This window comes from Ambystoma mexicanum, chromosome 10 (assembly GCF_040938575.1).
Source record: "Ambystoma mexicanum isolate Mex_15411 chromosome 10, UKY_AmexF1_1, whole genome shotgun sequence".
Classification (NCBI taxonomy): Eukaryota; Metazoa; Chordata; class Amphibia; order Caudata; family Ambystomatidae; genus Ambystoma; species Ambystoma mexicanum.
The window spans coordinates 475,219,903-475,508,260 of NC_090932.1; the positions used below are offsets into that span (position 1 = coordinate 475,219,903).

At 44.1% G+C, this 288,358-nt stretch overlaps 1 protein-coding gene across 1 annotated transcript; it reads right to left on the bottom strand.

The window, feature by feature from the left end:
* Positions 1 to 3,188: 3,188 nt before the first annotated feature.
* Positions 3,189 to 237,957, bottom strand: LOC138491506 (alpha-1,4-N-acetylglucosaminyltransferase-like). Its single transcript, XM_069618040.1, has 3 exons — positions 237,804 to 237,957; positions 202,104 to 202,580; positions 3,189 to 4,283 (listed from the first exon to the last, which is right to left on the bottom strand). Exons 2-3 carry the CDS (start codon positions 202,548 to 202,550, stop codon positions 3,708 to 3,710), a joined length of 1,023 nt encoding a protein of 340 aa, XP_069474141.1. The 5' UTR covers positions 202,551 to 202,580; positions 237,804 to 237,957; the 3' UTR covers positions 3,189 to 3,707.
* Between the last annotated feature and the right edge of the window lie 50,401 nt (positions 237,958 to 288,358).

Below are 288,358 nucleotides of genomic sequence, written 5' to 3' on the forward strand. Positions count from 1 at the left end.
AGATCCTACAACTATGAGACTTGCAGCAAAAGTTGGAACTTTTCAGAGCTCTGGTTCTATTTTCACTGTTCGAGCCCATCCTTTGAGCTAGTCTCACAAAGATTGTGATCACCCACAATTCCTGAAAAATTGGGCTGTAAGACTGTTGTTATGTCTTAAACTAAGAACACCGGTCAATCAACCTCAGCATTAACATGTGTTGGCTCTAAGGAAAGCCACCAAAACACTCTACACCATCGGGCAGTGATCTAAAATACCTAGCTTATGAGATCAGTAAATACAAACCTTCATGGAACCTCTGCTCCGCAATTGAAATGGATTTGCAAGCTACCTTGCCCAAATGCAAATTGCACTTATTCAACTGGTTGCCCATTGTGGACAGCACTGCGCAACATGGAATGCGTTTTACTGTGATTCTTGATTTTGGTACTCCTCACCCCCTCCTTCTTGCACCTACACCCTTTCTCACTTGTATGTCTGTTAGTCTAACCTGTATTTCTTGAGCGTGATCCAAGGCCCAGAGGCATCTGGGTGCTAACAGCAACCGGTGAAGCACTTCAATATCATACATCGAATCTACGGAGTGGACAGCTCAGTGCGCAATACACAGAACCTTGAACTTGATACAGATTCTCACCGGAAGCCAACGAAGCTCAGTCAGCAGCATAGTTGAATGGGAAACCCTAAAAACATTCAGGGCTAAACGTGCTGCTTAAATTGAATGTGCCTGTCTACATTAAGCACAATACATATCAGCCAATAATAACACACACTAAAATAAAAGTAGCTGCCTGAGGCGTAACGTATACTCTATCTATCAGGACGAGGCCCAGTGGTATCCAAACCTGTTTATGCTTAGCATACCCTTTAGTAAAATGCCAAATGCCAGAAGTGTTAATATTTTTCAATAAAAGCAGTTACCTTGCTCCCTTTTTAAAGAACCTCACGCCTCCACCCTGGATATCCTCGGGGTCCTACCTAGGTGGGGCAGCGCACCATTTTAGAATTTACTGAATGGCCTGTTGTGGGGCCTGCCCCAGTAGACTGCTCTTATACTTGTTGAATGACCTAAGATGGTGGAAATGCTACAGTTGTGTGCGTGTGTGTATATGTGTGTGTGTGTTTCTGCAGTGCTCAACTTCCCCCTCTCTTCCACCTGCCTTTCTCTGAACCCCAATCCTTTATCCCTCGTTCCCGCTCCTTGCATATGATCCCAGAGCTGCCTGCTTCTTCTGCTTCTTCTTATAATGAGAACCCCGGGTTCATTGTATAGAACCGAGATACTCTTTGTCAAATATACCAATCTATAATCAAGTCCTCCTCCATTATGATTGATTCAACAGCCCCACATTCTTCAAATTTGCATTGAATGACAGACCTGATTTATTTAACTTACACATTTCTCTTTTACGTCGCAATACAAAATAAGCATACAAATCATGTTTTAAAAATCATATTCCAATTCGCAATTTCGATCTAATTTCTACCTAATTACCTTTGCATCCTGAATAAGAAATGTTCACATTACATCTAATTTGTCAGTTCTAACATAAATAGGAAGATCTATAGCAGTATATATAATCATCACCTTAACAGTAACTAAGAAGGAAACAAAGCACTGCCAATCTAAAGGCGTCTGCTCTACATATGGTTCTGTGTACATTTTCCTAATATACTTTCCACCACTAGGTCTTCGTACCAATCTAGCATCAGTTGAACCTTTCTGTTGAGCACTTCCTTCTTTTGTGCTTGCAGATCTGCATAGACCAGCAGCACAGTGTGCTACCATTCTCCCACCAGTCACGCTTACCTGCCTTTCTCCTCGCCTCATTTCAATACAGAATCTGAAGCTTGCATGCAACATGTTTTATGAAGAATCCTACTTTGCTCCAACATGAAAGAGGTGTGCATGTGCCCAGAACCATGCATGACTCTTCTGTTCACATGCTATGCAGTTTTCGATGTAGGCGTTGTAGGGGTTGGGCACTTAATGCTACCCATGACACGTCTTTGAACTACTATGATCCCATTTATTCCAGTTTATTCTTTTAGTTTTACAGGTGCGCGGGCGTGGGTACAGACGCGTGGGTGCTATAACAGGGAAATAAAGAAACTGACGTTCTCATTGGAATAAAGAATTGACCACACTATGTTTTGCAGCTACCATAGTATCCCAAACCTCTATTATGAGGGAGTTGCATAACTTCCAAACTCCTATATGTTCCATAACTTCCAAAATGCACACACGCACATTCTATAATTCTCTGACGGACTTCCCAGACCTGGATTTATGTCCCCCAGGGGCGTTTTACATGCAGCCCGCTGGGACCACACTAATGGTGAAAGGCGCCATGCAAATGACCATTACTTTACATTACTTTAAGAGAAACTCATTCTCATGGGAGGGCTTCTTGTGTGTGCTAGTCAGCTTTCAATGTAGCAAAGGTGCTATTAGACCTTACCTACATGTTTACTGACTACTTCAACAGTATCTACTGCTTCCCCTCCATCTCTTCTTTCTGTACTTTCTCTCTCTCTATAATGTCGTGGAATTGGAGGGATCTTTTATGATTAGATTAGAGAAAAGGCTGTCGTGATTGTAGGAATGAGATTGAACGAGTGATCCAGACGTCTAAATGAATCACAGGCTCAAATAAGGGCGCCACAGAAAGGTTGAGCTACAATGGCATTAAGGAGGGAAGGGAAACTGTTGGAATATTTTGGATTGCATTATTTTCTTTGTATTCCAGCACGCATGCTGCAATCAGCCACGTTGTGGTGCACAAAGCCTTTCTATTGACATTGGGATGAGTTTCTATCACGCCATGGCAAGGTTAAGGGGGAACATGCAAGAAGTTATTGAAAATCTGAAGACATAGTTGCTGTACAGGGTTTAATGAAGTGCTCATGTACACAGCTGTATTGTTGTTTCTATGCAGTAGTGATTAAGACAGGGAAATTAATGGACCATTTAAAGTCTGGGGCTGGAGTATTTCGTGATTTTTACACAGATACTAGTATTTAAAAAATGAAATACAATACTCCCTACCTGCTCGGTCCACACACCCTCTACTCCGCATGTAACCTGAGACTGGGCAATCTGATCCTCACCGTTTCCTCCCCTGGTTTCTTGTAGATCGTGTGCTGCTAAATTACCCACCCGCCCGCTCCCTCTTGTTAACACCCCCCTCCCTTGTAATGTTCCCTTATCATCTGCTTAACTTGCCGTATACTTTCCCCTATGATTTAGAAAGTACCCTGTTGCTTCTGGAAACTAGGTCTGTGCTCAATAAATGCCACAATACTAATAATAATAATCAGTGGTTCGAGTTGCAGATGTCAGTAAAATATCTGGAAAAGTGCCTTGACAATTCAACTAAGAGTTTGACAAATGTTGTGTAAAACAGTGAAGACATTATCATACTCACATCACATCAAGGTAAGAAAAGGTCCCAAACCCACCTACCTGTGGAAAAAAGCTTTCCATAAAAACAAACTCTTTTGGGGACTATTTATCATGTCCACCATCAGTGATTCATGATAATAAATGGTATTAACATTACATGATATTTCTAGAAATCCTACCATCGTTTGTGTATTCCGATCACAGAAGTTAGAGCACAGTGCAACCTAAATCATAGTTACACAGAAGCATAATTAACCAAATGTTGATTGACCATTGTGCTTGGCTTTTGCTATCTATCTGCCTAACTTTTCACAAAGACGTCATATGTGGCGGGGCAGTACTTCTTGAAGATGTATTCTGCAACTGTGTTGCTTCCAGCAGTCACTGATCGCTGCTCTTTATTCATATAATTCCAGAAGTGCAAGGCATAAGAATTGTTAAAAATATCCCTATTCTTGTCCCAAACACTGAAATAGTGAAACCATTTGTCATAGGAGATGGGGAAGAACCTCTTAGGTTGAAGGTAAGAAAAACTTGAGCACATGGCATCTCCAACCTTCTCAAAATTTGGCATCTCACAGAATTTTGCGGCTACCCTTGTGTAAAGTAATGGGCCCTGCTGTATCCAAATGTCGCCATTGTAGTTTTTTACATAGTCTTCCATGCACTCCCAAAGGAAGGGGTGATGCTGCCGGAAACCAAGTACAGCACTGCTGCAGAGTGTAGGGCTTTCAGCTGCCAGGAAGTCTTCTACTGGTATCTGCCTAATAGAGATGACATCTGTGTCCATATAGATACCACCATATTTCCAAAGCAGCACTTCCCTGCAAGCATCCGACACATGATGAGTCCAGTACCGCTGCTTGGCTGGATTCACCTGCAAAATTGAGACAACAGTGGCCATTTTAGCAGTGTTACCTCCTTCTAACTTTGGTTCACATTTTTTCATTGAGGTTTGGTTAATAGCTGAACATTTCACAGCTGCTGTGGGACGAAATCATTGCATTTTCTTTAAGGATACAATTGGGTATTTTAACACAAAATGTAAAGCCTTCTGGCACCAGGACTGATAACACACCAATTGTATTCACAATATTACATTCCATCATGTAACGATTACATTGATAATTCAATAAAAGTAATTAGGCTGACACTGTATTTCTTAAACATTCAAATTATCCCCAACAATTACCAGGATTTCCTGAAGTGTGTTAAACAGCTCCAGGCAAGCAGATAGCTTTTCACAGAGATACATAATATTGAACAATACTGTGATTCAAAAAACAAAACACAGGGATTTGACATTTTTCCAGATTCAACTAATCTGCATATGAGCTATCAGAATGGCCCGCAAAAATAAAATGTTCAGTGACCTATTTCCTTGGAAGCTTGAATATATTTGATGCTTGGGGTTTAATATCACATAAAAAGGTGATCTCTCCTATAATTAAAATGTTCCCTGCTTGTTATCCCCTGCCCCTCAGGATTTGAAAGGAAGGACCAATATGGAGATTTCTTTAATAGGTAGGCTCAAAAGTGTTCAAATTAATCTACTACCAGATATCTTGCATGTAGTAGAAGCACTCTCTTTTGACATACCTAATCCTGTTGTGCACCAGATTCAATGCAGGATCGATAGATTGATCTGCAAAAGTAGACTCCATGAATTTAATGTAGTAACCTTAAACGGCCTAGAATTGGGGACAGTCTCATCACTCCTGGCATTCACAGGAACCTCTTCACAGGTAACTCTTCTCTTCACAGCCTAGGAGTATTTTGGAATGTAAATTAGCTTCTCTGGCCATGCGCTTAGAGAGTAAATCTGCACTACATGTTGGCAGTGATCTAATTTGGGTTGCAACTAAGTCCAGGGAGAATCCTTCAGGGGACTTCTTATCTACATTTAATTGATCATACTACATGAGAGATATCTCAGAATACAAGTTCACTGCTTGTGTTTTGCCACTGGTTCCTGTGTTTTGGACCTCCTTTTTCCCATGGAATGTCCAGAGTTGCATTTCGACGCTGAGAGGCAGGGGGGCTATTAGGTTTAGGCGAGCTATACCACAATGGAAATCCATTGGATTTTTAGGTCTGTTACGGACATTTACATTTTATGGAATCTGATATATTTTCTTACATTCAAATACAACTCTGGATTACTCAGCATAATATTAGGAAGTAGAGTGGGAGAACAAGTACACCCCTCAAGAAACTGCTGCATGACGGTTTCTAACTCACCTGCTCTTTAAGTAAATGAGAAATAATCCTATGTGGGCAATTGGCAAGTGGAGCTCTGTCATCTGTTTACAGAAAATACTTGGTCTGAAATTTGGGATAGAGGGTCATTCAGCTGTATTCAAAGGAATGAAAGCTATTGGAAGATCCTAGTTCAATGTAACAAGGTCGCTGCTCTAATACATAGTGTATGTTCAGCAATTCACCACCAATATTGGAGGAATTGTGGGCCAGTAAGAAGCCTTTTACACATAGGGTGTGGTGTCCCAAGGTATTTTACCTTTGGAATGAAATGATTGATTTAATTCAAAAGGTCATTCAAATGAATTTACCATATGATACCCTAGTTAATCATGTGGGTACTATAGCAATTTCCTCTGCACTCTCTCAGGATCAAACCAGTCAAATTCCTTTGCAGGTAAGGTATCAGTAGCTCAATGGTGAAAGAAACTAACCCCCCACTGACCATTTCTGTATTTTGGTGGAAGCTTTGGAATCATCTTGTATGGACAAGCTAACATACTCCTTGAAACATACTTAAGACACATGTGTTTATATGTGGAGTCTTCTGCTCAATTTTATTCAGAATATTGACGAGTTAGAGTGCATGCCAACATTTTTGGGTCATTTCTCCTTCTGTTAATTTGAGTCTGGTGCAGGTTACCATTTTGGTGGGTTATGGATTTGTCCCGAAATGAGCACAGTATCTGCTGCGATCATTTCAAGACTGAAAACCTCTGGTTTCACACAAATGTTGCTATGCATGCATTACCAATCTCATTGCGATTAACTGTTTTTGGTGAAAACTGAGCACAATTGCTGAGTTAAATTGATATGGTTATGTTGATGTAATATATTTTATGAATTTTCTTTTATTTGTTTTATAATTATTCTTTTTTCTTTTCTTTCAGTTTTGCTTGTTCCAATGTAAACACCTTTGCGGAACGAACTTGCTGAAAAGAGGTTTAGTGGCCTTAGCTCATGAATTATATTTGTTATGAAGAGCACATTTTTTTGCTTGTAAGAATTGGATTGTGGATGCTTTTTCAAAAAGGGCTACACAATTCAAAATGATCCGGAATACAAATGATATATCGATGCTATCTATGTTATTTCCATGTTCTATATTAAGGGCCCGATTCATGGAAAAGAGGGCATTAATACTGCAAACGCCACACACCGCAAACGACACTGCGCAAGCCTGCGCGCATAAGTAAATCTGCGCGCTCCCCTTATTCATGGATTAAAATGCACATTTCTAGGTGAAATGCAAAGGGAATCGAGCTGCTTGAGGAACGGCCACAGCATACCTGCACGCAAAACAAAAACCAAGCCATATACCAACCTAAGTGCAAACCTCCACATCCATCCCTGATCCACCACTATATGTACCCATTTTAATATAACCACTATAAAGCAATAAAAAAAAATGTATGTTACAAATAAAGTTCCACTGTAGTTCCACCGTAGTTCTTCACAATCCTATCACAAAAGCTGAATAGTCACAATCTCCCCTTAAAAACTACTGCAGGAGACTAATCCTTCAAGCTCTTATTGACAGCACATTTCTACTAAAGAGAACATTGTTTATATGGATTTTGAACAGAAACCATTAACTGAGTTAATTACTACATTACAAAAAGTATTTCTAAACATGTGCAGTGTCAATATAGATACCTCTTCAAATTTATGTGAAGGTTAATGGATTCATATATGCAGCACAAAGCCATATTTCAATGCAGAGGGGTATAAACAAGAACAAAAAAAAATCCATTGCCATAGACAGTGATGGTCGAGGGTATGAAATGATAGGAGACACCACTATGGCACAAGAAATCCATGTTGAAAAAACATCCCCATACAAACTTTCAACCAAATGTTCCTTTCAACCAAACAAACCATCCAGTATACAAATGTGCATGCAGCTCAACATTTAACGTAAGGCATCAATCCTTCAAATGTTTTTGACAATTCCTAAATCCCTATGTCAAACTAAAAGACAAAAGTAGAACAAAACAATGGACTCCTCTCCAATGCGCAACCACCCTGGTCTGCAAGGAGATTCATTAGTCTGCATTTTGGGATCTGCTTGCAAAAGCACCTTCCGCCACATCAAAATGTTAGAAACACACCATTCCGCTACATGCAATTTTGTGCATAGACTATACAATGCGAAAATTCATGCTCTAGAACTACAACATTTAAATATCACTCTCCTACATTGAACCACCAAAGGACGCCTTAAAAAGATAGAGCACATTCAAAGTAAGCACTTTGGAATTTAAGTTCACTTAGACAATTCAGCAACTTCAGAAAACATTACTGAAAACTTCATGCACACCAACCTCCTAACAAACATATACAAAAAATAAAAAAAGAAATAGTTCAGTTTCAAAATACATCTGCTGAAATACCAGACCAAGTATGTGTCTGTTGTCAGATAACCTTTTTATAAAAACAGCACAATTACAGTTTATATGACCTACAAAATAGAGGACAATGAAGAATCCTAATTGTTCAAATAAGCATTATATCTAACAGCAGAAAATAAATACAAAATAATGGACCCCTCAATGCTTTGCACATACTGCAACACAAAGCTTGACAATAACCAAATGCCATCACATGATATCACTAATAACTTAGAAATATTCCCACTTCCAAAGGCTAACCAACATGATTAATTAAAATAATCAGCCAATTTCTACACAACTTAACAAACAACAACCTTGTGGCTGTTCTACAACATAGGAGGTGTAGCTTTACACCTACTACTGCTTCTTCCAGTAGAACCTCAAAACAAATTACAATACTACAAATTATCAGCATAAGCTGCTACCGAAGTATGCAGAATTCTGCAATACATGAAAGTGCTCTTAATAGAGGATGTAAGCATGATTTCCAACCTCATGTTGGCTTTTATTCACCTAAGAATGCAAGAAGTCCCAAAAACCGACTACGAAGATCTGTTTGAAGGAAAACACATTATTGTTTTCCGAGACCTCCTACAGTTAACACCAGTAAAAAGGTCAACCTATTTTCAAAACATTAGGATACACACAATACCTCAACACACTTGGCAGCATTGTAAATGTAAATCTCTGGTAGCATTTTCAGTACAGAGAACTAACTCAAAATATGTGGCAATCTGCAGACCTCACCTACGCTAACATTTTAAAAAACATTAGAACTAGTCTGCTTACTAAAGATGCAAAATCCATCCTAAATAGTAGTAATACCAAAAACTGACTACGAAGACCTTTTCGGAGGAAAACACATTATTGTTTTCAGAGACCTCCTATATTTAACACCAGTAAAAGGTCAACCTATTTTCAAAACAATAGAACAAAAACAATGCCGCAACACAATCGGCAGCATTGGAAATGTAAATCTCTGATAGCATTTTCAGTACAGTGCACTAACTCAAAATATGTGTCAGTCTGCAGACCTCAACTATGTTAACATTTTTAAAAGCATTAAAACTGATATGCTTACTAAAGATGCAAAATCCATCCTAAATAGTAGACTAATCCATGAGCTATATGGGGAAAACCCATCTGCTCCTGATGGCATGCAACCATTCACTCAGCAAAATATAAAATGCATGTCCTTAATGCCAACCCTTGCAAGCTGTAGTTAATTAAATGAGACAATGTAAATAAAAGAAATACAACCCATACTGCATATCAGCTTCACAGACAAACTAGAAGTGCACAGCATGACACAACCTATATGTCAACAAGCAACAACATAACTAAATATCTTAGAAAAATCTATCTCCAGCAGAGCTGGATTGGAGAAAATATTAACTCTGTGCCTAATCAGCAGAGTAATTCTGAAATGTATCCTTGATGTAGAACAAGGTTTATTTAATGGAGCAATTGGTACAGTTGGCTTCCAGACCTATCCCCATGACAACAACATTCAGTTTGTCAACATCCACTTTGGCAAACTTACAGAAGTTAAAAAAATGGCTGAACAATAGCACGTTTCCTTCTGTTCAAAAACATGTATGTAAGGAGAGAACAATTTTCTCTATCTCTTGCATATGCTGTCACTATTCACAAATTGCAAGTTATATCCTAGATCATCCATTGATTGATATTGGCAGCACAGTCTTTAAGGAAGGTATGTTTTATGTAGTATTTTCACGTCTGTGCAGACTCAATGGTCTATTTTTATTTTTTTTATGTATTTATTGATTTGGCTGAAAATGTCAACCTTTCAATATACACTTAAAAATAATATTAACAATTCAAGCAAATTCATTTAACAAAATAACAATTTAACAATTTTCATACTCATGAATTTACATAATAAAACACAATAACATATTCAGTGATTTATAAAAATTAAAACACTTGTACTTTCATGCTATCATATTCAACATGTGGATATCATGATGTCAATCAGTTAACATTACGTTCTTCAATTGTCTCATCAATGTTTTCCAGTTTCAACACTTTCAAGTAGTTCATAATTGCATAACCTAGGATCCTTGACTGTATGTGAAAAAGATAATTCCACAACATTTGCTCATCTCCAGCATCATATGCCTCAAAGTACTTTCTGAAGTGTATAATTATAATTGATTACAGATTGGGGCATTGAACCATAATGTGTTGTAAAGTTTCAGTCGCTTTTTTACAATATCGACACAGTACAGTTAGTTGTGTAAGTGGATACCATCATGCTAACATTTCCCTAGTTCACTATAAATTCAATCTGAAGCGTAGTAGACCAGCACAATGCTGACGATTTGGCAATTTTTCTAAATAGGGTGCAATAACTCCATATTGTTTTAAAGCAAATGAATTTCTCTTAACGTCTTGGTATGTCAAACATTGGTTCCTGTTACTAGTCCAATCGGATTCCCAGAATTTAGTTTTAGCATTAGTGGGATTGGTGAGAAGTAGTTCATTGGAAACGTCTGCATAGTGCAAGTACTCTTCTACGTTAGATTTCCAAGATCTAATGAAAATATTTTGAGAGATCCTGACATAATCTGATGGAATTGTCAATAGGCCATTGCCAATTGTTTAAGCCAAACATTTCCGATATAAGGTGCACAATTTCCACTTTTAATGCGCATGAATTGAGATTAAACCCACCTCATATCTAATTATGGGTATAGGTACAGAAGATGGTAGATTGAGCAAGGTTCTCCAATATTTGCCTTCAATTATATCCCAATAAACCTTAGTTTTCCAGCGTTTGGTCTCAGATCTGTATGAGTATGGGCATGACTTTCTGTTTATAATAGATTACAGTTTGAGAAATTTAAAATGTTCAATATCTATTATTGATAATACGTGCTTGAGACACTGTTGTGGAGAGTTTCATTTTTAAACTTATGTCGTGAGGTAAGTCAGCAGGATGATTATTTATCTTTATACCTAAATAGATATAATTTGAGACTATTTGTAATCTTGTGTTATCTCATTTCCAGTTGTTTATTGCAACCCATTGTGACTGATTTCCAAATTGAATGATTTGGATCTTTTACGTATTTATCATGATCATGTTATTATATGCATATTTTTCCAAGACTTTTAACATATTGCAGACACCTCAATGTGTTTTTGCAAACAGAACAAGGTCCTTTGCATAAAGAAGCCATTTTATCACATGATCTCCCAATTTTGGAGAGTCAAAGATGGTGTCCAACAAACCAATATCCACATCTGATATAAAAAAGTTAAATAGGGCTGAAGCAAGAATACATCCTTGCTTCAGCCCTCTTGTTGTGGATATGGGAGTGGATAATATGTCAACTTGACTCAATCTTATTTGAACTGATGTATTGTCATGAAATTCAAATAGCCATTTTAAGAGGTTCCAGGGGCACCCGCGGTTTGTTCATTTTAAAATAATCGTCCCTTGGCACTGAATCAAAAGCTGTTCTAAAATCTATGAAAGCTACATATAGAGGCTGCTTCTTCTGATGGTCATGAGATATAAGAGAATTTAAAGTAAACAGGTTGATACTAGTTTCAAGACTTGGAATAAAACCTGTCTGATAAGGATCTTGTAATTTTTCATTGACGAACCATTGATTGAATTCCTTGAGCACCACACGGGCAAAGATGTTCCCTGGGCAGTCAAGGAGGGCTATTTGTCTATAAGACCCAGGGTCCATCCTGTCTCCTTTTTTGAACAATGCAATTATTATTGATTTTTTCCATGATTGTGGGATCATGCCTCTGAGCATGATTTCATTAAAGATGTGTTCCAAGATAGAGGCCCATATAGCTGCATCTTTTTTAACATGCTATTATTCGGACAGTCTGGTCCAGGGGCCCTCGATATACTAAGTTTTTATGTATAGTGTAGAAGATCATTACGATCAAAAAGGATCCTGTGATTCCAATTTTGCTCTCCTATATTTAGTTGACATTTAGGTAGTGGGGAATCATAGACCTCTCGAAAATAATTGTTCAATGCAGTCTCTGAAATAGGGTTAATTTGAACAGAGGCTTGAGATTTAAAGATTGCTTCATTCAGTAACACCCATATATTAGCTGATGCTTTCGATGCTATGCGTAACAACATCTGTTCACTGTCTTGTTGGTATTGCAAAGTTTTACTTCCTTGTGTCCAATTCTTATATGTCAATTTTAGATGTCATGTTTCAATTAATCTTGCCAACAGTGGAAGATGTTTTCGATTTCGAATTGATCATCTTAAGGTCGCTTTCCTGTCTTTCAGTATACCTTCAAAGACAAGTATGTATTTGTAAGATTGTTTTGGAATGTTTTTTTTAGTTTGCATACATTTCTACATGGATGTTACATAACACGTTCCTTTTTGAACTGTTTTGAGGTTGTTAAATTCCAGTAGGGTTGCTTCCGACCACTTGAGGCAATTTCCGGTGTTATTTGCTGTGATAATTCCTCTATAGTGGTCATTTGTTTTTTGAGCATTAAACACTTCCACGTCCATGTTAGGCATAATTGATCATGATCACTTAGTTCTGTTGGTTTGATAACTAAGGAATTTTTTATGTCTAAAAATTCTTGGTTAGTATAAATATAATCAATTATCGCTCTTGTGGAGTCTCTACGCCATGTATAATTGGCCGGGGTATCACCATTAATGGCTCCATTGAGCATTATGTACTGCCTTTCTTGCATCATTTTAGACCATGTGTGTTCTTCTTCTCTACACATCTCATTCCCTATAGGTAATAGGTGAAGATTTAAATCTCCAGCAATCAGGACAAAATTGATGTTGTTTTCGGTCATTATGTTATCGAGGATAAGAGAGACATGTTCAAAAAAGATATTGGTTTCTGCCCCAATAGATGTTTACTATAACTATATACATCTTTTTCAATTTTTACCACTTGGATGAATGGAGTGGAGGATTTGTATAGTTCTTAGTGGTGATAAGTAAGCCCGCCATTGGGCGGCCTCTAGATTGTGTTATAGCTGGAGTAATAACTACATTAAATGCATCCCAGATGGGTAGATCTGGTAACCATTTCTCCTGCAAAATAACTATATCATATAAGCCCAAGTTGGCTTAATTTAAATTGATGAAATATATGAAGCCACGGGTATTCCAGGAGACAAGGTGAACAGTTTCCTGCATTATGCATGGTTATGCCTGGTAATGTACATTTGAATCATTGCAATAATTAAAGTTGCACTGTTCAGGATGGGAAGACACAAGTTTAGATTTCTCTGAGACATAGATTTTCAGAGTTTTTTTTTAGAGTGGTTGTGCCTCATTAGTATCCAACACTGAAGCTCTTGATTTAATATAAAGCCCATTTCATACAAGGATGGTCTTTCTCTCCAAATAATATTTGCTATTGCTCCGGAACGAATGAATAAACGTGCAATAGAGAGATCACAATCATCTAAAAACTCTATCGCGTCTATGTCAGTTGACATGAAGTTTTCTAACTTTGGAGTATCCCTGCATATATACAATATACTTGAACGATTGAGATCAAATTTAGAGTAGGGATGTTCATGACATTTGATTACTAGTCAATGACAATTTTTATAGAGTTTTTGTTTATAAGATAGTGTTCTGTTCTTATTTACTATCTTCCATGCTAGAGGATTAGGCTTTTGCAGGAGTACATTCTGTTCCAGAGATGTTTTTTTTTTTTTTTTTTAAGATAGGGGACTGCCACTGTGGGGTTCACACTTCTCGGATCTGTTAATATTGGTTGGTAAAATGGAATTGCGATCGAAATTGAATGAGAACCCTCAGATACAGGTGGCTTATCTTGACCATTTGAGATGTAATGGGAAACAGATCTCCTTATTCCATCTTGTATTTTGTCATTAGTTAGATTCACGTCTCCTGGTTTAACTGTAGTGATGGACATATGTGAAACAGTCAGGCTAGATTGACTGTTATTTTCAGAAGTTTCTAATTCCTCAATTCATGAAGACGTTTATTCGGAAACACATTTTCCATAAACGACAATGCAGAATAAGATACAATACAAAATGCATGAGATAAACATAAAAACACATTAAATAAGGTGATAAGGTTAAAAAGTGTGTGCGTGTATACGGATTCAAAACCACCAGGGGAGTACCTGAGTAGTCAATAAATTGTCAATATTCAGATGATTTTTGAGAAATGATTTTGGTTCTCCGATGCCAGGCCTTTCTCAAATAGTCCACCGAGTCCCAAGCGACGGGCAGTGTAGCAGCAGACAGTAGATAACAAAGGGCCAGCCTGGCTTGAGACATTCCGGCGGACCTCAATAATGGCAAGAGTGTTTTCCTCATTAAGTCCAAGTAAGTAGGGCAAAAGAGCACAAAATGGAAAAGGTACTCCACTGGGCACTGACAACAAGGACAAGCCTCAGATCGAACATTGTGAGACCAATTTTTTTGTTTGGGCTCCCAACCATAGACAGTCAAAATGCGCTCTTGTAAGTACCCAGCAGTCATAGGTTTGGTTACAATGTAACAGATACGGGTGGATAGTGTCTGCAGTGGTTAGAACAACATGCCTTCTATTTGCACTAATGCCCAATTCAGAGAACTCTCTATTATGACTCAAGGATGGATTAAAACAATTGCTTATGAGCCCTCACATCACACAGAATCAAAAAGGCTGGAGGACAGATGAGACTAACACAATTTAACTGACTCACACATTTCTGAACATACATAAGCCACAGTATTTTTTTTTACAGCCGGGCTTTTCACCAATGCTATTAAGATTTTAAGTGAAAGAACAGCTTTCTGGTTTGACCATAACACCAGCCAATGCACAAGGGGGGCCATTAACCATTAGCCATTCATCACCAATATTAGGACACCCAAGCTCTAAATGGGTGCAATAATTTGGCACTGACTGCGGTAACCCAAGTAGTTTTTTTAGAAAGGTATTATCAGCTTTTTCAATACTTAAAATATGTTCAAAGCCCTACAGTGCAGCCCCATAATTGGTGGCTGTTTTGGTGGGTGCCCTGAACAATCGTTTTGGAAACGGGACAAGCCACCCAATGCCTGTCTCATCCTCGTACTTTGTTTGTCCACATGACCGAACCCTCGCCAGTTCTCAGTGAAGCAGATTCCCAAATATACAAAACTAGTGACACTGGGAATAGGTTCTCCACCACTCAGTATCCTCCGCATCTTGAGGTGTTTAACACCTGTGCTCCTACAAGCCATAACAGCTGAGAGTTTGTGTGTAGCCATAAATTCAGTGTAAACATCCACCAGACGTTGTAAAGCAATGGGAGTACACACTATGATGACAATGTCATCAGCATAACCTAGGACAGGCAGGGGTACACCTCCTATCCTGATGTAATCACTGTTGGAACTACGCTCTTGTAAATAGTGTTCTCGCGGGAGCACATATGCAAAAAGCTACCCTTCATTTTAAAAAAACAACAACAGCTGCATTCGAGGCACAATAAATGCCACTAGCTTACCTCAAAATCTTCAAAACTGCCTCGCAAAACGTAGCGAGTCTCGCCATAGCCCAAAATATATTTCGGTGACACAGACATGATACAAGAGACTACAGAATATTCTGGCCTTTATAGGTACCTGGAGCCAGGGGAATTCTGTTGTACATCAAGACAAATAGAACTTTGAAAATGTGTTTGCTGTGGCTATAAATACAAAAGAAAAGTAAGTTTAGAATTGTATGCATGTACTTAAATAGTAGTGGGAATCGATACAGAGGACTTAGATGTATCTCTGTTTGTTTCACTGGGTCTTTATTAAGTCATAGGCACTGTGAAGGATTGGTTCCATAAATCTACTCGCCATCCAGTGAATTGACACATGGGAGTGAGTAGTTGAGTGTGTTAATACATATTATACACACATGACAAAAATAGTAATTAAAGTGAAGAAATATGGGATGACACGGGATATTGGCACTTTATGCATGTCTTTTAGATTGAAAACTGATTCACACCATTCCAAACATAAGGGCAGACCCAATCGTTTGTACCTTACGTCCTGAAGAAGGTCTCGAGAATGAAAGACAGCAAACTAAAATGTGGACCGAAACACATGTCGACGACTATGCAAGATAATCTGGTTAATACATTGAACGCAAAAAACACGACACCTGAAAGCTAAAACTGGGTCAAATAATATTCATGATAATTATGTTTTGGAAACAGATGTATTAAGAGAACAATAAATTACGTACACTGAGTGAAATCTGTTGTTTTAGGAAGTGATTGAATGAATGAGTGTAATTGGGATTGTGGATGAAAGTTGAATATATCAAGTATATGACGATGAATTGTTATTTATGGTTTTAAAGCATTGCATATAATAATGTACTATGTGTTTATTGATTAAAATGTATAATAATATGTTTTGAATAATCTGTGTCATCTACATCCATTGGTCCAACCCTTGTTTTTTGTAAACCTATATATTTTGCCTGAAGGACCAGGGATTAAACGCAGATACCCCCCATTATTTTTGAACCCTTCCAAAGAGTGCCTTCCAAAAGTGCAACATTGTGCTGTATTGGAGGCACAATAGGTAAAGCAGTGACTATAGGATTATGAGCCACCGTCCCACCCCTATATAATTTGGTTGAGGAGTTTGGGAGTTAGATTGCAGGATGTCCCAGTACGAGCCCAGAGATGGCTAACACTGTGTGTTCTACAACAAGTTCTTTAATTTCCATAATATCTTTCTTTAGACCTCTTAATAGGTCAACCATAATGCATAGGGTTGTACTTAAAGAATTTTTAAGGGCCCCTATTTTTTCTAAAACCGGGGCTAGCTTTCTGTCCAGTACCACATCCAAAATTCTAAAATCACTTGAAGCTGACTCCAAAGAATCATTACGTGCTACAACAGGGGGCAGATTCCGTATGGACAGCTTCTTTCACTTCCTCATAAGTTAGACCTCCAACAAGAATCCTCCCTCTTTCACCAACCATTGGGTCAATTTCCAAATGATGGTTATTCAATGTAGTTTTGAGACATTGTGAGAGACTGGGGATTAAGGAGTTTGGGGAGGGTAGCAGGGGCATTATTTTTTCACCATGTGCACTAGACGGTAGGCTAGCAATTTCAATAGCTCTTTCTGTGTGTTGGATGCACTCTTCCAATTTGCCTGCCATTTTCATAAGGTATTCATTTAAAGTTGATTGACCATGATTGACCTGGGAACCTATACCTTTTCTAGGCTTCAATTTAGGATTGATGCCGGTAATATCCTGGGTTCCTGGCACACCCGAAACACAGGGCTTGCTTTTTTTAGTTTTATTGGGAACCAATGGGGGAGCTTTGGCCTTACGTTTAGACATAATTCAGTAGCACTAAGAGCAGCCCTCACTTAAACCAGAATGGAACTCACGGGAAAAAGGTCCTAGGATCTTTAAACCAAAAAAAATATATATTAATAGGAGGACTGAGCATGTTACTTAAAGTGCAAATGCAGAGAAAGTAAAATGATTCACACAAAGTGATAAAAACACACAGGCACTAGTTAAAAAGCCCCATAGGGGGAAGTATAAAGAGTATCAGTAGAGATGCACTAAGAGCACAGGTCAAAACAAAATTGTACCATAAGGCTAGGGTAAGGGGGGGGGAGATTCACTTGCAGCCTAAAACCCTAATACCCTAAATAGCGAAATCAGGGAGAGAAAGTAAAAAAAAATAGTGTAATAAGAGACACAGTTCCACTTCCTTTCCAGCAAACTCTATAATAGAGAAAAGAAAGGTCACCGCAGCCAAAAGCATGGACAGGGCATGCCCAACAGCTCAGGAAAGGGCAGACAGTGAGGGCAAGGCACGCCCGACAGCTTGAGGAGCTGCCTTAGTCTGTCTCTCCGCCCCTGACCTCCAACTGCCACTGCCAAGTTCCAAAGTTCCAAAGTTGCCACTGCCAAGTTCCAAATATGAAAACTACCAGGTAATATCCAAGGCCAAAATATAACTTATTATAGCAGCTGATAAACAGATGACTTAATTGACATCATCAGGGTTCAATTTACATTCAGTAGGAGCATGGTTTTTGAACACTGCCGATTTTATGAAATCCTTAATGCCAAAGTGTCATAACGGAAGTCACAGCTGTACACAAAGAGGGTAGTCCTGGTAACAGGCGGTTCCCTTATTCAAACGGCTTTGCTGATTTAAAAAAAAAAATGAAACATAGGCTGGGGGACGGGGGTGGGTGGGTTAAAAGTCGACCAACCCTCCGCCACACATTCAGACATACACCCAGCTCACACCCAGCTCAGAGTACTTCTAGGGAGAATGGGCTGCGTGTGTCGAAGAGTAAAAAAGCACATCGGTCAGGCAGCGTGACAAATAAAGTAAAAATTCCAGACTTAATGCTGGCTGGGGAGCCATGATGCGCAGTGTGCAAAAGAGGGCAGGCCAGGAGAAAACAAAATGTAGAGTGTCCCAAAAGTGCCTCACCTCCTCCGGGGGCCGCCTGCACTGCAACTACTGTGCCCGTGTCCCAAAGGTTTTCCAAAGTGAACCACAGCTTATTTTCAGCAGTCGCTGTGGACCGCAAGGCTAGGGCGTGATGCAGCCTTCAATCCATGCAGAGCCGCACAGACTGCAAAGACTGCCTTTTACCGCCCTTCGCCGCGTGTGGAGGCTTTTCAAGGCAGCAGTCAGGTTGTGGAAATAATTAACCCCTCATCCTCCACCAGCACTCAGAGGCAGACTGCAAAGACTGCCCTTTACCGCCATTCGCCGCTGCTTCGCCGTGTGTGAAGGCTTTTCAAGGCAGCAGTCAGGCGGTGGAACTGATTAACCCCCTCCTCCTCCAGCAGCACTCAGAGGCTGACTCCAAAGACTGCCCTTTACTGTCCTTTGCCCTTGGATTTAGGCAGCAATTAGGTCATCTAATGGCTTTTATTTAATTGGAACTTGAGATGTTACTATACATATAATATCCTGCTTAGGAGTAGGATCTTTAATCACTGCATATTAATGTATTCACATTAGTTATCTTTGTTTGCAAGGTGTGGATAATATTTTAATGAATCGCCTCGTTTTTGTTTTAGCTTGGGTCTTTTTTTGTGTTGGGCTACTTTTCTTTTTAGTTTAGTGGATTCACACATATCTTTTATTTATTGTTTGTCACAGTTTGGGCAATTTTCTCTTTTGAAAAAATGTCAAATGAGCAGGGCACATACAGTTTTACTTGCTCATCCAAGTGGATCGGAGGAGAAAGGAAAGATGTGGTGGCATTTGAACCTGCGTCCGCATCAGAAATCTTAACAGTATTTTCAACTTGTTTCGGTAATGAAATAAGTGTGTCTGCTTGTGATTCAGTTGACAGTTGATTTAATATATTTTTTCTTGACTGTAAGTTAAGTAGGGGTAGGATTTTATGCAGAGATGGCCATTAATTAAAATAGGGGTAAGGAGTGAGGTAGTGGAATAGTACGCCTGAGGCCGCAGTGAGAAACCTGAGGGTGTCTCCCTAGCTAGTCCCCGGGGATTTGTCATCCAGGTGTGCAGGACATGGCCATCGCTATTGGATCCAGTTCCTGGGGGTGTACCAGTGAGGGAGGATCACCTGGAAGTTGGGTCCTTGGGGAGTGGGACACCAGTGGGCGAGACATAGTATCCCCCTCCTTTCAGCACCTTTTCCCAATCCTGCCACATAGGATATTCCAAAACACTGTCTCCCTTTTTCCAACACAAACATTTTCACACAACACGGCAGACAACGAACTAACACCAGAGCCATTTACCTGACATGTCCCAATACAAGGGTCAAGCTAAGGCAGGCAATTGACCAGAATCACACACACATGACAGCCCTTTCCCTTCCCCACAGGGATAAAAGTTGGAGCACCAGAGCACAAGACAAGCAAGGCAGACCGCACAACGTGACAGATAACTCAGCACAACAGTTCAAGATAAGGCAAAAGATGGCAAATACCGAGAGGGTGACAACCCACAAATCTAAGCCCTGCAACATCATTGTGCATTACTGGCAGCGGAACGGTCAGAATGGCCACTGGAAAGCATGCTGCTAGCTCAAAACCAGCCAAAAATGCACAGTAAAAATCTAAAGAATAGGCTGCCACCCACTTTTGGCTATATTAGTGAGCACAGGAGGTCACTGCCAAAAACTACCATTGAGCTACACACACAGTAGCCTGAAACCATTTGGGAATAGCAATACTGATTGCTAAAAGCAACCCAGAGCTGTTTCAAATTCATTTTTTTATGTCAAAAATTGCTAAAATTAGGGCTCACCAAAACCACTAAAAAGAGCCCACCTCCTTGTTGGGGGAATCAACATCATTCTCCTGCAAGAATCTACATGAATCTGAGGTCCACAGAAGTGCATCCATTTTTGAACAAAGTATATTTTGAGGATTGCTTACTGGTAAGGCAGCTGTTAAAAATGAGTGCAATACCGGTGCTTGCCACTGACCGGCGCTGGTGATCTAAATTCCGACAGGAGACCTGTATTTCTGAAGCTAAACTGTACCCGGAGTTAGCTGAGACTTCAAAGGCTGGCTGTCCCCGGGAAGTCTTAACACCTAGTCCTCTCAGTAACAAGGCAGGAAATCACATAGTCCTGTTAATCAGATGGAGGGTGGCACCCTGGACTGATCCCCTGCTGGCAGGAAAAACAGGACAAAGGATTCCTTCAGCTGAATAGGGTATGCTGATTTTGGGTGTGAACTGTCAACACTGCTCTGGGGGATGGGAAGACATTTGACCTCTGAGTCAAGCCAAGTTTCTACGGCCGGGGACAAACCAATGGGTGTACTGAATTGAGAGTAAATGTATGTTTTATAAGAATACTGATAACTAATTACACCAAGCGGACAAAAATGTACAATTTGGAGATTCTTAACATGAAAAATGTACTCACAATTTGAGACTAAGCTGGACGCTGTGGGATGTTCTGAGACCAAACCCCATAATTATTAATATTGTCACTGCTGTGTTTATGCTAGAAACCTAAGAACTTACTGTCATATGCGCAGAGAGGGTGTGTACCTCTGTGTAAGGTTTGGGGCGAACCCAATATTGAGAAACCCATGAAAATCGCGAATAAGTTGTCATTTCTGAACCCAAGCTCTTAGAAATAGCAGGGTTAAACAGAGACCTGTCTTAATTAATTTGTGAAGTGTACACGTAATTTCAACAACATGTGTATCTGGGAAGCATATTTGGTTATGAAAAATTGTTTTCTAAGTAAATGCAAGGGGGAGTGTTCTTTCAGCCAAGCCATAAACATAGCATCACTCTGACTCATTCTGGCTCACTACTCTGTTCTCCAGTCAGGTCACAGTAAATCCTTTAACCGATCAGCATCTTCAGAGGATTGGGCATAGAAAGTCAGCCTTCCCACCTACTTTCAAAATACATAAAAAGAGACTGCTGGGACCCAAAGGGGGACTCATTTTTTCCACTACTCATCGATTCTTGCGCAGCACTTTGCCGGACGACTTCAAACCCAGATAGATCCAGAGACCAGACTCTAGAAGCCAGCTCTAGAACCTTAAGCAGGGGCATAACCCAAAAGCTGAACTCTTTTCAGCAGGCCTCAGAATCCAGCAACCTAACCAAACTAATCAACAGCCGGGCGAGCTGTTTGATTCTGGCTAGAACCATATCCCGACCCAGAAAGCAGAGCTGTATCCAGACCCAGACCAGACCGCTGTGCAGTGCCGATAGCAGATCAGAGGCCCTGATGTGGGCAGAACCAGCGCCAGAGACCGTCCTGTGGTGAGAGAACCGCAGCCCAAACCTGACCAGATCTGTGACGAGGTCCATTCCCTTCCAAAACTAGGAGTAAGAATCTAGAACTGTCCAGAACCCATCTATTAGTTTAAAGTAATCTTATTCAAACCATTTCAAACTGTCCAGAACTGCATAGAAATTGTGTGTCCATTCTGTGATTTGAAAGCTGCAAAAGTGTCACCTGTCATTCTGAAATCTTGACTTCATTTCGGAAAATCTACCTCCACAAAAACGTCTGTATCTTTTGAACCGTATGTCCTAGAAGCGAGATTTAACCGTCATTTTAAAGCTAAGAACCTAAGCTTTCCAATGGAAAAATTGCCGGGAATTGCAAGTTGGCTTAATTTCACCACTTGTAAAAATAGCTGCTTCTTGCTTTCCACTGCTGAAATTCGTTTTCAACCTGATAATCATTCCTGAATCATTGCTAGTGTTGACCTGAACTAATTCAAAGTAGCTATCACCTACCCAGAATCTCCTATAGGGAATTAAAATCATTTTTAGCATATTTTTCACTTCATTGCAATCACATTTAAAAGTATTTGGCCTGTGTTTTAAAATCATCCGTTTTCTCTAAGCGTGCTGGGGGAACTGGAATTTGAACTGCATTTGATTGTATTCCTGAAAACTGTGTGCTCTTCTTTCCATCTCTTTCTATTGCATAAGGGGGGAGTGAATTGTCACAGGGGAAAAAGTGATCATCTTATCTATTGTTGAAACCATATCAGTTTATTTCTGTGCTGCATTATTTCCATCATTGCTTTTCCTTGAAACCATACAAAGTATTCTCTGCTACCTTATCCTTTCTATACCAACTCCTAAGTAATAAAAGAATTGTGCTACTGTAATATATCCACTGTTGATCACTGTCATATTCATAAGCGTGCTATCAAATATTAATTTATTCATAAAAGTGTGATCTATATATATTGTTTAATTTTCCAATAAACCTTTTAATTTGCAAAACAACCTACTTCTTGGCTCAGTGAGGTCAGGGAGATTCAAAGAGAGGGGTGTTATGTAAGGGTTCATCACCCAGATTTAAGAACTTGACATAAACATATGTAAATAAGGGCTTCCTTTGGGCATTCCAGACTAGGCATTGACTTAGTGGGATTGCTAGATTGAAGTCACGTACAGAGTGGGGGTTCGGAGCCGGGGATTCTGGATTAGAGCTACCACTTTTGCAGCTTAACGCAGTGTGCTAACTGACAGGATACTAAAATCCTGTTGGATCACCACGCTGTGTTACGCTGTAAAAGCACTCCTCAAAGGAACGCTCTAAAGAAATGGTCTGTTTTACAAAATAAAATACTAACTTCTGTAAGTCAGGAAGAAAATCAATTTCCAGAATGTCGACACTGGTAGACATCAAAATAGCGAGATAGCACCTCTTACATATGCTATTTGTGAGAGGTGAGTGGATTCAGCAGGACCAGACGGGGTGGTTGCAGGCAATCACACCCCAGATCACTGCAACAGGGTCAGATACATGGAGAGATCAGGGTCCCTTACATGTGGCCCTGAGTGAACTATATATGACCCCTAAAGCCAAGGATAAGCATGACAAGATTGCCAAGATAGCGGCATATTTATATTTATATATGGGAGCCATACAGGACAAATGTACTGAAGGCCAAGATCTGGCAAGTAGGCAACTGATGGCATTAGAGAAAGCTCAATCTGACCTGGACTCTTCTGAGCAGAGGCTGCAGAAGGAGCCAGGAGTCAGAAAATGATAGTAGACAGTATATCATTAAAATAAAAGAGGATATGGATATCCTGCAACAGGAAAAGGCAGACCAGGATACCAGAATTCTGGCCTTGCAGAAGGAGCATCAAGAAGGTTTGGACTTCCTACTGCAAAGCCAGAAAAAGCTAGAGCAACAGATAGATTTCAACAGGGCATGCACAAGGCAGGTAGCCACCATGTAAAGCCAATTGAATAGAGAAAATGAGGAGAGCAATACATTGATTTTGAAAGACCTGGATACCCAGGCAGAGTTTGATGAAGAGCGCCAGAAAGCTGGTGCCCTTCAAAGGCAGAGGGACGACCTGGCGGCACGATGCAGGCTCTTACTCAGGAAAGGGATACCTTAGGCCAGGAAGTCTGCAACGTAAAAAAGAAAATGGAAGAAAATCACCTGGCCCTCCAGGGACTGGGTGACCTCCAAAAATATCATCAGAACTTGTTAGAGCACTTGTGTACGAGCGCGATAGAAATACAATATCAATCAATCAATCAAAAACACCAGGAGGGTGGAAGATGCTCTGGCAAGAAAGGAGCAGGCCAGTAGGGATGGTACTCAGGGGGTAACCCTCCTGCAGCAAAGACTGGCCCAGTACTCCAAGACTAACCAGGATGCACAGAGAGAGAATGAGGCTCTCTGCCAGCACAATGATAGGCTCCAGCAAAGGGTAGCCATGCAGGAGAGACTGATAGAGTCTAGTAAGGCCTTGATTGAGTAACTGAAAGCACAGGCTCTTGCATGGCAACAGGGAGCAGGGGCTGACAGAGATGAGGTTCGCTGGGAAAGGGAAACACCTGAGCATAACCTCAGGAGCCCTAGTACCAGAGGCCTTCATCTCTCCCAGTCCTTGGACTCTGCCACCCCCATGTCCCATGGTGCACAGGAGCCCAGGGCCATGGGGATGGCAGATTACTATCCAGCCAAAAGGATGGGACCCATAGACCAGTACCTCCCAGGAATGGATGGGCGGGCATCCGGGTATGGGCACCCAAGTACAGTGCAATTTAATGTAGAACCCAAAGAGAGTAGGCCCTCTAAGGGCATTCTGAAAACCTCCACCCAGTTAGGTCAGTGAGGGGGTACCCATCAAATCGGGGCAGCAAGGAGGAATCTGAAGATTCCTCTGCGCATCCCAGGACACAAGGGAATAGGTCCCCACATTCTGCCGACCATTCCCAGACTCGCAGAATCCAGGAAAACCTGGAAGATCAGACGGGCACCTCTGGGAGCAGTGCTTCTGAGTCAGAGGATGAATGGACCAGGGTTACCCGAAGCAAGAAGGCCAATAAGGCAAAAAGGGCATTGCTTAAGGACCCCTTAAAACAGATTAAGGCAGTCGGGAGTGTTATCATGCCTTATCACAAGAACGCCAAGTATTCTGTGTGGGAACACTTGGAGCTCTTTGTGCAAATGATGGAGACTTTCCATTTGAAAGACAGCAGTAGCTGCATGCAGTACGTCAAATGGACATTCTCCCGAGAATACTCCAGTTTCTTTGCGGGGCTGGAGGACCAGAATCATTCAAGATGGTCCACATATAGGAAGGCCATCTTGAAACACTTTTCTGTTCAACGAAATCCCCAAGAGGCTTGCAGAGCAGCCTACAATTTGCAATGTGGGGAGCATCATGCCCCACAAGAATTTGTGCAGGAGTTGAAGCGTGCTTTTTACGCAGACTACCAAAAGTGCGCGCACGGACAGTAAAGAGTTTGTTAACACTTTTTTCCATGCCTTGCCCAAATACATCATGACCCAGCTAGTGAGAGATTTTCATGAGAAAAGGTTGCTAGACTGGGTCTTTGAACAGGCCACCCGAATCTATGAGGTGCAGAAGCCCATAGAAATAAAAGTAATGCGCAGAAAAGCCCCAAACCGACCAGCACCCCTGCTGCTGCCAAGGTGGCAGAGGTAAAGGTTGCCCCCGTTTTAGATATGGAGATGGAGGGGCCTAAAAACTTGCCTGCACGGAATAATTCCAAGCCAAGGCCCTCAGGCCAGTCACAGACAGGGAGTCAAGGAGGTAGTCCCACAAATGGAATCCCTCACTCCCCTGATTATGTAAGTCCCCGCTACAAGGGAAACCGACACATCCTGGGTTATGTGTGGACTCCTCCAGCCCAAGGGGGGGGGGTCCAGCCAAGCACCTAACCCAGGGAGCTTCCCTCCTAACTTCCCACAGGAGGGCAGAAATTCACCAAATCCTGGACAGAACTTTTTTCCCAGGTATCCACCCAATTTCCAACCCCAAAATCATCCATCCTTCTTTCTCCAATTCCCTGAGCCCAACAACCTAATCCGGGAGAGGGGGAGGTCAAGGGTGGAGGGTTACCCAAATCTTCCCAACCCGGGGTACTACCAAAGAAGGCATAGCTACCCTTCCCGGGATCAGCCCAGGGGAGAAAACAGAACCCTATATCAGCCTGAGCAGGTTTCACAGTTAGAGCGCCAGGTCCAAAATATGGCACCGGATCGGGGGCACATGCTGAGGGCTCAACAGAACCCTCAGATGAGCATTCTGGCGCAGAATGCCCCAAACTCTGGGCCTGGTGCTCTAGAACAATGACGGGGGCAGCACCCTGATAACCCACTGGTTGCCAGGGAGGAGGAACAAGGGGAAGGGGGGTATAAAGCCTTGGAGGAAGCATCCTTCCCCACTTGTAAACAGCCCCTGGAAACCCAGGAACTGGAAACAAAATCTCCTACCCCTGAAAGGCTGCCACCCAAGGAGCAGAGAGGAGGTAGGAGAAACAAAGGACCCAAACAGACTCACTTTGAGGAGGAGGTACAGATCTTCCAATTTGAGGGAGAGGGATCCTCAGAGGATCCTGTGAAAAGGATCTTCTCTTTCAGAGATGGGGAAACTCCTCCCAAAGAAAAATGGGTCCCAAGGGATTCACAGACAGACTGGGTAGATGTGGGGACTGAGCTAGCGCCGCCCATCATCTCATCCCAGAACCAACAGAATCAAAATCCCCTGGTTCAAACCCATCTGGTGACTGCCTCCAAAAAGAGGGGGGCGGCCCAGAACCGGAACCAGGGGAACCCAAAATATCTCCCATTTCTAGTTGCCAACTTTTTCTTTCAGATTCCCAAGACTCTCCACAGAATTCTGCCCGAATCTCTTCTCTTTGCATGTCCAAAACCAGACAATTGGCACACCAGTTGTCCAAAAATGTGCTTTACCTGTGCCCTCTTGCGGAGAAGGAGGGAAGATACTATGCCCCGGTACAAGTACAGGGGCAGGGTACAATTTTGGCACTGGTGGACACTGGATCCCAAGCTACCCTTCTGTCCAAAAGAGCCTTTGACAAACTAAATTCAGGAAGGGGGGACAATTATCAAATTCCTTTCACCTCTCTTCCTGGACAACCTCAGAACTTTGACAGGAAGGAAATTCCCGTCGAGGGGACTGCGGATTTGGACATTAAAATTGGGCGACACAAGGTGAAACACCCGGTCATAGTAGTGACTCCAGAGGGCACCCCTTGTTTACTAGGGAATGACCTCCTGAGAAGGTTGTCACCCCTAATAGATTGCGTAAACAAGGTCCTCTGGACCCAGACTAGCCGACCAATAAAATTAAAACAGAGTGTCAACCATGTTAGTTTAAACGGCACATGCCACATGGTTGAACAGAACTCTGACCAAGTAGAATTTCACTTCCAGAACAACCAAATTCCAGACGTGACAGTAATAGCGGTAGGACAACAGACTGGTAATTGGGGGTCCTCTCTATTTCTGAAAATCAACCTTTCTTCCAGTTTAAAGTGGTATTCCATACTGGAAGGAAACACTTTACCAATCCACAATCAGACATTCCCACTTCAATAGTACAGAAAGATGTGAAATCAGCTCAGAGCCTGGCTGATATTCAGCAAATTGGAGAGCAGTTGTTCATCCCTGTTCAGTTAAATAATGGGAAGGACTCTGTTCTCACCCGAGTGTGTGTGAGCAACGGTAAGAGCTTCATCAGTGAAGCCATGTTCCGCCAACTCCCAAAAGATCCAGCCATTCCCACATTCAAACTGATAGACAAAAATGGAAATGAATCTGGAAACACCCAATTCCAAACATCTCCTGCCAAGCAGGTGTATGCTCAAAATCTCCATTGGCAACAAGTGCATAGTCCATAATTGTTGGTTCGTGCGAGACGTCACTGCCGCCTTTTACTTAGGCAGTGACTTTCTCAATCGGTTTGCCATTAGTTTGGACCTAATAAACTTCAAAGCTTGGTCCCAATTAGTGGATAATCCCATGGGCTTTGATGATCGAGAAAAAGCATTTCGGTCAGCTCAATTGCTACCACATGCAGTGAAATTCAGATTAAAGAGGAAGTCACCATCCCAGAAAGGACCTGACAATTCTCCCTGGAAGTGAAAGTTGAAAGAGGACAAAAATTGAAAAAACCCTGATGCTTATATTCATCTAAATGCTTCTCTCCAACAAGAATAGTGAGCAAGGGGTCCACGTCTGGACTCCCCTAGTAACTTAGGGTGAGACCCAAAGTTACTTAAATACGCAAATTGACAAGGGGGGTCCTGGGAGTCTCTCTGCCAGACATTAGTCTTGGTTACGAGAGACTTACCCAGAGTCTTTAGCTGAATATCTTTCACAGAGAAGTTAATTTGCATTTTTAAGTAACTTTGGGTCTCACCCTAAGTTACTAGGGGAATCCAGATGTGGACCCCTTGCTCAATACTCTTAGAGAGGCACAACTCCTCCCTACTGATGAGGTCCAACCAGAGCAAAACATGTGTCTGGGGATGCTGTTGGTACTCTTGTTCAGAGGAGAATTGTCTAGCATTTTGGTGCTGGACTGCCCCATGGCAGGACAAAGACTGATTTGTTTGGGATATTTCTTCTCTGTGAAAGATAGTGAGCTAAAGACTCTGGGTAAGTCTCTTGTAACCAGGACTAATGTCTGGCAGAGGGACTCCCAGGATCCCCCTTGTTAATTTGCTCTTACCATGTTGACAACAACGGGGAAAAAGAACTTGTGGCCTGCATGGGGAATGCATGGGTGAATGAGTCCCCAGAACCCTCCGCTGGGTACAAGATTGGTCCCCGAAGTAGTCAGGTGGCAGAGTTGATGGCTGTGCATAAAGCCATCCTCACTGCTGTCCAACATCAACTCCACAAACTGGTCATAATCACAGATTCGGATTATGTACGGAACAGGTTCGTGGAGCACCTGGTTAATTGGAAAACCACAGGTATGTTATGTGCTAATAACAAACCCTTGAAACATGGGAAGTTAATCCAAAATATTGATGATCTGGTCACCTCGAATGGGATGACAATCTATTGGAAAAAGATCAAGGGTCTTTCCAAAGTAGAGGGACCAGGCAAAACTGGAAATGACTTAGCTGATCAGCTGGCCAAAACTGGGGCCATCCAAGGGGATCTAATAGAAATTGAGTCCCTGTTGGGGGAAATCCAGGTCACTGCTATCACTAGATCCCAGACAAATGCTCACAATGATCTTTCAACTACACAATGGACTAAGGAGACCCCAGACGCTGATTGTATTACGGCTCAGAAGGGGGATCCAATAATAGGTAAGTTTTACCAACACATTGAGGACCCTGAGAACTTTCCCCTGACGGATATCGATTACATTGGGAAAGAGGACCTCAGAGTGTTGATGAAATGTCCAAAAATGTTCTGAATCCAAGACTAGTTGTTGCTAAGGAAATCCCAAGCTGGCCATGATCAGTGGGTGTCTCCTACCTCATTCCGAAGCCTGATGTTAAGTCACCCCATGATGCGGCCACAGCCGGTCATGGGGGTTTCATACAACACTTGAAATCCTAAGAGAGGTTACATACTGGCCACACATAGGGCAGGACTTCAACCAATACTTGAAGGGGTTTCTTGTGTGTGCACAATTTCAGCCAACATCCCTCACAGACCGTGTGCCTCTCCAAAAGAGGGGGATGACACTGCCATGGTCAGATTTGCAAGTCGACTTCTTAGGCCCCGTGATTCACTCCTCTAGGGGAAATAAGTACATGTTGACGGTGACATGCTTATTTACTAAATGGGTGGAATGTCTCCCGGCCCCAAACTGCAAGGCAGAAACAACAGCTGCCCTGATGATCAACCACATCTTTTCGCGTTTTGGTCTACCCCAAAGGATTGAGTCAGACAGAGGTAGCCATTTCACCAGCGAAGTAATGACAAAGATGTGGGAGATACTGGGGATTAAAAGGAAGCTACACATTGCTTACTGGCCAGCTTTTTCTGGTGCAGTGGAACGTTACAACCGAACCATTGTGAGCATATTAAACAAGTTTGTGGCAGATTCCAGGCCAAGTTGGGATATTCGATTACCTCTTTTCCTAATGGCCATCAGATCTACCCCTTCATTTGCAACTAAAATGTCACCGTTTGAGCTGATGACTGGACGCAGGATGGTGCTTCCCCAGCATTTGCTCTACGGGACCCAAGAGCAAACATTGATCAATGCCTCCACAACTCATGAGTATGTTGAGAATTTAAGGAAACACCTTCAACATGCTTTTGCCTATGCTCAGCGAAATCTAGAAAGATCAGCCGATAGCATGAAGACCCACTATTACCTGAAGACCACCAGAAAGGAATACAATGTAGGAGACCGGGTTTATCTATACAATTTCCAAAGGAACAAGGCCAAACAGCGGAAATTTCTGCCTACCTGGAAGGGACCTTTTGAAATTGTAGACAAGATCTCAGCAGTTGCCTACAATATCCGCATCCCCAAAGGCAGTGTGGTGGAAGGGGAAGACAAGTGGGTCCATATTAATCAGCTAAAGTGTTGCCATCCCAGGCACACTCTCCAGCAACTGGAAGAGCCCTCTGCAGTCCCAGAGGGGGCCGCTCTAGATTAATACATTTCCAACCCTAAAATATCCTGCATATAGTCTATAAAATACATGATAAGAATGCAAATGTCTCCTGATTTAAAAAAAAATGTATAAGTTCACCCGCTACATTAATAGTGGTGGGGAAATGCCTACGAATATGTTTCTGCCACTTTTTGCTTTGTCATCCTAGGAGAAATGAAACCATGGAGACTGACCAAGGAGGACGACTGGGGACCGGGAGCAGAGATCTGAGAGGCCCGGGGTACCGCCCAATACTCCCATCAGGACCAGCGAGGAGAACCGATCGATCCACCCCTGATGGAGGAGAAGATACTGAACTTTGCCATCTGCAGAATCAGAAGAAGATGAGGCGAACATCCCAGTCTTGCGAGTTCCATCAATGAAAAATCAATGCCATCGCAAGAGGGGGGCTTGTGGGATGTTTCAACCCACACATCTAAGCCCTGCAACCTCATTGTGCATTACTGGCAGCGAAACCATCAGAATGGCGACTGGAAAGCATGCTGCTCGCTCAAAACCAGCCAAAAATGCACAGTAAAAAGCTAAAGGATAGGCTGCCACCCACTTTTGCCTATATTAGTGAGCACAGGAGGTCACTGCCTAAAACTACCATTGGGCTACACACACAGTAGCCTGAAACCATTTGGGAATAGCAATACTGATTGCTAAAAGCAACTCAGAGCTGTGGCAAATTCATTGTTTTATGTCAAACATTTCTAAAATTAGGGCTCACCAAAACCACTAAAAAGAGACCACCTCCTTGTTGGGGGGGTCAACATCATTCTCCCGCAAGAATCTACATGAATCTGAGTTCCACAGAAGTGCATCCATATTTGAACAAAGTATATTTTGAGGATTGCTTACTGGTAAGGCAGCTGTTAAAAATGGGTGCAATACCGGTGCTTGCCACTGACCGGCGCAGGTGATCTAAATTCCGACAGGAGACTTGTATTTCTGAAGCTAAACTGTACCCGGAGTTAGCTGAGACTTCAAAGGCTGGCTGTCCCCGGGAAGTCTTAACATCTAGTATTCTCAGCAACAAGGCAAGAATTCACATGGTTCTGTTAATCAGATGGAGAGTGGCACCCTGGACTGATGCCCTGCTGGCAGGAAAAACAGGACAAAGGATTCCTTCAGCTGAATAGGGTATGCTGATTTTGGGTGTGAACTGTCAACACTGCTCTGGGGGAAGGCAAGACATTTGACCTCTGAGTCAAGCCAAGTTTCTATGGCCGGGGACAAACCAATGGGTGTACTGAATTGAGAGAAAATGTATGTTCTATAAGAATACTGATAACTAATTACACCAAGCGGACAAAAATGTACAATTTGGAGATTCGTAACATGAAAAATGTACTCACAATTTGAGACTAAGATGGACTCTGTGGGATGTTCTGAGACCAAACCCCATAATTATTAATATTGTCACTGATGTGTTTATGCTAGAAACCTAAGAACTTACTGTCATATGCGCAGAAAGGGTGTGTACCTCTGTGTAAGGGTTGGGGCGAACCCAATATTGCAAAACCCATGAAAATCCCGAATAAGTTGTCATTTCTAAACCCAAGCTCTTAGAAAGAGCAGGGTTGAACAGAGACCTGTCTTAATTTATTTGTGAAGTGTTCATGTAATTTCAACAACTTGTGTATCTGGGAAGCATGTTTAGTTATGAAAAATTGTTTTCTAAGTAAATGCAAGGGGGAGTGTTCTTTCAGCCAAGCCACAAACATAGCATCACTCTGACTCATTCTGACTCACTACCCTGTTCTCCAGTCAGGTCACAGTAAATCATTTAACCTATCAGCATCCTCAGAGGGTTGGGCATAGAAAGTCAGCCTTCCCACCCACTTTCAAAAGACATAAAAAGAGACTGCTGGGACCCAGAGGGGGACTCGTTTTTTCCACTACTCATCGATTCTTGCGCAGCACTTTGCCGGACGACTTGAAACCCAGATAGATCCAGAGACCAGACTCTAGAACCCAGCTCTAGAACCTTAAGCAGGGGCCTAACCCAAAAGCTGAACTCTTCTCAGCAGGCCTCAGAATCCAGTAACCTAACCAAGCTATTCAACAGCTGAGCGAGCTGTTTGATTCTGGCTAGAACCATATCCAGACCCAGACCCAGAAAGCAGAGCTGTATCCAGACCCAGAAAGCAGAGCTGTATCCAGATCCAGACCAGACTGCTGTGCTGTGCCGATTGCAGACCAGAGGCCCCACTGTGGGCAGAACCAGTGCCAGAGACCGTCCAGTGGCGAGAGAACCGCAGCCCAAACCTGACCAAATCTGTGACGAGGTCCATTCCCTTCCAAAACTAGGAGTGAGTATCTAGAACTGTCCAGAACCCATCTCTTAGTTTAAAGTAATCTTATTCAAACCATTTCAAGTTGTCCAGAACTGCATAGAAATCGTGTGTCCATTCTGTGATTTCAAAGCTGCAAAAGTGTCATCCGTCATTCTGAAATCTTGACTTCATTTCTGAAAATCTACCTCCACAAAAACGTCTGTATCTTTTGAACTGTATGTCCAGAAGCGAGATTTAACTGTCGTTTTAAAGCTAAGAACCTAAGCTTTCCAATGGAAAAAGTGCAGCGAATTGCAAGTTGGCTCAATTTCACCACTTGTAAAAATAGCTGCTTCTTGCTTTCCACTGCTGAAATTCATTTTGAACCTGATAATCATTCCTGACTCATTGTTAGAGTTGACCTGAACTAATTCAAAGTAGCTATCACCTACCCTGAATCTCCTATAGGGAATTAAAATCAGTTTTAGCATATTTTTCACTTCATTGCAATCACATTTAAAAGTATTTGGCCTGTGTTTTAAAATCATCAGTTTTCTCTAAGCATGCTGGGGGGAACTGGAATTTGAACTGCATTTGATTGTATTCCTGAAAAATGTGTGCTCTCTTTTCCATCTCTTTCTATTGCATAAGGGGGGGGGGTGAATTGTCACAGGGGAAAATGTGATCATCTTATCTATTGTTGAAACCATGTCAGTTTATTTCTGTGCTGCATTCTTTCCATCATTGCTTTTCCTTGAAACCATACAAAGTATTCTATGCTACCTTATCCTTTCTATACCAATTCCTAAGTAATTAAACAATTGTGCTACTGTAATATTATCCACTGTTGATCACTGTCATATTCATAAGCGTGCTATCAAATATTAATGTATTCATAAAAGTGTGATCTATATATATATTGTTTAACTTTCCAATAAATCTTTTAATTTGCAAAACAACCTACTTCTTGGCTCAGTGAAGTCAGGGGGATTCAAAGAGAGGTGCGTTATATAAGGGTTCATCATCCAGATTTAAGAACTTGACATAAAAATATATAAATAAGGGCTTCTATTGGGCATTCCAGACTAGACATTGACTTAGTGGGAATGCTAGATTGAAGTCACTTACAACAAGGAGAAAAGTGACCTTACCCTTCCCGACAAAGGCACCTGAAACCTCTGCAGATGGAAACATAAGACTGCAAACAAAGGCAAGTGTGTGTTGGCAGCAGATGCCTATGGTACAAAAGACCCTCCTCCTCTGATAACCAAGCCGGGGAAGGACTTTGGTCTCTGTGGTACCGACCTTGACTCCAAGGATAAAGGAGGGCAAGTGGTTCATCACAGCCGGTGAGTCGGAGGGGAGAATTGGTAAGAGACCCAACTTTGTAGAACGGAAAGTAGACAATGGATAATTTGAACTGTGAAATAATTAAAGATACGATTGATAAATAAGCGGGAAAACCAGCAACACAAAAGTCTGGCATCATGTGGGTGCTCAGTAAGGAAACTCTGGGCGATTGCCTAATGATGGAAAGTTCCAGGACCAGAAGCTCTTGGGAAGAGGCAAAAACAGATTAAAGTGGTCATACAGGGGTCTTGTAAAGTCCTATGTACGTTCGAAAGTCTTTGACCTATAGATGTTTGAGAAGTGAAGGGAAATGAATGCTGCTTGGTGAAATGAGCGCACGAACAGTGTGTTGTAAAAGTTGGCGAGAGTGAACCCGGAAGAGGGAAGACGACAATCAGGAATGAAGCCTGAAGTACTGTTTAAAAAGACATTAAGACCTGTGAATGTAACAGGTGTGTGTGTGTATAGGCCTGGTTTTATTTTTGGATTTAATTTAATTGTACAAAATTGTAGCCACTTACTTGTGAGAATTACAATTGGCTCACTAGGCTGTTCCAATGTTAGCCCTTTTTGAAATATTTAGTGTGCTTACTCAGCATTTAGATACCCATTGTTAGGAATCTAGGGAAACAATTGTGTGCTACTAGGCACCACATTCTCAGGCCTCTGTGACTGCTGAACTACAGATTTTTAGTTCTTTGGCCATTTCTTTGGCCATCAGGCATGACACCGCCGGTGCGACAGACTGAAGCCGGTCTTTGCTGGTCCGTGTAGCTATGTGTCAGGTTGCTCTTTCGGGAGCAGGTCTTCCACACAGGTTAGTCATTGCATTATATTCTTGTATCACTACTTTGTTTTTTCTACAGAGGTCCATCATGGGGTCACCTGTTGCTACCAATATAGTGGTCCATAACCTTGGTGCCTTTAATAACACAGCGAAAAAACAACATCTGAACATGTGTCTCTTTAACACCAGATCTTTAGTCAAACATGCCACAGAAGTGGCTGACTACATCACGGAACACAATGTGGACATCTGTGCAAGCACAGAAACATGTCTTCATGATGCTACCAGCCCCTCCATGACTCTGGCGATGCCTGATAACTACATCCTGCGGTATAGTAACAGGCATTGCCAAGCTGGTGGTGGAGTAGCATTTATTTATAAAGCACATCTGAATATTCGGAAGACAAATACCACTACTCTAGAGTGTTGTGATACCCTCATGATTAAGGTGAGGATGGAAGACACCATAACATTTAACATTTTATTAAATGCAGCCCCCTCAGCATTATGAAGGACTTTATAACTCAACTGGGCAGTCTAATTTTACCATTGTATAAACAGTCATCTAAGTTCATATTGGTGGGTGACTTAAATCTCTGGAAACATAATTAAAATGATACACAAGATTTAGATTTGGAGAATATGTTAGCCAATATGGGTCTCTCCCAATGTGTTGACAAAGTTACACATATAAAAGGTAACGTACTAGAATGGATCACGACATGCAATGTTTCTATCAGTAAACCACAGATCACAATATATCTATGGTCTGATCACTTCTTCATTCTCTTTTCCATTGTGTGTCCTAGTAAAATAAAGCTTGTGGCAAAGTCAAAATCATGGATCACCGCGAGAAACACCAGAAAGGTGAGGCCAGAGAATTTACAAGATTGGATGCTACCTCTTATAAATAATCTTCCTAATATGCATACCACTGAGCAAATAACTAATGTGTATCAAAAGGCGATGGAGAATGTGATGGATGCATTAGCCCCACTTAAATTTAAGTTAGTAGCTGTTAAAATAGTAACTTGTGGTTCTCCCCTGGGCTTAAGACCCTGAGAAAATGTAAAAGGAAGAGCTAATACATATGCAAACAATCACAATGAGATAGTGATAAGGTGATATATAGTAGTTACGCTAAAATATATATAAAAGTGCAGTGATACATGCAAAAATGCACAGCACGAGTCCAAGGAACTTTTCAAAATTCTCAAGGAACTGGAAAAACCCAGGGATTACTCCTCCAAAAGGTTAGTGAAAGACAAAGCTTGGTTGTTGTATCGTGCTTGGTGTGAATGCAGGGTCAGGATGATGCTGAGAGAATGTTGTTGTGCCTGAGAGAATGTTTGGATGTGAATGTAGGAATGCCTGTCGTGAAGGTTCTGGGAGTTAGCAGTTGGAGAAGCCTAGCCTTGGTGATAGGACCCAGTGGTTCACTGTTATCATCTTAAGCTGTAATCGAAATAAAGCTTACCTGTGGAACTTGACATATGTGTCCAAGGAATACGCTTTTCTACGCTGGCAATGACAATGTCTTCTATGAAGTAAAAAGAACCTGCATGCAAAGCAGTTTGAAGTTAAAAGAGTCCAGTTTGCAGCGGGGGTGCAGACAAGAAGGAAATTAACCACTGCCCCCACACAAGTATGTCCTATAACCTAAGGCTTAAATAGACAAAAGAAGGGTCCACTTTCAAGTTACAGAAGGTTACCCGGGTCCATGAGAAAGGGGAATCTGCAGCCTTAGCATTTTCCAGTGAGAACATAAGGGAAGAGAAAAATGCATAGGGATACCCACAACCCAAAGAGAAGAAAAGGGGCAGAGAAAGAAGGGGAGCTGTGTCCCAGTTAAAGAAGGTAGAAGAAGTAAGCAGCATTGGTGTTTGTAGAAATCCACAGCCATAAGAGAAGAAAAGAAGGGAGCAGAGAAGAAGGAAATGAACCGCTGCCCACCACATCAAGTAAGTCCCATCACTCAGGGGAAAGAGAGGGGAATTGAAAGAGGCCCAAAGATAATGAAGTACCATCCCAGCCCCCAAAAGTGTGAGGGGGTTTTGCAGACAGGTGTCGGAGCTGCTTTGCATTAGTAAACTGATGTGCTAGGAATTATGGCCCCATAAGAGGTTGCCCTGGTTGAGATAAAGGGGCTATGAACTATGCATGGCTTGGATTGAGCCAGACAGAAGGAGTGCATACATATGGGCCAGGTGAGGAGCAGAGAAAGCAGGAGCAGCTCCAACGGCTAAAGTCTCAGGGCTCCGACGGCTGACCCTCCATGCAGCCCACTTGTTTTTTTTTTATTTGCAGGATGTGTGCGTACCGCAGTCCAATTTAGAGAAGATTGGTAGGAGCATGAATTGCATACCTGTGATGAAGCAGGCAGCGAGGAGCATCCAGTGAACCTAGGCTCTTCATCTGACTGTGAACGCCGGTCAAATGGTGATGTCATATTGGTGTCATAGGAGTTGGCGATCTCTGTACCGGCACTCCAATACCAGTTGGTGACATATCTAGTAGTGAGAAGGCAGTACACAACGACAGAACATAATATTCCGCAACGTTCCTGCAAGACTAAGTTGTCAGAGTAAAGGACCCTGTTGTGTATGGTGTCACGTTGTAACCTGATGCAGCGGCCAGGCAGTTGATGATGTGCCATCATGTCGCAACGTGGTGCAGTGGTCATGCAAGTGATGATGTGCCATCCGCTTCAGTATTATGTTTCATGCGGGAAGTCGTTTCAGGGGAATGCAACAGTAATCTCTGCCAACCTCATTACAACAGTAGGTTGTAACGTAACGTGCCAGTCTCAGCACGATGTGCGATATGAGATAAAGGCGGTGACCATACCCGCAATCAACCGGGCTGTGTCCAGAAGAGGGGAAGGATCAAGGATATTTATGTTTATGGTAAAGCAATAAAAGCTGCATGTATCTTTTGGTCAAACAGAGAGGACACACAGGGCATACCGAAAACTGCTTAGGATGTGGTGCAGAGGCCGAGCGTACATGGTTGGAAAGGCAGATGGCAGAGCAAGGAGAATATACAGCATGTGCACACATGCTATATCTGTGATAGCTGCCCGATGCATGAATTGTATCCTTTGCAAAACTGGTGTTTTATGAATAAATGTGGGTATTATCATTATTTGTTAAACTGTTTAAGGAGTTTCAAGATTTAGAAGAGTGATGTGGATGCTTGTGATGGGTACAGCATTGCATGTTAGCATTAATGTTCACAGTGATAAGGCAAGAGGTCAGTGAACAGAAGTTAGAGTGGCCAGTAGGAGTGTGTTAGCTTAACTCTCTTTTGAGGAAGTTGTAGTCTTATAGTTGTTGCCTCATCATGGACTTATAGGTATTGGCAGAGCTTGGACATTTAGACTGCAAAGCAACATGGACTTTTAGCTCAAGTACCACTGTGTCAGTCATGATTTTGTGTGTGTGCTGGTTCAGTGGAAGTCCGTAGATGTATGTGAACATTCTCATAGGGACAAACATATTCTAGAATGTGCACGTTAGACCTGTTTCAGCTATGGACTTGTAACCCTAAGAAATTGTCTATACCTATGTAAGGGGCTAGTTATAACAATTTTGGAGGTATTACAGTTGTAGAGTTGTTTTATTTTGAAAAATGTGTATGAATGCCATACATCAGCATGGATGGAGAAGTGGTATATTTCTAATTTCTGCGTCTAGTACTGACATGTCAAACTGTGAAGTGAGGTGTATCGATAAGGGGGGCTTGTGCGTGTGCCTTCCGGTGTATGAGTTTCCCCTGTATGAGTGGTTGCAAAATGTGTATCTTCCAACCTGGGTAGATAGGGGGTGAAGCCTTCCACTGTATGAGTGGTTGTGAAAAGTGGATATTCCAACCTTGTGAAACATGTATGTTCCATCCTGGGTAGATAGAGGGGTGAAGCCTTCCACTGTATGAGTGGTTGTGAAACATGTATGTCCCAACCTGGGTAGATAGGAGGGTGGAGCCTGCCTCCCTCTGTAGAGTGGTTGTGAAACATGTGTGTTCCAACCTAGGTAGATAGGGATGAAGCATTCCACTTTATGAGTGGTTGTGACATGTGTATGTTCTAACCTGTGTAGATAAGGGAGTGAAACATTCCGCTGTATGAGTGGTTGTGAAACATGTATGATCCAACCTGGATCGATAGGGGGTGAAGCCTTCCGCTAGATGAGTGTTTGTGAAATTCGTATGTTCCAACCAGGATTGATAGGGGTGTGTTTAAATTCTGCGATGTATGAGTTTCTGTGGCATTGTTAAATTGAGCCATAAAAGAGTTGGTGTTAGGAATATCAGCACATGTAGAAAGGGGGGACACCTTCTATGTTATGGACACAGAGGGAGATGTGATGTATCATGCTTGGTGTGAATGCAGGTGCATGATGATGCAGAGGGAATGTTGGTGTACCTGAGAGAATATTTGGGTGTGAATTGAGGAATGCCTGTCATGAAGGTTCTGGGAGATAGCAGTTGGAGAAGCCTAGCCTTGGCGATGGGACCCAGTGTTTCACTTTCATCATCTTAAGCTATAACCGGAATAAGGCTTACCATTGAAACTAGACAGATGTGTCCAAGGAATCTGCTTTTCTACAGTGGTGTACCGCAATTCAGGATGCCATGCTAAATAAACTAGAAGGAATAAAATGTAAGATACAGAATGATCCTTCTAAGTATGAGTCATCAGACAAATCTCCATGTGTCATTAGCTCTATTGACACAGCAACTCTACAAAAACCACCCATTCCAAAGTTTAATTTTAGAGCAATAGCAGAAGAAGAACTTCGTATAATCATGAGCTAGCTCAAACTGACAAACTGTAGAGGAGATATCTGCCCAGCAGTGCTGGTGAAGGCTTGCTCAGATTCTCTTCTTTGTGTCCTGACCAAAATTGTGAACACTTCTTTGAAGGAAAGCCATGTGCCAAGGAACTTAAAAAGTGCATGGATAACACTGCTCATAAAAAAACCTGGCTTAGATCCAGACATACCCGCAAATTACAGACCTATCACAAATTCCTCATTTCTACTGAAGAGCCTCGATTAGGTGGCTAATCAGCACATTTTGGAACACCTGACAAAACACAAGGTCCTCAATAAATGGCAGTCTGGCATTAGAACCAGTTTTAGCACTGAACTGGCAGACCTGGATCTTAAGACAAATATGGTGCAAAACATGGACAACGGTCATACCATATTGCTGATGGTTTTGGATTTAACTAATGCGTTCGAAATGGTGGAACATTCGCTTCTATTACATAGGTTAGGGAAAGTCGCTAATTTTAGTGAAGCTGCTGTGGCTGGATAGGCTCTTCTTTGAAGGAAAGCCATGTGCCAAGGAACTTAAAAAGTGCATGGATAACACCGCTCATAAAAAAACCTGGCTTAGATCCAGACATATCCGCAAATTACAGACCTATCACAAATTCCTCATTTCTACTGAAGAGCCTTGATTAGGTGGCTAATCAGCACATTTTGGAACACCTGACAAAACACAAGGTCCTCAATAAATGGCAGTCTGGCATTAGAATCAGTTTTAGCACTGAACTGGCAGACCTGGATCTTAAGACAAATATGGTGCAAAACATGGACAACGGTCATACCATATTGCTGATGGTTTTGGATTTAACTAATGCGTTCGATCTGGTGGAACATTCGCTTCTATTACATAGGTTATGGAAAGTCGCTAATTTTAGTGAAGCTGCTGTGGCTGGATAGGCTCTTTTTTGCAGGGCAGATCGGCTAGGTTCTGCATTCAAGATGATGAAGCTTGTCCAGTCCCACTACCCTATGGTGTTCCACAGGGTGCTTGTTTGTCCCCATCACTGTATAATATGTTCATAACCCCCTTATGTCAGTTGTTACAAAATAAGGACATCTGTTTTTTCTAATTATGCTGATGACTGGCAATGTATAATTCGCCTATCAGGCAATTACGACAAAGACATGTGTGTCATTAACAAGACTTTTAATCTCATCCAACAGTGGATGGCGGAAAATGGTCTTGCACTCAATAACAACAAAACCGAACTTTTGGTTATTGGGACTGGTGCCAGAATTGACAAAGGGTAACAAATATCTAGAGTTCTGCGTAGCAGATTATAAAATTCCCTCTAAAAAGAAGATAAAAACTCTGGGAGTCTATTTCGACCAAAACCTTAACATGAGAATGCATGCAAATAATCTTCATCGTATTATGTAAGACTCCTCTCTCATATACACCCTTATCTTTAAACCAAGAGTACTGAGATTATCTCCAGAGTGATAATAGGCTCTAATATTGACTACTGCAGTAGCCTTCTGATGGGAGTCATCAAAGGTCAAGTCGCTAGACTTCAGGTGATACAGAATGGTTCTATTGGGGCAATTGTCGGACTCAAGAAATATGATCATGTCTCTGAAGCCAGGATTCACTTTAGTATGCTTACCTTAGTCCACAAATGTACAGAAAGCTTGAACCACCAATATCTAGTAGAAAGGATCATCAAGAAGCCAATGGTGAAAAACCTGAGATCAGACAATTCCAATTTACTGGCAGTACCAAAAGCCAAAATGGCTCTTACTGACAAATGTGTGTTCTATGCTGCAGCACCCAGAATATGGAACTCCAAGCTTAGAATTTAAAAGTCACTGGACAAATTTAAGAAAAATCTGAAGACGTACCTCTTTATGTAACGGTGCTAGAGATCAGTATGGAACTTGGTCTAGTCCTGTACCTAGTTTGAGTAATAAACTGGAGACTCCCGTGTGGTTCTGTAATCCGCGCCTTTTTTGTATGGTAGGATGGACATATATTTGTGATGTCCACTGCTTGTGCATTTCTTCTTTCACGCTTAGGTATCACCCTCTGCGCCAAATGCCTCCGGGCCGAATTGGTTAGCATGGTACAAATTAATAAAAGTAAAAGTAAAGGTATTAGAAGACCAGGGGAAGTGAACGGTCCCCCTTGTCAACTGGGTCCGAAACCGGTTGAGGGACATCTAGTGGTGAAAAGCTATCACCCAAAGTCCATTGAGAAAGGACCTGTTTGATTGGTTGAATACGACACTTGAGGGGTCAGCGCCCAGAAGAGGAGGACCCAGGGGTGAAGCCATCACCCACTGTGAACTGTAGAAAATAACTTCCTGTTTGTTTGTTTGTTGTGGAATACATCAGGCCCTAGAAGGCACGAGACTTTTTAGTGCAAAGAGACATTACCAACAAAGAACCTGATACAGGGAACGGAACTGTCAGCTCGGGCTGAGAAAGCTTGAGCGTGTGTTGTGCTCCTCAGTCCGACCTTGTCCAATGCTAAAAACGTGGGGAAGGGAGACCCCTGGAAATCACATCCAGACTTATGATTTGCTAACACTTTTTTTCCTTATTGAAACCCTATCCGAGACTCTTTCTATAATTAGTTTTTCTATAATTAGTTTTAAGGCCTTGTTGGCAATAGGTTTTTCTTAGTATCAGCACTTTTATTTTACACAACGCCACTATGAGTACCTTATTTTTCATTTGATGGTCGAGGCTCCGATCTTAGATTCATGTTTAGGTTAGGCATTTTTCCACCATACATTCATTGTTCAATAACATCCTTGAACTGTGATCACTTGTGGAACCAGGACTGAGAAACAGGGGCTACATTTGTGATGTGTAATATGTGGTCACTGTCATTATTGTTTTTATATCCTGAACAATCGAGAAAGTTAGTGTTTTAGTAAACAGTATTTTCTGTAAAAGGTGAAGTAGCTTCTTATTCACCAGCTGCTTATTCTAACACATAGAACTTGGTTTCTCTCTCATGGGGTGTCGAGGCATGGATGAGGCTTCTGAGCTGTGAGACATAGCTTTCCATATGAGTGAGCTCTGGTTCCAGGTATTTCAATGACAACTCTTTCATTGTCGGTCTATTTCATCTTTAAAATTACTGCAAAACAAGCAAAGCGAGGAGAATATCCCTGCTGCGAGGGTGCCGATCTAAATGTAGTAGTCAGGAAGTTGTTCACACCATAAGTCACGACAGACTCCAGTGGATGGTTACTTGCCAGAATCTTGTGCAAAAGAGGAACATTAAAAGTGGTGTTCCCACATGGAACGCCTCTTTTCAAATTTTACATTCAGCACATAAGTGTGTCTCTGTCTCTCTCTGTCTCTCTGTCTCTCTCTCTCTCTCTCTCTCTCTCTCTCTCTCTCTCTCTCTCACTGTCCCTCCCACACACATACACACAACACACACAAATGCACAAACACACACACACACACGACCCACTCCTACCCCCCACCCCAGAAATACGCCACTACCACCATCTAAGGTAAATGTCATTTGAAGCAGGTAACCACACAAATTGCAAAACACATGCTCAAACGTAATCCCGTAAGGCTATGGTATTAACCACTCAAAACGTCTTCACTATAAATGAACTTGAACTTTCAGGGTTATATTTACATGGCAAGTCAAACACTTTGCAACCGTGACACATATCTGCGTTAAATCCATCCGTTGGGCTGCTTAGAAAAGATGACGGTCCCAAAAACAAAACCTTCATTTATAATTGTCCAAATCTGCTTGATGTATGACCCTGTACTAATTGCACAGGAATGTATGTGACGTCATGTTTACTGTGGGCTTATTGCAGGCTTTGTTCCACTATCACGCTGATATCCAGTGTTTCATTTTTTCATTGCTTTCTTCTCCATGTCATAGAATCCACATCAAGTGCTGTTTGTGAAGATTAATGTTTCCACATTTACAAATGGCTCCATCAGGGCCAATGCTACTGCATTGCAATGCAAGGGAGCCGCCAAAGTCACCATTGGTAGCGGCGTTAGGAAGGCCAGATTGATCCAGAAAACACAAAATCATGCCACATTGCAGGGGAAGGGGATCCAAAGTGATAATGTTCTGGAGGTAGAATAAATCAATACAGCTTTGTCTGCACAGGAGTTGAAAGTTTACTTAGAGCAGTTAACATTGATAGTTTAAATCATTCTGACATCATTGCTATAGCTTCTGTATAAACAAGGGATTTGGTCTAGAAATGTCGTGTTTGGAATTTGAAGAATCATCAGTATATTTAGTATATTTATGTGAATGCTTCTTTTGGAAGTGAACAGAGCTGTGCTCTGTTTGGTAGTATTTTGTTCAATGTGTATATTAAATGTAAATAGTACGAAATAGTTCAATCATAGGGTTTCATCAGGAGAAAGAAGATTAGTCTATAGCATAAGCAACATCTACTGAGTATTGCGTGTCACATCAATGCACCCATTCATAGCCGAAATTGCAATGTCACTTTAATGTAATGTCCTTACAATCTCAGACCCAAAATTGATTGTTCTCTTTTGTCAGAGAAATCTGGGCTACCTCTGTTCCCGTCCCCTTGGTCTTCTTCATCATTGTCATGCTATTTTATAACATCATATCACACCTATAAGGGCCTATAATTACCATGCATGCGGGTGGGAGAGAAGCAGAGTTTAAGCTATTTCTGTGTTCTTGGAATTTGTGACAACATATTGTAATACTATTATTACAGCACTGATAGTGCCTATGTAGCAATAGAGAACAATGGGTTGTGGCACCTGATACCAGATAAACCACCCTATGTTTATTTCAAGAACGTGTGAATTGGAAATGTTGAGATGTGTTACTTTTGTAAATTGCAGAATTATACTATGGTTTATATTTATATATGTGACAAATGCATTGTAAATGTAGTGCATATGTAGTGTTGGGTTGCTGGTGAAATGTCCAAAACGAGGGTAGAGGTCCAGGGTGCCTCAATTGTATTTGCATAACGGACTGGGTTAGACAGTTGGAAAGATCAGGGTCCCTTACACATGGCCCTGAGCGAACTCTACATGGCCCCTAAGGCCAAAGATGAGCACAAGATTGTTAGATAGCGGCATATTTGTATTTATATATGGGAGCCATACAGGACAAATGTGCTGAAGACCAAGATCTGGCGAAAAGGCAACAGATGGCCTTGCAGAAGGAGTACTAAGAAGGTTTGGACGCCCTACTGCAGAGCCAGAAAAAGCTGGAGCAACAACTGGACTTCAATAGGGCATGCGCAGAGCAGGTAGTCACCCTGCAAAGCCACCTAGATAGGGAGAAGGCAGAGAGCAACAAACTGATTCTGAAAGACCTGGATACCCAGACAGAATTTGAGGAGGAGCGCCAGAAAGCTGGTGCCTTTCAAAGGCAGAGGGACAACCTTGAGGCACAGATGCAGGCTCTTAGTCAGGAAAGGGACACCTTAGGCCAGGAAGTCTGCCACTTAAAAAGAAAAATGGAAGAAAATCACCTGGCCCTCCAGGGACTGGGTGACCTCCAAAAAGAGCATCACAACTTGTTAGAGCACACCAGGAGGGTGGAAGATGCTCTGGCAAGAAAGGAACAGGCCAGTAGGGATGGGACTCAGGAGGTAACCCTCCTGCAGCAAAGACTGGTCCAGTACTCCAGGATGAACCAGGAAGCACAGAGAGAGAATCAGGACAATGATAGGCTCCAGCAACAGGTAGCCATGCAGGAGAGACTGATAGAGTCTAGTAAGGCCTTGACTGAGGAACTGAAAGCACAGGTTCTTGCATTGCAACAGAGAGCAGGGGCTGATAGAGATGAGGTTTGTTGGGAAAGGGAAACACCTGAGCATAACCTCAGGAGCCCTGGTACCAGAGACCTTCACCTCTCCCTGTCCCTGGACTCTGCCACCCCCATGTCCCCTGGCGCACATGAGCACAGGGCCACAGGGATGGCCGATTACTATCCAGCCAAAAGTATGGGGCTCATAGGCCAGTACCACCCAGGAATGGATGGGTGGGCATCCGGGTATGGGCACTTAAGTACAGTGCAATTTAGTGGGGAACCCTAGGAGAGTAGGCCCACTAAGGGCATCCTGAAAACCTCTGCCTAGTTAGGTCAGTGTGGGGGTACCCATCAAATCCTGGCAGCAAGGAGGGATCTGAAGACTCCTCTGAGCGTCACAGGACACAGGAGACCAGGTCCCCACATTCTGCCAGCCATTCCCAGGCTTTCATAATCCGGGAAAACCTGGAAGATCAGACGGGCATTTCTGGGAGCAGTGCTTCTGAGTCAGAGGATGAATGGACCAGAGTTACCCGAACCAAAAAAGCCAATAAGGCAAAAAAGGGCCTTGCTTAAGGACCCCTTAAAACAGATTAAGGCAATAAGGAGTGTCATCACCCCTTATCACAAGAACGCCAAGTATTCTCTTTGGGAACACTTAGAGCTTTACGAGCAAATGATGGAGACTTTCCATTTGAAAGACAGCAGTAGCTGCATCCGGTATATAAAATGGACATTCTCCCCAGAATACTCCAGTTTCTTTGCGGGGCTGGAGGACCAAAACCATTCAAGATGGTCCACATATAGGGCGGCCATCTTGAAACATTTTTCTGTTCACCGGAATCCCCAATAGGCTCGGAAGGCAGCCTACAATTTGCAATGTGGGGAGGATCAGGCCCCACAAGAATTTGTGCAGGAATTGAAACGTGCCTTTGCGCAGACTACCAGAAGGGTGCACACGGACAGTAAAGAGTTTGTAAATACGTTTTTCCATGCCTTACCCAAATAAATAATGACCCAGCTAGTGAGAGATTTTCATGAGGAAAGGTCACTGGACTGGGTCATTCAACAGGCTACCCAGATCTATGAGGTGCAGAAGCCCATAGAAAATAAATTAATGCTCAGAAAAGTCCCAAACCGACCAGCACCCCTGCTGCTGCGAAGGTGGCAGAAGTAAAGGTTGCCCCCATTTTAGATTTGGAGATGGGGGGCCTAAAAACCTGCCTGCACCGAATAATTCTCAGCCCAGAAGGCCCTCAGGCCAGTCACAGACAGGGAGTCAAGGAGGTAGTCCCACAAATGGGGTCCCTCGCTCCCCTGACTATGTAAGTCCCTGCTACAAGGCAAACCGACCCATCCTGGGGTATGTGTGGACTCCTCCAGCCCAATGGGGTGATCCAACCAGGCACCCAACCAAGGGAACTTCCCTCCTAACTTCCCTCAGGAGGGCAGAAATTCACCAAACCCTGGGCAGAACCTTTTCCCTAGGTATCCACCCTACTGCCATCCCCAAAATCATCCATCCTTCTTTCCCCAATTCCCTGAGCCCAGACAACCTAATCTGGGAGAGAGAAGGCCAAGGGTGGAGGGGTACCCAAATCTTCATAACCCGGGGTGCTACCAGAGAAGGGATAGCTACCCTTCCCGGGATCAGCCCAGAGTAGAAAATAGAACCCCGTATCAGCCTGAGCGGGTTTCACAGTTAGAGCACCAGGTCCAAAATATGGCACAGGATCTGGGTCACATGCTGAGGGCTCAACAGAACCCTCAGATGAGCATGCCGGCGCAGAATGCCCCAAACTCTGGGCCTGGTGCCCCAGAACAATGACGGGGGCAGCACCCTGATAACCCACCAGTTCCCAGGAAGGAGGCACAAGGGGAAGGGTAGTGTAACGCCTTGGAGGAAGCTTCATTCCCCACTTGTAAACAGCCCTTGGAAACCCAGGAACCGGAAACACAATCTCCTACCCCTGAAAGTCTGCCACCCAAGGAGCAGAGAGGAGGTAGGAGAAACAAAGGACCCAAACAGACCCATTTTTTGGAGGAGGTACAGATCTTCCAATTTGAGAGAGAGGGATCCTCAGAGGATCCTGAGAAAAGGATCTTCTCCTTCAGAGATGGTGGAACGCCTCCCAAGGAAAAATGGGTCCCAAGGGATTCACGTCCAGACTGGGTAGATGTGGGGACTGATCTAGCGCCACCCATCATCTCATCCCAGAAACAACAGCATCAAAATCTCCTGGTTCAAACCCATCCTGGTGACAACCTCCAAAAAAGGGGGGGCGGCCCAGAACCGGAACCAGGGGGACTCACAATGGCTCTGATTTCCATTTGCCAACTTTTCTTAAAGATTCCCAGACTCTCCACAGAATTCTGCCCGAATCTCTTCTCTCGCAATGTCCAAAACAAAAAAACAAAAAAAAATTAGCCCACCAGTTGTCCAAAAATGTGCATCATCTGTGCCCCCTTGAGGAGAAGGAGGGAAGATACTATGCCCCGGTACAAGTGCTGGGGCAGGGTACAATTTTGGAACTGGTGGACACTGGATCCCAAGCTACTCTTCTGTCCAAAGGGCCTTTGATGAACTAAATGCAGGAAGGGGGGAGAATTACCGTATTCCTCTCAGCTCTCTTCCTGGACAACTTCAGAACTTTGATGGAAAGGAAATTCCCATTGTGGGGACTGCAGATTTGGACATTAAAATTGAGCGATACAAGGTGAAACACCCGGTCATAGTAGTGACGCCAGAGAGCACCCCTTGTTTACTAGGAAATGACCTCCTGAGAAGGTTGTCACCCCTAATTGATTGCGTAAATAAGGTCCTCTGGACCCAGACCAGCCGACCAATAAAATTAAAACAGTGTCAACCATGTTAGTTTAAACGGCACATGCCACATGGTTGAACAAAAATCTGACCAAGTAGAATTTCACTTCCAGAACAACCAAATTCCAGACATGACAGTAATAGCAGTAGGACAACAGACTGGTGATAGGGGGTCCTCTCTATTTCTGAAAATCAACATTCCTTCCAGTTTAAGGTGGTATTCCACACTGGAAGGAAACACTCTGAAATTCTTTACTAATCCACAATCAGACATTCCCACTCCAATAGTTCCGAAAGATGTGAAATCAGCTCAGAGCCTGGCTGATATTCAGCAAATTGGAGAGCAGTTGTTCATCCCTGTTCAGTTAAATGATGGGAAGGACGCTGTTCTCGCCCGAGTGTGTGTGAACAACGGTAAGAGCTTCATCAGCGAAGCCATGTTCCGCCAATTCCCAAAAGATCCAGCCATTCCCACATTCAAACTGATAGACAAATGGGAAATGGATCTGGAAACACCCAATTCCAAACATCTCCTGCCAAGCAGGTATATGCTCAAAATCTCCATTGGCAACAAGAGCATAGTCCATAATTGTTGGGTCGTGCGAGACGTCACTGCCGCCATTTACTTAGGCAGTGATATTCTCAATCGCTTTGCCATTAGCTTGGACCTAATACACTTCAAAGCTTGGTCCCAATTAGCGGATAATCCCATGGGCTTTGATGATCCAGAAAAAGCATTTAGGTCAGCTCAATTGCTACCTTATGCAGTTGAAATTCAGATTAAAGAGGAAGTCACCATCCCAGAAAGGACGCGACAATTCTCCATGGAAGTGAAAATTAAAAGAGGACAAAAATTGAAAAACCCTGATGCTTATATTCATGTAAATGCTTCTCTGCAACAGCAAGGGTTGGGGGTAAACCTAACACCGTTAGTCAACTTAGAACATGACACCATTCCAATAGAGGTGGATAACAGCGACTTAAAGAGTATTACTCTAGCCGCAGGCACCATTATTGGAATGGCGGTTGATGACCAACATTTTTCCATTGATTTAGGAAATGAACTGTTAGGACCAATCCCCAAGGACTGTTTTGACAGTGACAGTGATGACAATACAACACCAGACAGGATCTTTACCCGGCATGGGGGGAACTTCCTGGTGTACACTTCCTGCCCTTATGGTAAGGAAGATGAGACTTGTGACTTCAGGAGGGATGAGGTGATTTTCCAGGTCCATGAGGGCTGCCTTTCCCAACTGAAGCCTCCAGTCCAAATCAGCACCCTGCCCAGGGACTTCTCCACCCAGCTGGAGGAGGCCGCTGAGATAGCAAAACCAGAAGTCTTTACAGGCTTCAGGCAGATGGTGGTAGAGAGAGTCAACCTAGCTGATGCCTGTGTGACTCTGGAACAGAAGCAAAAGTTGAAACAAGTTTTCTTGGATTTTCAGGATCTCTTTGTGGTGGACTCATATGACTGTGGTTGCACTGACATCCACACAACAACAATTCCCACGGACCCTGGCATTACTCCAGTGTTTGTGAATCAATATCGCTTGCCTCTCGCATCCATGGAGTCCCTTACTGAAATAATTAAGAACCTTGAGTCCCAGGGAATAATCCGTCCAGTACACAGCACCTTCAATAATCTGGTGCTGGGAATATTGAAGCCAAACGGCCAGTGGAGACTCTGCGCCGATCTTAGGGAGCTCCACAAACGGGTTCATACTTCCTGATGGCCTCTTCTCTACATTGACCAAGGGCTGGCCCAGATCCAGGGGTCACAGGTATTCACTGCAATAGAACTAACCAATGGGTACTGGACCGTGCCTGTCAGTAGGGAGGACCAATACAAGCTGGCTTTTACCTTTGGGGGTCAGCAGTACACATGGACCCGGACTGCCTTCTGATACCTCAACTCCGCAATGAATTCAACATTTTCCTACATAAGGCCATGCCCGACCTGGGTGCGAGGGGTAACCTGGCTTATGTAGATGATGTCCTCATCAAAAGTTCATCTGTGGAGGAACACATAGCAGAGATCCGTTATGTTCTGACACAGTTGAGGGCTGCCGGAGAAAAATGTTTATTTCAGTAAGCACAGTGGTGTAGAACCTGTGTTAATTTCTTGAGGCATGAGATTACTCCTCAGGGTCTCTGTCCCCAGGAGAAGAAAGTGGAAGCACTTCAGAAACTGAAAGACCCCACAACTCTGCAGGAACTAAGGAGCCTCCTTGGACTGACTAATTACAGCAGAAAGTTCATTGAGGGCTACGCAGAGATCACTAGACCCGTGATTCATCTCTTGAAGGGGGGGTCAAGTGGGAATGGGGTCCAGAACAATCCGAGGCAGTAAGACAGCTCAAAAGAAGCATCTCACAAGCACCCTGCCTAGCTTACCCTGTCAGAAACAAGGAGTTTTTCTTGGAGACAGGGTTCTCTTATACATGCATGACTGCAGTATTATATCAAAAGCATGACAAGGTCAATCAAGTAATCTCCTATGCAAGCAAAACTTTATCCTCTTTGGAGGAAAAATTCAACGATTGTGAGAAGGCACTCCTGGCAATGGTGTGGGCATTGAAGAATTACCACCAGTTTATCCGGGGGGAACACATCATAGTGGAGACTGCACACCAGCCTCTGCAATATCTCCAAAGTGACAGAATCCGGGCCGGAAATGTGACTAATTCCCAAATTACTTCCTGCATTCTGTCAATGCAAGGCTTTCCCGTGGAGGTCAGATATGGCGAAAACAAGAAGAGTCCCCTAGCAAAGGTCTGGCTGACTTGCATGATTGTGCCAGAGAAAACTGTCTAGAGGACGAAAGTCTAAAAATCAAGGACAACATGGAGGCATACCTTAATTTCCCCCATAAAGTCTTTGAAGAAGACAAGTGTGAGGGAATGCCCACTGTCTATGTATATGGATGCTCTTACCATGTTCACAACAACGGGGAAAAAGAACTTGTGGCCAGCGTAGGGAATGCATGGGTGAATGAGTCCCCAGAACCCACCGCTGGGTACAAAATTGGGCCCCGAAGTAGTCAGGTGGCAGAGTTGACGACTGTGCATCAGGCCATCCTCACTGCTGTCCAACATCAACTCCACAAACTGGTCATTATCACAGATTCAGATTATGTACAGAACGGGTTCGTGGAGCACCTGGTTAATTGGAAAACCAGAGGCATGTTATGTGCTAATAACAAACCCTTGAAACATGGGAAGTTAATTCAAAACATTGATGATCTGGTCACCATGAATGGGATGATCATCTACTGGAAGAAGATCAAGGGTCATTCCAAAGTAGAGGGACCAGACAAAACTGGAAATGACTTATCTGATCAGCTGGCCAAAACCAGGGCCATCCAAGGGGATCTAATCAAGACTGAGTCCCTGTTGGGGGAACTTCAGGTCACTGCTATCACTAGGTCCCAGACAAATGCTCACAATGATCTTTCAACTGCACAAGGAGTAAGGAGACCCCACATACTGATTTGATTACGGCTCAGAAGGGGGATCCAATAATTGGTAAGTTTTACCAACACATTGAGGACCCTGAAAATGTTCCTCTGACGGATACCGATGACATTGGGAAAGAGGACCTTAGAGTGTTGATGAAATGTCCAAAAATGTTCTGAATCCAAGATGGTTTGTTGGTAAGGAAATCCCAAGCAGGCCTCTACCAGTGGGTGGTTCCTACCTCATTCCGAAGCCTGATGTAAAGTCACGCCCATGATGCAGCCACCGCCGGTCATAGTGCCTTTCATACAACACTTGAGATCTTAAGAGAGGTTGCATACTGGCCACAAATGGGGCAGGACCTCGACCAATACTTGAAGGGGTGTCTTGTGTGTGCACAATTTCAGCCAACATCCCTCACACACCGTGTGCCTCTCCAAAAGAGGGGGATGACACTGCCATGTTCAGATTTGCAAGTTGACTTCAGAGGCCCCGTGATTTGCTCCTCTAGGGGAAATAAGTACATGTTGATGGTGACATGCTTATTTACTAAATGGGTGGAATGTCTCCCGGCCCCAAACTGCAAGGCAGAAACAGCAGCTGCCCTGATGATCAACCACATCTTTTCCCGTTTGGTCTATCCAAAAGGATTGAGTCAGACAAAGGCAGCCATTTCACCAGCGAAGTAATGAAAAAGATGTGGGAGATACTGGGGATTAAAAGGAAGCTACACATTGCTTACCGGCCAGCCTCTTCTGGTGCAGTAGAACATTACAACCAAACCATTGTGAGCATCTTAAAAATGTTTGGGACAGATTCTGGGCCAAGTTGGGATATCCGATTACCTCTGGTCCTAATGGCCATCAGATCTACCCCTTCATCTGCAACTAAAATGTCACCGTTTGAGCTGATGACTGGACACAGGATGGTGCTTCCCCAGCATTTGCTCTACAGGACCCAAGAGCAAACCTTGAACAATGCCTCCACAACGCATGAGTATGTTGAAACTTTAAGGAAACACCTCCAACATGCTTTTGCCTATGCTCATCGAAACCTAGAAAGATCAGCTGATAGCATGAAGACTCACTATGATTTGAAGACTACTAGAAAAGTATACAATGTAGGGGACCGGGTTTATCTATACAATTTCCAAAGGAACCACGCCAAACAGCGGAAGTTTCTGCCTACATAGAAGGGACCTTTTGAAATTGTAGACAAGATCTCCCCAGTCGCCTACAAGATCTTCATCCCCAAGGGTAGTTTGGCGGAAGGGGAAGACAAGTGGGTCCATATAAATCAGCTAAAGTGTTGCCATCCCAGGCACACTCTGCAGCAACTGGAGGAGTCCTCTGCAATCCCAGAGGGGGCAGCTCCAGATTAATACAAGTCCAACCCTAAAATATTCCACATATAGCCTATAAAATTATTTGATTCTTGAATGCAAATGTCTCCTGATGTATAAAATGTATATGTTCGCCCCACCATTAAAAGTGGTGGGGAAATGTCTACGAATATGGGCCTCATTCCGAGTATGGCGGTAAGGGATAGCGGCCACCGCTAACGAGAGCGGTGGCGGTAATCCCTTACCGCCATACTCCGAGTTCCCTTAGCGCCATGGTGCTTTTAACACCTGCTTTTAGCAGGCGTTAAATACCATGGCGCTAAGGGACCTTGATGTTAATTACGCCACCGTAATTTACGGTGGCGTAATTGACGCCTTCCCCACTCCCATTATGCCCTATGGGGCAAGAATGGGAATGGGGAAGGGTAAATGGGGATTGGGGAATTACCGCCCCGCCAACCTTGGAATGGGGCGGTAATTCCGCCAACCACCAAGGCGCTGCCGGTCCGGGTACGGCGTCAACCAAGGCGTTAATAGCGCCATTGGTTAGCGCCGTACTCGGAATGAGGCCCTATGTTTCTGCCACTTTTGCTTTGTCATCTTAGGTGAGAAGAGAGAGAGATAAACCATGGAGACTGTCCAAGAAGGATGACCCAAGGACTGGTAGCAAAGATCCGAAGGGCCCGAGGTACCGCCTGAAACTCCCATCAGGACCGGCAAGGAGAACCGATCGATCCACCCTGATGGAGGAAAAGATGCTGAACTGTGCCATCTGTGGAATCGGAAGAAGATGATGCGGACATCCCAGCGCATGGATCAAAACATCCTTTGCACCCGACTCCCCCTCGACTTGAAATCAAAGTGCAGTCGGGCGGGGGGGCTTGTCATGTGTCTTGACCCACGTTTGAATTATTATGCTACAACATTCGGTGCTGTGGGCTTAGAAAATCCAAGATTGCCGAAAAGCCCACATATGCACCAGAATCCCGGAAAACCGTACAGTTTTGCGCACACCAAAATGGTCGCCTGACCTGCCACCCACCAGTGCGAGCTTGATGGCCCAGAAGAGCCATGAGTGAAACGTGGTACCAAAGGAAAAACAGCAGTGCCTGTTAGCTCAAAAAGCGCTTTGAAATCACATTTGTTTCTCTGAAATGCAAGCTCAAAATGCCTATTTCAAACATTGCAAGATATTCAAAAATCTTACTGAACACCAGCAGACGTCTGGTAGAATGAAGTCTTGTGTGCATACCAAATCTGGAAAATGAAGAGCCTAAAATAATGTTCATAACAAAACTGGCTGAGCTGTGGATGTCAGCAGCTTAAGTGAAATTGGACTTAAAGCCACTAAAATTGAAATGTTTAAAATAAATGAGTGATTTACTTTGGAGTGTCCCATAGGTTGCAACTGTTTAAATGTCATAGTTTTGAACTTATAATCAGCGTTCTAGCTGCATGTGTCAAAATTGTAAGTTTGATTTGAATGAAGAAAAACTGGAACAAAAGTGACATTTGGCTGAAGCCTGGCTTAAAGAGATTGAATTTTGCCCGGCAACTACCCCCGACAGGAGTTGAAACTTGACCAGCAACTGCATTCACAGGCCTGGCTACATTCTGCTGCCCCCACCCAAAGGAGATCACACCTCTCTGATTGAATCAGTTGACGGGCGCCTGGGACTGCAGGAAAACAGAACAATGAACTTCCCTTTGCTCCAAGCAATTTCTAAATCAGGGGGTCGTCAATGGCTTCCCCTTGGAAGGAAATGGGAGGGGCACTGCCTCTGTGAGCCAGCTGAGCTTGGAGGAAGTGGACAAACCAGAACTTCCCCCCATGTGCTTTGGGAAACCACACCCCTCTGGGCCAGAGCATAATTTTAGAAAGATGGATAATTCATAGTACATAATTGTTAAAATTATATCAATAATATCATGATTCCTGTGATTTTTCTGTGCACATTTTAAGAGGTGTTAGGACTCTGTGGTATGTTCTGGGGGGTAGTAGCGGAAAATAGGGTATTACTCCAAATGTATGTATGTTAAAAATCTGACACTTCATCATCTGATGCCCATATTCCTTGCGCATATTTGTGTACATTTTGGAAAAGTTTAGAGGTTGTATTCTGGATGAAAAGGGCAGAATTCTGTCAGAAGTGAACACAACATTTTACAAAGACAGGGATCAGATGGTTTGGCGCTACCGAAAATATGTTAACTGGACATATAATATTGGAAAAATTGTACATATATAAATATGCATTTAAGTCAAAAATAGATTTGTTTGCAAAGTGACAAGGAGAGTGTTCTTTCTGTATGCCATAAAAAAGATGCCGGATGACTCACAATTCAGTTCCCCAGTCAGGCGACAGAGCATCCAATAGCCTATCAGGATCCTCAGAGGGTTGGGCATATAAAGTCAGTCTTCCCAACCACTTTCAAAAGACATAAAAAGACCCACTGAAAACCATGTAGGGACTGCTCTTTCCACTTTCTTGCGAAGCACTTTGCCAGACGACTTCAAATCCAGACAATATTCAGAGACCAGAACTTAGAAAACCAGACTCCAGATTCCAGAACTTTGTTGCAGATAGGCCTAGTCCACATAATGAATCCTTTCCAGAGGCCTCAGAATCCAGCAACCTAACCAAACTATTCAACAGCCGGGCGAGCTGTTTGATTCTGGCTAGAACACTGTGCCAGAACCCAGAAAGCAGAGCTGTATCCAAACCGCCGAGCAGTGCCGATAGAAGACCAAACCCAGACCAGACCGCTGTGCAGTGCCAGAAATTTTGCCAGAACCAGAGATCCAGACCAGCAGAGCAGAGAGAACCGCAGCTAAACCTATTGACCAGATCTGTGACGAGGCCCATTCCTTCCAAAATTAGGAGTGAGTATCCAGCCAGAGCTGTGCAAACCAAACTCTTAGTTTAAAATAATCTAATTCAAACCATTTCCACCTATTTAGAACTGCATAGAAATCATGTGTCCATTCTGTGATTTCAAACCTGTGAAAGTGTCATTTGCCATTTGAATCTTACTTTATTTCTGAAAATCTACCTCCACAAAATCGTCCGTATCTTTTGAACCACGTGTGCTAGGAATGATATTTAACTAAGCCCTAAGCCGACTTTCTACTCTTTAAAGTTTTTCCGTAATTGCGCTCGACGCACTCGGAAAAAGTGCCGCGAATTGCAATTTGAATCAAATTTCTCCACCTGTCAAAATCGCTGTCTTTTGCTGGCAACTGCTGAAATCCGTTTTCAACCTGATAATCCCTCATGAATCACTGATAGTGTTGACCTGAACCAACCTTAAGTAGCTATCACCTACCCTGAATCTCCTATAGGGAATTAAAATATTTTTTAGCATATTTTCACTTCTTTGCAAATCACATTTAAAGTATTTTTGCCTGTGTTTTAAAATCATCCCTGTTGCTCTAAGCTTGCTAGGGGGGAACTGAATTGGTATTGCATTTGATTCTATTCCTGAAAATTGTGTGATGTCCTTCCATCTCCTTATATTGCATAGGGGAGAGTGTATTGTCAAAAGAAAAAGTGATCATATTATCTCTTGTGGAAACCAACTCAGTTATTTCTGTGCTGCATTCTTTTCCATCATTCCATTTCCTTGAACCCATAAAAGCATTCTCAGCTACTTTATCCTCTCTATACCAACTCCTAATTAATTAAAAAAGTGTGCTAGTGTAATATTATCCATTGTTGATCACTGTCATATGCATAAGTGTGCTATCAAATATTAATTTATTTATACAAGGGTGATATATATCTTGTTTAGTTTTTCAATAAATATTTTAATTTGCAAAACAAACCTACTTCTTGGCTCAGTGAGGTCAGGGGCGTTATACAAGGGTTTATCATCCAGATCTATGAACTTGTCATAAAAATATATAAATAAGGGCTTCCCTTGGGCATCCCAGACTAGACATTGACTCAGTTGGAGTGCTGAATTGAAGTCGCTTAACAACCGTCAGTACATTTTTAGGGTTACAGCATCATTGATGACAAAATACATACAGTACAAAAGTTATATTTCAATTGGTGGGGCAGTAAGCCCAGTATAGATGTTTATGGGCTGGTTCCATGTGATTGGATGGTGGCTTGGCAGGATGTCGGACATCACATGCATCAGCTGGGCTGGTCGGTGCGAGGTGAAGGTCATGTTGGTTCTGGGTGAGGCAGCTGGTGCTAACTCTCTAATCTACACATTACTTCGGAGTATGCAATAAATGATCACCAGCTACATTGTTAGGCAGAATTATATGCAGTACCCTTTGGGAACATCACACACAATTAAGACTACAAGTGACAGTACACATTCACCTTTGGTACAAGCCTGTACTACACAAGTGGGAGCGATGGCTGAGCAGCCAGACTTATCTCAAGAGCAAGTGAGCAGTATCAATAGTTACACAAAGGACAGAAATTACTATGATTCAAACAAACACTGACTCAAGGTTTCTGAATAAAAGAATATACATTTATTTATACATCAGTTGTATAACATCTCACTAAAGTAAAGCAGTTGAAAAATTACACTCTTAATACACCACACCAGTCCCTATAGAGTCTGGACAAGTTAAGCTCAAAAATGAAGTGTGAGCAAAATGGCACTCCAGCAATTTAAAAAGGGAGGGAAAGACAAAGTTAGATAAAAATTGAGCAGCACTGACAGTAAAGTAAGCAGGGCAATCGAGAAAGACGAACTACAGGGATGGAATCAAATAAAAAGTCAATAGGACAAAAGTCTTTTTCCCAAGATCACACAGTTCAGGGTAGTCTGCGGTTAATTCTTTGCCAAGAGTTCTGGACGAAGTTGGTCGACAGAAAAAGTTAGTTTAAAGAGTAGAGTAGGACAAGCCCTCGGATTGGCAAAAGGTTTCACACACCTTCTCCGCAGCTGAACGAAAAGAAGAACTGGATTTGCACAGTACCTTTAAATGGATAAGAAGCTGTTGGTACAATGGTTACTATGGTACAAAAGACACTCCTCCTCTGATAACCAAGCTGGGGAAGGACGTTGGTCTCTGTAATACCGACCTTGACTCCAAGGATAAAGGAGGGCAAGCGGTTCATCACAGCCGGTGAGTCGGAGGGGAGAATCGATAAGAGACCCAACTGTGTTGAAAGGAAAGTAGACAATGGCTAATTTGAACTGTGAAATAATTAAAGATACCATTGATGAATAAGGGGGAAAACCAGCAACAGAAACGTACAGCATCACGTGGGTGCTCAGTAAGGAAACTCTGGGCGATTACCTGATGGTGGAAAGTACCGTAACCAGAAGCTCTTGGGAAGAGGCAAAAACAGATCAAAGTGGTCATACAGGGGTCTTGTAAAATCATCTGTACCGTTGAAAGTCTTTGACCTATAGAGGATTTAGAAGTGAAGGGAAATGAATCCTGCTTGGTGAAATGAGTGTACGAACAGTGTGTTGTAAAAGTTGGCGAGAGTGAACCCGGAAGAGGGAAGCCGACAATCAGGAATGAAGCCTGAAGTTCTGTTTAAAAAGACATTAAGACTTGTGCATGTAACAGGTGCATGCGTATATAGGCCTGGTTTTATTTTTAGATTTAATTTAATTGTACAAAATTGTAGCCACTTACTTGTTAGAATTCCAATTGGCTCACTAGGCTGTTCCGATTTGAGCCCTTTTTGAAATATTTAGTGTGCTTACTCAGCATTTAGATACCCCTTGTTAGGAAACTAGGGAAACAATTGCGTGCTACTAGCAAGAACGACAGGCTCTGATAAAGGCCTACACAACATTTATGGGTCACCTGGGTCTAAAAATAATTACCAAAAAATCAGCAGTAATGGCCTGTGTAGGCAGAAAACGCTCAGTGCGCATGAAACCGATGATCTGTGCTGGGGAAATCATACTCAGAGTCAAGGTCTTTGACTATCTGGGAATACATTTCTCAGAAGCTCTAAATGGTAGGGCCCATGTGGCCAAACAGTCTGTAAAGATGAGCCAGCAACTAGGAGGCATTTATAGATTTATGTCAAAGTGTAGGGGCCAGCCACTGGATGTGATCACAAAGATCTATGGTGTACAAACTGTGGCAACCACTATGTACGGTGCACCCATTTGGGGCTTCCAGAATGCGGCCGAAATCCAAAGTAAAGAGAGCACATTTTTCAAAACACTGTTGGGGCTTCCAACCTGTGCCTCTGGAATAGCGGGTGTGGAGTTCTGGGAGGACCAGTGGGCGATGGCACCACCTTTATTTTGGGTTCCGCTGTTGGCCAATGGACATGCCTCTCTTTGTCACTTTATGATTCCGACTGTGTTGGGTAGAGCTGGATGGCAAAACATCCCCTGGCTCGCTTACATCTCCATGACTCTTGGGGAGGTCAATCTAAGTGTCCTTTTCCCGCCCGCATCATTAATAACTAAGAGGGAGAGGGCAGCCCACAAAATTTCACTGGGGGAGATTGCAGTGAGGAAAAGAGTCCTTATGGACTATGGCCACAAATCTGGCCAATTCCATACCAGCATTAGTAGGCCTACTGGAATACATCCGTATTTAACGTGGAGCCTGTACAAAAAAGACAGGTGGCTGATTACGAGGGCCTGGTTTGATTCCCTTTGGTTGCAAGGGAATACCTATGAGTGGAAAGCCTTTTCTGATTCTGCAGGCTACCCGGTCTGTGCCCATTCTCGGGAAGACCTACCACACTTATTGTTCTTTTGTATAGGGTATGTAGGCATTCGTAGAGCAACCTTGATTCCCGCTCTCAAGAAGACAGTGAACCGCACTCATAAGTAAGCGCTTGTGTTTCTTTTGAATGCCGACACGGTCTACACAGCTTGGGCACTACTTATGTTTTTGAAAAGAGTGATGTATTTTAGAAATAGCCTATTAAAACTTCAAGGTGGTGTAATTTAGCAATGTGAATTTTATAACATCTCTATTAATGGTTTTAAATGCTTGAACATTTTTGTCTGATTTTATCATTTGTTTTTAATGGGCCACTATATGGGAAGTTATGTGTAAATTGATTTTATCATATGTTGCCTTACTGAGAATGTCCATCGATTCTATTTATTCGGAAGTATTGACTTTTTATTAAATTGCAATTTTTAGCAGGTCTTCCGCACAGGTTAGTCATTGCATTATATTCTTGTATCACTAATTTGTTGTTTCTACAGAAGTCCATCATGGGGTCGCCTGTTGCTACCAATATAGTAGTCCATCATCTTGGTGCCTTTAATAACACAGCGAAAAAACAACATCTGAACATGTGTCTCTTTAACACCAGATACTTAGTCAGACATGCCACAGAAGTGGCTGACCACATCACGGAACACAATGTGGACATCTGTGCAAGCACAGAAACATGGCTTCATGATGCTGCCAGCCCCTCCATCACTCTGGCGATGCCTGATAACTACATCATGCGGTATAGTAACAGGTATGGCCAAACTGGTGGTGGAGTAGCATTTATTTATAGAGTACATCTGGATATTTGGCAGACAAATACCACTACTCTAGAGGGTTGTGATACCCTCATGATTAAGGTGAGGATGGAAGCCACCATAACATTTAACATTTTATTAAATACAGCCCCCTCAGCATTATGAAGGACTTTATAACTCAACTAGGCAGTCTGATTTTACCATTGTATAAACAGTCTCTAAATTCATACTGATGGGTGACTTAAATCTCTGGAAACATAATTAAAATGATACACAAGCTTTAGATTTGGAGAATATGTAAGCCAATATGGGTCTCTCCCAATGTGTTGAAGAAGGTACACCTATAAAAGGTAACATACTAGACTGGATCGCGACATGCAATGTCTCTATTAGCAAACCGCAGAACACAATATATCTATGGTCTGATCACTTCTTAATTCACTTTTCCAGTTTGTGCCCTAGTAAAATAAAGCTTGTGGCAAAGTCGAAATCATGGATCTCCACCAGAAACACCAGAAAGGTGAAGCCAGAGATTTTACAACATTGGATGCTACCTCTTATAAGTAATCTTCCTAATATGTATACCACTGAAAAAAATTACTAATGTGTATCAAAAGGCGATGGAGAATGTGATGGATGCATTAGCCCCACTTAAATCTAAGTTAGTAGCAGTTAAAAATAGTAACTTGTGGTTCTCCCCTGATATTAAGACCCTGAGAAAATGTGAAAGGAAGAGCTAATACATTTGCAAACAATAACAATGAGATAGTGATAAGGTGATATATAGTAATAAAGCTAAAATATATAAAAATGCAGTGATACAGGCAATAAAGAACTCTTTTGAAATGAGAATAGAAAAAGCACAGCTCGAGTCCAAGGAACTTTTCAAAATTCTCAAGGAATTGGAAAAACCCAGAAATTACTCATCCGAAAGGTTAGTGAAAGACAAAGCTTGGTTGTTGTATCGTGCTTGGTGTGAATGCAGGTGAGGGTTGATGCTGAGGGAATGTTGGTGTGCCTGAGAGAATGTTTGGGTGTGAATGCAGGAATGCCTGTCGTGAAGGTTCTGGGAGTTAGCAGTTGGAGAAGCCCAGCCTTGGTGATGGGACTCAGTGGTTCATTATTATCTTCTTAAGCTGTAACCGGAATAAGGCTTACCTGTGGAACCTGACACATGTGTCCAAGGAATATGCTTTTCTACGCTGGTGATGACAATGTCTTCTATGAAGTAAAAAGAACCTGCATGCAAAGCAGTTTGACGTTAAAAGAGTCCAGATTGCAGCGGGGGTGCAGACAAGAAGGAAATTAACCACTGCCCCCACACAAGTATGTCCCATCGCCCAGGGCGTACATAGACAAAAGAAGGGTACACTTTCAAGTTACAGAAGGTTACCAGGGTCCAGGAGAAAGGGGAATCTGCAGCCTAAGCATTTTCCAGTGAGAAGATAAGGGTAGAGAAAAATGCAGAGGGATACCCACAGCCCTAAGAAAAGAAAAGGGGCAGAGAAAGAAGGGGAGCTGTGCCCCAGTTAAAGAGACCCAGGGTGCAAGAAGTAAGCAGCATTGTTGTTTGTAGAAATCCACAGCCATGAGAGAAGAAAAGAAGGGAGCAGAGAATAAGGAAATTAACCACTACCCTCCACATCAAGTAAGTCCCATCACCCAGGGGAAAGAGAGGGGAATTGAAAGAGGCCCAAAGATAAAAAGTACCGTCCCAGCCCCCAGAACAGTGAGGGGGGTTTGGCAGACAGATGACGGAGCTGCTGTGCATTAGTAAACTGATGTGCAAGGAATTAGGGCCCCAATAAGAGGTTGGCCTGGGCGTGATAAAGGGGCTATGAACTATGCATGGCTTGCATCGAGCCAGACAGAAGGAGTGCATATGTATGGGCCAGGTGAGGAGCAGAGAAAGCAGGAGCAGCTCCAACGGCTAAAGTCTCAGGGCTCCGAGTGCTGGCCCTCCATGCGGCCCACTTGCTTTTTTTTATTTGCAGGATGTGTGTGTACCGTGGTCCAATGTAGAGAAGATTGGTAGGAGCATGAATTGCGTACCTGGGATGTAGCAGGCAGCGAGGAGCATCCAGTGCACCTAAGCTCTTCATCTGACTGTGAACGCCGGTCAAATGGTGATGTCAAATTTGTGTCATAGGAGTTGGCGATCTCTGTACCAGCGCTCCAATACAAGTTGGTGACGTATCTCGTAGTGAGAAGGCAGGACACAATGACAGAACATGACATTCCGTAACGTTCCTGCAAGACTAAAGGTGTCGGAGTAAAGGACCCTGTTGTGTATGGTGTCACATCGTAACCTGATGCAGCGGCCAGGCAGTTGATGATGTGCCATCCGCTTCAGTATTATGTTTCATGAGGGAAGTCGTTTCAGGGGAATCCAACAGTAATCTCTGCCAACCTCATTACAACAGTGGGTCGAGCCGGTTTGTAACGTAACGTGCCAGTCTCAGCACGGTGTGCGAAATGAGATGAAGGCGGTGACCATGGCCCCAATCAACTGGGCTGTGTCCAGAAGAGGTGAAGGATCAACGATATTTATGTTTATGGAAGGGGAATACTGCTACGTGTATCTTTTGGCCAAACATAGAGGACACACAGGGCATACCGAAAACTGCTTAGGATATGGTGCGGAGGCCGAGTGTGCATGGTTGGAAAAGCTGATGGCAGAGCAAGGAGAACATACAGCTTGTGCACACATGGTATATCTGTTTTAGTTGCCCGATGCATGCTTTGTATCCTTTGCAAAACTGGTGTTTCATGAATAAATGTGAGTATTATCATTATTTGTTAAACTGTGAAAGGAGTTTCAAGATTTAGAAGAGTAATGTGGATGCTTGTGACGAGTACAGCATTGCATGTTAGGAGTAATGTTCACACTGATAAGGCAAGAGGTCAGTGAACAGAAGTTAGAGTGGTCAGTATGAGTGTGTTAGCTTAACTCTCTTTTGAGGAAGTTGTAGCCTTATAGTTGTTGCCCCATCATGGACTTATAGGTATTGGCGGAGCTTGGACGTTTAGGATGCAGAGCAACATTGACTTTTAGTTCAAGTACCACTGTGTCAGTCATGATTTCGTGTATGTGCTAGTTCAGTGGAAGTTCATAGATGTATGTGAACATTCTCTTAGGGACCAACATGTTCTAGAATTTGGACGTCAGAGCTATTTCAGATATGGACTTGTAATCCTAAGAAATTGGCTATAACAATGTAAGGGGCTAGTTATAAAGATTCTGGAGGTATTACAGTTGTTGAAGTTGTTTTATTTTGAAAAACGTGTATGAATGCCATACATTAGCATGAATGGAGAAGTGGTACATTTCAAATTTCTGTGTCTAGTACTGACATGTCAAACTGTGAAGTGAGGTGGATAGATAAGGGGGGCTTGTGTGTGTGCCTTCTGGTGTATGAGTTTCCGCCTTATGAGTTTTTGCGAAACGTGTATCTTCCAACCTGGATAGATAGGGAGTGAATCCTTCTGCTGTATGAGTGGTTGTGAAATGTGTATGTTCCAACCTTGTGAAACGTGTATGTTCCAACCTGGGTAGATAGGGGGGTGAAGCCTTCCACTGTATGAGTGGTTGTGAAACATGTATGTTCCAACCTGGGTAGATAAGGGGGTGAAGTTTGCCTTCTGCTGTATGAGTGGTTGTGAAATATTAATGCTCCATCCTAGGTAGAGAGGGATGAAGCCTTCCGCTCTATGAGTGTTTGTGAAATTAGGATGTTCCAACCAGGATAGATAGGGGTGTGTTTAAATTCCACTATGTATGTGTGTCTGTGGCATTGTTCAATTGAGCCATAGAAGAGTTGGTGTTATGAATATCAGCACATGTAGAAAGGGGGGGGCACCTTCCATGTTATGGATACAGAGGGAGATGTGATGTATCATGCTTGGTGCTAATGCAGGTGCATGATGATGATGAGCGAATGTTTGTGTGCCTGAGAGAATGTTTGGGTGTGAATGCAGGAATGCCTGTCATAAAGGTTCTGGGAGTTAGCAGTTGGAAAAGTCTAGCCTTGGTGATGGGACCCAGTGTTTCACTTTTATCATCTTAAGCTGTAACCAGAATAAGGCTTACCATTGAAACTAGACAAATGTGTCCAAGGAATCTGCTTTTCTACAATGGTGTACCGCAATTCAGGATGCCATGCTAAAGAAACTAGAAGGAATAAAATGTAAGATACAGAATGATCATTCTAAGAATGAGCCATCAGACATATCACCATGTGAAAGTAGCTCTATTGACACAGCAGCTCTACAAAAACCACCCATTCCAAAGTTTAATTTTAGAGCAATAGCAGAAGAAGAACTTTGTATAATCTTGAGCTAGCTCAATTTGACAAACTGTAGTGGAGATATCTGCCCAGCAGTCCTGGTGAAGGCTTTCTCAGATTCTCTTCTCTGTATCCTGAGCAAAATTGTGAATACTTCTTTGAAGGAAAGCCATGTGCCCATGAACTTAAAAAGCGCATGGATAATACCGCTCATAAAAAAACCTGGCTTAGATCCAGACATAACCGCAAATTACAGACCTATCACGAATTCCCCATTTCTACTGAAGATCCTTAATTAGGCGGCTAACCAGCACGTTTTGGAACACCTGACAAAACACAAAGTCCTCAATAAATGGCAGTCGGGCTTCAGACCAAGTTTTAACACTGAACTGGCACTCCTGGATCTTAAGACAAATATGATGCAAAACATGGACAACGGCCATACCATGTTATTGATGATTTTGGATTTAACTGCCACGTTCGATCTGGTGGAACATTCGCTTCTATTACATAGGTTATGGAAAGTCGCTAATTTTTGTGAAAATGCTGTGGCCTGGATAGGCTCTTTTTTGCAGGGCAGACCGACTAGGTCCTGCAGTTAAGATGCTGAAGCTTGTCAAGTCCCACTACCCTATGGTGTTCCACAGGGTGCTTGTTTGTCCCCATCACTGTATAATATTTTCACAACCCCCTTATGTCAGTTGTTTCAGAATAAGGGATCTGTTTTTCTAATTATGCTGATGACTGACAATGTACAATTCGCCTATCAAGCAATTACGACGAAGACATGTGTGTCATTAACGAGACTTTTGATCTCATTCAACAGTGGATGGCGGAAATGATCTTGCACTCAATAACGACAAAACACAATTTATGGTTAATGGGACTGGTGCCAGAATTGACAAAGGGTAACAAATACCAGAAGTTCTGCATAGCAGATTGTAAAATTCCCTCTAAAAAGAAAATAAAAGCTCTGGGAGTCTATTTCGACCAAAACCTTAACATGAGGATGCATGTGAATAATCTTCATTGTATTATGTAAAACTCCTATCTCATATACACCCTTATCTTTCAACCAAGAGTACTGACATTATCGCTAGAGCGATAACGGGGTCTAATATTGACTACTGCATTGGCCTTCTGATGGTAGTCCACAAAGGTGAAGTCGCTAGACTTCAAGTGATCCAGAATGGTGCTGTTGGGGCAATTGTCAGACTCAAGAAATGTGATCATGTCTCTGAAGCCAGGATTTACTTTAGTATGCTTACCATAGTCCACAAATATACAGAAAACTCGAACCACCAATATCTAGTAGAAAGGATCATCAAGAAGCCAATGGTGAACAACCTGAGATCAGACAATTCCAATTTACTGGCAGTACCAAAAGCCAAAATGGCTCTTACTGACAAGTGTGTGTTCTATACTGCAGCACCCAGATTATGGAACTCCCAGCTTAGAATTTAAAAGTCACTGGACAAATTTAAGAAAAATCTGAAGACTTACCTCTTTGTGTAACGGTGCTAGAGATCAGTATGGAACTTGGTCTAGTCCGTACCCAGTTTGAGTAATAAACTGGAGACCCCCGTGTGGTTATGTAATCTGCACCTTCTTTGTATGGTAGGATGGACATATATTTGTGATGTCCACTGTTTGTGCATTTGCTCTTTCATTTTTAGGTATCACCCCCTGTGCCAAATACCTCTGGGCCAAATTGGTTAGTGTGGTACAAATTAATAAAATTAAAAGTAAAGGTATTGGAAGACCAGGGGAAGTGAATGTCCCCCTTGTCGAGTGGGTCCGAAACCGGTTGAGGGAGATCCAGGCGTGAAAAGCTATTATCCAAAGTCCATTGAGAAAGGACCTGTTTAATTTATTGGTTGAATACGATGCTTGAGGGGTCAATGCCCGGAAGAGGGGGTGCCAGGGGTGAAGCCATCACCCAACGTGAACTGGAGAAAATAACTTTCTGTTTGTTTGTTTGTTGTGGAATACATCATGCCCGCGAAGGCAAGAGACTTTTTAGTGCAAAGAGACATTACCATCAAAGACCCTCATGCGATGCGGGGAACGGAACTGTCAGCTCGGGCTGAGAAAGCTTGAGCGTGTGTTGTGCTCCTCGATCCCACCTTGTCCCGTGCTAAAAACGTTGGGAAGGGAGACCCCTGGCAATCACATCCAGACTCATGATTTGATAACACTTTTTTGTTTATTGAAACCCTATCCCAGACTCTTTCTATAATTAGTTTTAAGGCCTTGTTGGCAATAGGTTTTTCTTAGTATCAGCACTTTTATTTGACACAACGCCACTAGGAGTGCCTTATTTTTCATTTGATGGTTGAGGCTCCAATCTTAGATTCAGGATTAGGTTTAATACTTTAATTGTTCAATAAACACCCTTGAACTGTCATCACTTGTGGAACTAGGACTGAGAAACAGGGGCTATATGTGTGATGTGTAATATGAGGTCACTGTCATTATTGTTATTATATCTTGAACAATCAAGGAGGTTAGTGTTTTAGTCAACAGTATTTTCTTCAAAAGGTGAAGTAGCTTCTTATTCACCAGCTGCTTATCACATAGAACTTGGTTTCTCTTTCATGGGGTGTCGAGGCATGGATGTGGCTTCTGAGCTGTGAGACATAGCTTTCCATTTGAATGAGCCCTGGTCCCAGTTATTTCAATGACAACTCTTTCATTGTCGTCTATTTCACCTTTACAATTACTGCAAAACAAGCAAAGCGAGGAGAATATCCCTGCTGCGAGGGTGCCGATCTAAAAGTTGTAGCCAGGGAGTTGTTCACAGCGTAAGTCGCGACAGACTCCAGTGGAGGGTTACTTGCCGGAATCTTGTGCAAAAGAGGAACATTAAAAGTGGTGTTCCCACATGGAACGCCGCTTTTTAAATTTTACAATCAGCACATAAGTGTGTCTCTGTCTCTCTCTCTCTCTCTCTCTCTCTCTCTCTCTCTCTCTCTCTGTCATTCCCACACACGTACACACACAAACACACACACGCACACACGCAAACACACATACGCACAAACACCACACACTCCTATCCCCCAACCCTGAACTACGCCACTACCACCATCTAAGGTAAATGTAATTTGAAGCAGGCAACCACACGAATTGCAAAACACATGCTCAAACGTAATCCCGTAAGGCTATGGTATTAACCACTCAAAAGTCTTCACTATAAATTAACTTGAACTTTCAGGGTTAAATTTACATGGCAAGTCAAACACTTTGCAACCGTGACACATATCTGGCGTTAAATCCATCCGTTGGGCTGCTTAGAAAAGATGACGGCCCCAAAAAGAAAAACGTTATTCATAATTGTCCAAATCTGCTTGATGTATGACCCTGTACTAATTGCACAGGAATGTATGTGACGTCATGTTTACTGTGGGCTTATTGCAGGCTTTGTTCCACTATCGGGCTGATATCCAGTGTTTCATTTTTTCATTGCTTTCTTCTCCATTTCGTGGAATCCACATCAAGTGCTGTTTGTGCAGATTAATGTTTCCACATTTACAAATGGCTCCTTCAGGGCCAATGCTACTGCATTGCAATGCAAGGGAGCCGCCAAGGTCACCATTGGTAGAGGCGTTAGGAGGGCCAGATTGATCCAGAAAACACCAAATCATGCCACATTGCAGGGGAAGGGGATCCAAAGTGATAATGTTCTGGAGGTAGAATAAATCAATACAGCTTTGTCTGCACAGGAGTTGAAAGTTTACTTAGAGCAGTTAACATTGATAGTTTAAATCATTCTGACATCATTGCTATAGCTTCTGTATAAACAAGGGATTTGGTCTAGAACTGTAGTGTTTGGAATTTGAAGAATCATCAGTGTATTTATTTGCCTGCTTCTTTTGGAAGTGAACAGAGCTGTGCTCTGTTTGGTAGTATTTTGTTCAGTGTGGATATTAAATGTAAATAGTACGAAATAGTTCAATCATTGGGTTTCATCAGGAGAATGAAGATTAGTGTATAGCATACGCAACATCTACTGAGTATTGTGTGTCACATCAATACATACATCCATAGCCGAAATTGCAATGTCACTGTACTTTAATGTTCTTATAATCTCAGACCCATTACTTGATTGTCCTGCTCAGTCAGAGAAATCTGGGCTCCCTCTGTTCCCGTCCCCTTGGTCTTCTTCATCATTGTCATGCTATTCTATAACATCATATCACACCTATAAGGGCCTATAATTACCATGCATGCGGGTGGGAGAGAAGCAAAGTTTAAGCTATTTCTGTGTTCTTGGAATTTGTAACAACATATTGTAATACTATTATTACAGCACTGATAGTGCCTATGTGGCAATAGAGAACAATGGGGTGTGACACCTGATACCAGATAAACCACCCTATGTTTATTTCAAGAACGTGTGAATTGGAAATGTTGAGTTATGATACTTTTGTAAAGTGCAGAGTTATACCATGGTTTATATGTATATATGTGACAAGTGCATTGTAAATGTGTATATGTAGTGTTGGGATGCTGCTGAAATGTCCAAAACGAGGGTAAAGGTTCAGAGTGCCTCAATTGTATTTGCATAACGGGCTGGTCATTTTAGTGTCTTTTTTATTTAGCATTTCTGAATACGTGTTAGTTGTATAGCTGTGACATAGTTTAGGGGCATTTTATGCTGAATTGAGGAATAACAACATATTGTTCATTATATTCAGAGTTTAGGCCCAAGAAATGTAAAGGACTTTTAAGCTAGCACTAGTGATTTATGTTGCGTTTGCTTTGTATTCAGAGAACCTAGCATATGTTGTTTTTATATTTAGGAAAGCTTGGGTAGCTAATGAAAGGGTGGCTCAAATGACGCGTGACCAAACCTAATGTACGGCAAATGGTCTGTTATTTTATGTTATGTGAATTTATAAAGTGCACGTCCACCCGAAAGCATCTTGGCGCTACGCAGGGCACACTCATCAGCTCAACCCATCATCAAACCTCTAGACAAAAAGAAACGTTTTTAACAAACAATGAAAAGCTAAATAGTCTGGCGGGCCCGATGGCGAAATGGAAGAGAATTCCAACACCTTGCTGCAGCGATAGAGAAGGCACGTCTCCCCACTCGAGAAAGGCGGACACGTGGAATGAAGATTGTGTACGATTCGAGGGAGCGATGTGGCCAATTGGGGACATAAGAGCAAAACTTACACTACACGTACTTTGCACCCTCGCCAGAGAAGGCCCGATGAATGATGCACATGGACTTAAATTTTACCCTTGGGCCACAGGGAGCCAGTGAAGCTGCTTCAAGGCAGAGGAGATAGGCATACAATAGAGGGCCCCTACTACCAATCTAACTGCTGCATTCTGCAGTGCTTGCAGGCGGCGGATCAAATACAGTGGCTGAGCTAAAAATAGTGAATTGCAATAGTCCAATGCTCAACACCAGTGCTGGAACTGCAAGGGAAGAAACCCCAACAACCTACGCAGGACTCTTAGCTTATGAAAGTGAGCAGAACCCGAAAATACACTACAAACGCCCAATGAGAGTCAATAACGGACACACCCCATTAGGGAATGAGACCAAGACTAAGTGCGAGTGAAGTTAAGAGGTAAAGTTTATCTAAATAAAATAGGGCATGCAGAGGACACTGCTTACTCTGAGAGCGCTCTGCGAAACTTTACACTGTCAATACATTTTAAAGGGTTACAGCGTCATTGATGACGAAATATATACAGTACAAAATTACATTTCAATTGGTGGGGCAGTAAGCCCAGTATAGATGTTTATGGGCCGGTTCCATGTGATTGGATGGTGGCTTGGTGGGACGTCGGACATCACATGCATCAGCTGCGCTGATCGGTGCGAGGTGAAGGGCATGTTGGTTTTGGGTGAGGCAGCTGGTGCTAGATTTCTACAAATTACTACAGAGTATGCAACAAATGATCACCGGCTACATTGTTAGGCAGAATTATATGCAGTACCCTTTGGGAACATCACACATAATTAAAACTACAAGTGATAGTACAAATTCACCTGTGGTACAAGCCTGTACTATACAGTAAAGTGGTGGAGATGGCTGAGCAGCCAGACTTCTCTCAAGAGCAAGTGAGCAGTATCAATAGTTACACAAAGGACAGCAATTACTATGATTCAAACAAACACTGACTCAACGTTTCTGAGTAAAATAATATACATTTATTTACACATCAGTTTTATAACATCTCACTAAAGTAAAGCAGTTTAAAATCACACTCTTAATACACCACACCACTACCAATAGATTCTGGACAAGTTAAGCTAAATGAAGTGTGAGCAAAATGGCACTCCAACAATTTAAAAAGGGAGGGAAAGACAACGTTAGATACAATTTGAGCAGCACCAACAGGTAAGTAAGCAGGACAATCTAGAAAGAGGAACTACAGTGGTGGAATCAAATAAAAAAGGCTTGGGGCCAAAGTCAATAAGACAAAAGTCTTTTGCTCAAGATCACACAGTTCAGGGTAGTTTGTGGTTAAGTCTTTGCCAAGAGTTCCGCACGAAGTTGGTCGGCAGAAAAGTTAGTTTAAAGAGTAGAGAAGGACAAGCCCACAGATTGGCGAAAGGTTTCACACACCTTCACCGCGGCTGGACGAAATGAACAACCAGATTTGCACAGTACCTTTAAATGGAGAAGAAGCTGTAGCTTAGGCAGACGTTCCTGGCAGGTCCTGCAGGCTCACGGTTCCTGAAGCAACTGTCAGACTGAAATGAAGTAGGAAGACTGGAGGGTCCTGCACTGCCCAGGGAAGAAATCAGCATCAGAGCAATGCAATGAATAAAAGGTGCACTCATTAAAACCCAAGCAGGGTCCGACCTTCCTGGCTATCTGGCTCACTGTAGCGCTCTACAGCAAATTCGACCAGAGGAGGGAGTCCTGGCTTGCAGTTTGGGCGAACTGGTTGGTCCCACCAGCTCAGGAGAAGAAGATTCCTGGTAGATCTTCTCTGTCATTGGAGTCTGAAGATTCGGACCTCCAGCAGGGCTTAACTGGGCGGTTCATTCATTGTAGGGGTCCTCTTCTGTCATCTGCTCGTTGGTTCTTTCGTTACAGTGGCGACTCTGCCTTTCCAATCCCAGAGGCCTGTTTTTTATGCAGTTTTCCCCCATTCACAAAGCCTGTCTGTCAATCACATAGCAGGGTGGATGTACTGGCGGGACAGTCACCTAGCCAATCAAACAGGAGTGTGACTTGGGTTACCAAGGGAACCCATGGCAGAGGTCCTAAAAACCCCTCCCTCACATCCTGCCTACCCAGACTTTCAGGCGCCTAAGGAGGGCTTCTGCTGAGAAGCCCGCAAAAAGACTGTGAACAAAGGAACCAAACCTGGTTTGGCGCACGGAGTAAAACACGAGAAAGTCATGTTCAAAAATAATTGGTGAATAAACCCAGCCAAAACCTTATAAAAACATATATGGTCCAGCAGGTTTAAGTTCGAGGCTACCAAGATAGCCTAAAACAATACCAAGGTTATTTAAGATAACTGAGGTAGGAAAAATAGGGCAGTTACCACTGCTACCAGCCAAGTCTTGATGAAAAGGGAGCTCAACAATGCTCCAAGAGAAACAGACAAAAAGGGATAAGTATTAACCCTTTCCAGTACTCTATGTAAGATAGTTTGCACTGGGTCTGTGGATTATAAAGAGACTAATAAAGTCAATGGCAACTTTACATGTTCTGGGAGACAGTAGTCAGTTCCAGTAAATGGAGTCTGAGTTGGGAAGTCTAAAAGACAACCCTGTGTCACTGCACTGAAGGTGCTGTGTAACACACAGTAAAAAGATGATGCCTATGGAGTAGGTGAGGCTCCACAGTCTATGAACACAAGAATGTTAAAACACAAACAGAAAAACACATGTAAGAGTAGGAAAAAGGCTCAAACTCTTACCAGGTGAAAAAAATAAATCCTAGAAATCCGGCAAATCTGCTGAGGTATTCAGTAGGTAATGGAAATTAGCCATTCTGGAGAATTCTCCCTAACAGTCGCCCCCCACCCCCAGACTAAGGGACAGGAGGATTTAATCCACTCCTGGATGAATCTCTACCTTTAGTTGGTTATAAACATCCTGGAGAGACCATCAGCATTTTGGTGGTGACATCCTTCTCTGTGCTCAATGGTGAAATGAAACCCCGGCAGGCAGAGTGACCATCTCAGAAGTTTTGGGTTTTTCTCTTTCTTTTGCATTAACAATCTCAAGGGTTGGTGGTCTGTCTGAATCATAAAAGTAGATCCATACAAGTATGGTCTAAACTTCTTCAGAGACGACACAATGGCAAAGCATTCACGCTCTAAGATTGCCCACCTTGTTCCTGGTTCCTTCAGTTTCCAACTGATGAAGCAAATGGGGTGCTCCCTACCTTTCTCATCCAGTTGACTAAGGACTGTTCCTATACCTTTATCTGTCTGCACAATGAAGGGTCGGTGATAATCAGGAGCTCTTAGGACTGGAGCTTGACAAAGGGTATTCTTCTAGTTTTCAAAGGCTTGAGTGCACTCCTCATTCCATCTAAACTTTTTAGGGAATTTTGGAGAGGAGATCACATTCAAAGGAGAAGCTATGGTCCCATAGTTCTCTATGAAATTCCTGTAGTACCCAGTGCGACCTAGGAAAGCTCTCACTTGGGTTTGAGGAGTAGTGGTGGCCCAGTTTTGTACAGCGTGTACTTTGCTAGACAATGGCCTTATTTTACCTCCTCCTACCTCATGACCAAGGTAGACCACTTTGATATGACCTATTTGACATTTGTTTGCCTTTATGGTCAGATGGGCCTGCTCAAGGGCCTGCAAAACATATCCTAGGTGGTCAACATGTTCTTTCCAAGTAGGGCTGAATACTGCAATGTCATCGAAGTATACCATGCAGAAGTCCTCTATCCCATTCAGAACTTGAATGACCATCCTTTGGAATGTAGCAGGTGCATTCTTTAATCCAAAAGGCATAACTTTGAACTGGTTGAGGCCTGCTGGGGTTGAGAATGCAGTTTTCTCCTTGGCATGGTCTGTTAGGGCTATTTGCCAATAGTCCGAAGTCAGATCAAATGTACTGAGGTACTTGGCGGAACCAAGTCTATCCACCAGTTCCTCTGTCCTTGGCAAAGGATGGGCATTTGTCTTAGTGACTGCATTTAGAGCTCTATAGTCCACACAGAATCTCAACTCCTTGGATCCTGATGTTGGTACTAGAACAACTGGACACGACCATTGACTTGTAGAGGGTTCTACAACCCAGAGATAAAGCATCTTATTGACCTCTCCTTTGATGTGGGATCTCACATGTTCTGACATTCTGTAACCTCTGCTTTTTACATGTAAACAGTTACCAGTGTGGATATCATGCGGGCCCCAAAGGGGTCAAGCCTGGTGAAAGTGAAAACAGTGAGGCAAACTGATTTAGCAGAAGTTGGCACTCCTCCTGTTGTTCAGATGTCAGTTGAGAAGAGAGATTGACTCCTTCTATTTTCTCATCCAAAGGTTGACCTTTGAGGAGGTCAGGTACTCCTCCTCCTCTTGAGCTAAAGCTAGAAGCAAAGCTCCCATTTCTGGTCTCGAGACATATGCCTTCAAACGTTTGGTGTGAAAGACTCTGGGAGCCTCCTTAGGTCTGCCTAAGTCAACCAAGTAGTTTACCTCTCCAAGGTTGCCCACAACCTTGAAGGGTCCTATCCATTTGTCCTGCAAGGCCCCCTGCCTTGTTGGCACCATAACTTATACAAGCTGGCCTTGAGTAAACTCAACCATGCTGGTCTTCTGATCATGCCAATATTTGACCAGAGCCTGACCTGCTTTTAAGTTATCACTAGCTTCTGCCATCATGTGTGACATTCTCCTCCAGAGACCTATCACATAGTCAGTCACTCTGACTGGCTTGGGGGAAGGAGTACTCTCCAACCCCTCCTTAATCAGGGCCAATGGACCTCTTACTGGATGGCCATAGAGAAGTTTGAAGGGAATGTAACCAACTCCCTCCTGAGGGACTTCTCTTTAAGCAAAGAGAAGGCATGGCAGTAGAAGGTCCCACTTTCTTTTGAGCGGTTCCTCTAAAGCACCTATCATGCTATTCATAATACGATTATACCTCTCTGCCAGCCCATTTGTCTGTGGATGGTAGGCTGTAGAGAACTTGTAAGTGACACCACAGTTTTTCCACATGGCTTGCATGTAGTGGGACAGACAATTGGATCCCCTGTCTGATATCACTTCCTTAGGAAACCCTACTCTGGTAAAAATACCAAGTAGAGCCTTAGCCACAGCCTGTGCCATAACAGTTCTCATAGGTATGGCTTCTGGGTATCTTGTAGCATGGTCTACTACAACCAGGGTAACCTGTTCCCTGAAGATATGGGAGGGTCAAGAGGACCAACAATGTTGATTCCCACCCTCTCAAAAGGATCTCCCACCACTGGGAGAGGCACCAGAGGTGCCACATTCTTGGCTCCACTCTTGCCAGAGGTTTGACAAGTGTGACAGTTCCTACAGGATTTGTCAACTTCTGAACCCTTCTTAGGCCAGTAGAAGTATAAGGAGAGCCTTTCCTTGGTCTTTTTGAACTCAAATGACCAGTCAAAGGTATCTCATGGGCCAGCTATAGGGACTGGAGTCTGTTGGCAAGGGGAACTGCAATTCTTTTGCAGTCCCCAGGGATAGACTCAGTTGGTTCACTGTAGAAGAGGCCATCTTCCCACTTAACCTATGCTTTCCAACTTCATGCACATCAAGTTGGTTTGCAGCCTGTTGTCAAAGACCTTTGAGAGTAGGACACTCTCTTTGTTCTCTGCTGAAGTCTGTCCTGTTGGATCCACCTTCTGCCAGTAAAGACTGCAGCTCAGGATGGTCAACAAGGTCAAGATCTCCAACCAAAACAGTGTCTTCTTCCAGATCTGACTCTTCAGAAACTGGCTTAATCATACAAGGTTGTACCTCACTCTCTGCCTCAGCAGGTTGAGGTATCGCAGGTACAATATTAGGGTTGTCCTTGTTGGTAGCACAGGGGTGCTGTCTGACTTTTTCCTTGAGGTCTTAGGTTTCCGCTTTGCCTCTTTCTTTCCAGAAATAGCAGTGAGCAACTCCTGTGGAGTGGGAGTGATAGTTTCAACTCCTCTGGAGAGCCTCTCAAGGTCCTCTCCCTTGCAAGCCTAGTGAGCTCCTGTATCCTCTTACTGGGAAGCCTGGGTGTGCTGGTCACAGCTCCAAGAGTTTTCAGGTCATTAAACAACAGGACTCTCCCAGGCACTTCACTCTGCACACTAACAGGTATTTTGACAGTCATATTAATACACTGGATGAGAGCTGGTAACTGGGGAAGCATTTGCAGAGGGCCTCCAGCTAACTTGGTGAGGCATTTGGGTGCCTTAGCAACATTCTTCACCTTGAAAAATGATTCATCCGCCACAGTTATGCTGGCTCCAGTGTCTCTGATGGCAGGAGTTCCTGGCCATTCATAAGAACACTATATTTATAATACTATTTAGTGTTATCTGGGATGGAATGATAGACATCTAAATTCTGTTGTTCCCTGAAGCCCAGGGACACTAAAGAAACACTAGCTGAGACTCACATGGGTTCATCAGCCAGTAGGTGAAAGTTTCCACTTGTCATAGTTACATCTTCCTCTGGGGAGAAGGCTAAGGAGACAGTGTGGACCCCTGAAGGTTTACCCTTACATCTGGGATCCTCTTTCACAGGGTCAGTTGACCCACAAACATAACATTTCCCAAATGTCTTGATGAATGGGGGTTTGTTCTGACCTCCACCTGGTTTGGGTCCAGATAGCGCACTAGCCTGATTTAGTTTCCCCTGTTGTTTACCCTTCTGTTGGTGTTTGTGGCCCTCTTTTGGGTTGGAGGTATTAGAATTCTCCTTGTTATCTTTCTTTGGCTGCTTTCCCTCATCCTTCTTCTGATCTGCCCCAGAATCCTTGTGAGTAGCCCTGTTGGCAACCCACAAGTCAGCAGCCTTAGCTAACTTCTTTGGATCTATCTCCTTAGAATCAGCCAAGTGCTGTCTGAGCTAAGGAGAGCAGGCATCATAAATTGACTCCAACATAACAAGATTTCTCATACCTTCATAAGTGTTTACTCTGTAACCCTTAACCCAACCATCTATCTTTTTCAAACATTCACATACCCAGGTAGCCAAAGGGGTACCATCATGCTTTTTGAATGTCCTAAACCTCTTATGTTACTGGGAAGGAGTATTCCCAAATCTAGCAATTAAAGCTAGCTTCACACACTCATAATCCATCCTATCCACCTCCCCCAACTCCATCACATAATCAGATGCAACAGTGGGTAGCCTATAGAAGAGCCAGGGAAGCAACTAATTTCCTGTAAGACCTTGAATCCCTTGGTTATATTAAAACATTGCCAACGAATCCAAAATAGCATGCTTAACCTCATACATACCCACAATTTCTTTAGGCATACGGGGTCTCTTAGGACTGGAAGACCTGGAAGACTCTGGGAGAGAAGCATTTTCAAGAGATAACCTTTTCATTTCTAGTTCATGATTGAACTCCACTTCTCTGAGCTTAAATTCTTGTTGTTTTTCTGCAGTTTGAACATTTAAACATTTGAATTCCAGTTCAAGCCTCATCTTTTCTAGAGCAATGAATTCAGGACAGGACTGAATGTAGGACCTGATAGGGTCCCAGTGGACAAAGGTTGAGGTTGTTGAGCAGGTAAGTGAGCAGGGAGGCCTATATTAGGAGACACATCTACTTCCTCTAACTCATCAATAATAGACACATTATCATCATCATTATTTTCCACATTTGCTGGAGATTTAGGCATTTCAGACCCACTCTCCAGACTTTGGTTCTTTAACAACTGCTCAATCAGTTCAGACTTTTTTGCCTTCGGCAGAGAGGTTCCTTTCTCTACACAGATGTTTTAAATAATCCACAGTGTAACTAAGGAGGGTCTCCTGACTGTAGCTTTCCATATCACATGATTTATGTTACTTTTTAGTGATGTTAGCCATGTGGTTAGTTGATAGCAGCACTCTAAATGTAATTACTATACTTGATCCTCACCGCTGTACACCAGTGTTAGGCAGAATTATATGGAGTACCCTTTGGGACGCCACTCACAATAAAGACTACAAGTGAAAGTACAAATTCACCTTTGGTACACGCCTGTACTACACAGTAAAGTGATAGTGATGGCTGAGCAGCCAGTCTTATCTCAAGAGAAAGTGAGCAGTATCAATAGTTACACAAAGGACAGCAATTACTATGATTCAAACACTGACTCAAGGTTTCTGAGTAAAATAATATACATTTATTTGCACATCAGTTGTATAACATCTCACTAAAGTAAAGCAGTTGAGAAACCACACTCTTAATACACCACACCACTCCTATTAGATTCTGGACAGGTTAAGCTAAAAAATGAAGTGTGAGCAAAATGGCACTCCAACAATTTAAAAAGGGAGGGAAAGACAAAGTTAGATACAAATTGAGCAGCAAAAACAGATAAAGAAGCAGGGCAATCTAGAAAGAGGAAATCCATTGATGGAATCAAATCAAAAAGGCTTTTGGCCAAAGTCAATAGGACAAAAGTCTTTTGCTCAAGATCATACAGTTCAGGGTAGTTTGCGGTTAAGTCTTTGCCAAGAGTTCTGGATGAAGTTGGCCGGCAAAACAGTTAGTTTAAAGAGTAGGGAAGGACAAGCCCTCGGATATGTGAAATATTTCACACACCTTCACGGTGGCTAGATGAAAAGAACAACCGGATTTGCACAGTACCATTAAATGGAGAGGAAGCTGTAGCTGAGGCGGACGTTCCTGGCAGGTCCTGCAGGCTCACGGTTCCTGAAGCAACTGTCGGACTGACATGAAGTAGGAAGACTGGAGGGTCCTGCACTGCACAGGGAAGAAACCAGCAGCAGAGCAAAGCAACAAATAAAAGGTGTGCTCCTTAAAACCTAAGCACGGCCCGACCTTCCTGGCTATCCGGTTCACTGTAGCTCTGTACAGCAAATTCGACCAGAGGAGGGAGTCCTGGCTTGCAGTTTGGGTGAACTGGTTGGTTCCACCAGCACAGGGGAAGAAGATTCCTGGTAGATCTTCTCTGTTGTTGGAGTCTGAAGATTCAGACCTGCAGCAGGGCTTTGCCGGGCAGTTCAGTCGTTGTAAGGGTCCTCTTCTGTCAGCTCCTCATCGGTTCTTTTGTTCCAGTGGTGACTATGCCTTTCCAATCCCGGAGATCTGCTTTTTCTGCAGTTTTCTCCCATTCACACAGCCTGGCTCTCAATCACACAGCAGAGTGGCTTTTCTGGCAGGACCGTCACTTAGCCAATCAAAATGGAGTGCAACTTGCGTTACCTAGGGAACCCATGGCAGAGGTCCTAAAACCCCTCCCTCACATCCTGCCTACCCAGACTTTCAGGCGCCTAAGGAGGGCTTCTGTGGAAAAGCCTGCGAAAAGACGGTGAACAAAGGAACCAAACCTGGTTTGGCGCGCGGAGTAAAACACGAGAAAGACATTTTCAAAAAGAAATGGTGAATAAACCCAGCCAGAACCGTATAAAAACGTATGTGGTCCAGTGGGTTTAAGTTCCAGGCGACCAAGATAGCCTAAAACAATACCAAGGTTATTTAAGATGAATTATTTATTTAAGCAAAACACATGTAAGAGTGGGAAAAAAGGCTCACACTCTTACCAGGTGAAAAAAAAATCGTAGAAATCCAGCAAAGCTACTCAGGGACTCAGTAGGTAAGGGAAATTAGCCATTCTGGAGAATTTTCCCTAACACACATCCTGATATTTAGGGAGGAAACCATATATTTCACATGTACACTTTTATTAGTTCACTGCAAATTGTTGACCAGGTGAAAGGTGTGGGGGTCGTTTCTTTTCAGGGGCATGGGGAGCACGGGCTCAGTGGAAGGATGAAAGGATACATTGTAACATCGAGACTTCAGTGAGACATGAGCTTACATTATGTTACATGGCTCTTCTGACATCGTACATATACATATATTATGTTGACAACAGTTGACCTGAACCGTGGGGCAGGGGCACCTGGGCCTAAATATCTTATCTACTACAATCAGTCAATTAACATATTTATCAAGGGTTTGTTTTAGATCTCATGAAGGCTGCTTTATTATGTTTTGGTACAAGGAAGGATATATAATCACATGCAGGATTAGTGATAGGAGTGAATCTGAGTGGCATTCACTTGTGGAGCATGCATCTGCTACATCAAGTAAGATGTGAGGTTAGGGGTTTTGTGGGTAGTATGTCTTTCGAGTATGGTCTACGTGTACAGATGCAGGTTTGTGGAGATGGATGTTTTTTTCCAGGGCAGTGATGTGAGGGGGAAGGGGAGAGATACAGTGTTTAGTTTGCAGCTTTTCGTGCCCAGTCTTCTGTGAGAACAGGACAGTCGCAGAGACACAAGATGGGAGATCGAGGGGGGTTGGCTTGCTTGCCGTGCATGGACGCTGGTGAGGAGAGGTGCCAGTCTGCAGCTTGGAGTTTCTATGGGTCCGTCTAGGCTTAATACAAAATGGAGTCATGGTTGGGCCAACCTATAGGAGTTGCACATGCATGGGTCGCTCCGGGGCGGTCCAACACCCTGACCAGCGGCACATGGTCAGCCTCGGTGTGAGCATAGTGTGTATAGTTGGACTGGAATATAGGGGAGTGGGTTCGTGAAAGACCCTTCCTTCCTTACACTTATGAGGTACAGACTGACAAACAGAGGCCACCTGGGCCTCCACATAGAGCGAGGATGACATTTGTACCCGCAAGTACTTCACAACGGGAACTGAGATGGGAAAAGAGCCAAGGGAAGAGGGCCAAAAAGACCATACCAGAGGGAAGACATAGTGGAGGGGCCCACCACCAGGATCTTGGTCTTGATCACCATTCAACTTAAGGCAATTGCGGCACATCCATCTTCCCACATCCTCCAGGCAACTCTGCAGCCGAGACGCCAGATCAGGATGGGAAAGGTTAAGCCACAGAATAATATGGGTATCATTGGCATAGGAGTAGCACTGGAGACTGTGGGATTGGATGAGCTTAACCAATTGCCGAATGTAAATATTAAATAGCGTAGGGGACAAAGCAGATTCTTGGGGGACTCCACAAATCAAGGAAACAGAGCCCGATCGGAAAGGTGGGAGAGATAGAGTTTGTGTGCGGTCACCAAGAAAAGCAGAAAATCAGGATAAAACGTTTTCCAGATATCCACGCCCCAGCTAGGTGATCAAGTAGGATGGGGTGGTCAACAATATTGAATGCTGCCGATAGATCTAACAGAATCAACGCCCCCCTCCCTCCCTGATTGGAGAGAAGTGCATGTCACCACAACAGAGACAATGGTCTTGCTCTCAATAATGACAAAACAGAACTTATGGTTATTGGGACTAGTGCCAGAATTGACAAACTGGGTAACAAATGCCTGGAGTTCTGCATAGCAGATAGTAAAATTCCCTCTAAAAAGAAAATTAAAACTATCTATTTAGACCAAAACATTAACATGAGAATGCATGTGAATAATCTTCATCGTATTATATAAAACTCTTGTCTCATATACGCCCTTATCTCTCAACCAAGAGTACTGAGATTATCGCCAGAGACTGACAATAGGTTCTAATATTGACTATGGCAGTAGCATTCTGATGGGAGTCAACAAAGACTCCGATCAGACTCCCAAGTAAAAACCTCGGGTTCATCTTCGACTCTGCACTCTCCTTCTCCCCTCACATCTCTGACGTCTCTAAGAAGTCACACTACCAGCTGCACCTCCTTAGAGGTATTCTTCCTTTCCTCTCCTCCCCCAGAAGCTCACTGTCTCCAGAGCCCTGGTCCTCTTTAAGCTGGACTACTGTAACAGCCTCTATCTAAATCTTCCTGCCTCCACTCTCCGCCCTCTGCAACTTATCCAGAACAGGACTGCGAAACTTGTCCTTGGCCTCAAGCCCAGGGATTGTATCTCTCCAGGACTGAAATCTCTGCACTGGCTCCCAGTGGCTGTGAGGATTAAGTTCAAAACCTTCTGCATTGCACACAAGGGCTTCTGCGGTCTGGGGCCGCAAAACCTTCAACTCTCTCTTCCTAAATATCTTTCTTCTCGAGCTCTTCGCTCATCTGCCTGCAACTCCCTCAGGGTCAGTCGTTTCTCCAAGCAACGAGTTGGTGGCAGATCACTCTCTTCGGCAGGGGTCTCTCTCTGGAGCAGCCTTCCTGCCTCCCTAAAACTTGAGGAGAACCATCTCCGGTTCCGGAAACACCTCAAAACCTTCCTCTTTGATTCTGTTTTCTCTCCTCCCCTCCCTTGCTGAATTCCTGACTGAAATTGCACTGGTTACCTGTCCACCCTCTTCTGATCTCTGGCCCTGGCCCTGTCAATTGCCCACCTGCACTGCCTCCCTGGCAACCCCTGCACGCGGGGCTGTTTTTCTGTATCCCTTCAGTCCCCCGACCAGCACTTATGTCTGAGCTTCCTTGCACTTGCCACTAACTGGCTGTTTATTTGTCTTTTTAAAATTTTGTTTATTCCACTTTCCCATGTACTGCACTTTCCCCTCTCCCTTCCCCCGTGCACTTTTCTGTTCCCCCCTCCCCATGCACTTGCTCAATCAGAATGACACCTGGCCTAGTAGGATCGTTGTCTATCCTCCCTTGTCCCCCCCTTGCCTCGTCGCGCCTTGAAACACTTGTGTATAGGCGCGTTATAAATGCCATATCATATCATATCAAAGGTGAAGCCGCTAGACTTCCATTGATCCAGAATGGTGCTGTTGGGGCAATTGTCAGACTCAAGAAATAAGATCATGTGTTTTAAGCCAGGATTCACTTTAGTATGGTTACCATAGTCCACAAATGCACAGAAGGCTCGAACCACCAATATTTAGTATAAAGGATCATCAAGAAGCCAATGGTGAAAACCCTGGGATCAGACAATTCCAATTTACTGGTGGTACCAAATTAGCTCTTACTGATAAGCGTGTGTTCTATACTGCAGCACCCAGAATATGGAACTCCATGCATAGAATGGAAAAGTCACTGGACAAATTTAAGAAAAATCTGAAGTCTTACCTCTTTATGTAATGGTGCTAGAGATCAGTATGAAACTTGCTCTAGTCCCGGACCTAGTTTAAGGAATAAACTGGAGACCCCCATACAGTTATGCAATCCGTGCCTTCGTTGTATGGTAGGATGGACAGATATTTTTGATGTCCACTGTTTGTGCATTTATTCTTTCACCCTTAGGTATCACCTACTGCACCATATGCCTCTGGGCCGAATTGGTTTGTGTCGTACAAATTAATAAAAGTAAAAGTAAAAGTAAAGTATTGAAGACCAGGGGAAGTGAATTGTCCCCCTTGTCAAGTGGGTCGGAAACCGGTCGAGGGAGATCCAGGGGTTAAAAGCTATCATCCAAAGTCCACTGAGAAAGGACCTGTTCAATTGATTCGTTGAACATGATACTTGAGGGGTCAAGGCCTGGAAGAGGGGGAAAATAACTTTCTGTTTGTTTGTTTGTTGTGGAATACATCATTCCCTCGAAGGCAAGAGACATTTTAGTGCAAAGAGACATTACCATCATAGAACCTGATACAGGGAAAGGAACTGTCAGCTTGGACTGAGAAAGTGTGAGCGTGTGTTGTGCTCCTCGGTCCCACCTTGTCCCATGCTAAAAATGTGGGGAAGGGAGACCCCTGGCAATCACAACCTCACTTATGATTTGATAACACTTTTTCTTTATTGAAACCCTATCACACACTCTTTCTATAATTAGATGTAAGGCCTTGGCCATAGGTTTTTCTTAGTATCAGCACTTTTATTTGACACAACACCACAACGAGTGCCTTATTTTTCATTTGATGGTCGAGGCTCCAATCTTAGATTTAGGTTTAGGTTAGGCATTTTTCCACCCTACATTAATTGTTCAATAAACACCCTTGAACTATCATCACTTGTGGAACTAGGACTGAGAAACAGGGGCTATATGTGTGATGTGTAATATGAGGTCACTGTCATTATTGTTATTATATCTTGAACAATCAAGGAGGTTAGTGTTTTAGTACACAGTATTTTCTTCAAAAGGTGAAGTAGCTTCTTATTCACCAGATGCTTATCACATAGAACTTGGTTTCTCTTTCATGGGGTGTCGAGGCATGGATATGGCTTCTGAGCTGTGAGTTCACAGCGTAAGTCGCGACAGACTCCAGTGGAGGGCTACTTGCCGGAATCTTGTGCAAAAGAGGAACATTAAAAGTGGTGTTCCCACATGGAATGCCGCTTTTCAAATTTTACAATCAGCACATAATCGTGTCTCTGTCGCTCTCTCGCGCTCTCTCTCTCTCTCTCTCTCTCTCTCTCTCTCTCTCTCTATCATTCCCACACACGTACACACACAAACACACACACGCACACACGCAAACACACATACACACACACACTCCTATCCCCCAACCCTGAACTACGCCACTACCACCATCTAAGGTAAATGTAATTTGAAGCAGGCAACCACACGAATTGCAAAACACATGCTCAAACGTAATCCCGTAAGGCTATGGTATTAACCACTCAAAAGTCTTCACTATAAATTAACTTGAACTTTCAGGGTTATATTTACTTGGCAAGTCAAACACTTTGCAACCGTGACACATATCTGGCGTTAAATCCATCCGTTGGGCTGCTTAGAAAAGATGACGGCCCCAAAAAGAAAAACCTTATTCATAATTGTTCAACTCTGATTGATGTATGACCCTGTTCTCATTGCACAGGAATTTATGTGACGTCATGTTTACTGTGGGCTTATTGCAGGCTTTGTTCCACTATCACGCTGATATCCAGTGTTTCATTTTTTCATTGCTTTCTTCTCCATGTCATAGAATCCACATCAAGTGCTGTTTGTGGAGATTAATGTTTCCACATTTACAAATGGCTCCATCAGGGCCAATGCTACTGCATTGCAATGCAAGGGAGCCGCCAAGGTCACCATTGGTAGCGGCGTTAGGAGGGCCAGATTGAACCTAAAAACACCAAATCATGCCGCATTGCAGGGGAAGGGGATCCAAAGTGATAATATTCTGGAGGTAGAATAAATCATTACAGCTTTGTCTGCACAGGAGTTGAAAGTTTACTTAGAGCAGTTAACATTGATAGTTTAAATCATTCTGACATCATTGCTATAGCTTCTGTATAAACAAGGGATTTGGTCTAGAACTGTAGTGTTTGGAATTTGAAGAATCATCAGTGTATTTATTTGCCTGCTTCTTTTGGAAGTGAACAGAGCTGTGCTCTGTTTGGTAGTATTTTGTTCAGTGTGGATATTAAATGTAAATAGTACGAAATAGTTCAATCATAGGGTTTCATCAGGAGAATGAAGATTAGTGTATAGCATACGCAACATCTACTGAGTATTGTGTGTCACATCAATACATATATCCATAGCCGAAATTGCAATGTCACTATACTTTAATGTTCTTATAATCTCAGACCCATTACTTGATTGTCCTGCTCAGTCAGAGAAATCTGGGCTCCCTCTGTTCCCGTCCCCTTGGTCTTCTTCATCATTGTCATGCTATTCTATAACATCATATCACACCTATAAGGGCCTATAATTACCATGCATGCGGGTGGGAGAGAAGCAAAGTTTAAGCTATTTCTGTGTTCTTGGAATTTGTAACAACATATTGTAATACTATTATTACAGCACTGATAGTGCCTATGTGGCAATAGAGAACAATGGGGTGTGACACCTGATACCAGATAAACCACCCTATGTTTATTTCAAGAACGTGTGAATTGGAAATGTTGAGTTATGTTACTTTTGTAAAGTGCAGAGTTATACCATGGTTTATATGTATATATGTGACAAGTGCATTGTAAATGTGTATATGTAGTGTTGGGATGCAGCTGAAATGTCCAAATCGAGGGTAGAGGTTCAGAGTGCCTCAATTGTATTTGCATAACGGGCTGGTCATTTTAGTGTCTTTTTTATTTAGCATTTCTGAATACGTGTTAGTTGTATAGCTGTGACATAGTTTAGGGGCATTTTATGCTGAATTGAGGACAACATATTGTTCGTTATATTCAGAGTTTAGGCCCAAGAAATGTAAAGGGCTTTTAAGCTAGCACTAGTGATTTATGTTGCGTTTGCTTTGTATTCAGAGAACCTAGCATATGTTGTTTTTATATTTAGGAAAGCTTGGGTAGCTAATGAAAGGGTGGCTCAAATGACGCGTGACCAAACCTAATGTACGGCAAATGGTCTGTTATTTTATGTTATGTGAATTTATAAAGTGCACGTCCACCCGAAAGCATCTTGGCGCTACGCAGGGCACACTCATCAGCTCAACCCATCATCAAACCTCTAGACAAAAAGAAACGTTTTTAACAAACAATGAAAAGCTAAATAGTCTGGCGGGCCCGATGGCGAAATGGAAGAGAATTCCAACACCTTGCTGCAGCGATAGAGAAGGCACGTCTCCCCACTCGAGAAAGGCGGACACGTGGAATGAAGATTGTGTACGATTCGAGGGAGCGATGTGGCCAATTGGGGACATAAGAGCAAAACTTACACTACACGTACTTTGCACCCTCGCCAGAGAAGGCCCGATGAATGATGCACATGGACTTAAATTTTACCCTTGGGCCACAGGGAGCCAGTGAAGCTGCTTCAAGGCAGAGGAGATAGGCATACAATAGAGGGCCCCTACTACCAATCTAACTGCTGCATTCTGCAGTGCTTGCAGGCGGCGGATCAAATACAGTGGCTGAGCTAAAAATAGTGAATTGCAATAGTCCAATGCTCAACACCAGTGCTGGAACTGCAAGGGAAGAAACCCCAACAACCTACGCAGGACTCTTAGCTTATGAAAGTGAGCAGAACCCGAAAATACACTACAAACGCCCAATGAGAGTCAATAACGGACACACCCCATTAGGGAATGAGACCAAGACTAAGTGCGAGTGAAGTTAAGAGGTAAAGTTTATCTAAATAAAATAGGGCATGCAGAGGACACTGCTTACTCTGAGAGCGCTCTGCGAAACTTTACACTGTCAGTACATTTTAAAGGGTTACAGCGTCATTGATGACGAAATATATACAGTACAAAATTACATTTCAATTGGTGGGGCAGTAAGCCCAGTATAGATGTTTATGGGCCGGTTCCATGTGATTGGATGGTGGCTTGGTGGGACGTCGGACATCACATGCATCAGCTGCGCTGATCGGTGCGAGGTGAAGGGCATGTTGGTTTTGGGTGAGGCAGCTGGTGCTAGATTTCTACAAATTACTACAGAGTATGCAACAAATGATCACCAGCTACATTGTTAGGCAGAATTATATGCAGTACCCTTTGGGAACATCACACATAATTAAAACTACAAGTGATAGTACAAATTCACCTGTGGTACAAGCCTGTACTACACAGTAAAGTGGTGGAGATGGCTGAGCAGCCAGACTTCTCTCAAGAGCAAGTGAGCAGTATCAATAGTTTCACAAAGGACAGCAATTACTATGATTCAAACAAACACTGACTCAACGTTTCTGAGTAAAATAATATACATTTATTTACACATCAGTTTTATAACATCTCACTAAAGTAAAGCAGTTTAAAAATCACACTCTTAATACACCACACCACTACCAATAGATTCTGGACAAGTTAAGCTAAAAAATGAAGTGTGAGCAAAATGGCACTCCAACAATTTAAAAAGGGAGGGAAAGATAACGTTAGATACAATTTGAGCAGCACCAACAGGTAAGTAAGCAGGGCAATCTAGAAAGAGGAACTACAGTGGTGGAATCAAATAAAAAAGGCTTAGGGCCAAAGTCAATAAGACAAAAGTCTTTTGCTCAAGATCACACAGTTCAGGGTAGTTTGTGGTTAAGTCTTTGCCAAGAGTTCCGCACGAAGTTGGTCGGCAGAAAAGTTAGTTTAAAGAGTAGAGAAGGACAAGCCCACAGATTGGCGAAAGGTTTCACACACCTTCACCGCGGCTGGACGAAATGAACAACCAGATTTGCACAGTACCTTTAAATGGAGAAGAAGCTGTAGATTAGGCGGACGTTCCTGGCAGGTCCTGCAGGCTCACGGTTCCTGAAGCAACTGTCAGACTGAAATGAAGTAGGAAGACTGGAGGGTCCTGCACTGCCCAGGGAAGAAATCAGCAGCAGAGCAATGCAATGAATAAAAGGTGCACTCATTAAAACCCAAGCAGGGTCCGACCTTCCTGGCTATCTGGCTCACTGTAGCGCTCTACAGCAAATTCGACCAGAGGAGGGAGTCCTGGCTTGCAGTTTGGGCGAACTGGTTGGTCCCACCAGCTCAGGGGAAGAAGATTCCTGGTAGATCTTCTCTGTCATTGGAGTCTGAAGATTCGGACCTGCAGCAGGGCTTAACTGGGCGGTTCATTCATTGTAGGGGTCCTCTTCTGTCATCTCCTCGTTGGTTCTTTCGTTACAGTGGCGACGCTGCCTTTCCAATCCCAGAGGCCTGTTTTTTATGCAGTTTTCCCCCATTCACAAAGCCTGTCTGTCAATCACATAGCAGGGTGGCTGTACTGGCGGGACAGTCACCTAGCCAATCAAACAGGAGTGTGACTTGGGTTACCAAGGGAACCTATGGCAGAGGTCCTAAAAACCCCTCCCTCACATCCTGCCTACCCAGACTTTCAGGCGCCTAAGGAGGGCTTCTGCTGAGAAGCCCGCAAAAAGACTGTGAACAAAGGAACCAAACCTGGTTTGGCGCACGGAGTAAAACACAAGAAAGTCATGTTCAAAAATAATTGGTGAATAAACCCAGCCAAAACCTTATAAAAACATATATGGTCCAGCAGGTTTAAGTTCGAGGCTACCAAGATAGCCTAAAACAATACCAAGGTTATTTAAGATAACTGAGGTAGGAAAAATAGGGTAGTTACCACTGCCACCAGCCAAGTCTTGATGAAAAGGGAGCTCAACAATGCTCCAAGAGAAACAGACAAAAAGGGATAAGTATTAACCCTTTCCAGTACTCTATGTAAGATAGTTTGCACTGGGTCTGTGGATTATAAAGAGACTAATAAAGTCAATGGCAACTTTACATGTTCTGGGAGACAGTAGTCAGTTCCAGTAAATGGAGTCTGAGTTGGGAAGTCTAAAAGACAACCCTGTGTCACTGCACTGAAGGTGCTGTGTAACACACAGTAAAAAGATGATGCCTATGGAGTAGGTGAGGCTCCACAGTCTATGAACACAAGAATGTTAAAACACAAACAGAAAAACACATGTAAGAGTAGGAAAAAGGCTCACACTCTTACCAGGTGAAAAAAATAAATCCTAGAAATCCGGCAAATCTGTTGAGGTATTCAGTAGGTAATGGAAATTAGCCATTCTTGAGGATTCTCCCTAACAGTCGCCCCCCGCCCCCAGACTAAGGGACAGGAGGATTTAATCTGCTCCTGGATGAATCTCTACCTTTAGTTGGTTATAAACATCCTGGAGAGACCATCAGCATTTTGGTGGTGACATCCTTCTCTGTGCTCAATGGTGAAATGAAACCCCGGCAGGCAGAGTGACCATCTCAGAAGTTTTGGGTTTTTCTCTTTCTTTTGCATTAACAATCTCAGGGGTTGGTGGTCTGTCTGAATCATAAAAGTAGATCCATACAAGTATGGTCTAAACTTCTTCAGAGACGACACAATGGCAAAGCATTCACGCTCTAAGATTGCCCACCTTGTTCCTGGTTCCTTCAGTTTCCAACTGATGAAGCAAATGGGGTACCTTTCTCATCTAGTTGACTAAGGACTGTTCCTATACCTTTATCTGTCTGCACAATGAAGGGTTGGTGATAATCAGGAGCTCTTAGGACTGGAGCTTGACAAAGGGTATTCTTCTAGTTTTCAAAGGCTTGAGTGCACTCCTCATTCCATCTAAACTTTTTAGGGAATTTTGGAGAGGAGATCACATTCAAAGGAGAAGCTATGGTCCCATAGTTCTCTATGAAATTCCTGTAGTACCCAGTGCGACCTAGGAAAGCTCTCACTTGGGTTTGAGGAGTAGTGGAGGCCCAGTTTTGTACAGCGTGTACTTTGCTAGACAATGGCCTTATTTTACCTCCTCCTACCTCATGACCAAGGTAGACCACTTTGATATGACCAATTTGACATTTGTTTGCCTTTATGGTCAGATGGGCCTGCTCAAGGGCCTGCAAAACATATCCTAGGTGGTCAACATGTTCTTTCCAAGTAGGGCTGAATACTGCAATGTCATCGAAGTATACCATGCGGAAGTCCTCTATCCCATTCAGAACTTGAATGACCATCCTTTGGAATGTAGCAGGTGCATCCTTTAATCCAAAAGGCATAACTTTGAACTGGTTGAGGCCTGCTGGGGTTGAGAATGCAGTTTTCTCCTTGGCATGGTCTGTTAGGGCTATTTGCCAATAGTCGGAAGTCAGATCAAATGTACTGAGGTACTTGGCGGAACCAAGTCTATCCACCAGTTCCTCTGTCCTTGGCAAAGGATGGGCATTCGTCTTAGTGACTGCATTTAGAGCTCTATAGTCCACACAGAATCTCAACTCCTTGGATCCTGATGTTGGTACTAGAACAACTGGACACGACCATTGACTTGTAGAGGGTTCTACAACCCAGAGATAAAGCATCTTATTGACCTCTCCTTTGATGTGGGATCTCACATGTTCTGACATTCTGTAACCTCTGCTTTTTACATGTAAACAGTTACCAGTGTGGATATCATGCTGGCCCCAAAGGGGTCAAGCCTGGTGAAAGTGAAAACAGTGAGGCAAACTGATTTAGCAGAAGTTGGCACTCCTCCTGTTGTTCAGATGTCAGTTGAGAAGAGAGATTGACTCCTTCTATTTTCTCATCCAAATGTTGACCTTTGAGGAGGTCAGGTACTCCTCCTCCTCTTGAGCTAAAGCTAGAAGCAAAGCTCCCATTTCTGGTCTCGAGACATATGCCTTCAAACGGTTGGTGTGAAAGACTCTGGGAGCCTCCTTAGGTCTGCCTAAGTCAACCAAGTAGTTTACCTCTCCAAGGTTGCCCACAACCTTGAAGGGTCCTATCCATTTGTCCTGCAAGGCCCCCTGCCTTGTTGGCACCATAACTTATACAAGCTGGCCTTGAGTAAACTCAACCATGCTGGTCTTCTGATCATGCCAATATTTGACCAGAGCCTGACCTGCTTTTAAGTTATCACTAGCTTCTGCCATCATGTGTGACATTCTCCTCCAGAGAACTATCACATAGTCAGTCACTCTGACTGGCTTGGGGGAAGGAGTACTCTCCAACCCCTCCTTAATCAGGGCCAATGGACCTCTTACTGGATGGCCATAGAGAAGTTTGAAGGGAATGTAACCAACTCCCTCCTGAGGGACTTCTCTTTAAGCAAAGAGAAGGCATGGCAGTAGAAGGTCCCACTTTCTTTTGAGCGGTTCCTCTAAAGCACCTATCATGCTATTCATAATACGATTATACCTCTCTGCCAGCCCATTTTTCTGTGGATGGTAGGCTGTAGAGAACTTGTAAGTGACACCACAGTTTTTCCACATGGCTTGCATGTAGTGGGACAGACAATTGGATCCCCTGTCAGATATCACTTCCTTAGGAAACCCTACTCTGGTAAAAATACCAAGTAGAGCCTTAGCCACAGCCTGTGCCATAACAGTTCTCATAGGTATGGCTTCTGGGTATCTTGTAGCATGGTCTACTACAACCAGGGTAACCTGTTCCCTGAAGATATGGGAGGGTCAAGAGGACCAACAATGTTGATTCCCACCCTCTCAAAAGGAACTCCCACCACTGGGAGAGGCACCAGACGTGCCATATTCTTGGCTCCACTCTTGCCAGAGGTTTGACAAGTGTGACAGTTCCTACAGGATTTGTCAACTTCTGAACCCTTCTTAGGCCAGTAGAAGTATAAGGAGAGCCTTTCCTTGGTATTTTTGAAATTCAAATGACCAGTCAAAGGTATCTCATGGGCCAGCTATAGGGACTGGAGTCTGTTGGCAAGGGGAACTGCAATTCTTTTGCAGTCCCCAGGGATAGACTCAGTTGGTTCACTGTAGAAGAGGCCATCTTCCCACTTAACCTATGCTTTCCAACTTCGTGCACATCAAGTTGGTTTGCAGCCTGTTGTCAAAGACCTTTGAGAGTAGGACACTCTCTTTGTCCTCTGCTGAAGTCTGCCCTGTTGGGTCCACCTTCTGCCAGTAAAGACTGCAGCTCAGGATGGTCAACAAGGTCAAGATCTCCAACCAAAACAGTGTCTTCTTCCAGATCTGACTCTTCAGAAACTGGCTTAATCATACAAGGTTGTACCTCACTCTCTGCCTCAGCAGGTTGAAGTATCACAAGTACAATCTTAGGAATGTCCTTGTTGGTAGCACAGGGGTGCTGTCTGACTTTTTCCTTGAGGTCTTAGGTTTCCGCTTTGCCTCTTTCTTTCCAGAAATAGTAGTGAGCAACTCCTGTGGAGTGGGAGTGATAGTTTCAACTCCTCTGGAGAGCCTCTCAAGGTCCTCTCCCTTGCAAGCCTAGTGAGCTCCTGTATCCTCTTACTGGGAAGCCTGGGGGTGCTGGTCACAACTCCAAGAGTTTTCAGGTCATTAACCAATAGGACTCTCCCAGGCACTTCACTCTGCACACTAACAGGTATTTTGACAGTCATATCAATACACTGGATGAGAGCTGGTAACTGGGGAAGCATTTGCAGAGGGCCTCCAGCTAACTTGGTGAGGCATTTGGGTGCCTTAGCAACATTCTTCACCTTGAAAAATTATTCATCCGCCACAGTTATGCTGGCTCCAGTGTCTCTGATGGCAGGAGTTCCTGGCCATTCATAAGAACACTATATTTATAATACTATTTAGTGTTATCTGGGATGGAATGATAGACATCTAAATTCTGTTGTTCCCTGAAGCCCAGGGACACTAAAGAAACACTAGCTGAGACGCACATGGGTTCATCAGCCAGTAGGTGAAAGTTTCCACTTGTCATAGTTACATCTTCCTCTGCGGAGAAGGCTAAGGAGACAGTGTGGACCCCTGAAGGTTTACCCTTACATCTGGGATCCTCTTTCACAGGGTCAGTTGACCCACAAATATAACATTTCCCAAATGTCTTGATGAATGGGGGTTTGTTCTGACCTCCACTTGGTTTGGGTCCAGATAGCGCACTAGCCTGATTTAGTTTCCCCTGTTGTTTACCCTTCTGTTGGTGTTTGTGGCCCTCTTTTGGGTTGGAGGTATTAGAATTCTCCTTGTTATCTTTCTTTGGCTGCTTTCCCTCATCCTTCTTCTGATCTGCCCCAGAATCCTTGTGAGTAGCCCTGTTGGCAACCCACAAGTCAGCAGCCTTAGCTAACTTCTTTGGATCTATCTCCTTAGAATCATCCAAGTGCTGTCTGAGCTAAGGAGAGCAGGCATCATAAATTGACTCCAACATAACAAGATTTCTCATACCTTCATAAGTGTTTACTCTGTAACCCTTAACCCAACCATCTATCTTTTTCAAACATTCACATACCCAGGTAGCCAAAGGGGTACCATCATGCTTTTTGAATGTCCTAAACCTCTTATGTTACTGGGAAGGAGTATTCCCAAATCTAGCAATTAAAGCTAGCTTCACACACTCATAATCCATCCTATCCACCTCCCCCAACTCCATCACATAATCAGATGCAACAGTGGGTAGCCTATAGAAGAGCCAGGGAAGCAACTAATTTCCTGTAAGACCTTGAATTCCTTGGTTATATTAAAACATTGCCAACGAATCCAAAATAGCATGCTTAACCTCATACATACCCACAATTTCTTTAGGCATACGGGGTCTCTTAGGACTGGAAGACCTGGAGGACTCTGGGAGAGAAGCATTTTCAAGAGATAACCTTTTCATTTCTAGTTCATGATTGAACTCCACTTCTCTGAGCTTAAGTTCTTGTTGTTTTTCTGCAGTTTGAACATTTAAACATTTGAATTCCAGTTCAAGCCTCATCTTTTCTAGAGCAATGAATTCAGGACAGGACTGAATGTAGGACCTGATGGGGTCCCAGTGGACAAAGGTTGAGGTTGTTGAGCAGGTAAGTGAGCAGGGAGGCCTATATTAGGAGACACATCTACTTCCTCTAACTCATCAATAATAGACACATTATCATCATCATTATTTTCCACATTTGCTGGAGATTTAGGCATTTCAGACCCACTCTCCAGACTTTGGTTCTTTAACAACTGCTCAATCAGTTCAGACTTTTTTGCCTTCGGCAGAGAGGTTCCTTTCTCTGCACAGATGTTTTAAATAATCCACAGTGTAACTAAGGAGGGTCTCCTGACTGTAGCTTTCCATATCACATGATTTATGTTACTTTTTAGTGATTTTAGCCATGTGGTTAGTTGATAGCAGCACTCTAAATGTAATTACTATACTTGATCCTCACCGCTGTACACCAGTGTTAGGCAGAATTATATGGAGTACCCTTTGGGACGCCACTCACAATAAAGACTACAAGTGAAAGTACAAATTCACCTTTGGTACACGCCTGTACTACACAGTAAAGTGGTAGTGATGGCTGAGCAGCCAGTCTTATCTCAAGAGAAAGTGAGCAGTATCAATAGTTACACAAAGGACAGCAATTACTATGATTCAAACACTGACTCAAGGTTTCTGAGTAAAATAATATACATTTATTTGCACATCAGTTGTATAACATCTCACTAAAGTAAAGCAGTTGAGAAACCACACTCTTAATACACCACACCACTCCTATTAGATTCTGGACAGGTTAAGCTAAAAAATGAAGTGTGAGCAAAATGGCACTCCAACAATTTAAAAAGGGAGGGAAAGACAAAGTTAGATACAAATTGAGCAGCAAAAACAGATAAGTAAGCAGGGCAATCTAGAAAGAGGAAATCCATTGATGGAATCAAATCAAAAAGGCATTTGGCCAAAGTCAATAGGACAAAAGTCTTTTGCTCAAGATCATACAGTTCAGGGTAGTTTGCGGTTAAGTCTTTGCCAAGAGTTCTGGATGAAGTTGGCCGGCAAAACAGTTAGTTTAAAGAGTAGAGAAGGACAAGCCCTCGGATAGATGAAACATTTCACACACCTTCACGGTGGCTAGATGAAAAGAACAACCGGATTTGCACAGTACCATTAAATGGAGAGGAAGCTGTAGCTGAGGCGGACGTTCCTGGCAGGTCCTGCAGGCTCACGGTTCCTGAAGCAACTGTCGGACTGACATGAAGTAGGAAGACCGGAGGGTCCTGCATTGCACAGGGAAGAAACCAGCAGCAGAGCAAAGCAACAAATAAAAGGTGTGCTCCTTAAAACCCAAGCAGGGTCCGACCTTCCTGGCTATCCGGTTCACTGTAGCTCTGTACAGCAAATTCGACCAGAGGAGGGAGTCCTGGCTTGCAGTTTGGGTGAACTGGTTGGTCCCACCAGCACAGGGGAAGAAGATTCCTTGTAGATCTTCTCTGTTGTTGGAGTCTGAAGATTCAGACCTGCAGCAGGGCTTTGCCGGGCAGTTCAGTCGTTGTAAGGGTCCTCTTCTGTCAGCTCCTCATCGGTTCTTTTGTTCCAGTGGTGACTCTGCCTTTCCAATCCCGGAGATCTGCTTTTTCTGCAGTTTTCTCCCATTCACACAGCCTGGCTCTCAATCACACAGCAGGGTGGCTTTTCTGGCAGGACCGTCACTTAGCCAATCAAAAAGGAGTGTAACTTGGGTTACCTAGGGAACCCATGGCAGAGGTCCTAAAACCCCTCCCTCACATCCTGCCTACCCAGACTTTCAGGCGCCTAAGGAGGGCTTCTGTGGAAAAGCCTGCGAAAAGACGGTGAACAAAGGAACCAAACCTGGTTTGGCGCGCGGAGTAAAACACGAGAAAGACATTTTCAAAAAGAAATGGTGAATAAACCCAGCCAGGACCGTATAAAAACGTATGTGGTCCAGTGGGTTTAAGTTCCAGGCGACCAAGATAGCCTAAAACAATACCAAGGTTATTTAAGATGAATTATTTATTTAAGCAAAACACATGTAAGAGTGGGAAAAAAGGCTCACACTCTTACCAGGTGAAAAAATAAATCCTAGAAATCCAGCAAAGCTACTCAGGGACTCAGTAGGTAAGGGAAATTAGCCACTCTGGAGAATTTTCCCTAACACACATCCTGATATTTAGGGAGGAAACCATATATTTCACATGTACACTTTTATTAGTTCACTGCAAATTGTTGACCAGGTGAAAGGTGTGGGGGTCGTTTCTTTTCAGGGGCATGGGGAGCACGGGCTCAGTGGAAGGATGAAAGGATACATTGTAACATCGAGACTTCAGTGAGACATGAGCTTACATTATGTTACATGGCTCTTCTGACATCGTACATATACATATATTATGTTGACAACAGTTGACCTGAACCGTGGGGCAGGGGCACCTGGGCCTAAATATCTTATCTACTACAATCAGTCAATTAACATATTTATCAAGGGTTTGTTTTAGATCTCATGAAGGCTGCTTTATTATGTTTTGGTACAAGGAAGGATATATAATCACACACAGGATTAGTGATAGGAGTGAATCTGAGTGGCATTCAGTTGTGGAGCATGCATCTGCTACATCAAGTAATATGCGAGGTTAGGGGTTTTGTGGGTAGTATGTCTTTCGAGTAGGGTCTACGTGTACAGATTCAGGTTTGTGGAGATGGATGTTTTTTTCCAGACCTCGCCCTGGCCCAGTAATTCCCAGGGCAGTGTTGTGAGGGGGAAGGGGAGAGATACAGTGTTTAGTTTGCAGCTTTTCGTGCCCAGTCTTCTGTGAGAACAGGACAGTCGCAGAGACACCAGATGGGAGATCGAGGGGGGTTGGCTTGCTTGCCGTGCATGGACGCTGGTGAGGAGAGGTGCCAGTCTGCAGCTTGGAGTTTCTATGGGTCCGTCTAGGCTTAATACAAAATGGAGTCATGGTTTGGCCAACCTATAGGAGTTGCACATGCATGGGTCGCTCCGGGGCGGTCCAGCACCCTGACCAGCGGCACATGGTCAGCCTCGGTGTGAGCATAGTGTGTAAAGTTGGACTGGAATATAGGGGAGTGGGTTTGTGAAAGACCCTTCCTTCCTTACACTTATGAGGTACAGACTGACAAACAGAGGCCACCTAGGCCTTCACATAGAGCGAGGACGACATTTGTACCCGCAAGTCCTTCACAACGGGAACCAAGATGGGAAAAGAGACAAGGGAAGAGGGCCAAAAAGACCAAGTCCAGAGGGAAGACATAGTGGAGGGGCCCACCACCAGGATCTTGGTCTTGATCACCATTCAACTTAAGGCAATTGCGGCACATCCATCTTCCCACATCCTCCAGGCAACTCTGCAGCCGAGACGCCAGATCAGGATGGGAAAGGTTAAGCCACAGAATAATCTGGGTATCATCGGCATAGGAGTAGCACTGGAGACTGTGGGATTGGATGAGCTTAACCAATTGCCGAATGTAAACATTAAATCGCGTAGGGGACAAAGCAGATTCTTGGGGGACTCCACAAATCAAGGAAACAGAGCCCGATCGGAAAGGTGGGAGAGATAGAGTTTGTGTGCGGTCACCAAGAAAAGCAGAAAACCAGGATAAAACGTTTTCCAGCTAGGTGATCAAGCAGGATGGGGTGGTCAACAATATTGAATATTGAATGCTGCCCCCATCAACACCCCCATCCCCCCCTGATTGGAGAGAAGTGCATGTCGCCACAACAGAGACAATGGTCTTGCTCTCAATAATGACAAAACAGAACTTATGGTTATTGGGACTAGTGCCAGAATTGACAAACTGGGTAACAAATGCCTGGAGTTCTGCATAGCAGATAGTAAAATTCCCTCTAAAAAGAAAATTAAAACTATCTATTTAGATCAAAACATTAACATGAGAATGCATGTGAATAATCTTCATCGTAGTATATAAAACTCTTGTCTCATATACGCCCTTATCTCTCAACCAAGAGTACTGAGATTATCGCCAGAGACTGACAATAGGTTCTAATATTGACTACGGCAGTAGCATTCTGATGAGAGTAAACAAAGACTCCGATCAGACTCCCGAGTAAAAACCTCGGGTTCATCTTCGACTCTGCACTCTCCTTCTCCCCTCACATCTCTGACGTCTCTAAGAAGTCACACTACCAGCTGCACCTCCTAAGAGGTATTCTTCCTTTCCTCTCCTCCCCCAGAAGCTCACTGTCTCCAGAGCCCTGGTCCTCTTTAAGCTGGACTACTGTAACAGCCTCTATCTAAATCTTCCTGCCTCCACTCTCCGCCCTCTGCAACTTATCCAGAACAGGACTGCGAGACTTGTCCTTGGCCTTAAGCCCAGGGATCGTATCTCTCCAGGACTGAAATCTCTGCACTGGCTCCCAGTGGCTGTGAGGATTAAGTTCAAAAACTTCTGCATTTCACACAAGGCCTTCTGCGGTCTGGGGCCGCAAAACCTTCAACTCTCTCTTCCTAAATATCTTACTTCTCGAGCTCTTCGCTCATCTGCCTCCAACTCCCTCAGGGTCAGTCGCTTCTCCAAGCAACGAGTTGGTGGCAGATCACTCTCCTCGGCAGGGGCCTCTCTATGGAGCAGCCTGCCTGCCTCCCTGAAACTTGAGGAGAACCATCTCCGGTTCAGGAAACACCTCAAAACCTTCCTCTTTGATTCTGTTTTCTATCCTCCCCTCCCTTTCTGAATTCCTGACTGAAATTGCACTGGTTACCTGGCCACCCTCTTCTGATCTCTGGCCCTGGCCCCGTCAATTGCCCACCTGCACTGCCTCCCTGGCAACCCCTGCACGTGGGGACTGTTTTTCTGTATCCCTTCAGTCCCCCGACCAGCACTTATGTCTGCGCTTCCTTGCACTTGCCACTAACTGGCTGTTTATTTGTCTTTTTTAAATTTTGTTTATTCCACTTTCCCATGTACTGCACTTTCCCCTCTCCCTTCCCTCGTGCACTTTTCCGGTCCCCCCTCCCCATGCACTTGCTCAATCAGAATGACACCTGGCCTAGTAGGATCGTTGTCTGTCCTCCCTTGTCCCCCCCTTGCCTCGTCGCGCCTTGAAACACTTGTGTATAGGCGCGTTATAAATGCCATATCATATCATATCAAAGGTGAAGCCGCTAGACTTCCATTGATCCAGAATGGTGCTGTTGGGGCAATTGTCAGACTCAAGAAATAAGATCATGTGTTTTAAGCCAGGATTCACTTTAGTATGGTTACCATAGTCCACAAATGCACAGAAGGCTCGAACCACCAATATTTAGTATAAAGGATCATCAAGAAGCCAATGGTGAAAACCCTGGGATCAGACAATTCCAATTTACTGGTGGTACCAAATTAGCTCTTACTGATAAGCGAGTGTTCTATACTGCAGCACCCAGAATATGGAACTCCATGCTTAGAATGGAAAAGTCACTGGACAAATTTAAGAAAAATCTGAAGTCTTACCTCTTTATGTAATGGTGCTAGAGATCAGTATGAAACTTGCTCTAGTCCCGGACCTAGTTTAAGGAATAAACCGGAGAACCCCATAGGGTTATGCAAACCGTGCCTTCTTTGTATGGTAGGATGTACAGATATTTTTGATATCCACTGTTTGTGCATTTATTCTTTCACCCTTAGGTATCACCTCCTGCACCATATGCCTCTGGGCCGAATTGGTTTGCGTCGTACAAATTAATAAAAGTAAAAGTAAAAGTAAAGTATTGAAGACCAGGGGAAGTGAATTGTCCCCCTTGTCAAGTGGGTCGGAAACCGGTCGAGGGAGATCCAGCGGTGAAAAGCTATCATCCAAAGTCCATTGAGAAAGGACCTGTTCAATTGATTGGTTGAACATGATACTTGAGGGGTCAAGGCCTGGAAGAGGGGGACCCAGGGGTGAAGCTATCACCCAACGTGAAATGTAGAAAATAACTTTCTGTTTGTTTGTTTGTTGTGGAATACATCATGCCCTCGAAGGCAAGAGACATTTTAGTGCAAAGAGACATTACCATCAAAGAACCTGATACAGGGAAAGGAACTGTCAGCTCGGACTGAGAAAGTGTGAGCGTGTGTTGTGCTCCTCGGTCCCACCTTGTTCCATGCTAAAAATGTGGGGAAGGGAGACCCCTGGCAATCACAACCTCACTTATGATTTGATAACACTTTTTCTTTATTGAAACCCTATCCCTCACTCTTTCTATAATTAGTTGTAAGGCCTTGGCCATAGGTTTTTCTTAGTATCAGCACTTTTATTTGACACAACACCACGACGAGTGCCTTATTTTTCATTTGATGGTCGAGGCTCCAATCTTAGATTTAGGTTTGGGTTAGGCGTTTTTCCACCCTACATTAATTGTTCAATAAACACCCTTGAACTGTCATCACTTGTGGAACTAGGACTGAGAAACAGGGGCTATATGTGTGATGTGTAATATGAGGTCACTGTCATTATTGTTATTATATCTTGAACAATCAAGGAGGTTAGTGTTTTAGTCAACAGTATTTTCTTCAAAAAGTGAAGTAGCTTCTTATTCACCAGATGCTTATCACATAGAACTTGGTTTCTCTTTCATGGGGTGTCGAGGCATGGATATGGCTTCTGAGCTGTGAGTTCACAGCGTAAGTCGCGACAGACTCCAGTGGAGGGTTACTTGCCGGAATCTTGTGCAAAAGAGGAACATTAAAAGTGGTGTTCCCACATGGAACGCTGCTTTTCAAATTTTACAATCAGCACATAATTGTGTCTCTGTCGGTCTCTCTCTCTGTCTCTCTCTCTCTCTCTCTTTCTCTCTCTCCCTCTGTCATTCCTTCACACGTACACACACAAACACACACATACACACACGCAAACACACATACAGACACACACGCACCACACACTCCTATCCCCCAACCCTGAACTACGCCACTACCACCATCTAAGGTAAATGTAATTTGAAGCAGGCAACCACATGAATTGCAAAACACATGCTCAAACGTAATCCCATAAGGCTATGGTATTAACCACTCAAAAGTCTTCACTATAAATTAACTTGAACTTTCAGGGTTATATTTACATTGCAAGTCAAACACTTTATAAAGGTATTCTGAGAAAAGAAGTAGTACTCCCCTAAATGTGTTTGAGATTATAAAGGACATCTTTGTCCTGATGCTGTCCCATTTGTGTGTTTCCCTGTATTACAAAGAATCAACTATTGCAGTTGGGTCAGCAACAAGTGTGAGACATGTGCTCACTGACCGAGAGGAGGAGATTCTCTTCCCAGCCCAGCCAGACGTAGGGAACAACACCCAGTCTAGGAAGTGCCTAAATAAGACAAAAGAAACAGTGGTGAAGATTATTATAGAATGTAACACCACGACCCAAATTGCCTAGATAGTTAAAAGCACACTGTGATCGATCTGACATTTATTCTTTTTTGTGCTTTTTCTAAAACTGCAGTGCTCAGTTATTGTAGTTGGGTTAGCTACAATTGGGACATATGTAGCCGCCAACTTAAAGGAGGAACGACAACCCACAACCCAGTGATACGTAGAGAACAACATCAGCTCTTGGAATGTTTCCAAAGATGGTAAGGCTAAATTTGTCCATAGGGTGACTGGTAATAACTAGAAGGCGAGTGAAAGTGAAAGATTGCATTTTTTTTTATTTTTTTTTTTTTTTTATTGGTTGGTTGATAATCAACCTTTCAATTTAATATATAACGTAATTGATCACAAATTAAAACAAGATAGAATCAAGCTCAAAATCAGCATTCAACAAAACCCTACAACCTCACTACTTCAACCTTCAATTGTTTCTCATTAACAGCAAAAAAAATAATAAAATTGCAATTCATATATATACATCATCTGAGTTTTCATCTAAAAACAATCCAAATAGATTCAAATTCCACATCATTGGAACCACTAGTAATCCACCAGCAAGGAGGTATTTGTTGCAAAACACATGTCATCTATTTAGGGGCTCATCTCAAGATTTAGGGCTAGCAGGAATTGGACTGTGGCTATACGAACAGCTTGGAGAGGTGAGGAGAATATTCTAGACCACAGTACATCTTTAGTTAGACAGTTATAGTTTTCGTACAGTTTTTTAAAATATTTACAACGTAAATCCTTTAGTAAGGGGCAACCTACTATCAAATGTTTTAAGGTTTCCTCGCTCTCTGGTAATTGACAAAACCGACATTTATTTTCTTGTTTTGTTATTTGACCTCTTCGAGCTAAAATTTCTCTAGTGGGCCACAAATTAAATCTAAATCGAAGATAGTTGTTTCTAAAATGGTGCGAGGGAAATTTAAGTAAATAGGAGGCTGCAACTCTCATTCTTTTCGTACCAAAAGGCAGGTTGCAATAATCTTTGTACTGCGAGCAAAGCTCTAAAGTACAGATCCAGTCATGCTGATATAGTTTTCTCTGGGCACGATTGGGATTAGTTAGGAGCAGTTCAATGGTTATATCGGCCTCTACTAACAGATTGGTAACAAAATTTCTCCACTTATTGGGAAAAAAGTGTGTGGATTTCAACATATATGTGGCCAATATATAAGACAAATCCGAACAATTAGTGCACAGCAGAAATTTCCTCATTAGCGAACACAGTTTCCATGCATAAAATACAGACATTGAAAGAGCACCCAACTCATATCGTATCAAAGGCCCTGGTGTTGAATTCGGTAACTTAAGCACTGACCGCCAGAATTTTGCCTCCAGTCGATCCCAAAACATACGGTCTCTTGGTAATTTACATTCTGAGCCGTATGTTATTATTGGTAAAACTTTTTGCGTATAATATAACAATATCTGTGAACATGTAAATTTACCAAATTTTTGCAAAAGGACTTTAGCTTGACTTGTTAATGTTTGCAATTTTTGTTTTATATCCTGCACATAGGGGGTGTCACACTTCAGATTATTAATAATCACTCCTAAGTATTTGTATTGCGGGGTGATAGAGATAAGCTCTTCCTGAAAAGTCCAGACGGACGATTTTAGGGGGCGACATTTTTTTTTATTATTATAACATTGCATGATCTGTGTTTTGCTTAAGTTAATAGCCATATGATTTCTTTGAACATACAATGAAAGCCCTTGTAGTAGCCGCTGTAGACCAGCCGGCGTTTTAGAGATTAAAATGAGATCATCCGCATATAATAGCCATGCAATTTGATGAGGCCCAAGTTTTGGGGCATCTGAGTTGATATCAATAAAATTCTTACCCATGTCCAATATAAATAGGTTAAAAATAGTAGCTGCCAGAATACAGCCCTGTTTCAGACCTCTTGCTGTCGCAATTTTAGTAGTTAGATGCCCAGCTAAAGTGGTTCTTATCTGAATTGCGGTATTTGTATGAAGAAGCGCAATCAATTTAACCACTGAACTAGGGCAGCCCATTTTGATCAATTTGTTAATTAGTAGGTGTCTATCGATTGAATCAAAAGCCTCTTTAAAATCTACGAAAGCTAAAAACAAGGGCTGGTTGAGATATTCACATTTAGCTTTAATCGCATTGATTGCTGTAATGTTTATTGCCGTGCCTTTTCCCGCAACAAATCCGGTTTGAAATACATCAGCTTTACCAGCAGTTTCAATCCATGCTCGCAAGTCCCTAAGAATCAACCGGGCGAAGATCTTGCCCGGTGTATCAAGAAGGGCAATCGGTCTATAATTTGACGGATCTTGTCTATTACCCTTCTTGAACACCGGGACAATAATTGAGAGAGACCATGATTTAGGCAATTGTTGAGTGCGTATGATTGTAGTGTAAAGTTGATACAAAATCCTTGCCCATAGGTTCGGATCATGTTTCATCATATAATTAGATATCCCATCTGGACCAGGAGCACGTGAACTACTAGATTTGGTAATGTAAAATAAGATGTCTACTACTGAGAATTGCAAGGTAAAAGCTCCTGGATCACACTGACTAAGTAGTGAATTTGTAGTCTCAGGACAGGCATACAAATTTGCATAATGTTCAACCCATTGGGCCTCTGCCACATCATTGATTTGTAGTGAAATCTGCGTATTAGGGTTAGTCTTATTAATTAGAGCCCATATTTGCGCAGAGTTTTTTGAACCCATCTTTTGGAGCATGCATTCTCCGTCAATTTGATAAAGAGTAGCTCGATGGGCCTTCATCCAATTTTTATGTTTTGTTTTCAATGATTTAAGGGCTTGCCATTTAATTTGGGAGGGCAAAGCTAAAACTACCCTTTTTTCTCTTCTAAACCAGGACTTTTGTTGCTGTACTTCCTTGTTAAAAGAATGCAAAGGGAAGTACTTTGTCTTCACCTTATTTGTTGTAGCAAATGTATGCAATAAGTCACTATACTCTAGTGACTTGTTGGTTCCTAGTGTCTTTTCATACACAATTGATTGTTCGAAGACTTTGGCAAATTTTGTTAGATTCGATTCAGTCCAGTGAAGTCTATTCATACCTCTATTCACTAGTAGAGGATGGTATGTATTGTATATCTCCTCTTTTCCCTGTGGAGCCGTACAGTGCCATTTCGCATTCAATATGTTGTGATCACTGTCCTCAGTAGAGATCACACAAAACAACTTAATATCAAAGAATAGTTCACGATTAACATAAATATAGTCAATAATTGCACCGGAGTGGCCTCTTTTCCACGTATAATGTGGTGGACTATCGGCCGAGCATGAACCATTTAACATAACCAAGTTTTTTGACTCGATAAAGGTGTTCCATAAGACCAGTCTGCTATCTCTGCGATTATGGAGAACAGAAAGATTGCATTGAATGTATAGGGATGTAACTATTCCTAGATTCTGAGTCCAAGTATTTTGATATTTGTCCTCTTTAGCGCCAAGCAGGTTGAAAAAGTGCAGTAACTAGAAGAAGAGGAGAACTTGTGAGAACTAAGATTTTCAAAAGTAGCAAAGCTGAAACCAATTAATGGAATATTGGTTACCTGGGTAAGAACTCTTGTGGGGTGATGAGGAAGAATGACTCTTCTTTGAAACTGAGCCACGGGAAAAATGAGTGTATTAAGTTACCAAGATACAATGAGATCATGCTAGGCCAAGTACTGGAATTGTATAGCCTCAAGGTGTTCACCTCGTAGTAACTAGGAGGAGGATTGATTAGAGAAAACGAAGTTGAATAACTGTCAAAAAGAGAAAGGAATTTTAATGAGACTGAATCATGTGAAACCTGTTCTGTGTACCAAAGGTGGGTACGTCACTGATAGATATAGAGGAGGAGTACTAAAGTTAATAACTTCCTCCTGATGTGATATTAGACACAGCTAGTTGTATGTAATAAAATATACAACGTGGATGTATCGAACATTAATAGTCGATTGTCCTCTACTTGTTTCCCATAGACATCCATTCGGTATACTCACTTGATGAGAGGAACAAAGGAAGGGACTAAGTGTGGATCCCCCATTGGTCCCAAGAAGAAAACAGACTACTGTATATTACAATTGAATGTGGTTCTTTTACCCCTGATGAATTTCCGATGAAATTATTATCAATGCTAAAGAAAGAAACATGTTGATAGCATGGTTGAATGCAGTGTGAATGATTTGAATGAGTGGAGTGAGCACTGATAGGTTAAAGTGGTATGGACTAAGGTGGACCGTCTCATTTGGAGAGGGTTTCTAATTATTGATCCATGATGTGAATTCATTGAATAAGAAAATCATAAATATTGAGAAATGAAGTGATCACAGAATATTGTTATAATATAGTGTTATGATGTGAAAATGTATTGTCTGTTTTAGATTGATGTATACACAGTTCAGATAGAATAAGAGTGTATACACTGTTTTTTAAGATTCTATGTTTTAGAGAGAAATTAATAAAAATATATTTTTGATATATAACAAAGAGTATGTGATGATTCTATGTAAAATAAACATATACAAGTGAATAGACACGAATGGCACAAGGGAAACAGGTGACCCTGTGAATATATTGTATTGTACCATAGTGTAGAGGACTGTTCACACGTGGTCTAGAGAAATATTTCCTCTAGTCTTTCGGATGTTAAAAGGGTAGCTTCTTATTCACCAGCTGCTTATTCTAACACATAGAACTTGGTTTCTCTTTCATGGGGTGTCGAGGCATAGCGATCAATATGAGTGAGCCCTGGTCCCAGTTATTTCAATGACACCTCTTTTGTTGTCGGTCTATTTCGCCTTTATAATTACTGCAAAACAAACACAATGCGAGGATAATATCCCTGCTGCCAGGGTGCCGATCTAAAGGCGGTAGTGAGTTTTTCACACTGTAAATCGACACAGACTCCAGTGGAGGGTTACTTTCCGGAATCTTGTGCAAAAGAGGAACATTAAAAGCGTTGTTCCCACATGGAACAACACTTTTCTAATTTGACATTCAGCACTGAATCGTCTCTCTCTCTCTCTCTCTCTCTCTCTCTCTCTCTCTCTCTCTCTCTCTCTCTCTCTCTCTCTCTCTGTTTCTTCTCTCTCACTCTCTCTGTCTCTCTCTCTGTCTCTCTCTCTCTCTCCCTCACACACACACACACACATACACACAACACCTACCCCCTAAACCCGAACTATACCACTACCACCATCTAAGTTAAATGTCATTTGAAGCAGGCAACCACACAAATTGCAAAACACATGCTCAAACATAATCCCATAGGGTATAGTGTTAACCACTCAAAAGTCTTCACTATAAATTAATTTGAACGTTAGGGTTATATTTACATTGCAAGTCAAGCACTTTGCAACCATGACACATATCTGGCGTTAAATCCATTCCTTAGGCTCCTTAGAAACCATGGATGACTGTCCCAAAAACAAAAACTTTATTCATAATTGTTCAACTCTGATTGATGTATGACCCTGTACAAATTGCACAGGAATGTATGTGACGTCATGTTTACTGTGGGCTTATCGAAGGCTTTGTTCCACTATCGCACTGATATCCAGTGTTTCATTTTTTTCATTGCTTTCTTCTCCATGTCATAGAATCCACATAAAGTGCTGTTTGTGCAGATTAATGTTTCCACATTTACAAATGGCTCCATCAGGGCCAATGCTACTGCATTGCAATACAAGGGAGCCGCCAAGGTCACCATTGGTAGCGGCGTTAGGAGGGCCAGATTGAACCTAAAAACACCAAATCATGCCGCATTGCAGGGCAAGGGGATTCAACGTGATTATGTTCTGGAGGTAGAATAAATCATTACAGCTTAGTCTGCACAGGAGTTGAAAGTTTACTTAGAGCAGTTAACATTGATAGTTTAAATCATTCTGACACCATTGTTAGAGCTTCTGTATAAACAAGGGATTTGGTCTAGAACTGTAGTGTTTGGAATTTGAAGAATCATCAGTGTATTTATTTGCCTGCTTCTTTTGGAAGTGAACAGAGCTCTGTTTGGTAGTATTTTGTTCAATGTGTATATTAAATGTAAATAGTACGAATTAGGTCAATCAATGGGTTCCATCAGGAGAATAAAAATGAGTCTATAGAACAAGCAACGTATACTGAGTAGTGTGTGACAGACACATCAATACATCCATCCATAGCCGAAATTACAATGTCACTATAATGTAATGTCCTTACCATCTCAGACCCATAACTTGATTGTTCTGCTCTGTCAGAGAAATCTGGGCTCCCTCTGACCCCTTCCCCTTGGTCTTCTTCATCATTGTCATGCTATTCTATAACATCATATCACACCCATAAGGGCCTATAATTACCATGCATGCGGGTGGGAGAAAAGCAGAGTTTAAGCTATTTCTGTGTTCTTGGAATTTGTAACAATACTATTATTACAGCACAGAAAGTGAGTATGATTCAATAGAGAACAATGGGTTGTGGCACCTGATACCAGATAAACCACCCTATGTTTATTTCAAGGACCTGTGAATTGGAAATGTTGAGATGTGGTACTTTTGTAAAGTGCAGAGTTATACCATGTTTTATATTAATATATATGACAAGTTCATTGTAAATGTAGTGTATATCTAGTGTGGGGATGCTGGTGCACTGTCCAAAACGAGGGTCGAGGTTCAAGGTGCCTCAATTGTATTTGCATAATGTGCTGGTCATTTTAGTGTCTTTTTTGTTTAGTATTTCTGAACACGTGTTAGTTGTATAGCTGTGACATAGTTTAGGGGCATTTTATGAGGAGTAGCAACATAGTTTTCATTATATTCAGAGTTTAGGCCCAATAAATGTTAAGGGCTTTTAAGCTAGCACTAGTGTTTTGTGTTGCGTTTGGTTTGTATTTAAGAGAACCTAGCATATGTTGTTTTTATATTTAGGAAAGCTTGGGTAGCAAAGGAAAGTGTGGCTAAAATGATGCATAGTCTTATCATTGGTTAAGAAACTTCCTGAACTATATTTATTTTCAACAAAGGACATTGAATATGTCCGTTTCCCTAAACCGGACTGTATTAGTTTAGTTGAAGTAGGATTTGTTACTAAGTTGGGGGTAAAAGCTTTTCTACACTTACAAGATAGATTGCGGGAGTTGGGTTTAGAAGTGTATGAGCAAATGCCATCCTACGTTGAAAAAGCAGTTGAAATAGAGGAACATGAGTCATCCCAGGGGAATGATATTTCATCGCATGAGACCCAGTGGCAAAAAAATGAAAATAACAAGGAAGGGACACAAGTATCATCTTGGTCAATGCTACCAAGCTTTAATAGTGCAAAATTGAGGATTACTAGTTGGAATTCCCGGGGGTCCAGTTCATTCATAAATAGCAAAATGAGAGCGTTGGTGTTTGGGGGGAATGACTTGATCCTACTACAGGAAACATGGTTAGCAAACACCCCGGAGCTCGAAGGCTTTAAATTGATAGCACAACCAGCTATCCAGAAGGCCAAGGGCAGACCGACGGGAGGCTTGCTGATCGCCTGTAGAAAGATCTTATTCAAAGAAATAGTATCCTTATCCTGTAAACAGGAAGGAATCCTCGTGGTGAGAGCGGTCAGTCCCCTTAAAGGTGCACCAGCCAAAGAGATAATAATTGTGAATTTGTACTGGAACCCCGTTAGGGAAAATCTATCTGAATTTTTAGAATCAATTGCGGGCGCCCTTAGTGATATTCATGTAACTTACCCTGGGGCACATATAATGGTTGCATGGGATTTAAACTCGCAATGTATTAGTTCTAAATGCCACTCAGGGAAAATAAAAGAAGTAACAAGCAATGGCAGAAAGTGGTTGAATTTTTTTGACGACTGGGATCTGATCTGAAACTCTTAAATGGATCTATAGAAGGTGATGTCCCATCGGCCACAACGTGGGAGAGGAGTCCATCAACGTCAACACTAGACTATATGCTTTTGTCAACAGAGTGTTTCGATAACTGTACATACTTCACAGTGGTAGACAGTGGAACAAGTGACCACAAACGACTAGTTGCTCATTTAAACTGGTATAGGGAGGACATAATTGAGACTTGGGATCAGCAAGTAGTAGTTAATGTCCAGAAAAATCGGTTGGTAAAATACAAGAGAGAAGGGGAGCGGTTAAATAAAGCATTAGATGGACTATTTAAGCGGGGTGACTTAAATATCCTGCACCAGCATTGTGCTCCAACACGGTTGCATGAATTCCTGTGGTCAATTGATCCTCCATTGAGTCTCCAGAGGGGCCAACAGCGAGTGCATAAACATTCTTTTGACGAAGCAGTTTGGGCAAAATAACGTGAGATACAAAGACAGTTAAGACTCGTTAAGAAATGGGCTAAAAGCCCATTAGAACTTGAGATAGAATCAAAAAGAATTAAGAATAATTTAAAGAGTTGGTCCAGAAATCATAGAGAAGAGCTGTGGCAGAAGGACGGGGAAGAGATGTTGCGTGCACTGCAAAATAATTCCTCACAAAACTTTTGGTCATTAGTAAATGCTCCCCTAATACATCAAGCAATTGTCCAAACGAACAATGTATCAGAAGTAAGCTGGCTGACTTACTTTGGCGTAAAATATCAGGAGCCAGCGGGAAGACAAAAATACAAAGGAGACAATGGAAATTGGGGTTTAAAATTCGACAAAGTGGATATCTTGAATTTGATCATAAAATCCTCGGCGTCAAGATCTGTGGGCCCAAATGGTCTAATTTACCAAGTCTTTAAAGGAAACGGGTCATTGTGGACTGAAATTCTGTACACTCTGTATAGGAGAGTGATTGTAAATAGAACGATTCCATCCTCTTGGAAGACCGCGATTATAATCCCAATTTTTAAAAAGGGGGATCGTAAAAACCCTAATAGTTATGGACCAATTACGTTGCTCGGTGTGGAGAGTAAGTTATTCACTAGTTTGATATTAAGAGAACTTGAACTATGGGCGGGAAAAACAATATAATCCCCAAACAGCAGACTGGATTCAGAAGAGGTCATTCAACCTCTCTGAATGGGATAATACTTGCCTCATTAACAAACCCAAAAGATAAAAATAATAAAGGAAGACTTTATGGAGCATTTGTCGATCTGTCAAGTGCTTTCGATATGGTAAATCGAGACAAACTTTGGAGTAAATTGGAACAGAAAGGGGCACCGAAAACCCTAATTAACATACTAGTAAAATTACATGAAGGGAACACAGCCAGGGTAAGACTAGATACTGCTGGACATTTGTCAGAATATATAAGTATAGATAGGGGGGTAAGACAAGGTTGTATGGTGGCCCCATTTCTCTTTAAGTTTTACCTGGGAGATTTTGGAGCCGCTTTAGAATCCTCATCACTAATAAGTCCAAAGGTGGGGACCTTGGCCGTAAGATGGCTTATGTATGCGGACAACATAGTCCTTTTAGATAGGACTCCTGTTGGCCTGCAAAGACTATTGAGTGCCCTCAATTCGTACATGAAATTAAACGACCTGGTGGTAAATCCTGATAAATCAAAGGTTGTAATCTTTGAGCGAAAAGGTCTCAAAGAAATTAAATATCAGTGGTCAATTGGCAGTAACTCGATACTGGTGACAAAAGAAGTAATATACCTGGGTGTTATTGTGCATGTGACCCCTACAGTTGAGACACAGTATGGGGAAATCTTGGCCAAAGGGACACAATTAGTAGCCCGAATGAAAAAGATTGCTAGCCTTTATGGGACATTTTCCATCATGCCAGTGACAAACTTCTATGTTGCAAAAGCGATTCCTGTACTATTGTACGGAATCGAGGCTAAACCTTTTTTGTGGTCAATAAACTGGAAAAAAATAGAAGGTTATATCTGGAAGCAGGTACTAGGCTTGCCTAAAGGGCTGCATATGGCAACTCTTAGATATGAGTTAGGATTAAAATCCTTAAAGTATGCAGTCGATTGGAAATTACTCTCCCTGTACAGATCTATTATTGAGCCGATGACCAATAAATTATTTGAAAATCTCTTAGAGAATATGAATCTTGATTCCTCAATGACCCTGAGAGAACTCAGAAAGACGGCAGAAAACTTGCTGACTTATTGTGAATTAGATAAATTAACGCTGAGTTCAAACCCGTTGAAAGTTAAGAAATCCCTCTCTGAGAGAAATTGGATTTCTACAGGGGATATGGTGAGAGCATCCTCCATACCAGAAGGGTTTTTCAAGTATGGAAAAAAACAGGGTATCGTGCCAAGGTATCTGATGAAGTTTCAGATTTAAAAGGAAGGCAAAACTTTTTGAGGGTACGGCTGAATTTGATTAAAACCGGCTCGGTATTAACTAAATGGGGAATCACCGAAGGGACCCGGAGTTTATGCACGGAATGCTTAGACCTGAGTAAGCAAACCTTAGAGCATCTTTTAAGATTCTGTAAAGGTACTTGGGAAATCAGGGTGGAATATTTAGGGAATTAGTTGGGTTATTAGATCATCTCCCCTCTGACGCATTTTGGGAAAGAATGATTGCGGTCCATGAAACTAAACTAACTTTAAACATTTTAAGGGTTTTGTATCTTACAGGTTTTATATTGTCCGGACATTGCTAATTAATTGTTGAATTAAGGAGTAAAACTGTTGTATAGAGAATGTTTTAGATACTTATGTGATGATTCTCATCTTAATTATGTCAAATTTATAAGACTGTGACGAACTTGGTTTTAAATTATACATGAAAGAATATTTAATGTGATACAGTTTGTAATGTAATATTGTATGTACATATATATTCTTTTTTTTTTTATTGAATTGGAATGTGTAAAAAAACCCAAATGTTGTTATATCACAATAAATAAAAAAAAAAAGATGCATAGTCCAAACCTAAAGTACGGCAAATGTTATGTTATGTTATTTGAATTTGTAAAGCGCACATCCCCCCGAAGGCATCTTGGCCCTATGCAGGGCACACTCACCAGCTCAACCCTTCATCAAACCTCTAGACAAAAAGAAACGTTTTTAACAACCAATGAAAAGCTAAATAGTCTGGTGAGGGTCAATGGCGAAATCGAAGAGAATTCTGACACCTTGCTGCAGCGACAGAGATGGCACGCCACCCCCAACTCGAAAAAGGCGCACACATGGAATGAATATCAGTACGACTCGAGGAAGCAATGTGGCCAATTGGGGACATAAGAGCGAAACTTACAATGCAGGTGCTTTGCAACCCGGCCATCGAAGGCTCGATGAATGATGCACATTGACTTAAATTGCACCCTAGGGCCACAGGGAACCAGTGAAGATGCTGTAAGGCAGGGAAGATGGGCATACAATAGTGGGGCCCTACCACCGATCAAGCTGCCGCATTTTGCAGTGCTTGCAGGCGGAAGATCAAATACAGTGGCTGAGCTAAATATAGCGAATTGCAATAGTCCAATACGCTCAGCACCAGTGCAGCCACCACCGGTGTATGGAACTGCAAGGGAAGAAACCCCAACAGCCTATGCAGGACTCTTTGCTCATATTGTACAGACTGGTAAACAGAGGCAACCTGGGCTTCCAGAGAGAGTGAGGAGGACATTTTTACGCCCAAGTACTTCACAACAGGAACCTGGATGGGAGTCAAGGGAGGAGGGACAAAAATGGCAAGTCCAGAGGGAAGACAAAGTGGAGAAGCCAATCACCAGGATCTCGGTCTTGGCCCCATTCAACTTAATCCAATTGCGGCACATCCATCTTCCCACATCCTCCAGGCAACTCTGCAGCCAAGATGCCGGATCAGGATGGGAAAGGTCAAGCCGCAGAATAATCTGGGTATCATCGGCATAGGAGTAGCACTGGAGACTGTTGGATTGGATGAGCTTAACCAATTGCCGAATGCAAACATTAAATAGCATAGGGGACAAAGCAGAGCCCTGGGGTTAAATCAAGGAAAAAGAGCCTGATTGTAAAGGTGGGAGTGAGAGAGTTTGTGTGCGGTCACCAAGAAAACCAGGATAAAACTTTTCCAGATATCCATGCCCCGGCCAGGCGACCAAGCAGGATGGGGTGGTTGACAGTATCGAATGCTGCCAATAGATCTAACAGAATCAATGCCCCCAATGCCCCCACTCCCTGCTGATTGGAGAGACGCGCAAGGTCATTCACCACAAAGACCAGAAAGAAACTATTCCACTATGGGATACGTAGCTTACTTTTGAAGTATGTATACGTAATTTAACTGACATAACGTAGCAGACACACATATAGGATTGTAGTGTCAATAAATTGATATGTGGTTGGAGCCCTCCCTTTGTTTTCCAGCTTTGAAAGTTGTAGCTTCTGTTAGTTTCAGCATTAGGTCAAATTTTGGAGCTTCTGGCTTGGTTACTTATTTAGACTTTATTCCCGCTTCTCCCCCAGCGAGCATGTAGAATGCCAAGAAGTCGGCTGTTGTTGTGAGGCCTAGCAGGTCACAGGTGTTGGGAGTGAAATGCACTTTAACAATGTTGTTCCAAACCACAGATTAGTATTATAGGTGTGAAGGACACATTTGACTGAGTACAAGGCCTGGTGAACGGGCATTGCTAAAGCATCAAAATAGGTTATACAGCCATCACTGAGGAATGTCAGGCCAATTTGAACTACTGCAGACACATTCAAGAAATTTGTTTCCAAGAGCAGGGCCTCAACCACGTCTTTTATAAAGCCACCTGGTTCCCAAGAGAGCTAGGAAAAGCAATGTAACAAGAATGCAACATGTTTCAAGACGGGAGTCACCAGAGATGATACCAAGTGCACAGATGGAAGGTCAAAGAGGCCGTTCGGGGTTGCCAAGTCGACTGGTCTCATGAGAAAGTAGTTCCACATTAATTTGTGTTATCACAAGGAATTGACTTCACTGTGCTCACATGCTCCATGATTAGGTCCCTAGGGTGGGCATGCACATCACAAGGTATATGAAGTTATTTTGGCCAATAAGGAAAATAATTGTTGCAACAAGCTATCTGAGTAGAATTGGCCAATCAGAGGAAAGTGTTTTACTGCTTACTGCACAATTAGGTCATTCGTAGGGAGTTGTACTTGAATGATCACTGACACTCTGCTGACCATATGGGTAATGATATAGGACATTTGTATTTTTTGTATTTGTATTTATATATATAGCGCACCAAGCCCTTAGGCATCAGGGTGCATTTCTTACAGTATACATAGCATGAATAATTTATTGTGTAGGTGGTCACATGATAAGGATACATATGATGTGGACGTGCCAGATATTGGTGGATAAATTACAAGTTAGGCAACCTGTGCAGCACAATGCAGAAAGATTTACAGGTTAGGCGGGATGTTCATGATTGTAACACAGGGTAATTGCAGCAGTAAGTGGTTGTATGTTTAGTACACATTTTAGGTGTGAGCCAAGTTTTACATTGTTTCTGAATTTGCGGAAGGAAAGGTCAGCTCTGAGAGTAGCAGGTAGGGAGTTCCACATTTTGGGCGCTAGGACCGGGAAACTTCTGCCTCCTGCTTTTTGGAGTTTGAACCTCGTAATGATGATGCAATAGATTGTGAGGATCTAACAGGACGATCCATGTTTTTATGTGTGAATTTGTCACACAAGTACTTGGGTGCTGTGTTTTTTAGGCATTTGAAGGTAAGTGAGAGTGTTTTGAGTCTGAGTCTGTGATTGACTGAGAGCCAGTGTACACTACGTCTCATCTCTGAAATGTGGTGTGATCTGGGGTGGTTGGTCCCTGATCGGAGAGCATTATTCTGGAAAATGTGTAGCTTTTTTAGGTTATGTTCGTTAGAGCCTAGGTAGAGGGCACTGCAGTAGTCTATCTTGGAAAGGACTATAGCCCTTGCTAGAATTATGCAGTTATTTGTGGACAGAAATGCTCTGCAGGCATTAATTAGCTTACACCTGTATGCAGTAGGAGAGGCGGTCATGTTACTTTGTCTTGACAGGGAGATGGAGGAGTCAATGCAGATGCCTAAGGTTTTTACATCTTTGGACAACGTTGTTAGGCAGAATTAAATGCAGTACCCTTTGGGAACACCACACACAATTAAGACTACAAGTGACAGTACAGATTCACCTTTGGTACAAGCCTGTACTACACAATAAAGTGGTAGCGTTGGCTGAGCAGTCAGTCTTGTCTCAAGAATAAAGTGAGCAGTAAAAATAGTTACACAAAGGACAGCAAATACTATGATTCAAACAAACACTGACTCAAGGTTTCTGAGTAAAAGAATATACATTTATTTACACAGTTATTAAACATTTCACTATCAAGAAGTTGAAAATTCACATTACTCATACACTACACCGCACCCAATAGATTCTGGACAAGTTAGGCTCAAAATGTAGTATGAGCAAAATGGCATTCCAGCAATTTTAAAAGGGAGGGAAAGACAAAGTTAGACAGAAATTGAGTAGCACCAACAAGTAAGTAAGCAGGGCAATCTAGAAAAAGGAACTACAGTGAGGAAATCAAATTGAAGGGGCCTGGCCCAAAGTCAATGGACCAAAGTATTTGCAGAGGATCACACAGTTCAGAGTAGTTCGCGGTTAAGTCTTTCCCAAGAGTTCAGAAAGAAGTTGGTCAGATGAAAAGTTACTTTAAAGAATGTAGAAGAACAAGCCATCTAATTGGCGAAAGATTTCACACACTTTCACCGTGGCTGGACGAAACAAACAACCGGGTAAGCACAGTACCTTTAAAGCAGAAGAATGCTGTAGCTGAGGAAGACGTTCCTGGCAGGTCCTGCAAGCTCACGGTTCCTGAAGCGACTGTCAGACTGACAAGGAGGAGGAAGACTGCAGGGACCTGCACTGCCCAGGGAAGAAACTATCAGCAGAGCAAGGCGACGAATAAAAGGTGCGCTCCTTAACATGCAAGCAGGGTCTGATCCTCCTGGCTATCCGGTTCACTGTAACTCTGTACAGCAAATTTGACCACAGAAGGGAGACCTGGTGAGCAGTTTGGTGAACTGGTTGTTCCCACCAGCTCAAGTGGAGAAGATTCCTTGCAGATCTTCCCTGTCATCGAAGTTTGAAGATTTGGACCCGCAGCTGGGCTTCACTGGGAGGTTCAGTAATGGTAGAGGTCCTCTTCTGTCAGCTTCTCTTCAGTTTCCTCGATCCAGTGGCATTTCCAGACACAGAGACCTGCTTTTTATGCAGTTTTCCCCCATTCACACAGCCTGCCTGTCAATCACACAGCAGGGTGGCTGTCCCGCCGGGACAGTCACCACAGCCAATCATATCAGAGTGTGACATGGGTCTCCAAGGAGATCCTGTGCAGGGAGTCCTAAACCCCTCCCTCACATCCTGTCCCCCTCAGACATACAGGCGCCTAAGGATGGATTCTGAGCAGAAGCCAGCAAAAGGACGGTGAAGAAAGGAACCAAACCTGGTTTGACGCGCAGAGTAAAACACGAGAAAGAATTTTACAAAAAGAAATGGTGAATAAACTGAGCCAGAAACATATAAAAACGTATATGGTCCAGCGGGTTTAAGTTTGAGGCTACCAAGATAGTCTAAAACAATACCAGGGCTATTTAAGATAACTGCGGTAGAAAAAATAGCATAGTTACCACTGCCACCAGCCAAGTCTTAATGAAATGGGAACAAAACAATGTTCCAAGAGAAACAGACAAAAAGGGATAAGTATTAACCCTTTCCAGAACTCTATTTAAAATAGTTTGTACTGGGTCTGTGAGTTTTAAAAGAGACTAATAAAGCCATGGCAACTTTACATGCTCTGGAAGACAGTAGTCATTACCAGAAAATGGAGTCTGTGTTGGGAAGTCTAAACGATGGCCCTTGTCACTACACTGAAGGTGCTGTGTAACACACAGTAAAAAGATGATGCCTATGGAGTAGGTGAGGTGCCACAGTCTATGAACACAAGAAAATGTTATACACACAAAGCATAACACATGTAAGAGTGGGAAAAATGGCTCACACTCTTACCAGGTAAAAAAAATCAATCCTAAAAACCCACAAAGCTGCTGAGGGACTCAGTAGGTAAGGGAAATTAGCCATTCTGGAGATTGTTCCCTAACACTCCCCCCCACACTCCCCAGACTAAGGGACAGGAGGACTTTATCCATTCCTGGATGAATCTCTTCCTCTTGTCGGTTAAAAACATCCTAAAGAGACCATCATCATTTTGGTGGTGACATCCTGCTCTGTGTTCAATGGTGAAATCAAACCCTTGCAGACAGATTGACCATTTTAGAAGTTTTGGGTTCTCCACTTTCATTTGCATTTACCATCTCCAGGTTTGGTGGTCAGTTTAAATCACAAAAGTAGTGTTATGCTCACCTGGCTCCCACAGGGGCGTCGGTCGGACCTGGACTGCTGCGGCCTCCACCCACGTGATGTGTAGTGCAGCGATGACTGACTGGATCTGCCCTCCTATTCTTGTCTGCTTTGCCCGTAGAAATATTCTCCTACAAATGGAGAGATAGATTTAGCCACTTGTTGATTCAAGTGATAGCACCCCCACTGTCCTTCCCACTAATCACCTCTGAAGCGCCCTCAGCAATCTCACCTTATATTCTTGAAGGATGAGCCCTCCATCCTGCGAAGCACGCACGGGAGCGTTGATGACCAGTTACTTCACTGGCCTGAAGATATTGGAAGAGTTGTAGACGAATCCTGACACCAAAAGGTCCTGGCGAAGAGCCGTAAATATATAGATCGTAAGAGTTCAAAATGTCTGGAATTCACTCCTGTCCAATTCCTCTTTTATCTTGCAGCTTTGACTCAATAAGAAGATTGACAGCTGAAAGCGCTCCGGAAAAAGTCTGAATTACCCAAAACTGTCCGGTAAACAATGCCAAGGGTTAAACTTGCTGCTTTCTCCTTATCTTACAGGTGCAGCATTAGAAGATGTGGCGTGCTGATGGATTATACCTCCGGCGGTAAAATCAGGTAAGCATATGACAGCCAAAGAGATTGTCTCTGTCTGTTCTCTCTGCTCACCTTGTTGTTTCTTGTCCCCCTTAGGTGCCGGGATTCGGCGATGTAAAGATGGAGACAGTGCCGGATCAAAGAGATGCTGCATGGAACGGTGAGTATGGCGCGGCGCTGCTGCTGGCGATGCGACGCGTTTAAAACAAAGTCTTTCCTCTGGTTTGAAGATGCGATGAATCCAGAATCAGGTAAGAAATCAGGTAATACTCTTGTTCTAATCTTTGCTTCTTTCCTTCTTTCTAGGTGCTCTAGGTTCGAGGCGGGCGTGGCAAAAGGCTGGATGCTGCTGCTGGCACGGTGAGCATTACGCTGCTGGATGCAGAATAACGTGAAGCGTGTGCTGCTCTTCGGGCGTGGTTTAAATAGCCTCCAAAGTAGTCCCAGGTAGGTATTCCTCCCCAACCACATCTGAGTATCAAAATAGTCTCTAAGGTAATGTAGTCCCTTCCAGGCCTCACATGGGCTTGGATCTTCTTGCAGCATGGTCTGCATCAGGTAAGTGTGCACCTATGAGCCTGGCGCCTATGGTGCCAGGACTGATGTCCCATATGAGCCTGGTGCCATAGGCGCCAGGACTGAACCGAGACAGCCCCTAGCAGGGGTTGCTGGGTTTCCTCAAGGCGACTTGATGCCTGCTCCCAGGGCTGCTGGACGTGGTCTGGATGCCCGGGGGTATGCATCATGACAAGTAGATTCATACAAGTATGGTTTAAACTGCTTTAAGGACCACACAATGGCAATAAATTCACGCTCTATGGCTGCCCACCTTGTTTCTGGTTCCTTCAGTTTCCTGCTGATGAAGCAAATGGGGAGTTCCCTGCCTTTCTCATCCATTTGACTAAGGACTGCACCTATACCTGTATTGGATGCATCTGTCTGCACAATTAAGGGTTGATGATAATCAGGAGCTCCTAGGACTGGAGCTTGACAAAGGGCTTTCTTCTGCCTTTCAAAGGCTTGAGTGCACTCTTCATTCCATCTAACCTTTTTACGGAATGTTGGAGAGGAGATCACATTCAAGGGAGAAGCTATTGTCCCGTAGTTCTCTATGAAATTCCTGTAGTACCAAGTGAGACCTAGGAAGGCTCTCACTTGGGTTTGAGTAGTAGGGGGGGCCCAGTTTTGTACAGCTTTTACTTTGCTAGGCAATTGCCTTATTTTACCTCCCCCTACCTCATGACCAAGGTAGACCACTTTGCTCTGATCAATTTGACATTTGCTTGCCTTTATGGTCAGATGGGCCTGCTCAAGAGCCTGTAAAACATATCCTAAGTGATCAACATGTTCTTTCCATGTAGGGCTCAACATTGTAATGTCATCAAAGTATGCCATGCAGAAGTCCTCCATCCCCTCCAGAACTTGATTGACCATCTTTTGGAGTATATCAGGTGCATTATTTAGTCCAAAGGGCATAACCTTAAACTGGTAGAGGCCTGCTGAGGTTGAGAATGCAGTTTTCTCCTTGGCCTGGTCTGTCAGGGCTATTTGCCAATAGACGGACGTCAGATCAAATGTTCTGAGGTACTTGGCTGAACCAAGTCTATCCACCAGTTCATCTGTCCTGGGCAAAGGATGGGCATCAGTATTTGTGACTGCATTTAGAGCTCTATAGTCCACACAATCTCAACTCCTTGGATCCTGCCTTTAGAACTAGAACAACTGGACTAGACCATGGACTTGTAGAGGGCTCTATATCCCCGAGATCAAGCATCTTGTTGACCTCTCCTTTGATGTGGGATCTCACATGTTCTGACATTCTGTAACCTCTGCTTTTCACAGGTAAACTATCACCGGTGAGAATATCATGCTGTCCTCAAGGGTCAAGCCTGGTGAAAGTGAAAACAGGGACTGATTTAATATAACTTTGCAGTCCTCTTGTTATTCAGATGTCAGTTGAGAAGAGAGACTGACTCCTTCTATGTTCTCATCCAAAGGTTGGCTTCTGAGGAGGGCAAATGAGGTTCACTCTCCTCCTCCTCTTGAGCTAAAGCTAGAAGCAAAGCTCCTACTTCTGGTCTCGAGACATATGTCTTTAAATGGTTGGTGTGAAATACTCTGGGAGCCTCCGTAGGTCTGCCTAAGTCCACCAAATAGTTCACATCTCCAGGTTTGCCCACAACCTTGAAGGGTTCTATCAATTTGTCCTGCAAGGGCCTCTTCCTAGTTGCCACCATAACTAATACAAGCTGGTCCTGAGTAAACTCAACCATGCTGGCCTTCTGGTCATGCCAATGTTTGACCAGAGCCTGACCTGCTTTTAAGTTGTCACTAGCATCTACCATCATGTGTGACATTCTCCTCCAGAGACCTATCACATAGACAGTCACTCTGACTGGCTTGGGGGAAGGAGCACTCTCCAACCCCTCTTTAATCAGGGCCAATGGACCTCTGACTGGATGGCCATAGAGAAGTTTAAAGGGACTGTAACCAACTCCCTCCTGAGGGACGTCCCTATAAGCAAAGAGAAGGCATGGCAGTAGAAGGTCCCAGTTTCTTTTAAGGGGTTCCTCTAAAGCACCTATCATGCTCTTCATAGTTTGAGTAAACCTCTCTACCAGTCCATTTGTCTGTGGATGGTAGGCTGTAGAGAACTTGTAAGTGACACCACAGTTTTTCCACATGGCATGGCATGTACCACTGCCCTGATGAAGGAGGCTCTTCCTGACTAAGTACTTGAACTCATATGTTCATACCACCGAAACCTATGGTTATGAGAGGGGACTGAAGATCCTAGTATTAGACCTTAACATACATTTTGGGTCACCAGCGATAACGGGTCCAAACAACTGAAGGATTTTCCCTTTTTTGACCCCCTCCTGCGTTGGCAGACCCGATTTCAGTTCAAGAATTATCTTGACTCTGGAATATCAAAGAGGACTATTTATTTTTCTCTCTATCTTAAACCTTTTTCCATTCAATTTACAATGACGTTTGGGTTTAAGAAACCTTCTGTTCAATTAGGAATTTAACAGACTCTGTAGACATAAGCTTTACCCTATGTGTAAAAAATAACAGCCAACTGTAGCTGATGATGCTTATCTTTTTCAAGTAAAATGTATGATTATGTTTTTCTTGCTCTTCTCTCTTATGAATGACTTTATTATTTTCTTGACTCACTTTATCTGTTCAATGTATATATTTGTACGTACATGTTTTTGTATATGCTTAATTGCCCCCGTGAGTTCAGGCTTATATTTATTGCACATATTTGTTTTGCTTGACTATCACATTGTATGTTTTTTTTTTATTGTATTGTGTTGAAAATAAGATATGATATAATTTCTACATCTCTATGGTTGACATTGTGTTGTTCTTCATATACGGGGATATGAATTCAATTCAATCGGGTTGCACTAGGACACTTGATTTGAATGATATGAGCTAGTGACCTATCTTTCCATGTAACAGTCCCCCCTTCTTTGTGTTATTGCATGTAGTTGGACATACAATTGGATCCCCTGTCGGATATCACTTACTTAGGAAACCCTACTCTGGTAAAAATACCAAGTAGAGCCTTAACCACAGAATGAGCCGTAACAGTCCTCATCAGTATTGCTTCTGGTTATCTTGTAGCATGGTCTACTACAACCAGGATAAACCTGTTCCCTGAAGATATGGGAGGGTCAAGGAGACCAACAGTGTTGATGCACACCCTCTCAAAAGGAACTCCCACCACTGGGAGAGGCACCATGGGTGTAACATTCTTGGCTCCACTTCTGCCAGAGGTTTGGCAAGTGTGACAGCTCCTACAGAATTTGTCAACTTCTGAACCCATTTTAGGACAGGAGAGGTATAAGGAGAGCCTTTCCTTGGTCTTCTTAAAACTTAAGTGACCAGCCAAAGATATCTCGTGGACTAACTTTAGGAAATGGAGTTGGTTCACTAGAGGTACTACACGTCTTTTGCAGTCTCCAGGGGTTGACTCAGTTGGTTCACTGTAGAAGAGGCCATCTTCCCAGTGCAACCTATCATTCCCAGGCTCTTCCCCATCAAGCTGAGAAGCTGTCTGTAGGCGAAGACCTTTAGGAGTGCGACACTCACTTTGTCCTCTGCTGAAGTCTGCCCTGTTGGGTACACCTTCTGCCAGTAAAGACTGCAGCTCAGCATGTTTAACAGGGTCAAGATCTCCAACCAGAGTAAGATCTTCTTCCAGATCTGAGTCCTCAGTATCTGGTGGAACCACACAGGGTTGAACCTCACACTCAGCCTCAGCTTGTGGAGGAGTCACAGGTGTGACTTTGGACTATCTTGGTGATGTCCTTGTAGGCACAGGGGTGCTTTCTGTTTTCTTGCTGGTAGACTTGGGTTTCCCCTTTGTCTCGTTTTGTCTTGCAACGGCAGTAAGTAAGCCCTGTGGACATGGGGTGACAGCGTCTTCTATCAAGTCCCCAGGAGAGCCTCTCAAGGTTCTCTCCCTTGCAGACCTTGTGAGCTCCTGCTTCCTTTTGCTGGGGGATCTGGGAGTACTAGACACAACTCCAAGAGTTTTCAGGTCATTACCCAACAGAACCCTCCCAGGTACGTCACTTTGCACACTAATAGGTATTCTGACAGTCATGTCATTACACTGGATGAGAGCTGGTAACTGGGGAACTGTTAGGCAGAATCCTGTGCAGTTCCCTTGGGGACCACTGCAAAAAGATTAAGACTACAGGAGTAAACAGTAAACCCAATTGGTAGCAGTCTGTACCACCCAGATTTACCTGGTAGCTGTGGCTGAGCAGTCAGACTTCTCTCAAGAAGAGTAAGGCATTGTATAGAGTATACACAATAGGGCTAAAAACACAGTGGAACAAGCAAACAATGACCAGAGCTTTGTATTAAAAGTATATAATTATTTATTTAACACACACTTTAAAAACACACACGAACGCTGCAGCCTTACCTGAACTGTACGCTACTTCAGAAACGAACGCTGCTATCTGCATTCTATCTGCATTTACTCTGAGCCGTGAAGGGGCTCTTACTGGTGCCGTGGTGCCTGAGCGCTTCCTGGAGGAGGCGTGGCTCGTGCAGCTCACGTGATGAATCACGTGACTCCAAACATCCTTTTCACGATGAACCATCCGCCCGAGGGGCGAACGCTGCAGCCTTACCTGAACTGCACGCTACTTCAGAAACAAAAGTTGCTATCTGCATTCAATATGCATTTACTCTGAGCCGTGAAGGGGCTCTTGCAGGTGCCGTGGTCCCTGAGTGTTTCCTGGAGGAGGCATGGCTCGTGCAGCTCACGTGATGAATCACGTGACTCCAAACATCCTTTTCACGACGAGCCATCCACCCTCGCGGCGTTAAGCCTGTTAGGAGTAAATCCCAGTGACTGTTGAGCAACTGTTTGGCGCACTGGGGCGCCCCAAGAGGTACTCCGGTAATCCATTTACTACAAAAACATTGCGGTGTGTGCCTGGTGTCCGGAGTTTGGAGAGGTGGTAAGTGAACCTCCCCCCGCCCCCTTTTGGCCTCCTCACACATATCCTACAACCTCGGATTCAGCCTTTTCAATATCTTCGGACCTATCACGGTTAACATGGCACCGCCACCTCAGACCGAGCCAACCCACGAGAAGCGGTGGCTTCGTAGCGACACCCTTCTAAACAAACTTGGGTGCGAATCTCTTGCGTCACCTACACCCCAGATCATCCATCCAGATGGCTCGATTCCGAGCCTGATTGTCGCTGATTTGTCGATGATCTTAGAGGCTCAAAAAACTCCAGCTAAATGCCTCCGATCACCCACAGCACTCTGTGCCAAAGCAGGGACCGAAGCACCGATGGGGCAAGTTGCAGAGTACGGACTGGATCCACTGGACCAGGGCGATATTCCCCCTCCAGTGGGGTCCTGCCAGGCGGCTGAGACAGGAAAGAGCATAAGAAATAACCAAATAACGACTTTGGAAGAAGTGCCATCGACTGAACAAACTGACCTATGGAACCGTCCCGTTCTACCGTATCGACGAGTGGTCTCTTGTCTGAGGCTGTCAGAGGACGGCCTCGACAGGAACCCCAACGGTGGGGGTCGGAGAAACCACATCACCTGTCTTGGAAAACGCTGGGTCACATCCATCGCAAAACCCTCCGTCGGCCGAAAATGAGGTGAAAAACAAAATTGGAGACACTGAGAGCCAGGCTCTTCCACAAAGCAAGGCCCAAACGACGGCATTGATTCCCAGAAATATCAACCTTCCCAGTGGAAACCAAACACTATCCTCCTTTTCAAACCAGCCTTTAAGGCTCACTTCAACTGTCTCTTTCACCTCGGACCAAGATGATCAACTAATAACTTACGACCTCAGGACTTCAGATGAGGAAACATCGGAAGCCTGTCCGACAGAAAAAGCACAGGCCAAACTTTTAACATCTCCACGGCAGGGGAATCAGATCCAAAACCCAAAAGTTGTCACGAACACGACCACTCCTAAAGACAAAAGTGCAACCTTGCCAACACTTGCCTCAAAAGGCCAAGGAAACTACAAACAAACAGGAAATGAGCCCACTGGCCCTGAAACAACGGACCCAAGCACAAAAGGTCCAACAAAAATAAAATTGACTCCAAATAAAATATATACGAAAAAACAAAGGAAATTGGGACCCAAAAACCAAGGAAGTACAAAGAGTCTTCCAACCCCCTTAATATCAACCTCTCTTAAGGAATATTTTCTAAACCAACATAAAAGGAAGTTAGATCAAGATTCAGAACTTTCTGACGCAGAGATCCTGGAGGCGGCCCAAGACCCCTTACCTGTAAGCAAAGCTAGAAAGACCGTCCAAAGTCTACAAAGGCAAGACCCAAAACCCCAAGCCTTAGCCCAAAAGGAAATAACTACAGAAAAAACAACAAGTATTACATCCCAGGACGGTGGCACAGGGCTGCCGCCACAGTAGCCAATTACCCCAAGCCCCCGTAGTAGCGGTGATAGTTCGTCGGGGCCCAAGACAAATGAAACAACAGTGACTCGTGGGGCTCAGAAAGTAGCCAGTCCTCTTTTGCCAAGTACGCCTCTGGATGTCCGGTGCTCTTCAAAAAGGGCAACGGCAATAATCGAAGAAAGACATTCCTGGACTAAAGCCCATATACCAGAACCCTCAAGATACCATAAAGGACGAACAGCAGAGGAAGATAGGCATATTCAGGATCCACTACTGTCCACAGACAGAAGAAGTCCGGACAGACGCTCTCCCTACACTGGTGACAAGGGCTTTCACACACCGGTCACCAGTCGAAGACTTAGTGAAATATCAGCTCTGACACAGAAAGACTCCCCATGCAAAAAAATAGATCTGCTGCAAATAATGTCATCTTTCACAATCTCACTAAACCCCTTTGCCAAGCTCTATGAGTCTATCAACGAAACTCTTAGAGATAATACCTCCATGTCAGCGGCAATGATAGAAAAACTAACCTTCATAGAAGGTTTCATAACAGCTTTAGATAAGAAAAGTACGTCATCATAAACAGCTATGGAGGAACAAATTGCCAAATTAGAATTCCAACCTATGGAAAGCGGAATCACGCTCAACAGCCGTTATCTACTATCCATACTGCCTTGCACACAGCCGAAGGGCTAATCCATAAGGACTTAGCACCTTTTTTCGGAAGGAAATCTTCAGGGAATCTATCTGCCACATCTGAATCAAGGAAAAAAAATGAGCAAACTCAGCGGGACTTGCAAAAAACTCAATTAACGCAAACTACAAAAAGCAAAAATACATCTAGACTGGAACCAAAAAAAATTGAAGAAAAGGCATCCCGGCCAATGTTGGTTGTGGGTCTTGGCTCAAAAAGAAAAAAACATGAAGAGCCAAAAATAAAGACGACTGATCACTCTCAACCTACGTCATCTACTAATCTAGACCATTATCTTCTGCCTAAATCGCCCAAAACGATCGAGGATTTTCAAGATAATAGTGATCTAATGAATCTGTCCCAACATCACGACAATGCAGAAGACTCTCAAATTATAACGATTTCACACCAACCGGAATCCAAAGCATATTTAGAAGATGCAGCAAAAACCATCTTAACAAACGAATCTGAGGAAATAGAGGACGCCAAAGAAGCTCCTCGACAAAAAACGTCGGAGAGAGGAGGTTGTCAAGAATCAAACAGAACCTAAAGATAGTCATAAAATGAGCACTAGAGAGCAAAGACAAAACAGTGCGATGTCCCCAGAAATACAAAATGAACAACGTGAGCATCCCGTAATGACCAGGAAGCTCGCAGAAAACTCATGGGCGCCAAAAGGAACCAAGGAACGTCACACAAAACTTGAAGGAACTACAGTTTATAAAATCGAACAAAAGAAGGTTACATGGTCCTAAATAGAAAAATGGTCCTCAAAACTGTAGAAAAAGTCAAGAATTTAAACCATCTGACGACTAATGATATCAAATTAGTCGAACCATATCATCGGGACCACAGAGCGAAAGCTTTCATCCATGTAAGAAACTAAGTCCTTGAAGAAATCTCTGCAGAGGTCTACAAAGATCTACATAAACTAGGATTTAATCTGACCCTAGTACCTAAACAGGCTCGAAAGCTGCCCGAAAAAGAAATTCGGAAGAGGGCTTCCCCGACAAGGGTTCATTACATCTCAGAAACTGAAGCACTCTATAACCAAAAACGCAGGCAAGACTCAGCGAGGAACACAACCACTAAACACCAGCTCCCGAGCAATGACCATGATCACGTCAATCGGAGAGAAAAAGACAAAAAGCCAGAATCCTCACCAAAATGGGAAAACACCGGACGGACTCCACATCACAGATTCAATTATAAAAACATGCACACACCCCTAGACATAGAATCAACTCTGCAGACAAATGGGATGACGCCACGAAAAGTCAAATATATCAGCAGAAGCGAAAAATCTCAGATGGATCGTGGAAGTGGCTGGCAGACACTTTCAGCCGATCCAACAAGAAATAGCAGCGAACAGGAAGTCCTCTAGAGCTCCTGGCGTCTACAGTGAAACTGGCCCACGAAATCGGCCAATAAAGACCTGATTATGGCATCATCGAACACTAGAGGCTTCAACCATCTGACTAGCCGGAGCGACATACACTTAGGAAGCTTCGACATCCTGTGTTTACAGGAAACATGGCTGTCAGACCCCCCGACACTTGATGGATTCACAATAGAAATCTCTCCAGCCTGTAAATCATTAATGGGAAGGCCTTCTGCGGGTCTTCTTACGGCAATTCGCATTGGCTCAGGTGTCACGCCAAAACCAAAAATCATCGAAGCCTACGGTATGCTCAGCACCCTGACATCGTGGCAGCGATATGACCGTGAACAGGCTGCATGGATCACCTCAGACCTTGCAATAATAAACTTATAATGGAACCCGGAAAGAACAACTTCAAAAGAATTCTGCAATGCAGTGGAGGACGCTATTGACACCATCACCGCAGACTTCGAAATTGATAACCTCATAGTTTGCGGTGATTTAAATGCCAAATGCAAAACTTCGACAACATCTGAAAAACCAATTACAATCCAGTCTTTGGCTGAAAAAAGGGGTTTGGGTGGTGTAAACTGATGAAATCAAGAAATCTTTTCAACGCAGCTACGTTAAAAAACCACGAACCCCAGATTCCAACATGTGAAAGAGACAAATCCTTTGCTACCCTGGACTACATCTTTGTAACTGAAGGTCTGATCCCCCTTGTTTCATCCTTCAAAGTTGTGAAAACTTTGGAAAGCGATCATAATTTGCTAAAACTAGCGTGGGGAGCACACATACCAGAAAAGCTTACATATGCTTTAGAAGTAGGGCCGAACATGCAACAGTCCAGATTGCGCCTTACGGCTGAGAACATCAAGGCCATAAAGGATAGCCTGAGCACAGACCCTCAGTTTAGAACAACCTGCCTACAGCGAAAAGACTAGACTATACTCCTCTACTCCTGCCCCATAGGGTGGCCTTTTCAGGAAAGAAGGGCAAGAAACCCACGCACAAACATACTGATGACTGGCTGGTGGTAACAAAGAGATGGGAAGTAAGGAACCTGAAAAACTTTGCATTAAGGCATCAAACAGCAGTGGCATGGGCTGAATTCCGAAAGTTCTTAACCCACTATAAATCGTGGATAAAACATCACGCGGCAAGTCTTTATCAAAATGATGCGAGATCATGCAGAAGTCCCTTGCTTCAAAAAACACAAGAGACTTTTGGAATGTGTTAAAAACCATCAACGGGCAAAATGCTCCACCGATGGCAAATGCAGTATCGGAACAAAACTGGATGTCGTATTTCAGCACCCTTTTTGAAGCCCCTGCAGCGTCCATGGCGGGGAAAATTGACTACACTGAAAATTATTGGGTCCAACTGGCTGACGTGGAAGATATTCTGAGAGTAATAAAACAACTGAAAACCTCAAGAACCCCGGCCCCCGACGGTCTCTCCAACATTGACATCAAAAAACACCCAGATGACTGGGCCGCATTCATAAAGGAAATTTTCATACATTGCCACAAAACCAAACTGATTCCGGCAACCTGGACAGAGGCGATACTGGTCCCAATTTTCAAAAAGGGGTCTAGGGAAAATCCAGCAAATTACAGACCCATTGCATTGTTGGACATTTTGGGAAAAATATTTGCGTCTTTACTACTAACGCATTTTCAGAAGTGGGCTGAAGCTTTGCAGGCATCTGACATTTTTCAGATGGGCTTCCAGAAGGGCACAGGGACCATGATTAACATCCTGATATTAAACATCATCAAAGCAAGGGTGAAAGCAGGTGCCCCTAAAGTTCATTTGGCCCTGGTCGACCTATCAAAGGCATTTGATATGGTGGATCGCGAGAAACTCTGGGAAAAACTGAAAATCTGGAACTGCCCAACCTCAATCCTGGATCCAATCATGGCTTTACACACTCAAACCTCTATGCGTGTTCGTTTGAACCAGCAAGGTCACCTGTCTAGTAAAATCTTGACCAATAGTGGGGTAAAGCAAGGTTGCCCACTGGCACCAGCACTGCTTATTGCCTTCATAGGCGGTTTCCAGTACACCGAGGAGAAAATTTGTTAATTTCCACCCAAGGTGGGTCTGTCAAAAGTGCCTGGGCTATGGTACGCGGACGACCTGGTCCTTATGGACCAGACAAAAATAGGTCTACAGCAGCAATTAGCAAATCTCTCTGCCTACATGAAAGAAAACAACCTAGAAATCAATACTCAGAAAACAAAAATCCTGCTCTTCACCAAGTCAACAGCTGACCGCAAAACTACTTCAGCCTGGTTTCTGGAGAACAAGAAAATAGAAGAGGTCAACGAGTACAAATATCTTGGGGTGTGGATAGACAATTCTCTGAAAGAAAACACCACTCCGGAGGCTCTGTGAGACAAAACAAAACACCTAACAGCTCAATTGAAAGCCGTTTATAGAAAATTTGGAAAGTTCTCATGGATACCAGCTCTAAATTTCTATAAGTCGAAAATAGTCCCTGCTCTAGCGTATGGAATGTGTGCAAACCTAAGCCTTCCAGAAGATCTATGGCAAAAGCTCAAAGATTTTGTGTGGAAGACGGTACTGACCCTCCCTAAATCAGCACCTATGAAGGTGATCCGTCGTGACCTTGGTCTCATGTCCCTTGCTGCATCAGTGGAGCAAGGTGCTCTCCAGCTATTTAGAAAAATTGTCTCCCCAGACGCCCTCCCCATCTTCCAGGTGGTAGCTCAAGAAATCCAAAAAGGAGGGTGCAAACCACTAACTGCTTGGGTGAAGAAACGGAAAGACAAATTGGAAGAGATAGCCTGCACGGAAGAACTCTTAATCTCAAATCCCGGGAGAGTAACAGAAGAAATAGTGCAGCAAGACTGGATACGGACAAATGAAAACATTCTGTCACATAAACTACTCAAAGATCTTCCACCGGGACACAATAAACCGCAAGTGCCATTAAAATACTGTGATGAATTCCCTGAAAAAGCTTTGAGAAAAACGTTCATGCGAGCTCGGCTAAACAACCTACATACAAGAGAAATTTTGGCCATCAGATCAAAATCTATAACAGCCTCATGTCCTCTATGTGAAAACGACGATCAACTTGAAATTAGACATCTCTTGACGTCTTGTCCTGCACTGTCTTCAGAAAGAGAGGCTTACCTGGCACCGGTAATATCTTACCCTTCGACAATAAGCGAAGAGACTGGCTGGTGTCGGCTTATTTCTGGAGATTCTGCCAGATGGTCAAGGGCCGCAGCCAAACTTTTGGACATTGCCTTAAAAAAAGCAACTCTGGGAAATCTCAACTGCCAAAGGGCAACTGATCAGTCTGAGGACGACAATGAACAAACTGGTATTTGACCTTGACCTTCTCAAGAATGAAATTGAGAGCGGTATCCCAAGTAGCCTCATTAGAACTATTCGCAAGCAAACGCAAAAAATCTATTTTGTAAAAATCTTTAATTGATTAAATACAAATAAAAAATGTAAAAAAACACACTAGCACTCTAAATCAAAAGCAAGTTCAAGCACAGTCAGATAAAGTATAAACACCTCCCTTGATAACTATTAGACAAGTCAGAGTTAAAACACCGCTATTTGTTAAAACAGACGTGAGCCCGTAACCTAGATGGCACTCCAATAGTTAGGTTAAAGGGAGAGAAAAAGGCAGCGTATATAAATAAAACAGGTCCCAACACTTTTAGGAGTTCTCAGCAAGGGAATAAAGGCAGTATACCCTGTAGAGCCAAAGTTCATAGGCCAGGCCCACTTTAAACGGAGCAAAGCGAAATGTGCCCAGGATCACACGGTTGAAAATGCACTAAAAGTCTTTGCAGAATGTTCAAAAGAGGTTGGGGCGATTCAGGAAGATAAAGTTAGAAGGTCTGGGGCCAACCCAGTTGGAAAGACAAGGATTTAAGGGTCACCTTAGGCAAACCGAAGGAAGGGAGGCCAGGCAGGACACAGTACCTTAAAGAGAGAGGAAGCTCCAGCGGTAGCAGTTGTTCCTGGCAGTGGTTGCAGATCATTGTTTCGAGCAGGGGAAGAGAGGATTCCGTCGAAGAGGAAACATGGAGTCGATGCACTGCCCAGGGATGAAACCAGCTGCAGAGTTCGTCGGTAAAAGGTGATTCCTTTTATTTGCGGTCAAAGTGGTGAAGCTTGGCTATCTGGCTGCCAGGGTGCTTGGCACGGGTGATTCGACCAAGAGACGTCTTTGGAAGGTGAAAGCGTGAACTAGTTGGTCCCACCAGCTCAGAGGAAGAAGACTCGTCCAGCAGAAGATCTTCTCTTGTCGTTGGAAAAGTGGTGAGTTTGTTGCAGCAGGGCTCCACCGGTGGTGTCATCGTTGCAGATGGCTCACCTTCTTCCCTCTTCGGATTCTTAGGTCCTGTGGCGACTTCTGAAGTTCCAGTCCCAAAAGCCATGCTTTTATGCAGAAAAACCCCCATTCAACAGCCTAGCTGTCACTCAAACATGCCAAGTGGTGAGCCGGGTGGCTCACAACTGGGCCAATCAGAATAGAGTGCGACTTGAGTTGCTAAGGCAACACAGTCCAGGGTGCCAATTCCCCTCCCCATACATGCTGTGGAACCCAGACAGAGTGGCACCATTTGGAGGGCTTCTGTGGAGAAGCCTGCCAAAAAGTGGAACAAAGGGCTCGACCTTGGTCAGAATTACAGAGACGAACGCCATTTTAGGAAAGAGTTCTTGCAAAAAGACCCAACCGTTGATTTATTATTAAATAAATAAACCGGCGGTATCTTTAACATTGCACCAACAAGTGGTGCCTTTAAAATCAATGGGAAAATCCCATAGGAAATATTCCGGTGGGATATTTCGCGTGGTAACCACTGCCAGCAGCCAGAAACTCGACAAGGGGGGACTGGACAGTGCCCCCTTAAAAACAAACCCAGTGGTAATATAATGAACCCCTTCCAGTACTTCCACAATATGATGGTTTGTACTGGTTCTGTTCACAATTTGGGACTAGTAAAGTCATGATGACTTTACATGCTCTGGGAGACAGTAGTCAGTCCCAGGGTATGGAGTCTATGTTTGGGGGTCACTATGACACCCCTGTGTTACTGCACTGAGGGTGCTGTATAACACACATGAAAAACAGATGATACCCTATGGAGTAAAAGACCCCATAGCCCATAAGCACATACAAAGTCAAAGACATAGCTCAAATAATGCTTAAGAGTGGGAGGAAAAGAGTCTCACTCTTAGCAGGAGAAAAAAACAAACCCCAAAAATCCAGCAAAGGTGCTGGGGGACTCACTAGTTTTGGGAAATTAACCTTATAAGAGAATTCTCCCTAACACTCGCCCTCCCTCCCCCCAGACTAAGGGACAGGAGGATTTAATCCACTCCTGGATGAATCTCGTACCTCTAGTCAGTTATAAACATCCTAGAGAGACCATCAGCATTTTGGTGGTGACACCCTGACCTGTGCTCAATGGTGAAATCAAACCCCTGGAGTCAGATTGACCATCTCAATAGTTTTGGGTTTTCCCCTTTCATTTGCATTAACCAACTCAAGGGTTGGTGGTCAGTCTGAATAACAAAAGTAGAACCATGCAAGTAGGCCTACACCTATACAGAGCCCACACAATGGCAAACACTCTCTTTCAATAGTTGCCCACCTTGTCTCAGGATCCTTCAGTTTTCTACTGATGAAGCAAGTGGGGTGTTCCCTACCTTTCCAATCCAGTTGACTAAGGACTGCACCTATACCTGCATTAGAAGCATCTGTCTGTGCAATGAGAGTTTGGTGGTAGTCAGGAGCTCTTAGCACTGGAGCTTGACAAAGGGCTTTCTTCAGGTTTTCAAAAGCCTGATTGCACTCCTCATTCCATCTGACCTTTTTAGGGAACTTAGGAGAGGAGATCACATTCAGTGGAGAAGCTATGTTCCCATAGTTCTCTATGAAATTCCTGTAGTACCCAGTGAGGCCTAGGAAGGCTCTCACCTGGGTTTGAGTAGTAGGTGTTGTCCAATTTTGCACAGCCTCAATCTTGCTGGGCAAAGGCCTTATTTCTCCACCTCCTACCTCATGTCCAAGGTGGACCACTTTACTCTGTCCAATCTGGCATTTACTTGTCTTTATGGTCAGATTGGCCTGCTCTAGAGCCTGCAAAACATGTCCTAGGTGGTCAACATATTCTTCCCAGGTTTGGCTGAACACTGCAATGTCATCCAAGTATGCCATGCAGAAGTCCTCCATCCCAGTCAGAACCTGATTTACCATCCTTTGGAATGTAGCAGGTGCATTTTTCAGTCCAAAAGGCATAACCGGAAATTAGTATAAACCAACTAGGGTAGAAAATGCAGTTTTCTCTTTGGCATGGTCTGTCCGGGCTATTTGCCAATAGCCTGACATCAGATCAAATGTGCTGAGGTACTTGGCTGAACCAAGTCTATCCACCAACTCATCTGTCCTTGGCAAAGGATGGGCATCAGTCTTGGTGACTGCATTAAGAGCTCTATAGTCCACACAGAATATCAATTCTTTAGATCCTGCCTTTGGTACCAACACAACTGGCTAGACCATTGACTAGTAGAGGGCTCTATTACCCCGAGGTCAAGCATCTTGCTGACCTCTCCTTTGATGCGGGTGCTTACATTCTCTGACATTCTGTATCCTCTGCTTTTTACTGGCAGACACTCACCAGTGAGTATATCATGCTGGCCCCAAGGGGTCAAGCCTGGTGAAAGTGAGAACAGGGAGGCAAACTGATTTAACATAGATTTGCACTCCTCTTGTTGCTCAGGTGTCAGATTTGAAGAGCGATTAACTCCTTCAATCTTTTCATCCAAAGGTAAGCCTCTTAGGAGATCAGGGAGAGGTTCACTCTCTTCTTCCTCTTCTGCTGAAGCTAGAAGCAAAGCTGCTACTTCAGGTCTGGAGACATACACTTTTAGTCTGTTGGTGTGGAAGACTCTGGGAGCCTCGTTGGGATTTCCCAAGTCCACCAGATAGTTCACCTCTCCAAGTTTTCGCACAACCTCGAAGGGTCCCATCCATTTGTCTTGCAAGGCACTCTGCCTTGTTGGAATCATAACAAGAACTAGCTGGTCTTGAGTGAACTCAACTATGTTAGCCTTTTGATCATGCCAATGCTTGACCAAAGCTTGACCAGCCTTCAAGTTATCACTAGCTTGAGCCATCATCTGTGACATTCACCTCCGGAGTCCTATCACGTAGTCAGTCACTCTGACTGGCTTGGGGGTAGGAGCACTCTCCAACCCCTCTTTAATCAGGGCCAATGGACCTCTGACTGGATGGCCATAGAGAAGGTCAAAGGGACTATAACCTACTCCCTCCTGAGGGACTTCTCTATAAGCAAAGAGAAGGCATGGCAGTAGAAGATCCCACTTTCTCTTAAGGGGTTCCTGTAAAGCACCTATCATGCTCTTAATTGTTCTATTAAACCTTTCAACCAACCAATTTGTCGGTGGGTGGTAGGAGGTAGAGAACTTGTAGGTAACTCCATAGTTTTTCCACATGGCTTTCATGTAGTGGGACATAATATTTGACCCCCTGTCAGAGATTACCTCCTTAGGAAACCCAACCCTGGTAAAAATACCAAGGAGGGCCTTAGCCACAACCTGAGCTGTAACAGTCCTCATAGGTATTGCCTCAGGGTACCTAGTAGCATGGTCTACTACACCAAGGATAAACCTGTTGCCTGAGGAGGTTGGGGGATAAAGGGGACCAACAATGTCAATCCCTACCCTGTCAAATGAGACTCCCACCACTGGGAGAGGCACTAAAGGTGCCACATTCTTAGAACCACTCTTAGCAGAAGTTTGGCAGGTGTGACAGCTCTTGCAGAACTTATCTACCTCAGCCCCAATCTTTGGCCAATAAAATTAGAGAGAGAGCCTTTCCTTGGTCTTCTTGAAACTCAAGTGACCAGCCAAAGGAATCTCATGGGCTAACTGCAAGAACTGGAGTCTGTTTTCTTGAGGGACTACAAGTCGTTTGTAGTCTCCAGGTGCAGACTCAGTCTGTTCACTGTAGAAGAGGCCATCTTCCCAGTGCAACCTATACTTCCCAGGCTCTTGCCCATCAGCCTGAGAAGCTGCCTGGTGGTGGAGAGCTTCCAGAGTTGGACATTCTCTGTGTCCCTTATGAAAAAGCTGACATGCTGGGTCCACCTTCTGCCAGTAAAGACTGCAGCAGGGTCCAGATCTCCAATAAGTTCTTGGCCTCCAACTAGCTCTTCTTCAGAGTCTAGTTCAACCACACAGGGTTGGATCTCCCTCTCAGCTGGAGGTGGACTTACAGGTGTAACTTTGGACAATCTAGGAGAAGTCCTTGTTGGAAGTACTGGAGTGCTTGCTGCTGGTTTCCTTCTCGAAGTCTTGGGTTTCCCCTTTGCTTCTGGTTGTTCAGCTATAGCAGTTAGTAGCTCCAGTGGAGTAGAAGTGATTTCTTCTTCCATCATCTCCTTAGGAGAACCTCTCAAGGTGTTCTCCCTTGCAGGTCTGGTTAGTTCCTGTAACCTTTTACTAGGAGGTCTGGGGGTATGTGACACAACTCCAAGAGTTTTCAGGTCATTTCCAAACAGCACCCTTCCTGGTACTTCAGATTGTACACTCACAGGTATCCTGACAGTCATTTCATTGTACTGGATGAGAGCTGGTAATTGGGGAAGCATCTGCGCAGGCCCTCCAACTAACTTGGCGAGGCATTTGGGTGCCCTAGCAACCTCCTCTGCCTTGAAAAAAGATTCATTCACCACAGTTATGCTGGCCCCAGTGTCCCTAATGGCAGGAGTCTCCTGACCATTCACCTGGACACTGTCCTTATAATACTCTTTAGTATTATCTGGGATAGAATTATATACATCTAAATTGTGTTGTTCCCACAACCCCAGGGACACTAAAGAAACACTGGAAAGATCATCAGCCAGTAATAGAAAGTTTCCACTTGTCATTGGTACTTCCTCCTCTGGAGCGAAGACTAGGGAGACAGTGTGGACCCCTGAAGGTTTACCCTTACATCTGGGATCCCCTTCACATGGCCAGTAGCCTTACAAACATAGCATGTTCCAAATGCTTTCTTTAATGGTGGCTTGGTCTGACCTCCTTCTGTTCTGGGACCACAAGGTACACTAGCCTGATTTGGTTTCCCATGTGGCTTACCCTTATGGTGCTCTTTGGCCCGGTCTTTGGAATTGGAATTATTGGAATTCTCTTTGGAGTCCCTTTTAGGCTGTTTTCCCTCATCCTTTTTCTGAGTTACCCCAGAATCCTTGTGAGTGGCCCTGTTGGCAACCCACAAGTCAGCAGCCTTAGCTAGCTTCTTGGAATCTATTTCCTTTGAATAAGCCAAGTGCTGTCTGAGCTCAGGAGAGCAGGCATCATAAATTGACTCCAACGTAACAAGAGTTTTCATTCCTTCATAAGTGTTCACTCTGTAACTCTTAATCCATCCCTCTAGGTTTTTCAAACTTTCTTTTTTTTTATTAGAAAGTTGTTTTAATCAAGTAAACTTGATTTTTCAACAAATTAAATTACATAATATTATTAAAATTCATTAAGACAATACAACGAATCTCAAAAAAGATAACAAGCAAAAGAAAAAGAAAAAATAAAAAAAATTAAAAAATTAAAAAAAACTATAAAGTAAACATAACATCTCCACTTAATCAATCAATGTAGCAGTGTTAAGCAACAACAACTTTTCTTTAAGCAGTAAAAATGACAAGCAATAAGATATCACAAGAAAGAAATGCATACAATCATAATTTGCTCTGAGTCGATCTTTTGCTTGTCAATTTTAAACTGTGCAAGAAATTCAATATTGCATATCTCAATGGCTGATTATTAGTATGAAATAGCAGTTCCCACAATCTGTCACTGGTAAGTATTATGTGATCTATCAACAAGGGTTTCATATACTTGATTCTTTTTATAAGTAATGCAGGGCAGACTGTGCACAGATGTTTCAAAGTTTCTGGGGAGACCTTACAAAAATAACAGAGGTGCTCATTCTCAGGTATTAATTTGCGCTTGCAAAGTAGCTCATTTGTGGGCCAAAGGTTCAATTGATAGCGAAGGAAATCATTACGCAGTCGAGGACTAGGAAACAAGGCTAAGTAACTTTCGACTGCACCATAGCGTTTCAGATTGAATGGAGTATCTGCAAAAACCTGATAGTGGGTGCACGTGCGTCGCGTCTGTATCCAATCGTACTCCCATAATCGTATTTTTGCTCGGTTCGGGTTCTCTATCAACAATGTTATTGTAAGCTCGGTCTCGCTAATGATCTCCTGCGCTTTTTGCCTCCAACCATAGGGTAACACATCCATTGACTGTAAGAGATATTTTGCAATCAGTTTAATTAGACCTGATTTATTATCTGCCATGACACATTTCCTATAAAGTGAGCACATTTTCCATTTACAAATGGCATATAAAGACACTAGGCCCAACTCGTGTCTCACAATACACATACGATAGGAAAGTGGTATAGGCAAGACTTTTTTCCAATTGCATCCCTCTAAGGCAGTCCAGTAATTATAGGTTTTTTTCAAAGAAGCCTCCACTCCATAAGTTATTACTGGAACAAACTTTTGCTTCTAATAAACAATTGTCGGAACCAAGGAGAACTTGCAATATTTGGCTTTAATCAGCCGTGCCTGTGAGACAGCTGTCATAATCTTTTGTTTTACATGATGATCATGAGCGTTAAGATTCATGTTGTTTGTAACAAAGGTGCCTAGATATATATAGGTTGGTACGGTTTCCAGTATTGTGCATTGTAAGGGCCATAGATGATTGACACATCTTTGTTTTCTTGTGCCAAATTGGATAACCTTGGTTTTCGCTATATTAACAGTTATACGATTTTCCACAGTATAGCGATCCAAAGCTTTCAATAGGACACAGAGGCCATTCGCAGTCTTCGATAGTAAAACCATATCATCGCCATACAACAAATGCATGATTTGGATGTCGTTAAGTTTCGGGGAGTCTGTGACAAGTGAAGCAAAAACTTGTCTTATATCAGAAATTAAAAAATTGAATATCACTGATGCCAAAATTCAGCCCTGTTTGAGGCCTTGTGTAGTCTCTATTGGTTCCGACAATAAGCCTTCACTATTTAGTGAAGCCTCTATCCATACGTTTTTTATATATTAGCTCCCGTGGAATTGCATCAAACGCCATGCAGAAGTCAATGAATACCATGTATAACACTTGACATTGTTGATGCGCCTGATGGATAACGGAATTTAGTGTGATGACATTAATGGCGGTGCCTAAATCAGGTAGAAATCCTGTTTGAAATGGATTGCGAGAATCACTTGAATCAAGCCAGAGATTGAATTTTGCCTGGGCAATCGAGAAGGGCGATAGGACGATAAGCTGTAGGATCGGCCCTATCACCCTTTTTAAAAATTGGCAGAATGATAGAGCGCTTCCATGATTTGGGGATTTCCCTGACATGAAAAATGTGTTGAAAAATTTCATGAAGAATAGAAGCCCATTGGAGAGGGTGATCTTTAAGCATGCCATTATGGAGGCCATCAGGGCCAACTGCTCTGGATTGGCTGAGATTTTTGATGCAACTTAAAATGTCTACCTGGTCCATTCTGAAGGCATGAGGTGAGTAAATATTCTGAAATTCCAATAGGAGATCTGGGAATGGAGAACGATATATGATGTTGAAGTGTTCAGACCATTTTTCAGTTGGGAGTGCGGAAGTAAGCACGGCAGACTGTAGTCTATGGGTGGCTGTATTTAGGCAATTCCATATGCCACTGGTGGATTTAGTGAGCATTCGCCTCAACATATTCTCTCCATCTTCTTGATATCACAAGCACTTATGACCTTTCAGCCATTGTCTATATCTGGCTTTCAGAAATCTCTTAGAAGCTGGTCTGCTAATGGCTGGGTTATCCCTTAGGTTACGTATGGCTTGCCTTAGCTGTGCTTTTCTTTGCTGTATTTCAGCATCATAACTGTGTGTAAGCTTATGTCTGATGCTAGAGTCAGGCATTTTTACTTGCCTGAAACTTTGCATCATAGTGACATAGCACTGCGAATCTTTGGAAGATAGAGGTCTATGGGAGTCGATCAAAGCCTCTTTAAGCTGATTCAATGTCGTTGGATTCCAACACAAATGGGTGCCGCTGTTATTCACTTTAAAAGAGTATGGATAGCTGTTTCGATCTAATAAATGATGCCCCACTGAAAAATTAAAGTGCATGACGAGTTTATTGTGATCGCTCACTAATAAAGGAATCACATTCATAGTCCGTACCTGGGGTAGGCATTTCTTGTTTATATAGATATAGTCTAAAATTGCCTGCCGAGAGCCGGAAGACCAAGTTACACAGGCAGGGACATCACCATCCACAGTGTTGTTTACCATTACATACCCCCTTTCTTTCATAATAGTGCACCAGGTTTGCTCATCGAGCCCAGACCTGCTATTGGTCGTTGGTAAAATATGTAAGTTTAAGTCACCAAGAACAATAGAGCACACGATACTAGTGTCAGCGATTATTTTGTACAAGTGTAGGGTCAAGTGCATGAAGAACATCTCATCCGTTATGTTCTGCCTACTCCAATATATATTAATAATGGCTAAGCTCGCCATGCCCCGAGTTAATTTAACTACTTGGAAATATGGGGATGAGGAGGGATACTGGATCACTTTAAAACCACTATTATGCTTGACTGCTAGCAACAAGCCACCAGAGGGGCGTCCCATGGATTTTTTAACCGCAAATGAGGAAACAATTGTATGCGAAGCACAAATCGGGACAGTCATGAGCCATGTTTCTTGCAAGGCTATAATATCAAATCGAGGCAAGTCACTTACGGTTGAATTTATAAAGTGTGTGTGACCTCTGGTATTCCAGCACAGCAAGGAAACAACATCTTGATTGAGAGTTAGTTAAGATTGCTTCACATACTCTTGGGGTCCCATGACTACGGAAGCTTGATGAGAGTTTAGACTTTGAGATGTGGCATGTTGTTTTGATTGGTACGTCGGGACTTGGAGTTTCTCCATTTTGTCACTGACTGGTTTAATATCTTGAGACAGAATAAATCCTAGGTCAAATAATGACATTTGTGCCTGCCACAACATGTTAAACACTAGGCCTGAGCGTACATATATCTTAACTTCCGACAGGTCATCTTGATTAACAAAATCTATGTATTCAATATCGGTGGTGGATAAGTCTTTAAGAATCGCAATATCAGCACAAATGTTCAGTATAATTGATCTATTAAGTACAAACATTGAAAAAGGTGCTGCACGACATTTCATATTCAGTTAGTATAATTGGAGTTTGACATTGGAATACAAATTTTGAGGACACACAATTGACTTTTGCATACTTGTATCACAAGGCATGGGTTTGATCAGAGCGTGAGGCAGCTGCTCGTTTGGTGTTTTGATAGTTTGTTGCAGCGTATTTGTTTTCGAGGTGAGAGCTGCAGAAGCTAGTTTACAGTCCTGACTAGTGGACTTCAATTCCACAAAACAAGACTCAATGGAGGATTTAATATATTCTCCTAGATCTTGTTTTAAACTTGGCAATTGAGAAACTGATTCTATATGTGAATCCTTAATTGGTATAGGATTTGATAGAGAGGTTACTTGCATCTGTACAGATTTTACAGACTCAGATGAATTAGGCTGCACATATTCTGCCTGTGAGCCATTGGATAAGTGTGCAGTAGCAAGCTTTAAGATCGGGAGTTGTTCACTGTGACTCATGGGTGACCATATAGTTGGATTCTTCATGCCTTGTGTTTGATCTGCACATGATGGAAGAGCCAATTGTGAAGTCAAGTTAGAATGCACAGTATAGGCATTGATCAAAGCTCTAATTTCTTCTCTTAACTGGGCAATGACTGATTCAACATGTACACTGGGATTGAGTGTAGTGACTACTGGCATAGATGGAATGGTGCCTGGTGGAACTCTTGTGTCAGGTGGCATAAGCGAGCCAGGTCCAGGTTTATTTTGAAACATGGATGGAGGCGTGACAGAAGTAGTGATAGCCTGCTTTGCCAGGGCTATAAGATCGTCAAGTGGTTGATGTGGTATTATTGCTGGAACCACCTTAGTTAAAACTTCAGGAGTAGATGATAATACAGATTTTTCTAGTCGCGATGGGATTTTAATACATTTTCAGGAGTTCTCACTTACTTTTGTACAAGATTTTGTTTTTTGCACAGCTTTTTTCATTCTTTTCCAATCTTTTCTCAAACGGCGAGAGGTAGAAGATTTGGATGAGGAATTGGTGACAGCTGGGGTGAAAAGTTCAAAAATATTGGCAGAGTCTATATGAGGCAAAGTTGAGACAATTTTACTTGGTGATTGTATGGTATCATCAATATTAATCTGGGGAGGTAGAGAAAGACAGGCATTAGTAACACCTGCCAAGACAATGGGCATATCTTTTTCAGCCACTAGTATTTGTGCAGGTTGGGGGCACCTAGTAACCTGGGTCTGAGTTGCAAAATCTGTAGTCATTAGAGTAATGGGATTTATTGAGGCCTTAGATATGGATTTTTTGTTTTCATCTAGAAGATCCTTGTTAAAGTATTGCTCTATGAGTATTAATTGGCGAATGACCTTATTATCTAGGACCTCATACAATTTTGCAATAGTTAATAAGGCAGTGTTCATTGCACTCAAGGTGTTATTCAGTGCTGGGGCCTCCGGGAATGAAAAGCGCTTGTCCTGTGCTCGTTCTATAAAGAATTCTGAGGTCTTATCGACTTTGCGAAATCTTGTCCGACGAGGAGTAGGCGCTATAAAGGTTAGTGATTCGTTTACAATATCTATGTGAGATTTGTTCAAGATAACTGAGGCTGGAGAATTAGTGGAAGTGGATTGGGAAGGAAGGGAATTTTTAGCAGGTATAATGGTAGTATTATGTGAAAGATCTTCTTGTAGCTGTATTAGGTCCCCTGTATTTGAACATATATATAGTATGTCAGATGCAGGGCAAGAAGAGTTATTAGACAAATTCATGAACTCTATGGCATCGTCATCGACGTCACCCGTGAGGCAGAGCTGCCCATAAGCTTGGCGTAGCTGCACTTGGGCGGCCACTGAGCACAGCTCAGATTTTATAGGGAGTGCTGTAATTGGCGTGCCCTGTGAATTGCTACTAGTATTTATGTCAATAGCTGGGTTGACCGAATCAAGGCTAGATGATTTCAGGTGAACATCAGCATGTAATTCGCCTGCAAGGCAGGCAGATTCTAAAGTTGTGTCAGTGACTTCTGCAGTGGAATGTTTACTTGCGCAACTTTCGGGATTAATACAGCTTATCTCCACACCTGGGGGGAAGCGAGGAGCTTCTTATTGAACTAGAATATTAGAATCAGGCACTTCTGAAATAGTATTGGTCACTACAAGTGGTGAGTCTTGTGCCCTGCAGATGGTCATGATCGGGGGAACCATTGGTACCACTTGGGTGTGACGTGCCAGCACGAATGACGCGTGCGCGAGCCTCATTTGGGCTGCGCGGATGCGTGTTTGAATAAATCATGCCCGTGCGGACAGTTGCCGCCGGGACGCGGAAGGGAACACAGCGCGTCCTATGTCTTCTTGTGTGCCTGCGTGTATGCAAGCGTGAGTGAGGTGCGGCCCGAGGCACGGGCGCACACATAACATCTAGCAACGAGGCAGGATGCAAGTGGAGCATTTATTGACACAACGCTGCGTGTCAATCTTCGTAACGTTACACCATTGTGTATAACGAACCCGGCGCGAGCAGAGCGGATGTGTTTTCACACATGGTATGAGGCAGTACCGGCCTGAAAAGGTGCTTTTGCGCTGCTCATACCGGAAAGAAGCTACGTAGGCAAGTGTTGAGGGAGCCTGGTTGGACTCTGCAACAGATCTTGGACAGTGGAAGGACCTATGAACTGGCAGAATCGAGGGGTGCTAAAATGGACGTGGCGGTGTGTCCGGGAAAGTCAGAAGAAGCGTTTGCAGTTGGAAAACAGTTGACGTTGAAAGCCAAGTGGGGCCAGGAACGCTAGGAAGCTGGTCCGCTGCAAGGGGCGGCATCTATTTTCCAATACTGTGGATATGACTTGCCGCACTCTGAAGAGTATCCCGCCAAATGAAGATCCTGTGGCAGATGCAACGGACCCGGACACTATGCCCGGATGTGTCGCGCTCCCGCTCCAGTGTCTGTACAGAGGGGCCCGGCCAGGGCACATGGTGGTGGTTCAAGGGGGCAGAGGAGCATTGCGATATTAGAACAGGAGATGCAGAGGCTTAATATGGCCGAGGAAGATGAAGAAGATGAAGTGTTCTTCATTTCAAGCATAGCCACAGGGGCGAGGAAAAAGAGACAGCCCAAATGTGTCATGGATATTCACGGGGTGCCGACACAAGTGCTGATAGACACGGGGGCTTCAGTGTGCGTGCTTGCCTCCGATCATTACCAGTCAATCCCAGGACCACCGGCGCTGGATGCTTCGACGGCGAAAATGTTCACGTTTGGCAGAGATACACCACTCCCCATCAAGGGCGTTTTTGTTGCGCCTGTGTCCAAGGGCGGCAAGACCATAAAAGCCTGATTTTTCATCACGGACGTGAGCCCTCACTCTCTGCTCAGCTGTGCAGCATCAGAGGCCCTGGACCTAGTGCATTTTGCGTGGGAGGTGTACCAAGTGGACATCGACCATCTGCTGGACAAAGGAGTGGGAAAGTTGAAGTCCCCCCCGGTGCGTCTGCACATTGACGACACCATCAAGCCTACGGATCTCAAGCATCGACGGATCCCGTTTCACCTCCGAAAGAAGGTGGAGGAGGAGCTCCGCTCACTGGTTCAGATGGACATTATTGAAAGGGTGGAAGGCCAGATGCCCTGAGTTTCACCCATTGTGGTCGCCCCAAGCCAAAACAGCCCAGAGCGGTGCACATCTGCGTAGATATGCGCCTCCCCAATGCCGCCATTAAGAGGGAGAGACACATTACGCCCACTCTTGATGATATCATAGGAGAATTGCAGGGCGCAAGAGTTTTCTCGAAGTTCGATCTACGGCAGGCTATCATCAGCTTGAGCTCCACCCAGACTCAATATTTATCACGACCTTTACGACGCAAGAGGGCCTCTATCAGTTCAAGCGCCTTAGCTTCAGGGTTTTCATCTGCTGCCGAAGCCTTCCAGAACACCATCAGGGGGGCGCTGGCAGATCTCAAAGAAGGTTTTGAATATGAGTGATGACATTTTAGCGTTTGCCGAATCTGAGACAGAGCACATGAAGAGACTGGAGTGCACACTGAAGAGGTTGGACGATTTGGGACTTACACTACACTGTGAAAAATGTGAGTTTTTCAAAGATACGATCAGGTTTTTTGGTTTCATCTTTCACGCCAGCGGTGTGTCGCCCGATCCGGCTAAGATCAAGGACATTCGAGAGGCTGCAGCACCCCAATCCCCCACGGAGGGGATGGTGAATTACTGTGGGCGCTTCATGAAGGGTTTGGCCTCCTTGTTGGAACCCCTCAGGGCGTTGACCAGAAATGACGCCATATGGAGGTGGTAAAGGAAAGAACAGGAGGCATTTCAGGTCCTCAAGAATGCCCTATCCGATGGGGACACCATGACGTACTTTAACCCTTCGGTGGAATCTGAGATCTTTGTTGATGCCAGTCCCGTGGGCGTTGGGGCGGCGCTGCTGCAGCCAGACAAGAGAGGGGACATGCGACCCATCGCTTATGCGAGCAAGGCGCTTTCGGACACGGAGAAGCGATACTCGCAAATTGAAAGGACGGCTCTGGCCATTCTATGGGGCTGTCACCATTTTCGCCTCTACACCCGTGGTAAGCCTGTTGTGGTCGTGACCGACCATAAGCCTTTGCTGCCCATCCTGGTGGGCGTGTCATCGAAGCCGCCGGCCAGAATTGAGCGATGGATGTTGTCCCTGATGGAATACGGGGTTCGACTCGTGTACAGACCGGGAACCAATAACCCGGCGGACTGTCTATCACGACACCCCAGCACTGGGAGTGTGGAAAAGAACGAGGAGGTGTCTGACTGTCAAGGGCTACTCTGTCACGTGGCGCAGGGTGCGTTACCGGTGGCACTGTTGAGACTCGCCATAGCGACTGAATTGTCCAAGGATGAGGTGTTCCACATCATCAAGGCGGCAGTGAGAAGTGGCGACTGGAGAGAGGTACTGCGGAATAACTCCAGGCGGCAGGCAGATGCCCAAACGGATCTTCAGGCACTCTGGAGGGTAAGGGATGAGCTGCCCATTTCTGATGACGGATTACTGCTGAGAGGGAGGCAAATCATGATCCCACAGGCACTAAGGAATCGTGTCCTGGAGTTAGCGCACATTGGACATCAAGGAGTTGTTAAGACCAAAGGTATGGTTCCCTGATCTGGAAGGGATGGTCAAGCGTTTTGTGAGAAGGTGTTTGCCATGTCAAGCAGCAACTCCAGGGGACAAGGATCCACCGATCAGCTCCATGGAACGGAGCGAAAAGCCCTGGGGAACTGTCCATATGGATTTTGGATCGACAGGTCGGGGCATGTATTTCTTAGTGGCGGTAGACCAATGGTCAAGGTATCCTGAGGTGGAGGTGGTGGAATCCACAGCAACGGAGTATACCACGAGAGCCCTAGACAAAATGTTTGCGACACACGGGTTCCCGGAAATACTATGCTCTGACAATGGACCTCCATTTACCGGCAGTCAGTTCGCCCAATACCTCAAGGAAAGGGGCATCCATCACCGTAGAGTATCACCTCTGTGGCCTCGCGCTAATGGGGAAGCCGAAAGGCTAATGCGTATGTTGAACAAAGTGCTAAGGATATCTGCTAATGGGGGTGAGGACATCCCGACGAAGCTCGTGGAATTCCTAAGAGAGTACCGGAACACCCCCCACCAGTCAACAGGGGTTGCTCCCACTGGAGGGCTGTTTGGACGCTGTCCCCGTGGAATGATACCGGAAATGGAGGGCCAAGGACCAGGGATCATCGACAAAGAGAAAGTAAGAGAGGAGCGAGCCGTACGTAATCAGAGAGAGAGTGAGAGAAGAGGTCTACAAGACAAAGAAGTGTGTGTAGGTGATTCAGTGTTAGTCCAGAACCGTCACCCAGAGGGCAAACTGTCTTTGCCATATGAGTCTCACCCATGGACGGTCACGCACGTGAAAGGGACCATGGTGACGGCGGCCTGTGAACGTGGCACTGTCACCCGCAACAGATCTTTTTTCAAAAAAGTGGATACTTCATCAGAGACTCTTGATCCGGGGGAGAGCCCCTACCCAAAAGCGGTCCCAGAGGGTCCAGCCGAGGACGCTCCGAGGGTTGCCGTCCCATCTGGAGACAGTCCCAGAGGAACTATACCAAGTACCTCGAGGTATCCAGTGCGAAGAGACCGCAGACCGCCTTCTCACCTCAAGGACTACGTCCTGGCCTCGGGAGACTGAGCCGAGGTCACAGCAGACTTCTAACTGGTTGGGTTAATCGTTTTGTGTTCGCAATTTGCACTGTTGTTGTAGCATGTTATGTTGTGTTTTTCGTTAAAGAAAAATAGGGATGTGACATGCCAGTCACGAATGACGCATGCGCGAGCCTCATTTGGGCTGCGCGCATGCGTGTTTGAATAAATCACGCCCATGCAGACAGTTGTGGCCGGGACGCGGAAGGGCACACAGCGCGTCCCGTGTCTTCTTGTGTGCCTGCGTGTATGCAAGCATGAGTGAGGTGCGGCCCGAGGCACGGGCGCACACATAACATTGGGGTGCAACAATCATTGTCTCACTTGGAAGGGTTTCATGCATGCATTGACAAACGACCCCAGATGAGAGAGATTTTGAATGTTGATGCTTAAGACCAGTGGAGCTTGCAAAATGTAAAGTTGACTGTTTTAAAGATGAACTGGCTACCATGCTCGCCTGGTCCACCATGTTTTCAGGCATGCCGGTTTTCAATGTATATTTGCGAGCTACCATAGTAATTTACAGGAAGCAAAGTGCTGTTTAAATGTCCTGCACAAAACAATCACTCAAGGCTCTTAATAAATGATAGATGTCCGGAAGGGATCAAAGAGGAAATACCTCCGCAGTCTCCCGTCCGAATGAGCCACCAGCACCTAACAGCCGCACAACAGCCTGCGGACTTGTCTTCACCGGGTTTACCGCCGCAAGGGTGGCTTGCTTGCCTTGAAGTAGATATCTAAAACCACTTGATTGGTCACGTAACGAGCTCAACACTGCCTCCTCCAGGAAGCGATATGCACGGCAGCAAGAGCTAGCAGGCTCGCAGTACTGCAGCTGACACAGGTATTTCTGCAGAGATTGCCGTTATTAAAATAGCAAGCGTTTTTCCTCCAAATGTTCAAACATGCCGCTCAGGCGGCTTGCTTGCCTTGAAGTAGATGTCTAAAACCACGTGATTGGTCACGTGATGAGCTCAAGACCGCCTCCTCCAGGAACCGATATCCACGTCAGCAAGAGCTAGCAGGCTTGCTTTGCTGCAGCTGACACAGGTATTTCTGCAGAGATTGCCGTTATTAAAATAGCAAGCGTTTTTCCTCCAAATGTTCAGACACGCCGCTCAGGCGGCTTGCTTGCCTTGAAGTAGATGTCTAAAACCACGTGATCGGTCACGTGACGAGCTCAAGACCGCCTCCTCCAGGAAGCGATATGCACGGCAGCAAGAGTTGGCAGGCTCGCAGTGCTGCAGTAGACACAGGTATTTCTGCAGAGATTGCCGTTATTAAAATAGCAAGCGTTTTTCCTCCAAATGTTCAAACTTTCACTCACCCAGGTAGCCCAAGGGGTACCATCATGCTTTTTGAGGGTCCTAAACCTCTTAAGGTACTGGGAAGGGGTCTTCCCAAATCTAGCTATCAAAGCTAGCTTCACACACTCATAATCCTGCTTATATTCCTTCCCCCATCTCCATTACAGCATAACTTGCAACAGTTGGGAGCCTAGAGAAAAGCCAAGAAATCAACTGATTCCCTGTGATACCCTGAATCCCATGATTATACTCAAACATTGCTAACCAATCAAAAACATCAAGTTTAGTCTCATACATACCAATCATTTCCTTTGGCATACAGGGCTCTTACAGCTGGAAGACCTAGAAGATTCTGGGAGAGAAGCATTTTCCAAAGACAATTTCTTCATCTCTAAAGCATGAGCCATCTCCATTTCCCTGAGCCTTAACTCTTGATGTTTCATGGCAGTTTGTGCCTCAATACGTTTCACTTCCAATTTAAGTCTCATTTTCTCAAGGGCAAAACATCCAGGAGTGAGTGTAAGACCTGTTGGGGTCCCTGTGGAGAGAGGTTGTGGTTTCTGGGCAGGTAGAGGTGTGGTAGAGCCTTCTGATATAGACTCATCTACTCCCTCTAGTCCAACACTCTCAGAATCAGAAACATCATTATCCCACCGCTGCCACCAGTGTTAGGCAGAATCGTATGCAGTGCCCTTTGGGACCACTGCACACAATTAAGACCACAAGTGGCAATACAAGTTCACCTTTGGTACAAGCCTGTTCAACACAGAAAGAGTGGTAGAAATGGCTGAGCAGCCAAACTTATCTCAAGAGCAAATGAGCATTAGTAGAGATTACACAAAGGACTACAATTACTGTGACTCAAGCAAACACTGACTCAAGGTTTCTGGTTAAAAAATATAAGTACATTTATTTTTAAACCATCTGTTCACAAAACACTTCACTTCTAGTAAAATAAAACCACACTTCAAATATACTACACACAACCAATTCCCCTTGTGCAGAACAATTCAAGGTAAGTACCTTAGGATTTGACAGACCGTTGTTGGGAAACAAAGACGTTACCGGGAGTACATACGCAATCACTTTTTGACAGTAATGACAGTTCGGTCTTGCGAAAGATAAGAGTACCCGCGACAGAAATGTAACCGAAGTCAAACACACTTAGCACATGAATTAACACAAGATAATTGGGGATAAAAATCATAGGCAATACTTTTGTCAAGGCATATAGAATAAGAGGACACTTTCTAACAAGTGAATAAAAGTCAATAGGCCTGTGCCAGTGTCAAGTGGAACAGGGTTCCTGTTGCCGAGGATCAAACGGTTAGAGCAGTTCACGATTCGAGGTTGCCAGGAGTACTTAGATATTGTCACAAAGGGAAGCAAAAGTTATAAGAGGGAAGGAAGAAAAGGACAAGCCTTTGGTGAGGAAGAAGGGTTCACCCCAATTCCTCGAAGTCGGACACAGTACCTTATTAGTTGAATCAAGCTGGTGCCACGGCAGTTGTTCCTGGTAGTTCCTGCAGACTCACAGTTCCTGGAGCTTCAGTCATGGGACAAAAAGGAGGATGTCTGGAGCGATCTGCACTACCCAGGGATGAGGCCAGCAGCAGCGAAGCAATGGTGAATAAAAGGTGCGCTCCTTTAAAACAGGAGAGGCTCTTCAGATGGCTATCCGGACCACTACAGCTGTGTGCAGTGGTTTCGACCAAGAAGAGGATCCTCTGGCTATGGAGGGTGAGCTGGCTGATCCCACCAGGCTCAAGGGAAGAAGACTACGGACTGGATCTTCTCTGTTATTGAAGGGTAGATAGCTCAGGACTGCAGCAGGGCTTCACTGTGACTCAGGAGTTGCAGCTGCCGTCCTCTTCTCTTCGGTTCTTGGAATTCCAGTGGTGACTCTGACTTCCAGCCCAAGAGTCCTGACTTTTATGCCAAAATCCCCCATTCACACAGCCTGGCTGTCAATCACTCAGCAGGGGGTTGTCCGGCCCAGACAACCACCTCAGCCAATCAATACAAAGTGTGACTTGCATGGGACTGCAGTGATTAGGTGGTGTCACGCCTTGCAAGGAGAGCCTGTGCAGGGGGTGACTACACCCCTGCCTCACATTCAGCCCACCTAGGCACCAAGGCGCAAATGGAAGGCTTCTTCGTAGAAGACCGCCAAAAGGCTGTGAATCAATGCATAAAATACTGCTTATTTGCTTTTTATTTAAAGAATCATGTCGCACTAACTGCGAGATGATTTTTAGAAGAGGATTAATGTAGTTTGTCTGGCCTGCCTGGGCTTGAGCTGCACAGCTTGCAGGTGAGGCAGAAGTAGAGGATCCCGGGCTGGGCGCAAACATTGTATCAATGCATGTGCCCAGCCTAGGCACTATGTCAGCCAAGCACATGCGCAGAAGCGTGGCACGAGCAGAGGGAGTCATGGGCAGCTCGGCTGCCCAGTCTTTTACATGAATGCCGAAAGCTAACTTCAGCCCGTTGCTGAAGGTAAGGTTAACTACATTTGCTGTGCCTTATGGCTGCAGGCTTGCCATCAGTGCAGAAACTGTGTGCTTCCCGCACCGATAACACAGCTAAGGCTTTCTAAATGTTCTTTGAAGCTCGAGACAGCAGCGATTTGCTGCAGTGCTGTGCTTAAAAAGCCTCATTAGGCTGTTTTACCAGTGTGGAAAGCACACTGCCCTTGCACTGATAAAACAGCCTCCAGGCAAAATGCCTCCCTTATGTCTTTGAAGTGCAGGGCAGCAGTGATTTGCTGCTGCCCTGCATTTCAAAGAACATTTAAAATGCCTCATTATGCGGTTTTGCCAGCGCGGGAAGCACACTGCCCTCGCACTGATAAAACAGCCTAAGGGCAAAATGCCTCCTTAATGTCTATGAAGTGTAGGACAGCAGTGATTCAAGCTTCAAAGAACATTTAAACAGCCTGTAGGCGAAAGGCCTTACTGGCTCGGGATGGTGTCTGGGCCTTTCCACCTTTTCAACTGAAAAAGTGCGCTTTGCAGAGCATCTTTTACAAGCTGCATTTGCTGGAGCCCTTAATGCTATCTCCTCCGTAGGGGTATACAGAAGTGTGAGTATCACTTTGCCCTTTTACTCTGGTTTCTATGAGTCTTCCCGGCTGACAAGGAACCAGTAATAGCTTTTGAGTGGATGTATAGGGTTTGTGCTACTAGCTGGTTGGTCGTTTTGTGATATCTGTTTCTTGGTCTCAGTAATAATGTCATAATCACCTGAAGGGTGTATACTATTTTTCTACGCTCTAAGCAAGGAGGGACACACCCCTGTTGAAATGGGCCAATAAATATCTTCATTCGGTCCTGAACTCAGGTCTTGGCAAGGGGGCCCCCAAGCAGACGTTTGAAATGGGCCCTGGCTTACCTTCGCCCAGCCCTGTTAATGTCTATGAAGTGCATTACTGCAATGATCTTCTGTGGTTCTGCACTTCAAAGAACATTAAAAAAGCCTCATCCTGCTATGTTATCAATACAAGGCTCATGCAGCCCCCATGATAAAGCAGCCTGCAGGCTTAAGCAGTGCTAAAAATGAAAATTATTAACTGCGGGGGTGGGGGCGGATTTAGGGCAGAGGGACTTGTGAGCAGTTTCTCAGCCCTGCCCATAAATAAATATTTCCATTTCAGAAGGTTTATTTATAAATAAACAACTGTAAATAACCCAAGGAAGGATGAGCATTTTCTATAATGTTGCAAACAAAGTATAAAAGGTGCACACCTTTTAAACCTGCACATTTGTACTGAAATGTTTTCTACAGAGTACAATCTTAACAAGCATATTCAGAAGTGTTTTGTAAGATGTTCCAGTGGTCTTGTGGGTACGTTTCTTGACTCTGGTCCTGATGACGGCAACAAAAGGAGATTGTAAACACTAAAATACTTGAAGGGTGCAAATTGGATCCGAGCAATTTTTTGTTGGATCCCAGATCTGGGAAAATCCAGCCCAATGGCCAGGGCTGGGCATAAGGCCTTCTTAATGTCTTTGAAGTGTGCAACGGTAGTGATTGTTTTTTTGACTGGAGTGTTTCCACTGCCTCATTCCTTTCCCCAGCATGGGATCCTATGCTGAGGAAGTGGGAACACTTCAAGTGATGTATTTACTGCATCAGAGGAACAATCACTGCCTGCCAGCAAGCCCCCACAGCCTGCAGGGATAAGGCCTTCTAAATATTTTTTGGAGCATGGGACTGCAGTGATTAGGTGGTGTCACGCCTTTCAAAGAACATTTAGAAGGCCTTATGCCTACAGGTTCTGTTATCAGTGTGGGGCTGTGTGCTGTCAAGTGTCTGGAAAGAATCTTTCTCCCACCCAATCATCAGCGGGAGAAATATTATTCCCAGCCATTTGCTAACAGTCAGCCCCACACTAATAACAGCCTGCAGGCATGAGGCCTAAATGTGGTTGAAACTCAAGACTGCTGCAGGGCTGGCGTTCAGGCTTTTCATTTGAACGGTGTCCGAGCCTAAAGGCTCCCCCCGTAGCAACTACCCCCACTTTGCCAGTCAGGAGTCTTGTGACACGACAACTGCTTTCATTCACGACTTTAGATGAGTACTTTGCAGTGCACACGTTACAAGCTACATTTGCTGGAACCTTTCAAGACATCACTTCCCCGGGTCTATGCAGTACACCAAAGTGTTCTTATGACCTCTTTGCTTTTTTACCAGGTTGCTCTACATTAGCCCTTTGCTGACAAAAAATGTATAGCTTTTCGTGAACAATTAGTGTTTCAGCTTCCAGCTGGCTGACCGTCTTGTGATAATCTGTGGCTATTAAGCCCATTGTCTCCATCATAATGTATGCAACTGTTCCTCAAGCTGTTTTTATCTGCTCTATGCAAGGAGGGGGGTTACCAAACATGTTGAAATAGGCCCCCCACGAGGTGACACACATCTCTGGCATTGATCACGGCTCATGGGGGCACATTTCAACATCATTTTTGGAGTCCCCCTTTGCCTGGAGCGGAGTAAAATACTCTGAGACACCCATGGGATGCATACGTTATAAAGAAGACCAAGAAATACAGCCAGTGTCTGTCACCAAAGAGGATCTGAAACACTAAACTTCCACTAAAAAGTATTAAAACACCTAGACGTCTTGGTGGTGGTGATGAGTTAAGGCATTGCTTGCTCAAAAAGAACTGATATACACCAATCACATCTCAAAACACATGTAGCCATACAGGCCTTTTAAAAAATATGTTATCCAGTTTTCAATGAACCAGTAGTTTGTGGTTGCTCACTTGTATGCCAAATACTGGTAAAATAGTCTAACTTGATAATAAAATGAAAATGGCACAGACACCGTTGATTCTTTATTGATGCAGTGTTGTAGTTAACTGCTCATCCCATTGAAAATAAGGATATACAAATTGCTAATCATTTAGATTGTATTACTAATCAATTTATGTTTATATAGCAATTTCAGCTAATCAATTTTACAAAACTAATTTATGCCTTGTGAACAAAGAAGGCAAACCGGGTTTGCCGCACAAAGTAAAACACAAGAAGGACTTTATCAAAAAGAAATGGCTACTAAACCCGACTAGACTAGAGCTGAAATAATAAGTATTTGGGCAAGCGGGTTCATATTCGAGGCTAATACAATAGCCTGGAACAGTACCACATTTATATAGTATAATCGCGGTAGAAAAGTTAGGGTCGATACCACTGCCACCAGTCAAGTCTAAATGTTAAAAGACCAAAACAAAGCTCAGAGCGGCACAGACAAAAAGGGGTAGGAATTAACCCTTTCCAATCCTCGGGTGTACTGGGTCTGTAGTTTGAAAGTGACTGTATAAAGTTAATGGCAACTTTACATGTTTCTGGGGGACAGTAGTCAGCCCCAGAAAAATGGAGTCAGTGGGAAGTCTAAAAGACATCCCTGTGTTTCTGCACTGAAGGTGCTGTGTAACACACACAAAAAGTGGGGCTCATGGAGTGGTGTGCTTCAGAGCCCAAGATCACAGTAACAGTAGAAATACAAATGGCAAAACACATGTAAGGGTGGGAAAAAAAGGCTCACACTATTACCAGGTGGAAAAATAAACCCCAGAAATCCAGCAAAGCTGCTGATGGACTCCCTAGGTGAGGGAAATTTGCCATCCATGATAGTTCTCCCTAGCAACGTTACTCATACACTATACCGCACCCAATGGATTCTGGACAAGTTAGGCTCAAAATGAAGTGTGAGCAAAATGGCACTCCAGCAATTTAAAAGGGAAGGAAAGACAAAGTGAGACAGAAATTGAGCAGCACCAACAAGTAAGGAACTACAGTGTGGAAATCAAATTAAAAGGGCCTGGACCAAAGTCTTTGCAGAGGATCACACAGTTCAGAGTAGTTCACATTTAAGTCTTTGCCAAGAGTTCAGAATGAAGTAGCTTGGACGAAAAGTTACTTTAAAGAATGGAGAAGGAAAAGCCCTTGGATTGGCGAAAGATTTCACACACTTTCACCGTGGCTGGACGAAACGAACAACTGGGTTAGCACAGAACCTTTAAAGCAGAAGAATGCTGTAGCTGAGGCAGACATTCCTGGCAGATCCTGCAGGCTCACGGTTCCTGAAGCAGCTGTCGGACTGACAAGAAGGAGGAAGACTGGAGGGTTCTGCACTGCCCAGAGAAGAAACCAGCAGCAGAGCAAGGCGACAAATAAAAGGTGCGCTCCTTAAAACATAGCAGGGTCCGATCCTCCTGGCTATCCAGTTCACTGTAGCTCTGTACAGCAAATTCGACCAGAGAAGGGAGGCCTGGTGAGCAGTTTGGTGAACTGGTTGTTCCCACCAGCTCAAGGGGAGAAGATTCCTTGCAGATCTTCCCTGTCGTCGAAGTTTGAAGATTCGGACCCACAGCAGGGCTTCACCGCGAGGTTCAGTCGTGGTAGAGGTCCTTTTCTGTCAGCTTCTCTTCCGTTCTCAAGATGCAGTGGCGACTCTGCCTTTACAAACCCAGAGAACTGCTTTTTATGCAGTTTTCCCCCATTCACACAGCCTGGCTGTCAATCACACAGCAGGGTGGCTGTCCCTCCATGACAGTCACCACAGCCAATCACATCAGAGTGCAATATGGGTCTCCAAGGAGACCCTGTGCAGGGAGTCCTAAACCCCTCCTTCACATCCTGTCCCCCTCAGACATACAGGTGCCTACGCGCGCAGAGTAAAACACGAGGAAGACTTTTACAAAAAGAAATGGCTTATGAACCCAGCCGGAACCGTATATAAACGTATATGGTCCAGCGGGTTTAAGTTCGAGGCTACCAAGATAACCTAAAACAATACCAGGGCTATTTAAGATAACTGCCTTAGGAACAATAGGGTAGTTACCACTGCCACCAGCCAAGTCTTAATGAAAAGGGAACAAAACAATGTTCCAAGAGAAACAGACAAAAAGGGATAAGTATGAACCCTTTCCAGAACTCTATGTAAGTTTGTACTGGGTCTGTGAGTTTTAAAATAGACTGATAAAGTCAATGTCAACTTTACATGCTCTGGGAGACAGTAGTCCAGACAGCTCCACAGTCTATTAACACAGGAAAATGTTAAATACACACAGCAAAACACATGTAAGAGTGGGAAAAAAGGCTCACACTTTTAGCAGGTGAAAAAAATAAATCCTAGAAATCCAGCATAGTAGGTAAGGGGAATTAGCCATTCTGGATAATTCTCCCTAAAAACCGTAATATTGTTGCCGTTAATATTGAATACGTTGAATTTTATGTTGAATTTTATGTCCAGTCTGTTGAGTCTTGCTTGGGTACCTACAAGGAGTAGCTCTGTCTTATTGTGGTTGAGACATAGTCCATGTTTAGCCATCTAAGCTTGGATAATAAGGTAGATGTCATTTAGGCATTTAGAGTCTATGTTATAGTCGCCAATAATCGGGATACGGATTTGGCTGAGTCTGCATAGTTTGTGTAGGAGACACCCAAGTCATCTCGGTTGTCAAAGAGGGGCATAGTGAACATTTTATAAAGCATGGGGGAAACACACAATCCCTGGGAGACTGTGCCGGTGACAGGGACTGGTGTAAATGAGGCAGAAGGTGCAAATACTCTAGTAGTTCTATTGTTTAAGAAAGACTCAATCCAGCTAGTGGATTTGTCGGAGAAGTAGGCTGCGGATGATACATGGTTGCATAGGACTTTGTGGTCCACCCAGTTGATGGCCACTGATAGATCTAGTATCAAGAGTAGTGCTAAATTGCCTTTTGGCCTCATTACGACCCAGGCGGTAAGTTACCGCCTGGGTCGTACCTTTACCACCATGGCGTAAACTACGTTTAGGCCATGGTGGTTGGCGGACTTACCGCCCCATTCCGAGGTCGGCGGGGCGGTAAGTCCCCAATCCCCATTTACCCTTCCCCATTCCTATTTTTGCCCCATAGGGCATAATGGGAGTGGGGAAGGCGTTAATTACGCCACCGTAAATTACGGTGGCTTAATTAACATCAAGGTCCCTTAGCGCCATGGGCTAAGGGACCTCGGAATCAGGCGGTAAGGGTCGGCGCTGTTTACGCCGCCGTAAACCCCTTACCGCCTGAGTCGTAATGAGGCCCTTTGTCTTTTATGATCTCCATTTGTATTACTAGGTCTAGCAGGGCTGTCTCTGTGCCATGTCTGGGTCGTTACCCTGATTGACTGAGCCCTTTGTAATTTTTTGCTTTCCAGGTGATGCTGAATCTGGAGGTAATCATCCCTATCCAGAATTTTTAGGAGGAAGGATAAAGTGGTGATTGGTCTATAATTCGTCAGGATGTTAGGGTCATGCAAAGGTTTCTTTGGTTTCTTTAAAAGTGGCAGGACCCATGCATCCTTCAGATCAGCTGGCACTGTACTAGTTGCAAAGGATGCATTAATTAAAGTAGTGATAAATGGTGCGAGTTCCTTTGCTGTCTCTTTAATAATGGTTGCTGGGCAGGCATGGCCCAAGCATCTAGATGTTACCAGTGTAGTGATTATGTTCTCAACATGCTTGGTGGTGAGGAGGAAGAACTTGAATAGGTCAGGTTTATCGGGCAGGTGTGCTTGGGTTGCGAGATGGGGTATATTAGTATTGGTGGCAAATCTCGTTTTTTGGTCTCAGTTTTTTGTAAAGCGTGATTTTGTCAGAAAGCACTTTCTGGATATTGGAGCAACTCCAGCACGAACGATAGAAGCTCATTATATGGCACAGGTTATACATGGCCCTTTTTCATTTGTTTTTACATTGAGTGACATTGATTTACTGTTTCCCGTGATTCTTCCTGTAGTCATATGGAAACAGGTTAAAAATATAAATGATGCGCCGATGTTAGGCGATACATGGGAGAATTTGATTTAAATTGATAGTGAGAGAAAGGCTGGAGAGAAGCCACCGCAAGTAATGTTGGCTAGTAGAGAAATTGAAAACTTTAGTGCCTGAAAAAAGAATAGTTTGAGATAAATTGACTGCTTGTTTACAGGGCATAGAGGAAGGAGGAACAGATTATTTTAATCGGTTTGAAGAAGTATTTGCAGATTTTAGTGGTCAAGATCTAAGTACCAATTGACAAGTGTGTGCGAGGGTTGTTACCGAAAATTAAAAGTTTAATAATGAAATCTGAAAGTGCATGGCAAGCAAAAACGCAAAGTGAAGTATTACACATGGCCCAATATTAAGAGAACAGAGTAAATTCAGGAAAAGATAAGGAACTAAGGGATAAAGGGAATTTGAAAACTAGAGTATTGTTACAGCAAGTAGCGAACAATAATAGAGGTGGTGGGAACGCACCGTCCAGAGTCCAATTTGCATTAACGTCCAATATGCAAGGGGGTCCAATAGGGATTAATCAATATGCCAATTGTAGACAAGAAGGCCATTGGCGAGCACAGTGCCCACATATACAGAATAGAAATGGGACTTTTCCAAGAAGACAGAATAGAGGTTGTCTGGGAATACTAGGACAGAATAGAAACCAAAAGGCACCACAATTTCAGGAAAATCAGGGTAATCAGAATCAACAACAAAACAATATGAATGGTGGGAATGTTTTTGACAATCAGTCCAATGCATATTACTCTGGCGACTTTACATCTGACGATGTACTGTTCTACTAGGACAGCCCGAGACAGGTGTTGGAACCAGTATCTGTTCCCATTGACCTACGTAGAAATGAAGGTTGTGAATAGGGAGCACATTTTTTTAGTGGACACAGGTGCACAAAAATGTTCAATTGACCATCAGCGGGTTCCAGAAATACCACTGTCAGGGCATAGAAATGTCTCACTAGGGTTCTCAGGTACACCAGTAATTAGTCCAGTTTAACAACCAGTACCTATAACACTAGGTCCATTTACAGAGTCTTGCCCATTTCTTTTGAGGAGAAATTGCGGGGGAAATTTGTTGGGATTGAATTTGTTGAAAAATTGAATGCAGTCATTTATTGTTCTCCTGATGGAGTGTATTTGACAATTTCACCACAAAAGACTCCTGTTTCACAATTTGTATCTATGTACTACCGACTGAATTGAGTAAAGAACCGGCTTGTATATGGGCAGTGAACGGCAATGATGTTAGGGATGGCGCCCCTAGGGGACCCTCTCGTATGGGAACAAGGCACAAGCACCCCACACAAACTGATACGCCAGACACGAGGTTCAATTCCCAAAATCTAGGGTTTATTGCAAAGCAAATAGTCTCAGTTGTCCAACTGGGTCTCACATCCCGCAACGTGTGTCTCGAGACCCCGAGGGACGCAAGAGAGCGAGTATTTTACAACAGTCACATATATACAAAACAAACATTTTATTATCAGTAATGACATTTTTAATATCGCCCATAATGTACTCCTTTTGAAATGGATTTGATGATTGACAATTGTGACGAATATGACACCTTCAGACATTCATTTAGCAACAGTTTGCAATTTGCAGACTTGCAGACATGATTTTATGTTTTAGGGAACACACTGCGCCTGTTCTTACAAGCAAGCTGCATGCAGGGTTAGAGACACATTCCAGGCCTCACTATCTTCCAGTTTCTATTCATGTGCTAGGGGTCAACTCGCTCTACAGGGCTCAGAGAAGGGGGCCGTAAAAGAGAGCATAATTCAAGCCATTAATTGTTTGTTTCTACCATTCCTACCGCATCAGCGAGACTAGCTGGCACCTGCGTAGTGATTAAATGCCTTGTTGCTTACTTCCAAGGACTTGTGAGGGAGGAGATCGGGCATTGCTGTCTGGGTTGCCTGCATTGTGTTTCAACATGTATCTTGTGGCCTTGTTCTATGCATGAGCAACAACGGAATAACAGAATAGAATATGCTTACAGCAAAGCTGTTTGGACAGAAAGCAAGAAGCGAAAATTAGTCAAAATGGCGGATTCTATTCCATCAAAATGGACACTCTCTGGTCATGCTCATGAGTCTTTACTAATAATACTGAACATATAAGGCGGTTGGGTTTTGGCCAACCGAATACATTGCCTAAGTTATGGGAAGATAATTTCTGGACTCACATTAGTTGTTTCAAAGTATAACCAGTAAAAATTGTTTTGAAAGAAGGAATTACATTGCCACATATTCCGCAATATAACATTTTGGCTGAGGAAGAGAAAGCATTGAAGTGCATTGTATCAGATTTAATCAAAAGAAACGTAATTTAAGAAACGTCTGGTAGTATTTGCAATAGTCTGATTCTTCCGGTTTACAAGAAAGGAGGTAATGATATACATTTTATACCGTTTTATAATTGATTTACGCAGAGTGAATGAAGTGGTTGTTCCGCAATTTCCATTAGTCCCGGATGTAACTACAATTTTGACTATGATTCCAGCCTCTGCATCATATTTTAGTGTAATTGATTTGAAAAATGCATTCTTTAGTATCCCAGTGTATCCAGATGGTAGATATTTGTTTTGCTTTTACACTATTAGGACGTTCATTTTCATTCACATATATTCCACAGGGTTACACTGAGAGTCCAAGTATTTACAGTAGAGCATTGAAGGAAGAACTAGATATGCTTGAACTACCAAATGGTTGCGTATTACTACAGTGCATAAATGACTTGCTAATAGCAGCAGACACAGAATATATTTGTAAAGAATGCACTGTTGCATTATTGACACGTTTAACGGCACATGGACACACAGCTTTGCTAAAGAAATTCCAGTATTGCTAAAAGGAAGTGGCCTATTTGGGCTACGTCCTTTCAAAGGAGGGAAGAAGATAGACACCAGAAAGAATAGAAAGCATCTCTGATATGCCTATTCCAAATACGCAGAAAGAAGTCAGGGCTTTAATTGGCATGGCTTAATATTGTAGGCAGTGGATCGCTAACTTTTCAATGATTGTGAAACCAATAGCATCATTGACAATGAAGGATGTTATCTTATCTTTGCCATGGAACATGGAATGTCAATAACCATTTGACCTGGTCAATGTTGCATTGTGCTCAGCTCTAGTTTTGGGCAAGCCAAATTATGACAAGGGTTTTAAGTTATTTGTGCATGAAAACAATGGATGTGCTTTGACTGTTTTGTCTCAGGAACTAGGGCGAGAAACTGACCATGGGGCTACTTCTCTTCCACGTTGGATCCTGTTGCATGTGCTTTGCTGCGTTGTTTGGGAGCAGTTGCTGCTGCCGCTGCGTCAGTAAAACAAACCGAGGGAATGGTTTTAGGTCACGCTTTAACCGTAATGGTACCTCATTCAGTGGACGTTCTTTTAAATAGAACACAGATGCAACATCTCACATCAACAAGATTAACAAGGTATGAAATTGTCCTATTTGCAGCACATAACCAAATTAAGAGATGTTGCGCTTTAAATCCGGCTGAGTTAATGCCTCCTCCCAATGAAAAAGCAGGTGAAAAACAATTCCCCCATGATTGCTTAATGGTTACTGACCAAGAGACAAAAGGAAGAATTAACCTAACTGACACCCCACAGAAAGAGCCAGATGGAGAACTGTTTTGTGACGGTTCTTGTTTTAAATTACCAGATGGTACAGCAACTGCTGCTTATGCCATCACTACACTGAAAACTTTTATAGAAAGCAAGTGAATCCTATATAACTCACCAAAAGCTGCAGAAATAATAGTGTTAACAAGAGCATGTGAAATTTCTGCAAACCTCAATGTAAACATATATACTGACAGTCAGTATGTCTTTGGGGTGGCACACAATTTTGGGCTGAAAGGGGTTTCCTGACATCACATGGGACTAAAATTCAACATGCCACTTTGATAGTGAGACTGTTGTCAGTACTCGCGCTTCCCAAGCGATTAGCGATAATGAATTATGAAGCACATAAAAAAGTAACATGTAATGTAGGAAAGGGAAACGCATTTGCAGACAAAATTGCGAAACAAACTGCCACTGATTTACACACAAAAATGTATGTAAAAAAATAGAAGATGTACCCTGCATGATAGAAAATGGAATTGCAACATTTAAGGAGATCCAAGCAGAAGCTACTTTAGATGAAATAAAAAAATTGGTTTTAGGGTCCAGCAGAATTAGATTCTGAGGGTTGTTGGGAGGACAAACAAAATAACCGATGGATGTTGCCAAATGCCTATGTGATGGTAATGGTCACTATGGCTCACAGTCTGACACACATAGGTGTTAGGAAAATGATTCAGCACCTGGATTCTGTATGGCAGAATTCACACATTAGAAAAACTGCTGAAAGATTGGTTCAGAATTGCATGACTTGTTTACAACATAACATTGGAAAGGGAACAGTGACACCAGTAGGAAGTTTTGGCCCACCGTCTATGCCATTTGAAGTCATCCATTTTGATTTCATAGAAATGGAGAGGTGCCAAAACTATAAGTACGTCCTTGTGGTGGTCTGCACATTCAGCAAATGGGTAGAGGCCTATCCCCTGAAAGATTGTACAACTATGTCCACAGCTAAAGCCATGCTAATAGAATATTTTCCCATGATTTGGGCTACCCCTTGCCATATGGTCAGACAATGGGCAGCAGTTAATTGCGGCCGTGATATTGCAAATTTGCACAGGCCTCCAATTGATAAACGATTCCATTCGGCCAGTCACCCGATGAGTGCCGGTTTGGTAGAATGCCAAAACGGTATTTTGAAAAACAAGCTGAACAAATTTTGCACAGTGAGCAATTTGAAATGGCCCGATGCACTAACCTTAGCTTTACTTTGCATGCAAACAACTGTACAGGCGAGGACTGGTCTCTCCCCCTATGAGATTGTGATGGGGAGTCCAGCGAATGTCTGGAACATGCACCAACTGAAACAGTTGAGGGATATTGAGTACCCATTACTTATTGATTACTGCCAACAGTTGACTCAAAACTTGCGCTTGATTCATCAGCAGGTGCAGGAGGCTCTTCCTGTCAGATATACCTGGCCAGGACATTGTCTGCAGCCAGGTGATTGGACCTTGGTGAACATTTTTGAAAGAAAGTTTTCACTTGCACCGTGCTGGAGGGGACCCTTGCAGGTGCTACTGGCCACACAGACTGCAGTCCGAGTGAATGGCCGCAAGCACTGGATCCACGCAACATACATGAGTTCCGTTTCCTTTGCCACATGAGAAAGAGATTGATGATCCTGAAGTCAAAAGAAAGACAGCTGTACTTGATCACAAAGATATCATCGCCAGTTCCCTGTCAGAAGTACTTCCCAAACCCGAGAAAGGGCCTGGGGCGTTTTCAAACGAAGATCAAAAGGCCAAAGTTGCCTCAACTTTGTCTGACTGCTGCCTCATCATCAATCATTGCATCAAAAGTTGGCACTGATCCTGCATCTGGAAATGAGAGTGCATTGTTAATCGATCATACTGTACCTGGAGCTGTAAGGTACAATCTACGTTCACAAAATCGGAAGTGATCAGCTTTTATTTCGCCTTTGTTCCTTGCTCACGGATGGAGGTCTAGGGAAAAGGAGCATATGAGCTGTATCAGTTGAGAGCTCTGGCACGTGGTTTCCCGGAGCTACCATTGAAAGTGAAGGGCGTTGCAACCTGGCACGGACAAGCGGGGGCAAATGGTACCAATACTATAAAATTGATACTTGCTCTTGCCTTTTTGGAGCTCTGTGCAGTTTAACATCAGCTTGCTGTCATCTATATAGATGCCAACCTGGATTGGCTGTACCGTTGCTGCCAACATGTGTTGCTGTGGAGAACTTTCCCGATGGACACTGAAAAACTTTTTCTGAGATAAATATTACAGACAATGCCTATATTCGCTCCTGATCCCTCCTGCACCAATCCTGTTGATGATAGAGAGATTGATATTAAGCCTACTCCAAGAAAGACTTGGTTTGGAAAGAATAATATGCTGATGATTATGATACCGCTTTGCATTTTGATTACACTGATCCCAATATCTTGGTATCTAGAAACTGTGCATCCCTTAAACTCTCTCTTGTCTGCTACCAATGCTCCTACCATGAGCAGCCCAATACATGTGCTCTCTTATACTCTTCCTTCACAAGAAGTGAAACATAGAAAAGGATATGATAATAATACATTATTGCTGATTATGAATATGACCAATGCTATCTTGAATAGGTCCAATTGTTGAGTTTGTTCCCATTTACCCCAGCACGGGGAAAGAGGAATGGATTGGTATGTAAATCCTTTGCCACTTAATACCGTCTGTTATGCCTCATTAAGAGCGCTATTTTTTTGGAAAATGGAATGATAGTGTCACTGGTCACTTTGAAGGAAAAAACATAAATTAATTTGAAAGATTGGTATTGGAACCGTTGGGTTGTTCCGTATTTACAAGCAGAAGCAAAATAAATCCGGTAACAACCGATAACAACAAGTCCAGTAGTAGCTCCATCCTATACTATTAATCATAGTCCATGTTCTGTCCCATTTTTGCTCACGGAAAAAGGGTTCCTACTAAGTGGGAACATTTAGTAGATGAATGAATATTGCTGTACTTGAACAAGAAGAAAAACCATTATATATAGGAGGTTCTGTCTATTTTATATGTGGAGATCAGGCCTATCCATGGTTACCTAGAACTTGGGAAGGGACCTGTTATTTAGGAATACTTTTACCTGGTGTATTTCTTTCCAAAATTTCTGAAATAGCAAAATTATCTAGATATCGGCCACAACGAGATGATACCGCACGACAGATTGCTGGGGATATAGCAGAATAATTTATACCATTTTGGGGACAAGCAATAAACTCATGGAACATAAGAAAACTGTCCAGGGTGTTAGAAAAAACAATAAATGGGACAACAAATATACTCTATAATATGACATTGGAAGAAAAAGCAATCAGATTAATTGCACTTCAAAATAGAATGGTGCTTGATATAATTTTGTCTGATCGTGGAGGAGTATGCAAATTGGTGGGGTCAGCATGGTGTGTATTCGTAAGTGACTCCTCCCCCATGATATTTGAAGCAATTAAGAAATTGCATGTTCTAAGTTCTGAAATTCATGTTCCCATACGTGGTTGGAATCTAAATATAAGTTCATGGTTTTGGGAACTGCTAAGATCATGCGGATGGAAACTAATTGCAATCTTGGTTATGATATTTGGAATCCTCACATTCTGCTGCTGTTGCATACAATGCCTACCAGTCCTTTGCTCCCAAATTACAAATGAGTGTGTACAACTCCTCGCATGATAATTGAAGGTGCACAACATGAAAATGAAATTATTAAAGAATGTATGGCAATTAATATTTCTGATGACGATTATAGAGACATGGGTAGTTTGGAATTGGACAAGTGGTCTGATGAAGATGCAATGTATGGATGATGCTATTAGCTTAAGGCCAAAAGAAGGGTTTGTTAGACCAGAAAAGTAATCCCATAGTCGAATGATACGTATAATATGTTGGCCAGAAGCTAATCGCATCATGAGACAAATATCATAATCTGAGAATCGTCAATGTAACCAAAGGGCGTCCATTTTGTGAAATGTTGGCCATTTGCTTTTTTATTTTCTGTCAAATGCTTTGCAAATATATTCTATGCTTTAGAATCACACACAGTGCGAGGCCACTGCCCGAATGCTGAAATACTAACAAGACAAGAATGTCAAACTGTACAGAAATACATTGTTTTTCTCTCTCACTAAGTCCTTGAAGTCGAGCAGAAGCAGCATCTAGTCAGTAGTCCAGGTGACTGCTTGTCTTGCAAGCTCTGTTGTAAAAGGCAGTTAAACATGAATTATATTCTCCTAACGGTGCTCCTTCACGGACAGTGGTATTTTCTGCTTCAGAACTATCTGACCCTTAACTCATTAGACGAAACACACAGATAACATAGTAAGGAATGTTTCTCTGCTAAGAACACAATATCCTTGCAGAGCCATAGCTCCATGTTGCCCAAAACAGAAAGTTGTCTGCCTTTGCTAGAATAACTATGTTTAGACTGAATGAAGACTTGTCATAACGTGTCATAATTGTCATAATTGTCAATAACTGAAACCTAACCTGTGTGACATCTGTGTGGGTGGTTCGAATTGCCTTAACAAAGGATATGTCTAATGCATATATATTGCTGCTTGAGCGCTGTTCACTCTCGCATCTCATGGTGTTTGCGAACACACGTGGTGAGGCGTTGAGACCCAGTCGGCAGACTGAGAAAACTATGAAACAAACCAGACTTGTTTGGAACATGAAACTCGCATCTGAGGTGTCATTAGAGTATATGGTTATTGTGCCTTAGTTTCTATATGTAGTCTTTACAGCCTAGCAAATAATTTCAAGAATAAAATCACCAACATTCACCAAATTGTACTAAGCAGGCCAAATACTGCCAATTATCAACCCAGCCAGCCAACACCAGTGCCAACGACCAGACTAAATGGCCTACCCCCAATCTCAACAGATCCATTCAACAGCTTCATAAGCAAAAGCAACAAACCCAGCTCCCCAGCAAATCCCTGCCCACCGGAAATCTATAAAACCATCCTCTCCCGGAAAACATCAGCAGAACACTATCTCAATCTCTTCAACCTCCCACTAGAAACAGGAACAATGTCAGGAGGCTTAAAATCGGCTTACATCAAAACACTCCTTAAATTTGTATTTATTTTATTTATAACGCGCAAACCAGCAGGCCCGGAGGCATCAGGGCGCAATTTGAGATGTTACAGAAATGCATACATACAGGCACTTGCAATGCATTAAATTGCAAAAGGAGTGACAATAAATGATATGTGCAGGACATTCAGTACAAGTAAAACAGTCAGCAGGTCAGAGTAAATATGACAGAGGAGCTGTGCAGGACTTAAGGCTGGTCGAAGAGCCAAGATCTAGTATTGGCTTTGAAAGTGTGAAAAGACTCTTCAGCTCTGATTGTGGCAGGGAGTGAATTCCAGAGCTTGGACGCTAGGACCGGGAAGCTTGAGCCCCCTGCTTTTTGCAGTTTAAATCTAGGGATGGCTAGACAGTGGGATTGGGTAGCTCTTAGCGGACGGGAGGCCGAGTGTCTCGACAGTCGGCTGCTGAGATAGATGGGGGCCTTGTTGGCCAGGCATTTGTGCGTGATGGCGAGTGCTTTGAGTGAGATTCTTTGCTTGACAGGTAACCACTTTAACATAGATCTAGTTTCTGAGATATGGTGGTTGCGAGGGATGTTTAAGGCGGCACAGATGGCATTGTTTTGGGTGGTTTGAGTTTATTTAGGTTCACTTGACTAGTGCCTAGGTAGAGGGCACTGCAGTAGTCGATTTTGGTCATGATGAGGGTTCTCGCTAGTGTGACACTGTTGGATGTAGTAAGGAAAGGTCTGCAGGCTGCAATGAGTTTGCATGTGTGTGCCGACGCAGATCTGACAGCATTCGTTTGACTGGTTAATGATAAAGTAGCGTCAAGGTAGAACCCTAATGTTTTAGTGTCTTTAGAGACTCGAATGCTATTGCCGTCTATAGAGAATGATTGATATGCTGGTTCAAGTCTGCTCAGGCGTTGTGCAGTGCCGAAGATGAGAAGCTCTGTCTTATCATCATTTAGGCACAACTGGTGTTGGGCCATCCAAGCTTGGATAACCAAGTAGACATCGTTGAGGGCCTTGGTGTCAGCTAGATAATCACTAGTGATGGGGATGAGTATCTGGGTGTCATCCACATAATTAGTGTAGGAGACACCCAGATAGTCAAGCACATCAAAGAGTGGTTTTGTGAAAATGTTATAGAGTGTAGGTGACACACAAGAACCCTGAGGTACGCCACAATGAATTGGGGAAGGGTCGGCAGCTGCGGATGGGGCAAAGACTCTCATGGATCTGTTGCTCAAGAAGGATTTGATCCATGCTGCAGCAGAGGGTGAGAAGTTGGCAGCGGAGTGGAGGTGCTTGCAAAGGATTTGGTGATTGACCAAATCAAAAGCGGCCGAAAGGTCGAGGAGTAGTAGCATTGCTAGCTTGCCCTGATCCTTTAGGACTTCGATTTGGGTTTTGAGGTCTATTAACGCAGCCTCCGTCCCGTGTCTGGGGCGTAATCCAGATTGTCGTAGACCTAGCAAGTTATTGGATTCCAAATAGTTTTGAATCTGAAGGTATGCAGCACGATCTAAGATCTTAAGCAGAAATGGTACTGTTGTGATAGGTCGGAAATAAGTAGGAATGCTTGGGTCGAGGGACGGTTTTTTGAGCAGAGGGATCACTCAAGAGTCCTTCAGGTTATCCGGGACAATACCAGTTTTGAAAGACGAGTTAATGAAGGCAGTGATGAATGGGGCCAGCTCATGCGCCGAGTCCTTGATAATGGGGGCTGGGCATGGATCACCTTGGCAGTTGAAGGGTTTGATTCTGAGAATTATGTTTTCTACCTCAACGACGGTGAGCGGTGAGAATGTAAATGGTGTGATGTTAGCGGTGTCTGGAGTGGGGGCCTTGGCAGGGGAGAGAGCGCGGTTATCGCGCTTCAAGTTGTCCTGCTTATCTTTAATTTTCGCTTGTAGTGTGGAGATTTTATTTAGTAAGGCTGCTTGGATGTTAGTACACCATTGACTATCTTTCAAGAAGGTGTCATGGGGGGCGACTGGAGTTTCAAGCTCTTTTAGGATTTTAAAGAGTTACTTGGTGTTCGAGTCGGCTTGCATAATGCGGTTGTTGAAGGATTCCTTTTTGCAGTGATGATGGCATCTTTATAGGAGAGTGAGGCAAGAAGGAAACCATCTTTGTGCTCGTCAGAGGGATGGCTTTTCCATCGATTTTCGGCACAACGTTTCACTTTGCGGAGAATTCTTAACTGTGGGGTGAACCATGAGTTAAGATGAGCTTGTAATTTGGCTTTCCTTAGTTTGATAGGTGCTATAGAGTCAATAGCCGTAAGCATAGTTTGGTTGTACATGTCTGCTAAGGACGTAGGGTCAGGGCAAGTGTTGAGGGCTGCATCAAGAGTTGGGAGTAGCAGTGGGAGGAGTTTCTCCTTCGTTATACCTTTTTTGCTTCTGGTCGGGAGTGCTGGGGCTGTTGGAGTCAGGATACGTGGGGTTGCTTCGATGTTAAAGGTTATGACATGATGGTCAGACCATAGACAGGGGGTGTTGCTAAGAACCTTAATGTTGCAATTTGAGCCAGCTAACCAATCTAGTGTTCTACCTTTGATATGGGTAGGTTCTTGGATGTACAAGGTGAGGCCGAGATCAGTTAGCATGTTCTCCAAGTCAGATGCCACAGGATCCTTAGAGTCTCCAAGAACTAAGTTAAGGTCGCCTAGGATGATGGTTGGTGATTTGTTTTTAGTATTATCCAGAAGGAGGGTGGAAATTTCACTGGCAAAGGACGGTGCCGGACCCGGAGGCCTGTAAATGAGGTGCAAGGTGGCCGTTTGATTGGGGATGAGAGCTAATTTGACTGACAGCAGCTCAGCTGAAGCCAGTGTGGCATTAGCTATCACTCTCAGGTCAAGCAAATTTTTGTGGATGAAGGCTACACCCCCACCTCTATAGTGGGACATGGGATGGTTACACCGGTAGTCAGGCGGTAGGGCGAGCGCTAGTAAGGGGCCAGAAGCAGCATGAAGCCAGGTTTTGTATATCGCTAGGAAGTCAAGGTCAGACGTAGTGATGAGGTCAGCTATGTCTAGTGCAGGTGTGGTGAGGGATCTGGCGTTAATAAGGGCACCCTTGAACATGGGCAGTATAACCTCTGTAGATGTGGATTTGCAAGAGGTAATGATTGGCGGTGAACCAAGTGGAGGTAGTAAGGTTTGCTTCGAGGCGTTGTTACGGGAGTGACATAGGCGGAATCTGGTGCCTAATCTCTTGTTTCTGAGAAGGAGGGGGCAAGGTTGGTTAGGTGTAGGTTTCTTGGCGAAGTGTTCTAGCCATAGTGCAGGGTCATTAAGGTATTGGTTGATCTGTCCACCTGCAGAGGCTGCTGGGCTCATTATGGGTGGCACCATAAGTCGTGAGGAAGCAGGACTGAGAGGAGGATGATCAGGTTTAGGATGGAGAGGTAGGGTGGTTACCTTATGTAGCTGCGTGACTTGGGCAAGTCGAAGAGCTAGAGTGTAATAGAGTGGAAGGAGAGCACTGATGTACATGATGGTCGTCCTAGTTACCTGTGTAGGAAGGAGAAGGCCCGGAGGGCACTGCAATCACGTGTATAAATAGGGGTCACCTGGATTCAGTTTAGCAGTGGAAGGCAGAAAGGCCCAGCAATCAAATACATAAATAGGGACACCTAGATTCGATTTAGTAGTGGAAGGCAGAAAGGCACAGCAATCAAATGCATAAATAGGGACACCTAGATTTAATTATTTCCAAATGAAAGGCAGAAAGACACTCAAATCAAATGCATAGTAGTGGTCCTCTAGATTCAATTTCGCAATGATAGGTAGGAAGGTACTCAAAGCAAATGCATAAATAGGGACACCTAGATTCAATTTAGCAGTAAGGCAGAGAAGTCTAGGCATAAGGTGCAACACGCTGCACATGCGGTCATGGAGTCACCATAGGGTACAACGTAATTCAAAAGTGGTTAGGACGCGACCATAGGGTACAACACACTTCAAGTGAGGGAGGGAAGTGGCCAGAAGGAACAGCATATATGTGGTAAGGGAGAGACCATATGGCATGAGACATTTCAAATGCGGTCATTAGGCGACCAAAGGGAACAATGCAGTTCACAGGCACTTTGGGTCTCACATTAACTAGAACGCCTCAATGCACTAAGTGTAATGCTACATATAAAGAGCACACAAATTAAGTGGCGTGCATCAGGCACAGTTCGAGGTCATAGTGACTGGCAAGAGGTGGTCAACATTATTAATAAGGCATAGTGACTAGCATAAGGCGGACTCATGTCGATATAATGATATGACACAGGCATGGATATGGCAATAGTGCCTCACCACGGCTAGCAAAAGGTCAGGTTGGTGCAGAGATGCCAATGGAGTGGAAACTGTGGCAGGCATACGACAGTGATAATTGTAGCTAGGCGTACATTGTCTGTTGCCAACAACCAAGGCCGGCATGGAGGATGCACGAATATACTGGGTAGCTTGTAGGTAAGACAAAGTGTAATAGGAAAGCTTATAAGGGTGTGGATCAGAAGTTGCAAACATCAAACACAGTATAATAGTATAGATGTACTGGGCTAAACGTGAGCGCAGGGTTCAACACAGAATGTGCGAAAAGGCAATAAGGGCCACGGAGGCAGATATCATCGTGCAATGTCATTTGGGAGGCAATGCGAAAGGCGACGCTACTGGTAGATACTCTTTACAACGTAATTGCAATGGAGCAAATGTAAGTCTCTTAAACCAGGATAGACTGATAACTGATAGGGCCACTCCATGAGGGATCTGTCAGGGTAGAGGGGAGCTCACAGGACACAAGCAGATTATAGTGTCCAAGGAGTCTTACTGGCAGGAGGGCAAAGTCCATAGCCTGGGCTTCGGAATGCTCCGGACAGGCTCCAGACAGGAAGAGCTCCTTGTGGAGAGGCTCCTTAGGGAGAGGAGCCGGCGTTCGCCTGCTGGCGCGTGATTTGCCCTCAAGAGCAGAAGCTGGGCCAATGAAATCACATAGCTCGGATCAGGTGGCTGTGATGCAGGCAGAGAGGGTGCTCGTGGCCATCTTCGAACTGGAACACCTTGTGTGTTCCAATGGTGGCACGAGATGAATGAAAGCAGGAAACAGGCTTTTGGGCTAGATTTGGAGCATGTAAGGGAATTATCCTTACAGCTCCACAAAGACACCACCGGAGATGTGCAAGACCTTACCAACTATTGACAAATTTCAAATATCCCACACCCGGCAAAGCTACTAGAAAGCTATGTCTATGAACAAATCCTGGAACAGGTAGAAACAACAATTTTCTGGATCAGGTTCAAGTAGGCTTCAAACTCATGAGAGGAATGAAAACTGCACTACTGTTCATCTGGGAGGACTTGAAGATCAACGCAGACTCCAACACAAGCTTAGATCTAATACTACTTCATCTCTCAGCAGCCTTCGACCCGGTCAACCACGACACCCTCATCAAAAGACTAGAAGGTATCGGGATCAGCAACACATCTTTCTTCTGGCTAAAATCATTACTGACAGAAAGAACCAAAACAACTTGGCTAGCGTTTTTCAAATCAATACCACAAAAAATGACATGTTGTGTCCCACAGGGATCTTCACTGTTGCTGTTACTCTTTAATATCTACATGACACCCTTAATCAACCTCACCAAAAGACATGGCTTCACCTGCTACAACTACGCAGATGACACACGAATTATCTATAAAATTGATGCCAGTAAAAATGAAAATACAACACTAACCGATTGTCTCAATGGATGAGGAGCAACAGTCACAAGCGCAACCCCAACAAAACTGAAATTTTAATTACACCCAATAACATGGCAAACATCAGAACTTTCAATGGCCGTCGGAGCTGGGAAATGGCCAGAACCATCCAATGTGGTCAAAAACCTTGGAATCCTAATGGGCAAAGAACTAATGCTAGAAACACAAGTAAATGTGATAGTTAAAAAAAAAATGCTTCTTATACCTAGACACAATCAAGAAAATGGTGTCCAGTCATAATGTCGAATACAATAATGTCGAAAGTCAAAATGTCGAAAATATTTATTTGAAAATAAAAATGTCGAATTACAAAAATGTTGAATTTTTTTCGATTTTTTTTCGAATTAATGTTTAAATAAATAATTAATTAATAATAGTTTATAAAACATAATTTTTTTAAATGGTTAAAGGTATATCCATGGTGGGTGGGGGGGATGGGCAGGAGGGGGGGGTTGGGGTAGGGGTTTGGGATGGGGTTTTTTAATAATTAATTATTTAATTCATGTTTTATTAAATACTTTTAAAAAAAAATTAAAGGTATATCCATGGGGGGTGTTGGGGGGGATGGGGAGGAGTGGAGGGTTGGGGTAGGGGTTTGGGATGGGGGGTTTGGGGGGGACCCCCCCAATAAAAAACATTAGTATGTGTGACATTTTACATAGTTATTTTAACATTGGTTTTTATTTTTTTTTTTCGATATTTTATTTTTGAATTAATGACTTTTTCTATTATATGTATGTTTTCGACATTTTTGAATTCGACATTTTTTTTTCGACATTTTTGTAATTCGACATTATTTTTTCGATATTATGACTATAAAACCAAGAAAATACTCATTCCTGTCCTTCACACATAGAATGCTTGCCCTCATCTCTCCCATCATGTCAAGAGTAGACTACACCATCAACATCTACCTGGGAATGCCAGATAACCTGCTGGTAAAGTTTCAATGGATAAATAATGCAGTGGCAAGACTACTCCTTAAACTCACCAGAAGTGACCACATCACAATGGCACAAAGAACACTGCATTGGCTTCCAGTAAAAAGGTAAATCTTCTTCAAAACAATATGCATAACACACATAGTGATACACGACCAAGAAGCAGTATTCATACAGGAACAATTCACCATCTACAAACCAGCATGAACACCAAGATCCAACACCAACATTCGTCTTGAACCGAAACAATACTCAAAACATACATTTAGAGGATCAGCATTCCCCTGCATAGCAGTGAAGCTCACAAACTCAATCTAAAAGGATATACACATGAGAGAGGACCAGCTCTCCTTCAGGAAAGTGTTAAAAGAAATGACTCCTTAACAACCCTAACTAAGAATACCCCTTTGCGACAAACTCTACTGACTATAAAACTTAAGAAATCAACAAGAATAAAACTGTAATAAAGATATACCTTGCTGCAGACAAACTCTTTTAGTGGGAAATGTCTGAAGGGCGGCCAGTACCTTGGACCCAGATGTGTTAGAGGGTGTACAATGATGATCTTGGATATGGCAGTGGATGAACAAAAAACAGGAAACTGACACATAGGAGCATCTCCCTCTGCTTTGATCCGCACAGATCCATGATGTGTTTGGGTCAGTAATACACATAATACCACAGGAAGAAGTTCTAATATGGCTGCCTTATGTTAAGAGGCAATGACGCATCTTGTAATGCACATGAGATTGCATTTTGTAGGTGCAAACCTGTTTTAGAGTTAAAACATTTGAAACACTAATGTAATTATCCCATTGGGAATAGGACGTTTTGACTCCCTGAAAATCATTTTACAGTCCGCATAAAAAATAGAAAGTAAAATACTACCACTTCAAAATCATATCTGGAGGAGTTTTGATGTCACCAATCCTATGACATTCACTCTTCAACCATCCATAATAAACCCCATCATGGGTGTCTGAGGCAAACTTGTTAATGGAGAATATTGCTGTGAGAGGTGACATATGACAGCATGGGTTAGAAGGTAGCCAGACCTCCAGGTACTTTAAGGACTTCTTGGCCCACTTAAATGGGGCTTATACTCTCCAGGGCACCGCTCTCTCCCTGAGAAATGCCATGACCCTTCCCATAGAACCCTCTGTTCGAGTAAGGATAAGGAGAACATCGTCCACAAAAAGGTTTAATTTCTGTGCATGGTTGTCCAGATTACTATTCTTTCAGCTAATGGTTTCATGACTGCTCTTGAAGGAGGCAAAAGGGGCAATCATTCCATGTACCTCCCCCCAACTGGGAAGAACTAGAAAAAATTGTTCATAGACATTTTTTTTTTCCAGAGAGTAGTAGTTACAAGATCAGGTTTAAAATGTCATTGGTATCTGAGAGACTTCCTGTGTGCTGCTGACCTGGGCCTTCTTTAGCTCTGGGCCCCCAGGATTCACCCACCTGCACTGTAAACATTAATCACCTGCCCCACTGCCCGCTACTTTTCTTTCACCCTTGCTGCTTTGTGACCCTGTGCAGCCCTTTCCCTCCCTTCTTCCCCTCCTCTTAACCTGCCCACAGTGTCCCCTGCATGAATCTGTACTTCTGCACATGACCATGACTCTCCCTCTTCTATAGATAGCCCTGCTAGGGTTGCCAACTGGCTAAGGGCCAGAGGCAAACTGCAGATCCTTTAAGGGCAGCTCTGCCTCCCTGTTTTCCCCTGTTCACCCAAGGATGACCGACAAAGCACCCGACAGCTACAACTAAGGCAAGGAGGCACGGGCCTCCTGATTCCTAATAAACAATCAATGGTACTGGAACACTGCATCAATGTTGTTGTGAAACATGACAAACTGCTAAAAGATATTTTGAATGAGGCAAATCTGGATGTATACTAATTGACCTTTTCACAATTGACCTCAGGAGAATTGACCTAATCTATAAGGTCAATTAGGATATATATGTGGGGGGAACCTCCCGCAACCCTACAACCAATCCAAAACCCCTTGCAATCCCCCCACTCAATCCTTTTATATTATTTATAATTCAAAAGCAGCACAATACATATATAAAATAACTAAAATAATATAAAGGTCAATTGTGCTGAAGGTCAATTAGGACCACTATGATTAGGTCAATTGGGACAAAAGGTCAATTGCAAAAGGTCAATTTGGGTAATACTGTGAATCCAGTAGAAAATGGCTGTTGACACAGTTCCTATGGGAAGTTCAACATAGGGTATTTCAGCTAATACAGGGTCAAATTCTTTTGTATTTTCTGTCATCTGATATCATCCGTCAAATGATGGTGCAGATCACACAGAAAGAGGTGGAAATAATCCAAGAGAAATTTGGAGGGTGATTCCCGTGTTTAGAAATTCAGAAATAATAGAGATAGGCTTTCTGTTGAGTATTCTATACATCATTCCAGAGTTAATTTATCAGACTAAATTGGTGCACAATGTGGGTTTCTGGCAGGGCAGGGGTACAAATACATAAAAATGGTGACTTCTGAAACAGTGGATTTTCAAACTTGGGAGGCCAATTTGTATCTAAAAAAAAATAAATATTGGATACCTGTGTAACATTCAAGCAGCATAACTACATATGTCCTGGGACTCTGTCTGTACCTGATGCAACAAGTGCAATTTGAGGGCTGCAGGTGGATCATGGTGTTGCTGAAGGGTGTGGTGTGTCTATAAATTACCCAAAACATGATGAGTTGGCATATGCCAAACTAATTAAGCTCAGTCACTGCTTGCACATGCAATTTTACGATCACCCACCTCAATCATGGTTTATTTCATGTCAAGTCATTACAATACAATGGGCCTCATTACGAGTCACCCGGTTTGGAAATAACGGTGGCGGTAAATCCACCACCACCATTGTTTCCATACCGGGTGATCTCGAGTCCTGCAGGCGGAGGTGTCATTCCCGCCAGGTCTGACCTGGTGGGTTTAACACCCCCCACCTGCAGGCAGACGTGGAAAACTGGCACCATCACGAGATGGTGCCAGTGTTTCCACCGAATTCCACCTCCGGAATTCCCGGGTCACCAAGATTGTAATGCCCCAGTAATTCTGTGAATCACGGAGGCGGAATGGTAATACGAGTCTGGCGGTAACGAGCCGAAAAACCGGCAGGTTACCGCCAGACTTGTAATGAGGCCCAATGTATTTTATATGTCTCTTCCTAAATATACAGTGGTGATAGTGAGGGGATTAACATTATTTCACATGGATGGGGACCTGTGAGAAGGTAAGATAGAAAATATACAATTTTTCCAGAAAGATAGGTTTCCCATAGATCCTAATATCTAGTACTTGTTGAGACATAAAAAGGCACACACGATTAAAATGAATATACACCAAAACAACATCACTATAAGTGACATGGGTCTGACAGAGGGAGATGCTTACACATGGGGAGCTTGGACAGAAAAGGGTTTGCCTATCATAGCGTTATCCATAGTATCCATCTTGGTGTGGCTAATAGTTCTTACGGTCAGATTACAAAAGATGATGTTCACACTGCTGGCTGTTGAAAGAGGGAAAATTCAGGTAAGTGGACAATATATATTTTAAGGCCCATGTTGGTGCAGATCTGCAGAAAAAATCAAATCCATTGGAATGGATCATTTTTAGAATCATGCCCATGATGATATAAAAGGAGGACTCAGGGGTTCACAGAAAACCTTGAAAATATTAAAGGAGTTTGTCGATTGGCCACATATGTCCCAAAATGTAGAGTTATATACTCAGGGATGTCTGGTGTATGTGTAATTTCAGCCGGTCTCTCCAACACATACGGCCTCATTACGAGGTTGTTGCGAACCCACTGGTGCTACCGGCGGGTTGCCGCAACCTCATAACACTGTTTCCACTGCTTAATATCCCGATTCCACCGGGATTTTACAAGTCCTGGTGGCCCAGGATGTCAGGCGGTGGGCACTCTAAGTCCCTATTCCTGTGGAGTCCCATCCGACTCCATGGGAATAGGGACACAGAAGCACCAGCACCATTGCTAACAGTGCTGGTGCTTCTGTGGAAACCATGCTGGCAGGGGCCGCTGTTGCCAGCAGGTCAGACCTGTCAGGAACACCAGCCCCTGCAGGCATTCTCATAGTCTAGTGGTCCAGAATGGGTGCTGGTGCGTTGCTACCGGCATCCTTATTTCTGGACAGCTATACTTTTAATGAGCCATATAGAGTGCCATTAATGAAAAGATGCCTAACACTACCGTGGTCAGATTTGCAGATAGATTTCATTGGCCCAGTCCAAAGATCAGCACAGGGAAACAAGTACTTGTTAACAGTTACCTTTTTGATGTCAAAATGATTGAGGTGTATACCAGCACATGACCACAGTGCACAAACAGCACACACCTTACTAGTGAATCACATATTTTCTAGATTTGGTTTACCAAAAAAAATAACAACAGACTGTGGAAGTAATTTTACTAGTGCATTGATGACCAAGATGGGACAGATTCTTGGAGTGAAATGAAAACTACATATTTCCATGAAAGAGTAACATTGGCAATGTCTGAATCCTGCAATGTAAACATGGAAAAGAATGAACATAAGTTCCCTGGTAGCATCAGTTAATCCACTGACTTGATGCACATCATGAGAATACCTGCATCAATCAACGGAGGCACACACTAGCAATCCACATCCATACAAATAGAAGTAATGCCATCTATTTCAAACTGTCACAAATCACTGGTGAGCTAACACCCCTATGCAACCTCTAAGTACAGTCTTATCTCGTGGATCTGATGGGGGAGCTGGAAGAAGCTTATGTGGACATTGTATGCAGAGAAGAAGTGCACAAAAGTGCAGTACATTTCACAAGCATAAAACACTAGCACATTTCTCTGATCATCAAGTCACACAGAGCTGCCACCTCAATTAAATCTTTGTACAAAACATCCTGCATTTAATTGAGGATGCCCTCAAACCCAAAAAGGAAAGTCCACTTGAAATATTTAAAGGCCTCACATTTCTCACTGTACTTTGCTATTATGCAGTTGTCCCGTGCAATGAAATGCTAGCGATGCCATGGGCATATTCCAGCCCTCTTTCGGCAACGCAATATGACAAGTCAAAGAGGCACTTCAGCCACATGTTACACAATGTTACCTTTCCTATTTCTCCAGATGATATCAGAGTCACCAGGTAGGCCTCTATGACATTGCCAAGTTCCCCATCGTCATCTGTGCCATTTGGTGCACATACCTGGGTATCTAAACACTACTCACTGCAGCCTTTGTCTTCTAAAAATGGAGCGCGTACACCAGTCTCAACATGCAGCAGTCATGGGATGCAAACCTCTGGGGCATGCCTTACTCTCCAAATGATTACCTGGATTATGGCATGATGTTGGCATATGGGAGACCAAGAAGGCTATCAAGGTGCAAGGTTTATACAAGAACTGTGTCAGACAATATCTACCACTCAATCCAATCACTGCCTTGAATCAAAGTTGCATACCTAACCACTGACACTGGCTGTACTGTGAAGTAACCAATCTTCATCCCCCCACCACAGGTGAAATTGGACTGCAAGCAAACATTAGGCTTTTCACTCCATACAACAGCCCCACAACAAGGGGAAATAAGACACAGAACCAAGCCCAAATGCACACCAGCAGCACTGATGTGAGAGCAATGTTTATTCTAAATATTTCAACAACATCATTTCACACGTCGGCACATATGTGTATGCTAGGTCCTTTATTTGAACACTACAGTCTTGGTGCAAGTGTGATTCATTCTGCAACACAGGGCCATATAGTCCTCACTCTCCATACTTGACAAGTATGGATTAGAAATGCCATATGTGCCACTGCAGTAACTATGTTAGAAAAGTGGCACAGCTGTTCACTGAAAACCACCAAAACAACATTGTCCAGGTTATTTGCGAACATGGGAACAACCATAGCCGAGGAAATGAGATAACAAGACATCATGCACAGTCACTGCACACTTTTCTGCAAAATCTCATGTCAACACCTTTCTTTCCCTCATCCAACTGCATGGAATAGTACAAATCTTAATTAGGCACGGGCTGTTGCCCTTGTTGTTGCTGTAAGAGGTACCATCTCACCTACGTGTACAATGAAAAGCCCTTACATGTGCACACAACACTTCCTCATGAACTGTGCTTTCCCTTAAATCAATTATTAATATCAGTAGGGTGGTCTGGGCAACCTCTCTGTTCTCTAAACTATCACATTTGTGCTGGATGCCCTGGACCTTCCACACTTGGACATGTCAATGTACCAGATGGGTGAGAGGTAGATTGAAATGTACATATCGGTGTCATGAATGAAGCTGATTTGTGGCACGTACAATGTGGACTCCATATTTACAATAATATCTTTGAGCCATTGAGTGATTGACTTATCCACTAAAGCTGGCACAGTGTCAACCTGATTATTCAGTCTATCTGAGCAGCACCTAAACAATTGTAGCATACACTAGCACCAGAATGTGTTTGAGGTGCATGCAGTAAGTTTGGGATATCTTGGATGACTATCTTTCTTTCTGAATGCACAGAAAAGTGGTGGTAGACGGCAAATGTGATGTTTGCCTATGTGTTTTGTGTTTCTGAGCACCCAAGGCCCTTCATTGTTCTGCCCTGTTCTCGATTGCCTCCACCTCAGCATATGTGACACATCTCTCTAACAAACACAACCTCCCAGTGAAAGTACACATTTCTTTATGTCTCTCAGCCCAATGTCTTTGTTGTTTGTTTCTGCAGTTTCTTCATCTTTCTGGCAAGCAAAGCTCTCTGGCCTGTTGGTGGATGGTGGTGGCAATGTTTCAGAAAGGTTGTTTTTTTCTGTGCCTGTTGACCAATGTGATAACACAAACCTTTGGCAGACTCCTTTTCTGGTTGCAATATAACCATTCCTCATAGGAAGAGCATTCCCAATGCACATGCATTAACATGCATTAACAGCCCCTATTACTCATGATGTAGATTTTTCAATCTCATTGGTTGGGCATCCGCTGCTATTTGTGTGGACTTCCATGTAAGTCAGAGCTTCATTGTCAAACACCATACAAGGAGTAACAATGCAAACAGAAGATGTAATATCCTTTAGACACTTGTTTTGCAAAACACTATCTGAATGGGGAACACTAATTTCTACAGCTTTTGGTCAGGTCTATTCTTTTAACAATGTATGTGCAGTTATTAAGAGTCTCAAAATGTATTCCCTTTCTACTATGCTAAAATGTATATTTGGATCAAAACTGTATTTGTATTTTGAGTTTAATTCATTGAACTAAAGATCAGCATCATGTGCGTTTTTCAATACAAATGTGTAGCATATCATGTGCTTATTTGGTGATTTGAGAAGAAGGTTGCTCATTCCTGTTCCTTCAAAAGCAAACGTACAAGTGGTTACAGAACTTGTAATACATAGTGACTGAAACACGTGTCTGGGGTTGTTGTTGGTACTCTTGTTCAGAGGAGAATTGCCTTGCATTTCGGTGCTGGACTGCCCCAGGGCAGGACAAAGACTGATATGTTTGGGATATTTCTTCTCTGTGAAATATAGTGAGCTAAAGACTCTGGGTAAATCTCTCATAACCAGGACTAATGTCTGGCAGAAAGGCTTCCAGGACCCCCCTTGTTAATCTGTGCAAGCTTGTCCCACAAAGATCCAACCTCTCACTCATACTTTTCAACCACCAGGGTCTGCCCCTGTTAACGTTAACCCTATTTGCCAGGTACACCACATGCAGCCAGTAATACGCTGACAAACCAAATCTACCTGAACATATCATCCATCTAAGACATCTACCAACTCAAGGCCCGCATCTCACGGTTGCAGACATGAGTGTCCCGCAGTTGCCACAATCAAAACCTCATCAAGATGGAATTCATGTTTCTTATCAAAAACATCGACCAAAGCACATTCAGTCTTGACTGTCCACCACAAACATTTAGGAGTTCATCCAATGGCTGACACCCTGCCCCAAGTCTCTTGGATTCCCCACATACAGCTACCACTCCTTCATAACATATATTTTGAAGAAAACTCAAAGAGCATAATACTAACTATCCCTCCAGCAGAAAGTCAAGCCCTTACTACCAGACGCTACCAGACACCAGGTTCAGATCCACTGTGTATGCCTTGGTCATATACCAGCTATATGGAGAAACACAGTGCTTACCAGCCTAACCACGCCTGAGAAGTGCCCCCACACCACTACGCAAATATAAGCAAATATCTCTAACATTTGTAGATCTTCACTGGCTACACTTTCAAAGTAAGGTGCCTCATATAGTAAGCTGTCATCTTGCACACACCCTCATGCAGTACCTGTTAGACAAAGTTACCTTTTGTGGCAATCATCATATCTCAGTTTGTCAGAACCTGGCCAGACTAGAGTAGCAGAAATGAAAAAAGGAACAGACAGGAAACAATCATTCTCTGACTACATCTCCTTATTGTGGAACCTCATTCCCATCAGAATCAGTCTTCTCCACACACAAATGCAATTCAGAAGCACCTTCAGTAAACCCGTAAGAGATATCGGAAATCTCACCCGCCAAGTATCACATGTGATGAATACCTTTCATCACTGTTACATGTTTCCTACCTACTGTACATTTTAACTATTCTCCAATACCCTTATAAGCCCATAATATATACTATTGTATGGAGATTGTCTCCCCTGAAACCATGTAATGCATTTCTGAAACCCTTACCACATGGCAGTGCACCATTGCTTCCCTGAGATGGGGTTATGTGCAATCATTCTCCAAAAAAAACAAATAAATAAATATTATGAGTTGTTTCATAACTTGTGTTTATTTTTCTTGTAATGACTGCCAGTTGAATCAAATATAATACTTGATGATGCTGAATATTCAGTAGGTTAGAGTGGAAATTCCAAAGGTATTCAGATGTAAGGTGCAGGGAATAGTTTTCCTTTCTCTTTGTTTGGAACTAATTAAAAGCCTACTACAGGTATATTACCAATCAGTGTGCTTTCACTTCTGAAGGACATTAAACGGTTTAAATATTGTAGAATCCCCTCAAGCAAGTCTGAAAAACTTTAGGAGGGGAAATATTTGTTTCTTTGCTTCATCTTAACCCTCTTCTATTCTAAGGCAGATGTTAGCCACAAAAGGAGTTATTAATAAAACTGAATATAAATCTGAAGATAATCCTAGGATTATTCTACACTGTGTCTATACATGTGAAAATCAAATATGGTATGAGTTCACTTCTTAGGATATTAATATAAGGCCTAGTGTGTTGCTGCAGCATGTAACTAATGAACAAGAACAACCTTTAAAAGACCATTTCAGAAGCCTCGCTTGCTTTTTTTTTAGCAACTATATTCGGTAGACAGCTTCATAACTGCATATAATGTTTCAGTAAGTAGTCATTAATTATAGTAAACTCATCTTCCTGTGATTAGTACGATTTAAGTGACAAAGGTCGCAGTGTCACATCCCCAGCAGAGCAAAGATGTTTCCAGACTTCATTCTAGTGGGACAAAATGTGAACATCAGCGACAAATTAGGGCTCATGGAGATACTCTAGTAATAGAAAAGGCCCCTAAGAGAGATTTTTGATTGGACCCATTGTTCCTTTCAATGCAGAAAATAAAACATGTTTCCAGCTCTTCACAGGGACACACTAGACCAGCAGTTGTTATGCCTATGAGAGGCATGACTCTGCAAACTAATTTTGCCATGGTAGAAGAAAATGATGCAACCACCTAAATAACCTTGCAAACCTAATTTAATTGGTTTATGAGGAAACTTTACATTGAGTCAACTCGGATGACTCACCGATGTTTGATGTTTCATAGGAAACTGGATCCACCCAAGAGCATTATAAGTTGCACAAGAGCTCTTCAACACCCAGAGCTAAATTCATCCTTGATAGTTAGAGATCTTCGTCATTTAGTATTCTGTATGTAGCAGGGGCACTGTCATTTCAAACTCTTTAGAGCCATTTCTTCATCCAATCGGATCGCAACATTCAGCGCAAATAGGTTGATTAATCTTACATCTTATGTTTATGGCAGTCTCATATTATGCCAGATGCACCATAAACATTTCATTTTGGCAGGATTCCCAGCGTAAAAAAAAGTTAGACCTGCATCACATCAAATTAAAATTGAACTACTATCTCCCACGAATCTAAGTGTTGTGTTGGATTGTGAACCAATATATATATTTACTTGTTTAACATGTCAAGAGCAACTAATGTTATTAACAAATAATTTTCGTGCAGTGTCCTATCTCCTTTTCAGGAGCGAAGAAGGCAAATAGTTCTAAAATGTCAATAGTGCCCAAAATATTCATACATATTAAGAGTCTTGCCAAAGATCCTTTCTCATTCACCACTGAGGGATTTCTGTTACATGTTATCACATTCCTTGGATCAGTTTGTCAGCTAGACACATCTGACATGCGCCCCATATCAGAATGTCAATGATCTCTGTCTCTTCCTCAAATGCAAAGCTCTGCAATTGCTATAAGTATGGGCAAAGGAAAGGATGTCTTCAATACAGATGAACACCTTGCCAAGTTGCCATGTGCTTCATATGATCATAGACAAGGCTCTTTGTTAACACGATTCACTTCAAGAAAATGTGTTAAGGGGTGGGTTGACTATTAAGAAGGCTGCCACTGATCTTATAAAGTTCCTTAAAACATGTGCTACATTGGTTAACATTGTATGCAGGAACAGACGTCATGGTCGTCCGTGCACGAAATCCCATACCCAGCAATGTGTTAATGGTTTGTGGTTTATCATTAATTAATGCAACAAGGAGAGGGAAAATGGCTTGATTTGGCAGAAATATTTGACCATTATGTCTGGTACTATTCACTGCCAGTGCAATTCTATTTACCTCATATGTGGGCAATATAGAAATGTAGTCATTCACACATGATTGGTGGTTAAAGATTAACAATGAGAAAAACAAAATGCTTTGATGGATCAACATCTGTGATATAGCTAAATACTATAAAGGACAGAAGTTACCTTGGACTTTAAGAAATCTAATCCTGATCATTATGATGAAAATACACTTTAAGAAAATCAACAAGGAACTAATAACATGTGAATATTTACATGCAATTCTCCCAGGAAAAACAACACTGATCAATTAGGTTCTCAGCTAATATTTTCTTTTTGCATCTTAACAAATTTGGTTCCATCAAAATGACAAAATAGCTTCATGCAACAATAAAATGTTTTAAATGGGCAAACACCAATCACATTATGTGATGGCATTGTTTGTATTGGTCCTAATTGAAATGTGGGGATGTTGGCTCTTGTAATATGTGATATTTTGTTTGCTTGCATTCACTCATCTGGAGTTGTAAATAAGTTTTCCTTTGGTAGAATTTGTAATGTATTATCTAACTGGATTTTAACCCAGACTGCACGTTATAAGCTGAGTGGTGCTCCTGATATAGGCAAATAGGACCGTGCAGGCTGCCTCTTCCTCACCTTTTGGTAGTTGTAGTCTTGCAACCTAGGCCAATCTCACAAGAGTGGAGCGAGGCAGATAAGATATGGGAGAACATATTTTATTTTTGACTAAATGGGCTGGCCAGACAGAGATACGCTTTTAATACCTCTTCTCTCTTCGGTAGGGTTGTTAACAACAGGAGACAGTATAGTCCCTAGGTAACGTCTTCCTACACGAATCTGTGTAGACGTGTTTAAAAAGCACCTAACATTTAGGGTTAGAGTCAGCTTTAGGCTTGAGGCAGACCTATGGGCTCTCGTGTGCTCACCAATGTCCATAAATGGTTGAAGGTGAACTTCAGGGAATGTTGCACTTCCTTTTGTCAAACACCTGGGATCCTCTTCTTAAATCGCCTAGAATAAGAATGAAGTGCCTCTTCCACACTATTTTCGTGCCCATTCATTTTAGATTGCTCATCATCTTGGAAGCCTCATGTGCAGCCTACACAAGGTTAATGCAAGTAATTGCTTCAACATCATGATATACACAACGAATTTTCAGAACATGCATTCATAATGACAAAGATTTAGGAGAAGGCTCAGGACCATTGAGTTCATTAGCAGCACAAGGAACTCACGACCTAGATATATGACCTCGAACAGTGAACCTTATAACCAACTATTGTAACCCTTGTCGAAACACACCAAGCATAAAACAGACACACAACAGCATCCTGTCACTCCATACTTGCCAACCCTGCAGATTTAGGCAGTAGGCACTCTCTGGCAGGCTGCAGGACAAAGCATGCAACACATTAATTTGTCTGTACAGTGGGCTGGCAGGTGATTACTTTGATTGGGCTCAGACCAATCCACTGACCTGACAGCTGCATGACTCTGTCCTGCACTCTTGCCGGTACAACCCTTAGGTGAATCACCAGTGAAGGCAAGCGGCAGAGCGTAACACCATCACACAGCATCTGCCTATCAGACTGAGGGGGGTATCAGTCTCCATGGCATTCAGTGTTCAACTTGCACTGCAGGAATAAATATCTCTTACCCAGGCTGCTGCTACAGAGCAGTGGCAAATGTTGCTTACCAGCTCTGTGTGGTTACCTTCTGTGTGATTGGATTTGGTCTTAACTTACCATTCCGAATTATACATGTTAAACATTTGAACATATTTCCATGTTGTGCTGTTTGATGGGTTGTGTATTTTTGAATGCTTCAATGGTGCCAACAATGTATGTTTTGTATTTTCCTGGGATGTCATTGTTATGCAAATTATTTTTGAAACTTGTAAAATCCTACATCTTTTTTGGGCACAGAATGTTGGCAAGTATGTCACTCTCATTAGGACACAATAGAGCATAACAAAGGCTGTGGCTTACTTATGCAGCAGAAATCTAGAATGACTTTACCAAACTGAAATATAATCTCATTAGCTGACAGATAGTGAGCTCCTCCAATCAACATTCATAAGGAATTCAGGTTTGACATCGTACCTTTCTCACTGTTCCCACTAACTTCGGCTTCCCCCCTCTAGCACAATTAAATGCCAAAAACTCACCAAAATCGCAGGTGCCATTTTGTGAAAGATCTATTTATCATACATTTCAATATTTTAAATGATTCTAGTCTAGCTTGGTTTTCAGGTCTTAAGCAAATAAGTTGAAATCAGTCGTGGGGTGTATAGCCCTGGTTATGTTGATCAGTTTCTACACAGTACAATTCATTACAGCCCACGCATGAACACTGGGTTGAAGTTAAGGTTGAAAGGTGCATTGGTATGTGGATTGTAAAGTGGTTTTGGATCACGTCAGAACATCATACTTGGGGTTCTTTGGCTGCATGTCAATGATATTAGCTGCTTAGCTCTGTTAACGTCAAAGGCTGATCATGACGGTGTTCTACTGGTCACTGCTGCTCCATGCTGTCTGCTGTGCTACCAATAGTGCCCTTCAACGAACTGCAGAGAGGTCACATAGGTATAATAACAAGCGTGGGGTCCAATGCAGATCTTATAGTACACATAAGGAACCGAACTGAATACAGCAATACTGGATAAGATGCAGGTGGATCAACCACAAAGGCGAGGACAGGTACTGAAGATGTCTATGGATGAATATGGGCAGCAGAGAGCAGTATTACCAGTAAGTAGTGTTATATGGGTTTTGGCGTTACAGATCACATTCTCTGCCAGCTGTGAGAGGTCTCTGTTCTCATTGGTCCCCACTATCAGCAGCGTGTTTATTTCATCAATCTGGTCTGGTATTGTATAGAGAACATGACTGAAAAATCTTCTTCCTTGTGTGTCCCGCTGGGGTACGGGAAATGTGCATCAGTCTTGGTAGGCGGAAGTCAACTTCCCCAAAGTAATGGGAAAGGTTTGCCATAGTCAGGACGTGGAGGGTCTTGCAAATCATATAGCAGGGTTCCTTTCATTGTCTTCAGGTGAGTTTTCTTCAATATGATTTCAAGTAACTGTTGCAAGCCTGCCACCCGGTTAGTTGTGGCTGCCACATTCAATGATTACAGAATTGTTCATATGCAAACACTGAAGATGAGCATTCATTCTAGATCAATGTCATTTCCATCATATTAGCAAGATCTCAACTTTACCTATGCTGCCACTTGAAATCGAAATCGGACATGTCATGACCATACATGGGTACACTCATCACCCACACAGACATACATTCACATTTTCAGATACATACATGCACATCCCCAGACACACATTTACATACACACATATACACACACATGTGCACACATGCACACCACACACACACACACACACTCTTCACTGGAATATGTTCGGCTGCAAAACCTCCCACTGAGTCTATGTCGGACAGCTGAAGGGACTGTAGGGTCTCATTATAAGTCTGCTGGCATTCTGGAAGAAAATCCACCTGGATACCTGTAACTGCACCTACCGTTTCTGCCATCTGATATCCCGTCAATACCGAGATATTACAGACGGCAGAACTTCCAGAAAATTCCCATTCCATGGAGCCCCATAGGACTTCATGGGGGTATTGGCCAGTGTTGTTGGCACCAGAAATACTGGCTGTTTTAAGTTGGTAGGGGCCAAAGTTACCCCCAGCTCTTGGCTGGAGGTAAATCAGGTTATGGCCATCGGCATACTTGTACTCTGCCTGTCCGGTAATGTGCCAGTATCTGTAAATACTGGCACTTTTTTACCAGACCAGCAGAGTCATAAAAAGGCCTTGAGCCTCATTACAAGTAAGGCGGTAAGGCAACAATGGCAATGGTATCGCTACCAGCACCGTTGCTACCGTACCGCCATACTAGGAGTTCTGCTCACTGGTGCCCTTGCAGCCACCAAGTGTGACCTGGCGGCTGTACTGGCACCCACGAGCAGAACATGATGGTTGCACCGGTACTGTTATTAACAGTACCGGTGCTACCACCCTCCCCATTCTCATAGTGCCCTATTGGGCTCAAATGGGAATGGGAATGTACCGGGCCTGGCACCCGCAAAAGGGCATTTACTGGGTCCGGCTGGGCCGGAATAGCCCGGTAATTGCCCATTTACAGGTGCTGGACCCGGATGCCAGTTTGGAGGTAGCCTTGCTGGTAAAACCGGCAAGGCTACCTCCAACCTCGTAAAGATGCCCAAGTGTCCTTGACGACCTCTCTAAATTGGAGCTTGTCATGAAAAAGCACAAAATGAATGAACCTGGGATAAAAATGTGAAGAAGAATGCAGGAAGATTAGAGCAAGCTTCATTTAGATTATAACCAAACTGTGTTTTCTTTGCATGTGTTCAGTGGTGGAAGTGAGCGGAAGCGGTCAGGAGCGGTGCTCCTCTACTTCTTTTAATTAAGTTTTACCGTTCATATACTTTTATTTTAAAAAGAAAACGTTCCAGAATGGTTTCGTTTTAAAATAAAAGTGTGGGAAGAAGTTGAAACTTTCACTTTCAGTGCACTGCACTGAGCGTTCTCCTAAACAACAGGATGATGTGTTTTAGGGTTTGTATTGTGCGAGGGAGGGTGTGTGTCTATGAGGTTTGTTGGGATTGGTGCAGGCCAGTAGGGAACATAGTTCCACTACTTCTTTTTGTACACTTCGAACACTGCATGTGTTATGAATTGCCATTAAACATTGTTCTGTTAAATAAAAGGTGTGTGAAAAACACTTTTTACATGGTGGTTACTGTTTGTGATCTTTCTGTGCAGTTTATTACTGGCCGGGTAGTCTCAATACTAAATTCCTAAAATATTTTTAGAAACCCTGCAGTTAGAAACACAATGAAGTGAGTATGATCACTGCAGAAAGTGACAGATTTGAAATGATAGAATGTATGTGGAGATTCCCTAAAATAAGACCATACATTGGACCCGAAAAAATAAAGTAGTGTTTCTCATATGTGGATAATCAGTACATTTTTGGAATATCATGGTATGGGTGTTTCACACCACTGACACAGAGGAACATACACGGCCTGCTTTCTCCCCTTGTATGATGCTGCGAGGCAGCCACAACACCTACGAGGCTTTGTTTACACAATGACAAGCTAATCTCAGTCATTACCATGAAGCGGTACGCTAATAATAAAGCAAACTTTTTTTGGAAAAATCAAAATAATTTTTCTTTTAGCAAAATCAGATTGGGCGATTGTAATCATTGGCAGACTACCTGGACACACTGCAGTGTGTCATGTTGGTTCGTGTTATGCAGCACTGCTCTGGAAGGTTAGAGATCATAATTTGGTACATTGAGATCATGGGCACCTCGAGGCCCTTCCGACATGGCTGCCGCCTGCTTCCCACATCAGCCAGGCACCCCCTGAAGCCCAGTGAGCTGCCTCCTGCATCCTAATTTGGCTGGGCAGCCTTCTTCTGGCCAATCAGGGCACCTGTAGGCTTTACCCGCCCCCCCAGCATAGGTCCACATCTAAGGCCAACATCAAAGACTCTGTTTGCACGTGTCTGGGCCAGGAAGGGCATGGGATGGCCCCCAACTCCTCCCCCTCTACATTCATCAATTCAGCCTTCTGTGAACAACCTGCTTCCACATGATGTTGGACTAATACACCTTCAGGCTCCTCTCTGCTCCACACGTGAACTTTCCACTGGCTCCTCATTCTAACTCCTCCACCCATACCTGTCAGCTGTCAGCGCATCTTCCAGAGAAGTCTTCAATATCCTTTTCCTATGTCCCCTCTCCAGATCTATGCACTCTTCATCTCATCTCTACTCTGTCCCCTTTCACATCCTCTCCCACTAGCGGTGGCAACAAGTGAGAAGTCCTCTTGGTTGGCTTCTCATCTTCACACCGCATCGCTAATGTCTACCACAAAGGCAATATCCTGGTTCAGGGTCCTCAACCCAACCTCCTTCTCTTTGACTGGATCCTGACGTCTCTCATTAACTTCCTTCTCCTGCCTTTCCCCCAACCACTCTCTCTGCCCCTCCTCCTCTGACTGGAGTACCACGCCCCTGTACTCCACCTCAGAAAACCTTCAAATGCAAATACCTCCTCCACCTGGCGACTCTTAATGCCCGTTCAGCCAACAAACCCTCTGCTGACATCTGCCTCCTTGATGAAGACAATGACCTCGGCATTCTCACTCTTACCGAGATATTGTTCAATGCAAAATCAGTCACTGTTTTTGACTCCCTTCTCCCTGACAGCTTCAAGATAATTTCCAAGCCTCAATCTCACTGTACTGGCAGTGGGGTTGCCTTAATCTTCCCTGATTGTGTCCCTTCTTCCAATTTACCCACCCAGCTCTACTTCTCAGTTGAGAGCCTTGTATGTAAATTGGTCATCTCACCCTCCTCCAACCTGACCATTGCCACCATTTACAAGCCTGCAGGCGCTACCCCTTTGTTCCTCTCTGAATGGGCTGATTTCTTTTCTTCCGTACATTCAACCACCTCCAATCTCCTCCTCTGGGTGATTTCAACATCCAATTGAACTCCTGTGTCACAGCATCTACTCTTTTCATTGACCTGTGCACCTTTCTATCCCTCTCCATTCTCACTTCTGATCCAACCTACTCTGCTGGACACACTTTGGATGCCCTCATACAACTCCCCAACCCCTCTGGTTACCGCTCTCTATTGGTCAGACCATTCTCTCCTCACCTCCCATCTGGGTCCCTTTGGCCCTCTGACCGCACCCCAAAAGCCCTGTCAACCTCGTTCATGCACATATGCCCGATGAAACGAATGTCTGCTGCAGCCTTCTCATTCCACCTTTACTCCCCTTTGCCCACCTACCCCAGATTCTTTCACTTAGCCATCACCAATACTCTTGAAATTTTTGCCCCAGTCATGAAGATCCACCTGAAACCTGCTCTAAGCATAACACCTGCTATGACTCTGAACCTGCAGCCCTGAAATGAAAGTGCAGAGATAGGTGGAATGGAAGTGGCAAACCTCAGGCTTACACTCTGACAAACTGGCCTGCCGCCTGCTCCAAAGGCAATACAGACTCTCCATCCGTGCCAAGAAAAAGGCCCACATTCAGGCACAGAGTTCTGGTGCATCAAACACGGCTGAACTTTTCAAAATCTTCAGGGAACCAGTCAACCCATCCACAGTCTGCTCCTCCCCTATTCCTTCCCAGGCCCTCTGCAACACACTGGCCACACACTTTGCCACCAAAACAAAGAATATCCTGAACACCATTGTACTCACCCGCCCAACCCATCCCTCACCCCCTTGCCTCCCATTTCCCCTCACCCTCATCCATCCTCCCTTTCCTCCTTCTACCCTGTCACACTTGAAGAACTTACCAGAGTTTTCTGCTCCATGAAGGTCTCTTCCAAACAGGTTTCCCCTTGATCATCCTGAACCGTCAAGGACAACATTGGCTCTCTTGCCCCTTCACTCGCAGATTTCTGCAAATACTCTTTTGCCACTGGATCTTTCCTCTCCTCCCTCAAGCACTCCCTTGTGCACTCTCTCCTGAAAGAATTGTGAGCAGACCCTACCTGTCCAGCTAACGACCACCCTATTTCCATCACCCCCTTCCTGGGGAAAATGCTGGAGAAGCTGGCCTTGCCCCAACTCAGATCACACACTGAACTTGTTGGTGGTCCCCACAACCATCAATCTGGATACCGAGCATCCAGAGGCAGAGGAATTGCTCTTGTGTACACCTGTGAAGAACTCCTCATAAAAAAGACTCCATGATACCCTTGGTATCTCGGAACAGGCAATGGACTAGCTGACTTCTTTCCTAACTGACCGCTCTTCCCAAGTCATCCTGGGCGCCTTCTCCTCTCCTACTTCCTTCTCTAGCTGTGGCATTTCACAGAGTTCTATCCTCTCCCCTTGGCTCTTTAAAATCTACCTTGCGCCACTGTCACTCCTCATCTCCTCCTTCTACACCAACTTCCAGTGTTATACAGATGACACACAACTCTTTTTCAAACCTCCTGCTGATCCTATTGCACATTCCATAATCCCTGACTGCCTATCTGTCATCCAGTCCAGGTACTCCTCCAACGATCTCTGCCTCAATGCCAGTAAAACTGAGATCCTTCCCATTTTGACCTCTGCTCCCTCCCTCCTTCTTCCCTTCACTCTGGTCTTCCTCCATGGGCTCTCCTCCTGCTCCTTCTCCGGAACCCAGAAACATTGGCATAATCTTCAACTTTTCTCCTTCCTCCCTCACACTCAAGACATTTCCAAGAAGTCCCACTTTCAGCTCTTCCTTCTCAAAGGAATTCTCCCTTTTCTCACTCTCTCCCAGAAGCTCAATGTTACCAGAGCCTGGGTTCTCTTTAGAGTTGACTATGCAATAGCCTCCTCCCAAATCTACCTTCTTCCACTGTGCAACCCCTCCAGCTAATCGAGAGTAGGGCAGCAAGACTTTTCCTTGGCCTTAAGCACACTGACCGCATCTAGCCTGCCCTAAAAAGTCTTCACTAGCTCCCGGTTGCTGCATGGATTAAATTCAAATCCCTCTGCATCATCCACAAGGCTGTCTGAGGCCGGGGACCAACACTCTCTTACTAAATACTGTCCCTCTAGACCTCTACATTCCTATGACACCAACTCTTTGTGTGTTAAGCGTTTCGCTAAGCAGAGGGCAAGTGGTCGATTGCTTTCCTCAGCTGCCTCCCTCCTATTGAACAGCCTCCCCCTCCCTCTGCGTCTTGAGCCGGACTTTTTAAAATGCCGGAAGCTCCTCAAGACTTTACTCTTTACCTCCTCCTTCCCTTCTTCTCTCCTCTGCTAATCTATCTGATTGGTGTCCTGGGCCCTTATGCATCCTTGGGTCCCTTGACCTCCCCCACCTAACCGCTCCAGCTTCTGTTTACCTTCCACACTTGCCAAGGCACCCCCTCAGCCCTGGAGGTGCGCATGTGCACCCATCGTGGCTCAAGGCCGTGTAGCACTTACCATACCTTGAACTTCATCTTTGACTAACCCACGAGCACAGACACCCTAGCATCTGCACCCACAGCCCTCTTCCTTGCTGCACTTGCATCTTCTGAATGCTCAAAAGGCATGGTAGGTTTGTGCTTTTTCCCTCCAATGTATTTAATATTTTTAGAGTATTGTAATGTGCTTCATTCCTATGTTCCCTCTCTGTTCGCCTGTGAGTGCTTTGAAACAGAATTTGCTTTCTGTCTAAGCAAATAACATGCAAACAATAAATAAATCTTCCAATCTGGCGCCAATGAGCACATAACATTTATATTTAATACAACCAAGATTAATTCTGTCTTAGATTGGTTGACTACATAACAAGAATGTGTAAACCTAATTTGTTGTTACGCTCACCTGGCTCCCACAGGGGCGTCGATCTGAACTGGACAGTTGCGGTCTCCACCAAAGTGACGTGTAGTGCAGAGATGACGGACTGGACTGGCCCACCTAGCTTCGTTTGCTTGGCCTGTAGGAATAATCTTCTGCAAATGGAGAAAGGGAATTAACCACCCGTGGAGTTGAGCGTTAACCCCCCCCCACTCCCGCTGTTCTCCCCACTGATCACCTTTGATGTCCCCTCTTATAGTCTCACCTGATGGTTTGGAAAGATGAGCTCCATCCTGCATTGAGCGCAGGGGCATGTAGATAACCAGTTGCTTCACTGGCTCGAAGGAATTGTGAGTTCCAGAACTATATTGACTCTGAGATTTCCCGGCAAGACGCCGTAAGTATGTAGTTCATAAGAGTTCAAATGTCTGACTTTCACTCTTGTCCGATTTCACTCTTGTCCGATTCCTTGCAGGTTGCAGCTTGACCCTAGCGAAGAGTTCCTCGTGGCAACCGGTAATATTCAGGTAAGGATTTGTATTATCCAAAACAGTTCGATAAAATAATGTCAATATTTAACCTTTTGCTTTCTCCCTTATTCAGGCGCTGAGAGAAAGTATGAAGTCTCGGGGAATAATGCCTCCGGCGGTAAAATCAGGTAAGTCTATTGTGGTGAGGAGGTTTCCCCTTGTTTGTCCCTTTGTTTCACCTTGCTGTCCTTTTGTTTCCCCTTAGGGGCCGGGGTTCGGTGAGGATGCAGTGGAAGCTGTGCCGACCCGTGAAATGGAATTGTGCCCCCAGTGGTAAAATCAGGTAAGTCTATGGGGGGTAACTAATATTGCCTCTATGTATTCCCTTGGCTCACCTTGCTGTTCTTGTCTTCCCCTTAGGTGCCGGAGTGCGGTGGGAACATGCAGAAGGATGCGGTGGAATGTGAAGATGCTGCGAAGGCCGGTGAGTTCAGCGCGGCGCTGCAGCAGGCGAGGCGATGCGATGCGCATAAAATAACTTCTTTCTTCCAGCTCGAAGGCGCGATGGATCGGGAATTTAGGTAAGGATCAAAGGTATTGCTCGTGTTCTAACCTTTTCTCCTTCTTTCTCCCTTTTTCTAGGAGCTCCAGACTCCAGGTGGGCGTGGCAGAAGACTGGATGCAGACTTGCAGGCACGATGAGCATTACGCTGCTGGATGCAGAATAACGCGAAGCGTGTGCTGCTCTTCGGGCGTGGTTTAAATAGCCTCCAAAGTAGTCCCAGGTAAGTATTCCTCCCCAGCCCCACTCGAGTTAAACATAATCCCTAGGTAAAGTAGTCCCTTCCAAGCCTCTTTTCGCTTGGAGCTCTTGCAGCATGGTCTGCATCAGGTATGTTTGCAGCATGGTCTGCATCAGGTAAGTTTTAATTTATGAGCCTGGCACCTATGGCGCCAAGACTGGCTCTCCATATGAGCCTGGCGCCATAGACGCCAGGACTGCACCCAAATAGCCCCTAGCAGGGGTTGTTGGGCTTGCTTGGAATAACTTGATGCCTGCTTCCGGGGTTGCTGCACTTGGTCTGGTCCCCGGGGGTAGGCATCATGACATTTGTGTACAACCTGACATATCTCCCACATCATGCTTTGAAACACTTTAATACAAAATCTTTCAATAAATACTACCCTGAGAAAACAATCACCCTCACAATCTAATGCCAGCCCGGGGTCTTGCGAGATGACACACAGGAAGTGCGCTGGAAGGAGGAAGCAAGTGAGAGCTGGAGTGATGTGCAAAGCGAAGGTTGTGCCTGGTGCTCCTCCTGCAGAGAGGCCTGCTGCCTCTATCCACCAGCTAGCAGCTGGTAAACATTCACTCCACAAATCCAGCATAATTCCACAGCCCATTCCCAAGGCTGTTGGTTACCCCATGAGACTTTGGTGTGAGAATCTACACTGGCAGACATAATCCCAGAGCAGTGAGAGCAACTGCCTTGGTTGTCTGTGGACTTGTGCTTCGTGCTCTGAATACTCTGTTTGTTATGCCTGTAAATAAAGCCCACCATTCAAAACTTTCCATGTCCAGTGATTCTTGGGCCACTACATAAATTGGTGATGTGGAGCTAGGACCCCCCATGTGGACACCATGCAAGGTGCTACGCCACCCTGTGCTTTCCTCCAGTCCCTAGGCAGACCCGCTATCCCATGGCCACAATGGGCACCATTGTTCACAACCTACCTGGAGGCCCTGCGAGGCACGGTCTATGCAGCTGCAAGGAAGAAGGCCATGCTGCTCAATGCCTTGGGTGTTGAAGGTCAACACATTTTCGCAGTCCCCAAATCAGAGCCTGTCGTTGGTGATGGGGATCATGTGTACAAAGAGGCAGTTCGCCGCATCATGAGATGCTTCTCCAACAAGGAAAGTTTGGTGCTACACAGGTTTAACACAAGGAATTATGATAGCAGTGAACCAGTTAATGACTACATCACATGCATGGGAGAATTAGCGGCCTTATGCGGGTTTGGGGACAATGCACAGCAAGTCATATGTGACAGGTTGTTGGTAAACACCAAAAACAGGATGGTCCAGGACAAATTCAATCAGGAGAAGGAGCTGGTCCCTGATAAAGCCATCAAGATAGTGACGGCAGAAGAGGATACCTCAAGCAGATGCAAGGAAATGATGGCACCCCCATTGGCCCCCAGAATGGCGGTGGTTCAATGGAAGGGTTGCTGTTTATTTTGTCACAATTTAACTGTTGTGGGGAAAGTGATAGATTGTGATAGTGTCAACAAGTGGTTTAAAGAAGGTGATGTTTTTTTGATACTAGGATCAAGATGAACTCATTACATATATATTTTTTGACTGATAAAGGAAAAAGATAGTTTGAGGGAGGTGATGTTTTTGATATAATGGTACAGATTGGAGCCTATTACTGAGATTACCAGAGCAAGTGAACGAAGTACAAGAGATGGGACTCATAGATACTTGTACTAAGTTGAGCCTATTGTGTTTTTTGTAGGTGATTTTTGAATTTTGGAGCCTAGAACTCACAATTATAAGACTACGGGAATTTCCAATACTCATTTGACTCAATAGACTCATCCGTACAGGTGGGTGAGCATTTCCAATCATTTATGAATATAGTTTATGGCATTTCAGTTCTACATACTAAAGTATAATAATTCAAGGTTTTCTCTATATAGGATTGGAACTCTGAATTTTCAACATAAGATCAAGTGTGATCATTTGACATTGAGATCTCAAATTTAAGAGATATAGGGAGTGTACATGGGGTAAGCACCGATTATAGTAACACTGTTTAACAAAGCACTAATAAGATTTAAGACACACTTATACCTTTATTTTGGCAACTCACATTTTGGTCATGTTGGAATGGCTTCACAGGGTGTTTGGGTACAAGTTTCTTATTTTGGAGTAACTAACCATGCATGAAGTTTATATATTGCAGCCTAATTGTTTTTATGGTGACTCGGTTTAATTTAATTTGATAATGAATACATTAGTGGATCTAATTGTGGAATACAGATAATAACTGTCTATTTTTGTTGATCAAACGGAGATATTTTGATTGAGACACTAATTTGTGGTCTTAAATTTATGTTTTTTTCTTTAAACACCGATTGAAATTCTTGATTATGTCGTGAATTTTCCATCATCCTGACCTGACATGTGATACAATATGGTATGGTTTTTGAAAAATGTATATATTGAATGAATGTGTAATTTTGCACAGCCTTGAAAACGACCGGTGGTCGAAACACGTGTCGGCTGTGTTTTTCTCTAGAAGAATTAAAAACATTCATATTGAAGAAACACTTGGAGTGACTTTGTGAGTAATGATGTTGGACTTGTAAAAATTTAAAACTTAGATCAAGTGTATGGTGTGAGCGCAAGATATCCTCCTGAACTACAATCTTTTCTATACTCTTTAGTGGACTGGAAAGGGTACGGGCCTCAAGACAGAACTTGGGAACCAAGTGAACATATTCACGCACCACGACTGATTAAGAGGTTTCACTTGGACAACCCCACCAAACCGGGACCGGACAGGAAGGATACCATGAGAAGGGCCTTGGGGGGGAGTGCTGTCATGACCACTGTGAGGGGGCACAAGTTGTGCCACAAGCAGGCTCCCACCAGAACCCTGAGGGCCTTAAAACCACTGCAAAAGGGCTCCTGGAGCCAGTCCTGGCGCCTTTGGCACCAGGCTATGTAGGAAGGAGGGGCTGTGCAAACTAGGTCCCATTTATGTACATGGGCCTTTAAATCCAACATGGAAGCACTCACACAGTTTAGTTCTAAGAACCAAGCCATGCGGTCTAGTGTTTTGGATGTGGCAGGCCTGGAACTACTTTCCCTGGTACTACTTTACCTGGGCTACATAGCACACCCTGACTGCAGAACACTCTTCGTGTAATTCTGCAACCAGCAGCGTGACGCTCACCATGTCCAGCTCCTGGTCTTCAGCATTTTCCTGTAATCCTGCAAGAACAAGAACAAGATTATTCTGTCTTACCTGAGAAAACACCATCCAGCACTCAGCATCTCAACTGGGCTGCAATGTGTGGAAACCGAGAGAAGAAGAAACATCACTCACCTGTGAGTACTAGCTTAAGGACTTCCGGCGAACCGCTACCACAGCTTCTGTTCGGACATTGCGACCTGCAATAACGAGAAAGGGAAAAACAATATTACAATGCCAATTCCAAAACATCGAATTCCATCAGTCTTACCTGAATTCCATCGCGCTACGCCACGCTTCAATCCGGAGCACCACAGCAACATCTGCAAAGGAAAAGAGACATATTCAGGTTTGCTTTGAATATTAAACAACAGCACAGAGCTGTACTTACCTTAACGGATGCAGGGGGCCTGTTTTTCATCGCTCTCTCATCCACTCGCAGCACCACAGCGGCCTGTGTGGAGAAGAAGAAGAAAACACAGGCTAGCTTTAAAAGACAATAAAGGCGCTGCGCTTCGCGCTTTCTCTTACCTAGAAATATGCCTCTCCATCCGGCATGCCAGCATCAAGACCTTCACGCCTGAAAAGAAGGAGATAAAGACATTAACGAATTCCCACCATAAACAGAACAAAGACTTACAATTAACAAACCTACCTGCCTACCAGCAGATTCGGGGTCACAGCTGGCCTGGGCCCTAGTAAGGCGTACTTCACCAGTGAAGCAACTTGTGCAGCTCGCCAACAAACGTCAAGCGCCCCTGCAAAAGAAAACCCAGGACGGATAGCTCACCCTACAAATAACTAAGGTGAGAAAAGAATCCAGTGGGAAGGGAATCGGTCAGAGGGAGGTGGGAGATTCACTCATTAGAGACAGTTATCACAATCCTCCCTTCTGTAATTGCAGATTCATTATTCAGCACTGGGCAACTACACATCCAGGGTTGCAGATCTCAGAGCCTTCCAGACGCCCCAGGAGATATCAGGTGAGCGTAACAGTATGGATGGTGCGAGCAGCAGGTGGCAGCATTCAACGAGGTCAAATTGAGGATAGTGCCTGCACCATGTCTCAAACCCTTCAATCCAATGTGGCTCACATACCAAAAAGAAATGACTCAACAGTCAAGAAGGAAATGCTTTCATGCACTTGGGCTGTGGAGTACTTCAGGACATATGTGTGGGTTACCAAGTTTCGGCTGGTCACCGACCACAAGCCATTAGTCCATATGCTGAGCCCTGGAAGGACAAAAATGGCAACACCCAGACTAGCCAGGATAGCTACAAAATTACAGGAGTGCACTACTGAGCTCATGCACATTGCAGGGTGGAAGAACGCACAGGCAGACTGCATGTCCAGGCTACTAGACCGCAGGTCCCCAGGCACACCCTTCCTCAAGGATGATTGCATCATAGCGCCCATCAGGGATTTAAGGAGTCACAAGTTCATGGAAATTAGCGAGTCCCATTGGAAGGAGGAACTTCAGCAAGATGAAGCCCTCAGGAAAGTGGCAGACTGGGCTAGGAATAGGTGGCCCAGTGAAAGGTTAATTCCAGAAGGACTACACCCAAACTGTAAAGTCAATGAAGAGATAGTGGAGATGCACAGACTCATCATGAGGGGAGATCAGGTAATCCCCCACCCCCAGGGAATGCGGAAATTCATATTGTGCAGAGCCATGCCGACACTTAGTCAGCAACATGACAAGGCGAAGACTGTGGTATATGTACTGGTGGACAGACATAGACCAGGACGTCAGAACCATGATTGAGAGGTGTCATGTATGTGCCAACAGTGACTAGAGACTTAAAGTAAGGCGGCACCCATGATCCCCACAGAAATTCCCAAAGGAGTGTGGCACAAAATCGGGTTAGACTTCATCGGCCTCCGGGATGTCATGTCACTGGAGCATAGGTACGGAGTAGTTTTAGTGGACTACCTGTCTAAATGGGTGGAGGTAGAGTTTGTTCGAACATCACATCTGGCACATTCATTGAAGTGCTAAATTTGCAGTTCCAAAGAGAAGGGCTTCCAAAAGAAATCATGACAGGCAACAATGTCCATTTAGTCTCCAGAGAGATGGAAAGCTTCCTCAGGAAACACAACATTCGGCAGTGGAGAGCAAGCCTCTACCACCCGTAGGCCAATGGTTTGGTAGAAAGAGCCAAACTTTTTGTCAAAGGGGCCTTACAACTCTCCAGTGCAGCTTGAATGAAACCATACAAGACATTTTAAGAAACTGTGGCCCCTCATTGGCTTACCAACAACGTGGTCACAGGGGTGTCACCTTTCCAAATGGCGAGAGGGGAAAAGGACTGCATCCACACTAGTACCCCCATGTCTACACAAAGTCAGACAGGATGATGCCGTGGACATGAGAGAAATGGTGTGGAGAATACAGAAAAGTAAAGACGTAATGAAGGCACAAAGTGATGTGTGCAGAGCGGTCCAGCGCACAGATGTCAATAAAGGGGATTTGGTGAAAATATGAATGTCCCATAAAGACATTACTACCGGGTCAAAGTATAGTCAGCCCATAGAAGTCGTGCAGAAAGCCACAAAACCACATTTTACCGAGTGATGGCAAAAGGTGGAATCTAGAGAGAGTGGCTATGTACAAAAGGAATGTGCCCGAAAGCAGATAATCCACAGGACTAATAGATAACAATGCACAATTGGATCTGTACGACAATCCGGAGGCTATAGGAACAGAGAACACGTGGCGGGAGGTCCAGCAAGAGAGTGTCATGAGGAGGTCCACTCCTGAAGCAAGTGAGCACCCCGAGAAAAGAAGCTAGCATCGCAAGAGTCAAGAGAAGCACAGGATGCTCACGCCTCTGAGCCCAGAGCAGCAGCCAGAGACCCTTGAACCCAACAAAAAAAGAAAAGGCTAACCAAGTACAATGACTTTGTGATGGAGTTAGAACCAAGCTGCTCAAACAAAAGGAGCTATGTGAGGAACTCATCACACTAGATCTCCGCCCCGTAGTCTTCCGAGATGACACGCGGGAAGCAAGCTGTAAGGAGGAAGCAAGTGAGGGCTGGAGAGGACTGGAGCGCGAAGGTTGTGCCCCGGCGCTCCTACTGCAGTGAGGCTTGCTGCCTCTATCAACCAGCTAGAAGCTGGTAAACATTGAATCTGGAAATCCAGCATAATTTCACAGCCCATCCGCTAAGGCTTTTGGTTGCCCCATGAGACTTTGGTGTGAGAATCCACACCAGCAGACCTAATCCCAGAGCAGTGAGAGCAACTTCCTCGTTGTCTATGGACTTGTGCTTTGTACTGTGAATACTCTGTTTGGTATCTCTGCAAATAAAGTCCCCTATTCAAAGCTGACCGTGTCCAGTGATCCTTGGGCCACTAGAAATTGTTTAAAGGTTTGGCCAAAATCAACAAGTAGTGTCTGAATTAAACCAAATGTTGTCAGGATCGTTATTCTTCATGGTGGGTTAGTGCTCTAAGAATACTTATCCAACAGAAAATGACTCTTTGGAAAATAAAGTAAACGAACAAAGGCTCAGCTTGTGTTCGGGCAAAAAAAAACGTAGATAAAGCGTTTTTCTATTTAAATTGTGCCACACTGCTCTGAAGGAACTTTCCATGCTGTGAAATGGCTACAAGCATATTACAATGTTCTGTGGGGAGGTCTCCCTGCCCTTCCACGCAGGGTTTCCACAGTGAGTAAATCTCAAACTTTTCTAGACAGATTCACAAACAATTTATGAAGAACTGCAAAACATACACAATGTAGGGAGTTCAACTTTTCCTCGATCTAGTTCACCATTAAATATTAAATAATAAAATATATGATAGACAAATGATATACACAGAGGCTTGTTTCGTAGTGAGAAACTTGGCCCACAACTCTATAGTTGAGACAATGGTTTTGTACACACCTTTGCTAAAGGAGAAGGGAAATTAGGCTTTTCATTTAACATATATGAAACATAGATGCTGGGATGAGACACAACACGCTGAGAGAGAACAATGACTGAAAAACAAACCAGGAACAGACATCGGCAATGCCAACAGTTTGGGCTTTTGCATAGGCATGGAAAGACACTTTCCAGTTACTGCCGTAGTGGTATTAATGGCCCATTGATCGTAGCTGCTGAAAAGTGGTATGAGTACATGGGCATCTAATAGCAGTGTCTGGAAAATGCCCATTACTATGCACCACCCAAAACTAGTGGCTTTACCAATGCTTGTTTTTAACAGGACTTCAGTGAAGGACACGCATTGTGCTCATAAATCGATTGGCTGAAGACAGAACTGCTTAATATATTTGGATTACACCAGTAGCTGGTTTACAGCTCAAATTAAGTCATTGGCTCTCAGAAGACTGCTTTTAAAAATCACTGGCATGCACTTGAGTAGGTGATTTGGACAAGAGGTGCAGGAACTGGGTGGTAAGGGCCATAGGGATAAGCATGGCCGTGGGCAGTCAATGGGTGGGAAAATAACCAAACAACACCTACAAGCATTGTGCCCCTCCTCATCTGCCATGCAATAGGTTTGGATTAAAAGGAACATAAGCACCACCTAATAGTCCAAACTAAAAAGGACGCCCATACACAAGCAACGAAACAAACCACACATAACCTCACCTAAAATCACATGGTGACTACCAACCCGAAAAACCCACCTAAGCTCAGCGAACGGTGTAAACCGAACTGAAGCTGCCAACAGCACATCACTGCTCTCCTGCTCTTTTCAGCCGCTCAGTCCTACTAACTTGTCCCACCCCCTCCCCTTTGCTTTGCAGATCCGCCAGAGCACCAAGAAACCACACAGGTGGCAACAGTGTGTGGTACAAGAACCTTTAACATAACATAACATAAATTAATTGAATGCACACACAGTGACTGAAAGAGCGAACAAAACCTCAACCACCAACTTTCATTAGAGTGGAACATCGCAATGAAAGGATATTGAACATACCTTCTGGTGCCAAGACTGGAGTGGAGTGTCTTGGAAAAGATCCTCAAACCTCAGTGGAAGGATGTGTACATTCTTCAATGAGGCTAGTAGGGAAACTGCCCGATAGCTTGATGTCAGAGAAATGGTGGTGTCTTCCCTCAGGCCTTTCATGAGGAAATATACTGGTCTATCTGGATATGTCCGGGCAGCCGACTCAATAGAACATGTCACCAATGAGGGAAGTACCATTCTGTCTGATGTCTCTATGAAGAAGATGCCAGGACCATGAATAGAATATTGCTGTTTTTTGTGAGTAGAGTCCAGTTGCGCCCCAGCATCGCCTACTTTCTTCTGGATGCATGATTTCAGAAAGCCATCTGCAAAGAGTTCGTTTTTGCTTCTCCAGTAAATAAATGAAGAAGACATAATGATCGCAAACAGAATAAATGCTTTAATGAGAGCATTCATGACTGAGACGTTGAATGATGTCTGCAGGATCTGTTAAAAAAAGAGAACACGATTTGAATGAGTGATGTGACATGCTTTCACTTTTCAACAATGGATCTTCCAACGAAGACATGTGTGGTGGAAAACATTGCGGCCTCATAGAATTTGTCTACATAGAATATAATGTTCCAAATAGACTTCTGGACATTATGGGTGTTAATAGGAAATATTTGCACCGGTGCAAGTGTAAATAGCACATGTACATGCACACATACATACATCAATGCATTGTTACAGCTGGGCAATGTGCTCCCCTGGTCATGGGACTAGTGTGAAGTGCAAAAAATGCATTGAGGAATGTATTTTTGTCCAAGGTTAATTTTTGCTATAATACTAATTGCACTTCCACCGATGTGAAGTTTCTGTAATATGGCCGATAGTGTATATTGCGTCAGACTAAAGGCGGTCATTATTGTGAAAATTCTTCAGAATGTTTGTGACTCTGTGTTATGGTACAACATTGTTTCAAGCCACTCATTTATTAGCCTGTCTTGGAGATTTGATTGTGGAGACAGCATGCCAAGGGCCAGGTTATACAAAATGGGCACCGGTGCAACCACAGTTTTGCACAGTATTGTCATTGGAGAATAATTTGTCCATGTGTAAAAGACTATACATTCAATGCATTCTTGCACCACGGCAAAGTTTTCTTTAGTACTGATATGGAATGGTATTTTGTAAAATGTGGCAAAATCAGCCAAACTAAGAGTAGGAACGATTGTATTAGATATTTGAAAATTATATGCATGATCAGAGGGAGATAGCAAAATCAACAAACCTAATACATTTGCCAAGCAGAAACTGGGTGGCAATGCCCTGTGACCCTCTTGTGGTAGAGCAGGTACATCTCTCAAAGTTTATATTTATGTCATTGTGAAATAAGGTAGGATGAATGCATCTTCGTTACAAAAGCTTAAATAATGCTTCATGTAGCTGGATTTTAGTACAGATATCTTATTTAGATGTCTCTATTTAGAGTGGAAAAATGGTATATAATCATAACATTCAGTTACCTTAGAAAACACCCTCCAAAACATGTAGTCTTGTATGCAGACTCTTTGGCGTCAAAGTAAGCAAAAACCAAAATTAGCAACAAAGGTCAGCGGGCACTACTTCTTAGCACATTTCCTGGTCAAAAATGGGTTATTATAACCCCTGCTACTTCGAACAGTGCATATGGTTCGTGCATCTAATGTCTGCATTAGCTGTGGTGTCCCTACTGGGGTATGCCCACTTTTTCAAGTTAAGTACATAGCTCTCTCCTCATGCCTCATTCCAAGGTCATTGCTACATCTACAAGGCCATGCAGAGTTCCCACCAATTATGCCGGTGTATTTCACAGAAATGAGGGTTATGCAGTGTTCTATTGGGGTAAAGCCATTGTGAAATCCCCGGAATTTGCTGGGTGTACACTATTTATTTCAGTCCATTATCCTGACCTGCAGTTATGCCATTTCCTGAAAATGTACCCAATCACATATCAAAGGGGGAATATCAGATTGTAATAATATGTTTTTTTTAAACATCCTTACTAGCAAACTGTGGTGCCAAGAAGTGGGACACATGTTCTTAGTGGTTATTTCTTCACCTAACAGAACCAAAAGTCTGGCTCACTATTCTGGGTGCAAGAAAAGAAGTTCAGATCCAAGCCAATCTGTCCTCTCGTTGTGCTCCCTGCTATTACCTATTTCTCCTAGCATATAATGTATTCCAATGACAGGTAACCGCACAGCACTGCTGACTACCCATAACTTCAGAATTGAAAGTGCAGGGATCACACAACGCATTTTGGAAATTATAAACCCATACGTTTGGAGTAGTCTCACAGTCCCCTGCGGAAAAGAAGCTGCATGTCACCCTTGAAAGCAGATAGATGCCCGCATTGCGAAGGACTGGAAAGGGACAACGGACTGAGGACGGCATCAGGCGAGATCTATGCGAACCAGGGCATATTGTTGAGCCCAGCTGTCATCCAGCCCAGCTGTCATCCATTGACTGACCGCTCTTCTCCACATTACCCCAGTTGGGACACACAGATCATACTACTTGCCTTGTTAAAGACCCATGTGGTCGAAACACGTGAACTCACTATTTATTTAATGTATATAGTCTGTATATTGTATTTTAGATACAACAAGGACTGGCTCCTCCCACCTTCCCACAAGCCCTACATTACCAGGGTGTGTGTGCGCATTACGAATGGATGGAAAGGGCTGTTTTGGCTGGACTCCCTACTACTCTGCACTACGATTTTCCAAAGGATTTCAATTGATATGCAACGTTTTCGGTGGACTTCAAAACACTTATAAGGAAGCTCACAAGCTTATGATCCAGAACACTTCACTATTTAATGTATATTGTCTGTATATTGCATTTTTAGATACAACAAGGACTGCCTCGTCCCACCTTCCCACAAGCCCTACATTTCCAGGGTGCATGCATTAGCGCACGTGCTTTGCGAAGGACTGGAAAGGGCTGTTTTGGCTGTTTGGTCTGGGTGGTTGAGTGCCTAGCCCTCTTTAATTGTAGACTTGCGTGTCTTATTTACATTGCTGCACCCAGTGAAACTGTGATCTTGCTGTGGCTTTGACCCACTTGCTTTCACAACAACAAGTGAGTGCATCAGCAACTGCTTATCATCGCAATATTTACACTTTGGGCCTCATTACCACCCTGGCGTTAAGGGTTTAACGGCGCCATAAAAGGTGTCGGCGCCGTTAAACCCTTAACGCCTGATTACGAGGTCCCTTTGCGGGACCTGACCTTAACGGCTGTTTTTTCCAGCCGTTAAAGTAGGGTGCCGCAAAGGGACCTTGGTGCTAAGTACGGTGCCGCAATTTGCGGCACCGTACTTAGCGCCTTCCCCATTCCCATTGAGCCCTATGGGGTAAAAATGGGAATGGGGAAGGGCACATGGTGAATGGGGAATTACCGCCCCACCAACCTTGGAATGGGGCGGTAATTCCATCATTTACCATGGCGGACCCCGGCATGGACCATGGTGCTAATAGCACCATGGTTTAGCGCCGGGGTCGTAATGAGGCCGTTTGTCTGTTTTCATTTAACTTTTATTTTGGTTGCTTGTTTAACTACATGCCATTGAGCTTTCGACGAACTCTCTATACTTGATTGATTGATTGATTTATTCATTTATAGAGCGTTTTACACCAAGGCGCTGTACAGTGGAACAACATAATACAAGATAATAAATTAAAGTCTGACTTGCCTTCCAACTTTGATTCCCTAAAATCAGTGAAGTGCTTGAAACAAGCTCCGCTAAAAGCTGATTTTGCCAATGTTCATGGCAAATCAAATACTCTGCTCACGTGTGCGCGAGCCCTATCAATAACCTCTGACATGCATTCATTTTACTCATCTGATATGTCTAAGTCACGATTGCCTGGTGCCACGAGCATACCACCTTTCAAAAAGGCGACATGTGAATCTCACTCCCAAACGACTCCTTCTCACCAGTTGACTAATGGAAGCACATGGCCACCTGTTCTCCGTATGTTCAAAGCCTTAGTGATACAGCTATGCCATTGAATCCAACACTTTCACAACCGGCTGATAATTTAGTGAACCTGACTCCGAGTACTGATGACCCTAATCAAGTCCGCAGAACCTCAGGGGTGGTACATATTCATGTTGATCCCTCTGCTTCTGCTTTCACAAGTCATTTGATAGAAATTAACTCACCGGTCAAAATATGTGATCGGAACAAAGCAGGTTGTAGCAGTGAAGTTGTCCTCCTGGCGGCTAACACCATTGCCTGCAAAACACCCAATACGTCTCTGAGTACTAATCCGGTTTATTGAAAAACACCACTCTCTTTTGTCCCAATCCCCCATCATGTTTGGATTAGCGACGCATAATTCATCAGCCTTGTCCATCTCATTTTCTCGTCGCCCCTCGATGAAACTGCTTGATTTTCAGAATTCTCATTCTGCTACCCCCCTCCTTCTCTTTCTTGCTCTGATCCCTTATTGCAATCTACCTTAACAGCTATGAATTTAGCATTATCGTCCCTCATTAAACTCTATGAATCAATGGACATGACAATTAATACACAAACGGTACTGCTGGAAAAATTAGCACAAGCCCAAAATATGCAATCTTCATGCTCTAAAAATGCTAAGGACTTAGTTCTAGCCCGAGTAACTGAGCCTAAAGAATGTCCTGCATGCCCCATGCACAATGATTCTGTGGTCTGCTTATCTAACTAGTGAACCAACATTGAGACTTCAAAAACATCTTCCCCACGTTCAAATCCAACGTATTGTCCAATGTATTGAGTCAGAATAAGAAGGTGTCCCAATTATCTCTCCCAAGTACTGCAGGAACAGACTGCAGGTGACTCTATAAAGCAACACAGACAACACAACAACACAGACACAAAGCAGTCAAGAAGAAAGGAGACTTTACTATTTTTTCTAAACCTATTAAAAACCTTTGATCTAAGCAACCTCAACAAGACCAAATAAAAAAGAGCAAGACTATCAAATTGGCCCCATTTCACAACCAAGGTGTGTCCAAACGATTCCTAAAAAGTATATCAAAACCAAAAAGTCACCTCACAAATGCTAATGCATTGATTATAAATAAATATACAGACATTGCTCGACATAATGGAATCAAGAAAAGTATTTGAGAGAGTGACAGTTCAAGCATCCACGAACCCCTGGATGACTTGTTAAATGAGATAGAAATTCAGAAAGAAAACCATCTGGACCTCACTGTAGGCCCCCGCAACAAACTTAATGACGAGCAAGTTAAGTCCTCTAAACCGGAACCTTCTGATCATGATTTCTGTACCTTCGACCAGAGGAGAGCTGAAATTGAGTAAATAAATCTGTTCACCAATACTTTCAGAATGCAATCCCTGTCTGTCAGAAAAAACAAACAGCATGCATCAATCCATGGCAATCCCCCCACCCGCGTTTATACTGCACAGGAATCCCGGACAAGCCAACAGGCAACTAACCTGATAACAAACTTAACAACTAGCTCTGTGAAAGCAAATGGTGAACATAAACCTAACTCATTCTTTCACACCTTACTTATAAAATGCAGACACAACCCGTTCCCCACTTTTGATCTTAACAGTGCATGCATTCTGAACATCTTCAGTGACGTCAACAGCTTAGAGGATCTCAATTCCTCTGATATAGACTAGGTAGAATTAATGTATGATCCTAATCTCACTCCTGCCAGATTGTGGATTAAATCAGGGATAGTCCTTCATGCAATATGGCAAGCCAGACGGCCCCTCTTTGATCTTGCATTCACCATCTCTTATGAGCCTGTTGAATTGAAAGACCCTCAATCTAAGAAGCGTAATGATACTAGACCACCTATAGATAACGCTGTTGACTTTTCAAACTTTAAAATAACATGTATGCAAAAACCCTCATACGGGAGAACTCAAACCCAGCTCTCGTCTGCCTTTCATCATGATCGGAAGTGTCTTCAAACTGACCCCTAGCAATTGAAGGCCACATCTTTACAATGCTTCAAATTAATCAGTTGCAACACAAGAGGTCACAGCCACTTATTGGGCCTCATTACGACCCAGGCGGAGGACCAAGGTGCTATTAGCACCATGGTCCATGTCGGTGTCCGCCATGGCGGAATGGGGAATTACCACCCCATTCCAAGGTTGGCGGGGCAGTAATTCCTCATGCCGCCATGGCCCTTCCCCATTCCCATTTTTGCCCCATAGGGCTCAATGGGAACGCACTAAGTACGGTGCCGCAAATTGCGGCACCATACTTAGCACCAAGGTCCCTTTGCGGGTCCCTACTTTAACGGCTGGTAAAACCAGCCGTTAAGGTCAGGTCCCGCAAAGGGACCTCGTAATTAGGCACTAATAGGTTAACGGCACCGCAGCCTTTTACGTCGCCGTTAACCCATTAGCGCCTGGGTCGTAATGAGGCCCATTGAATTCAAACATTCATACCCTACAGGCTTACAACATAATTGCACTTCAGGAAACTTGGCTGGTTAAGATCCCTGTATGGGATAATTATTCCATCCTAGCGATACCTGCCAGTCAGCAATATAAGGGCAGACCGATGGCTGGGCTTCTTATACCTGTCAAACGTTCAATTTGCTGCACATTAGAGAGATGGCTGAACCGAACAAATATATGCAGCTGGTAAAAATCTTCATTGGTCCCAAAGTAGTTGCCATGCTAAATATATACCGGAACCATTGCAGTATCAGCGCTGATAATTTTTTACAATGACATCGAGTCCTTACTTGACTTAATTGCTGTGCAACCATTTGTAACAGCAACCTTTATAGTACGCAACTTAAACATACATTGCTTGACTCGGGATTTCAAAGATGACATTGCCCTATCGCGCCGATGGACATCTTAGATGGAGAATAGACAATTTCTGATGCTCAATAGAACAGTTGAGGGTGACATACCCCCTAACCCGACGTGGCCCAGGCTGAATCAACATGACATAACAGATTATCTGCCTGATTCATGGAATTAGTTGCGTGAAAAACGCAGATTTGCACGCCTTTCTGCCCGAAAATCCCTGTTTGAAGTATGGGGATTTTCGGGCAGAAAGGCGCGCAAATCTGCGTTTTTCACGCAAATAATTCCATGAATCAGGCAGTATATCTATACTGATCGATCTATGTTTGCTGGAATAGACAATTTCGTTGTTAAAAGGCAAAACCTCAGTGATCAGGATCAACTAACGCTAGTATGGCAGTGGGTGGTTTCTTCCCTTCCTTTCACAAACTGTAAACTTAACACCAACCTAATAGTCTCAGGTGGCCGTAATCGTTTACGTTGGTCTCCTGATCTACTGAACAAACCGCGATTGCTTGTGTTTTACATCATTCAAGTCATCATTTGCAGATCACAAAGATGGGCTTTATGTTGCTGCACTTCAACTCTTTCAGCAGAGTTTGCACAAAATAGACACACCGATCTTTAGACACAGAACTCATTTGATCCAATAGTTTGTCAGGAAAAAGCTCTGCTTTTGTAAATCTATTAGACTAATAAAAAAGCTTTCAGGAAGTGAACGAAATACTACAACACGATTTTAAAAACAAAATACACAAATTGGGTAAACTTTAGGAAGGCTCACATGTACCAGCAAGAAGGAGAAGAGATGCTTAAGGTAACTACTTAAACTTATAACTCACAAGCATTTTTGCAAATAAATGCTGTCTCCGAACAAGAGCGGGTAAAACATTTCTCAGATCTTTATGCTTGCTGCGATCAAGATCTCAATGCTCCAAGTACTCCCTTATCTGATGTCAGACTATCACTAGATTTTGATTTGGAGGATTTAATCTTTTATATATCAAGACTAAGCACTTCAAGAGCCCCGGGGCCAGACGGCCTAACCAACATTGTACTAAAAACCAATCCCGAACTTTGGGCAAATATTTTACACAAAATCTTTGTGGAAATCACAAAATCTGAAATTATTCCTCCATCTTGGTGTAAATCCACAATAGTGTACATTTTTAAAAAAGGCAATCAAAAATGCCCTCCTAATTATAGTCTAATTGCCCTATTGGATGTGCCTGCAAACTTTTTACAAGGCTCATCCTAAGGGACCTCAACAAATGGATCATTGAGAACAACTTATATGATCCTCAACAAACATGGGTTCATGCCCGGTCTTGGGACAGCTATTAATCTGACTGTCATAACTGCTAAAAAAAACGTAAATTGAATAAAGTAAACAACCGGTATATGTGGCATATGTAGATTTTAAAGAAGCTTTTGATTCGATATCCAGAAAAAATGATGTTGACAAAAATGAAGGATGCAGCCTGTCCATCTTCTTTACTGGCTCTCATATCTCAACTTTATTCGCAGACAAATGTTCAAGTCAGGCTTACATTAGATGAGAAACTATCATCTCCTATAATTACACACCAAGGCCTAAAATCGCGTTGCATACTAGCATTGACACTCTTTAACTTCTGCATTGCTGACAAGAATAATACTTTTGCCTCCATAATCTCTGACCCTCCACGTTTAGGAACAGCACATCGTCTTATTATCTAAAACTCCTAGAGGTTTACAAAAACTATTATCTGCCTTAGGGGAATATGCAAATCAAAATCTCCTACAGATTAATGTAGCTAAAACAAAAATCCAATATTGTAAACCGGGACGGAAAAATAAGACAAGCTCATCAAAATGGTTGTTGAATTGCGAGAAGCTTGAAGTTGTAGAAGATTACAAATACCTGAGTATTAGTATTAACAACCACCCATCAGATTTGCCCTATTTACTTGAAATGCAACAAAAGATCAAAACTTTTACCTCTAAAGCATGAATAATCATGGCTAAATATGGCAAATTGTCACATTCACCCATTATAACCTTTCACATGCAAAAAGTCTCTGCAATGGTTTTATATGGAGCATAAACCAAACCCAGCAGGCCCAAATCTTTTTGGATAAAACCTTGAAGGCTTTTACTGGAAAGGTGTATTAGTGTTACCCAAAAGCCTTCCGATTTGTATTCTGAGATTTGAACTGGGACTTCCTTCCTTGTTCGCCATGTATAACTGGAAAGTATGCCCGGTATACAGGAAATGTCTATTGGTAGATAAATCAAACACGCTTTTGGGTAAATTGTCAGCATACATGCTTAATACGGATCATGTCTTCGCTGGAGAGAACATGACGCTTCATTGCTGGCCACTCCTAACTTCTCAGAGGAATTGCTGGTGTCCAATCCAACCAGAGGCAAACATAAATGATGGCTACATGATTGGATATGCACCATTGAAAAGTGCAAAAAGTAAAAAACATTCCAAGAGAATCCATTCATGGAAAAGATATTTTGGACAACGGAAGCATATTTACTAAAATGTCCCTCTCACAGCCATAGAATCATCTGTTTATGCTACCACCTCAATCTTTGCAAGACCAGGCAAATTCCAGCGAGATGTCATCAAATCCCCAAAAACGACATGTCTGTAGATTCTGTTGCGATCAAAATCAATTTGAAACGTTACAGCACTTGCTAACGGAATGTCCTAATCTGACAAATCAACGGAATACACATCTTAGACTTTACTTTAAAGAGTATAGAAATTTGACACAAGAGGGCTTGTGGCGAAAATGATTCCACACAAAACTCACAATGGTACAAATTGCTATTTCAAAATGTATTCACTCTCTGGATCTTCGATGATTCATCACATTTTTATTTTCTCTTTTGTAAAAAGTGAATACTTTCAAACATGAGTAATTGCCAATTTGACCTACGACAGGTTTTAAATAAACTTTTTATTAGCCTATTCCTAAGTTTTAAATCACAACTAAAAACTGTTTAGGTGAATATGAATGTCATTTATTTACTTTTAATTTTTCAATGTATTCAAATTTTAAATCACAGTCATGAATTGTCAAATCGTACATATTTGTTTTAATCTAATTTCGCGTTATACCTTAGTGCTTTTTCCTTTTCATGTCATTGTTATTTCTGTTTGTTGCTCATTTTGTAATATATTTTATGTTGATGATCAAATATTGAAAGGTTGAGACATTCAACCACAACAATAAAGAATAAAATTACAAAAAAATGATGTTTTTCTGTTTAATGACATTAACCAGCCGCTCCATAAGTCTGCATTTGAATTCATGTGTCATGTTTTGAAAGGGAAATTGAACTCTTGTTTTAGTTGAAAAAAAAAGACCCTGCTCACCTATCCTCACCATTTCTCTGCCATCATCTCCATCATCCTCTCCCGCTTAGACTATGCAAATGCCTTTTCCAGGGCGCACCAGCGTTTCAGCTAAGGAAACTGCAAAGAATCCAAAAGGCTGCGCCCCACCTGCTCATTAGCCTCCCTCCCAGAGAACATATCACCCCTACGTTAAGAGTCCTCCATTGACTCCATATTGGTTGACACACTACCTTTAAAGCCATGTGCATCACTGACTTTGCCATCCAAAACACCGTCCCAGAATTCTTACAAGACAAAGTCACTCCCTACCACCCCTCAAGGACATTCAGATCTGGCACAGCATCTCTCCTAGTTATCCCACATTAATACTCCACCAGACTGGGCGGGTCCCCCTTCTCTGTCCAAGAGCTGATCATCTGGAACCCTGAGCCCCTGCACATCTACAAAATTCACAATCACTTGGCATTCAGAAAGGCCCTCAATTTCTAGCATTTCCCTTCCTCCTATTGAACCACGCTCGGACTCTATGCTGTCGATTTGTGCACAACAACACTGGCCCAATCCAAACAGCGCACCTATCCACCCAAACCTCAACGGATGCCAGCAGCATTTGCAGCTGCACACTATGACAAATTCCACCATCCCCCTCATCCCCTCACCCACAGATGATCATAGATCACCTTTCCGTCCCTCGGGTCCCTCTCCCACTGCTTAGACATTCAATCTAGGGAGACCAGAACTGGTAAAACCAGCCAATAGCTTTAGACCCAGAAAAACAACATTGAAGATTAACTCCATCCAAGTTTACAGTATGTATACCTTGAACCAAATCTGTGGACACGGGCCGCAGGCACGACCACCCATCCATGAACTCTAGAATGCAGCTATAGCTATGTGATTCCGGTCTAGCAGCTTGTATAGCCATCCACACTGAAACCTTGATGAACCTCAACACCTCTGCCATTAGAATACAGTGTCAATCTACAAACAATGTCAGTCTAGCTGGCACACATTGAATCTCCGGCATTAGCACTCTATCCTAAACCACCAACAGCACCTTCCGATGTGCCTGACCTCTGCGCTGCTTAATGGAGCCTAGCAGCCAACGTAAGTCCTAACCAGGCCAAACGCACACACAAATCTTTAAATTAACTCTTAGAATCTCCCACATATGCACTACAGTCACAGAGGGTGTACCAACCACAAAGCACATTGAGGCCATACAAATGGGGAAAGGGCGCTATATAATGACTAATACAATACAATATAATACAGTGCATAGTCTTGCTCTTCAAAGCCACAAACAGATGTCTTCTTGCAGCTTAACACTCATGATCAAACCATTCAGCAGTTGCCTTAAGTGTCCTAACTCACTTGTGCTGGGGCAATATTAAATCACAACTTTTTCAGTACTTCAAATTGAGGCAGTGGTCCTTTCTTGTACCACTCTTACCTACATGTTGGTTGTAAAAGTATATTACCCCAGAGTTTTGTAAAGCTGCATGGACCTGCTAGCATTCAACTAAAATGCTGGAGCTGAATTGGCATCAGCATCATGCCCGAAACCTCCTCTATATGCAGCAGGAGGGATACTGTGGCCGAATCAGAAGTAATGAGACCATGATCACTATCAGATTGTGAAGTCACTGTACATAGCAATCCACCAGTAGATAGTTAATAATAGATTGTATCATTTCAGATTCGGATGAAGGTGAATTTAACAGAGGTATCAGACGTGTATCCCTCATTAAGCTGAAGTGCGTGCCAAAACATGAACTGGGCCAGATTATGTTCCCTGTTATCATGCCTGGCTATCATGTGACTAGCCTGTGTCATATCCAAACTATAATCACTTGACATCTTCATTGCCTAACATAATTTGGCAGTCTAGCATTCCTGCAACCAGCAATAAAAGTGCTATAGTAGCAGAGTAGCGAGAGTAGCAGTCTGCAGGGGCTGAGGGCTTACCGCAGTTTCTTCAGATCATTGCCCTTGTGATAATTTCAGACGACTTCGCTGCAAGACTTCAGCTGAAGTCATCCCACTCAAGTAACAACTAAAGCAGTGGAAGTGTGGAAGAGAACCAATGACTAAATAAAGCGGCAGCGTGGGACCCCATCAGAATCGATGTGACTTGGCTTCCAGACTGTGCCTGTGCTGTACTCCATAAGGTAGCAGTTGTTTGTCTGCACCTCCAACATTATCCTGCACTTGCTCCTTCTGTGGTGGAAGGGTGTCACACTCTTCAACATCCTTATACACTCCTTGCTACAAGGGTGCACTGCTCTTTGCATTGACGCGTTACCCCATCTGTCTTACTGATATACCTCTAGACTATTTAAAAGAAACTACCAGCACAGCGCCAATGGCTCCCTGCACTAAGCGCCAGGCAAAGCATTGAGAGGAAGTGACCTCTCATAACCTGAGTCCTAGTCTGGAGGCCTCGTGCTTGGGGACGACTGCCCAACCTCTCTCACGTTCACTGAAGAATCCAAAAGAGATTGTAGACCACACTGAAGGAGGTGAAAGCACAGTACAGGATGGTGCAGTACCGCCTGTGGTGCCTCTCATGATGGCACCTTTAGATTGGGAATAACACACCTGAGAGCCGTCCACACGCCAACTCACATCAACCTTGATGAGCTGATGAAGCAAAGGGATGTCACAATGCCCATGGGGAAATCCACCATTGAATGCTCTCCTTCTAAAGAGCTCCTTTGTGGGCCACTCCACCCGGAACATGTTCCAGTTAACGGATGGACAAAGAAATGTAAGGAGAAGTGGGGTCCAACTACAATGATGGATTCAGTCTGTGAGAAGGACTACTCAAATATGGAGGATGTTTACAATAGGCCAGACTCCCCTGACTATGCCATTTTACCTACATTGGACGCAACACGGACAGAAGTATCGCTAAATCCTCCCTTGTCACCTTGGACGATACTAGAGCGACAGCATACTGCACTGCTGACGAGATTAGTGCATGATACAGAAGTACTTAATTCAATTTGCTCCCATCAGAGAAGACTCAGTGAGTTTACCGGTATACACACCTCAGCACCTGCCCCATTCAGGAAACAACTGGGTCATCCCTCTATGATGGGCATTACTCTAAGCCCAAGTGGGGGGTTCAACTTCACATTCCATCAAACAAATGGAGAATTGGAAAAACTGCCTTACCTTCCCGATTTGCCAGTTGCCGAACCTGAATGTGAGGGCATACATGGAAACTCTCATGAGCTACAAGGACCAGCTATAGAATCACCTCAGGTCACTTTATCAGAATCATGAGCCCCCAGTGATTCTCACTTCAATCATTCTCCATTGGGATGAGGACCGTCAGATATGAACTTACCTCTAACTGCAGGAGGGGTGGACCAGGTCCAACTTCAGAACCTGGTCATGGCTGCTTTGGAAGTGGCTGTGAACCCCTTTGTGAAATTGTATGAGACCCTGCAAGATACTATAAAAGATCAAGCCACTCTATTGGCGATGTCTCATACAAATTAATATTCTTGGAATCATTTGTTGGAGCAGTACAAACTAGGCTCGACAAAGAGGCCAGGTTGATAGCGCAGTGGTAAGTGTTAGGGATAATTCTCATTTATGGCTAATTTCCCTCTCCTAGTGAGTCCCCCAGCAGCTTTGCTGGACTTCTGGAGTTTATTTTCTTCTACTTGGTAAGAGTGAGAGCTTTCCCCCCACTCTTACCTGTGTTTTGCTATGTGTTTCCATCTGTTTTTGTGATTGTGGACTCTGAAGTACACCACTTCAGTAGCCCCCTTCTTTGTGTGTGTCACACAGCACCTTCAGTGCCGTGCAACAGGGTTGTCTTTGAGACTTCCCTCGACTCCATTTCTGAGGCAGCTACTGTCCCCCAGAAAAGGGTAAAGTTACCATTAACTTTACTTAGTCAATCTACCACAGATCCGGTACACCCCATCTTCCATGGAGAACTGGAAAGGGTTAAATCATATCCCTTTTTATCTGTACCTCCTAGAGCATTGTTTTGCTCTTTTAACATTTACACTTGGCTGGTGGCGGTGGTATCTACCTTAACTTTTCTACCGCGAGTATTTTAGATAAACGTGGTACTGTTCTTGGCTATTATATTAGCCGCAAACATAAACCCTCTTGACCAAATCGTCTTTCTCTTGGCTCTGGTTGGGTTTATTCGCCATTTCTTTTTGTTAAAGTCTTTCCTGTGTTTTACTTTGTGCAGCAAACTAGGTTTGCCCTCTTTGTTCACTGTCTTTTGGAGGGCTTCTGCCTAGAAGCCCTCCTCAGGGCGCCTGGGTGTCTAGGTGGGCTGAATGTGAAGGAGGGGTGTAGTCACCCCCTGCACAGGGTATGCTAGGAAACCCAAGTCACACTTTGTCATGATTGGCCAGGGTAGTTTTCCGGGCTGGACAACCCCCTGCTGGGTGATTGACAGCCAGGCTGCATGAATGGGGTTTTTTCACATAAAAGGCAGGTCTCTTGGGCTTGAAGTCAGAGAGTCGCCACTGGAACTACAAGGAACCGAAGAGAAGTTCAGAGAACAACGGCTGCTGCAACTACCCCATCCCGGTGAAGCCCTGCTGCAGTCCTGAGCTATCTGCCCTTCAACGACTCAGAGAAGATCCAGTCCGGAGTCTTCTTCCCTTGAGCTTGGTGGGGCTAACCAGCTCATCTTCTACAGCCAGAGGATCCTCTTCCGTGGTCGAAATCGCTGCACACTGCTGTAGTTGTCCGGATAGCCACCTGGATACCTCTCCTGTTTTTAAGAAGCACACCTTTTATTCCGTGTCGCTGCTGCCTGCCTCATCCCTGTGTGGTGCAGACCCCCTTCAGACGTCCTCCTTTTCGACGAAGCTCCAGGAACCATGGGTCATGCGGGAAACCAACAAGAACAACTGCCAGGGCACCTGCTGCACCATTGGAACAAGGTATTGTGTTCTGTTGAGGAAACTGGGTGAATCCCTTTTTCTTCATTTCCAAGGCGTGACCTTGCCTTCCCTCCTTCTTATAGCTTTTGCTTCCGAACATTGACAATATCAAAGTACTTTTGGCTCCGTTGAATCGTGAACTGTTTGACCGTGTGATCTTCGGAAAATGGACCTGGTGTCTTTCGACCCTGGCTCCGGCCCTTTGACTTTTGAACTCCTATCTCTGAGTGTTTCTTGATTCTGCCTGCCTAACCAAAATATTGCCTGTGATTTTTGCCTTCAACTCCCTCTGGTTATCCCAGGTGCGAAGTGTGTTTTTGCCCCGGTAGCATTTCATGTCACGGATACGCGTTTGTTTAGTAGACCGAACTGTCAAAAAGTGATCGCAATCGTATCCGCGGTATTGTGTTTTTGTGCCTAACACCGGTTCATTCCATCACAGGGTACTTACCTTGAGACTTACTGTACAAAGTGAATTGGTTAGTTGTAGTATATTTAACGTGTGGTTTTTATTGAGGTTTAATAGAAGTGTTGTGTTTATAACGAATGGTTTAAAAATAAATGCACTTACATTTTTTACCTGAAACCTTGAGTCAGTGTTTGCTTGAGTCACAGTAATTGTGGTCCCTTTGTGTAATCTCTGCTACTGCTCATATACTCTTGAGATAAGACTGGCTGCTCCACCACTGCTACCACTCTGATATAGTAGTACAGGCTTGTACCAAAGGTAAAACTTGTATCGCCACCTGTAGTCATAATTGTGTGTAGTGGTCCTTAAGGGCACTGCACAGGATTCTGCATAACAGTAAGCAAGGCTGTTTTCGAGAGGGGAGGTCGCTAAGAGGTCTACGCTGATGACATCTATCCTGGAGCAAATGAAATGGTTGAGGCACCGGATTAGCACACAGAATCGACCCTTGAAGAATACAAACCACATCGAGCCCCTTCTAGCACCCTTTAATGTAGTAAGTGGTATGGAGATGCATGGTAACATGATAGTATCGAGACAGACCAGTGAGAACACCAGAAGATCTACACACAAAGTCAAGAAGACCAGGAATGTCCCAGCACCCAATGGGATAGACAGACGTGCAACCAACTCAAGTGCTAACCTACTGCACAAGCACAGAGTTCAGGGAGGAAACCAGACCAAGGCTATGACCACTGAAGAGCAAAAACTATTAGCAGTGTTTGAAAAACCATCCCAGGGTGAACAAGTGAAACAAAAAAATACGCTACATCAACACTAAAAAGTCTAAAAATCAACACCCCCTAAAAAAAAGGCCAACCATGCGGTTCTAGAGCTTTCTCGAGAAACCTCTCACTCCCGAAACCACAAAAACCTGTGAAATACCAGACGGGAAGTCACCCTGTAAGGGATAATCAAAGAGGAATGGATACAGAAACTAAGACACACCAAGAAGTACCAGAAGAAGATATACTTCTGCTGATGAATCTTTTGACCTACTCTGATGAGACGGTCGTGGAGGGGGGAGTCCTACCCAATGCAACATTTGATGTGTGAGGGACTGAAAAAGGCCAGGCCATCTCTCAACAAAGAAAAGGGTACAAGGAAGTAGGTATGTCGCATGAGTTAATGCAAATATGGGGATATGCAAACCAACCCCTCCATTTCGTACTATGGAGCAAAAACGACTGCTACTGCAAAATGGGAATAAAATCTCTCACTGTAACTCCTTCCATAGAGATGTGACCCACAGAGAATCTAGACACACGAGTGAAATGAACAACCTAAATGATCAATGGGAGGTCAATTATTTGCAATTCACAATCAAACGATTGATCCCGGAAAGAGATGGCCTGATTATGAATAGGAAAAATATTCTAAAACTTCTCCACTGCTCGCCTCAGTTCATATTTATTGACCCGGAAGACATCAGGATAGTGGATTTCATGGAAGAATGCTGTCTTGACTGTGTGATTCTCCACTTGCACTTGGTATTGGTGAAGAACTGTCTAGTGGAAGCAGCCCTGGACCTTCTCCCCTTGGGATTTGAGTTAATACAGGGAAGGTACTACCAACCCCAAGAAAGGAGTAAACATACTCCAATACAGAAATCAAATAACCAAGACCCTCCACGGGGCCGGTCCAAATCACCATCGGATAAAGATAATCTCATCAATCAGACAATGTCCCATGAGGGAGTTGTGGGACGCTAGAATGAAAGTTACATTTTAATGTCTGATGGGTAAGGAGAGGAAGGTGCAGACTGGGGATGGCTGGCAACATCACTGGCACAAGGGTTGGACCTATAATAGCCTGCCCCCAGAGACTCCCCCTACGTATGGCCTCATGGAATAGGAGGGGCTTTACACACTTGTTTAAGGATGAGGGATTGGATTTATCTCCATTTGATATATGCTTTATGCAGGAAACATGGATTTTGTCCAAGCCTTTCTGCGAGGGATTTGACATTTGCTTTACCCCTGTGACGGCAAGAAAGGTGGGAAGATCCTTAGCAGTCTGTATGACACTGGTGAAGCAGAGTGGTCCTTGTAAATCGTGGACTCAAAAAGTTGTGATGCTGTCTTGGCTATGAGAAGAGTGCCAGGTGCCAGTGATACTATCTATATTTAACTTGTATTGGAATATGGCAGGAATAAGGTGTGCAGAGTTTGTGGAGACCATAATAAAAGCAATTGAAAACATAAGACTAGAAGGGCATGATCCCCATGCACTGATATGTGGAGATTTGAACATCAAGTGCCTAGATGAAAAGGGAATAGAATTGTTGAAGACCAAGCTGTGTGAAAAAGCAGCCCTATGGCTATCAGAGCCGAAAGAGAGGCAAAAGAGAGGGACATTAGCATGCTCAATGGACATATGAGAGGCAACATCCCTTGTAAAGCAACATGGTCTAGGGGCTCTTTGTGGGCTCTTTGTGCATTTTGACAAGGTTTTTGTCGCCAATGATCTGTATGAATGGCTAAGCTCGCTAACTGGAAATTATTCCAACTGTTGATAGTGACCATTGTCTCCTGTCCCTCACGTTCTTGAGACGGACATATGTTATTACTGACTGTACTAAGGAGTCAATACAGATTAATCAGGGGGGGGATGGCTAAGCTCGCTCACTGGAAATTATTCCAACTGTTGATAGTGACGATCGTCTCCTGACCCTCACGTTCTTGAGATGGACATATGTTATTACTGATTCTACTAAGGAGTCAATACAGATTAATCAGGGGAGGGATCAGGTAAGAATCTTCCCTAGGGATGTGAAAGTAGTGAAAAGGATCCTGGAGTCCAATACCAGGGGGGTTAATTACTCTAGTGTGCTATTGGACTTCCAGCGGAAGCCAAACACAGGGGTAAAACAAGAATTCAAAAGGCTGCATTATGAGATGAAAAGAATATTAAGATCAGACCTATGATGCATAGATCGTCAGCAAAATGTGGACAAATTGATGCTAAAAAAGAAAAGGAAACAACGATAGAGAAATTGGCTACTAGCCACTAGAGCTCAGCATTTTCAAGTGGACGCTGAAACCATAAAGAAGGCCCTCGCTAATAAGAACACTTGAGACCTCTGGAAACTACTAAATAGTAATGCCACATTCCAATTGGCCTCTATGTCACCTGCAGTCCCCGAAAAGGTTTGGCTCAGATATTTCACCCACTTCTCTATGGTTTGGATCAGGTAGCCTATACGAATTTGTGAAGAGTCTCCATCCCGTTGTCAATTGAATTTGACAGAGGGGATATAGTTGTACTAATAAATAAATTGAATCCCTCAAGAGCTACAGGGCCAGATGGCCTTAACAGCAATGTCCTCAAACAAAATCCAGAGGAATTGGCTGATTTGTGCATGACCTTATTGAAGCAAGATTCCTCCCTCTTTGAAGTCAGCCCTAATTGTCCCAATATATAAGAAAAGAAAGGCGAAAGGGACAATCTGAGGAATTATAGACCCATATCCCTGCTATATACCCTTGGGAAAATCTTTGCGTCCATCTTATTAAAGCATCTAAATTCATTGAGAGTGATACTGGGCACAGTGACATACAACACGTGGGATTTGTCCTGGGCGTGGGGACGAGTCTAAATCTATTCTTGCTAAATGGCCTTAAAATAAGAGCACTTAAGACCAAGCAGAAGGTCTACTTAGCTTTCATAGATCTGTCACAAGCCTTCGATAGTATCAACAGGGAGATACTATGGAAAAATCTATCGCCACAGACTTGTCTTTTGGATCTTTTGGAAGCAATTATTAGCCTAGATTCGGCTAACACCATTCAAGTAAGAATGACTACTAATGGTCTCCTTTCTAGTGCGATTCCCACATATAGGGCATTAAAGCAGGGATGCCCTCTGCACCCACAATCTTCAACCTGTTCCTTTCAGATATGTCGACTAGCTAAGATGGGGTTATAGCATTCCCTCCTCACCTATATAAACAAAATATCCCATGGGTCATGTATGCAGATGATTTGGTCATCATTGACCAAACAGCAATATGCTTGAAAAGGAGGCTCTCTCAGCTGAACTGTTATTTTGTGTCCAATGAGTTGAGAGTAAATGTACCCAAAACCAAAATCTTGGTACTCTCAACTGCACTTGGGAAGAGTAAACCTAGATTTACTTGGTGTGTAGGTGCTCCGAAGGTTGAATGTTTAGAGTCAATCACCTATGTGGGAGTGTTAATGAACACCAATGTAAATGAAAAGCTATGGACAGACAAACTCAGGTTGAAGTGCATTAGACTGGCAATCCAGACTAAAATGCTGCAGGAAAGATTTGGAAAATTCACGCTGGTCCCAATAATAACCTTTTATAAACAAAATGTCACCCCGATCCTGTTATACTGAGCGGAAACAGTCTTAAACATTTCGGCAAACTTTTGGGACATTTTGCAGGGCCTTTTTTGGAGGCGAGTGTTGGATCGTCCAACATCCTTACCTGTTGCTCTAATCAGGTACTAACTGTGCTTGCAATCCCTCCACTCTATGGTTAGGTGGAAGTCCATGAGTTTGTACAGGAAATGTACAATGGTGGATAATCTGCCTCCTTTGGACATACTAAAAAGTGATGAGTGGAAATGAAGAGATACTGGATGGGATGGTGGATCCCTGGAAAAACCGGTGCTGGGAGGGCGTTGAAGTACTGGATTTAAATGAAGAAGTTCTGCTAAACAACCCAGACAAGGTCAAAGGAGTGTTGGCGGTTTCGAGTGTTTGTCCTGCGGAGGCAGAGCTTTCTCACTCACACTCGCCTCTCCCGACGCAGAGTGTCACATTTCGTTGGCCGAATGTTGGCGCTATTGTGACCCTGCTACCAAGCTGCTGTGTTCACCTTGAGTCTGCTTCCAGTGTGTGGCCTGTGGAGGTGGAGCTTTCTCACTCACACTCTCCTCTTCTCCCAACGCGGAGTGTCGCAGAGTGTTGGCTGAGTGTTAGCTGTGGTGTTAGTTAAAGGAGCCACCCCCACCAGCCGGCAGTCTACAGAGGACTCGGATTCAGGCCTGGCTGTTTTTGCAGCGAGACCAGTGAGAAACAATGAATCCCACCGTGACTAACCCCTCTAACGACATGACATCAGAGTCATCTGGGCTTCTATCCTCGGCCCGCGTTGTTGGTGACCTTCATGATGAAATTGTTGTGTTGGCTGATACTTGTGATCTGCCTCCTGCTCTTTCAGGTACAACATGCCATCCTTCTTTGGTACCATTGATGGTAGAAATGACAAAAACTTGTCGAACACCTGGTAAAGATAGTGTAAGCAGTTGTTTACTCCCTGTAGGCTCACAAGCGAGCATGCATCATACAAAACACATTGACATTAATGGAGCACCTTGAATTAAGGTATTCACTCCGATCAATGCTGCTTCAGACCCAAACCCATTAATTAAGGCCCCATTTGAAGTAAACAGAAATGCTAATCATATGCAACAAACCTTAACCCTAAAGACAAGAATCGCTGATACTAACCAAAGTAATACCTTTCCAAAATAGTGCAGCAAATCTGTTCCAGACTCGACAACTCTGAGTTGGCACTTCAAATCACCAAATTGTTTACAATCATCGCAAGCTAAACCTGAGGTAATCAGTGAATGCAGTAAAAAAAACTCCTACAGGTGAGTGAAGAGAATCAAATAACTTCAAGTTGGAGCCCTCTCTCTGATGCTGAACCTTTGAGCAATAGTGAATCACCATAATTAGACCCGGAAAACTGTGAATTAGTGGAAAATAATGAAACAGCGAACATACTGCAAAGCACATTTCTTACCAAAGATGAATGTCCCTTGAGAGCACCATTCAGGACAGATGAATCAAATTACTCTGAAGTAGAGACAAATTGTGGCTTACAGATCGAGGATGCTTGTTTACCTCCAAAAACACTGGAGGTTGACAAAGACCGACCACCAACATTGTGTAATGTAAAATCTGCTCAAGAAACAACAGGAATCGGCTGTTTTTAAACTAACGCAACGTTGGCCACTTGTCTAACAAAAGACATTGCCAAATTAATATTGAGCTTAGAAGCTGGCTGCCGCAGTATAAAGTATCCCACCTCTGACCCTATGTAGACCAGAGAATCTGCTCATTCTTTCCTGGAAAAATCTAGGTTCTCGATATTAGTGGCTTCTCCCTCAACATCGATGAAGACCAAAACTGGATTAGCAACAACCAGATTCTACATAGAAGGCCACCACAGTAGTGATCACCACAAGGTACGGGCAACATGCTCACAACAATCTAGCACCAGAGAGGATTCCAATGAAGAATCAGAGCCAGAAGTGACTAGAGGGACACCCTTGGCCCAAAGTGACACAAAAATTCTGACTAGCAGCCATCACTCGAAGAAAGTTTCTTATACCTCAAGTGACAGAGACAATGGATCTCGAGTTCCCAGTTTGCTCAATTACAGACAAGTATAACCTCTGCAGTTTCAATTACATTGGCACCATACTTGAAGCTCTATGAGACCTTGAGTGACAATTACAAGAACCAGTTAACGTTAATTGCCCTAATACACTCTAAACTGCAGTCAGTGCTGGACCATGTGGGTGGGACAAAGACTGATATGCAAATTGATATTTCCCATCTGTGAAAGGTACAGTGAGCTAAAGTGTAGCTGAACACTCTAGAGTGGGTACCTTCCCATAGAACAGACCATTTATGCTGTGTTCATTCTCATAGAGGGGCGCCCATGACTATTTTTTTTTTTTTTCAAGGGCCTTAGGTCTAGTCACCTTAAGTTTCCCAGGGGCATCCAGACGTGGACCCCTTGGCGCAGTTCCACCTCACTGATAATACCCAAAAAGGCTAAAACACGTATATGGGCTTGCTGTTGGTACTCTTGTTCAGAAAGGAATTGCCATAGCATTTTGCTGTTGGTCTGCCCATGTGGGTGGGATAAAGACTGATATGCAAACGGACATTTCCCATCTGTGAACGGTACAGTGAGCTAAAGTGTGGCTGCGGACTCTAGAGTGGGTACCTTCCCATAGAACAGGACATGTATGCCGTGTTTGTTCTCATAGAGGGGTGTCTATGACTATTTTTGGATTTTTTCACGGGCCTCAGGTTTAGTCACCCTAAGTTTCCCAGGGTCATCTAGACATGGACCCCTTGCTCCCTGTGCTCAGAAAGGCACAGCTCCACCTCACTGATGATGCCCAACAAGACTGAAACACATGTATGGGATGCTGTTGGTACTCTTGTTCAGATGGGAATTGCCATAGCATTTCGGTGCTGGACTGCCCATGTGGGCGGGACAAAGGCTGATATGCAAATGGCTATTTCCCATCTGTGAAAGGTACAGTGAGCTAAATGTGTGGCTGCGGACTCTAGGGTGTGTACCTTCCCATAGAACAGGCCATTTATGCTGTGCTCATTCTCATAGAGGGGCGCCCATGACTATTTGTTTTACTCTACACTAATCCACATAGATGCGGCCATTGAAGCTGCAAGAGACAGAAGAATGAGAGAAAAGGGACTAGACGGTTCTGTGCTGAAATCTTTAATTAAATTAGCTCAAGACGCAAGATCAGACAAAAGGATCTTCTTGGAAGGAGTATGGGATCTGATATTACAGCGCAAACCAGAAGATTGCCCTCCTTTAGTTGAGCCCGATGTTGAGTGCCCTGCTGAGATGCAGCTGTTACTGACTATTCCACACAACGACACCCAAGGTAGCTCAGCAAGTATGAGATTGATCAACCGGCCTGTGGATAGACTCAAAAACGCCCTATTAACTCCACTCATGAACACCTTGCAAACATCTACTACTGTGCAAGTACACCAAGCAACATGGCCAATGTCCGAACACCAGACTTTAGATGCTGCCAGGAACAAAAATGTAGATTCTGCAGTGATTCCCACTTCAGCGATCAATGACAATCAACCAAGCGGTAACACAACTAACTATGCAATGTTTTACTTGCAGCCACAGGTGACTGCACCCAAAACTGCAAAACTGCCACAAACCAATCAGACAAAGAAAACGAAAAATATGGCAACTACCCGTAACTCCACTAAAACATTGAGTACATGGAGCTCTGTGAGAAAAGTAAAACCTCCCTTAGCGACATCGGATACAGACATGATATCTACTCGTAGTTTTCAATCTAAAAGCAAACAGTTCGATAAAAATTAGATGAAGCAAGAAGCATGCACTCCGAAAGAGAGGAAGAGCTATTCCATCCAGAACCCATCCACAGTATATTATTACAACCCTCGACATATGAGGAGGACATAGAAGGAAACATAACAATCGAAGAGACTGATGATGAGATGTTCTTAGCAGTGGAAACACAAGAGAAGTTACATGATGACTGTACCCAGAAAGCCTGACTAACATCCCAATTTCGACATTCCCCGTTCCTGACACAGGCGGATAGACAATCAAAAGAATCGCAGTCAATGACTGAAGCCTCGCAATCCAACATATGATCTGACACTCAAAACAAGACTCCTTAAAAACAAAACCAGGCAAGAAAGTCACCCAATGTTGCACTATCTATTACCAGTATCTTGGACGACTTTTGGGTACCTTCGAGAATATTCAGTGATTACTCAATGATAACTCAACACACATTATAATGATGTGTCACATACTCCTCTGTACTTTTGGGCAACTCAGTGGCTCCCCTAAAATCTTCCCTGGCAATAGATGTGCCCTAAAAATAACTTAACTTTAACAGTTATGACTGCTGCAACCATATGTACTATAACCTTGATTTGTGACACTCCAATACCTGCTTGTTTCCATTGGTCGTCATCTTAGAGGAAGCCTTCCAGCCAGTTCCGATTTACTTCCTCACCGTTGCTTGGTCTGTTCTTGTTTTGTAACCTGATTTGAAATCCATGTTCGTCTCTTCCCAAGGTATAAGGGTATACCTTTTCACTGTGCTTTTCACGTTTGTACCTTCTGTGCTCTCTAACAACACCTTGAAGGCCACCCGCTCACATTCTGAAGGACTTCAAATTCGGATGTGGGGCTAACAATTACACCATGAAGATGGATGCCATACACAATAGAACAGTTCTGGTGGATATTATCCCTCAGGGTCACATTCATCCACCACCTCTATCTCTTTTCTGATGAACACTGTATCCTTCATCCCTTTGTTCCTTTGCTGTAGTCTCATTTGGCTCCATTCCAAATATGCACAGGATTCAGCAACCTCAAAATGTTTAACTGTTCTACAGATTCCCATATTTCACAAGAAAATGTATTATATTTGGTTCCATTATATGGTGTAATCTGTTTGTCATTGTGTCGATCGCTATTTAGTAAAAAGGCATGTTAGCAAAAGGAAACACCCATTCATGCACTCATCCATTCTGTGGTCTCAGTTTTGTTTCTCAAAGAGTCACATCAGTGCTCTTGCATACATCTGCATACTATGTATTGCCCTGAAAACAGAGACAATCACTGTTCAACATTGTGTGGGTATCAAACTACTCTGCACACCCAAATAAAGGTTCTGGTAATTATCGTAGGGATTGCTTTCAGCCCAGTTGTTCAGAAGGTGTGCATATACTTGGCAATCACTTGAAGATGCACATGTGAGATTACTGCTGGCAGTGAGACAATTTCTACCGGAAAATGTACTTCCTAAAGGCGCATCAATCACAAGCTAAGGGGATTTAGAACATATGAGGTTATATAGCTCCCCACGCCTTATATGGATGGACACCAGATCCACTAGGACTCCTCGGATACATTACCCCCAAATCCCAAACTCTGTCATGCATGGGTGGTCATAAAATAGCTCGGCAAGTTAAGGGCTTGACACACATATATCTGTTCTACCTGCACAGCAGTAGTATGACTCCTGATAGATCCGACTCGCCCTTTCATCTTTCATCTCATCTCAAGCTTATATAGTGTACTGTTAAATTGGGTAAAAATAACACATAATATGATAGAAATTACGAGCAAGTCTAATCCAGCATAGACTGCTCTGTAAATATGTCATATTTTGTGTATAAAAGCCAAAGTAAACACTATCATCGAAAATGGACAATAGCACATTCAGGCATCATTATAAGATAACAATGACATGCTATGCAGCTGCCATTTCAACCAAGCCCCTAGATTATTTCTCTCATTACCGTCTTGGCAGTAACCGTGCCGGTAAAACTGGCCGGTGGCCACCAGACCCGTAATGAATTACCGATGCATGACCTCCCGGTGCCACCGGGCTATTTCACGTCCGGTGGCCAGGAACTCAGGTGCCAGCAATTTTGTTATTAGACTCCATGGGAATGGGGATGCGGGAGCACCTGCAATGTTAGCAACGGTGCTGGTGCTTCTGTGAGAACTCTGCGAGCAGGTGCCATACCATTTGACAGGTCTGACCCTGGCGGGCGGGACGGCACCCGCCTGCAGAGTTGTACTGTGCCAGTCTGGAAACAATGGTGTAATGAGGCCCTATGTCTGCTTTTTAGCAGACCCAAAAAAGTCAGCATAGTCAGTATTGAAAAAGACTTTGCACAGGGACTTGAATGCTGATGCTATGGAGACACTATAGGATTTACGATTCAGTAAATCATGCAGGGAACCTTTGGGGTGGACTTCTCTCATTGTGACCCTGCAATGTGTAAGACATTTGTTGCGAATGGAGCAGACTCTGAAAAAAGCACAGCATTGAATGAGCCTCATTACAAGCTTGGCGGTGCAGGAAAAAAGTGGTGGTAATTCCGTTATCTACACTTTTATTGCATCAGAAAATTATGCTTTTTGGAGGATTTACCACTGGCAGAATTACTGTGTGGTAAATCTGCCGATTTTTGAAGGAAAAGTGGCAGATTCACCTCCAGCTCTTGCTGGAGGTAAATCCTCCAATTTACCTCCAACAATTATGGATTTACCACTCAGTAATTCAGCTAGCAGTACATATGCCAAAAATCCCATGGAGTCTACAGACTTCAAAAATGGGAATTTACCACTAGCATGGTAATGCCACAAGATCGAGTGGTGTTAACGGTAATTGAGTTTGATGGCATTTCAGCAGATTTACCGCTGGAATACTGCCAAACACGTAATGAGGCCCTATGTGTTATTTCAGCATATGCACCCCAAAAATTGGTTTGTCTATGCTCTGCACTTGCTATGTAGAGGCCAATTTAAAAGAAAGTGAATCAAATATTCACATGCTTGATGATCACAGAGTTTTACTGCCCCTGTTTAATACATGATATGTTATGATATGATGAGTCAATTCAACTAATTTTATTTTGACAGAAATGTCATAAAAGCATACATCGATACAATTGACAACACATACAAATTGGCATCATAATACAAGAATTAAAATGTGCAATTATCAAGGGATCTAAAGCAACATCTTTGAACGTAGAAACCATGCCCATTTAAAAACTTTTCAGGTGGCAAAAACTGCAGCAGTGTCAGTTGAATTCAAACAAATCATCATGGCCTCCTCTATAGTTCTACCACCACGATTGCAGAAAAAATGTCTAAGAAAGCGCCTCCTCAGAGGCAATGTAACTGAATACAGCAATAGAAAATGTTTTCAATCCTCAATAACGCTGTTACAAAGAGGTCACATCGGTAAAATAGCACTATTCCTACTTTGTTTCAGCGAAGTTGTTGGTAAAATACCTTGCCGGAATTTTATGTACATTGCTCTTTCACATTTTGGGTTTACATAGTCCAAGTAGTTGTCATAGCCTGCCTCAGTTTTGATGCTAATGCATCGTGCCAGAGGGACTGAGCCAAGAGTTTTCTCAAGAAGATCTTGCTGTACTTTAGCAAGAGTGGCATCTCTAACAATACCCTTTTGATTGTGAAGTTATTGCATTCGGGTTTCTCCAATACGGACCAAGACTCAATTCCCTCAAACAAGTCCTGACATGCACACCCCACTTCAGTGATATACCTCCTTGTTGTACTAAGACATCCACTAAAGCATATTTAACAAGGTTTCCATTCGACCATAACCGCACCCAGTATAACATTGGGTGGATCTGACAAATGGATACTATCCCCTGCTTGCCGGTCTTAAATGACAGTGGCTCAGTCAGTGTGCTTGCGGGAAACACCAAGACATTTTTCAGAAATATATTTTCTACTACTGACATTGAGTAGGTATTCAACTGCCCCCATATCTCTGCACTGTACATGGCAGCCTGTCTAGCTTGGGCTTTGTAGGCTTCCAACGAAATACACACTTCCCCAGTACCTTGCTCAGCAGTATATCGTGCTAGGGCTCTGTTATACCTTCCGAAGGTGATCCTAGCCTTTTCAATCTGCTTCGTCCAACCACAAGATGCCATCGCTCTGACCCCCAGATAGTCGTAATGTGATACCTGCTCTATTACGCCACCATCCAGCACCAACCTAAATTCCTCACGGCTTTTCCGGGTACATGTTTCAAAGATCATGGATTTAGCTTTAATAATGTTAAGGAACAAACCATTCTTCCTACTGAAGGCCATTAAATGTCTACCTGCTTTTGGGCACCTGCAGGTGTCAAAGACAGCAACACTGCATTGTCTGCAAACAGGAGGACCAGCATCCTTCCACCTTCCAGCATCGGTGTATCTGTCTGGACAGCCTTAATAACACCATTTATGAATGTGCAAAACAATAAGGGCCAGAATGCACCCTTGGTGGAACCCCTTTTCAACATTAAAACTAACAGAGGTCCTGCCATCAACTCCCCATCGGACCACAGCTGTGTTATGCATGCACAAGCTCTGTCTTGCACTCAATAATGCAAGAGAGACACCCAAATCCATAAGCACCGCCCATAGGAGATGCCTCGGTATAGTGTTGAATGCAGTTCTCAGATCCACAAAAACAGCATTCACGTTGACCTTTCTGAGGACTGCATATTTATCAATAATCAATCACAACTGGAGGCTTTGATCTTTTGTGTTCAACCCTTTCCAAAACACTGCTTGATGATGGTCAATGATCAAATTGCTTGTAGCCCAGGCCTCCAAGTGAAACAATAAGGCCTAGCGAAAGTCTTTCCCCCTGCATCTAACAGCGAGATTGGCCCATAATTCGAGGGCTGATCCCTCAAGCCTTTCTTATGAATCTGCACCAGTTCTGCACTGGTTCAAGTCGTGGGTACCATGTTTCAGTTCAGACATACGGTAAAGAGTTTTGTTAGATACGGGACCCACATCACTGGCTCTGAGAAATAAGAATCCACTGGGACCCTATGAGGGCCAGGGGCTTTCCCGGCTCTTGGCACATCAGTGCTCATTTCACGTCATGACATGATACCACCAACAGGGTGTATTCATTCCCACCACCAGGCCTGGTATCCATACACTCTGTGGGAATAACAGTGTCACCACTACCATAGAGGCTGCTGTAGTAATCCACCAAGGTTTGCTCCGCTATACATCCCTGCAAAGTACTGGATCCAGCTCTATGCCCTTTCCCCATAACACCCCAAAAGCCTTTCAAGTCTCTGTGCCAATTGCATTGAGCATGGTACTCCACTTGTCCTCGTGCCATGCCCTCCTTTTTGGCCTCAAGAGCATACGGTATACATATCCGGCCAACTTTAATCCTTGACTCTTTGGCAATGCTGCGGATCCAGCCTCAACAATTAATCTTTCCTTTGCCTGCCTGCACTCCTTATCATACAATAGCATTGAAGTCTCAGTTAGTTTACTAATTACTTTCGAGGGTTTTGAAAACCAATACCCAACTTAGCCGTTATGCTCTCATGCACAGATACTAACGCAGGTGCATCAACAGGATCTAACAAAGGTACCTTTATATGATGAGTAATTTATAACGCACGTGTGCACAAGTGTTTATGGGCGCGACAAGAGAGGGAAGACAGAGGGAGGCGAGATATACAATCTTATTACGCCTTTTGTCCTTCAGATCGTGCAAGTACAATAATGCAAAGTGCAGCAGGGAGGGAGAGGGAAAGTGAGTAAGTGCAGCAAGGGCAGCGTGGCTCCGGGTAAAGGCAAGGAGGCAGGGGAATGTAGGGTTATCTCCAACACTCAAACAGAGACCATATTAGGGGCCCATAGGTCTGGAGAGGGAACAACAAAGAGAATGTTGGTAAGTCACTGTCTGGAGGAAGCACTGGTGTAGTATCAGTGATAGGGAGCCCTGTGTTGTAGACCAGGCTGTGCCCCTTGAACTTCTTCCTTCCTGACTTAGGACGGGGGCAGGGACAGTGCAGTGCACGGCAAAGATCATAACACTAAGTAAGTAGCGGCCAGCAATTGGAAAGTGCATGGGTAAGTGCAGACAGCAGGTGTCAAGGGCTGGGATGGGGACTGTAGGGACACAGAAACAGTCCCCAAGTACAGGGGGTGCCAGGTGGCCAGTGCAGATGTGAGACGCTGGCAGGGGAGGGACCTGGTCCCGAGATCAGAGGGTGTCCAGGGAGCCAGTGCAAGTTACAGTTACAGCTAGGAGGTCAGCAGAGGAGAGGAGGTGGAGAAAAAGCAGAAGCAAAGAGAAAGGTTTTGAGGTGCTTCCAGAACCAGAAATCGCACTCCTCAAGTTTAAGGGAGGCAAGGAGGCTGGTCCAGAAGTAGACACTAGCCGAGGAAAGAGATCTACCACCAACTTGTTGCTTGGAGAAGTGACATGTGCCTCTGCTCTAAACAGGTATGCTGACGGTACCAATGATGGGAACATTTTAAACAAGTGTTGACAGTAGAATGCTTTACTTCCACTCACTGTCTGGAGTTGATAGTGGCATTAACATTTCATTCTTAAGAAATGCTTTATCATTTGCTGCATTGTTGTAACTAAGCCTACCTCACATAATAACTGCACTACTTTTAATATGTCATTCGCTGTGCATCTATATCACTTATTCATTGACTTACACTGCTCTCCCATGTCTGCAAAGGAACTTGAGTTTAAGCGTACACAGAGGTTGATGCAGTCACCTTACCCTCCTTTGCCATGCTTGTTATCATGCACATGAATTATTATCATGCACACCTGAAATAGCTCCACGTTCCATGAAGGGCGGTTTTCCCAGAACATGCGTGTTATCGTGCACATCTGAAGTAGCCCCCATTCCATGAGGCGCGGTTTACCCAGAATGTGCACCCTTACCTATTTTGTCATGCGTGTTATCATCCACATCTGAAGTAGCCCCCATTCCACGAGGTGCAGTTTTTCCTGAATGTGTACCCTTACCTATTTTGTCATGTGTGTTATTGTGCACATCTGAAGTAGCCCCAAGTTCCATGAGGCGTGGTTTCCTTCCCATGATGTCTTGTATACATTGTCCCACCGAGCTGGCTTTGACATGGTCAAAAATAATTTCTGAACTATCTCCCTGTGTCACAATTTGTTTTCATGCAGGGCTCCTGAGTCCAGTTCTGAGGGATGTAAAAGTTACAATAATACTTTTATAATATTGGGTACGAAGACAAAGGATCTGACAATATGCAATAACATCATCACAGCTTCTATTAGGATGCAAAATAAAGTGCAAGACAAGAGATTTTACATTTACTTCTCACAAGTTAGCGAAACTGCAAAATCATGAAAGAACACACTGTTCCTTAAGAAGATGTGGTGAGCTTAAGCAGCAACAACAGCGGGAAAGTAGAGCCATCACATATTGACAATTTAGCACTGGGGCCGCCCTGTGAAAGATGCATTAGAGTCTAACATAACATATCATTCCGTTTTTTGGACAGTCAATCAGACCTCACACGGTACAGAAACACTGCAAGGGGGCCTGTTAAAGGTCTTGACTGTTGGCCCAAAAAGGCCTTTGACAGGCCCGGGTAAGATGGGTTAAAATAATACATCTTTAAACCATGTATAGTAAAAATGGGGCATATTCCACTTTTAGCAAAGTACAAAGGGCAAGATTGGCAGTGGTGTGGCCAGAATCCCTTTGTAATGTCTAGCACCCCAGTCTTTTGTTGCAAGTGTTGCCCCAATGCTCTGATTACTTATGGTTAATCTTCATTACTCATAGTCCAACTCTTCCTTGTCACAGTACTTATTGAAAGTATTCTGCCTTTCAATAGGAGCCTTACCCACACTTTGTTTTCATAGCTGTAGCCACTCACAACCCAGGATGTAGGGGGAGACGGAATTATGTAAACAAATTGTGACAGGGTTCTGTTAGAAGTCAGGCAGAATTCCTTCAAGAAGTACTGTTATGAGGAAGAAGGACATGGAAGTAATGATATTGTAACATTATATATACCAAGTACTCTCACATAAGCCAACGTGAATTGAGTGCAGGTCTTTGTAAAGACAAAGGTCTATGTGTGCCGCTTGAGGGCCGATCAAGGCTTATTCAGATTTCTCTGGCTTCATGATCTAAAATATGTTGACTTTATCCCTCAACCTTAGGTATTCTAACAAACTCTGTATCACTTTTCACACAGCTTCAGTGCCACTGAAGCATTCAAATTCAACCAATGGCACTCTTGATATCCACATATTATCTGTTCAAATTGTATTCTTGTACAGAGTTAACACCAGGCTATAATCTGGCCAGATTTTTAACTTCTCACAAAAACCTAACACACAGGCAACTTTCAGTTTGCCACAGAGACTCACTGCCCTTGCCCAGGCCCAGCTGAAGATGTGTGCTCATCCACTTCAACATAATTGTTGGGTACCCCACTAGAGTGGAAAACAGTCAGAGGCATCTGTGAGGTGCATACATTACAAGGGAGACAAAGACATACAGCTGGGCGTTAATTGACAAAGATTATCTTGCTATGGGCAGTCAGCAGGGAGCTGAAACAAAAAATACCCACGGAAAAGCTATACATCCTTCTATGTCAGCAAGGGAACCGGTGTGAAAAGGCAATGAGATGATAACACTTCTGTATATCCCAAAGAAAGTGATGGCCACAAGGGCTCCTGCAAAAGCAGCTTGTAAGGTGAGTGCTGCAAAGCACACATTTAAAGCCCCAGAACAGAAGTAATATAGAAATAAATATATTGTTGTGTTATAAGACTGCTGACTGGCATCATGGGGCAGTGGCTGCCCCCCCCCCATGCATGGCCCCTTTCAACTGACAAGGTAGAAAGACCCTGATGCTGTCCATGCCGTTGGCACATCAATTGTAAAATATTGAAAAAAGTATAGTGGTGTGAAAAGGCAATGAGGTGATAACACTTCTGTATACCAAAAGGAAGTGATGGTCGCAAAGGCTCCCACAGATGCACCTTGTAAGGCCAGCGTGCAAAGTGCACATTAGTAGTCCCAAAACTATAAAGAGAAAAATATTGCTGTGTTATTGCTGACTGGCAACATGGGGCAGTTTCTGGGTGCCCCCCGAAGCTCATGCATGGCCCGTTTCAATAGAAAAGGTGGAAAGGCCCTGATGCCATCCAGTGTGCCCATGGGCCAGAGAAGTACTGTACCCGGGCAGCAGTCCCAGATACTAGAAAGAGTCTGACTTTGGGTTCCACTCCCTGTGTAATGTACATAGAGAGAAAATAAACTGCTGGTTGCCTGTTTTTTTTTTCTTGTGAGACAGCATCTTCTCTCTGGCTTCGTCATGTGGGCATTGGTTTCATGCGGAAACAATTAACTGCATATGGATCATATATTTTCAGCTGATAAAACAGGGTTCAAAGGACCAATCATGTCAATCTTGTCGCATACATATTGAATGCATGTAGATTAGCTGCACTTGCTTGCCATGTGATTATGATTCCACCTTTTTAATAGCTTTTATCACATCCAGTTCCCCTGAAACAGAGTTGACTAGTGGATAGTGATATTATCAGACATTCTCCATCAGGATTATCTTGTATATGCACTGGTAAACTTCCTTGAAGACTCTTTTTGGTATAGACTGCAGCGAGTATTACTCCACAGCAATGAGTAGGCCCTTGCTGACTCAGTAATCATGAATATGGTTCTTGCCAGCACAGTTTAGGAACGTGTAAAGTACCTATTCGGTAACTAATCAACATGGCTGCTAATAATTTTGTGTCACAATACCAGATCTTATACTGGTTGCTGTACATTATCAGAGGATTACCATACTGTCACTTGCTTTAAGTCACAGCGCAGAGGTCAAGGACTGAATGGGCATGGAGTCTGCATTTTACACCACTGAGTGGGTGTGATTCACACTTATATGCTGTACACATGGAATTCTCAACACCTCCCATGACTAATGTAATTGGCACATCACCATCCGTGCCAGCCTCTTCTTAATCCAAGCTTCTTAAAGTGGACAAGCGGTGGCTCTTCTCCCCTACTAACTGAATGGAGGAAGGGGGCTCGAGCGAAGCACACATGATGAAAGGTACCCATGACATCCCGGCCTCTCCATAGAGCCAGTAGTGGCAGGAACACAGGCGTCGGTCCCTCACACAAAAAAAAAAAAAACTATTATGCACTATTATGGCATATACAAAATGACAGGCCACAGAAACATAAAACAATCCATTTAACTATAGGTATCCATTTAACTGTTGGTAAAGATTGGCGGGTGTGTCACATCAGTCTATGCATACACAAACCCGTGTATCGAGCTTCAACCTTGTGAATATGGCACGTCAGCCACTGCAGATCTTCCCTTCACATGTGCTCGCCACCCAGCAGCAGAACACAACTTTTCATTCACGGTACTAGAGCAATTAACATGCAGAAGATAGAAAACACACTATCATGACTGCACAAGCCAATGCAGAAGAATGTTCAATACACACAGACCAGTGTACAATTCCCGTTTAACAAATAAACAGAGCCATCCATGGTCTCTGAATATCAAAACAATGCAAGTAATAATGTGTTTATCTTAGGTACCCGAGCAGTACACTTGAAGACTGTGTTAATGACAGAATTTTGCTTCTGCATAATGCTTTGGGGCCTTGGCAATGAAATTAGGCACCAATTAACTATTACAAAACATAGAAGAGCCATTAGTTTGTTTTACTGCACAAAATCCCCACCATTACGTCACAAAGGTGCCCATGTTGCACAGTCACAGTTTCAAATGAAATGACACAAATTGGGTCTTTCCAGCCTTCGACCCTGGTGACATCAGAGAAGAACCAACATCCATGTAAAATGTTCCAGCGGGTTGTGCTGGGAATGACACTGCAGCACACACCAACTGCCAGTAGCAGAGGTCGAGCTTCTTAAAGTGGGCAAGAGGTGGTTCTTTTCTCCTGCTAACTGAATGAGGGAAGGGGGCTCGAGGGAAGCACTGTGATGAAAGGGGAAGGGGACCCATTACACTGCAGCCTCACCATAGAGACAGCAGTGGTAGGAAGAAAAGAGACGTGGGTCCCTCACACAAAAAACAGCATTAGCTGCTGGCGAGTGAGCTCTGAGCAGGCCTAGGCAAGGATGGGTCCATGATTTATAGTGTGCTGCAGGGGCTGCCGCTGGAGACTAAGCTGGCTTGCTGGTGGAGGTAGCCGCCCATTTTCGGAGTGTTTATGGCACATAGCTCACTGCTGTGTCTGGCTGTGGAGGGCTGACTTTTCGGACGGGTGAACCATGGCCTTACAGTGGCCTTGTGGGACTTTGCCAGACAAATGAAGTCAAGTGACAACACGAACCCTCAAATATGTGTTATCTTTGATTATTGGAGACGACCAGCGTTTGCAGAGCAGCTAGCAATCTGTATTTACAGCCCAGCTGAATTCAGAAGAATAGAGAGCTGCTCACTCTGCAAGACTGACGTACAGGGCCAGGGGTGCACAGGGCAGAGTCGGAGTGTCTGTTTCAAGCTGGGCCAGGCTCACACTGTCATCAATCAAAATGATGAGATGCGCCGTTAACACGCCCCTTGGAGATGCTGCAGTGCTCTGCTCTCTGGGCCTCAAACCTGGTAGGCGGTAGGATTGCTTAAAAGCGGTATCCTACCGACTGAATTGGTAGGGTTAGCAAGGATGATTTCACATGTGAGATTAATCTGATGTGAGATTAATCTGTGATGCCAAATCACGCAAGAACACGGCAGGCCTTCATTTAAACAGAACACACATTTGCATTTTACAATTCAGTTTGTTAGTCCCACCAACCCTTTAAAAACAAATAGCACATGACAGGTTTAATGACCAGGGGAAGTTACTGGAACGATCTAATGAAGTGGCCCACAAACTAAAAACGCAGGTTTCAGCAAGGGGGACAGCTCTGCTGGGAAGCTCTTCACACCTGTACCTTTTCCTGGGTGTTCAGTCCACGTGCGTATCACCACTTTCTTGAATAGCTGAAGTCCAACCAGCTTTGTGCATCGTAGTTGTTTGGGAGATGCCAATGATTCAGATGTGCCCATTCCTCCCATTCGACTTTGAGATAACGTGGGTGGAGGTTCAAATTCGGTACAGCCGTCACAGCACAACACAAAAACCCGTTTTAAAAAAGCAAATGGCATGTGGTTAATGCAGATAACAACGGATGAAGGCGTGTGCTGCTGGGGCACTAAGATATCCCGCTCTGACTGGAAACTGCAACACTGGAATCAAATGACGCATTTATTTTAACATATGTACGTTTACGAAAACCCCGTAGAGCACGCCGATACAAATACAAAGTTTTAAAATATAGCTGCCATTTACAGAACCCCCAAGTCCAATGTCGATATACAAGCAATGTTCGTTAAATTCCTCTGCAGGCATTCAATTGAATGATATCACTGCTTCAGAAATGTTCCAAGCATGGCTAAAACTGGAAAGAGTGGTTTCCTGAATGTTCCCAACTAAAGGACAGAGGCTCTCTTTCTCATTGTTTCGGTTTTAATCAGTTTATGCTTGGCAATGGGGAGGCTTTTTGTAAACATAAGAAAATGACAAATGCGGGATATCGCTTTACAGAACAAGCATTGGCCATGCCAACAGTTTTGGCTAGTGTATAAGTATTGGGCATTTACCAGGCACAGCTAAGCCCAGGTACTCGCACCATATTGCACCTGCTACCATCCATCGCCAGTTAATACCACTACGGCAGTGGCTGGCAAGTGCCTTTCTCATGCCTACACAAAAGCACAAACTAGCAATGCCAGTGCCTGTTTTATATGATTGTTGATGCCCCTTTTGTATGGGGATGGCTGCTAAACTGGTGTTGGATCTTGATACAGCATGATATGTTCATCCTGCTCCAAACGATAGTTATCAAACAATACAAGTTGCTCTCATGTATCGTGCATGTCTGTATTCTGTTTCGAGTAGGACTGTCCTATTTATTTTGCCATGGAGTAAATGGATTGTCTGGGGTTACACCATTCTCTTGGACATTGTTTTACGTCCCTTGGTGATTGGAACTTGAAGGAGTGGTATAACATTATTGATGAGGCCATGACGGATGGAACAGAGATTGATAGCTTTGTGTGATCCTTTGTAGCTGGATGTGCAAACTGAGGGCCTCAGACCTCACCTGCCATTTTCAAATGTCAGAAGGCTCAGAGCTCCTCAAATAATATGTGAAGGCAGGCCGTTCACCGTACAATATTTTTGAAGCCTTAAGCTTCACAGCACTGGCCTTTGCTCTTATGTTATGGGGGAACGGATATGTCCTTCAGGCTGTCAGAACTGGTAAACTTTCTTTCCGTTAGTCGTGTTACTGTGTTACTAGTTTTGGTTACTTTTGTATCACTTGTGGTAAACTTTTATCATTGTACAATGCAGCTTACACTGCAGTACAATGGGGTACATTTTTGATTTGCCCTAGACTAGCAGAGGCTTTTTGGTTACTCTAGGTGTGCTAAAAGGATAGGCACGTGGCAGCAGTGACTTTTCTCCACTTTTTGGGGATTTTCATTTTAGCATTGCTGTGTTTACCGTGTTTGGCTACTAACTGTGGCTACTGGTCAAACCCACAATATTTTCGGCCTTTTCTTTTGCCATCTTGTTTTCTAGCCTTTTTCCTGGCCTGCAGGACCAGGAAAATCCTTATAAGGACTTCCAGTGCCCAGGAAAGCAGAAGTTTTTGGTGGGCTGCTTGAGGGCTGTGTGTGTTTGCTGGCAGGATGTGGGCTCCAATGCACAAACTGGTTTCAGTGTGTCTGAGTGGTATGCATAAATGTTCCCGCCAGTGGTCCAGATTGGACCACTGCTGGGGTGTGTGTGGGGCTAGTCCTGCTATTGGCTAGTGGGAGTTTCAGCTCTTACCTGGCTGTTAGGATAAGAAGAGGACCCGTGCACCCATTCTTCAGAGATCCTGCAGCGTTTATTTTCGGGAGGCCGTATGTGACTCGGATCATGCAGCTTCTCTTTGGTTAGCAGCACGTGGCTTTGGTTATGCAAAGCCACACGTGGCTGGGTTTATGTGACTGTAGTTTGGGAGCCGCACAGCTAATTTTGCATGTCCCACAGCCTGTATGCTGTGTCAATGCTGCACTGCCTTATGGGGCTGAATCAGAATCACAGGTCATGCCAGGAGCCTGTGCATGCTGCTGCTACCACTCAGCATTTAGCTTTATGGGAGCAGGACCCTTTCTCTGGGCTGGGTGAGGCTCGACCCCCTGCGTGTGTTCCCCTGTGTTTGTCCTCTCAGGTAGCACTTATCTTGTTTAGGTGAGGGGCCAGGAATGTGATCCTGTGAGTCGTGGTACCTGTGGCTCTGGATGTGTCTTGCTTGGACAGATTCTCGAGCACAAGCCCTGTGCTTTGCTCAACATGCAAACGTGCCACTCCCAACATGGCCTGTTTATTGTAGTTCTTGGCCCTGAGGCTGATGGGAAGTGTGGTCCTGTGCCTGCAATGAGGGCAGCAAAGGCTTCAATAAGGCTTAATGTCTTTGATTTGGGCACTTGTTTGGTGTTGGATTATTTGAGTCCCCCCTGTGCACTCTGGCCACACACACTCAGACGCCAATCCCTGACAAAGCCAAGAAACCTTAAATTGTTGTAGTTATGAACTGTACAGACTACCTTCCTGTCGGTATCCAAAGTGCATCCCTTTTATCTCCTTTTAAACTGCCTGTCTTCTGCATTCCTTTACAGGGTGAGTTGTATTTCATAGTGTTGCTAGAACTATCTGTTGTGATAATAATAAAGTAGATATATGTATACAATCTTAACTGGACAGTCCCTTTTATCATTGAGTAATAATTGCATGTTTGCTGTGTTGCAACTTACCAATGATCCACAAACTTTTGGAGATAAGCCTGCCATTTCGTCCTTGTTATCAACATTGGACAAGGAGGTGTATAAGTTGCTTGTGTTTCCAATCTGTTTGGATCACATCTGGTGAACTAGAGGTGTGCGGCTGATTGATGGTATAGAAACTGATATTCATCCCTGGAACACTGAGGCCCTGGAAGTTGATTTGTCACATATATTTACCTCATCAAATACAATTTAAATTACTGTCAAAACCAGCTCTGTGTACTAAATGGCCAGCTAATCCATGTGAGGTCTTGTACCAGAGATTAGAGGCAATCGTCTTCTCAACATATTGCGGCGGAAGGATAGCTCAGTGGCAACGTGTTTGTCTTGGAAGCAAGACAATGCAGCGCAACACAGGTTTGAAACACTAAGCACGTTATAAGAATCACACACAAACAACAAACTATTGTTAAATATGTAAAGGAATGACTGTGACAAAATGATTTCTGCTCTGCAGGACTATAGGGGTGAGTGGGGAATAAACCATCTACTCAGCCCTCACACTTGTATAAACCACCAGTTATCTCAATCATAAAGTTAAAACAGACACAGTTAAGAGATATACCTTATTTTCCTTTTGTGGCAACGAGGGGCAAGAGAGGCAAAACTCTCAAGAGGGGTCTGAATGTGAATCACTACAAAGCCAAACAACAAAGTATAACAGTCCAAAATAAATGGAATGTCCGATCAAGGTGCAATAAAAATATACATACTTTAATCAAACACACCTTCCACAAGAAAACTAAATAGAAAAATTGTACAAAACCAACCCCTGTGGAAATAACAGAGAATATCCAAGAAAAGAGAGAATTGAGCTCCCTGGGCAAGAATGCAGGGTAGAAAGGCAATTTCAATGACCACTCTGTTTTTTTAAAAGCATATGTCTTAAAGAAAGAGGCGCACAAATGACCTAAACAGTCAGAAGGCCCCAAAATTGACCAAGAGGGCAGTTGTGGGTGTATAGCACCTTCTTGACAGGTAATCTACAGCAAACCAGGATTTTTGGTGCAGTTTGAGCGGTTTGATGCTGTTGGTCTGTGATGGTCGCATTCTTCTAGGCAGGGAGTGGTGGTCGAACAGGAGATATTTGCAGTTCGAAGGCTATGCTTGAAAAAGAGCAGATATTGAGGGCCACCATTGTTGGCCCAGTGGTCCGTTCGACTGGGAGAATACTGGTGACTGGATGCACTGGTCGACAGGGTCAGCTCAATTAAGCACTTGAAGGGCTGTAGGTTGTGAGGGCTGCCAAGGTTAGTTCAATTGTATAAACGTTTGGGACTGGATGCGCAGTACGGGTCAAGCAGTTCAAAATGGCATTTGATGGATGGGGCTTGAGAATCCACCAGTGTCTGTTCAACTGGCAATGACAATCAGCAGCGAAGATGCTGAGGAGGCGAGTGATGGTTCGAAGATGGCAGATACAATGAAGAGCTGGTAGTGCAAGCCAAGGGAACAACGTTCTCAGCAAGTGCATTGTGGCAGCGACCAGGTTTGAATGTGCATTTAGAAGAGCTTGGTGAGTGCCAAAAAAAGCTCCAGAGGAGTCTGCTGGTTTGAGGTGCTGTGAACCCGTTCAGCAGAAGTTCAACTAGTTCTATTCAAAGAAACACAGGGCTCTGAGCTGTCTAAGCTTTAAGGATATTGTGAGTCCCACTCTGGTCTCTCCTGGATAAGTTCAATTCTTCATCTCGGGTTGCCAGCAAGAGAAACTGGTGCACACTGTCAAGGGTCCTTCATAACCATGAGGTCCTGGACAGCAGTGTGACTGGCAGAGGCGCAGGCCTTGTTCCAGCAGCAGGTATACCCCCAATGTGCCCTGGGGATAGAGAGGGCACCAAACACGCCTCTGCCTCGGACATTCAGTCTTTACCTCACTAATCAAGATCTCTTGAAAGTCATCCCTCCCAACAGAGGTAGAAGAAAATGCTTCTTAGTTGTTTGTTCCAAAGTGCATTTGAGAGGGAGTGGGAGACCTATTTGTTAAAAGGTAAACATCCACAGGTGATAGAAACTACAGCAAGCATATTTTTTGGGTCCAATCCCTTTACTTGGAAACAGTGCACATTGCTTCTTGGCATCACGGCCAAAGTACTTTGTGCTACAGGAAGTGGAGCAGACAGGAAGGAAAAATTGACACAGAGAGAAATAACATGGTGGAACCTAACTATATCTTTAAAAGGTTCCCTCTGTCTACACTGACCCCATCCACTTCCTTTCTCAATAGAATCAAAGCCATTCTGATGTGCTTCAACCTGGTGTGAGACCACTTCTTTCGTGAATTGGTTTCTCCTTTTATTACTGTTCCCAGGAAAGCTTCTTGTGGAATGGCTGTCTTTTGAGGTAATTTCTTGGAAAACTCGTGGCCATTCGTACTTCATACAAAAGGGGCTATCATTTGATATTCTAGCCAATGTACCTTTATTCATGCTTCAGGAGACATGGCTTGGTGATCTATCAAACTTTGGCCAAAATGGGTGGAAAGGGTCGACCGTTAGGGGTCTTATGTTCGGGGTAAAACAAGAAGTAAAACCCTCAATCATATTGCTTCCAGGAGGCATTGATATTGCTTTGGTGGTTAAATTGACACTTAAGGGAGTACCAAAGGGAGAACCACTGTATGCTCATTATAAACGTGTATGATCCCCCAAGCTGTAAGCGCCCGATGATGTTTTTAAGTATATTGATTTGATAATATCCAGTTGGTGTAAAAATGCTGACACTGATTTGATATTATTAGGTGGCGACTTAAATGCCAGGTGTGGGGAATATGCTACTCATGAATCGTACATCACTATAGGGGCAAACAACACTATGGTGCAAAAGAACATAAACTTCAAGGGTATATATTGGCTTCAATTCCTGAAAAAATGGGACCGTGTTACACTTAATGGGTGTATGCGTGGTGATTTCCCTGGACAAATTACGTGGCAGTGTGGGACCAAAGTGGCCACTATTGATTATCTGTGTGGTAATACCCAATTGATTAATATGGTTACAAATGTAACTATCATTAAAAATCTGTATAGTGATCATGCCACTCTAAGTTTGATTCTTTATCTCGACCTATTGGAAAGGCGGCAATATGCTTCAAGCGGACTGGTCCAAAATGAAGCTGGTAACTGTGTTGAGAGGGAAACGTTAGAAAAGCCTGTAACAAAATGGCTCAGATAATACTTACCAAGGATTCCATTCTTGATATCCAAACAGGAGATGAGATGGAAGCATGGCTTAAGGGTTTTGCATTTGAAAGTGGCAAACGTAGGAAGGCCATCATGGTATTGGCTGGGAAAAAACATACAGGTACTTTCGATATCAAAATTCAAAAGTTATAAACCGAAGTTGCGGAGCAATATTAGAAGGTTGAAAAATGAGGGAGAATCTAAACCGGAAAATGAAAAACCAATATCAAAACTGGTTGAGAAACAGGAAACATATGGGCTTAACTGTTATCTGGCAAAAATGATTTGGGCACTTAAAAGTACAAGTGTGGTGTATCCTCAATCTTACTAGATCCAAACAGAAAAATCCATCGCCAATCCCATCCCAGAAAGTCTATAGTTCACTTTCATTGAGGAAAAAATGAAAAAGTGTGGTGTTAAGGAAACATCCTTCCCATCTAAAATTAAAAGGAGCCTATGACCTTTGGTATGCCTGAATGCATTGTTTGTGTAACCAAATAAAAAAAAACCTCCAAATCCCCAGGGCCTAATGGTCTATCTGAGGCTTTGCTGAAAAGTGACTGTGAATTATGGGCAGCTATCCTTTGTGATCTGCTCTCGAAAGTCTGTCGGGAGCAGCATATCCCTGTGTCATGGAAACAAGCCATCTATGTAGCTGTATTTAAAATGCGTGATCGTTTGCTCCCCAAGAATTATCGATTACTTTCCCTTTTAGATACCACAAGTAAGGTGTTTGCTGGGTTTGTCCTCGAACATCTGCAAGCATGGGTCACTGAGAACAAAATCCTGCATGATCTGCAGACAGGTTTTCGTCCAAGACGCAGTACTATTTATAACATCCGTTTGTTGGACTCAGTGATAGTCGTCGTGAAAGCTAAAAATAGCCCATCTGTAAATGTTACTTTTATCGATTTTCACATAGCATTTGATCAAGTCAATCGTGATTTATTGTGTGAAAAACTGCGGGCTCTTGGTTGCGCTAAGTGGCTCCTTCAGATTATAGTAGCCTTAAACACAGGTTCTACAGCAAAGATTTGTTTGGGTAACAATGGACCTTGAGCATTGGTAGAGGGGTGAAACAAGGGTGCATTTTGGCTGCCCTACTCTTTAACCTCTATATTGCAGATCTTCCTGCTTTAATGGCTCTCTTTGCTAAAAGTACTCCGAAGATTGGACAATGTATTGCTCCTGCCATGCTTTATGCAGATGACTTTGTCACATGTGAACATTTATACTCAGGAATGAAATCAATGTTTAAAGCGCTAGCATGTTATGTAGACGAGCATGGGTTAACTATCAATTTGGAAAATACTAAAACCATGTTTGTACCACTCATCTGTGAAAATGCTTCCCCTGATTACCGAAATTGGGCGAATTGAAAATACTTAATTCTATAAACATCTAGGAATTGAAATGTCTAATACGAAGGGTTATGTAGAGACTGATAAAAACAAATCACTTAGAGCTAAACAAATTTGATTCATGGTACGTAGGTTTGCACAACAACATTCTCGTGGAGGCATTCTTGAGTTTTATAAACATTGGTTCTGCTGTGTAGTATTATATGGATTGGGAGCATTGGAGGTTCAGGATTTAGAATGGTTACATGTACTTGAAGGTTATTTTTTGGTGTTGTGTCTTGGGGCTTCCTCCTTCCGCCTCAGTTGAATATATACGTCTCGAACTGGGATTGATATTGTTAAAATCTCCGGCGCTCAAACGCACAGGAGAATTATCCCTCAAATCTAAAGGGCCAACTACTGCCTGGAGCATATACCTGAAGTAGATAATGAGTTTATGAAATTGGTGAAAGTTCTGTTCGGCACGTTCAATTGAAATCCAAATTTCAGACAGAGTTCGAATTTACAAAAATTAAAAGGTGCCTTTACCGTCATTTGAAAAAATGGGACTGGACTAATAACTATGAACATTTATAGAAACTTCATAGTTATATTCAAGTCAACCAAGTTGTTCATACGTATGTGAGACCACAAAGTTATCTGTTGAGTTGCCCTGACCCTGAAGTACAACGGTTTACATTGTTAATGCGCACAAACCAACTTCCTGTAAGAGCTATTTGTGGGGCACAATGGAAAATCCCTAAGGAAGGTAGATACTGCAGAATATGTAAGATCCCTAAAACATTGAAATGGTAAGACACTTACTTACTGAGTGCCCCAAATCTGGCCCTCTCTATATGACCTCACTAGGCCACTTGACCCATATTTATGAGTTAATAAAAACATCTGCATTTTTGACTTATTGTTCAAATACTGAAAGTGTGTCAACTCATATTGCCCTATATAGAGTGTGGTGTTGAGTAAAAAAGTACCTCGAGGTCTTAAAGGTTGATTGTTAGAGTGTACGGTGTGTTGGAAGTCTGGAGGAATCATAAGCCTTGAAACATCAAATAATGCTTTTATCAATTTTTATGGTCTAAAGAGTTTTTAGTTTTGCAAAGGTAGCGGGCGCCCCTCTCTCGAAAGAACAGACTTGATAACCTGTTCAGTGGTTATTAACCACTTGAGAGTTCGCAGCCACTGCTTTTACTCACTGTGCCTTTCACAGATGGGAAATATCCATTTGCATATCAGTCTTTGTCCTGCCCAGGGGCAGTCCAGCACCGAAATGCAATGGCAATTCCAACCTGAACGAGAGTACCACCAGCAACCCCATACACGTGTTTCACCCTTGTTGGGGATCATCAGTGAAGCTGATGCCTCTCTAAGCGTTAAAGAGTTTTTAGGAAGTATAAATTGTCATGAAAACCATAGATAGGTATTATTACAGAAGTTGAGAGGTACTTTGTTACATGTATGTATTATGTTTTTCTTTTTCTGTAATAATAGTATGGCAGATGAATTGACAACATATTGTTATACATGTAGACGTTAATAATAATTTTGTAAAAGTTCATGTTTGAACTGAATACAAATACAAACATAAATAAATAGCCATACACAATGCTACAGTTAATAGAGGAAGAGAACAGGTGTTGCGAAGAAGAATATTTGGTTGGTATGGTAAATGGCAATGCTTGTGACATGATGTCCTGAAGTACAATTTGGTATACTCTGTGTATCCCCACCATATACACAAATGAGAGCTTGTGTTACAAAACGTGGGATAATTAGGAGTTCCAAAATATGTACCCAGGATTTCCCAATCAAGCTTTGCAGTGCTTTCTCTTGCTTCATTTAATTTCTCCATTGTTCTGCCATGGTCACTGCCTCGCCTTGCAGAGGCATCCTTCCCCACTACCACTGTTGTCCCCCTGTGTTAGAGAGCCCCCACTGCCTGAGCAACTGATTGTCCCCACCTCTGGTTTGCAAAAGAGTCTCTGACCCTCAAAACTTCTCCAACTGACATCATCAATGCCATTGACACGTTTAGGGAATAGAAACCAAATGACTTCAGTTTACAACAGATTAAATAGCATTTGAAAGTCAATGGGGCTTCCATCTCGGAAAAAGGTAGACTTGAGATTAATACATCGCAGAACAAAAGCAAATATATTCAATATTGATGTTACCCTTCTTCTAGCCCATTCTATTCCTATCACTATCACATACCATGTGACATTAGCAGGGGTGGTCAAAAGTACGTTTTTCTAGGAGGGAGCAACCCACACCACGGTATTCCCATGGGATTACCCAGGGTTGAACCTATCCACTGTTTTCATGATGGGATTCGAAGCCTGCCATTCAATTGCCAGGCCTGAGACTCAAGAGGGGCTGCAACCAGCCAACAAGAGGCCTGAGACATTGCAAAACAGGTATGAGGGACTTTAAAAGGACCAGTCCGTTTTTATTTCTGTGGCTTGGTCCTTGTTTTATCTCCTTTTTATGCATGTGTGTGTGTTTTAGACTATCTCTAATCGTTTTTTTTTTACAGTTTACTCACTTCAATCAAAATAAAAAAACAACACATTTTTACTTACAACTTTGCTTACCTATATTTGTAGAGAAACATTTGTGGGGCGCATGAGATGTCTTCCTGTGCTCATTCACCTTCCATATTGTTTTTGGGTTTCAAGAACCCTTTCCCATTTTATGAGTTGTATGAGAATCCCTTTGTTGGTCTTTGTCACTTATTTTGGGATTTCCACATTGGCACCTTAGGTGGTTAAAGCTACCTAGGAACATTTGTGTTTTTCACATTGGGACATTAGGCAACATGTCCTTTCATTTGGAGGGAGTGTCAGGGGAGAAGATGAGGAGCTGACCTACTGCTCAACCTCTGTGTCAGAATATTAATGAATTAGACAGCAGGGGGAAATAGAGCCTATTGAGACACACTGTGAGGTAGAGAGACAGTTGTTGAGGAGAAGATGGTGAGTGAGGAGAAAGAGACTGTGCACGAGAAGGGACATCATGATTGAGGAGGGGGATATGACGCATGAGATGGGTGAGATGGAGGTCGAGGATGTCTCTACCAATCTAGAGAGGAGGGGGAATACAGGCATGAGGACGAAGAGGAGGTGGACACCAATAGGGGGGAAGTTGTGGAAAAGGCAGGGTCAATTTAAGAGTGCCTGTAGAAGGTACCTTGGAGTTGACAAAGCGGAAGTAACGCTCCAGAAGACTCAGGAGGTAGAGGTAGTAACAGAGGTGCAAGGGGATGAAGGAACAAGAAAGAGGGTTTGGTGCTTTAGGGGTTCTATGTGAAAAGACCCCATTTGAAAGATCTCAAGAGAAAAAGACTGATTTACAATGCCCGATTTTATATTGATCGGAAAACCAGCATTGTAAAGGGCTTTTCTCTTGAGACCTTTAAAATGTGTTTTTGTCTACATATTCAGGGTGTATCACCCCCTGATCCACCCAGTGTTCCTCAACACCCCACCACCCCCAACCCCACCCTCTCCCGCCAGATTCCTCATCTCACAGATCCAGCCCCTTTCCCCACCCTCCACCCCTCCAAACCAAAACACAAACATACACAAAACACACACACAAACACACACGCACCCGTTCTCCTCGTACTGTGCTTACTAGTCCAGAAGTGGCTGTCAGCCCCTGCGTGCACTCGTGTGCGGCACAGACATGACAGTTCCATTTAGAACGACCTCTCTTTGCGCTCACGGAGCAGTCTTTCCAAATACGTTTCTAGGTGAAAAGATCTTAAGAAAAAGATTGTTACCCCTAGAACGGCTTAAGGAGATCTAAGAGCACCAGACAGAGGAACTAGGACAGTCCCACAGCCGATGGCTCAAGAGGAGGTGACTGGGGCCACTGCAGCATTGCCCACTCAAAAGGAGGGGGGAGGTGTGGCTCAGGCATTCCTCGAGAGGGGGAGCTTAGTTCAAACGACATGCGAATACATGACATCACAGTCACTGTAATATTCAATCTGTGCCAGAACATCAGTTTATGGGAGTGATTGTCAGGAGGTAAGCAGTCAGTGTAATATGCAATCTCTGAAACACATAGTCATAGGGGAAATCCAAGTAAGATTGTCCTGTAACCAGCTCCATGCCCAAGAACCTTGGGCTGTGATACAAAGATGTGTTCAAGGAGTGCACATCACTTGACGGAGATAGAGAAAAACCCTCTTGCAGCAGTGGTGGTGGCCCCAAGGGAACGTCAGATCACACTCTATCTTCCTAGTAGTCATATACTAGCAAGTGACTTCCATTCCCCCTTGACTATGAGCTAACCCATCTATCTCTTTCACCCCCACCAGTGTGAGCAAGTAGCTCCAGCAAATAGAAGGGCCTCTTTCCCATCACTAGCAGTGCACCCTCCGGTTGGTTTTGGTACAATTGAGGGTATGTTGGCCTTGGGTAGAAAAGGTAAGACAGATCGTTGGGGAATGCAGGCAGATATTGTGCACATTGTAAATAGTTGTCATGTTATTTCCTACAATCACATGTGAAATCTAATAAACTCTGTATAACTTTTGCGTTCATCATACTTAATCTGGGATTGCAAAGATATTGAAATCTTTATTATTATTATTAGTATTATTATTATTATTATTATTATTATTATTATTATTATTATTATTATTATTATTATTATTATTAGCTATTTTATGGTTACACAAAGAAAACATTTAAGCCATTTTATCCAGCATCTGTAAATCACAATAAAATAAAATCAGTTCTTTTTAGTTACTACTACTAGATCTTTTGTTGCGGGGCATAACATTTCTAGATGGTTGAGGGATTCTAGCGATGAGTCTACTTTGCATAAACAACAGGTCAATGAACCCCCACCCTGGTTTCGTGGCCTCAGAATTTCCCTTGTTGGGAACAAATTCAGGCAAATTCTCAAAAATGGGAACCTAAAGCACCAATTAGGAAAGAGCTATAGGTACTGTGGCAGCAGTTCAATGTATTTTCCTCGTCTAGAGTTCTCCCTTACAGCTTGAGAACTTGTCTTTTGTCATGGTTCTGAATCTAATCTCGTCTATATATAGTTTTTTTTTTGTTTTATCAGGATTTTAGACAAGTGGTAGTTCTGTTTCTCTCTGATCCAATAGGGCAGTTTTGCACACGCTTTCCCATTCTCTTAGGTATCACTCTGTTTTTTTCTTAATGGCTCTCTGAAGTACCCTAAAGCCGTCCCTCGGCCTATCTTCGATGCATTTCCTGAAAAGCTGGAGAGATTTCCACGTCACAATTGCCTTGAGTAACATTAGGCCAAGTTACATCTGTACAGCCTGCATTGGAACATTCTTCGGAAGACCCAGGACCTTCAACCAGAATATACCTTCAATCATTTGCCAATGTTCAAGATCAAAGTTCATGGAAGTCTCAGCACCATATGTTAGTATAGGTGTACATTTCGTCCTATAGAAAATGACTACCGGAATCATTGAAAAGCCACAGAATTTTTTCAGAAGCATTTGACCTTGTGATGCTAGGTTCTTTGTTTTGTTTCTAAGGGTAACCATTCTGGAAGCATCACAGGCACTGGTGCTTAGGCAAAACTCCAGAGAGGTGATAGACTTTACCTCCGTTATTTTTTCTCCCTGCAAATACCATGCTTTTAGTCTGTTCTTTGTCCTAGTTGTTGGTTCTCCTAGGGCCATAATCCTTGACTTCGCAGGATTTATCAGCAAGCCATTTGATGAAATATATGCTTGTAGGGCATCTAATTGCCTCTGGAAACCAACTGTTGTTTGGTCGCCAGGACGCTGTCATCAGCAAATAACAGCCAGACGACTTCCTCTATTTCCAGCTTTGGTGGAAAACATCTTATGCTAAGAAAAGCCTGATCAATATCCAATATAAATAGATTGAATAATTCAGGAGCCAACGGGCACCCTTGTTTCAATCCCTTGGTTGTAGATATCGGTCTTGACAATGAGCCCAGGGTATTAACCCTTACCCTTAACATTGCATCAGATAGAAGTCTTCAGTTGGCTCCATGATGTTTCCTGGGCAGCTGTGGGATGTACTGACTCACATTGCTGTGCTATGCGGTATCACTCTAATACTTATGATGCAAGAAACTGCAACAATGGCAGCAAAACTCTAGTGTGCACCAAAAACCTACAAAAACCGCGTCCTGCAACACACAAAAGAATGGATGCATAACCTGCCACCCATGATGTATGAGTGGTGGGATAGAACACACACTGCAGAAAATGTGCCAGTGGGCTCCATGACAAGCAAACAGAGTGCAGAGGGAGAAGCAGCGTTTTGCAATTGAATCTCAGAAATGTGCCTACAAATGACATTGGCTTTGGTGCTAAAAACTCCAAAACACCTATAACACAACACTTCTCAACATCCAAAATCTTGCTCAGCGCTAGCATTCATGTAATCTTATGAAGCATTGCGAACATACAAGTCCTAAATGTGGAGAGCAAAACATTTCTTCAGGAAAACTGGATTGTCTGTAAACTGACAGCCCCTGTCAAAATCTGTGTGCAGTAGCTTGGGCTACCTATGGATGACAGCTGTCAGAGGAGCCCATGATGAAACTGCAAAGTATTAAACTAAAAGTATGCCAGCTTAGCAAACATAAAAAGCATTGTGCTAAAAGGAACACAGATCTTAGTTGTGTTTTTCATCCCACAGATTGTAAGCTAAGAAAGTAATGTATATATGTGATTTGTTGAAATAAGTTTGGTTTTGCTCGATTTTAATTAAGAATACATTAACCTGGCTGGGCTGAAAGAACTGGAAAAGCAGGTTTCTCCCAGGGGGAGGGAAAATCCTCTCAGCAGAAACTCACTGGGAGATGCTTATTGCGGGTTAGCCCAGACTTTTGCCTACAGAAAGAGAAGGAACAATGGCAGAGATTCAGCCCAGGAAACTGAGATGTGAAAGGGGTCGTAAACTGCTCTTGGAAGGGAGAAACAAGGAGGGGCCTGGTCCTTGACTGCATAGAGAGACAAAGGGGCAGGACCATTTGCTGTTAAGCATGAACAAAGAACCATTTTTAAAGACTCATAACTTGTGATTCGAAGTGGTGAAAAATATACCAAGGACATATCTGTTAGTCTAATTTTGGCTGCATGTTTCAAGAGGCGGCAAAACCGTGTAACATGCTCTGGACAGGAATGGCAATATATGTGGTTTTCTTTGAAATGTATTAATATTAGAATTGTTACACACACATCCCAATGTTGAAGGCGCACAATTTGGAAAATGTCTTAATGGCGAAAAGGACAAAAATCTGTAGAAAGGTGAAGGTGAAGCAAGATCCCACAGCTGCATGATTTTGAGGAACAGCTACTACATAAAATATGCCATCTTTGTGTGTGATTTGTGTAAAGGTGACCAATGTAGATATATGTATTTAAGATGAAATCCAATGTTGGTACTAGTAGCTAAAGGGAGGTTTCTTAGAACTGTAAAGCAAACCATAAAATGTGACATTGTCCGGCCTTGATCCAATCACTCAGTTGCAAGGTTGAGATGAGGTTTTGATCTAATCCCAGCTCACAGGGGCAGGCTTAGTTAAGCCAGCCCATACACCCGTTTTGTGATGTCATTTTAAAGGCTAAAGAGAGACAGCTGACAACACATAGGAACTCACTGATTCACTACTTTTCTTGATTCCGGCGAAGCACTCTGATACAGCATTCTACATCCAGCTCTAAAACATCCTTCCATATCCAGATGCCAATACTCTTTCAAGCAGTAGTGAACCATTGGCTTTCTGCAAGGCCTACTCCTCAATTTATTCTTGCAACCCAAAGAAGCACCATGGTGTGAGAAGGCCTTTTGAACTAGTATCCTGAAATTCTCTGGCTTGCCACCACAAGGCTTGCCTGAGGAACTCACTATCCAGCTGATTGAAATATCCACAAAAAAGAAGGACAGATCCTGTGCAAATACGGGGATCAGTTTAGCTGATCGAATCCTGTGCTTGATGTGCTATTCTTCCTAGACCAGATCCAATCCATGACCAGAACTGACGGTCCAATTAATAACTTATTTTGTAAGTACAAATAGGAAGAAAATCTGACTCTAATATATCTGCCTTGTATGATCCCAATATCAAACCCATCCCATTTTTAATTCAGAACCATAGTATTGCTAGAATTATCTTTTCGCAGACTCTTTCCTCATCTGTGTTATTAAATCCTAACTTCTGATTGATTGATTAAGAAATGCAATTCCCAAACCAAACGGAAACTAGAGTATCACACATGAACTGCTATGAGCAGCTGTGAATGACCTTCCTGTGTGGCATTCTCCTTTTTGGTAGTCTTTAATATAGCATAAGAAAATCTATCTGTCATTTCTAACAGTGTGATTCACCGTTATAGCAAAGTTTTGCTTCGAACCTATTGGGAAGGAAGATATAGAAGCTTTAATACTCAAGTTAAAACCCACTAAGGACTTGGCTTTTCCCATACCAGCATGTACCGCTATTCGCTTAGCAGCCAACCTCACCCCTTTCCTAACAACTTTTGTAAATAAATCCTTATCAGAAGGCTATGTCCCTTGCTCACTTAAGCGAGCGGTGGTAAAACCGTTATTAAAAAAGCCCAAGTTGGACCCCATGATACTAAAAAACTATCGTCCTGTGGCTAATCTATGCTGGCCCACTAAAATTCTTGAAAAAATTGTTTGTAATCAATTCCAGCAGTTTGTCGATAATAGAGACATCTTGGACGAACACCAATCAGGATTTCGTCCCAATCATGGGACAGAGACTGCCCTACTGGCAGTCCAGGACGACCTACTAGAAGGTGCGGGCAGAGGAAGCAACACAATACTGCTGATGCTCAATCTGTCGTCAGCATTCGACACAATCAACCACAAAATTATACTCCAACGGATTGGAAGTATAGGCAGAGCAGCTAAAGTTATGGTGGATTGGTTCGATTCCTTCCTACAAGACAGAACTCAACAGGTGGCTCTGGGCGCCTTCCTCTCAGAGTTAATACATCTGAGATGTGGAGTCCCCCAGGGTTCAGCACTTTCACCTCTGATCTTCAACCTATACATTCGACCACTGTTTTGACATCCTGAGGGAACACGGTCTACGTTTCCATTCTTATGCCGACGATTCGCAGATTTATGTGGAGACAGATAATCTGCCAGAGGCATTTGAAAGGATAGACCGTTGTATGCAGGATGTCAAAAAATGGATGGGGTGCAACCAGTTACAGCTCAACGCAGCCAAAACAGAGGTAATCCTATTCAGAATTGAGAACAAAATCAGAGAGGAAAGAACCCTCTTAACTCCACAGATCTTAGGTGAAAACATCCCTTATTCTAGGAAAGTAAAAAATCTTGGTTGCATCTGGCAAGAAAACTTGACTAGTGATGCACAAGTTGGGGCAAAAATAAAAGCAGTATATTACGCCCTGCGCTTGCTTAGGAACGTACTACCTTTTTTTAACACCCCAAGATCAGCCAGTGGTGGTGGGAGCCTTGGTAAATGCCCATCTTGACTATTGTAATAGTCTCATGACAGGGATTCCTATGAAACAAATGTCAAGACTACAAAAAGCCCACAATGCGGCAGTGAGGTTAACTGCCCACCTGGGCAAAAGAGATCATGTTTCTTCATCTCGAAAAGCATTCCACTGGCTGATGGTGGAGGACCCTATTAAATTCATGGTAGCGTTTCTGGTTTAAAATGTAACCACAAACTCGCACCCAGATACCTTAACACGAGAATCCACCAGTATTACACTACCACAGACCTCCGTTCAGGAGACAAACTCCTGCTATGTGTCCCTCAGACAAAATACACCTCTAAAGGAGACAGGAGGTTTTCCGTGTTCGGCCCCAAGCTGTGGAACCAGCTGCCTTTTGGCATCCGTTCATGCACTACACTGGCAACGTTCAGAAAAGAACTAAAACATTCCTATTCAAATGAACCTAAGTAACCATGGTGACCCTAAGCCTCCACAGCTAAATATATAACATATAGTTAACATCTGCACCCAAATGCAATTGCTTGCTTGGTGTGCGTAAGAAATGAATCAAAATCAAGATCAAAATCAAATATCACGCAAGGAAAAGTTTGCCGCAAATTGAAATTCTGAAAGGCTTTTACACATGTGAATTAGCTCTAAACTGCTTCCAACTTGGACTTTGAGATTTCAAATGTTTTCTTTTGACTAAATATTTTTTTGTGATTGTGTGCAACTGTTCAAAGCGGCTCCCATAGGTATTGATAATAATGTAAGTATTTTTGACCACATTTGGTGTTTTTGCTCAGTCAATTCCCAAGACAATTTCAAAGCCACACTGACAGCTGAAAAGTCAATTCCGTTTTCTCTTGTGTTTGAAGGAGGAAGGTGGAAGTGATATTCTGTTTGCTTTGTGCTATTCCTGAATACCTGCTCTCTCCTCACATCCATTTAATTTCCCCCCTGCACCACCCCTCACCCCCCCCTATTGGGTGTTGAAGGGGGAAACCCTAACCATAGTACCATCTATACCAAACCAACACAAATGTATTATTTTCTGTGCTGCATTTATTTTCTGCTCATGCCTTGATTCCGAGTGTATCAAATGTACTATTCAGTGTTCTGTCACCCCATTGGTGATTGTTGTTTACCTATTAAAACATATTGTGATTTGAATTCTAAATACATACATAGATATTTACCTTTGCAAACTAGCTTGATTCCTGGTTCAGTGTGACCGGGGGGGAGGGGGGTTCCAGGAGAAGGGTGTGATATTAGTGGTATATTTTTCAGAATATTGAACTTATAGATAACAATAAATAAGGGTTTCAATTGCGAACTACATGCTGGGCGTGAATTGGGTGTGTGCCGGTTTGAAATCCCTTACAGCTTGGGGGCTCGGTGCCGGGATCCTAAATTTGACATACCACGCATGACAGTCTGAGACAGCCTGCTAGCCGACGGGGTACATACACATTGTTGGGTTACCATACAGTGCTACACTGTAGAAGCACCCCTCAAAAAATACTCAAAGGAATTGGGCCTGTTTGCAAAAGTAACAGAACCCTGAGAAAGTCAGAAGGAAATTTATATTTCCAGAATGGCGACCCCAGTGGAAATCAATATTGCTAGGGAACACCTACTGCACAAATAGTTTGTCAGGGGTGAATGGCCAGAACAGGACAAACAGGTAGAGCTGCAGGGAATAAAACAGCAAATCACTGAAATCAAGCAGCAGAAAAACCTGGGGGTCGTAAGGTAGCAGTGTGCTAGTGAATACCACTAATTAATATAAGTGTGTGGATCAGCAGTGATGGAAACCTTTTTCTGGCGCCCCCTAGGAAGCACCAGGAAACGTAATACAGAAACAATGAGATAAAAGGTATATCCAATGCGCAGTTCCAGAAAATACGCAATCATATCTCCCCTCACCCCAAATGGAGGTGGGGTGTACCTCACGCAGCCGTTTGGAGGAGGCCCAGGGAGGCCTGCATGAGGTGTGTCCCCCAGCCATTGGGGGTGGGGTGGGGGGGCACCCCAAAAGGTGGGGCAGGACCCCCAATAGATGGGGCAGTAGGGTTTGGGCACCCTGGGGGCAGATAGCCACACTAATGGGCCTATCTGCACCAAGCGAAGTTGGGTAAACAAAAACAAAAATATACAAAATCACAGGCTGCTTTTTAGGGGGGCTGAGGGCCGCCCTAAATTGGCAGCGCATGATGTACCGCAACGGGGGGTGGCCCTCAACCCCCCCACCCCAAATGGAGGGCCCCACCTCATGCAACCCTCCCTGGGGGCAGATATCTGCTCCTAGGAAGGGGCATCTGACCCCAGGGAGGGATGCATGAGGTGGGGCCCCCCCTATCTGCCCCCAGAGAGGGTTGCATGAGGTGGGGTCCTCGATTTGGGGTGGGGGGGTTGAGGGCCACCCCCCGTTGCAGTACATCATGCGCTGCCAATTTAGGGTGGCCCTCAGCCCCCCCTAAAAAGCAGCCTGTGATTTTGAATATTTTTTTTTGTTTACCCAACTTTGCTTGGTGCAGATGGGCCCATTAGTGTGGCTATCTGCCCCCAGGGTGCCCAAACCCAACTGCCCCATCTATTGGGGGTCCTGCCCCACCTTTTGGGGTGGCCCTCTCCCCCCTCACCCCAAATGGAGGTGGGGTGTACCTCACGCAGCCGTTTGGAGGAGGCCCAGGGAGGCCTGCATGAGGTGTGTCCCCCAGCCATTGGGGGTGGGGTGGGGGGGGCAACCCAAAAGGTGGGGCAGGACCCCCAATAGATGGGGCAGTAGGGTTTGGGCACCCTGGAGGCAGATAGCCACACTAATGTGGCCATCTGCACCAAGCAAAGTTGGGTAAACAAAAACAAAATACAAATTCATAGGCTGCTTTTTAGGGGGGCTGAGGGGCACCTTAAATTGGCAGCGAATGATGTACCGCAATGGGGGGTGGCCCTCAACCCCCCCCCACCCCAAATGGAGGGCCCCACCTCATGCAACCCTCCCTGGGGGCAGATATCTGCTCCTAGGAAGGGGCATCTGACCTAAGGGAGGGATGCATGAGGTGAGGCCCCCCTATCTGCCCCCAGGGAGGGTTGCAGGAGGTGGGGCCCTCCATTTGGGATGGGGGGGCGTTGAGGACCACCCCCCGTTGCGGTACATCATGCGCTGCCAATTTAGGGTGGCCCTCAGGGCCCCCTAAAAAGCAGCCTGTGAATTTGCATTTTGTTTTTTGTTTACCCAACTTTGCTTGGTGCAGATGGCCACATTAGTGTGGCTATCTGCCCCCAGGGTGCCCAAACCCTACTGCCCCATCTATTGGGGGTCCTGCCCCACCTTTTGGGGTGGCCCTCTCCCCCCTCACCCCAAATGGAGGTGGGCTGTACCTCACGCAGCCGTTTGGAGGAGGCCCAGGGAGGCCTGCATGAGGTGTGTCCCCCAGCCATTGGGGGTGGGGTGGGGGGGCACCCCAAATGGTGGGGCAGGACCCCCAATAGATGGGGCAGTAGGGTTTGGGCACCCTGGGGGCAGATAGCCACACTAATAGGCCCATCTGCACCAAGCGAAGTTGGGTAAACAAAAAAAAATATACAAAATCACAGGCTGCTTTTTAGGGGGGGCTGAGGGCCACCCTAAATTGGCAGCGCATGATGTACCACAACGGGGGGTGGCACTCAACCCCCTCACCCCAAATAGAGGGCCCCACCTCATGCAACCCTCCCTGGGGGCAGATAGGGGGGCCTCACCTCATGCATCCCTCCCTGGGGTCAGATGCCCCTTCCTAGGAGCAGATATCTGCCCCCAGGGAGGGTTGCATGAGGTGGGGCCCTCCATTTGGGGTGGGGGGGGTTGAGGCCACCCCCCATTGCGGTACATCATGCGCTGCCAATTTAGGGTGGCCCTCAGCCCCCCCTAAAAAGCAGCCTGTGAATTTGCATTTTGTTTTTTGTTTACCCAACTTTGCTTGGTGGAGATGGCCACATTAGTGTGGCTATCTGCCCCCAGGGTGCCCAAACCCTACTGCCCCATCTATTGGGGGTCCTGCCCCACCTTTTGGGTGGCCCTCTCCCCCCTCACCCCAAATGAAGGTGGGGTGTACCTCACACAGCCGTTTGGAGGAGGCCCAGGGAGGCCTGCATGAGGTGTGTCCCCCAGCCATTTGGGGTGAGGGGGGAGAGGGCCCCCAAAAATGGTGGGACAGGCCCCCACAGTGGGTGGGGCAGTAAGGTTTGGGCACCCCGGCACCAGACTGGCACACCGATGTGACCCTCTGCACCAAGGGGAGTTGGGTTACCAAAGGAAAAAAATGAAAATGGTGGAACGCTTTTTAGGGTGGGGCAGTGGGGCACCCCAAAGGGTCAGGGAATTTTCTAATGGGATGGGGCATTGACCCCCTGCCCCCCACCCGCAATGGAGTGGGTGCCAAGTCATGCAGCCCTTCCTGGGACCAGATATCTGCTCCTAGGAACGGACGCCTGAGCCCAGGGAGGAGTGCAGGACAACCCCCCCTCCCTATCTGCCCCCGGGGAGGGCTTCATTTTGCTGGTGTGACCGTAGGTAACACATGTTCTTTGTTTTGTTTACAGCTTTTTCTACCCGAGAAGCTGCAACGTTATGTGAGTACTGTTTTTTATTATTCTATGGTTAGGGCCCACTGTCAGTGGGGTGGGTGAGACTGGGGCTGGATTGTTGGTGGTGTGGGTGGGAATGGCCCGTCTGGGCAGATCACCTCCAACTGTCCTGGAGTTGCGGCTGGGCTGCATTACAGCTTTTCCCTTCGGGGAGGTATTGGCACACTGCCGAGACTCCTTGGTGGGGAGAAGCTGTAACGCAGGGCAGCCAGGGCTCCAGCAAAGTCGGCAGTAATATCCCTGGCCTTGGGCACCCTTCTCCCATGTGGGTATTTGCTGGTGGTTCTGGGTATTACATTCTGGGCCGATTTGGGTAAGTCAGACCTCTGTGGATTCCCACGGGTGTCCTCTTTTGGGAAATGCATGGGGTTCCCTGTTTTCCTCTGTGGCTTGGACACCCGAGGCCCATATCTGTACATTGTGCCGGTCGGCAGAATGTCTGAGATTTCCCTCTGAAAACAGACTTGGGGTTATTTGTGGTTTAGGCTTTCACCTTGGCGGCCAGGTAGGTGCACCCACGCATGTGAGGTACCGTTTTCATCGGGACACCTGTGGGAACGCGGGACGGTAGGCCATGTGTTGTTGGATGCGTGTTTCGATGGGTGCGTCGAGCGAAATGTGCGGAAAAAGCGTTTTTTTCCCCACATTTCGGACTTTGTAGGGGTGTCTGGGTAAAAAAATCTGGGGCGATGTGCGCAAATCACACCTCTGCGGATTCCCAGGGTGTCCTCTTTTCGGAAATGCATGGGGTTCCCTGTTTTCCTCAGTGGCTTGGACACCCGAGGCCCATATCTGTACGTTGTGCCGGTCGGCAGAATGTCTGAGATTTCCCTCTGAAAACAGACTTGGGGTTACATGTGTTTTCGGCTTTCCCCTTGGCGGCCAGGTAGGTGCACCCACGCATGTGAGGTACCGTTTTCATCGGGACACCTGTGGGAACGCGGGACGGTAGGCCATGTGTTGTTGGGTGCGTGTTTCGATGGGTGCGTCGAGCGAAATGTGCGGAAAAAGCGTTTTTTTCCCCACATTTCGGACTTTGTAGGGGTGTCTGGGTAAAAAAATCTGGGGCGATGTGCGCAAATCACACCTCTGCGGATTCCCAGGGTGTCCTCTTTTCGGAAATGCATGGGGTTCCCTGTTTTCCTCAGTGGCTTGGACACCCGAGGCCCATATCTGTACGTTGTGCCGGTCGGCAGAATGTCTGAGATTTCCCTCTGAAAACAGACTTGGGGTTACATGTGTTTTCGGCTTTCCCCTTGGCGGCCAGGTAGGTGCACCCACGCATGTGAGGTACCGTTTTCATCGGGACACCTGTGGGAACACGGGACGGTAGGCCATGTGTTTTTGGGGACGTGTTTCGATGGGTGCGTCGAGCGAAATGTGCGGAAAAAGCGTTTTTTTCCCCACATTTCGGACTTTGCAGGGGTGTCTGGGTAAAAAAATCTGGGGCGATGTGCGCAAATCACACCTCTGCGGATTTCCACGGGTGTCCTCTTTTCGGAAATGCATGGGGCTCCCTGTTTTCCTCGGTGGCTTGGACACCCGAGGCCCATATCTGTACATTGTGCCGGTCGGCAGAATGTCTGAGATTTCCCTCTGAAAACGGACTTGGGGTTACTGGTGTTTTCGGCTTTCCCCTTGGCGGCCAGGTAGGTGCACCCACGCATGTGAGGTACCGTTTTCATCGGGACACCTGTGGGAACACGGGACGGTAGACCATGTGTTTTTGGGGACGTGTTTCGATGGGTGCGTCGAGCGAAATGTGCGGAAAAAGCATTTTATTCCCCACATTTCGGACTTTGCAGGGGTGTCTGGGTAAAAAAATCTGGGGCGATGTGCGCAAATCACACCTCTGCGGATTTCCACGGGTGTCCTCTTTTCGGAAATGCATGGGGCTCCCTGTTTTCCTCGGTGGCTTGGACACCCGAGGCCCATATCTGTACATTGTGCCGGTCGGCAGAATGTCTGAGATTTCCCTCTGAAAACAGACTTGGGGTTACTTGTGTTTTAGGCTTTCCCCTTGGCGGCCAGGTAGGTGCACCCACGCATGTGAGGTACCATTTTCATCGGGACACCTGTGGGAATGCGTGACGGTAGGCCATGTGTTGTTGGGGGCGTGTTTCGATGGGTGCGTCGAGCGAAATGTGCGGAAAAAGCGTTTTTTTCCCCACATTTCGGACTTTGCAGGGGTGTCTGGGTAAAAAAATCTGGGGCAATGTGCGCAAATCACACCTCTGTGGATTCCCACGGGTGTCCTCTTTTCGGAAATGCATGGGGTTCCCTGTTTTCCTTGGTGGCTTGGACACCCGAGGCCCATATCTGTACATTGTCTGAGATTTCCCTCTGAAAACAGACTTGGGGTTACTTGTGTTTTAGGCTTTCCCCTTGGCGGCCAGGTAGGTGCACCCACACATGTGAGGTACCGTTTTCATTGGGACACCTGTGGGAACGCGTGACGGTAGGCCATGTGTTGTTGGGGGCGTGTTTCGATGGGTGAGCCGAGTGAAATGTGCGGAAATTGGGTATTTTTTCCCACATTTCGGACTTTGCAGGGGTGTCTGGGTAATAAAATCTGGGGCAATTTGGGCATATCATACCTCTGCGGATTCCCACGGGTGTCCTCTTTTTGGAAATGCGTGGGGTTCCCTGTTTTCCTCGGTGGCTTGGACACCCGAGGCCCATATCTGTACGTTGTGCCGGTCGGCAGAATGTCTGAGATTTCCCTCTGAAAACAGACTTGGGGTTACTTGTGTTTTCGGCTTTCCCCTTGGCGGTCAGGTAGGTGCACCCACGCATTTGAGGTACCGTTTTCATCGGGACACCTGTGGGAACGCAGGACGGTAGGCCATGTGTTGTTGGGGGCGTGTTTCGATGGGTGCGTCGAGCGAAATGTGCGGAAAAAGCGTTTTTTTCCCCACATTTCGGACTTTGCAAGGGTGTCTGGGTAAAAAAAACTGGGGCGATGTGCGCAAATCACACCTCTGCGTATTCCCACTGGTGTCCTCTTTTCGGAAATGCATGGGGTTCCCTGTTTTCCTCAGTGGCTTGGACACCCCAGGCCCATATCTGTACATTGTGCCGGTTGGCAGAATGTCTGAGATTTCCCTCTGAAAACAGACTTGGGGTTACTTGTGTTTTCGGCTTTCCCCTTGGCGGCCAGGTAGGTGCACCCACGCATGTGAGGTACCGTTTTCATCGGGACACCTGTGGGAACGCGGGACGGTAGGCCATGTGTTTTTGGGGACGTGTTTCGATGGGTGCGTCGAGCAAAATGTGCGGAAAAAGCGTTTTTTTCCCCACATTTCGGACTTTGCAGGGGTGTCTGGGTAAAAAAATCTGGGGCGATGTGCGCAAATCACACCTCTGTGGATTTCCACGGGTGTCCTCTTTTCGGAAATGCATGGGGCTCCCTGTTTTCCTCGGTGGCTTGGACACCCGAGGCCCATATCTGTACATTGTGCCGGTCGGCAGAATGTCTGAGATTTCCCTCTGAAAACAGACTTGGGGTTACTTGTGTTTTCGGCTTTCCCCTTGGCGGTCAGGTAGGTGCACCCACGCATTTGAGGTACCGTTTTCATCGGGACACCTGTGGGAACGCAGGACGGTAGGCCATGTGTTGTTGGGGGCGTGTTTCGATGGGTGCGTCGAGCGAAATGTGCGGAAAAAGCGTTTTTTTCCCCACATTTCGGACTTTGTAGGGGTGTCTGGGTAAAAAAATCTGGGGCGATGTGCGCAAATCACACCTCTGCGGATTCCCAGGGTGTCCTCTTTTCGGAAATGCATGGGGTTCCCTGTTTTCCTCAGTGGCTTGGACACCCGAGGCCCATATCTGTACGTTGTGCCGGTCGGCAGAATGTCTGAGATTTCACTCTGAAAACAGACTTGGGGTTACTTGTGTTTTCGGCTTTCCCCTTGGCGGCCAGGTAGGTGCACCCACGCATGTGAGGTACCGTTTTCATCGGGACACCTGTGGGAACGCGGGACGGTAGGCCATGTGTTTTTGGGGACGTGTTTCGATGGGTGCGTCGAGCGAAATGTGCGGAAAAATCGTTTTTTTCCCCACATTTCGGACTTTGCAGGGGTGTCTGGGTAAAAAAATCTGGGGCGATGTGCGCAAATCACACCTCTGCGGATTTCCACGGGTGTCCTCTTTTCGGAAATGCATGGGGCTCCCTGTTTTCCTCGGTGGCTTGGACACCCGAGGCCCATATCTGTACATTGTGCCGGTCGGCAGGATGTCTGAGATTTCCCTCTGAAAACAGACTTGGGGTTACTTGTGTTTTAGGCTTTCCCCTTGGCGGCCAGGTAGGTGCACCCACGCATGTGAGGTACCGTTTTCATCAGGACACCTGTGGGAACGCGGGACGGTAGGCCATGTGTTGTTGGGTGCGTGTTTCGATGGGTGCGTCGAGCGAAATGTGCGGAAAAAGCGTTTTTTTCCCCACATTTCGGACTTTGCAAGGGTGTCTGGGTAAAAAGAACTGGGGCGATGTGCGCAAATCACACCTCTGCGTATTCCCACTGGTGTCCTCTTTTCGGAAATGCATGGGGTTCCCTGTTTTCCTCAGTGGCTTGGACACCCCAGGCCCATATCTGTACATTTTGCCGGTTGGCAGAATGTCTGAGATTTCCCTCTGAAAACAGACTTGGGGTTACTTGTGTTTTCGGCTTTCCCCTTGGCGGCCAGGTAGGTGCACCCACGCATGTGAGGTACCGTTTTCATCGGGACACCTGTGGGAACGCGGGACGGTAGGCCATGTGTTTTTGGGGACGTGTTTCGATGGGTGCGTCGAGCAAAATGTGCGGAAAAAGCATTTTTTTCCCCACATTTCGGACTTTGCAGGGGTGTCTGGGTAAAAAAATCTGGGGCGATGTGCGCAAATCACACCTCTGTGGATTTCCACGGGTGTCCTCTTTTCGGAAATGCATGGGGCTCCCTGTTTTCCTCGGTGGCTTGGACACCCGAGGCCCATATCTGTACATTGTGCCGGTCGGCAGAATGTCTGAGATTTCCCTTTGAAAACAGACTTGGGGTTACTTGTGTTTTAGGCTTTCCCCTTGGCGGCCAGGTAGGTGCACCCACGCATGTGAGGTACCGTTTTCATCGGGACACCTGTGGGAACGCGGGACGGTAGGCCATGTGTTGTTGGGTGCGTGTTTCGATGGGTGCGTCGAGCGAAATGTGCGGAAAAAGCGTTTTTTTCCCCACATTTCGGACTTTGTAGGGGTGTCTGGGTAAAAAAATCTGGGGCGATGTGCGCAAATCACACCTCTGCGGATTCCCAGGGTGTCCTCTTTTCGGAAATGCATGGGGTTCCCTGTTTTCCTCAGTGGCTTGGACACCCGAGGCCCATATCTGTACGTTGTGCCGGTCGGCAGAATGTCTGAGATTTCACTCTGAAAACAGACTTGGGGTTACTTGTGTTTTCGGCTTTCCCCTTGGCGGCCAGGTAGGTGCACCCACGCATGTGAGGTACCGTTTTCATCGGGACACCTGTGGGAACGCGGGACGGTAGGCCATGTGTTTTTGGGGACGTGTTTCGATGGGTGCGTCGAGCGAAATGTGCGGAAAAAGCGTTTTTTTCCCCACATTTCGGACTTTGCAGTGGTGTCTGGGTAAAAAAATCTGGGGCGATGTGCGCAAATCACACCTCTGCGGATTTCCACGGGTGTCCTCTTTTCGGAAATGCATGGGGCTCCCTGTTTTCCTCGGTGGCTTGGACACCCGAGGCCCATATCTGTACATTGTGCCGGTCGGCAGGATGTCTGAGATTTCCCTCTGAAAACAGACTTGGGGTTACTTGTGTTTTAGGCTTTCCCCTTGGCGGCCAGGTAGGTGCACCCACGCATGTGAGGTACCGTTTTCATCAGGACACCTGTGGGAACGCGGGACGGTAGGCCATGTGTTGTTGGGTGTGTGTTTCGATGGGTGCGTCGAGCGAAATGTGCGGAAAAAGCGTTTTTTTCCCCACATTTCGGACTTTGTAGGGGTGTCTGGGTAAAAAAATCTGGGGCGATGTGCGCAAATCACACCTCTGCGGATTCCCAGGGTGTCCTCTTTTCGGAAATGCATGGGGTTCCCTGTTTTCCTCAGTGGCTTGGACACCCGAGGCCCATATCTGTACGTTGTGCCGGTCGGCAGAATGTCTGAGATTTCCCTCTGAAAACAGACTTGGGGTTACTTGTGTTTTCGGCTTTCCCCTTGGCGGCCAGGTAGGTGCACCCACGCATGTGAGGTACCGTTTTCATCGGGACACCTGTGGGAACGCGGGACGGTAGGCCATGTGTTTTTGGGGACGTGTTTCGATGGGTGCGTCGAGCGAAATGTGCGGAAAAAGCGTTTTTTTCCCCACATTTCGGACTTTGCAGGGGTGTCTGGGTAAAAAAATCTGGGGCGATGTGCGCAAATCACACCTCTGCGGATTTCCACGGGTGTCCTCTTTTCGGAAATGCATGGGGCTCCCTGTTTTCCTCGGTGGCTTGGACACCCGAGGCCCATATCTGTACATTGTGCCGGTCGGCAGAATGTCTGAGATTTCCCTCTGAAAACAGACTTGGGGTTACTTGTGTTTTAGGCTTTCCCCTTGGCGGCCAGGTAGGTGCACCCACGCATGTGAGGTACCGTTTTCATCGGGACACCTGTGGGAACGCGTGACGGTAGGCCATGTGTTGTTGGGGGCGTGTTTCGATGGGTGCGTCGAGCGAAATGTGCGGAAAAAGCGTTTTTTCCCCACATTTCGGACTTCGCAGGGGTGTCTGGGTAAAAAAATCTGGGGCAATGTGCGCAAATCACACCTCTGTGGATTCCCACGGGTGTCCTCTTTTCGGAAATGCATGGGGTTCCCTGTTTTCCTTGGTGGCTTGGACACCCGAGGCCCATATCTGTACATTGTCTGAGATTTCCCTCTGAAAACAGACTTGGGGTTACTTGTGTTTTAGGCTTTCCCATTGGCGGCCAGGTAGGTGCACCCACACATGTGAGGTACCGTTTTCATTGGGACACCTGTGGGAACGCGTGACGGTAGGCCATGTGTTGTTGGGGGCGTGTTTCGATGGGTGAGCCGAGCGAAATGTGCGGAAATTGGGTATTTTTTCCCACATTTCGGACTTTGCATGGGTGTCTGGGTAATAAAATCTGGGGCAATTTGGGCATATCATACCTCTGCGGATTTCCACGGGTGTCCTCTTTTTGGAAATGCATGGGGTTCCCTGTTTTCCCCGGTGGCTTGGACAGCCGAGGCCCGTATCTGTACGTTGTGCCGGTTGGCAGAATGTCTGAGATTTCCCTCTGAAAACAGACTTGGGGTTACTTGTGTTTTAGGCTTTCCCCTTGGCGGCCAGGTAGGTGCACCCACACATGTGAGGTACCGGTTTCTTCGGGACACCTGTGGGAACGCGTGACGGTAGGCCATGTGTTGATGGGGGCGTGTTTCGATGGGTGAGCCGAGCAAATTGTGCGGAAATTGCGTATTCTTTCCCACATTTCGGAATTTGCGGGGGTGTCTGGGTAATAAAATCTGGGTCAATTTGAGCATATCATACCTCTGCGGATTCCCACGGGTGTCCTCTTTTCGGAAATGCATGGGGTTCCCTGTTTTCCTCGGTGGCTTGGACACCCGAGGCCCATATCTGTATGATGTGAGAGTGTGACATTTCCGGTGTGAAAACTGACTTGGGATTACTTGTGTTTTAGGCTTTCCCCTTGGCGGCCAGGTAGGTGCACCCACACATGTGAGATACCGTTTTCATCGTGACACCTGTGGGAACGCGTGACGGTAGGCCATGTGTTGTTGGGGCGTGTTTCGATGGGTGCGTCGAGCGAAATGTGCAGAAAAAGCATTTTTTTCCCCACATTTCGGACTTTGCAGGGGTGTCTGGGTAATAAATTCTGGGGAGATTTGGGCATATCATACCTCTGCGGATTCCCACGGGTGTCCTCTTTTCGGAAATGCATGGGGCTCCCTGTTTTCCTCGGTGGCTTGGACACCCGAGGCCCATATCTGTACATTGTGCCGGTCGGCAGAATGTCTGAGATTTCCCTTTGAAAACAGACTTGGGGTTACTTGTGTTTTAGGCTTTCCCCTTGGCGGCCAGGTAGGTGCACCCACGCATGTGAGGTACCGTTTTCATCGGGACACCTGTGGGAACGCGGGACGGTAGGCCATGTGTTGTTGGGTGCGTGTTTCGATGGGTGCGTCGAGCGAAATGTGCGGAAAAAGCGTTTTTTTCCCCACATTTCGGACTTTGTAGGGGTGTCTGGGTAAAAAAATCTGGGGCGATGTGCGCAAATCACACCTCTGCGGATTCCCAGGGTGTCCTCTTTTCGGAAATGCATGGGGTTCCCTGTTTTCCTCAGTGGCTTGGACACCCGAGGCCCATATCTGTACGTTGTGCCGGTCGGCAGAATGTCTGAGATTTCACTCTGAAAACAGACTTGGGGTTACTTGTGTTTTCGGCTTTCCCCTTGGCGGCCAGGTAGGTGCACCCACGCATGTGAGGTACCGTTTTCATCGGGACACCTGTGGGAACGCGGGACGGTAGGCCATGTGTTTTTGGGGACGTGTTTCGATGGGTGCGTCGAGCGAAATGTGCGGAAAAAGCGTTTTTTTCCCCACATTTCGGACTTTGCAGTGGTGTCTGGGTAAAAAAATCTGGGGCGATGTGCGCAAATCACACCTCTGCGGATTTCCACGGGTGTCCTCTTTTCGGAAATGCATGGGGCTCCCTGTTTTCCTCGGTGGCTTGGACACCCGAGGCCCATATCTGTACATTGTGCCGGTCGGCAGGATGTCTGAGATTTCCCTCTGAAAACAGACTTGGGGTTACTTGTGTTTTAGGCTTTCCCCTTGGCGGCCAGGTAGGTGCACCCACGCATGTGAGGTACCGTTTTCATCAGGACACCTGTGGGAACGCGGGACGGTAGGCCATGTGTTGTTGGGTGTGTGTTTCGATGGGTGCGTCGAGCGAAATGTGCGGAAAAAGCGTTTTTTTCCCCACATTTCGGACTTTGTAGGGGTGTCTGGGTAAAAAAATCTGGGGCGATGTGCGCAAATCACACCTCTGCGGATTCCCAGGGTGTCCTCTTTTCGGAAATGCATGGGGTTCCCTGTTTTCCTCAGTGGCTTGGACACCCGAGGCCCATATCTGTACGTTGTGCCGGTCGGCAGAATGTCTGAGATTTCCCTCTGAAAACAGACTTGGGGTTACTTGTGTTTTCGGCTTTCCCCTTGGCGGCCAGGTAGGTGCACCCACACATGTGAGGTACCGTTTTCATCGGGACACCTGTGGGAACGCGGGACGGTAGGCCATGTGTTTTTGGGGACGTGTTTCGATGGGTGCGTCGAGCGAAATGTGCGGAAAAAGCGTTTTTTTCCCCACATTTCGGACTTTGCAGGGGTGTCTGGGTAAAAAAATCTGGGGCGATGTGCGCAAATCACACCTCTGCGGATTTCCACGGGTGTCCTCTTTTCGGAAATGCATGGGGCTCCCTGTTTTCCTCGGTGGCTTGGACACCCGAGGCCCATATCTGTACATTGTGCCGGTCGGCAGAATGTCTGAGATTTCCCTCTGAAAACAGACTTGGGGTTACTTGTGTTTTAGGCTTTCCCCTTGGCGGCCAGGTAGGTGCACCCACGCATGTGAGGTACCGTTTTCATCGGGACACCTGTGGGAACGCGTGACGGTAGGCCATGTGTTGTTGGGGGCGTGTTTCGATGGGTGCATCGAGCAAAATGTGCGGAAAAAGCGTTTTTTCCCCACATTTCGGACTTCGCAGGGGTGTCTGGGTAAAAAAATCTGGGGCAATGTGCGCAAATCACACCTCTGTGGATTCCCACGGGTGTCCTCTTTTCGGAAATGCATGGGGTTCCCTGTTTTCCTTGGTGGCTTGGACACCCGAGGCCCATATCTGTACATTGTCTGAGATTTCCCTCTGAAAACAGACTTGGGGTTACTTGTGTTTTAGGCTTTCCCATTGGCGGCCAGGTAGGTGCACCCACACATGTGAGGTACCGTTTTCATTGGGACACCTGTGGGAACGCGTGACGGTAGGCCATGTGTTGTTGGGGGCGTGTTTCGATGGGTGAGCCGAGCGAAATGTGCGGAAATTGGGTATTTTTTCCCACATTTCGGACTTTGCATGGGTGTCTGGGTAATAAAATCTGGGGCAATTTGGGCATATCATACCTCTGCGGATTTCCACGGGTGTCCTCTTTTTGGAAATGCATGGGGTTCCCTGTTTTCCCCGGTGGCTTGGACAGCCGAGGCCCGTATCTGTACGTTGTGCCGGTTGGCAGAATGTCTGAGATTTCCCTCTGAAAACAGACTTGGGGTTACTTGTGTTTTAGGCTTTCCCCTTGGCGGCCAGGTAGGTGCACCCACACATGTGAGGTACCGGTTTCTTCGGGACACCTGTGGGAACGCGTGACGGTAGGCCATGTGTTGATGGGGGCGTGTTTCGATGGGTGAGCCGAGCAAATTGTGCGGAAATTGCGTATTCTTTCCCACATTTCGGAATTTGCGGGGGTGTCTGGGTAATAAAATCTGGGTCAATTTGAGCATATCATACCTCTGCGGATTCCCACGGGTGTCCTCTTTTCGGAAATGCATGGGGTTCCCTGTTTTCCTCGGTGGCTTGGACACCCGAGGCCCATATCTGTATGATGTGAGAGTGTGACATTTCCGGTGTGAAAACTGACTTGGGATTACTTGTGTTTTAGGCTTTCCCCTTGGCGGCCAGGTAGGTGCACCCACACATGTGAGATACCGTTTTCATCGTGACACCTGTGGGAACGCGTGACGGTAGGCCATGTGTTGTTGGGGCGTGTTTCGATGGGTGCGTCGAGCGAAATGTGCAGAAAAAGCATTTTTTTCCCCACATTTCGGACTTTGCAGGGGTGTCTGGGTAATAAATTCTGGGGAGATTTGGGCATATCATACCTCTGCGGATTCCCACGGGTGTCCTCTTTTCGGAAATGCATGAGGTTCCCTGTTTTCCTCGGTGGCTTGGACACCCGAGGCCCATATCTGTACGTTGTGCCGGTCGGCAGAATGTCTGAGATTTCCCTCTGAAAACAGACTTGGGGTTACTTGTGTTTTAGGCTTTCCCCTTGGCGGCCAGGTAGGTGCACCCACACATGTGAGGTACCTTTTTCATCGGGACACCTGTGGGAACGCGTGACGGTAGGCCATGTGTTGTTGGGGGCGTATTTCGATGGCTGAGCCGAGCGAAATGTGTGGAAATTGCGTATTTTTTCCCACATTTCAGACTTTGCAGGGGTGTCTGGGTAGTACATTCTCGGGCAATTTGGGCATATCAAACCTCTGCGGATTCCCACGGGTGTCCTCTTTTTGGAAATTCATGGGGTTCCCTGTTTTCCTCGGTGGCTTGGACACCCGAGGCCCATATCTGTACGTTGTGCCGGTTGGCAGAATGTCTGAGATTTCCCTCTGAAAACAGACTTGGGGTTACTTGTGTTTTAGGCTTTCCCCTTGGCGGCCAGGTAGGTGCACCCACACATGTGAGGTACCGTTTTCATCGGGACACCTGTGGGAACGCGTGACGGTAGGCCATGTGTTGTTGGGGGCGTGTTTTGATGGGTGAGCCGAGCGAAATGTGCGGAAATTGTGTATTTTTTCCCACATTTCGGACTTTGCGGGGGTGTCTGGGTAATAAAATATGGGGCAATTTGGGCATATCAAACCTTTGCAAATTCCCACGGGTGTCCTCTTTTCGGAAATGCATGGGGTTCCCTGTTTTCCTCGGTGGCTTGGACACCCGGGGCCCATATCTGTATGATGTGAGAGTGTGACATTTCCGGTGTGAAAACAGACTTGAGGTTACTTGTGTTTTAGGCTTTCCCCTTGGCGGCCAGGTAGGTGCACCCACACATGTGAGGTACCGTTTTCATCAGGACACCTGTGGGAACGCGGGACAGTAGGCCATGTGTTGTTGGGGGTGTGTTTTGATGGGTGAGTCGAGCGAAATGTGCGGAAAATGCGTATTTTTTCCCACATTTCGGACTTTGCGGGGGTGTCTGGGTAATACATTCTGGGGCGATTTGGGCATATCATACCACTGCGGATTCCCACGGGTGTCTTCTTTTCGGAAATGCATAGGGTTCCCTGTTTTCCTTGGTGGCTTGGACACCCGAGGCCCATATCTGTATGATGTGAGAGTGTGACATTTCCGGTGTGAAAACAGACTTGGGGTTACTTGTGTTTTAGGCTTTCCCCTTGGCGGCCAGGTAGGTGCACCCACACATGTGAGGTACCGTTTTCATCAGGACACCTGTGGGAACACGTGACGTAGGCCATGTGTTGTTGGGGGCGTGTTTCGATGGGTGCGTCGAGCGAAATGTGCGGAAAAAGCATTTTTTCCCCACATTTCGGACTTTGCATGGGTGTCTGGGTAAAAAAATCTGGGGCGATGTGCGCAAATCATACCTCTGCGCATTCCCACGGATGTCCTCTTTTCGGAAATGCATGGGGTTCCCCGTTTTCTTCGGTGGCTTGGACACCCGAGGCCCATATCTGTACGTTGTGCCGGTCGGCAGAATGTCTGAGATTTCCCTCTGAAAACAGACTTGGGGTTACTTGTGTTTTAGGCTTTCCCCTTTCCGGCCAGGTAGGTGCACCCACACATGTGGGGTACCGTTTTCATCGGGACACCTGTGGGAACGCGGGACAGTAGGCCATGTGTTGTGTTTGTGAGGTTTTCATAACGTTTTGACCCATTTGCTGGAGCCCTTTGGCTCACAACCCTTTCTTTTCCCAAATGTGACCTACATTTAGTCGCTGCTTTAGCCACCATACACTTTTGTAACCTGCACAAGTCACCTACCCTTGAAAAGGTCTGCCTGTGCTCTTTCAAAAAATGTATGGCTGCCATTTCTCACCACATTGGTTTTCCCAATTTACACATGCTAAGTGCGTCTGGTCAGGCCGTGAGCGTAAAACTCCTGTGTACCATGGCTCAGTGTTTGGCTTGCGGTACTGCTTGTTTTGTACAAACACTACAAAAATGGTATGCTCTCCTAACTGCAAGAGTCGGGGGAATGTAGTGGAGCATTGCTTTTCTCAAAATTCATAGAAGCCATTGCCGTACCAAGCCAACCATGTCCAACACATACCTTTTTTTTCAGTCATTTTCCCGCTTTTCCCCCATTCGATGGCAGTTTCCCCTACCTAGTTGTTGCCTGACCTATGCAAATCACCCCTTCCTAAACTTGGAATTTTCTCTACTTTTCAGAAATATATGCCTTTCTGTCCTCCAATTTGGCACTTAAAGGGTTAATAGAGGAAAAAAAGGGTCAGGTTGTGGCATGTCATCAGGGAGTGGGGGCTGAAAGAGATGAGGTAAGATGGGAAAGAGAAACCCCAGAGCATAACCTCAGGACCCCTGGCATCAGGGACTTCAATCCCTTCAATTCCATGGACTCTGCCAACCTCATGTGCACTGGCTCATATGAACCAAGGGCCGAGGGGATGATAGACTTGATTACAATGGGAAATATGGGACTGACAGCTCAGCGCCTCCCAGAAATGGATGGGCGGGCATCTATGTAGAGGTTCCCAAATATTAGGGCCAGCATCTCTGATCAGGGAGACTCCAGTGAGGGGAGAATCAGAGAACTGGATCCTCAAAAATATCACCTACCAAGAGATCAGTCATTCAAATTTAGTGGGTAATTCCATGAGGATAGGCCCACAAAGAGCATTTTAAAAACCTCTTCCCAGCTAGGACAATGGGGGGTACTCAGCCAATCCTGGGAGAAAGGGAGAGTCAGAAGACTCTTCTGAGTGCCACATTTTTCAAGAGACTAGGCCCCCACATTCTGCCAGCCATTCCCAAGCCCGCAGAATCAGTGAGAGCCTAGAGTATCAGACAGCCACCTCTGGTAGCAGTGCCTCTGAGTCAGAGGATGAGTGGACAAGGGTGATCAGAACTAAAAAGGCCAACAAAATGACTAGGGTCCTACTGAAAGATCCCCTGAAGAAAATCAAGGCTATTAGGAGCGAAATAACTCCCTACCATAAAAATGCCAAATATTCAGTTTAGGAGCACATCAAATTGTTTGAGCAAATGATGGAGACTTTCCACCTGAAGGACAGCCAAAGCTGTATTCAGTATGTCAAGTGGACATTTTCACCTGAATACTCCAGCTTCTTTGCGGGGCTGGAGGATCAGAACCATTCAAGATGGTCGACCTATAGAGCGGGCATCTTAAAGCATTTCTCAATACACAGAAACCCTCAAGAGGCCCACAACATGGCCTACAATCTGCAATGTGGAGAAGACCAGGCCCCACAAGAATTTGTCCAAGAGCCGAAACGTGCCTTTGCTCAGACCACCAGGAGGGTGCACACAGACAGTAGGGGTTTCATCAATACTTTCTTTCATGCACTCCCTAGATACATTATGACCCAGCTGGTGAGGGTCTTTCATGAGAAAAGATCACTAAACTGGGTCATTGAACAAGCAACTCGCATCTACGAAGTGCAGAATCCAGTAGAAAATAAAAGTGCCAATAAAAGCACAAAACCAACCAACATCCCTGCTGCTGCTAAGGGGTCGGAGGTGAAGGTTGCCCCCATTTTTGATCTGGAGATGGGGGGCCTAAAAACATTCCTGCACAAAATCCTACCAATCAAAGACTCAGAAGGCCCTCGGGCCAATCCCAAACAGGGAGTCAAGGAGGTAACCCCACAAATGGGACCCCTAACTCCCCTGACTACATCAGCCCCCGTTACAAGGGCAATAGACCCATCCCGGGCTATGTGTGACTCCCCCAGCCCAAAGGGGGGATACAACCAGACAGCTGCCAACCCAGGAAACGTCCTTCCTCACTTTCCCCAGGAGCGCAGTAATCCTCCAAATGCCAGGTTGAGTTTCTTTCCCCGGTACCCGCCAAACACCAACCCCCAAAACAACCCTTCTTTCTTTCTCCACTTTCCTGAGCCCAGACAGCCCAATCCGGGAGAGGGGAGGCCAAGGGTGGAGGGGTATCAAAACTATCCCAACCAAGGGTATTATGGAAGAAGGGACAGATACCCTCCCGTTATCAATCAAGGGTAGACCAGAGGAGCCTGAACCATCCAGAGCGGGTGTCCCAACTGGAGCTTGGCACAGAACTTGGCACAGGATCTGGGTTGCATGCTGAGGGCTCAACAGAACCCTCAGATGAACATGGCGACTCAGAACTCCTCAAATCAAAGGTCTGGTGCTGCAGAGCAATGACGGGGAGAGAACCCCGACAACCCACTGGTCCCCAGGGAGGAGGCACAAGGGGAAGGGGGTGTAAAGCCTTAGATGGGGGCAACCTTCACCTCCGCTCCCTTAGCAGCAGCAGGGATGTTGGTTGGTTGTGTGCTTTTCCCCACTTGTGAAAAGCCCCTGGAAATCCAAGAACTGGAACCAAAATCTCCTGCCCCCGAAAGTCTGCAACCTAATGAACAGAGGGTGGGTAGGAGAAATAAAGAACCTAAAAAGACCCATTTTGTGGAGGAGGTTTGAAGGAGAGGGGTCCTCAGAGGATTCTGGGAAAAGGATCTTCTCCTTCAGGCATGGGGGAACTCCTCCCAAGAGAAATGGGTCCCCAAGAAATCCTGATCAAGACTGCGTAGATGTGGGGACCAAGTTAAAACTGCCCAACATTGAACCCCAGAATGACCAGCAAGAAAGTCACCTTGTTCAAACCAATTCTGGTGACTGCCTTCAAAAAGGGGGGAGCAGCCCAGAATCAGAATCAGGGGAGTCTAAAACTCCCCCCATATCCAACTATCCTGTTTTCTTTGCAGGTCCCCAAGCTCACACCCAGGATCATGGCCAAACCTATTCTGGGGACTGCCTCCAAAAAGGGAGGGTGGCCCAGAACCAGAGGAAGAAGAGTCCCTAGCTCCCCAAAGCCCTTCTGAGGACTGTGTCCAAAAAGGGGGGGAAAGCCCTGGATCAAATCTTTGAGTATGAAACTGTGTACTCAGATACCTAAACTATCCAACTCCATTCTGGGGACCGCCTCCTAGAAGGGGGTAGCAACCCAGAACCAGTCCAAGAGGAACCACAAACCTCACCAACCCCTTCTGTTGATGGCCTCCAGAAAAGGGAGACAGCCCAGAAACAGAACAAGGGGAGCCCTAGACTCTTAGCAAATTGACCATCAAGCTTACCCAGAGCACCCATTACCTTTGAACCTTGGAGGAGAAGGGAGGTAGATTCTACGCCTCCATCCAGGTGCAAGGGCAATGTGCAATTCCAGCACTGGAGGACACTGGATCCTTAGCAACTTTACTGACTAAGAGAGTCTTTGAGCCACTAAATTCAGGAAGGGAGGAGAAATACCAAATTCATCTCATCCCTCTTCCTGGACAGCTCCAGAACCTTGACGGGAAGGAAATAACTGTTGAAGGGTCTGCAGAGCTGGAAATTAAAATTGGGCGACACAAAATGAAGCACCCATTTGAAAGCACTCTACTTTCAAAACAATGACACACCCAACGTCACCGTCATAACTGTGGCACCACCAAACGGTGATGTGAACTCTTCTCCATTTCTGCAAATCAGCCTCCCTTCCAGTCTCAAGTCATTCCACCCTGGAGGGAGATACATTGAAATTTTATACTAATGTACAATTCGAAAATTCCAAGTCTGTAGCCAAAAGTGATATCTAACCAGCACAAAACTTAGCTGGCATTCTGAAAAAGGGTGAACTGATCTTCCTCCCAATTTAGTTAAATGATGGGCAGGAGTCTGTCCTCGCCGGAGTTGACTTGAATAGCGAACAAAGTTTAATCACTGAAGCATTATTCAAAGAATTCCCAAAAGACCAGAACGTACCCGCCATAGAGTCAGTGCAGCATTGGGTACAGGACCTGGAAGCGCCACGCTCTAAACATCCTCTGTTTAGCAGTTGTATAATCAAAATTTCTAGGGATGAGAAAATCATAATAGATACTAGTTGTGCGAGGTGTTCCTTCTGCCTTTTATATGATCCGTGACTTCCTCAACCAACTTGAGATTAATTTGGACCCTAGTTATTAATGGAATTTCAGAAATGGAGGAGAGGTGACCATCCCAGGACTCACCTGCAGAATCCACCTGTTAAAACCATTAGTGAACATAGATAGGAAATATTGCCAATTGTAACCAATGCAAGTGTCTTTCCCACTGCTGATATCCCTAGATGACGTGTGGACACAGTAGTGGGAAAATATCCATAACCATGCTATGTTCTATCTTCTAGCATCCGGACTAAGAATCATCCCAAGAATCACCAAGGAGGACCACTCTGGGACTTGGAGGAAAGACCCAAGGAGCCCGGAGTGCGGCTCCATACTCCCAACCAGAACTAGCAATACTCCCAACCAGAACCAGCAATACTCCCAACCAGAAACAGCAAGGAGAGCGGGTCGCCTCAAGCACTGACGGAAGAAGCGACTGAATTTCTCCACATAGGCAGAAAAGAACATCCCAATCTCCTGACTTCCTCTTGATGGGAGGTCAAAACCAAGTCGAGAGGGGAGGGCTCTGTGGGATGTATTGACCCACTTTGCTGTGCTATGCGGTATCACTCTAACACTTATGGCGCAAGAAACTGTAACAATGGTGGCAAAACCCTTGTGGGTGCCAAAAACCTACAAAAACCGTGTCCTGCAACATACAAATGAATGGATGCATAACGTGGCACCCATGATGCATGTGTGGTGGGATAGAGCACACACTGCAGAAAACATGCCAGTGGGCTCCGTGACCAGCAAACAGAGTGCAGAGGGAGAAGCAGTGCTTTGGAATTGCAACTCAAAAATGTGCCTACAAATGACATTTGCTTTGGTGCTAAAAACTCCAAAACACCTACAACACTTCTCAACCACCAAAATCTTGCTCGGTGCTAAAATTCATGTAATCTTATGCAGCATTGCGAACATACAAGTCCTAAATTTGGAGAGCAAAACATTTCTTCAGAAAAATCGGATTGTCTGTAAACTGACAGCCCCTGTCAAACTCTGTGTGCAGTACCTTGGGCTACCTGTGGATGACAGATGTCAGAGGAGCCCCTGATGAAACTGCAAAGTATTAAACTAAAAGTCTGCCGGCTTAGCAAACATAAAAAAAGGATTGTGCTAAAAGGAATAACGATATTAGTTGTGTTTTCGATCCCACAGATTGAAAGCTAAGAAAGTAATGTAGTTATGTGATGTGATGCAATAAGTTTGGTTTTGCTGGATTTTAATTAAGAATACATTAGCCTGGCTGGGCTGCAAGAACTGGAAAAGCAGGTTTCTCCCAGGGGGAGGGAAAATCCTCTGAGCAGAAACTCACTGGGAGAGGCTAATTGCGGGTTAGCCCAGACTTTTGCCTACAGAAAGAAAAGGAACAATGGCAGAGATTCAGCCCAGGAAATGGAGGTATGAAAGCGGCCGTAAACTGCTCCTGGAAGGGACAAACAAGGAGGGGCCTGTTCCTGGACTGCAGGGAGAGACATAGGGGCAGGACTATTTGCTGTTAAGCATGAACAAAGAACCATTTATAAAGACTCATAACTTGTGATTCAAAGTGGTGAAAAATTTACCAAGGGCATATCTGTTAGTCAAATTTTGGCTGCACGTTTCAAGAGGCGGCAAAACCGTTTAACATGCTTTGGACAGGAATGGCAATATATGTGGTTTCTGTGAAATGCATTAATATTAGAATTGTGAAAAGTTACACACACATCCCCATGTTGAATGTGCACAATTGTGGTAATTTGCAGAAAATCTGGAAAATGTGTTCATGGCGAAAAGGACAAAAGTCTATAGAAAGGTGAAGTAAGATCCCACAGTTGCAGGATTTTGAGGAACAGCTACTACATAAAATATGGCATCTTTGTGTGTGATTTGTGTAAAGGTGACCAATGTAAAAATATGTATTTAGGATGAAATCCGATTTTGATACTAGTAGCTAAAGGGAGGTTTCTTAGAGTTGTAAAGCAAACCATAAAATGTCATTTAAAAGTATACATAGAGACAGCTGACAACACATAGGGACTCACTGATTCACTAATTTTCCTGTTTTCGGCGAAGCACCCTGTTCCAGCATTCTACATCCAGTTCTAAAACATCATTCCAGATCCAGATGCCAAGATTCTTGCAAGCAGGAGAGAACCATTGACTTTCTGCAAGGCCTAATCGTCAAACTTATTCTTGCAACCCAGTGAAGAGCTGTGGTGTGAGAAGGCCTTTCGAACTAGTATCCTGAAATTCTCTGGCTTGCCACCACAAGGCTTGCCTGAGGAACTCGCGATACAGCTGATTGAAATATCCACAAATAAGAAGGACAGATCCTGTGCAAATCCGGGGACCGGCTTAGCTGATCCAATCCCGTGCTTGATGTGCTGTTCTTCCTAGACAAGATCCAAATCATGACTAGAACTGACAGTCCAAATAAAAACTTATTTTGTAAGTATTAATAGGAAGAAACGTGACCCTAATACAATTTAATACTAATCTCAACTCCTACTTGTATCCAATATCCATAGCTATCCATAGATCCCAAAACCATTATAGCGAATATCGCGCAAGGAAAGGTTTGCCACAAATTGAAATTCTGAAAGGTTTTTACATGTGTGGATCAGCTCTAAACTGCTTCCAACTTGGACTTTGAAATTTCAAATGTTTTCTTTTGACTAAATCATTGTTCGTGACTGTGTGCAACTGTTCAAAGCGGCTCCCATAGGAACTGATAATAATGTAAGTATTTTTGACCACATTTGTTTTTGCTCAGTCAATTCCAAAGACAATTTCAAAGCCATACAGACAGCTGAAAAGTAAATTCAGTTTTCTCTTGTGTTTGAAGGGGAAGGTGTGAGTGATATTCTGTTTGCTTTGCGCTATTCCTGAATACCTGCTCTCTCCTCACATCCATTTAATTGCCTACTGGGTGAAGTGTGTTGCAGGGGGAACCCCTAACCATAGTTCCATCTATACCAAACCAACACAAAAGTATTATTTTTTGTGCTGCATTTGTTTTACTGCTCATTCCTTGATTCCTAGTGTATTAAATATACTATTCAGTGTTCTGTCACCCCACTGGTGATTGTTGTTTACCCATTAAAATACATTGTGATTTGAATTATACATACATACATAAATATTTACCTTTGCAAACTAGCCTGATTCCTGGTTCAGTGTGACCGGGGGGGGGGGGGGGGGGTTCCAGGAGAAGGGTGTGATATGAGTGGTATATCGTTCAGAATAATGAACTTATAGAGAAAAATAAATAAGGGTTTCAATTGCGCACTACACGCTGGGCGTGACTTGGGTGTGTGCCGGATTGAAATTACTTACACAGCCCCATTGTTCCATCTTTTTTCCACAAGGCTGGATGCTTGATGGCGTCGAAAGCGTGAGTTAAATCATCAAAAGTCAGGTATGTCCCAGTTCAACTTCTCTCGGATCATGACTTTAAGATGTTTATTATAAATATGTTAAGGGATGTCCCTAACCCGTTCATGAAACCAGATTGCCACTCATCCCTGTGGCAAGATGTTGATGTCCGCTGGGATAAGGTCTTCAAAAGTAATGTGGGAAAAAGTCTTCCCAGCCACATCAAGCAACGCTATCGGCCGATAGTTTGCTGGATCCAACCTCTAGCCTTTTTTATAAATGGGGATGATTATCGATGTCTTCCATGACACGGGAATAATTCTTGCCTCGGCGATGTAAAAGAACAAAACAGACAAAAATGTAGCCCAATGCACGGGGGTTTGCCTTAGCGTCACAATCGTCAACCCATCGGGCCCTGGGGCTCGTGAATTGCTAAGTTTGTTAATGACCACGAGGATTGATTCTGTAGTAAGGTTGACACCATTGCACTTTGCTTCTTTTGAATAATTAACTACAGGACGTTAAAAGTCATCATCCGAGAATTTGTTAAAGTATTCCATCCAGGCTGCTACTGTGATGGGGTTTGTCTAGACGATTTATTAGTGACCAGATTTCGCCACTATTGTGAGATCTTATTTTGTCCAGCATAAGTTCTGCATCATTTTGTAGAAAATGTTTATGCATTTTTGACAATTTCTATACTGCTGTTTCAGTTTACGAGTTTTCTCGTCCATTTCGTTAGGTATGTTTTTTTCTTAATTTGTTAATTTTCTGTTTCCTACTTTTATTCCTTGCTGCCACCGTTTGATCATACACATGGGTATGATGAAACGCCTGCCGCGTGACCTTTTCTTTCTCGATTTTAAAGTTGGTGAATAGACAGGAATAGTCCAATCTCACATTTTCTCCAGCAGAGTTAAGTTGGATGGATACTTCTTTCAAATTTCTTGTTAGTTGGTTCATTTTATTTGGTGGGATTCTAAGTCTGTTTCGACCTGTTAATGATTTCAATCAGGCGACACACCCCTTAGTCTCGGCCTAGTATGCAGCGCACAACTGAAATGCTTATCTTTTTTATGTTAGAGTCAATATTCACATGGTACACTGTTGTGTTCAGGGTTTGGCCACAAATGACTCTGACACTCCAGTGAACTGTTAACTTATTTACTTAAGTTTAGGTACACCAATTACAGTTCTTAGAGTCAGGTAAGTAAAAGGGGACATAGGACACCCACCGGCATCCTCTCTCAGGGCTTACATCCTTGCAACTAACAAACCTGGAACTCACTCATAGATAAACATTCTAAGCCCTGCATTCCATCTCAAGATTCTAGTCACTTGCACCAGATGAATGCAAAGTTAATCACAACACATCTTTCCCCTATAGGGACAACAACAAGAACAGTAAAGTATCGGTGGCAAGATCAATATTTCATCAAAAGATTTGTCCAGTAAAGTCCCACCTGAAAAACAAAAGATTATTCAAAGCATTTCATATATAACCACAACCAACTCCAAAAGGTTTAGACCCTGTCACCACTTCAAAATCTATTAACATTAACATCAATGTCCACGTGTGGATTAAAATTAAAAGTCCACCTGTGGAGAGAACATATTAATATGCCTACATAGAACAGCTAATGATGAACACTGTTATCAACTTAATAACTCTAATGAAGATTTAATAAACACTCAAAACCTTAATATCTTATTTCACTCACACATCACCGCATACATGTCTACCAACATATGCCAAAACAATGGCACCAAAGTCTAGGAACAACATTTCCCTTTTTATACAGACAGTGTAATGGACAGTAGTCCGCTCAATGTTTCACCACAACCATTGCACCTTTTTACACATGCAACACATGTAATGGACAGTAGTCCGCTCAACGGTTCACCTCAACCATTGCACCTTTTTACACATGCAACACATGTAATGGACAGTAGTCCGCTCAATGGTTCACCACAACCATTGCACCTTTTCACACATGCAACACATGTAATGGACAGTAGTCCGCTCAACGGTTCACCTCAACCATTGCACCTTTTTACACATGCAACACATGTAATGGACAGTAGTCCGCTCAACGGTTCACCTCAACCATTGCACCTTTTTACACATGCAACACATGTAATGGACAGTAGTCTGCTCAACGGTTCACCTCAACCATTGCACCTTTTTACACATGCAACACATGTAATGGACAGTAGTCCGCCTGTGGAGAGAAATATGTTAAACTACATAACTCAATTAAAGAGAGAGACATGTACCTACAACATCACTCTAATAAACTAATATATATCAGCTCTAGTGTCTCAACTCTAATCGCCTGCACCTCTGCATTCTCTCCTACTTCACCATTGCATAGAGAGTAGCGGAGGAACACAGAGCTCCCATCCCCATCAAACTTCATAACTGAGTCAGGCTTCCCGCTGCAGCACTCATGCCGAACTCCAGGACTCCACTCAAGCCAACCGCAGCAACCTTCGGTTCCAGTCAAAGGTAAGCGCTGACATCGGATAACTTTGTCAGTGATCTCAGCTGCCTTCACTATGACCAATAGCTTGTAGCCTTGGCGCAACAGATGTTTGCACAGTCCATGGGCCCCAGGCCCCTCCTAGATCCATTAACAACTTCCAACTCTTCTGAATGTTTGTACAGTCTCAATTCTCTTAAATGCTTTATGAGAGACTGCCACCTTGAACTTCACCATGCCAATGAATGAATGAACCTTGCTGCTTCAATGAACTTCACAGCTCCTTCTAATAACCATAAGTCTCACAGAGCCCACTGCACTTTACAGCAGACCGTTGTACCTTTCAACACTAGAACTTCTTGTCCCCACTGCACACCCTTGTCACTGAAGTGCCTCTTCACTCCCTATGCAGTGCCTCCTCACTGCCCCGTGCAGCACTTCACTGCCCTCGCAGCGCCTCACCTCTTCACTGCACCATGCAGCACTTCACAGCCTCTGCAGCGACCACTCACTGCCTCTTGCAGCGCCTCTTGACTGCCTCTTGCAGCACCTCTTAACTGCATCTTGCAGTGCCTCACTGCCCTTGCAGAATCTCTTCACTGCCTCATGCAGCACCTCTTCACTGCCTCACGCAGCACCTCACTGCCCCTAGCAGCGCTTCACTGTCTCTGCAGCGCCTCTTCACTGCCTGTTGCAGCGCCTAACTGCCCTCGCAGCACCTCTTCATGCAGCGCCTCACTGCCTCTGCAACATCTCATTGCCCATTGTAGCGCCTCACTGCCCTGGCAGAACCTCTCCACTGCCTCATGCAGCACCTTTACATCCATAGCTGCTCTGTTATTCCAGTGCCTTCGTAGCGCCTCTGTCTGGGCCTTTCTTGCCCACTCTGCCTCTGTAGCACCTCTGTCTGGACCTCAATTGCCCTCACTGCACTTGCAGTGCCTCACAGCCATCCAACGCTCTTACCTGAGAGAGGATCACTTCTCAGAGGGGGGGGCGGTGGGTGTCTCCCTTTGGTGCTGTCCCCCCAGCACAGCCAGATCCCATCCTCGTCGCCAGTGTTGTGTTCAGGGTTTGGCCACAAATGACTCTGACACTCCAGTGAACTGTTAACTTATTTACTTAAGTTTAGGTACACCAATTACAGTTCTTAGAGTCAGGTAAGTAAAAGGGGACATAGGACACCCACCGGCATCCTCTCTCAGGGCTTACATCCTTGCAACTAACAAACCTGGAACTCACTCATAGATAAACATTCTAAGCCCTGCATTCCATCTCAAGATTCTAGTCACTTGCACCAGATGAATGCAAAGTTAATCACAACATACACCCTCATATTACACCCCCTTATCAAATACCTTGGGTCACAATGGACCATGAACCAGGCTAGTTGGTAAAATATAATATGTATTTACTTATTTGAAAATTAAAAGAAATCATTCACTTTTTAATATGGGCAGCAATCACCAATGGGGTGATAATAACAATAGGAATGTAAGCAATGCACTTAGCTTTACCTTCCATTGATACATCTACAAAACACCAGGGAATAAGAGCACTTTTAGATTTTAAGAAAGATAGCACTCAAGTTCCCCCTGAAATCTTCCCTCAACCCACAAATAATCAATTCTGAATGGATATGAAGAAACAGCAGGTAATCTGGAATAAGAAGCTGAAAACAGAATTCAAATCCGACCTTCCCTCCCTAAATAAGAGTGAAAAACGGATTTGAAACCCTGGCAATGCTAAAAACGACACTCGGAAATAGATGGATAAAATAATGATTGTGTGTAAAAACCTTGAAGCAGATACAATGTAAAGGTACAATCACAAGCAATGGATTAGCAAGAGCATACAGTGCGAAAAGTGAGTGGAAGATTTAAAACAGTTTGCACTCAAAATGACAGGTTCCAAACTTTACAAATATTTCCGCTTTCTGTGTAAATTTACTAAAATGGTTTCTTTGAAAAACTGGTGAAATATTGCAAATCACAATGCAGCTTTTTTGTAGGGAGATATATATATATATATATCATAGGTATGTTAAATAAGTGAAATTAGATCTCTAGCTGTTAAACTGAATGAGATAGGCAAGATAGAATAAGGTGCAATTTTGGAAAAATCGGGCAGTGAAAAACAGAAAAGCGGCTTTAAAATGGATTTCAAATTTTACATGAATCTCTACAGTTACACTGCAGTTGTAACCCTTCACGTAGTGTACCCAGTTTCCTTTAGGGAAAATTAATTTATTTAATCAAAATTGCTAATGGCGTATGTTCTATGCAAAACAAAAATGAAGAGAACATTGGTGCTAACACTAGGAATTAAAGGCAGGGCTTCACAAATAGTGCTGACAATTTTAACAGGATATCAGGGTCAGAATAGGATGGTTTAGAGAGGGAAACTAAGGACAAAGCAAGGCAAGGCAAGGTATACTATGGATTTATATGGGTTCCAATTGATACTCACAGTCCACTTTAGTTTAGGATTTTTGGACAGGCAACGTTCTGGTCACCACACAGATCTGGTCTAACAAAGGACAGCCGGACAAAATCAGTGGGACAGTATCAGCTGGGCAGGGACTGGATACCAAAGGATAGTTCTGGTCACCGGATGGCACAGGTACCTCTGCATGTAGTTATTGGGCAGCAATTGGTGAGCCACAAGCCAGGCTGGTGTCAGGAGGCTTCCAACAAAACTACCACTGCTTCTCCCTTTGGGCATTGGGATTTTAGAATTGAAGCCTTGCTGGAAGAGTCAGCAATGCTTGGCCTGTTACTTGGATCTGGAATCTGGTTCAGGGCAAGATGAAGGAAACAGGAACAGGATGCCGTGCAGGAAATCAGAAAGAGTGTGTGTCTAGAGTCTTGTCAAGTACCCTTATTTATAGTGCATAATGACATCATCAAAGTATAGGTTTGACAGGGTTAACTATGCAAGCCCCTAAACTACTTGGATTGGGCAGGGGTGCTAGTCTCCGCCTTGCTCTCAAATGGTTGGATTTCCAAGGGAGTGATGTCAGATTTATGAGGTGAGTTTTACAAAGTCCAAAAACCCCCACATTTTCCTTACTTAAAATGCGATTTTGCCAAAAAAATACATTTCTACTATTGCAATTTCTTAGCAAATTGTATACATTGGTTACATTTAGAGGCCGATTCATGGAATAATTAGCGCGGCGCAAGTGGGCAAAAACGTGCGAATCGCAGTGGAATAGCGAAAATCGCAGTGCAAGTGCGAAAATCGCACGAAAAGCAGCGCACATCGATTCATGGAAGGCCGTGCGCGAGAAAACCATCGGATGTGCGAAAAAAAAGTGCGCGGCGCACGTTGGCGCACAGGCCATCTAACAGCGTGCGCCAGGTCACAGCGAAAATCGCACAGGCCACAGCGAAAATCGCACATAGCGCGGCGCACGCAATAAAAGTAGGCGGAACACGGGGCGTAACACTCGGAATGGGGAACAACTTGCCAAAACGTGGGCGTCACGGGGGAAGTACAGGGTACAAGTGCGCTGAACGCCCACATGCTCGCCTACAACACGTATTCATGGAATAGAATAGGGCAAAAAAGCGTACGCTCAAACCAGCGCACAGGCACAAACACGACCGCCACAAGAAAGCAGGCGGTAGCGTCTCTGCGCCTGGAAGAAATGTGCGCCAAAAGGTGCGCCAACAAATAGCACCTATATACAGCCATGAAGAATGTCCTATACTGTAGCCCTCCAGGACAAATGACGTGCAAAGGGGTACCCACAAACACGGACACCCGCTGACAAAAAATTACGTGTGCGTGTATACCGGGGTGCGCGGGAAGTCTCACACGCGATTTCGGCAGGGTACATGTATTACATGGGTGTGCGGGAAGTTCCACACGCGATTGGCCCAGTGCGAGCAGTGTACGTGTATTCCATGGGTGCGCGGGAAGTTCCACACGTGATTTCAGCAGGGTACGTGTATTTCAGGGGTGCGCGGGAAGTACCACACGCGATTTCAGCAGGGTATGTGAATTCCAGGGGTGCGCGGGAAGTTCCACACTCGATTTCAGCAGGGTACGTGGATTTCAGGGGTGCGCGGGAAGTTCCACACGCGATTGGCCCAGTGCGAGCAGGGTACGTGTATTCCATGGGTGCGCGGGAAGTTCCACACGCGATTTCAGCAGGGTACGTGTAATTCAGGGGTGCGCGGGAAGTACCACACGCGATTTCAGCAGGGTATGTGAATTTCAGGGGTGCGCGGGAAGTTCCACACGCGATTTCAGCAGGGTATGTGGATTTCAGGGGTGTGCGGGAAGTTCCACACGTGATTGGCACAGTGCGAGCAGGGTACGTGTATTTCAGGGGTGCGCGGGAAGTTCCACACGCGATTTCAGCAGGGTACGTGTATTTCAGGGGTGCACGGGAAGTACCACACGCGATTTGAGCAGGGTACATGCATTTCAGGGTTGCGCGGGAAGTTCCACACGCGATTTCAGCAGGGTACGTGTATTTCAGGGGTGCGCGGGAAGTACCACACGCGATTTCAGCAGGGTATGTGAATTCCAGGGGTGCGCGGGAAGTTCCACACGCGATTTCAGCAGGGTACGTGGATTTCAGGGTTGCGCAGGAAGTTCCACACGCGATTGGCCCAGTGCGAGCAGAGTACGTGTCTTTCAGGGGTGCGCGGGAAGTTCCACACTCGATTTCAGCAGGGTACGTGTATTTCAGGGGTGCGCGGGAAGTACCACACGCGATTTGAGCAGGGTAGGTGCATTTCAGGGGTGCGCGGGAAGTTCCACAAGCGATTTCAGCAGGGTACGTGTATTTCAGGGGTGCGCGGGAAGTTCCACACGCGATTGGCCCAGTGCGAGCAGGGTACGTGTATTCCATGGGTGCGCGGGAAGTTCCACACGCGATTTCAGCAGGGTACGTGTATTTCAGGGGTGCGCGGGAAGTACCACACGCGATTTCAGCAGGGTATGTGAATTCCAGGGGTGCGCGGGAAGTTCCACATGCGATTTCAGCAGGGTACGTGGATTTCAGGGGTGCGCGGGAAGTTCCACACGCGATTGGCCCAGTGCGAGCAGGGTACGTGTATTTCAGGGGTGCGCGGGAAGTTCCACACGCGATTTCAGCAGGGTACGTGTATTTCAGGGGTGCGCGGGAAGTACCACACGCGATTTGAGCAGGGTACGTGCATTTCAGGGGTGCGCGGGAAGTTCCACACGCGATTTCAGCAGGGTACGTGTATTTCAGGGGTGCGCGGGAAGTACCACATGCGATTTCAGCAGGGTATGTGAATTCCAGGGGTGCACGGGAAGTTCCACACGCGATTTCAGCAGGGTACGTGGATTTCAGGGGTGCGCGGGAAGTTCCACACGCGATTGGCCCAGTGCGAGCAGGGTACGTGTCTTTCAGGGGTGCGCGGGAAGCTCCACACGCGATTTCAGCAGGGTACGTGTATTTCAGGGGTGCGCGGGAAGTACCACACGCGATTTGAGCAGGGTACGTGTATTTCAGGGGTGCGCGGGAAGTTCCACACGCGATTTCAGCAGGGTACGTGTATTTCAGGGGTGCGCGGGAAGTTCCACACGCGATTTCAGCAGGGCACGTGTATTTCAGGGGTGCGCGGAAAGTTCCACACGCGATTTCAGCAGGGTATGTGTATTTCAGGGGTTCTGGGGAGTACTACACGTGAATTGGCCGTGTGGGTCCTCCAAGGTGTACGCTCCACAACCTCCACGGCCCATACAGGCAGCCCACACCACGGGGGACTACCCTGCACCCCTGCTCATGTCCCGCAGGCAGCCCATCCACCATGGGCATGCCCCCCAGCCAACCCACATGTCACCTTGCACTACTGATCAACAATGCATGTCTCCCACCACCCCCACCCCCTGCCACCATGGCCAGCCCCCACCAGGCCCCCACTCATGTCTCCCACCACCCCCACCCCCCAGCAGTGCAGGGGCAGCCTCCACCAGGCCCCCACTCATGTCTCCCACCACCCCCACCCCCCAGCAGTGCAGGGGCAGACCCCACCAGGCCCCCACTCATGTCTCCCACCACACCCACCCCCCACCATCCAGGGGCACCCTCCACCAGGCCCCCACTCATGTCTCCCACCACCCCCACCCCCAAGCTACCAG

Excerpts from the sequence above, each read along its gene's own strand:
- LOC138491506 (XM_069618040.1), bottom strand. The coding sequence starts at position 202,550 with ATGAATGCTCTCATTAAAGCATTTATTCTGTTTGCGATCATTATGTCT. Across the intron at positions 4,284-202,103 it reads TCCAGTCTTGGCACCAGAAG|GTGAATCCAGCCAAGCAGCG; the intron begins GTATGTTCAATA and ends TCAATTTTGCAG.